This window comes from Durotheca rogersii (assembly GCF_024521655.1).
Source record: "Durotheca rogersii strain YMJ 92031201 chromosome Unknown GGS23scaffold_42, whole genome shotgun sequence".
Lineage (NCBI taxonomy): Eukaryota > Fungi > Ascomycota > Sordariomycetes > Xylariales > Xylariaceae > Durotheca > Durotheca rogersii.
The window spans coordinates 1-264,380 of NW_026251273.1; the positions used below are offsets into that span (position 1 = coordinate 1).

Below are 264,380 nucleotides of genomic sequence, written 5' to 3' on the forward strand. Positions count from 1 at the left end.
TCTCTAGGTACTCGGCTAGAAACGCGTTTTTAGGCCTATATACGCCATTAAAGCGGCCTAAGGTATTAATAGTATTTAGTTTTCTTAATCGCTGAGTATAAGGCTTAGTAACGTATCGCTTCTTAAGTTAATAATAAAAGAGATTATTATCCGGGCCGAGCTAAAGTTAACGGTTCTTATAAAGGTACTTCCGTCGAATTTAAGTTTTATACGGGACTAAAAAATGAAGTTTATATTAAATAATAAAGGATAATTAACGAACTTATTTTTAACGACGTAGATCGATAAGTAAAGGTAATAATCGGTAAGCTAAATAAAATCGTCGATTATTTCTATATATAGGATCTCTATAGAGGATTTAAAACCCCGCTATATCGCCTTAGTATCGGTTATAAGGAAACGTTACTTCTTTACGTAGCTTTTTACGATTATACTAGACTACGTCCCTATATCGATTACCGTAGATACGAAAGCTTCGTTCCCGTTAGGTCTTACGTTAACTACTAGCTTAAGGAGAGGCCGGATATAGTTCTTAATATCCTTCGCGATAATAAAATTTACCGCTATTTTATTCGAAGGGTTGGTAAACGGAGCGGTAGTTTACGGTACGCTAGGTATTTTAACGCTTTCTTCCCGATTCTTTTATACTTATTCCTTTATAATCTTAATAACCTTAGGCTAACCTTCGTTAATCTTTATAACGCGTATCGTAAGGTACTTAATTATTTATTCCGAAAACCCGGGTATAAACTTAATTAAGTCGTCCTACGAAACCTCGAAGCGTTTCCTATTATTCTTATTAATTTTATTTAATTAAAATTCTTTTAATAGCTCGTTAATAGTCTTCGCCTTCTTAGCTAAGTCGTTCGTATTCGAAGTAGCGTTTTTACCGGCTTTAGTCGGTTTACGCCTAAGCTATAACGATAGAACTTTTATATCCTCTTAATCGGGTACTTTTCTTTCGATATATTCGCCGTTAGGACCTTTAGTTCGCTTAATTACGTTAACTTCGATTAAGTCCGTTTTAATAATACCCTTATAATAATAGATATCCTCGTCGTCGATAAGACCCTTAGTTTAATTATAACCTAAAATCTCCGTTTCGTATAATTCGTAGCTATATTTACGTTCGATTATTTAAATAACGTTAATTTCCGATATAGCTCTTAGTATTTCTTCCTACTTTAGTATTACTTTCTCGTTTTTAAAGTATCGTAGGTTAAGGGATATAAGCTTTAGCTTTCCGGCTAGGTAATAATATGCTATCCTACGTACTTACTTTAGAGATTCCTTACTTTAATATACGTAAAATAGGATATAATAAGCGATCGGTTCTTCTTTACGTTTAATTTAGGTAATAATCGATCCTAAAATTAGCGTTAACTCTAGCTTATCCGGGTCTTCGTTCTCGAGGTAATATAATCGCTTATTACTCCTATAGTAGAACCGATTCTAGGTTATATCCATTAGTAACGGGTAACGGTTATAGTTATAAAACCGATCGAAAGTATTATAAAACTAATATTCGAATTCCTTATAATTATTCGTTTAAGTTAGTAAAATCTTATTACGTATGCCTCGGTAGTTTAATATAATATTACGTTTAAAGCTTATTAAGGTCCTTTCGTTAATTTATAGATTATAAAGACTTAGGTTCCGAATCGCGTTTATTAAGAACGGGTTTTCCTATTAATATTATTAATCGGCGCCGTACGTATCCTTAGGACTATAAGAGTTATTATCCTAACGGTAGTTCTACGAAGTTATCTTTATCTTTAAAGCGTTAAGTCGGTCGTAAAGGGCTTATATACTAGCTTCTTAATTAATACTTAGGTAGCCGTAAGAGGATCTAGGCTACGAGGAAGGCGGTAATAGAGGCATTTAAAGGCTAAGAGTCGCTAATCGTTAAATTATTTATATTATAAGCTTCTCGGGTTCTTTAAAAGTTACCGTTTTTTATTATCGTCGTTCTTCGGCTTAGGCCTTATCGGTAATTTATATTATTATACGACGTTCCGCTTACTTATAAAGCTAGGTATAAAGAGTCCGGTAATCGATATTTCCGATCTTATTATAGTTATAGTTTCCCGTTTTATAAAACTTTATAATTAAGGATATCCGGAATTTATCGGTTAGGTATCCTACTTTCTAGGGAAGCTTTCCGTTATCGTTTACGAGCTTAAAAAGACGTTTATAATTTATAAGATACGTAAAGATCGCCTTAAGATCGTTAATTACGTTATTTCGTTTTAGCTATATAAGTTTACGTTTAACGTTAGCTTAGCCTGGTTTATCGGTAATCTTAAAACGGTACTTTAAGGCTATAACGATAACTCTTTAAATCGTTTAATCCTTCGTAACGTCGTTAACGCGCTTCCTAATGGTCTTAGTCGCGGTTTATTCGCCGATCTCCTTAATCTTATTGTCGTCGCTTATACGGTAACGGTTAAATAATCGATTTACCCTTTCTAGTTATTAAGTTACGTTATATTCGTTAAACTTAAGCTTAGGATAATCGGTAGGGTTAGGGAACCTAATAATTAGTATTACGATAATCGGGATAGTTACCGGTATATTCTAGCTATTAAAAGCCCCGTTATTATTATTTTAAAATAATACTATAAGGATTAGCGGGATAAGTATAGAGCCGCGGATAAGGGGTAGTTAAGTAGGAGTTTTATCGTCGTTTTTTTCCTCTTCGGGCGGATATAAGGACGGAGAGTTAATATCGATTCTTAAGGTCTTTATTAGTAGTTTAATCTTTATTACTTCGGGTCCTAACGGCGATTTACTCCGTTTCCTAGCTACGGATTCCGTTTAATTTATCGGTACGAGGTATAAAGTAAAAAGGAAGGTAATAAGAATCTTATTACCTAATATAGGGGTAAAGATATAATAATTATTATTTATATCTTAATACTTTTCCTTTAGTATGGATATATTACTATCCATTATACTATCCCGATCGATAGGATCCGGGTATTATACGAGCTTCTTTAATCGGTTAACGCCTAATTAAAATACGATACGTATTCCTTAAACTAATAGTTTAATTATTATAAATAAATCGACGATAATTCCTCTTATTAAGGTCCAGAACTTCTAACGTATAACCTTCGTTAAGGTAATACGTATAAGGGATAGATCCCGAATAGAAAATCGCGTTAGATACGATACCGGTTATAGCTATAGGCCGGTTTTAATCTAACGGGAGTTATTTAATAGTATTAGCGGTATTATCGCTAGGCGCCGTTTTACGCCTGTATTAGTATTTCTCGCTATATTAATTATTAATTAGTAATATAAAGCTAGCCTATATATAGGTATACCTATTAGCTCGACTTTAGTTCCGTTTCCTTAATCCTTTATATCTACGTAGTTTTATTAATATTAATTCCTAATTCTTTTTAAAACTATCGGTTACTAGTAGCTATTAGTTTATTAATTCCTATTTATATTATTAATATAAATATCTATATTATATCGTATATTATATCGTCGAGTCGCTACGCCTAGGTATCCTAAAATGCCTTTAGTATAATGAGTTATTAATATCTATATATTTAGTTTATATCGATTAATAGGTTTAGACGGAAAAAGAAGCTATCGTAAGGTCGGCTAAGGTATAATTACTATTAGCCTTTATCCGTCCTTAGTATTAATAAGGGAGTAACGGGTCGTATAGGTTATCGTAATTTATATTAAGGCGTTCGTACGTCTTTTATATAGTAGGTAGATAATTATAAAGGGGCTATCCTAATCGTTATAAGCTTTATTTACTCGCACGAGATATATTATGTTATTAGCGGTTCGAGAAAGCGGTTAGTATCGAGGACTAAGTGCTATCCCTAGTAGCGATTATATTACGACGAAAGTTCTCCCGGGTTTTACGGGTTTCTCCGTATAGATAAGTAAATAACGATATAAGGGATGTTTTAATCGGTATAAACGCGGTTTAATCGTCGTATTATATCGTAGTATCGATAGCTTATTAATATTATAAGTATTAAGGGCTAAGTAATATCCTAGCGGCTATAATATCGTAGTAAAGGTTCCTAGGCTTATACGTACCTTCTTATAGTAGATAAATAACTATAAGGCGGGATACTTTATTTAACGTAAAACGCGGGCTACTTCGCGGGTTAAATAACGGCGCCGACGGCGATCGGTATCCTCTAAATCCTAATAACGTAATAGAAACTCCGTAGATTAAAGGTTAAGGGGTCGAAAAAGTTATAAGGTAGTCGCTACTAAGGAGGAGTAGAGCGTACGCGACGCTAAAGACCCGGATAGGTTTACTCGAAAGTATATTCTATCGAAGATTATAATACGTACGATAGTCTAGGATAAATAAAACTAATATCGCTATATTAATCGAGAGGTAAGGAATCTAATATAGTTATCGTATCTTAGCTATATCCTTTAGTCGTAAAGATATAATAGTCGCTAGCCCGAAGGTATAAGAGATAAGAGAAGAAAAGAGGTAAAACGTAAAAGTTACTTATTCGGTTATAGCGGTACGACGAAGTAACTTAAGCGCCTATAATTAAAATAAATATATTAATCGGAAAACGACGAATCTAATAATAAAAACGAATCTTTAATTAAAGTAAAAATAATAAAGATAGTAATCTAGCTAGGTAATGATCTAGATAATAAGCATAGCATGTCCCGTACTTGCGGGAGCTATGGTTATTCTATATAGGCATAAGGCCTATCGTAGCGTATTACGTAATACATCAAGAGGGTATGTCTTACCGCACCACTACAGTAGGTAATTTCCTAAAAGTCCTTACTTATAATCTCTTATACGATATACCGGCCGGCCGCCGGCCTACCTAGAAAATAAAACCAAACGTTACGAATTATCTTATTATTAATTAATATAGCCTTCGATTAATAGATCTTATTAATATTAAAAGCTATATACCTAGCGTTATTAGTTTATTACCCGAATTTCTTCGATATCCCGGAGCTACCGGCCGATAATTACTTTCGGGCTTTAGTTTAACGGGCGGGAATACGGGACGTACGGTACTTACTAAGGCTTAAGGATTAGCCGATTAACGTCCCGGAACTCCTCGGTAAAAGATAAACGGCGGAAGAATTCGTCGGGCTATTTATTTATTAAGTTCGCCGGCGGCGGTATCGACTTAACCCGTTAATACGTTACGATCTTCTTCTTATCTTCCTTAGCCTTTTTAAACGCCCCGGTAATCTCTTCGTCGGTAATTCCCGTAGCCTTTAATTATTCGAATAGCTTAAGGACGGTCGCCCGGTTTAATTTAAGAAGTTACTTCTAGATAATAAGATCTATCGTATATATATATATAAGAAAAAGAGAGATAGGAACGACGAAATTATAAATCTAGAATTAAGAAAAATCGAAAAACGAATTAAAACGAAAATAAAGGACCTAGGGAAAGAAAGAAATAAAGTAAATCGGAACTATAAAATAGCGAGAAATAAGAAGGAAAGTCGGACGAGAACGAGAGAGTCGAATACGTTACCTAGGTCGTAAGTACCGTACTTAGAAGAGTTTCGATAATACCTACCTTAGCCTACGTTTAATTACGAGTCTACGAACGTATATATTTATTACTTTACTAGGAATATATAATAAAAAGCTATAAGTTAACGCGTCTTTTATTATAGCTTTATACGTATACGAAGGAACGCGCTTTCCTAAAGCGTTAGCCGTAAAGATATATCTAACTATATCGTTAATACGTCTTCCTTCCTTCCTTTCTTTTTCCTTTTTAGGTATTCTATTTCGAAAATCCCCTCCCTATAATTATCGTATTCTTATTAATCTTTAGCCTACCTTTCTTATTATTAATTTAAATTCTTATTTTTACCTTTACCTTATTATCTTTTCTCTTCCTTCTCTTAATTCTTTTTTTTATTTTTATTATGTTTTCCCCCCGCTCCGCCGGAATCCCTCCCTCCTTTTCCCTTTCCTCCGTCTATAGAAACGTACGTCGTATCGATCTAACCGACTTAATAGAATTCCTACAAGAGATTTATAGTAATAAAAATAACTAAAGTAATATAAAGAAGTACTAGCTTAATACTTTAGATAACTACGATTCGGGGAAAGGTCCGATCGAATTAAGATCCGATATAGCCTAGGCCTTCCGGCTATCCGTTAATCGACCCCGAACCATAAACTAATAGCTATAGGAATAAATAAAAGTAACCCTAGTTAATTCTTTCGTATACCTCGCCCGTTATAACTACCTTATTAACGAAAATATCCGCGCCCTTTATACTATAACTAATTACGACCTTAAAAGCCGAAAAGCGGCCTTCGAAGTAAACCCGTATTAAATAATAAGTTACTAATCGATAGGATCGTTTAATTTCCTAACCCGCTAATACCTCCTCGATAACCTTACCTTTACTTTAATTTTTACGATCCATACGGATTTAATAAACCCCGAACGAGTTATTACTAACCCCTTAAAGTTCTCTTAAGCCTACTTCGCCGTAATATTATATCTCCTTAAGCCCTAGAAATTATTTAGCTTTAATATAGTTAAAAACGGCGCCTTCGATCGGGCGGCGTACGCGCTCGGTTAATTACGGCGAATATAAGAAGACGGTAATCTCGAGCCTAATATAATCCCTTAGTTTACTTATTACGTCGCGTTAATAAACTAATAAAATAACTTTAGCTACGGGTTTTAAAGCGGTATTCTACCGTATCTTATCTTTAAACGACCGATCGAGGTCGCTTACTAAGCCTAAGAAAATAAGGAACTTAATCCTCTTAATATTATAAGAAAATACGCCGAAGTAGTAGAATAATTTTATAGCGTTTAAGTTTTAAAGGAAGAAGTAGGTATCGTTAAGCGTCTTCGGTAAGTCGTAAATTATTAAAAGCGAATTAACCTTATTAACGCTATAACATCCGTTTAAAGTACGCCGATCGGCGAATCCCTTAGCCGTAAATCCTTCGTTCGGTTTATCGCATAAGCCGAAGTCCGCCGTTCTTCTATAGCCTTAATACCTAATCCCCTTTACTCCCTCGTATTAACGGACGTAAACCTCCGTTACGATAACCTCGTTAAGGTTATAACGCGCTTCCTCCTTCCTTCCGGACTAGAAAGGATTAAGGCTTTTTAATCGGGAAAGACCTCTATACCGTATAAGTAAAGGAAAAATATCTAATTAACCCTCGGAACGCGCCCGCTCCCTTACTATCCCCTTAATTAAGAAGGCTAAAACGAAACTAAGAAGAAGATAGCCGAAATAAAGAAGGAAAACGCCGATCGGGTTAGATCGGTAAAAATAAATTAGGCTAAATTAGCTATGAAGTAATAAAGAAGCCTCTTTATAATATTAAACGAAAAGTTAAAAGCGCGACGATAATAATTAAATAATAATCGGTAGAATAAAGTTTCGCGGTAATTTTTAAGGGGAAATATTAATCGGGATATACCGCATTACCCTTTTTAATTTAATTATCTCTTACGGTATAATTAAACTAAGGAAGCTATAGTAATACGGTAAAACATACCCTCTTAATATATCATATAATACGTTACGATAGGCCTTATACCTATATAGAATAACCATAGCTTCCGTAAATACGGGATATACTATACTTATTATTTAATTTATTACTTAACTAGATTACTATCTTTATTATTTTTACCTTAATTAAAGATTCGTTTTTATTATTAGATTCGTCGTTTTCCGATTAATATATCTATCTTAATTATAAGCGCTTAAGTTACTTCGTCGTACCGCTATAGCCGAATAAATAACTTTTACGTTTTACCCCTTTTCTCCTCTTACTTCTTATGCCTTCGGGCTAGCGACTATTATATCTTTACGACTAAAAGGCATAGCTAAGATACGATAACTACATTAGATTCCTTGCCTCTCGATTAATATAGCGATACTAGTTTCATCCATCTTGAATTATCGTACGTACTATAATCCTCGATAGAGTATACTTTCGAGTAAACATATCCGGGTCTCTAATATCGCGTACGCTCTGCTCCTCCTTATTACTACGCGGCTTTAGCTTATTTTAGGCTATATAACGGGTTAATTAACTCGATAATCTTCGACTCGTCGTAACTATAGGTTTATTTCTCTTTCTTATAGGCCTTGAAATATTCTTTTAATATAAGGAATTACTTTATAAAGATCCTTTCGTTTAATTTCCCGTTAAGGTAAGCGGTAATAAAGTCGATCTAAAGGATATATTACTAATAAATAACGGCTAACGCTATTAGTATTCTTTACGATACTACCTTCGTCGTTATCGCCTTAGTTTCGTTATAATCGATACCTTTTCTCTATATATATCCTTAGGCGTAGATCCGTACCTTTAGTTTATCGAGATTTCCGTTAGATAGGAACTTCTTCTTTAAGACTTATTTAGCGTCGATAAGATAGCTATTAACTACCTCGCTCGGCTATATAAACTTAAACGTATTACGTTTTAGGTTTTCTCGGATCTCCTTAAAAACGGCTTAGGTCTAAAGATTACGCTTTAATTCTTTCATTACCTCCTTAAAGAGCGGTTCGTTCTCGTTTATCCTAAATAAGCCCGCCGTTATTAGTACCATTTACCTATAGCTTTACTCCTACGATACGATAGTAAGCGTATTAATATAATATAGCTCCTTTCGGGGCGCGATTTTAAGCGTATCTTATTCGCCTTTAAATACTCCCTTTAACTCGCCTTCTTACGAGCCGCCTAGCGCTAAGGCGGAGCGTACCTTATTTAACTTAGGTAATACCTTTAGTATATAAATCTAAGGTAGTTTTTTTTTCGGGCGCCCTCTCCGGGGGCGTATCTTATCCTTATCTTCGTTTATAACGTCCTCGTCGACGATATTATTATCCTTATTACGAACGTTAATCGCTACGATCTTCTTCCGATACCGTAGCCGTTTTTAAACGTACTTAAGTAGGGATCTAACGACGTTCCTTAGGTCTAGGGCCCTTTCGGAATCTCCTAGTTCCTCGTAAAAAATAACGTAAGGCGTTTTTAAGAAACGACCTCCTTCTACGAGCTAAATTAAGTAATTATACTTCCCTTCGTAACCTATAAAAACGGCGCAGGCTTTACGTAGTTTTATCTTTTCGGAAACGACCCGATAATTCTTATCGATATAAGCTACGTAACGGCTACCGACGATACGTAGATACGCGTTATTAGGTTTATAATTCTTTCCTAGCTTTATACCGTCTATAAATCTCTCGTATAACGTAAGCTCCTTTACGAACGAAACGCCGGTCCTATTAATCGTATACGCCGTTACTACGAGAACGTAATCCTAGAAGTAAGTAAGGATCTTTATTTAAACGTAAATTACTTTAATATCGTCTTATAGGAAGCGTATACTTCTTTTCGCTACGCCGTTTTAATATTAATTATCTAACGTAAAGGTATCTAACGTAATATTCCTTTCGTTATAAAACTACTCGATAGCGTTTATACCGAACTTTCGGCCGCCGTTAAAGCGTAATATTTTTATCCTTCGCCGGTTCCTATCCGGGACGCTCGGTAATACCTCGAATAACTAATAAACTCGGGTAAGGTAAGTTATTAATACTTATTAAGCCTTTCCCTTAAACTTATACTAGGTAAACTCTTTATTTCGGCTATCGTCGTTTACGATTAATATAAAATAACGGTAGTTTTCGATCGATAAAAGCTATAACTTTCCGAGGTCGTATTAAGTAATCTCCCTAAGAGTTTAGGTACGCTCCTAAAGGTCCTTCGAGGATATTCTAGTAATCTTTACCCGATTATACGCGTAATAAGGTACCGTCTTTATAAGTACTAGGTCTAAATCGATTCCTATCGACCTTTTAATAATCTATATAAATCTTTCCGTACTAAGGTAATAAAAGCGGCGATACTATAATATTAACTACTTTATAATATTATCGTCTAGCTATATTAATATCGCTTATAATATCTCGCTAAGCTTACCGAATTAATACCCTAGCGCGTCCTCTTAATACCGTTTAAAGGAAAGGAGTTTCGGCTCCTTTTTCTTATGTTCCCATAATAGGAAAGCTCGTTTCTTAGGGTTTAGGATCGTTAAGACGGTCCCGTTAAGGTTTATAATATTATTCTTATCTAGCTAGCCTTCGCTACGATAAAATAACTTTCCCGAGAAGATCTTAATTAAGAAGGAGCTAATAAATAACGTATAATTTAGTTACGTTCGGTTATATCCCCCGTCGTCGCCGGTAAGGTAATAAATAGCTTTATTTATCTTTATAACGTTTATAGGGCCTCCTTCCGTATTAATAACGTAACCCGGTAATAACGTTACTACCGTTCTCGGGTCTAGATCTCTTAAATCGTTCGTAACGTAAATATTAGTTCCTATATCGAAAAGTAGGTAATCTTTATAAGTATTAGCCCTTACTTCGTAATTAATTCTTAAAGGCTTTACGGGCCGCTCGCCTTTTAGCGGGTTAGCTATAGTTAGGTTACTACCGGGGTTAATAGGAATAAGCTTCTATTTAAGGTCCTTCTTACGGCGTAATTCGTTATAGGCGCTTACTAGCCTAGAAAGCTTTACCGTATTTATCTTCGTTCGATATACCCCGCCTTCGTTATCGTAATAACCGAATTAAGGTAACGTATACGGTACGTACGTAGTATATTACGTCGACGGTTATTTCGAACCGCTCCTTAATCCGCCGGGGGCGTTATCGCCGTTATTATTACCGCCGCCGTTATCCTTATCCTTTCGTTTCTTAAGCGGTTTCGGGTAATCCTTAGTCTTATACTTATATTCCTTATAATTAAAGTAAAAGAGCTTTCCTTATTAATTTTACGAAGGCTTTTTCTTCTTGCCCTTTTCCTTACCTTAAGCGTTATTAGCTTAGTTATTATTACCGCCGTTACTCTTATTACCTTTATACTTATTAATCTTATTACGGAACTTTCCGCGGAAGTTATTAAGTACGTTTAATAGGTCTATAGGTTTCGTTTTAATTATAGTATTTACGATCTTAACCTAGTTAGCTACCTTATCTTATATATAGCTAAGGAATATCGTAATTTATTACTCTTTATCGATTACGAGGCCGGTATTTATATACTAACGAACGACTAGTTATTACTTAAACGTAAACTTTACCGGGTTCTTACCGTCGTATTTCATTTTAATAAGTTATTTCTATAGCTCTTATTAACGAGCCTTTCCTATAAAGGCATAGGTTTAATCGAATATCTTTAATATCCTCGTACCTAAACGTACGCCCGCTACTAACTATAAAGGTTAACCTTAATAGGTTCCGGCGATTACTTTCGCTAAGGATATCTTATCTTATTCGTCGAGTTCTACCTCTTCTCTATACCTTATCTCCTTTATAAAAAGCATAAGTATATCCCGATATAAGCTTTAGTTCGAAATTCCCTTAAAATAAGCGTCCTTATCGGAATTAAAGACGAACTTTTTTTAATTAATCCTACCGTCCTTTCTAAACGTAGTACCCCTGCTTCTACTTCTTGCCTTCCGGTTACGTCGTTTACCGTAATCGGAGTTACTATCGGAAGAGCTTTTTAATGGGTTACTTAAGCTACGGCCCCGGCGGCGGTAGCTCTTACGCCGGGCTAAGCGCGAGGTACGATAATAACGGCTATCCTCGCGGCTCCTACGGTAATCCTTACCGTAGATTCGTTAAGTCTCTATAACCGACTTATCTAGTTTCCTCGTAGCTATCCTCGTAACTATCCTTGCGATTTAATCGTTTAGCTTATCGATAACCTCTTTCCGCCGTTAATCGTAGTTATACGGTTATCCCGGGCCGCTCGTTTATCGGAGCTTTCGTTACTTAATTACCTCCGTAGCGTAAGTAGTTAGATAATAATAAAATAACGTAGTAATAAGCTTACGAAACGTATGAGGTACTACCATATAGCTATCTAAGGAACGGGTAAATAATTAATTAAATTATAGTTATCTAGGTAGCCTTTTAGAGCCGTTTTACGTACCTTTTATATCCCGATTAGCCCTCGCTAGGGCAGGGCTTACCCTGTGGCTGTACGTGACCGATTGCGTACTTACGCGCCCACACTATCTAATAATTAGTACTAAAGTTATAACGATAGTAGAGGAACGGGGAACTTACGTTAGTAATGGAATCTATATGATCTCTCGAAATCAAGGACTTGGGATTATTTATATTCCAACCGGAAACGAAGCATCGGAAGTAGTTCCGTACGGTTTAAATAATCGGTTTCCCGTTTAAATCGAGCAACCCTTTAATGGACTTAGCTATAAACTCGGCGAAATGTTTCAGAGTTTTCAAATGGTAAGGAGTGGCTTCGGGGTATATGGTTTTATACCTTAAAGAATGTTAATTCTAATTAAGACCGAGCGGCTGGAAACGAAACTTACTCAAGCCATAGCTCCATCTATACATCGTATCTTTCCTTGGTATAATCTAAGATATCCCGTGGAATAGGGTTATCGTTAATATCAGTATTATCGTCATTAAAGCCATTCTCCTTAGCATATCTCCTCTTCTCCTCTGCCGTCCTTTTCCTGCCCATCTTCGGCGACAACTTCCACTGAGAGAGCAGAAGAACCAAAACAGTCGGTAGCCGGTAGGGCAAATGGAGGCGTGGCGATACGCTGTGGTGTCTCAAGGGCGCCAAAAGCTGGATCTGACGGTTGACGGAGAATAGAATGACCCACACTCGAAATAAGCAGGGAGGGGGAACTGGAAGAATGAGAGTTAAGAGGATAAAGAAATGGAGAGTAATCGCAGGACCTGAACTGGGTTTATATGGGAGGACTCTCAGATTGGGTGGATGGGTGCCCATCGAGTCCTCGGGAGGAAGAGAGCCCATTTCTAGGACCAGGTGGCCCAAACGAAAAGTTGGCATTTTTCATTTTCAGAACTCCAGGGAGTTGCAAAGCACAGCCCATTTGTCTAAACCAGTTTTGGTGGTTTTCCTAATCACGACCTGAGTAGCGCCTGAGTAAAAGCGGCGAGGGGTGGTGTGGTTGGCAGGGGTTGGTGAGGGCAATCGATGCGTAAAGCAACAGGTAATGATTAGGCAGTAAGGCGGAACTGACACTGGGTCGACCAGGTCGCATCATGTAAGTTTATCTACATTCGTTAATAGCAGTTACTTTCGAATCCTTGTATACATGAGGCTTCTAAACGGGCATGGTGAAATGGCGGCTCAGTGAGCTACTACATACGGCACACTGCACTGAAAACTCTTCAATTGTACTATGAACACAGATAGCTCGAAAAGACTAACATGGGTACAAACGAAACGTGGGGTGGTAGCAAGGAGCCATGGAATGAAGGAGGAAAATCAGCAAATAAGAAGTCGATTTAGAAAAGATGCATATACTGTCAACTATTAAGATATGTTCTGTATACGTTAAAACCAGAATGCTAGTAGTTCTTATGCAACAAGTCTTATAGGTATTTGATTAAACAAGGTCCTCTATTATTAGCTACCAGTACTAGTCCTACATGCTATGTTTCCCTATCCGTCGAACCAAGTCACTGCCTGTATTCGATGTATAGCAGATAGAATCGCCAACTGAGTTTCCACTTTCTGCCTCACCACAAATATGTGGCAGTACATAGATATAAATGTAAGGATACTGCAAGCTGAAGCTCTTAATCAGGTACAAACCTGCAGGGAGGAGAAATCAAGCACAGGTAATACCACAGTGCAAATAATCCCAAACATGAAAAAGTCTTCTCATAGAAAAGGTACCTCTAACGAGGTAAGTTTCATCAAAACACGACAAGTATAAACACTATACAGAATCAACAAGGTACGTGGAGTCAACATAAACACGCCAACCCAACGGGATGTTGATATTACGCACCACTCTCTTTTCCCTCTCGAATTTTCTCCACTCCCGTCTCCTTCTACATCAAATTTCCTCATCACCATTGCAACACCAGTGAAGGAGTCAGCCTGTTCCCCGTCTCGTATCTAGGTCCAAAGCTTACTACCCCTTCCTCGTGCGGCTACCTTAGGTTCTCGTCACACATATTCCAGCACCGGGACAAGACAGCTTTCCTCCTGATATCGTCTAAGCTCCTCCGGTCTCTTGCAACTACCCGTCTCTGCATGTACGCCCCGAGTTATCATCCCCCGGTTGCTGGCCCATCAAGCAAAGGTTAATCACATGGCAGATTCACAAGCCGTCGTGATGGATTCCTCTCCCAAGGGTGTCAGCACCCCGAAGGCCAAGTCGTCTGCTGATTCCCAGTTGCCGCGAACCGCTGTGATGGATTCCTCTCCCAAGGACGTCAGCACCACGAAGGCCAAGTCTGCTGATTCCCAGCTGTCTGCCCGCGAGATGGAAATCCTGGCTGTGACATTTGCAAGCTATGAGGAGGCCCCGAAGGTATGTCAATCCGACAGTTAACCTCCTAGTAACAAGATGTCGGGTGTTATACCGGCCGTCCAGTCCGTTTATCATTGCAACCAACATAAACCTCTGTGTGCCCTCTTTTTCTACTCTAACTACCAGCATCCTCACTATCCCAAAGTCATCCGGTTACCTATTGTTGTTCCACGACAGTGTGTTCCGATTCTAACGGGGCTTGAGTAGATCGACTGGCAGAAGGTCGTGGACAAGGCCGGCTTCAAGAACGTCTCGTCGGCTCGCGCGTGCTTTGCTCCTGTGAAGCGAAAGCTTCTCGCCCTGGCCGCGCAGAATAATACGGGAGGAGCAGTCGACGAGTCGGCCCTCCCCGAGACGCCGTCGTCGAATGCCGCCAGCAAGCGCAAGGCCGCCGGGGATGCCAACAGCTCGCCCAAGAAGAAGAAATCCGGCCGAGTTCCGCTCCCCGGCGGAACGCCCAACCCCAAGCCGAAAGAGTACAAGGAGGACCCGGTCCACGCCCGCATCAAGGCAGAGATTAGGGAGATGGAGGAGAAAGAGAGACAGGAGGCGGCAAAGAAAGAGGAGGAATAATGGCGGCGCCATTCGATGACTTGATACCGAGGAGCTAAGAAAAGCACTCGCTTCCTGTCTGTATGAATGCCGCATCTCTTCAGCGGGGCTCCCATTGTGTCTTTCTCGGTTTCGCTCGATATGCGTCTACGACACATTCTCTCCTGTTCCCCTACAACATCTCCCCTCCTACCTTGTTCTCAGAGAGGGTCGCTCACCACAGCATCTTCTCTTTCCCCAAGTTGTGTGTGCTATCGGCGCGTGGCTGTTGCGGGTTGATGCCAACACTCGGAGTGGCTCCTGTACCTAGTCGCGATGGTCTTTAATTGCAGACAGAATTCTTTCTGACCAGATGAGTCCCACTACGGCGCCGGCGCTAGTGCGTTATAAGGCCCTACTAGGTAAGGTATACTTGTAGATTGGGTTTCGCACCTCTCAGCTAGCACAGTCAGAGTAAGGCTGTTGCTATTACCTAGATGATCTTCGGCTGGATATCGGCGCACGGTTCACGGCGACAATAGGCAATAGAGCGAGCCTACATCCATCCCGAAGGAGTCATGTGGTTGGGTACTGGGTACGTAGTATTAGTTGACACCGCATTTTCCCCACTTCCCCATCACGGCCCTCATGACCAGCGATATGGTGTGCGTGTGCCGACGCTCGCGGTCGTGATTCGGTACGAGCAAGCAGGGTTTTGTCGAGTCTTTGCGGCGGGATCGTGGCCATAGGCATTCCTGCCCGAGCCAGGCCGTTGGTTGCCTCCCTCCTGCTCGACCCTCTGAAACCTGTGTTAGCAATACCTCTGACCTGTGGCTCGTCGTCCGTGACACGTCTGGGACGCATCCGCAGAGAAAAACATGAACGGGAATTCATGATGCACTAGGTACCTGCGCTACCTGACACGATGCTAGCCCAAACGTTCCCGCGTAGGGCATGTAGGGATCCAGGGTGGTCCGGTAACGCCTCTGTTACGTAATTGGCCACCTACGAGGTGCCATCTGGGCTGCCGGCGAAACTGCGCTAGCGGCTTAACCAGAGTGGATACCTGCCAGCCTGCCGCGGGCCGCACACGTACATGCATATATGTGTGTATGCGGTATATGTATGCATAGCAACCTTATATGCGTAAGGTTCTCGAGACGACGTCTCGGCTCTTGGCGTGGTGTCAACGTTGCAGCCGCTTCCATCATCAGGCAGGAAGGGTCAGATCATAGTACCGTACCTGACATGGCACCGCCTGTATAATGTCCTAGGGCACCCATTTGACTGTATTGCTGTGACAAGAGAAGGGGAAACAATAGGGATAAAGGAGGGAGGGATGTTGATGGATGGGTTCGGGTTCTTCAGCTTTTATGAAACCCACTCGGGTCTCGAGCAGTATATATATATATGTATGTATCTTCTGTACATATGTATATATCCGATTGAAGATGCCCGCTTGTTTTTTTTTTTCTTTTCAAATCCCTTCCGCCATCCTATCAACGCTTCCGTATTTTCTACCTACCTCACTCTGCATATCCTCTCCGCCCCCATACCGCATTCTCCTGCTCCCACTCCTCCTCCCATCCCCATCTCCATTCCCACGCCATGCACAATGTAGTCAAAGCACATTCGATAGTAGCTCTTCTTTGCCAATAAAACCACTGCCTGGCGGCCTATCACCTCCTTTATTCGTTCTCTCGTATCCTTAATCGACGATACCAGCTGCTGCTCCTCACGTCGCCTCTTCCTAATCCATACCGCTCACCAATGGATGGCAGGAATCTTCAAACCTCACTGTTCTAAGCTGGCTAGGAGCAAATCGGTTGGCCTCCCCTATTGTGTCTCTCACATCTATATATGTGATCACAATCGATCCATATTCCCCTCATCTTCTAGGCCCCCTCTCGCTACCCCCCAGCGGTAGAGGCATAGAGAATGTCATCATCACGACCCTCTTCGAATCCAGCTGGCTCGCGGCCTCCACCTCACGATCATACCCCGTCAACCCCGAGCGGTCTTCGTCAGAGCCGTACCCTCTCTTCGTCGACGATGGGCGAGGACGCACCGGGAGTCGCCGCAGGACCTAGCACGCCGCAGGCCCCTTCCCCCGACGAAATCCACGAGCACACGTCCCTGCTGCATCACGAACGTGCCCACGACGGTCCCTGCGACCACGGCACGTTTTCCCCTCGTGTCATGAGCCCAGCGCCGAGGGGGATCAGTTTCGACGCCGAGTCGACGTCGATGGCGGATTCGGACACCTCTCTGCTGTCTAGCGAGACGCAGGCCAAAGCGAGTTGGAGGAAGACTTTCTCGAAGAAAGTGCGCAGCAGGAAGATGACCGAGTCGGGCACTATAGCGCGGCAGCACGGCGTGAAGGACTCGTGGAGCATGTACCTGTCGTACTACGTGCCGTCTCTCATATGGATCAAGCAGTACCGGTGGTCGTGGTTGAGGGGCGATCTCACCGCTGCCCTCACCATCGCGTCCATGTACCTTCCCATGGCGCTCTCCTTGGCTGATAATCTCGCTCACGTTCCCCCGATCAACGGATTGTACGCTTTCGCCATCCAACCTCTCATATACGCGCTGCTGGGAAGCTGCCCGCTCATGATCGTCGGCCCCGAGGCGGCTGGCTCCCTACTGATCGGGTCTATCGTCAAGAGTCGCGTCGACCTCGTGCATGAGAAAGACGATGCCATGTTGGAAGCTGAGGTGGCCGGTATTGCTGTCGGCATCTCTAGCGTTACTGTTTTGCTTATGGGGATATTCCGCTTGGGCTTCCTCGACAGCGTATTGAGCCGTCCCTTCCTCCGCGGTTTCATCTCTGCCATCGGCGTCGTCATCTTCATCGACCAGCTGACGCCGGTCCTGGGACTGGTTCAAGCATCCAAAGGCGTACCGGGTCTCTCGCACGGTAGCACGGTGCAGAAGCTCCAGTTTGCGTTGACGCATCTGGGCGAGAGACACCATCTTACCGCCCTGGTCGGCGTCGTATCCTTCGTTGTCATTATGGTGCTGCGGTAAGTTGAGGCCCACTAACCTCTGCCGGAATTCTAGCTCATCTTGAACTCAGAGAAATCAAGCGCCGCCTCCAGCCGCGGTATTCGTGGGTTGCCCACTTCCCCGATCGGGTTCTCGTCGTTGTGGGATCTGCGCTCCTGGCCTGGCACCTGGACTGGGAACATCACGGTGTGCATGTCTTGGGTAAGATCGAAGCCGCGTCCGGCCACATCTTCACAATCCGCAACCCGTTCAAGCTATCCAATATGCCGCAGATCCGGGAGGCCATGGACACGTCGTTCTTAATCGCTATGCTCGGATTCTTCGAATCTTCTGTCGCCGCTAAAAGCTTGGGTGGTGAGGAGAGCATCGAAGGGATGCAGCTAAGTCCGAACCGCGAGCTCGTAGCACTCGGGGCGTCTAATCTGGTGGGCTCTTTCTTTATGGCGATTCCGTCGTTTGGTGGGTATGGCCGAAGCAAGGTTAGCAGGAGTGCAGGCGGCAAGAGTCCTATGACTTCGCTGTTGCTGAGTCTCATCACTGTGATCTGCATTTTATACCTCTTGCCGTGGTTCTATTACCTTCCCGTGAGTGTACCCCCCGCCTCCCGTCGGCGCACGTTGCTCTGCTCCACCGAGGATTTGGCTACGCCCCAACACGACGATGATGGTTGCGGCTGCTAACTCGAAAAATTAGAAACCCGTCCTGTCGGCTCTGATCATGGCGGTGGCCTGGTCCCTCATCGAAGAAGCGCCTCACGACATTCGATTCTTCCTACGAATCCAGGGCTGGACGGAGCTTTATCTCATGGCTGTCATTCTGGCTGTCACTATCTTCTTTTCCCTGAACCTGGGTATCGCAATCGGCATCGGCTTGTCGCTCCTGCAAGTTGTCCGCCATTCGACCCGCCCTCGCATACAGATCCTGGGGCGCATCCCCAATAGCGATCACTTTGCCAATGCCGAAGAGCACCCCGAAAACCTTGAGTTCGTAGAAGGTTGCCTCATAGTGAAGATACCCGAGCCGCTTACGTTTGCCAACACGGGAGAGTTGAAGAATCGTCTGCGGAGGCTCGAGTTGTATGGTACGGGTAAAGCCCATCCGGCGCTACCGCGTCTGCGTCCCCAAACGAGCAACAGAAACGTCATTTTTGATATCCACGGGGTGACATCGATGGATGGCTCCGGCACGCAGGTGCTCGAGGAGATCGTGCGCAACTATCGCGATCGTGGCGTCAGGGTCTTCTTTAGCCGACCCGTCAGTCGCGAGAATAAGGTGTGGGAACTCATGGAGCGGAGCGGAATTGTAGAGCTTGTCGGGGGCAGCCACCGATTCGTCGACGACGTGAAGGACGCCCTACGCATGACGGAAGTGGAAGAATACGAGGAGTTGGGGGCGTGCGCCGCAGCCAGTGACAATCTCTCTTAGGTGGAGAGGGGCCTGGACGTTGCGAAAACGATGACCTCAGATGACACAGCTCCGAAGTTCGAATACCCGCTGATGCCGGTGGAACGCTCTATGGCGATTACAGCGTACAGTTCTACACTATGACGACGGCAACAATACTAAGCAGGGGAAGGGCCATCGTCTCTTCCTCCCCAGCAAGCCCTTCGAGACGCAATTATCTACTCTTCAGTGGATCACGCCACATCTCCCGTCTATCGACAGGTGCAGATAGGTCCGATATCGATGCAATCCCATCCGGCGTTTTGGCTTGGCTAGGTATATTATAGGAGACGTAGATCCGATTCGATAGAGTGACACGCATGATAGCAGAAGGGAAATAGCATAGCGGTCCGGGGCATTCAGGGATAGCCATTTTTCACTTTTTATACATAAGCGCCATACATAGACAGCATAGCCGCTTTCTCGGGGAACAACAATTGATATACACTTGATGCCAAGAAGTTGCAGCAAATCGCGTTACCTGTTTTCCGTGAATGGAATTGCGGGTATGCGGCTCGAGTCGTCGTGGTACGGGAAGCCGGCTCTCTCTCGGCTAACCGGCACCGTAGCGCGTGGAGAGACGGCCCCCACGAGACGGGACGGCGGCGTATAAGAGAGGTACCAGGGACGTTTTTATCTTTTTACGCACTCTCTTCCTCGTTTCCTCTCCTTTCCTACGGACGAAATGTAGACACGCACCTTGTGGTGCCAGCTAATACGGTATACCACGGCTCTCCGGCCTCGTGGCGGGCTGAATGCACTACGGACGGCCGTCTGGTGGACAATCGATGCAAACCGCCCGCGTTACCCAAACGCTAAACGACCAACCTCCTACCACGAGCTGGAGGGCGAACGAGCCCACGGGTCTACGTCTCAATCGTTGTCGTTGCCGTTGCCGCTGCTGTCACACAGGGGAAAGGGGACGCGACAGGCTACGCAGTGACCTATTACCGACTTGGTCAATCGACCGGAGGCAATGAGTGACGTCCTACTTCTATCGAATGCAGCCGGAGGGAACCCGCCTACGCCTCAGGGGCGATGTGGCCGCCGCGTACTTACCAAAGAGCAAAGAGCACCCGATAGCCCCGGCACCCGTTGCCTGCAGGCGCCGTCGACCTACCTAGGCACTCGGCTGTGCTGGTCTGCGCTGGTCTGGGCCTCGTACGGCGTCTCGCCCCCGCATGTGCTATGTGGCCCTCTTTGCGCTCGTATCGCGGTCCCCTCGGCCGCCGCGCGCGTCGCCTGCGCCCGAAGAAGGGAGATCATCACCACCAAAGGGGAGACGGCCCCGGGAAGGGTAAGAGGAAGGAGGGCTGAGCCGTCCTTCGCCCGATTCCCGCCACCAGATAGCGGCAATCACGTCGGCACCGCGCCGCTGCGTGCACGTAAGCGGGCAAGGCGAAAACGAGGGCGAAAACGAAGATGAAAAATGACGATAATAATTCCAGAAAAGTACGTGACTCACCGCTGTCGCCTCGGCGCCGCGCTATCTACTCTCGCCTTCCCCTCTCGCAGCCGGTGGGCGCAGCAGCAACATAAACGTCACCGCCCAGCCCCCAGCCCCCTAACGAGAGCGGAGTAGGGCAGGGGAAGGCCGCGATTTTTGTGTTGGGCTGGCTTGGCTGGCACGGCATGGTCGATACGGTTTCCCGAAAGGATGCAACAATTTGTCATTTCGCAGGTCTTCTCTGCATCGCTTCGTTGGCGCGCTATCGAGTTAGCTACTCCGCGGATAGTAGTAAGCCGAGGACGGATAAAACGGGGTATTTTCATTCCCGAGCGCCTCTTTATGCTGTAGGTGCTTAGATACCTACCTAACCTGCTTCCAGGTGAGTATTTGCGAATTAAAAAAAAAAATTTAACGAAACCGATGCGTCAGGTAGGGACAAGGATATATGTTCACACAGGTATCTTCTGAAGTTCAAGATGTGGGTATTTTTCGTTGAACAATTGCCAGATCCCGTACCCTGTCCTCGCTTCGGTGCGTCATTTCAAAATACGACTAAAACTATCATCTCTCAGGCGGCAAGGATGATATATGCTCTCAGCTCTCGTTGCTCTTTTGATTCATCCAATTGCTTTGTTGTACCGCGTCATCAACTTCTCTTCTGCTTCCTTGACTTACCGCTTGAGACCGCTGCACCACTTCGCCTCGACGCCAACCACGACACCGTGGCATAAAAAAAAGAATACATCTGATTTTATAAGCATGCATTTAAATATTAAAACTAATATTTTCCAATCGAAACCGGGTTTCCTCTCGTGATGTACCCAAGGTACGCGATTCCATGCGCCACCGCATAAACCCCACCGAATTCCAGCTGATAGGATAATATCCCACGCCGGCTCCCTCCCATTACAGTTACCCCATCAGAGCCCCATCTTCGGAGAATTGGTCACCAAGGAAGATACCGCATATAAGCCTACCCACTATACGTAACTCATGGCATCTATGTTCTTTCACGTGAGTATCTAGAAACTATTCACATCCAAGTAACGACTTTACAATGGGCTGAAGTTTAGTAACTTTGAAAACACTTGGAACGGCCTGTTTAAAGAGGTTGGGGATTTCAACCTCAGTCCAGAGGCACTCTGGGCGATGGGTGCCAAGGAGGAGCAAGCACAGCTCGCCCAGGACAGGCAAGCCCCATACGTACAGCGACATCCGCGATCCTCTCGGTTAAATGCAGCTTCTAGAGGAGCACTAGTAAGCTTTTCGAGGCTCTCGTAGTTAATATACTGCGATGCTCCTGCAAGGGTCGTTATCCTACGAGGCGCGTACTTGCTTCAACACCGAGATAATACTAACAAGCCCAACGTTTCCGGCTTCTTTACTAAGCCTAGGCACGCACAACGAAGGATACGCGTTATTAACGTATCGTTTCACCTAGGAATTAAGTGCACAGCTACCCTAGCAGCTGAGGTGCGACTATCCCTAAGCTTAGGACTGCTAAAGGTAGTTAGATAACCGGCTAACAAAATAATCACCGTTCGCTCACCCAACCTGTAATTAGCGGGTCGGTCATTCTGAAGACGATTACACCCTTCTAAGTGATATGCCTATGTATCCAAAGGGGCAAATGTACACAGGCGTCTACGTTTTCGCGCGACAAATACATTTTGTACGTTTAGAAAGGCGACGGCGTGCCGAGATCGGCACTTATAGCTCACGACTCTACGCGATACACAGTTCGGAACGAGCTTATTATCGTTTAATTTATTGGCCTACACGCCCCCGTTTTAATACCTGACTCTGATCTTCACTATAGTTAATATATCTGATGCTCTCGGAGATAAAACAGGTATATTTAGGCACGTAATAGCTGAGATGGTCCCTCGTGCATGTGTATGGCTTAAGCTTTCTATTGACTTGGATTTCCGTTCTCGGCCCAACCATACCCCTCCTCGTCTGTAACCTGGATTTCCTCGGCCTCGGATAGGTAGCTCAGCTACGAGGGCGGGTCGGCGTACGATGGTAAATCAGTAGACACACGCAGTCGCATGTTCGATGTCACCCGGGTCCGGACCCTGCGCCGACCGCGGGTTACCGGAGTTTCACTTGTGGTCAGTTATCAAATCTGCCTTGGCAAGCGAGAGAGCCCAACCGTTAGTCGGGTCGTCGCCAACGCCACAAGCAACGCACCACGACTTAATATTGGATGTCTCGAATTATACGGACATCACGCCTTTTTCTTTCACCTTTTTTCAGGCCATGAAAAATCTTCAGGGGCCAAAAGGCCGATCGTCTGAGAGCAACGGAGGGGCAGCCTAACTACCGGCAGGTTCCGCTTAGGACAACGGGCGGCTTTCGTTTAAATATCATCATATCGGGCGTTTATCCCACAATCATTAACTTTCTGGACTGCGGCCGGAGAGGAACTCTCAAGCCTAATATTCTGCCTACGTGAGAACCCTAGTTGCACATTTGTGGCATGGATTTCCCGGGGCGTCTTTATAGTTTCACAAGTCATCAACGACAACGGCCCGTCTCGATACAATAATATCCTTGCCGCTCTAACTCTCGTGTATTACAATACCAACGGATTAAGTTTCTTACCATCCTCACAGCCCTAGGACAGACTCACCGAAAATCGTCAACCGCGGTAAGGCAGGATTCAAATCAGTACCAAGGGTATTGTAAGCATAAGGCTTCTGCTCCTACCCTAAGTTAGCATTGGCTCATCTCTACAAGTGGACTCGCCAAACCGCGTTCAACGGTAGAAAGATCTTGCCTCTAGCTAAGCAAAGGATTATCAGTTACCTATCCCCTATTGGTGACAATGTGCTGAAATTATTCAGGCTCTTTCCCTCTCGGCGAAGCCATAGCCACTCTATGCTACTCTGACGTCGTATACATGACGACAGAGATTCCATAAACCAGACATTAAGAACATCACACTCGAACTCACGGAAATAAGCCCGCAAAGCCTCGTATGCTTTCATCATGGTGACGGCGCGTCGAGACCACTCCGCCCCTCGGCCGATGATCGATCAACATATCCGCCCTGCTCTCATCAGGACATGGCCGGAATCTGATACCAGGATTCCCCTACCCTCGACTGACGGTAAGCCCAAGGGCTCATAGAAAGACTTGCCTGAATACCTAACGTATTATGCTCCATGGGCAAAGGCCGGGATCCCACCACATGTTACCCGAGTAGCCTACCCGTGCTACTATCCCAGTACTAGGTACCACGTTAAGGATTACTTATAATGAGGCTGTGTTCGCGATAGCGTAAGACCGGATCCGTACCAAGCCTGGATCCGCGCGAGAACCTTTTGCTCTTGACTATGAGTACAGAGATAGGAGCCCGGGGCTTCCGCACACGCGCCCGAGGTCAGATCCGTGCATCTAAGACTCGTGCGAGAATCGCCCTGCTGTGCCTAGGGACCGCAAACAAGTTTCTATCGAGGGAAAATAGAGTGGAAAACTCCTAGCACTGGGGCTGGAAGAGTCGGGAAGTTCTGCTGTGCCCAGCCTCGGCATTAGCGGGACCCATCTAGGTCAGCATTGCTGGATACCGACGACGACACTCCACCCCTCACTCCGACCCGAACTTGGTCGTTCCTTATCGTCCCACTGCTTTGCACCCACGAGACAGCTTCCAACGTGTTTGATACCGGTTAGTTGTGTATGGGGGCTCAGCCACCCTTAGCGCTTCCGCGATCTTCGGCAGGGTCTGGTTTAGGACGCCAAGGGCGACGTACTCGATCTCTCTGGTAGCCTACGTTGCAGGTTTAGTTGCGTTGTCTACCACGTCTCGGCCGCATAAAATCGCTGTCGTCACTCTAAGATCAGAGGGCGCAACGACGAGACGGGTAGGCGTAAGAGAAAGCTGGACGGCGGGCTGTGAGGATAGTACAGAGAGGGTTGCCTACACTACGTACCACACGCACGCGACCTACTATAGGAAAGGTATAACTCTGTGCTTGTTTATAGAGCGTGTCCCCCCGCATTTGGAGAGACTAGGCGCCTACGCATTGAATGGATGATGACATACCTACAGCCAAAATTCGAGGTGGGACCGTGGGACCAGGACGCAATAACGCTTCACGAATGAGAATTCCAGACCCTATTGCCACGCAGTATAACAGCCAAGAAGGGCAGCGTTGGAGCGGTGCGATCGGGAGTTGAGACGTGTGCCCAACCGGTTTACCGCCATCGGCCGGAGGCGGAGAGAGAGGTAGGGAGAGATATAGAGGTACTTCATAGCCACAGAACCAGGTACTTATTAACTTACCTAGGTAATACCTGTGGAAATTGACTGATCGTGTCGACTTGCTGTATAACTGGAAGAGGTAGCAATAATACTAACAAGACGGTAAAAGCGTTCAGTCATTTTTACTTAATCGGGCCTCCAGATTTTGCCAATATTGCATATGCAAGTAACCAGGCTGTACCGCCTAATAGTGCACATCTACCTAATTAGGTACCGTATGTCAGAGGCCTAGCCCAATCGGGTAGGAGGCGTGTAGTAGTACCTATGTACATCTGTCTACTAATCTCTACCAATCTTTCTATCGGCTGCCTGCTATACTTACCTCCTTAGGCATATCCAACCAACCCACCCTCTGCGATGTCGAACAACAGCGTTCCCTTCAACATCGCCGGCTCCCCTGGTTCCTCCTCTCGCCAACTATCGCGTCGACTATCTACCACACAGTCACAACTACGCATTCAACCCCCGGGCTTGTCGAAATGAAGCAGGTCGGTTTCGATGATGGGACCAGCGTGAATCGCTCAACCTCCGATTGGGCCCCTTCGAGCACAGCCTCCCTTGGCGCCCCTCTTTGCGAAAGAGCAAGAGAAGGTCTTCGATCGCAAGTCTAACTTCCCAAGATCCTGTGTACATACACATATTCTTGTGGTAGTAGCCGATTATCGATCGACGATAGAGTCGGCCTACAAATCCTTGTCTCCAACTCTTCCCAGTCGACCTAGTTAAGAAGCGGAGTTGCATGCAGGCATATTGCACTATATATACGGACGACCGTAGCGCTGCCTAGCTCACGCTGCAGAACGAAGCGGCCTCCAAGACACCCAAATTTTGCCTTCCGCTAAGGCCTACGGTACAGAGCCGCTCTAAAGCTAGGTTTACAATTCAACACAGCCTCCTGGCGGCATAGTGCGCCTAGCGGCTTCGTGACCATCCGAGATCCCCACGGAGCCCTCTTTGCCTCTAAGCCTTCAGGCGTTCACCCACACACGACACACACACGACACACGACGCGCGCTGTGCCGAAAACTTGACATCAGCAGGGCCACGGAATCTGAACCCTTGCCCAAGGTCCCAGACTGAACACGCGCGGCCTCGGCAACCGTACCAGAAACCTCACCCACCCTCCCACTAGTGAAGTGGATTTTTGGCGCTATCCTGAAAAGACGGCGCCTTGCCTCCTCTAGGCTCCAAGGCACTTCACCGCATAAGCTCTCCCAATATATGGACCTACCGGACCACCATATATCATTTACCGAAAAGTCCTGTCCGTAAAGACAAGGCCGCTACGTACGGTCATCTATATACATACAGCGAGAATCTAGCAGGAATTCAGCAACGACCCCACCAGTTCTCCGAAGTCGTTGAGCCCTACGGCCCTTTATCATCAAGCCACTACTACCTTAATACCCTAATCTCTAAAGGCCAACAAACAGAACTACTCCGAGCCATGGCGGGCGATACTCTGGCACCACCGATATTAGTGGTAGACACACGAACACGCCCAAGGAGCGACACGAACGAGACTAGAGCCGTCACCCCCTCTGGCTCTTTCGTATCGAATGTCTCGACCATATCAAATCCATTCCTGACCCCTTCCGCTTCCAACAGCCCGTTTCTAACGCCACCTCAGTCAGACTGTGGGTCAAGCGTGTTGACGGTGGATCCGGCAGCCACTCTCCGACCGGATCCCGGCGCCGAGGACGATTTCCACGTTGACAACAACCCGTTTGCGTTCAGCCCCGGCCACTTAGACAGGCTCCAGGACCCTAAATCACTACCCGCGTTCTGCGCGTTGGGTGGCCCTCAAGGGATAGCACGCGGCTTGCAAACGGATCTCCACGCCGGTCTCAGCATCGACGAGACGTCGGCACCGTCATCCATCACATTCGAGCAGGCCGTCAGAAGGACGTCCGATAAATTCCCGGCGTCGGAAATCCTGACATCTCCCCCCGGTTCCGGCGCCTTCGTCGATCGCATACGCGTCTTCGGGAAAAACGTGCTGCCGGCGAAGAAAGCCACACCGATATGGATATTGATGTGGAATGCTTACAACGACAAGGTCATCATCCTACTAACCGTGGCTGCGGCCATCTCCCTCGCCCTCGGCCTCTATGAAACATTTGGAACCCCCAAGGAGCCAGGGGCACCCCCATCTGTCGACTGGGTCGAGGGTGTGGCGATCATCATAGCCATCCTCATCGTCACGCTCGTGGGGTCGCTGAACGATTGGCAAAAAGAGCGGGCATTTGTCAGGCTAAATGCGAAGAAAGAGGATCGAGAGGTCAAGGTCGTCCGGTCTGGGAAGTCGTTTATGATTAATGTTCACGATATCCTCGTCGGAGACGTCATCCACCTCGAGCCGGGTGACCTAGTTCCCGTCGACGGCATCTTCATCGACGGACACGACCTCAGATGCGACGAATCGTCAGCAACTGGAGAGTCCGACGCCATCAAAAAGACCCCAGGCGAGCAAGTGATGTCACAATTAGAATCCGGCGCAGACCCCAAAGGTCTCGACCCCTTCATCATTTCTGGCTCGAAGGTGCTCGAGGGTGTCGGCACATTCATCTGCACCGCAGTCGGCGTGAACTCGAGCTTCGGTAAGATCATGATGTCGGTACGAACTGAGATCGAAGCGACTCCGCTCCAAAAGAAGCTCGAGCGGCTCGCAGTCGCTATCGCTAAGCTTGGAGGCGCAGCAGCTATCCTACTCTTCTTTGTCTTACTCTTCCGCTTCGTCGGCGGACTATCCACAGACACTCGCACAAGTTCGGTGAAGGCCTCAGTCTTCTTGGACATCCTGATTGTGGCTGTCACCATCATCGTCGTGGCTGTGCCAGAGGGTCTGCCTCTGGCCGTGACACTGGCGCTAGCCTTCGCCACCACCCGGCTCCTCAAGGAGAAAAATCTCGTGCGCGTGCTACGCGCGTGTGAGACGATGGGCAACGCCACGGCGATCTGTTCGGATAAGACTGGCACGCTGACCACCAATAAGATGACCGTCGTCGCGGGCACCTTTGGCCAATCGAGTTTCGCAAAATCGGAGGTTGAGAAGCCCGGCACCCGAAACGTTTCACAATGGGCATCTGAGCTAGCACAGGCGACTAAGGATGTCGTAGTGCAGTCGGTCGCCGTCAATTCTACGGCGTTCGAGGGCGAGGAAGCCGGCCAGTTTACCTTCATCGGCTCCAAGACTGAGACCGCGCTCCTCCAGCTCGCGAAGGACCACCTGGGGATGCAGTCGCTGGCCGAGGTTCGAGCCAACGAGCAAGTCGTTCAGATGATGCCTTTCGACTCGGCCAAGAAGTGCATGGGCGCAGCTATCAAGCTGCGAGATGGCTCGGGGTACAGGCTCTTAGTCAAGGGGGCCTCGGAAATCCTGCTCGACTACTGCAGCCAGAAGGCAGATATCGATTCGCTCGACGCAAGCGAACTCACCGACGGCGATCGCATAGAATTAGGGTCGCTTATTAGAACCTACGCAAAGGGGTCGCTGAGAACCATCGGAATCGTGTACAAGGATTTCACGCAGTGGCCCCCAGCTGGTGCAGAGCTGGAAGATGGCCACGTTCAATTTCATACGGTCCTCAACAACCTCGTTTGGCTCGGCCTCGTCGGCATCCAAGATCCTGTCAGGCCTGGCGTCCCCGAGGCGGTCCGCAAGGCGCAAAATGCCGGTGTTGTGGTCCGCATGGTAACCGGCGACAATGCGGTTACTGCGCAAGCAATTGCTACGGAATGCGGTATCTACACGGGTGGCCTCATCATGGAAGGTCCCGAGTTCAGAAAACTTAGCGAGAAGGAGATGGATAGCAAGCTGCCGAGCTTACAGGTGCTGGCGCGATCATCGCCCGAGGATAAGAGAATCCTGGTTGCTCGGCTCAAGGCTCTCGGAGAGACGGTAGCCGTCACTGGAGATGGCACTAACGATGCGCCGGCCCTCAAGACCGCCGACGTCGGTTTCTCGATGGGAATTTGCGGAACCGAGGTGGCTAAGGAGGCTTCGGAGATCGTACTGATGGATGACAACTTCACTTCTATTCTTACCGCCCTCAAGTGGGGACGGGCGGTCAATGACTCTGTGCAGAAGTTCCTTCAGGTAAATCCCGGCTAGGACGTGTTTTCTCAGGGGCCTTCTAATACTAACGTATCGCCAGTTTCAAATCACGGTTAACATCACCGCCGTGCTCCTGGCCTTTATCTCCGCCGTCGCCGATCCGGACATGCACTCCGTGCTCACCGCCGTTCAGCTCTTATGGGTGAACCTCATCATGGACACCTTTGCCGCGCTCGCGCTCGCCACTGATCCGCCCACCGAACGAATCCTCGATCGCAAGCCGCAGCCGAAGAGCGCCCCGCTCATCACGACGAATATGTGGAAGATGATCATCGGGCAGGCAATCTTCCAGTTGGCCGTCACGCTCGTCCTCCACTTCGCCGGTGCCCAGATCCTCGGCTACGACCGGAGCAACACGACCCAGAGGCTGGAGCTTAACACCATGGTCTTCAACACGTTCGTCTGGATGCAGATCTTCAACGAGTTCAACAACCGGCGCCTCGACAACAAGTTCAACATCTTCGAAGGCGTCCACCGCAACCAGTTCTTCATCATTATCAACATCATTATGGTCGGTGCGCAGATCGCGATCGTGTTCGTCGGCGGCGCCGCTTTCGAGATCACCGCTATTAACGGCACGCAGTGGGCCATCTGCGTCGTCGCCGCGGCGGTCTCGCTCCCGTGGGCCGTCGCGATCCGGCTTTTCCCCGACGCCTGGTTCGCCAAGATCGCCGCCACCGTCGGCGCGCCGGTCGTCGTAGTGTACCGGTTTCTAGCTAAGCTGTGCCGCAAAGTCGGTTTCGTGTTCAGCAGGCTATGGAGGAGGGGAGGGAAGGAGACGGCGGACTCGCTGTCAGAGAAGAAGGAAGAGACAAATACCAACGCCGCGGCTCAGGGGCAGGAATCCGCCCCCGAAATTGTCGTGTGGGAGGGCAACGACAACGAGCGCGCAAAACCGAGCCCCGAAATACGCGTGCACGATCCGGAGCTGGGGCAACGATAGACGGTTTGGGATTAATAGGAGAGGGGTTAAAAGTGAGGAGTTTGGGATAGAGGCTAACACGGGTTCTGATTTATTTATATATGCCTACGTGTACATTATGTATATACGGCTGGTGTCGGTTCTCTCACGACGGCTTACGGGCGCGCGGGCATACCGATAGTATAATGCTTCTTTTCTTGGGACATATTCAAAACCACGGCTCTAGAGAAGCCAGACGAATACAAAGGAAATATCCTATATTATCGAATATCAGACATCACTGCGGACGTAGCCATGGGTGCTTCATAGGGGCTCGGGCGAAACATCGACTTCCAGAAGGCGTGTGTGGTGGTCAGGAATTGGAATTATCGTGGATGTGACACGAACGTGCTTACATCCAGGTTCTTTCTTGTCTGTCTCGCCTCAGAGAAATGAGACAACAGGTATCAAAACCACACCGTCATCCAACCGCGAGAATCTCTCCTGAGCTCCAAGACTTGGAGCGCTCTTGGCACTGCTAGCGGGGGCCGAACCCCGGGTCGATTTGGATACTGGATTCGGGAAGTGGAGTGCGATGGTGGCCAATCACCACGCTGTCGTTGAGACGCCAAGCACGTCTCCAAATGGGACGGGATCGCAGGTTAATCGTCGAGGTTCTGACGTTAGAGCGTCGAGTATCCGCGGATTACGGCGGACTATACGCGTATTTTCTCGCGGGAAAATACCAGCGTATTGCCCTTTCGGGAAACTGGACATGTCTCCTAAGGCGGTCGATCACAGGGTTCTTTGGTACATCGTCCGTCCGCCTGTTTATATGTACTGCACGTCGAGTTGTTATGCCTACTCTCGACACCTCCCTCTGAGGCACTTACACAGTCGAGACGCACGTGGCTTAAAGTCCTGGCCTTAGGCATCCACTGAGGTGTTCCCAAGGCAACCTACATTATATCTTAACTCCTTAGCTTATCTGATGCTTTTAGGCGGGTGAATATGTACGTATATATACGTATCTCAACACTGTGCGAAGCAATCCCCCCAAATCCCACATTCACTCTGTTTGCATTGAATACTATTAATACGCATTCACATCAAGGCCATAAATACTGGTAGACATTGTCTCGACAACCACACGCGAAATCGTGTAGGGCTACTCTAGTAGAGAAACTCTGTCCAACTCAAAAACCATGGTGCATACAGTATATTGAATCACGAGCGAGTACCTGGCCATTTTCTGACCCTCTGTCTTATATCAACGCTTGAGGGTTGATTGTGAGATGTTAGTATGTGCTCGATCTATCAAAAAGATGAGCAACTAATACTTGAATATGCCTCTCTTCCGATCACCCATCATACATCTCGTCGTCGCTTAAATCAGTCATACAGCCTCGGCATTCGCTTCAAGTTCTAGCAGTGCCCCCCCCCACCTAGCGGCTGGTGATGCCTGGAGTGTTAGGTTGGTATGTGTTTCGTCCCGTGGGGAGACTGGAATAGCTGTTTATACGACACCTATACTTCTCTGCACCCGAGCCGCTATATGCTATGCCCCATTGTCCCCCCCGGGCACGTGTGCAGCTTCTAGTGTGACTCAATGGGGGTTCCCGACTGGGCCGATATCCGGGGGTAGCCACCAAGGCAGTCACTTGAAGCTGAGTTACACGTAGTGTAGTAGTGATACTTCGATCAATCGCTTGTAAACTTGACGCCGAATCACCCAGATTACACACGCGTGTCAAGTACCGACGTGACAGAAGAATAATAGCCAGGAGGCGGGCCGAGGTACCAGTCAGCGTGGCCGGGTTTGGGTTGGCTGAGTGATGGGCACAGTGCTTTATTATATACTGGCGCGGGCGTTGTCGGGTACGTCGCGAAATGTGAATATTCGCCACCTTCGAAACGAGGCACCGAGACCACTTCACCACGGCGACAGCTACTGATCCGGTCCTGGGGGGCAACTATATCGAAAAGTCTCCCCTCTTTCCTAATCTCCGAAATTTTTTCCCTCGTTCACCAACAACAGCCCGACTTGATATCACAGCATCCTCGAGCCCACAGCTTCGTCCTGCGTCTTATCAATTCCGTCTGTTGTTACCATCTTCAACCATCGTCATCGCGATCCCAACGCACTTCCTAGTCTCTGACTGGGCCCATTATCGGCTATTCAGCCAGCCCTATCATCGCCACACGCACCTCACTCTTCTCTCACCCCCCCTCTCGCCTCACCCAAACCCTTACAAAATGTCCGCCCTCACACACCTCTTCCCCTTCTTCCTCGCCATCGACGCCATCTTCTCCGTCCCGCTCGGCGCCGCGCTGGGGTGCGTGCTCGGCTACGCGCTCTGCGACGGGGACGCCGCCGCGGCGCACCTGGGCGTGCTGACGGCCAACTTCCTCGCCGCCGTCTGCGTCCAGGGGCTGGCCGGCGGCCGCGGCCGCGGCACCCCCGGCGAGCTGCACGCCCTCGCCCTCGTCGGCGTCCACCTCCTCCGCGCCCGCTACCGCGCCGGCGCCACCCTCGCCGCCGTCCTGCTCGCCTGCCTCCTCCGCGGCGCGAGCTACGCCAAGATCGCCTGCTACGGCCTGCCCGCGCTGGCCCTGGTGTTCCGCCCCGCGCTGATTCGAGGCGCGAAGAGGGCCTACCGCGCTATAGTCTCTTATACTTCGCGCCCTTGCGTCTATGCCTGCGACGCCCTGGTCACTGCCATCTGTCAGACGCGCAAGCGTTCTGCTGGGTCGCTGATGGGTCTCGCAAAATGGCTTGCTCCGACGGCGTCGGTTGGTATGTCGGTTAGTACCACCGCGGTCGACGCCGAAGTCCAAGCAGAGCATTCAGCGCCCTCACAGCTTGTGATGTCTAGCACCGTAGTGGTCGCCGATATCACACCCGGCCCCCTCCCGGCAACCGACAACGTTACGGTCAGTCAAGCCATAGCCGAATCTATCTTTCCCGCCACCGCATCGGTCTCTGCCAAGCCTCGCCATACACTTATGCGAGGGGCTCTCCTCACAGGAAGGCCGTCGGTGCATCCTCCCACGAGGTTCTACGCCATCGAGCCGAAGTACCTGAAGGGCAAGACCCGATACGCGTCGCCCTCCCCGCCCCGAACCCCTTCGCCGCTCCGAAACTCCCCCAGACGAGTGGCTCCGTTCTCGGAGGAATGGCGACGGGTTAGGGGTCTAAATAGAAAGGTAGCACAGGAAGCTCCTGGCTCTACCGAGCCGGTGCCCGCCCCCGAGCCTACCCCCGAGCCTACCCCAGAGCCTACCCCAGAGCCTGAGGCGGTTAATGAGCCCCTGCGCGCTCCTGAGCCAACCCCCGAGCTTGAAGCACTTGCCGAGCCTGAGGCAGTTGTCAAGCCTCTGTCTGGTCTGGAGCAAGAGCCAACCCTGGAGCTGGAGTCTGCCACGCTAGAGGTTTCTAGCTTCGAGCCTGTTGGTGAGCCAGCCACGCCTCCGGCTCCGGCTAGTGAGCCCGTGGTGGTCGCCGAGCAAGAACCAGCTCCTATGCCGATCCCCGTAGGCGACCTCACGCCGGTCCAGCCCCCCGCCTTCAAGCGAGAGTCAACCCCGGAGTCGGAGTCTGTCACTCTGGAGGCTCCCATCCCCAAGCCCGTTAGTGAACCAGTAATGCCTCCGGCTCCGGAGCGTGAACCCGTGGTAGCCGCTGAGCAAGAGCCAAGCCTGGAGCTGGAGTCTATCAGTCCGGAGATTTATAGCTCTGAGCCTGTTAGTGAGCGAATTTTGCCTCCAGCTCCAGCCAGTGAACCCGTAGTGTCCGCCGAGCAAGAACCGACCACCAAGCCAGCTCCTAGACCGGTCCCCGTGGGCGACCCCGTGCCGGCCCATCCCCCCACCTTCGAGCGAGAGACCTCCCCTCAGCCTGAAGCTGTCCGCTTGCCCGAAGACGTTCCCGAACCACAGCTTACCGGGGAGGTCCCGACTTCCCCTAAGCCCGAGATCACAGCAGCAATAGTGACCCCCCCGGAACCGGTGCAAGCCCCCGAAGAGGAGCCAGTCCTTGTACCGCAGCACGCTCCCGAGCCTCAGACCTCGCCCGAGCGAGAACTCGAGCCCGCGGTGGCTCTCCATTTCCCAACGCCATCTCCGCAGCCGGATCGCGAGCTCGCGGCAGAACCGGTCTTCGAGTCGCAACCTGCCCCTTCAGCGCCGGAGACGATTTCGTCGAAACCGGCCGCCGAGACGGTTTTTGGCGAGATCGACAGTCTCCTCGGCGCTCCTGCACAGGAGCCGGCCTCGCATCTGGAGCTCGCCCCCGGGCCCGCGGTGGCCGTCGCCCCGGGACTTGTTCCCGCGCTGGAGCCGGGCGTTGCAGGGTTCGGGCTCGGCGCCGTGGGAGAGGCGGCCCCCCAGTTAGCGGTACCCCCTGACCCAGAACCTGCCCCCGTGCCCATGACAATCGACGTAGAAGAGCCCGTTCACAGCCCCCCGTCCGTTGGCGAACCCGCCCCAGTGCCTGCTCCCTTCGCCGCGCCAGGGATAGTCCCTGAATCTATGTCCATCGACGAGGTCGAGCCCGCCTCTATGCCCGCGCCGGCTCCGGGTCCTTGGGCTAGCGAAGCAGAGAGTGGAACACGCCAACAGCCTACGGGGGCGCTGGCGGCGGATACGATGGCCGTGGACGAGGAAGACCCCGAGCTGGAGATGCTCGAGGCTCAGCTCGATTTCGAGCTCGAGCAGGAGATGCTGCATCTGCAGCAGCTGCAGCTGGCTGTGCCAGAGTCCCACGACGACGTGGTGATGGTGGAGGTTGGCGGAGTGAGGGAGGTCGAGATGACGAATACCGCGGCGCCCTCGACCTCCGAGCAGCGGCCGGCCACCGAAAGGGAAACAGACGCAACGCCTAGAAGCATAACCCCCGCGCCGTGCGCCACCGTCCCCGGCCTCACGTTCCTGTCTCCCCCCGCGACGAGCACCGCGGGACCCTCCACCCCAGCACCCTGCGATCCAGCGCCGGCGACCCCTGGCCCAAAGCCGCGCCTCGTCTTCACCGCACCGCAGACGCCCGCGGCGCTCCCCCGCCTCACCTTCCCGGCGCCGCAAGCCCCCGCGCCACAGACCCCCGCACAGTCGGAGCCCCCCAGCGCGCGGCGAATCCTAGCGCCGACTCGCCGCTCCCCCAGCGCCGCCGTCCCCGCCACGCCCACGATCCCGGACGCGGCGCCGTGCACGCGGATCGCGGGGGTCCCGGACAAGTTCCTGCTGGCGTCGAAGCCGCGGGCGGGGTGCGCCGCGGTGCTGGGGCTGCCGCCGGCGCCGCCGGCGCTCGAGCTGCCGTCCTGGCTCGCGGCGCCGCGCGCCAAGGCCGAGGCCGCCGGCCGCCGCCGCGACAAGCGCGACCGCCGCGCCGCCGAGCTCGACGCGTACTGGCGCGACGGCGCCGCCGCGGTGCACAAGGCGGCCGGCGGCGCGGGGGCGGCCGCGCCCGGCCTGGCCGCCTGCGCGGCCGACCTCGCGGCGCGCATGGACGCGCGGGGCGCCGACGCCCGCGCCCGCTGGGCCGAGCACGCGGCGGCGATCGCGGCGGCCGTCGAGGAGCTGGCCGTGGTCGCCCGCGAGAAGCGCCGCGGCGCGGAGAGGGCGCGCTGGGAGCGCCAGCGCACGCAGGCGAGGAGTAAGCCCGTCGACGTGTTCATCCGCCCCAAGAGGAAGCCCAACGCGGCCGCGTCCGCGCGGTGAAGGCGCTGTCTTCGACGCCGTGTTCTGGGAGGGGCGAGGAAGGACCGCTGCGCGACGGTGTCCTGGTCGAGAGCGCTGACGGGGCAGAGCGCGCGGAAGCGGTGTGCGGGCTCGGCTGCGGGACCCTGACGACCTACCTACCACAGTTCTATGGTGCGCCGTCTAAATGGCGCGACTCAAGACACCCCTAACTAGATCTCCATCTAGACCAACGACAGGGAGGAGCGGGACTCCGTTTACCAGACCAGGGCGCCCTCGCCAGAAATATACCTACGTGACGATAACAGCAGGGCCCTAGCGCAGATCGGCCCAAACAGGAAGAGAGGAGTTGCATGCCTGGGCGAGGGAGGCCAGCGCATCTAACACAGGTGCAGGCACTCCTCACGGGCAGCAACAGAGAGCCGAGAACAACTCGGCTAGGGTTAGGGGATTGTTGTCCCACTTCCGGGGGGTCAGTACGGCATAGGTATACAACGAGTATACCATCTGGCGTGTCCCCGCCGGGGATCGAAAGGGAAGGAATTGCATGTTCGATCGAGAGGTGCGATCCGGGCATCAAGAGTAGCCGCGGGCAATCTACCCGGGTGGCAGGGTGTGTCCAGATGCGAAGGGGGGGTGTCCCAGGTCTACGTGTGAATACATGCAGCATACGCCAGATAGCTGGCTCTTGCGGGAGTGGGAGGAGGGGGTGGACGGGGTAGTAGAGCAGCGAGGCCGACAACCTCAGACGGTGGTGAAATACAAAAAAAAGGGGTTGCCCGCTCCGGCGTATCTACAGCTATTTGTACTCCTAGCCATCCAACTGATAGCAGTCCAGTCGTAGCCCACGCGCATTAGGTAATACTACAAACCATATGCCTCCAACAATCCGTCCCTCCTTCGTGTCGATCGTATCGTAACGTAACAGCGGTGCCTCACGCCGACCAGAACCCGCGGCGGACGTGAGCACGCCGAACCCAACCTACTAGCCCAGGCACCGCGCGTCGTAGAATTCGTCTATCTATTCGTCCGTCCGTCGGCTCATCCGCTCATTATCACCACTTGTCAACTTCGGCGCGACCTTACCAGCCGTGCCCTTGATGCCCGCCGTGGTGGCCATGCTGATGATGCCCGCCGTAGTACCCTCCGCCCTGCTCCCCGTGGTGTCCGTGATGCCGCCCGTGATGGGAGGACAACGAAGACGAGGAATCGTACGCCCCGTACCCGCCGCCGTATCCGCCGCCGTACCCGTGGTGGCTCCCATGATGGCTCCCGTGATGGCTTCCGTGGTGACTCCCGCGGTGGCTGCCGTGTCCCGAGTGGGAGTGGGAGTGGGGATGCGAGTTCTGGTGGTGTTCGTACCCGCTCGAGTGCTTTCCGCCTCCGAGGCGGCTCTCGAGCATGTTCGCCGCGACGGCGCCGACGGCGCCGCCTAGAACGGTGCCGAGCTTCCCCCTGCCCAGCTTGTGGCCGAGGAAGCCGCCGGCGCCGCCGCCCAACAGGGTGGCGCCGAGCCCCCTCTCTCCGTCCTCGGCGCCGCCTTGGTAGTGCTGCCCGTCGCGGTCGTACTGCGGGCCGCCGCCGCCGTACGGATCGGCCGAGTGCGGGCGCGGCGGGTCCCCGTCCTTCCCGTACCCGGAGGGAGAATGGGGAGAGGTTGGGTACGGCGGCGGGTACCCGGCGTCGGAGTGGGCGGAGCCGGGGCGCGCGGACGACGGGTGCGGGGCGAGATAGTGCTGGGTTTGGGCGTGCGGCGCGTAGGTCGGCTGGGAGTAGGGAGAGGATGCCGGTGGCGCATACTGCGGTTGCGAGTAGCTGGGCTGCGAGGGGTAGGGCGGGTGGCCGCCCCCGCTGTTACCGTAGTAGTCGGCGGCGGACATGGTTCAGAGTGGTGGGGATCGAGGCTGGGGAGGGCGCTTCTCTTCCGTCACAGCGACACGTCTCGAGCGATGTAACCTCGAGGTAGGTAGGCAGGGAGGTTAGGTTGGTAAGTAAGCCGGTCGTACCCAGGCTTGCGTGTGTATGTGTGTGTGTGTGCCTTGGCGTAGGTGAGGGCGCGAGTGTGAGTGCGAGTGTAAGTATATATATGTATGTGTCCTAGGATGGAGGTGGAGGTTGGAGGCGGGAAGACAGACTTTGGGGGAGGAAGAGAGAGGAGAGAGAACTAAGAGAACTGGGGGATTTATCGAGGTGAGACGGGAGGAACAAAGATGCGAAGCCGAGGGGGGGCCGTTTAAGTAGCCCCGGAACATCCCCCCCTCCTAACGCTAGGTTTGTGAGGTGGTGGCGACGCATAGGAACGGATGCTTATGCACAGGACGAATCCCACCACTCGGGGTCATATCGTGGCCACGACTCGCGTCCATCCTTGGGTACCTAGGTATGCATCTATCCATACCTGTGCCTATTCCCTTAGGCCTACCTAGGTGCCTACCTAGGTAGGTAGGCACCTGCTAGAGGTATGTATACCCATACACAATACGTCCATGCATCTATAGGTGCTAGGTAGGCAGAAGTAGGTACCTAAGGTACCTAAGGTATACCTCCATCTAGGTACATCTACTAAGCATGTCCATGTTCGTCGGCATAACTCTGTCCTCACTCACTCTTTCATATACATACCTACCTTGCGCTGCTGTCGTAATCGTCGTCTTCGCCCATCTGATCCCCAACGAACCGCCCCCAGCGCCTACTCACGGCGACCCCGCGGCAAAGGGCAAGGGGGGAGGAAGGGGTGGCGCACGAACGCACGCACGCGCCCACGCGCGCAACCGTTGCAGCGCCCGGTCCGCGCCTCATCTGATTCGACCGCGGGACCCGAAGGGATTCGCCCCAGAGAGTTAACGGCGCGCGCGCGTGACTACGTGTGGCGGCGCACTGCCTAGCCCATTCATTTATTCTCCATTTCCCCCCCTCCATCGGCGACGGCGAGTAACGCCAGGGTAACGAACCGCCCCGCAACCGAGTTACCTGCCTTAGGTACCTAGCCACCCGCAACGTATGCGTCCGCCCCTGGAACAGGAATTACCTACCTACCTACCTGGCCGTCGTCGTCGCGCGCCCCCGCATGCGGGTGATATACCTAGGTACCTACTTTCCCCATACCGGCCCGTGGCGGAGCGGGTTGCAACCAGTCTCGGAGTCGGAACCGTCCGCTGCCGGTGCTGCTGTTGCGGATGGGACCCTTCCTGTATTGAACGCACTACCTACCTACCTACGTCTGTGCAAAAGCCTCTCTCCCACCCCTGGAGAGCTGCCACGGGCGAGACAGACAGGTCGAAAACCCACCCGATCGCCCAGGAAGCACCACATTGCGACACCTACCCACCTGAGGTCCTATATATACCTGCTTCCCCTCCGTAGTCGAGTCCGTAGGTAGGTAGTTCCCCGCCTACCGTCACATCTCATATGCATACCACTCCGTCGACTCTGCAACCAACACGCACGTAGGGCACCACCTCCTACTACCACGACCTGGTTAAACCCCATGTCTCGCCCTCCTCTACCCGAATTCGCAAACTCACCACCACCACCAGCACAGCTACCTACCAGGTGCATGGTATTAGCTGGAAGCTACCCGCAGACAGGTATGTAGTGAATTGAGATCAAACCACTGAGGCTAGCTATACTTTATATGCCCTTACCGAGCCACCAGTACCCCGCCCCCTCCTCCTTTTGACCCCCCTGAACCAGCCCCCCCCCCCCCCTCTACTTAGGTCCGATCCTCGCACACCCACTCTCCTACCCGCTATTCGCACCGCGTATATACACACCTGTCCGCCTTCGTCCTCCTCTCCCGGAACAGAGTAAAAAATCAGAGAATCCGCTTCTCGTCGTCGTCATGCTCGTGAATTTCCCCGTAAATGCAACCAATTGCTCCTCGAGTCCCAATGTGTGATCCCGCCAAAGGGCGAGATGCCCCCGGGTAGGATAATGCATCATGGTGGTGAATGCCAATGCCAAGACCAAATACTTCATCGCGCGACGGTGTCGCGCTGGAGAGGGAAAAAGGATCTAACATATACACGTGCGCGAGAGGAGTCGACAAAGCCAGGTCCAAAGTGAGATCCGCCGCCCCCGGAAGCTACGGCGACGGCCGCGGCAGTCAGCGTCACACTCCGACCGTAGGGCCGTTAGGCCGTCTACTCGAGGGGAGCTGAATCTCCCCCTCGGAATCCGAGCTGTCGTCCGCGGCCGCTCGATCCAACATGCGTTCGATGTCGTCACCCCGCAGCGCCGGTCTCGGCCGAGATGGCCCGCTCAGGCCCGCCGGGAGGGAGAGCGCCGGTCTCGGCGCCGAGCCGTTTGTTCGGCGACGGGGCATCCCCCGACCGTACGGAGACCCTTGCGGGTCGTCAACGTCCATCCCGCCGTACCCGCCCGGCGACTTCTCAAACCCTACGCGCTTGCCCTGAGGTGCCTGCTGGTGCTGCGGCCGCGCCGTCGGGAGGCTTTTACGCCCCTGGACGCCAGCCTCGGTTCCCGCGCCTAGCCGAGAGCTCGGGAGGGTGGGTAGAGCCGTCCGCCCAGCGGTAGTTCGCGGTTGTTGTGGTGGTTGTAACGGTTGCACCGGCTGGGACGAGGGGAATGCGTGCTGGACGTGCGCCGAATTCCCGGGACTGCTCATGAACATCAGCGTCTCTAAGGCTTCCTGTTCACGAACGTTCTGGTGCGGAGAGAAAAGAATGGGGTCAACAGTGGGCGTTCTCATAGATCCCTGTCCTGGCGTGCTCTGGAGCGGGCTGGGCTGGGCTGGCGTGTGTGGAGAAGCGTGATGTGAGTGTGATAGATAGGCGGGCGTGAACCTCGCATTCGAATGACGGCGCGGATTCGAGTGGTCTGGCTGGCGAGGCTGTATAGGCGCGGGCGGGGCCAGGGCGGGGCGTTGGGAGACGGAGGGCGTCGAAGAAGCCACGGGCTTCGCGTTGCTGTCCCTCCAGAAGGATTCGTACGTGCGAATTTGGGAATGGGTTTGCGTCGTAGGGCTAGTGACGGCACTGGAAGACCTGTGCCTCATGGGGGCAGCCGAGATTCGAGGGCTCGCAGACGCGCCGTGCCGGCCATGCAACGTAGAGGTACTAGAGGTGGGAGAAGCGACCTGCGACGCGAGCGACTCGATCTCGTCAATCGAACGTCCTTGCCAACCGTTGTTAACCTTGACCATAGCATAGGACAGTTTGGCTTTCAACTCGGCTGACAGCTACGATGGAGTCAGCACACGAGCGTAGACGCGTCACTAACCCCGAGATCACTTACCTCCCCGATACGGCTGCCAGCAGTAGACGCCACGCTAACGGTGCTGGTGTTTCTAGAATGGCCGACGCGCACCGGCGAGACGCTCGAGCTGCTCCTCGAGTGCTTGACCACGCCGTCGGCCATCCTTTTCCTCGACTGGCCGCCATTCCCTAAGCTCCCATCCGCCTCGGCCATCTTCTGCTGGGCGGCAGCGATCTGGGACAGGCGCAAGAGCTGAGACTCCTGGCTGGACGCGTGCCCGTTCCCCAGAACCGCACTGCCTTCGCTATCGCTTTCGGGCGGGGTAAAGACGCGATCGGTATCGTTAGAAGTGACAGTGTCTTGGGAATTGTTGCTACAGTAATTTGGCGGCTGGCTTTGACTGCTGGTGAGAGTTCGCGACTGCGAAGAGGGAGGTTGCCCCTCCGGTCCGCTCGCGTAGTGGGCAATCTGCGACATAGCGTGACGAGTTGGTCCGCTAGTCAGAAGGGTGGGGAGAGGGTCGGTTCGCCCAAGCGCACGATTGTCGCGTCGACTTGGACGCGGATTTGGGTTTGGATTGGGATTTGGATAGTCCAGTTAGATAGACTGCTACTGGAAAGCGTGGGTCGCGTGAAATGACCTTGGAATTGGCCGATGTCGACAACGAATGCTGTGTAGCGGGATGCGAGATGTACGCGTCAGAGCGTAGCTGGCCCGGCGCCCGACCTCGACGAAGCCGCAGGACGTTCAAGACGCTCGATGCCGGGAATACTGCCCGGTCGCGTCAAACCAACGCAATGCGCACCGACTAGTACCGGGAGCAGATCTGAGACATGGGGTGAGGCGCTGATTCTAGTCGTTGCTTAAAGGGCATTCCAGGATCTGAGGGAGATTGACAATGCTAGAGGAGGGGAAGAGAGAGATGTCCAGACGCGACAACTATAATAAATCCGTAGGTATACCTAATACACGCACGCACACACGCACGCACGCGCAGGCAAATGTTGCAGCAGCAGGCGATTCCAAAAGCCAATGATTAGGACCAGCTGTCCGTGGGCTCCCAATGAGTTCGTGTAATGAGAGAAGAACGTGGGAGGTTGACGTGGATGGCCCGGATGGATTGGACCTGGGCAATGGAGCCGAGGAGAGAGAATAGGTCAATCAAATTGAGGTAGTCAGGTCCAAGTTCTCGTCCAGTCAACGCCGGCTGGCAGAAGCTGGCGAATGGATCGGGACGGATTCGGATGGGTGATGGAGGGAGAAGAAGGAGGGGGGGGGAGGGAACGGCGGGAGGCAATTGGTCGTTTATTACGCGGTTCTCAAGTCGCGCAACTTCCACTCTTGCTGGCTTCTCCTTCCTGTTCTTTTCACGGTCAGTTCTTTCCATCCTGCCTGCCTAACTAACCCTCTGCCATTGTACCTGCCATTCTGTCCGGAGGTACATATTCCTAGTATTGTGCCCACGTCAGATTGTGAGGTATCCTCAGTACCTAGCCGCGTTGGTGACTGCCCGTATATTAGCAGGTACCTAAGGCAGGCAAGTTCCTTCTCCTTCGACTACTCTCATATGTACCGCCTACGTGTACCCCTTGTACTACGTTAGGTACCTAGGTACTTGACCCGATGGATGTACGGACGTGTGTACATGGGAAAGCTCCTCCTCCCTCCTCCCACCGAAAGCTAAGCTATGTAACTCGACCTAACCTTGGGTACCTACCTGACCCGATCTTACCGGGGTCGTCGGCGCCATTCCCGGTGATGGTACAATTCGGATTGATTTGCATTGTGCACATGATCGATCTGCTCTCGTGTCGTGTCGGGTTGTGCAGGTACTTAGGCAGGTGCATATGCGCAAGTACCCAGTTGAGCGATGAGAGGTACCCCGGACACACACGCGTGGGGTTGGAAATACACGGCAACGTCAATTGCGATACTCGCGATATTACGAAGAATCCACAACGTCGCGTATCAATCTGAATCAGACCCAGCCAACCCGCTACCTACCTAGGTACCTACCTAGGGCACTACCGCACCCAATCTCTTCTCTCTGCGTCTCACACAACATTAGGCACCTAAGTATACCTGTAGGCACCTATTTCCCGTGCACATATAAGGTACCTACTTACCTAGGCACCTACTATAGGTATTATATATGTGCAGCGTCTATACCCTATCTCCATGGCCCAAGGGCAATGGATATGAACTCGGCCCCAGCACCGTACCGCGGTGCTTCCCAGGGGTCTCGGCAGGACGTGTTCAGCGGAAGAATGTACCTAATGCACCCTACGTGGGCACGTGAGTTACCTAGCTGCATTCAGGTTAGGCGAGATGCTACCATACACGGGCATCTCGTCTGTGCTCTCCCGCACACGTTGATCCGCATTCCAAGGTGGCCCTCCCATCACCGTAGGAAAAAGACACCCAGGCTCTCTCTATCGGGTATCTGCCTATGTGGTGGAGAGCTTGGAGTCGGCACCAGGGGACCTGGGTGAGGAATTGCATCCGAAGCGTCTGTGTAGGTTATGCGGTCGGATCGCATCTCCGTACAGGTACCTAATTTAATACATAAGTACCTACCTACGCGTACATGCAATAAGAGCAGGTGCATAAGACGGCGAACAAGGTGTTTTGCGTGTAGAAAAAAAAGGCCAAGACAGTGCGCACTCGGTTTCGGCGAGGCGAACGCATCGATGTCATGTACGTAATAAACCAGATACACCCGAACCCCAGGCCCTCGACCCCAATTGGATGCGATGGTGCACGTATCGGTAGATGGTGGCTGGAAAACCTAACCAGATATCGACTTCTCCACCTCCTGCGAGGAAGGGGAAAAAAAAAAGAAGAAAATAAGAAGACGAGCGCATGCGGGAGAACGGCACGCCGGAGAAGGACAGCAGGAGATGAAGAAAAAGTAAAGGAAAAACTGCAACGGATTCGAGCTGCAGAAAAATGGCGCGTGCTTTTTTCCCGCCCGGTCTCTCTGGTCCTCGGCCGGCCAGAAATACCCAGGTACTTCGAGACCCCCGGGTAGCCAACTCAACACGTAGTCACGTGTTGATAGCCCCTTGTGGTGCTCCGTCCTTCCTCCCCCTCCTCTTCGCGCCCCCCTCCATTCCGTGATTCGCGCGCTTGGCGTGCACACTACATCTGTCTACCGCAGTTGTCTGCCGCACACCTGCGCACTGCGTGCAGATTCGTACCGCACAAAATTGGACCCAAAACGCGCCCCGCGGATCCCTCGCACAGTCGGGCGTCCTGAAACCCGCGAGCAGAGACACGCAAGAGCAGGCGAACGAGTGGGTGGGTGGCTGGAGAAGGATAGCTGCGTCGGAGTGCCCGGTCTGGCAGGCGAGAGAAGACAGAGAGGCGGTCGAATGCGGCATCGCATGCCTATATGCTTATGCCACAGAGAATTGTTAGCGGGCAAGGGAGACAATTACGCAGTTCGCTTGCCCGCCTACGAGAGTCCGCACTCTCGCTGTCGCCAATTAAGCGTCGTGTCCCCCCTCGCTCTGTTATTATTTAACCCTCTCTGTCTCTTTCGCGCCTTACCTCCCACAACCACCGCTGCTCTCCCGCTCCCCCTGTCGAGCGCCGAGGTCGCGTCTTAGGGCCTCAACGGGATTTTCGGGATCGGATTAGTGCCTTACCTACCTACCTATGCATGTCATGCCATCCCACGTCGTCCATCCACCCACGTGTGCCGAGACCATCTATCTACAATCTCTACCGTCTCCATCTCCTTCCCTCCCTCGCTTCCGTCGGGCCTCGGGTCCTCTCCCTTTTCTCTCGCCCGTCCTCGTATCCACTTCGGGCACTCCCGCCGCCGGTTGCAGTTTTAGGGAAGGCGATGGCATGTTTCAGGCTCCTGGCGTCGTCGCCCTCGCGTAGGTTGTAGCGGCCGGGCCCCGCGGCAAACACGGGTCGCGCGCGCGCGCACGATGCCGTTTGCTTTCCCAGCCGTATCTACAGCTTAATTAAGTCTTCGTGTCCGGACCAACCCCTAGCGGCGGCCGCAAGACTCTAGATACAAATTCGTTGACATACCTAGGTCTATAATGCGAGGCCGGCAGCTCCCTACCACTTAGGTATAGATCTCGGAACCCGGCACCGTGGAGAGACCCCGGATATGTGACCCATTCTGTTCGGGCCCTCGGCACATTGTTTAATTCCTACGGCGGCGGGACGGGAACGGGGAAATAGGCATCAAGCCCGGTTCCGGCCACGTCGCCTAGACGGTATTTTATCGTCGCTGGAATTCGGAGCGGGCGCGATGACGTAGAGGAGAAACAACGCGTCCGTTCTCTAGTCAGCCTGACGTAGATTGGGCCGAATACGAGCCCCTCGGTCTATCGTGATTCAGTTATAGTAAGCTTTATCATGTGCAAGACGTGATAAATAGCGAGACATGATTATAAGCACACGTCAAGGGGGATTGCTAATGCAAACTATTTTTGAGGGTTTAGAGGTCGCTGTCATCGTGGCCCGACCGGTCACCATTTCCCCCACCGGCGTTGGCAAACTACCACGCGGTCCTCGTCACCGCCATGCGTCTCTCTCTCATTCTGTCCAGGCAGTGGATACTTAGTTAGTCTAACGGGGTCCTGATGTCTCATATCCATCAGCCATTGAACGGTTCAGAGATTGTAATACCGAGCAGCACGGTTGGCTGCCCGAGGTAGTCATAAATCTCTAGCAGCAAAATACATGGGCAAGCAGTATTACAGCCAAGCCTCGTCAAGCAATGGCAAGGTCCTATTTAGCTACCATGGCCGGTGGCCATCTTGCTCACGAGTTTAGTAAACACATATCCTTGGACACCGCGACTTCGTATCCGCTCACAAATGAGCGCTCATCACCCACGTGCTTGGGCAATCCATTTTTGCCGGCAACTGGCACCACTCCCTCTCCCTTTACTGCCTCTCGCGAAGGAGGGCAAGTATCAAGTTCTCGTAGTCTCCGCTCAGCAACGTCCTGACCGTTCCGCGAATCGACGCCCTGAGCTGGGAATGCATATGATACGCCGCCTTGGCCTGGTCCAGACGGTTGCGGTCCCAGTGCAGGCTGACGACTCTGTTGATGAACAGGCGGTCTTTCCGAGGGGTGCTGCACAGCGGCGTCTCCAGCCTCCGGGCGTCCGAGCGCGCCTGGTCGTTGGCGCTATCGAGCATGTACAGCAGCGCGTCTTCCATGTCGCCGCGGAACTCCTTCTCGATGACGTGTTCGAGGGAGCGGTGGTATTTCCGTTGGTACGCCTCCGAGATCGCGCGGAGCTGAGCAGCGTTGGAACTGGTAAATATCTGCACCACGGATACCACGTTGGCACCGAAGGTGCCCTCCGTTGCGCGTTGTAGTTCCGTTACCTTCTGGTCAATTTCAACGGCTACCAACGGCGCCGAGTCCTCCGCCCGCGTGGCCGATAGCACCATACTGTAAAGTCGGAATAGCGCATCATCGACGTCGTTCTTGATGTCTATTAACAGCTCCTTGCCCTTTATCCGCTTGTACTCGGCAGTTATGGCCCGGATATCCGCGTTCGACCGGCACAGAAGGACGTCCATGAGGGCGCCTTCATCGGTTCCTATACGGTCGAGGGCCTTGATGAGGACTCGTACGTCATGCTCTAGCGGGCCCCGGATGAGAGCCAGCAATGCGGTCTCTAAGTCGCCACGTGTCTCGCTCTCAATATCCTTCTTCAAGTCTCGAATAAAGCGTTTATTATAGTCGTCAACAAGCTGTGCCAAGGCCCAAGGGTTGTCGTATTTGGGTGCCGTGAACACGCGGATCAGCTCTGCTTCGTTACACCCCATACCCTTCATGGCCTTGCGGATAGCTTCCGCATCTGCCGATGTATCAATCGGCGCATAGAACGCCTTCTGGGCCGGGTCATAGCCTGGCGATGCAGGTGTCGGAGGTACACCGTAGCCCTGTGGGGTCACATGCGGTTGTGGCCACTGTCCGGGGGGCGCCGGAACCCGTGGGTTGGCATTGGGAGCTTGGTAGGGATAGGGGTTTGGAGGATATTGCTCATATAGAGCAGACAGTTGTCCGTATTGTCCCTGCGGCGTAGGTTGATGAGGATAAGGCTGGTTTGGATATTGCTTTGCCTGACCTGGAGGATATCCACCTAAGTCTGAGGACGCTCCCCCGGGATAAGGCTGAGGCTGATACTGGCCCGGCTGAGGCGGGCCCTGAGGGGCATTGTAATTAGAGTACGGGGGCAGGCCTAGAGCTGCCGATGCTCCAGGAGGCGGGGTATAAGGTGGGTAGGAACCAGAGCCTTGCGGGGGCGGCTGGTGTCCTGGCTGAGGTTGCCCAGCAAGAGGCGGCCCTCCAGCTGGCGGGTACTGGCCGTAGTAATGTTGATTCGGCGGGTTCATTATATTATTGGATTCTTGTAAGATATTTTGGAGTTCAGCCTGATGAGGGCGATATGTATCGCTCTACGAGTAGAGGAAGGAAAGCATGGAAGGACGCCAATGGCCATTAATATAGCCCGACTTGCTCGTAGTCCGTCAGCCAAGACCTAGAACTCGGCCAGGAGAGGCCTCCCGATTAGAATACGGTAGGAGCACAAAAGGTGTGGTTGTCAGACGTGGTTCGTTGTAATCGGGGAATCATCCAGTCACCGAGTGTCGAAGCTCGGCACTTTGATAAGACTACCAAACGAATCTGCTCGAACCATACCGCACTATCCTCCACGGCGCAGCAGGGTTCGCAGGGGTTTCGCCGCAGCGGAAGAAGGCCATAGGCTCTAGAACCCGAAGGCCCCCAACCGGGCTCGTAAGTAGGGCTAGAGACAGGGTTGAAAAATAGGTTTAAGTTTTCAAGTTCGGTCTGACACAGGCCAAGGGCTATGGTGCCCGGCGTAGAGTTCCACGGGCGCAACATACTCCCGGCAGTCCGCGGAGTTCTTGGTAGTCCGTAGATAGGGTGGAGTGTAGGGAGTTTATGGGACCCCGTAGACTGCGTAAGGTGCAGGGAGTCTATAAGGATGGAAGTCCGTAGGCCCTAGGGAGGCCGTGGGCTGCGGGTACTCCGTAGAGGGCACGTGGGCCACTGTACTGCTGCTAATTAATAGCACTGCAGTATAGAATGGAGAGCGTAGAAACTTCTCGTACTATACAGAGACTATGATAATGAACGATATACAGAGCGTTGGTGGAAGAGTTGATCTATTTACTCTAAGTAACGTAACGGACGAAAAATAAGGTATATATAGTAAAGCGAAAGCTAAAGCAAAGCAAGTAAGGTATCTACTCCCTATAACGTTAAAATTTCAATTGTTCGAGTCAAGTTGAAACTTGTCTTAACCCTTTTTTCGTTTTTCGCCCCTGGCTAGGGAGGTCCCCGATGCCGCAGAGAGAGAGAGGTGTTTTTGACAGCGATGCCAAATTGGTTGATATAAAAGACCGCGAGTCCCATAATGGAACCCTAGGAATCGTACTAGACGATGACGTCAACGATACCGATGGTGTAGGTATGTGGGCAATCCGGATCAGTCTGAATATGTCTTGAGTTCCGAGATTGTCGCCTATTCCAGGCAGAGTAGAGATTCGGCGCACTGTTGAACAACCACCTCCTGAGAGCGACATATCGAGGCGAGGGGTGCTGTCGCTATAGTATTCTCAGCGCCAGCGCTGATGAGGACGTACCTTGGGTAGTTTAGGTACCTGCTTCTGCCTCGGCATCTATATATAGGTACACCTCCACTGGTATACACTAGAAGTATCTGTATGCTATGTACAGCACTTAGAGGTACTAAACATGTAAGTACACGGGTTAGGCCAGGTACCCTGCCTCCCTCTATGCAGGTACTTCCCCCTGATCCGACGGGGGTAGCATCGGGTGGATTCACCTAGGTATCTGCCCAATTGCGCGGAACCGGCGATAACAGGTTATGATAAGGATTACCGCCCGCTGCCACCACGTCAACCCTCTTTCCTTGTTGACAAGGGATCTATTTCCCCCCTCAACAAAACACCAAACCCGCTTGCCAACGCCAGCACAAGTCCCACAAGTCTCCCGACTCCATACCTGCGAGGAGGACAGGCGGTGCCAATGGGCTTATACGTGGCCGCATCTGGCTCACGGAGTCGCCATGGACGAATTTTCCGACGATGACTTCGATGCCCTGAATGCGAATGCCCTGCAGGAGCTCGAAAACAATGCCATCCGATCCACCCAGGCCCAGAAAAAGTACCAGCCGTCCCAGCCGCAGGCCCAGCCACTCTACATTCTCGATGACGACGATTTTAGTGATTCCATCGTAAAGGACGAGCTTCTCGGAAAGTCTGCCCTGCTGTCGGAGAAGACTGCCCAGATTCCCTCCAGGATAGTCCCCGAACAGCGACAGCCGTGGGGTGCTGCGATACCTGTGCCTCCGAGCCGCCTTCGCCCTCAGCCCGCTGCTTCGACATCGCGGCAGCCTGCAACAGCCCTCGCCGGCTCGCGTGCCCCGCCCTCATCCTACAGTCGCATAGGCCCCCCTCCTCTACCTCGACCGCCTCCCTCCATCACCGCGAGATACCAAGCCTCGCAAGCCCAGGGGAAAAATGCACCGTCGAGCCACGAGATTGCTTCTTTGCAGGCCCAAATATTAGACCTGAAAACCAGGCTCACCACCAAAGATGGCGAGATAGGTATCATACGGAAACGGCTCGAGAAGGCACGCGAAGACCACGAGCGCGAGCTTCAGACGTTGAAGAAACAGACGGTAGATCAGGTCTCGAAGCATGAGAGGGCTCTCGAGGCGGCCAAGGCTGCCCAGCAGGCCGCCCAACTCGCCGCCTCTACCGAGCTCGAGTTCACTAGGCGGGACTTCAGGGAGGAGCTGGCCCGTGCTAAGCGCATAGATGGACCGGTAACGCCCAAGAAGAACGCCGCTGCAAAGTCGTGGGGCATCGCGGACGGGTTCGAAGACGTAGAGATCGCAGGTAGTCCTAGTAAGGGGCAGAGGGGGAAGGGCGCCGGAGCCGTTGCTAGTGCTATGGCCGAGCCGTCTGCGAAGCAAGCGAGAACTCCTACGAAAGGAAAGCGGAAACGCCTGGCCGTCGATAGTCCAATCTCGGCGCTCGAGATTCATTCCGAGAATGCGATGCTGCTAGACAACGCGGACGTAAAGGACGACAATGGCGCATGCCCCGTAAATACCGCGCCGAAGGTCGCGTCTTTCGACGTAAGTTGCCGCTAACAGGACGCCCTCTCCCTGCAGCCCGATGCTTACTACTGCTTTCCAAGTATATGAAGGTGCTACTGAATCACAGCTCACCGCGCGGCCACTCGCCGTCATTCGATTACTTGGCTCGCTTTGCACTGCCATCAAGACCGATGGAAAGCCTCGCTTCGATACTCTTTCAGAAATTAGCTATCATTGGCGATCCCGAGGACCCTTTGCGTCTGCCGATCGAGTTTTGCGAGCTGGTGATTCAGCTGTGGGACAGCTGTCGCAAGGAGAATTACGTGAGTGGTTGTCTCTTCCTTTCCTCGCCCTCGGTAGGCCGAGGACGAGCGCCTGCTAACGGACTCGATAGTTGGAACCGATAATGGAGTTGGTTTCTTTGGTTTACTTGACGGTACAGCTGTATACCCTGGCAATCGCTCCGTACATCGCCCCGTCTCTTTTACCGGTTGCGATGGACTCGTGTTACGAAGTCGACATACCGAGATTCCTGAACCAAGGCACCGGAGACCCGACGGATGAGGCGTGGAAGAAATTCAACGCGAATATATCGACCACGGAGATTTTGTCCTTGTTGTACCTGACCTCGCTGGGGTGCGCGGCGTCGCCACCGGTGAGGGGTGGGTTGACGGAACCCGGAGTGGATTTCTGGAGCCAGGTTCACGTGGAGTTTGTGCTCTTACAGCTGAGCCAGAAACACCCGGTGGAGGATTACCTGATCGTGCTTAGATGGATCCGAACGTCGGTATTCCCAGATAGTGTCGGGCCCATCAGCCCAAACAAGACAACGGAGGTGGTATCGGGCGCGCTGATCGAACGAGTTTCTCTTCTGCTGGTCGAGCCGTTGCGCTGGGACATCGATCAATATAAGCATCGGAGTGTCCGGAACGCGGCGCTGCGGACGCTGGCAGCATTCGCCAGGTCCGCGTTTGGCCTCGTACAGCTGGCCGTCAGCAGCTGGGCCATCCCACGCCTCGCGACTCTGCTGGCTTCGTGCATAGACGAGCTCTACGATGGTGACATGCGGTATGAGTCTTGCGAGGAGGACGATTCGCGGAAGGAGTTGCAGACCATGGTGGCGAACACGGTGCTACTCCTGCACACGATCATCACGAGCCCGGCCACGGCCGACCTGGCCAACGTGTCGGGGAAATTGGCGAAGTCGGCGGCGGGGTCACAAAAGTACCTGCTTAGCCTTGGGAGGTTGAATTTCTCGGATGATCTTGTCTCGGAGGACACGGCCGAACTGGCGCACGAGCTCCTCGAACTAGCAGTAACGCCGGAAGAGGGCGAGGGACTGGGACGGTTCTTTGGGGGGTGAGAAATCGAAGTGTTGTGTTTTTGGTCTCTTTCTCTCTCCTTCCTGGTTACGATGATACCAGCCGGCCAGCCGGTTAGTCGAGTGTAGGCTGACTACCCAGACACCGAACTACCACGTAAGACCTGAGCGGTGGATGTGTAAGACTACTGGGCCACGCATGGTGGCATTTATGACGGCGTCGACGCTCTGATGGGAACAGGGGACGGCAAATGAGTGAACACGTTTAGATAAATATGCCGAAGAGGTCAGGCATGTCGGGTTACGAGGCTCAAACAATAGTGAGTTGGAATTCACCACGCCCACGCCTAACGAATGTTCGAATATCCGAATATTCTTGACTACGGTCATTCTAGCGGCAATCGGGCGAAAGTCTCCTACAGCAGAGAATGGGCATTGGATTACTTGGCTTGAATGGAGCCAGATGAGGAGCTCAGCCGCTCCGGAAGCTGTCAGGGGTCTGCGTTGGGCACCAAAGACGGAACCGGGTTTGACTGCTGTATGTGTACGATATGGATGTGTGTACGTGTGTAGGGAGGCACGTATATAAACTGCAGATGGTTACCTGTATGGTAGAGGCCGCCGGCGTGAGGCGAATTGACATGTGAAGGTGTCACCAATGAAGGGGGAGCAGCCATAGCGGCGACACGAAGGGGAACCACAAAATGTAGGTACACCAGGGGGATTTGTGCAATTTATGCGTGTCTCATAAGCGCTGCATATTATGCCGGCATGCCAGGCCACATGTACTGACGTCGAGGGAAGCTACAGGTCAGTTAAGATTGCAGGCTAAGGAAGGAGGGACCTGAAGGACCCAGTTGCGGCACCGCCAAAGCTCTGGGCTGAGGGGAACTTCTCAACAAGAAGAAACTGCGACTTTCTAATAGCAGAAGGTGACCCACCTAAGTAACTTGGGAGGTACCTGCCTCGTGAACCTACCTCTTCGGCACCTAAAATAATACCCTTTTACGAGGCAGGCGCCTACCTGTCCAGTATCTTGGGTACCTACCTCCAAAGGCAGCCTCCCCTAACCTATAGATGTACCGGTACCTGCCCAGGTAGGTACTTAGGTACCTACATACCTAGGTACCTAGGTACTGAGTACCTAAGGTATAGTGCTGCTGCTACACGGCACTGCACTACACTACACTACACTACGTAACAGCGCATCCAACCAACGCCAAAGCCTGGACCAAGTCAACGACCCGGATCAGGAAATCCAGAAGGGCGCAAAAAAAAAAGGCCACAGATACTGACATGGGCACCGATACACACCAACACTCCACACGCGCACGGGCAAGCTGCACACACACACCACTTCGTCGACGTTGACCTGTCGCCTGCCTGCATCGATTGACCTGTACGGTGTTGGAGGGGGGCTGTCCTGCAACGAAGAGAGAGACAAACAGAGAGAGAGTTCGGAGAGAAGAGGGGGAGAAGCGAGGCGAAGTCCAAGGAAGAGAGCACAGGCATGAGAAAGGCAGCATAGCAGAATCTAAACTGATCAGCATTGCGCGTCATCATCCACTTCCTCACACACTCTCCTCCCTCACCAACCCATCTCAACACAGCCAGACTCTGTCCACACATCCAATTTGGCGCGCAACCCGCCACGCTACTGGACCCTCGTCCCTTGGATATTCCGAATTCCGACGCGGGCTGATAGCGGACTCCTTGACGACCCCGAGCCATCCGCCCTACATTGACCGTCCTGGCCAAGCCGATTTATTCGCCTGTCTCGACGTCCATCCGCCGACGATCCGACGTCCCCCACCTTGGCACCTCATCATCTCAGTCAACGCCCTGCGCCGCGCTCCGGGGCTGCTTATTAGCTTATCCACTGCCGTCCATTGCCCTCTCCTACCCAAAATTGGGACCGACATCTTCACAGTCTCTGCCGCATCGCAAGTGCTTTTCATTTCCTCGAAGCACCACCTCTCCGTCCGACCATCTTACGTAGGCACACGAGCACGAGCCTAGCCGAGGGATCCGTCACCTGCGACAACCAACCCGCCTTGCCAACAATTGGCGTTCGAGCCGCGTCCAAGGCCACCTAAGCAGCTCCAATCCTGACAAATCCGCGCTCCGCGCTCCGCGACTCGTCCTGCCGACGCAGACCTAGACGTTGATCCAGACGCTGTCGCAAGCAAAACCCAACCGCAAGCCATCATGACGAAACCGCGCCGTGGGGTTCGGTTCCCCAGCCGAACCGGAAACGGTCACGTTTCTTCCGACGGGAGGCGATCCAGCTTCAGCGAGATTAGCGAGGACGGGTCCGGGTCGCCGATGAAGTCCAAGGGCTTGCCGCAATTAGACGGCATTACCGAAGTACGTTTCTTCTACCTTGTCCCTCTCCCTGTCTCTGCGTCGCTCGACCTCAGAAGCTGACGATTAACTCTACCCCCCTCCCCCGTAGCAACCGCTGGAACAGACCGAGTACGAGAAGAAGAAGGCCAACTTCCTCACGCGCACCTTCTACACCTTCGTCATGATCGGCCTCTTCTTCACGGCCCTATTTTCGGGCCACATCTACATTCTCGCCTGCATAACCGCCGTCCAGGTCGTGTCGTTCAAGGAAGTCATCGCGATCGCTAGCGTGTCGAGTCGAGCGCGCCAGCTTCGTCCCACCAAGAGCCTGAACTGGTATTGGCTCGCGACCACGATGTACTTCCTCTACGGCGAGTCCGTCATCTACTACTTCAAGCATATCGTGCTTGTCGACCGGGTCCTGCTGCCGCTCGCGACGCACCACCGCTTCATCAGCTTCGTGCTGTACGTCATCGGCTTCGTCTTCTTCGTCGCCAACCTCAAAGCCGGCCACCTCAAGTTCCAGTTCACCAACTTTGCCTGGACGCACATGGCCCTGTACCTGATCGTCGTGCAGGCCCACTTCGTCATGAACAATGTTTTCGAGGGCATGATCTGGTTCTTCCTACCCGCGTCGCTGGTCATATGCAACGACATCTTCGCCTACATCTGCGGCATCACCTTTGGCCGAACCCAGCTGATCAAGCTGTCCCCCAAGAAGACGGTCGAGGGCTTTCTGGGCGCCTGGATCATGACCATCATCTGGGGCGTCCTCCTCACTAATGTCCTGATGCGCTCCAAGTACTTCATATGTCCCGTGAACGACCTCGGCTCGACCATCTTTACCGGTCTCGAATGCGATCCGAACCCCGTGTTTCTCCCCCACACCTATACCCTGCCTCAGCTCTTCTTCCTCCCCGAGGGGACCGGCCTCTCCTTTACCACGGAGCCGATGCAGTTCCACGCTATCATCCTCGCCACTTTTGCGTCACTGATCGCGCCCTTCGGCGGCTTCTTCGCTTCAGGATTGAAGCGCACCTTTAAGATTAAGGACTTCGGCGACTCGATCCCCGGCCACGGGGGCATGACCGATCGCATGGATTGCCAATTCATCATGGGCTTCTTCGCGTTTGTATACTACCAGACCTTCATCGCGCAGCATAAGGTCAATTTCGGCAACGTCATGGAGCTCGCCATCACCGGCTTAACGTTGGACGAGCAAATGGAATTGGTCAAGGGGATGAGCAAATATCTGGAGAACCAGGGCGTGTGGGGACCCGAGGTGAGCACTATATATTATATACACTCTGACACGCTGGCACAGATTGCGAGACTAACCAGTGACGCTTAGGTGCACGAGTGTTTAGAAGGAGCATTGCCCGCGCGGCGATAGGAATCAACTTGGGTGTTGTCCCGGATGGGCAAAGGAGGTGGCGAGGCTGCGGGCAAGGGTGCTGCACATTATACATAGCTACTCGGCCGAAGAAGCAGCCTATTAATGATATGAATGATGACCAGATAAACGCAGACGTTTCTGTGTCGAAGATGTCGTGCAACTATAAGGTTCTCTTGATTTCTTTTGACTCTAGGTGGCTTTGAGCGATGGGGCAAAAAAGGGGGGGGAGGAGAGAGAGAACGTGGTAAAATAAAATACGGAGAATTGAACGGAGTGTCCTAAACACCCGTATAAGGGGAATGGAGCGGGGCGGTACCACGAGCTTCGCCTCGCGCGGCTCGTGGAGCTTCGTGTGTATAAATAGATACAGAACCATACACATGGTCCATCGGTCGGTATCCGGATCGTCGAAGTAAGCAGCAGCAGCAGCAGCAGCAGTCTTGACAGGGACACATTCCGAAAACCCTCACTTTTTTTGAACCCGCCCACCGTGGCAGTAGCTAGCGCGTCGTATCGTCCCACCCTGTCGCTCTTCGAAGACGGGGCACGCGAGGACAGGTTTTGCCTGCCGGCTGTTGCCGGTAGCGGGGGTCAGCCGAGCGGGATGGGGCCGATGAAATGCTACGGGGGGATATACTACCGATCGCGCCAACCCGGAGCGTGTCTGGCCTAACCCACCGGCGTTGGCCGGGGCCGCCGGGGTTCCGACCTCGCGGCCGGGAGAGAGAAATAGGTAGGTAGGTATATAGGCCAGGCGGGCCGCGACGCCGGGCTCTGTGGTACACGCGACAGAATAATAATAGGCACTAATCGTAGAATAGAAGGCGGGAGAGAAAGAAAGAGAGAGAGGGGGGAAGAAAATTCGTATAACCCGCCACGCGTAATATCAGCTATCAGCTACCGACGGCGGAGTACTTGCCGCACATCGACGCAGCGTGCTGTCAGCGAAGCATCGTCTTTTTGTCTTCCTCTTCCTCTTCCTCTTCCCTTTTCCCTCCCCTTCTTTCATTCATTTTTCTTTTCTTTTCATTCCAATTTTTTTTTTTTTTTGCTCACGACTTCGCTAATCCCTAGGTAAGATCCCTGGGCCCAACTCTCTCCTCCTGCCCTCGTCCCCGCTTCCCGCCCACACACCCCTACCCTACCACACCCACCCCCTTTTCAGCTCTGCTGCCCTCGCTCGCACCCCGTCTTGGACGCCGCCGATACGGAAAATACGACGACGGCTTGTCCTTTTGCGCCGGCGGCTTACGTGACCCCCCTCCCCTCCTTTGGCGCACCCGCCGGCTCGCAGCAGCGCCCGCCTTGCCAAGTCAGGCCTGGCTGGAATAGCGCCTGCCTGCCTGCCTGCCTGCCCACCTGCCCACGGGGTCCTCGCCCTCCCGCTCTCTGGGCAGTCCGCCAACGCCTGGATTGCGACGCGGGGGGGACCGGGATACCGTAATCGGCACCAGCCCAGCCACGCGCGCGTGCGAGTGCGGGAGGAGGAGGATGAGGAGGAGGCGCCAAGTCGGTGGCGCGCGAGAAGGGGAGGGGGGGGGAAGGGAGGGATGCGCTAAGGGGAGGACCCGTCCGCGGTCAAACCGGTGGGGGAGGGCAGGGGAACCGGCGGCGCGCTGACGCTGCTGCGGTAATTATGGCCTCGTGTCTTGCTCTGGCAGACGTCGCGAGTAGGCGCTTGCCCTGCGTGTGCGAGAAGAGAGAGAGAGAGAGTCGCGGTCTGCGGAGGGCGCGGGGGCTGTCTGGTCTGTTTGGATGATGCGGGGAGGAGGATAGGCAGGCAGGCAGGTAGGCTTGTGAGGTGTGCATGTGTATACGCACGTAGGAGATATGTACGTATGTATGTATGTATGTAGGTAGAGCTTGCTCGAGAGGAGTGGTTCAGAGAGGAGAGGGAGGAGGTCAAGGGAGGGATATTGAGGAGGGGGAGGAGGACATGGGTGCGCACGTGTGAACAGGCCAGGCCGCCCACCCGCCGCCGTGGCTGGCATGGATCGAAGTTGCAGCGATGCTTCTTCTCTTGCTATCAGCCGTCAGCCGTTCAGCCAGCGTCTTCCATGGGGTATGAGGGGGGCCTGTTATGATGCTACTCCATAGCCTGTGGGTGTGTGTGGGCGGAATCATGTACGCGCGTGGGTGGATGGATGCGCCATAGGTTTCGATCTCCGTCTTCCCTGCTAGCCTGTCTGTCTGTCTGTCTGTCTCTCCTTATGCCTACATACCGGTTGTATCCATACGAGCACACACACACACACACACACACGTCCCCCATGCATGGCCATCGCTCTATGCAGACTGTTCATCCCCTAGCGCCACCTTGCTGGGGAAAGTAGGTGGGCTGGCGATCTGGATGCTACGAGGATAGAGCCGAGCACAGAGCAACAATGTGCGCGTCGGGATGGGGATGCGAAAATCGCGTAGCGATATCATGACTAGAAGGGATGGAGGAGGGACGTGCTGGCAGGGATGGTGGTGATGATAAGCAACTCGTCGCCGCCTTGGAGTGCGAGCGTAGAAGGGACTCTCGGTAGTTTGAGCATGTTTCTTCGACGCATCATACATCCCTACATGTCCAGCCGTATAAGTACCTAGGTGTATACGCACAGAGCGTACATACACACGTACCTAGCTACCTACCATACCTCCCTACTTACATACATATAGACGAGCACACATGCAGAGCCCGTCTACACTACCTCCCTTCAACCTTGCTCGCCCGCACTCGCGTGATACCACCGGCGGCATATCTCTCACCGAGCTGCTTCCCTGGATCGTAGATCGCCCAGTGGGGGACGAGATGGCGAGCGAGAGAGATGGGCCAAACGGATCGGCGCCTGTCTGGGACGTCCACCTCGGGGTCGTTGAAGGGGTCCGGCATCGACTCCACCGGGCCCCTTCCCTCTCGCCTTCGCGCTCGTCCTGTCGTCGAACACACCCGACGCATCCAGTTAGCCAATCTCCCGCCACGCTCAGCCCCCGAGCGTCGCCTAACGCCCCCAGAGAGCTGCGTCGCGCGCCCGCCAGCGGGTGCCGCGATAGGTAAGGGAACGCGAGGCCCTGGGAGAGCGAGTGGGCAGGTAGGGTATAACGAGCGAGGGAGAGGTAGGCAAGGTAATACGTGCGTGTTCCTCGCCCGCGTCGCCACCCCCTCCCCCTTATTCAAGCCCATCATCGCCGTCTATCACGCGCATTAGCGCTGACCAGGGCCCCCCCCCCAACCACCACGCACACATGCATACAGATATTCGTGTACGACGTTCCCGCCGCCGGCAGGGAACGCGGGAAGTGGATGGAGAGCGCGGGCGAGTTTGATAGCGAGCACCCCTCGCTGTTAGAGGAGGACGAGAGCGAGAAGAGTGGGGGAGAGAGGGGGAGGGCGGGGGGGGAGCAACATGAAAATGATGGTGAGAGAAGAAGAGGGTAGATCGATAACCTACGGGGTAATCCCCGAGAGGGTGTGGTTGACAGGTATCGATTAGAGGTGCTCGCGTCTCCGACCCGAGCTGCAGTAGCCAGGCCGGTCAGCGAACATCCCTCCCCCTCGCTCCCGCTCCCCCCTAAGTACGTTAGGAAAGCTTGTAGGTGTGTAATGTCGCTGATGGCTTGGCGGTCAGAGCAGCGCGTAGTCCTGAGGAACTCCTGTTCGCGCGTAGTCGTCGGCCGGTGAGATTAAGTTATGACCGTGTTCGGGCGGGCATATGTGTGCCTTAGGTTGGGTGTTTTACCCGTGGTAGGCTGGGTGCCGATTGGGCGGCCCTGCTTATGACTCCTCCTCCTCCCCCCAGTTTGATACGGGGTTCCCATCTCTCGCTCTCGCTCCCTCGAGGCTCTGGCCGAGCACGATGACTGAAGGAGGTAGGTAGACTCGCGAATTATTTCGCGCAACACAGTTCAAAGGAGAGAGTGGTGGCCGCGTGGGAACTGCCGCCGCTTCAAAGGCCGAGATTCAACACACGACTCCCACGTAGACGTATATATCGTATATACACCTACCTACGGCGCTGCCATTACGCGAGGTGGGGTGCTGCGTGTCGGCCTTGTTCTGGGCGGTCGATCGAAGACATCGAGTTGCGTAAGGATGTCGGCTGTGTGCGGGACCACATGCGGCATGTGGAGATGCATTACATTGCATGACATCGAGCCCGTATCGTGGCCCACCCTTGGGCATGGGGACCCGTCGGCGGTAGGGCTAGCCCATTCGATGCGTCTCGGATCCTTCAATGACGCATAGAAGGAAACGTCTCCGATCCCTGTTTTCTCGACCCGTCCGGCGCGCGCTCCATCTCTGGCCTGCGAGGGAAGAGGGGGTTAATACGTGCCGACAGGCCGTAAGCTGGGCTGGAGGCGCCAGCGCGTGCGGGAGGCAGCTCGTCATCTGTTCACGAAACCGGCGAAGACTGAGCCAGCGCAGACACCAGTTCCTCCTGTAGATAGGCAGATGTAGAATAGAATCCACAGGCGAGTATATAGCCTCGACGCTGAGCGATGTAGCAGTGGCGTACTTCGTGCTGCTCTAGCATACCGAGGAGATGTGGCACCGCGAAGAGAGGAAAAAGCAAAACGAAGATGATCGTTCGTAGGTGGCACGAGCTATGAGACATTTGGCTGTCAGACATCCCTCGCGGCAATGCGAACCGAGTTCGCCAGCTACGCTTCCCTCCCCTCTCTCCCCCTCCTCCTCCTGCGCCCCCCCCCCTCTTCCTCCGAGAAAGCTGAAGGATATCATGGTGATGATATCACATTGATAACCGCATACCGGACCCGAACTTCCCTGTCCTGCCCTGCCCTGCCCTGCCCCTTCCCCCCCGGACGAAGGTTGCCAAGGGATCACCCGAATCCGTCCTCCTCGGTCAGCCACGCAGTACAGGATGTCTTTTGGGTTGGTTCGGGAGGGTACGGGGGAGGGGGAGGGGGAGGGAAGCATCCTTCGCAATCCTCCCTCTCTGAATGCGTCAACAGCCCAAACTAGGCTCCCCAGAGATGCCGCGGTTCCTGGTGATCACGACGCGGATGACTCGGCGCCTGACTAGCTTGGGCAGCCGGTTGTTGGGTCACCGGCACGGGAGGTCGTAGAAGTCGGATGGGCGAATAAAAGATTGGCTGGACAGTGCCGTCACGCGCTTAGGTAATGCGACCCATTCCGATACCGACGATAACAAATGCTGGCAGGTACCTCCGGCCAGATAGGCGGTAGACGACGGAAGTACCAGAGTACGTGGTCGGGTACCTTGAGGGAGGGCAAGACTATCTTAGGTGGGTCATGGAGGGGAGCCTTCGGAATATTTGACTGGCCAAGTGGCCTCGGGAGGGAGGTATTAATTGGATACCACGCGAGCGGCACCAATGTAACGAGGTCAGGACGATGTACCCCGACGTGGGAAAGTACCACGTTAGGTACTTACCTAGACCTCTCACGGTACAACTCCCCTCCAATGCTTACCTACATACCTATGCGTATATCGAGGCTAGAGAATCTCTTGGCTTACCCGGTAGGTAGATAGGTCTGTACCACCCACCCGAGAGACCTTCTCCCCTACCTATAGAAGTTACCTGTGGCATCGGAGGCACCAACAACCTGTGCCCGAGCACCCAACCAACCCATCCCCAGCCGAGCCGACAGAGATAGAGATGGACAGGCTCGACCCCGTTCCACCATCTGAGCAGGCCGCCAGCTCTCCCGCCGTGGCCTGTGACTGCGCTAGGGCAAGACGATGCTCCGCCGCTATACCGAGCCTTTCTCGAAATATGATGCCTTCTTCGTCATCGTGACCTGGCCTATCCGTCAGGCAAGGGTATCGTCGGTTCTGTTACCGACGTCCGCGCCCGCGCCCGCACCCGCGCCCGTGGGACATGTCATTCTCGTCCGCGTCGAGTCCCCCCCCCCCTTCAGGATAACGATGCCGGTGGCACCAACGTGCCATGTGCTCAACCTGCCGACCCAACACGGCAATTGGCCCGTTCCGGAGATGTGTGTGAGCACTCACACTCCCCTTCGTCCTCCTGTCCTCATTAGGCAGACTCCTAAGCTGTTTACCGAACTCCTTTGTACACATAGGTAGCGTCTGCTAAGGCGCTCGTAGTTCGTCCGTATATAGGTAGGTGTTGAGACCACCCTGAGTGCCCCTCCTCTCTCTCCCTCTTCCTTCCTCTCTCTCGTCCGCAGATGTAGTTCTTCCCCCTCCTGCCCCCCGCCTCCTCCTTCTTTCTCCGTCTTTCTGTAGCCTTCTACCTAGCGGACGCACTCTGCCGAGATGGCCATCGACATCCCGTTGAAGGTGAAGGCCTTGTTTCGCCCTCGCCTGGCTAAGAGGAGGCGGCCAAGCGATCTCGCCTCCCCGCCGTGCCAGCATAGTAAAAAGCCCCGGGACGAGCCGGCCCCGACGCCCGATACTGCCGCCGGCGACCGGGTCTCGCTCGACCTGCAGTTGTCCAGCCCCTTCTTCCGAGATGTCCCCATCGAGATCCGCAAGATGATCTATGATCTCGTCTGGAGGGACCCCTACGAAGACGCCTATCACTCGCCCAGGGGGCGCCACATCCACTTCCAGGAGGGCCGCTGGAGCAACACGCGATGCGTCATGTACGACGACGACGAGGATTTGGACTGGATACAGAAGAACAGTGCGCAAACCTCGGGTCTTCTTCCCCTTCTTGTCGTCCCGGTGCTACCCCCCTGCCAAGAACTTCACCACGATTTCGCCCGTTGCTCTTAGCTGATAAAGGTAAAACTACTCGATGCTAACGCTCGTGGCAGTGGACAGGATCCCTAGTTCACGTGCAGGTGACATGGTAATGTGGCAGAAGAGACTCTCTTCGACCTGGGGTAGCCGACACTGGCGGTGCGAGGAGAGAATACGACATGAGAGGCAAAAATCTGTGGACCAGACCAACTTCATGTCTATGATGCTGGTGTGCAAGCGCATGTAAGCTAGCCCCCCTTTGTTTATTTTTTATTATGATATGCTGTAACATACATGCATATGCGTACGCGTATATGTGTATGTTCTAAAAAGGGGCAACTGGTTAATTAACGCGTCGTGTAGGTTTCCCGAAGTGGTGGAATCCATTTTCGAATCGTATCAGTTTCTGTTCAACGATATCTACACGGCCCACCGATTCTTCGTCTACAGTCCTTCGCCGCACGTCTCGCACATCCGCAACCTGGACCTGACGCTCAACTTGGGGTTTCACGAATATGCGCCGTTCATCACCGACCTGCCCAAGAGCCGGGTTCGGGAGCTGTGGGAGGCGCTAGGACGCATCTCGTGCCTGCACAACCTGCGCATCTCTCTCGACATCTACGACCGCGGGCCGTGGCGCAAGATTCCCGAGCAACGCGTCGTGGCTCAGCTCAGGGATCTCAGAGTGCTGAATAACTTCACACTCGAGCTCCCGCCGCCGCTTCCCATCAGGGTAGACCCACCGAACATGCACAGCCTCGACGCGGAGGAGGAGGCGCCGTTCAGGGTTGTGCGCCGACCTCCCCTGCGCTATTGGCAATTCATGCCGGGTGAGGTAGAACACTTCAGGTGGGAGACGCGCACGAAAGGCCAGCAGAGTCACTGCTTCATCACCCCGACCCGAGAGGCGAGGCATATCCCAAATCCTTATCTGATAGACTTTTTCTGAGGAGACGAGGGGGCGGGACGGCGTAGGGTCAGGATCGGGTGTTGGTTGCCTTGGGGTTCGTGTAGAGGCCCGCATGACGCCCAACAGAATGTTCACATCACTAGGCAGCATCTACTCGTTGACTAATTGGAGGCTGAGTTGTCCTGAGGGATGACCATATTCGGGCATCTGAACAGACTCCTTGGCACCCGCATCACGCTGTTCTGGCCGTATCGTTTTTTGGCCAGTTATTGCCGTAGGTCCGTAGGTTTCCGCATATTATATACCCCCCTTGATCCCACCCACGTTACCTATGTCGTGTGCATAGTCGCCGTGCCGCAATCTGTTACCGTGACATTTGGAAGAGATGCGTCGACCAACAGGTGTGGGAGTACAACCAACGCAGGCATCTCTCCCTTTCCTCGCTCAGTCGACTAGATCGAGGGTGCGGCACGGCGCCGCATCGGAGCGTATCACCTACGCCGCGCAGCAGCGCCGAAGCGGTTGGCTTGTCTGCAGCATCGACACTACCCCAACTTTGGACTCCGGCGTTGCACCGGTCAACGAGGTATAGTCGTGATTGGGTCGACCGCGGGGGCAGGGGAGGGTATAGTAGGTTGCATTCGTGAGGACCGTAGGGCAGACAGCGCGCTTAGAGCTGCACGATTCCTTCGGGCCACGCGGCCAATAGGGCGTGATGCTCGTCCCAGGGCTTGCAGCAACTCGCTCCCCTTCGCCGCGCGATGGCCATGGTCCCTTTCCCTATCGGGATCATTCGATCAGACTGTTGGCGACTATCGCCCAGTGAGGAGACGTCTCTCTCGTGGGATAGGTAAGCCGAGTCTCCGCTGGAAACGGATGGGGGCCATACCTACCATGCGCAGAGGCGCCCCGCGGAGCCGGTAGACGTAGCTCGCATGTCTGTCCGTCTCTACGAAGACGAAGGCGCCGCGGTATAAGGATAACACTAGCTTCACATCATCCAGCTGGGATAGCGATCCTGCTTTCGCCGGATAACACCTGCCGACCCATCCAACAACGGACCACACAGACGGGAAATTCAGAGCGATGTCGCTGCGGCTCGGTTCGTCGCCCGTTGGGATCCCGGACGGGTCTCGCATGCGAGCGACCGCGCACCACCAGCTCGGGTCGACTTTCTTCGGCGGCCTGCCGCTGGAGATCCGGGACATGATCTACGGCGAGTGCTGGGCGGCCTCCGGCCTCCGGCAGCACGTGTTCCTCCGCGGCGGGCGGCTGACGCACGCGCCCTGCGTCCTGGCGCCCGGCGAGGCCGACGCGCGGCTCGACGAGCTGCGGCGCATGCTGCAGGCCCGGGACGCCCCGCGCCGGCCCTGCGCTCGCCCGCTCGCCCTGGGCGAGAGGTGGGCCGCGCGGTTCTCGTCGCCCTGGCACGAGCACTGGCGCTGCGAAGAGGAGGAGGCGAAGGCGAAAGCGACGGCGGGAGCCGAGGCGAGTCCCGCACGTCGGAGCCTTCCGTCGTCTCCGAGGCGCACGCTCTTCCTGCCCATCCTCCTGGCGTGCAAAAGAACGTGAGTGTGCATCCCCTTATTACTCCCTCCCCACTGCGCCCCAAGCCGCAGAAAACCGAGGTCGCTCACCACCCCCCCCCCCCCCCCCCCCCAAACTTAGGTATCTCGAGGCGCGCCCGGGCCTCTACGCCGCGGTGTGCCTGACCTTCACGGACCTGGGCGCGGCGCACGCGTGCCTGGCGCTGTCGCCGGCGACGACGGCGGCGCAGCTGCGCTCGCTCGCCTTCTCGCTCGCGCTGCCCCTCGACGCGCTGCACCGGCACCGGCTGCGCGACGCCCCGGGGCCCTGGGCCGAGCTCTGCACCGCGCTGTCGGACCTCGTGCGCTTCGCCGCCCTGCGCGAGGTCACCATCCGGCTGGGCCTCGCGCCCGCCTCGGACGAGGGCGGCGGCGGGCAGCAGGAGCTGGAGCTGGAGCGCGCCTGGTGGCAGGTGCGCGAGCGCTGGGCGCTCAGCGCCGTGCGCGGCATGCTCGCGCGGCGCCTCGTCGTCCAGCTCCCGCGCGTCGAGCCGACGCAGCGCCGCCCGGGCTGGCTACAGCCGTACAACTACCCCGACGAGGGCGGCGGCAGCGGCGGCGGCGTGGCAGAGGTGCCGTTCCGCCGGCTCGAGCGCTACAACGCGCTGCCGCCCATGAGGCTGCGTCGGGACGGCCGCGTGGAGCCGCGAATGGACGCCCCGCGCTCTCCGACCTCGCCAGGGTATAGGGGAGGCCGGCTTCGGCGCTCTGTTCCTGCTGCCGCGGGCAGGGATGGGAGGACAAGGTTGCGGAAGGCGACGAGAGGCGTGATGGAATTGGTGGCGGGGCTCGGGTCCAATTAGACATCCCTGAGCGAAAATAGGTTATGGTAAATGAGACGAGTTGGTGGCTCTACGATTCGTTAGGTTTGAGGACGGTAGTTTGATGTTTAGACGACGTCGCGACGGTAGTTGAGCGGTGGCTCGGATGGGGACGGTGAGCGGGACGGTGGGTAGGTCCTGGTCGGTATCTTCCAGTCGTAGCTTAATCTGCGCACCCTGTGCCAGGACATGGGATGACACGACGCCGAGTTTATCTAGGCCTTGTCCTAGATTTTGCTGGTAGACGTATCTGGAGAGGGTGAGATACGAGTCGAGAAACACGCGTGTATTGATAGATGGAAGCACGAATTGCCCATTTACCTCCTGTATATATGTGTATGTGTGTGTGTGTGTGTGTGAATACATATATATGAGGTAGCTTACTACATAACTATATAGCAGCTTAGGAGGTGTGTACATATTTGGGGAGGCTCTCCGGGGGTACATACCTACGTACATACGCGTTATAGAACAGAGCCATACATATACTAAAGCGACATAATGCTTGTATTGAGAGGTTTAGTCTGCAATCCGATCAAGGTTGTCCGACGACAGCAAGACGACAGCGTTGACAACTTCGTTCATAGGACAGGGAGGTGTCCTCGTGCTCGGAGGAGCAACCTGTCCCTGTCGCCGACTACAACCCCGCCAGCAACTCCGCTAGCAACTCCGCCAGCGGGACGCCACTTTCGTAAGCTGAGCCCGCTATCGAGGAGGTGGGGTCACGATGATTACCAAGTGCCTTCAAAACAATACAGAGTCATGTTAGCTTCGAGCCAGCAACGTTACGCCTCGGGACAAAAACCCTCAAGGGTCCCAACTCCCGCTTAGGCTTTGCCAATATAATACGCTCTCTGCAGCGTCTGTGCTGCCGTCAAGTAACCCCCCTACTCCAAACTCCGTCTGCTGAGTCGCGCCGTCTCCAGGATGGAGTTTTGTATGGTCCAGAATGATTAATTTTTTTTTTCTCTGACGTTTCCCTTTCTTTCGTCTTCGCTTATCCTTTCTTTTTTTTAAGGAGCCTCCTCGCCGACTCGTCCCAACCCTCCACCGCCTTGGTTTCGCATGTGGACTTCTCTTAGCCGGCCTACCCAGTGCCGCCGCAGCAGTGGTGTCATCTTGACAAAGACCATGGCCTTGTTCTCGTCCGTCAGAGCCTTCTCAGCAATCTTGAGCTGCAGGTCAGCATCCTCGTCGGCGAAGTCGCGGAAGAAAATATCCACCGCCTGCTCCGGCCATTTGGGCGGGCTGCGCGTCTTGAGGGCCTCGGCTAGAGATAAGATGCCGTCCTCGACGAGTCCGGCGGGGTTGAAGGAGTTGTGAATGCCGTGCGGCGCCGAAGGAACGGCCGTGGGCGGGAGGACGGACGAGTTGCTCGGCGAGCTGGTGGGCTGCTGCGTGTAGAAGTTGGCCGAAAACCGCGACGGCCTGCCTCGCCGCTTCTCCGGGTAGCTCGGACTCGAGTTGGCTTGTGGCCGTTTCTGGGATTGCGGGTTGGGGGTGTGCTCGTCCGGCGGCGTAAGCGCAGCTGGGTTGGCATTTACCGACGTGCGAGGGGGGATGGTGGTCGTCGAGAGCCTCTGCATCGGCTGCGAAGGCGTGGGCGTCGGTAACTGGGCAGCTGGTTGCGGTTGCTGCGGGGTCTGCGTGGGCGTTTGCGTGTACATGCTCGAGTCGAGCGTGGGGTCGATGGTGACCGAGTCGGCGTTACTCGGTCTGCCTCCCAGACTGCCATCGAGGTTCCTACGCCTCGGTTTCATGATACGCTTAGGAGCACCGCCGGAGCCGACGACGTCGGGAAACAGAATCTCCATATACTCTTCGTGGTCGAATGGCCGGCCTCTCAGCGCTTTCGACAGCGGCTCCTTCTACAAGTCACTACGGTTAGCGATGGGTTCCGTTATGTAGATAACGCCCTTCTCCCGACTCTCCTCCCTAGGGTATCCTGCGGAGTGGTTGCTCACTGACTTCGAAGTGCCTCCTCCACGCCTCCTCGCTTGCCGTGACCATCCTAGAACTCGGGTTGTACAGGAACTCGGGGTCCTCCCGCAGTCCCCTCCACATGCGAAACTTCTTGCGCGCGTTGTCGGCCTTGTTGATCAGGTGGCTCTTCTCGGGATACGCGCCGTGCTTGTCGCGGAGGGCAATGGCCGCGCGCTCCCACGCACCGGACTTGAAGCTGTGATTCTCCTTAAAGCCCATCTGCATCGACTCGCACAGCGACCGGAAGAAGGTCTCTTCGTAGGCTAGGTTCCAGCTGAACCGCGGGGTTCGTCTGTCGGCATTGCGCCGGGAGCGCGACGCCGTGACCTCGACGCCGTCGTCCGACATGGTGAGCACGGGCAAGTGGATCTGGCCCGCGGATTCGAGGTCGGGGTAGAATAAGTCGGGATAGCAGGAGAGGCGGTGGCGGGGATGGCGGCGGCGGTGTTGGTAACGACGGCAGCAATGATGCCTGGCGAGTTGGAAGAGGACATGTACTGGGCGACGCCGAGCTGATTGGACGGGCCGACCCGACCCAGCTGGGATGGAAAGACTGGCGATGGGAATTCGCTATTTTGCCGTACTTATCGCCGCCAAGCGGGATGTTTGGATATCCTTAGCGGTCGGGAGGATGTATGCATGGATGTGGGCAGCTCGCAAGCCCCGGGATTGCTGTGGTCAGATACGGTAGAGCGGGAATGTGAGGATGGGGGCCGACGGGGTCAGTACGGCAAGTTGAAGGCCAGTTTCAAACGGTGATGGGGGGAAAACGAAATGGGACCGGGTGGTTAAAGTGAGTGGGCAGATCAGATGGCAGATGGCGGCTGGTGGCTGATCTTTTTCATCCCCCCCTCACCAGCCCCTCCCCCGGTGGCTGGGGAGAATATCACGTGATATATGTGTAGAGGTACCTATGGTTAGGTACCTACCCACGTATACCTTAGGTAGATAGGTAAGTATGTATTTGTGTAGATCCCCAAGTGCTATACGGAGAGATGGCACGATATATACCAACAATTAATAGTTTACTCAAATAGTAACCACATCGTATTTTGAGGTTGATTTGCTTGAACGGAATTATGAAAACACGTGTAGTAGATAGGTAGTGATTCTTTCTAAAGATAGGAACAGTCCCTGGCATACTCATAATGTCGACAGTAAGTACCTAGGTAGGTACCTAATATACTGGTAGAGGTAGGTGGCTTACGTAGCATTGGGCACATACGATCAGCAGAGAGCAAAGTAGGCAGAACCACTCGGCACCAAGAAAAAACCATCAACCCATCTATTCTTTTCCGCCTTGGGCAGCTTTTCTTCGACAACCCGCCGGAGCCGTGGTCTGAACGGTGACAGACGCTCGATGTGAACTGGCTCGAGACCGTGGGATCAAGCCCCCGAGATCACCTATCAGCTACATTGCCTTACGCGCCCAGCCTACCCGATGGATGCCAACAGTAGATGTTGGCTCTTGTTTTCCAGCCGAGCCTGGTTAGCGATTGGCTCACGAAATGGTCGTAGGCAAATCGGGAGTCTCGCCTCCCTCAGCCAAACAAGCCGTTTCCGCCATGTCGTCGCATAGGAAGCTATATATATGAGCCTACATTGCCAGCTAAGGAAGTGTAGACATCTCTATCTTTCTGCGACAGGTATGGAAAGGGGTTTCCATGCGATCTTTCACGGCAGGTTTGCAGCCGTCCCCAGCAGACATGTGGTAGGGGGTTTTACATCCATTTCCAAATCCGTGCGAGCGAGGGTCCCTCACCTTGTCCGTCACCTCTCCCCCTCCCTCTCTCTCACACCGTCACCAAGCCCAGGTTGCGCCTTGGGTTGCTCTCGAAACAAGCCGGAACCTCGGTGCAGAGAGTTGGGATCCAGTCCTTGGCCGCTCATAGGCGGGAGGACTTGCCTCTCTAGCACCGCCATATCTTCTCGCTTCTTCTTCGCAGTCCCACCGCTGCTTACCTAGGTACGTCTTCCCTGGTCTCTGCTAATGGAGGGGGGGCCATAGTAATCTGCCCCAGTTACCCCGTTGTAGTTCCACTGAAACGACCCTCCTTGGAAACGACGCGATTAAAACCCAGCCTACGCGCAATATTTACTATATATGTATTGTTCATTATACTTACCTACTTTTCTTGTACCTATGACCGAGTCGGTTCGCTTCCTACGATAGGTATTCTTTTTGTCCTTCGACGCTTAAAGTTGACCTCTAGTGAGTTGGTGGTGTAGCCCTTTATTACCCTCCTTTGGCCTGTTCGGACTATGGGTTGATCATCATAACATCGCACTCGCTTGCTGATTGCTCTGCCAGCATACGCGCGTCAAAGAAAAGAACTCGCTCCGATAGTAATGGCTTGCCTCCACCCGCTAGGTCTAGTGAGCTTGGGACCTAGGTAGACGTCGCCTTTGCGGCGCTTGCTTCGGGAGCTTTGCCGGCAAGAAATTCCGGCGCGCTACTGGACGGGTGCGTCGGCTCTGCCATCGCGGCGCAATGGGACAGGAACCGTCAGCCACGGCGCGAGAGCCCCTGCATTAGTCTCGAGTGCTCGAGGTCCAGTGAAGGTGACTCTATCCGGCTCCGAGTCATGATACCAGCGCCGCCCATTACGAATTCGCCTGGTCTGTCCTGGCAGGCCCCCACTGGCCATGCTACACCATCTGTTTTACCGGTTGAAGAGACGATTCCTAGTGGATCTCGTCTCCTACGCGCACGGAGGGACCAGGGCGGCGCAACTCCAATTCGCATCCAGGGTGCCAACCGTTCATCCCCACACGAGACACGATCCGCATCACATCTATGATCGGCCTTGGCCGGCTTGGCTAGCTTGGCTAGAGCTTGTTTCCGATACCCATGTTGGTCGAATGGTGGTCTACTGGGGCTGCTCCTTACGCTATGCTAACTATTACTTGCCTACGCCTAGGTAGTCTCCGTAGTGCCTCAATTTTGTCCCTCCCTTGTGTGCTGTTGGCTGTTGGCATAGGTATAAAAGCCGACCTCTTGGCTCTCGTCAGTTCCCTTTTATTCTTATCGTTATTCCACCCCCGACCAGCTCGTTGTCCGAGACAACTTTCATTCAATCGTTGTATTCGTAGATTCCCTCGTATTTGTTCCTCCTTCACTACTTGGTCCTTCTTTGGCCTCGTCAGCTTTCCCTCTTTGTGGCCTATTCGACTTCTTAACCGACCTTTCCTGGCTGGACTTGTGTCTTGAGCACACCTGTTTCCTCTCGCTAAGCCCACCTGGTGTGGTAATACGGACCTGTAGATTTCTTCTCTCCTTTTTTTTTTTTTTTACCCTTCCTTTTCTTCTCCGCGGAGTCTAGAAGGATGCCGTCTTTGGCGAATGTTGTCTTGCTTTTGAGCCTGCTAGCCCTAGCCTCTGCGTCCCCAGCGACCATCCGGAAACGAGGCGTGTACAAAGTCGAGAGAACTATAAACCCGAACTATAGCGGCCGCAATGGTCCGAGAGCTCTGCTCAAAACCCTCCGAAAGTACCGCATGCCGGTGCCAGCCTCACTTACCGATGCAGCCCAGCGACAGAACGATATGATCACGAAGCGGCAGCCGCGCGGGAAGGGACATGGGCGTCATGGCGCCGGCTCAAATTCTACTACGGTTGGGGCCCTGACGAATGGCACCGGCCTCGTGTCCGCGACCCCCGAGGCCAACGACGTCGAGTACTTGTCTCCTGTGAAAATCGGTGGTCAGACTGTTAATCTCGACTTCGACTCTGGGTCGTCTGACCTGTGGGTTTTCAACTCGCTGCTCAGCGAAGCAGCAACTACGGGCCATCAGATATTCGATGCAAACAAGTCCAATACGTTCTCTCGTATTCAGGGTGCCTCCTTCGAAATATCCTACGGCGACGGCTCGGGGGCGGCTGGAATCGTCGGCACCGACACCGTGGACGTTGGAGGTGCTACGGTCACCAAGCAAGCCGTAGAGCTGGCCACCGCAGTTTCTCGGTCGTTCGTCGAGGACAGTGCCAACGATGGTCTGCTGGGCCTCGCGTTTAGCCAGCTGAATACCGTACAGCCAACATCTCAGAAGACATTCTTCGACAATATCATGACATCCTTAGCCGAGCCCCTGTTCACCGCCGATCTTCGCCCCCAAGCAACAGGTGCTTATGAATTCGGTCGAGTAGACACGACCAAGTTCAGTGGCGAGTTGACTTGGGTCCCCGTCAATACGACGGATGGCTTCTGGCAATTTCCGAGCGAGAAGTTCGCTATCGATGGCGGCAACCCACAGACCTCTACGGCCGGAGCGCAGGCGATTGCCGACACCGGCACGACTCTGATATTGGCCGATCCTGCAGTAGCACAAGCATATTATGCTCAAGTCGACGGCGCGCAGGAGGACCAGCAGCAGGGAGGCTTCACGTTTCCCTGCAACACAGAGCTACCTGACCTTCAGTTGGACATTGGCGGAACCATGGCAACTGTCAAAGGTGACTTGATCAACTTCGCTCAAGTTGATGCTCAGAGTAGGTTCCCAATGCGTACCATCCGTCGCCAAACGTCACTAACTGATACAGATTGCTTTGGTGGCCTTCAATCCACACCAGTTGGCTTGCAGGTGTATGGCGACATCTTCTTCAAGAGCAATTTCGTCGTCTTTAACGGCGGTAACGCGTCACTCGGCTTTGCGCAGCACATTTAAACACGCCCATCATCTGTACTTATAGATATACCATTACCGCACGGTCCACCGGTATGGATTGTATATATAGTCTCGGGGGTTTCAGTCCTCGAGACGCAAACTTGCAAGCATGGGTGGACCCGGCTGAATGGACCACGGGACTCATCCAAACTATAATGAATGACATCTATACAGCCGTCTAGTAGTAGGGTGGCGCCTATAATTTTGATTTCGCTGGTGATATCGGGTCTAAGGTTGCGAAAAAGGTCTCTAGTCTTTGCCCTGTAAAGATGCAGACAGGGAGGAGAGCAAACAGAACGGTAGTATCCCTCCTATAACGAGGGGTCTTACTTAGAGACCTAGGTACCACGCTGTGTATATATATTCAAACTGTATCAGTGCCGATCTCTACTCTCATTCATAACTATTCTCTGTTAGCTTCGTGATTATGGTCTTAGAGAGTTACGAGGTAGTTAAGAACCGCAACGAGCAGCGAACGGGGTCAGATGGTCGAGTCTGGGTCCATCTACTGCTCAGAGCGTCTGATATCATCTTCAGCGCTCATTTGTCTGCGCTCACCCTCCATCCTAAAAGGAGCTTTACGCACATAGGTACGAGACTAATGCGCCAGACCATACGGCGCCCGGACGCGCCCGCACTCCCCGAGCTATTACCTCCACAGGCATCCCGTGAAGTCTCCTCATAGACGAAACACTTGACGGCCTTAACTAACTTTGCTTATTTTACAGCCACATGCTGCCGTGCTTCGATCCTGAAGGCTGACTACAACAGGTTTCCTCCTAGTGTTGACTAAGCACAGATCCTTGCGCCTATGCGGGCTGCTCTGACGCATCCGGTTGTCTCCCACAGTCGCTATTATCGCCGGCGGCCCCGGTGTTAATACAGCCTCGAGCCGAGCAGTGGGGAGCACCGCAGTCGTCGCCGACGATCGCCGAGTCTCGCGCCCGAAGGGCTCGCTCGCAAATATTAACAGCACTGAACGCCACGGTGCTGGCTCTAATATGCTAATATGCTTGGGGGCCCTGCCGGATCACTGCATGGGCTAACCAAGACCTAGGTACTGCTTCCTTACTAGCTAGCTCTATCTGTAAAACAAATGCTGTCTACCTAATAAGCGTCTGCATGTAGACGCGTATGCGTGTGTGATGGGCAGGTATGAGCATCGCACTACGTTCCCAAAGGCGCTATCTAGATCTCCTACATAATCTAAATAGAGAGATGCCCAAACTTGATCGTCCAGTGGAGGCACTCGCCTCCTGATATCGAGCGCATAAAATGCTATCGATATTTTTGTTGCCCCCTAGTACGAACATCCTATTACCTGATGTCATTTGTTGGCCGCTACTTAAGCGTGATGCCACGTCCCCCCACTGAAGAATTCCGCGACTTACTGTGATGCTCCGTGCTCAGATGCGCGGCCCCATACTCGAACGAAGCAGGTTGAGTTGCCAGGGTGGTTCAGCTAGTTCTAGATAGTTTCCTTGGGTATGCGCCTTATCCTTAAGTAGGTAGGTAGTAGAATTTCGACTTGGGGACATTGTCACGCCAGTTAGTGAGGCGCGCAGTCTTTTTCAGAGGTGCCCGGGGACATCGATAGAGGAAGGTGACGACGTCGAGGCTCTACCGGCCGGTATGCATATGTGTGTGGTGTGGTATGGAATGGAATGGCATGGGCGTAAGTGAGTGAGGGTCAACGTCGCAGGCAGTCTAATTACGTACAGAGTACTACCCAAGAGAGAGGGAGAGGGAGAGAAAGGAAAGCTACCATCAGCTAAACACGAAACTCGCAGGGCGTGCACTGGACTTGTAATATGGGTACCAGATCGCGGCCCAGGGATAAATGGTGGATATTGTAAGATGCTGGTGGGAAGAAGTCGTCCTTTTCTCTCTAATCTATCTGCAACTTGTCGTCGTAGGCACTCGGTAAGGATCTACGTCCGCACACATGCCGAGGGCCCCGATCCCTGATGACAAGAGGAGGGAAAGAAAAAAAAAATTTACAGGGATGAATTAACTGAGCGAAATAAACGCCAAATCGGACTGTAGTCAACTAGCAGCTGTATTGCGCAGCCAGTTGGCCGAAGTCGGCTTTGGACGTGGGTTCTCATATCCATGTGCGTCCATCAAAGAGATCGTCAGTCTCGTCTTACTTACCTAAGAGGTACATACCTACTCTAGGTTGAGACGCCGGCCGATCCTGGATAGGCATAACCAGATCCGAATCTGTTCTGTGCTCCGTCGCCGATCCCCCCCTCCTCTCCATCACTTCTACATACCTAGGTAGGTATGTAGGTAGGTGATGTAAATAGGCACTTGACCTTCGCTCGCTCTTCAGGCTCCTTGGGAGGTGGATGTCCATGTCTCTTACCTCTTACCTCTTCCTCGGCACTACCCCCATCGCCGAGCTACCGCACCTACAGTCACACTTGTCTACCCGTTGATGCAAACCCTTTTGCCCACCCATCCCAACCGACCCGCTGACACATGCTCCCGAACCAGAAGATCATAAGACGACTCGTCCACCACATGCGACGTCCGTATGATTTAGTGTCCTAGGTGCCTTTCTAACGCCGACCCGCGCGATGCGACGCTGCTCGCTTGAGATCTCAGGTTCTAGGTAGGATGCCGAGAGGCAACGGGTGAGGCGAGAACCCCGTCCTGCGAGGTGCCTGAGCCGGGGAGGGCGATGCTCGGGTCCTCCGCTACGCTAAATATCGCGCTACGACTTTTCCTGCCCTTTCTCCTCCGCATGTGGCTCGGGAGAATCGGCGACGGACAAGACCAACATGTCGCCATCACGTATGTACGTAAATCCGCCACGGCCGTCATCAGTAGTAGGGATCCCTGTAGCTAAGCCTGCTCAAATCCTCCATCAACACTGTTCAATCCCCCAAGATTTCGTCCGAGTTCCCGGCAAGCCGTGACTCTTAGACATGCTTAGACATGCTCCATAGCTTACGGGACCTCGGCCCAACGCCTCACGCCTCTTTCCCTTGCCAACTTTTTCGGGGGCGTGGGGCCTTTTTAGAATGTATCAGCAACGAGAGACTAGCTAGGGGGTGACCCTTGATGAGGTGGCTAATTTTCTTTTTCTTCTTTGTTAGCGCTTGTAAGTCTACGGCGCAGGTGGGCTCGGAGGTAATAATAGGCTGTGAGGAGAATAGAGAGATACTGGCGCGAAATGTGTACTGTGTAGCTGGTGTCCTTGTTAAGCCAAGTCGGCAGAAGCAAGGGGCCACACACACCTCATGGCAGACTACAAAGAGAGCAGACGTTGGACAACAGACGCGGAACGGTATTACAACAAAGTCAGCCTGCTTCTCGTCACGGGTTTAACAGCACCTCAACCGACCTTCGTGTATAAGCACGAAAGGAAGTACGCGCAAGCCCAACAAGCCAGTCAGCCAGCCAGCCGGTCTGAGACTCCCTCCCCCAGCCCATCTCTCCCAGCCCAGACACCATCTTGGCTCTGCTACTAGTAGAAGCATGTACCGTCGTATTTGTAATGACGAGCGTGTAGCCAAGACCAAGCTCCAGCCACTTGTTCCCTGCCCCCGCCGGATTCCCTATTCGATTACATACAAGCGCGGTTTATCAGATCCGTTTAAAGTTATCTGATCCGCCCTCGGTGGCGCTAGATAGTTGTTGATGGACCCTAGTTCTCCGTCTCTGAGGCGCCCCCCTCCTCACCATCCCCCCCCCATCGACAGGGTCCTAATGCCGAAAAGGAATGTCGCTCCATCGAGCGAGCGCAACTCGACTCGGCGACCCCAGTTCTTGGTAGACCATAGCAAACGCAGCTGCCGTTGTCGGTAAGAATGGAGACAGGTATGGAACTATCATCATGTGCTTGCTGCATCATCCCCTTTCTCTACCTCGCTCTCCGGACACTTTGTAGGTGTCTAGCAATTTCGAGCCCACCATACACGCCCCCTGTGGCCATGTCACCGTCGAGACCTCCGCGCCAGTTGCCTCATCGGCGCTTCCAAGAGAGGTAGGTAGCCCGGCTAGACTCTTCCTGAATCCATAAATACATTTCCATAGCCTAAGCCGTAGACCTGTACTTACGCTCTTATTTTCACTCAGTAACTCTCGCCTCGTTCGTCCAAGCGCTCGCTCGGGACATCCGCTTCCCCAAAGAATCATACCAGAACCCTTCCATTCTAGTGCGTCGGAGACCTGGGCTTAAAACTGCGTCCGTCTAAGTATCACTCTGCACCAGTTCATGGGGGGCGAAACTGTACGATCAGTAGACTCTGCTTCTTATACGATATCGCTATTTGAGCACTTACACATCTACAAAATTCAAGCTACTTGCGAAGCCCTAGTCCTGACCGTCGATCGCGGGTTATGTCCCCAGAGCGAGAGGAGATGGTAATGGGCCGAAATGGCGTGGGACACTCCCATACCGACTCCGTTATCACGGACGAGGGTACTTCGAGCGGGCATTTAACGACGCCTCCGACGGATACCGAGGAGGATGGCCTAGCAACGGAGCAGTTGGAACAGATATGGGCTTGGAACACGCCAGTTCCTGAGACGTTGGAAGTATGCATGCATGACCTGGTAGCAGAACAAGCCCGAATCGATCCCGGCCGACCAGCTATTCACTCGTGGGACGGCGCGTTTACCTATGAGGATGTGCAGTCGAAGTCGGACCGGTTTGCTGCTCATCTGGTGTCGGTAGGCGTCGGCATCGGGTCAACCGTGCCGTTATGCTTCGAAAAGTCGAGATGGACAGTTGTGGCCGTGCTGGCTGTCATGAAAGCCGGAGCAGCCTTCGCGCTGATGGACCCGAGCCAGCCGGAGGGGAGACTCCGCACCATCGTCGATCAGACCGGCGCCTTGACGATTATAACATCCAAGCTACAAGCAAATCTAGGGAATCGTATCGCGCCGAGTGCGACCCGCCTCATCTTATCCGACGAGGATCTCGGTACCTACGATGCTTCTGCGCCCCTGCCCTTCGTGCCGGCGACTTCGAATCTCTACATCCAGTTCACGTCCGGGAGTACGGGTAAGCCGAAAGGTGTCGTGATAACACACGGAAACTACTCTAGCGGAGCGATACCGCGTGCCGACATAGTTGGATACCGTGCGCATTCGCGTGTGCTCGACTTCGCGTCGTACGCCTTCGACGTTTGCATCGACTGCATGCTCTGCACCCTCTCGGTTGGGGGGTGTCTGTGCATCCCGTCGGACGCTGACCGGGTGAACGACCTTAGCGGCGCTATTCGGAACATGAATGTCAACATGGCCCATATGACGCCGTCCGTTGCTCGCGTCCTCGACTCCGACATCATACCCTCGCTCGAGGTGCTGGGACTGGGCGGCGAAGCCATCTCGGCGGGCGACGCAACATCCTGGAGCCAAACAACGAAAGTGATCAACGCGTACGGCCCTTCCGAGTGCACCGTCGGTTGCGCTGTCAACGGCGATGTCGGCAAGGAGAGTCACAAGGGACATGTTAGCATCGGCAGGGGCGTAGGAGGAGCGCTGTGGATTGTAGACCCCTCTAACCACGACCAGCTCGTCCCGATAGGCTCCGTGGGCGAGCTCCTAGTCGAAGGCGCCATAGTCGGGCCTGGATACCTGAACGACCCGGAGAAGACGGATGCCGTGTTCATCAACGATCCAAGATTTCTACTTGCGGGGAGCCCACAGCACGCCGGCCGGAAAGGCCGGCTATACAAGACCGGCGATCTGGTGAGGTACGACAGCGACGGCACGATTGTCTTCGTCGGCCGCGGCGACCAGCAGGTGAAGCTGCGTGGCCAGCGGATCGAACTTGCAGAGATCGAGTACAACATGCGAGACAAGCTGCCACCGGGCACGCGTGTGGCCGCCGAAGTGATTAGGCCTGGCGGACCGGCTGGAGAACCGACTTTGGTTGCTTTCATCGCGGAACGAGCAGGTCTCGTGTCCGAGTCGGAGTCTCTCCTCGGCTCTCTACCACCCCAGGTGCTGGACTGTCTTGCGGATATGAACAACACACTATCAGAAAATCTCCCCATATACATGGTGCCGGCGGCATATATTCCGCTCAAAATCATGCCACTCCTTGTATCAGCAAAGACTGACCGTAAACGACTCCGAGAGCTCGGGCACTCACTAAGCAGGAAAGATATCGCTAGCTTCGCCGCCGCGACGGTTCCTAGAAAGGAGCCCTCGACTGCGATGGAAAAGAGCATCGCCCAGCTGTGGGGCCAAATTCTGGGTCAAGAAATCGACGTCGGCGCTCACGATAACTTCTTTAGCTTAGGAGGAGACTCGCTTCGCGCGATGAAATTAGTCGCTCAGGCCCGAGCGCAGGATATCGCTCTAACGGTTGCCGATATATTCGCGAACCCGGTTCTGTCGAACTTGGCCCTCGTAGCGAGGCCCAGGTCTGGAGACACGGATATCGAGGTCAAGCCATTTTCCCTCCTTAGCAGCGGATGGTCCGAAGAACATGCCCGGCGCGACTGTGCTGCCCTCTGCGACATCGACCCGTCGAAAATCGAAGATGTGTACCCGTGCACGCCTCTACAAGAGGGGCTAATGGCTCTGTCAGCCAAGGTGAGCGAAGCCTACGTTGCGCAGCGTGTAATCGAGCTCGAAGACGAGACGGCGGTGCAGAACCTTGCGAAGGCGTTCGAATCAGCTTCTGCGAACTCTGCGATTCTCCGGACCAGGATTGTCCAGGTGCCCGACTACGGCTTGATGCAGGTTGTGGTTAAAGACGACTTTAGCTGTAAGAGCTTATCAGGGCAGAGCCTCAACGACTACCTAGTGCAGGATAGGAGTGACCCGGTCCAACTTGGTAGACCTTTGGTTAGATACGGGGTTGTTACGAACGAAAGAGACAATGGGAATTCGTACTTCGTGTTGACGATGCACCACGCGCTCTACGACGGATGGTCGATGCCTCTAGTAGTCGAACGTGTTAACAGGGCACACAACGATCTGACTACTGAGAGGCCGGCTGAATTCAAGCACTTCATCAGCTACCTCGAGACCATGGATCGTGGGGAGTCGGAGAAGTACTGGAGAGAGCGTTTAGATGGGGCCAACGGCGAGCAATTCCCTCCTCTTCCCTACCCAGGCTACCAGCAGCAAGCCGACTCCCTCCTAGAACACTATATACACACCGGGAAGCCCATCGCTGGCATAACTATCGCCACTATCATTCGTGGCGCCTGGGCATCCTTGGTCTCGACTTACACGGCATCAAACGACGTCGTATTCGGAGAGACGCTCACTGGACGCAACGCCCCTATCCCGGGAGTCGAAGAGATCGAGGGGCCCATGATCGCCACGATACCGGTCCGAGTTGCCGTCGACCCGAACACCACGGTCAAGGAGTATTTACAAGAGATTCACGACCAGTCCGTTGCTAGTATACCTCACGAACACTTCGGCCTGCAACACATCAGGCGCCTGAGCCCAGATGCTCGGGAAGCCTGCGAACTACGAACCGGTTTGGTCTTGCACCCTAGTACCGATGCCGACACGGAGGCTTCCGGCGGCAAACAACCGGCCGACGGGTTCGTCCCCGCTGGCGATGCGGAGGCGGCGCAGGAGGCACTCAAGTTCAACACGTACGCTCTGATGCTGGTGTGCTCTCTCGACCCGCAAGGATTCCTAGTCATGGCGAGCTTCGACTCGAAGACAGTGGCAAGCCCGCAAATGGAAAAGATGCTTCGGCAGTTGGGACATATTACGCAAGAGTTCATCAAGAACCCGGACGCAAAATACGGCCAGCTTCAGCTGCTAACCGACGGGGATACGGCTGAAGTCGCTCGCTTGTCTACAGTCGGCGCGACGAGCTCAGCCGTAGCGTCTCTTCTCCCGGCTGGTTGCGAGGTGTCCGAGACGTGGATAGTCAACCCGTTTAACACGGAAAGATTGCTACCCCCCGGCGCGGTAGGAGAGCTCCTAGTACGGTGTACTACTACTGGTGATGCTGGCCTCGAGTCGGTTCCGCATCCCAAGCAGGCTAGCAACAATGGCAACGGCCAGATTTACAGAACTCGCAAGCTCGCAAAGTACGACACGAACGGCACCATAACCTTGGTTGAACGTCAGAGCCACGCCAACACCTCTAGCACCGGCCCTCGGCAAAAACACGTCTCGGCAACTTCGGCGAAGCAGAAGAGGCTGCGGCAGGCCTGGAGCCGGATATTGAAGATCAGTGAAGACGAGATCGGGCTGACCGACAGCTTCTTCCAGCTCGGCGGCGATTCCATCGGAGCCATGAAGATTGTGTCGGAGCTTCGCGCCGACGGCTTCGAGCTGACCGTGCCCGAGATCTTTAGCCACAGGACGCTGTACGACATGGCGCGGGTCCTGAGAGAGGGGAAGCCCGCGGTCGAATCGGCGGAGCCGCCCCCGCCGCCGTTTTCACTACTCGACGTCCCGGATGCCGAGGCCTTCATCGCCGAGGTGGTCCGGCCCGTCCTCCCCCGGGACGACCTCGTGATCAAAGACATCATCCCCGCGCGGCCGCTCCAGCACATCGCGGTCAGGGGCACCACGCGGCTCCCGCGGTACTCGGCGCGGTACGAGCTCTTCCACCTCGACGGGCCAGTCGACCGCGAGAGGCTGTTCGCCAGCTGCCAGGAGCTCGTGGCGCGGAACGAGGTGCTGCGGACGGTCTTCGTCGAGCGCGGCGGGTCGTGCTTCGGGGTGGTGCTGGAGTCGCTGCGGGTCGCGGTGGAGTCGTACGAGATCGAGGGCGACGTGCCGTCATTCTGCCACAAGCTCTGCGACGTCGACGTGCAGACACGCATGCCGCTGGGCTCGCCGTTCGTCAAGTTCCTCTTCGTGCGCGGCGAGGCGTCGCGCAGCTGCCTCGCCGTGCGCATCTCGCACGCGCAGTACGACGAGATCTGCCTGACGGGCCTGCTGCGCCAGCTCGCCGCCCTGTACGTCGGCGGCGCCCCCGTCCCCGACGCCGTCCCCTTCTCCTCCTTCGTCTACCACGTCGTCCGCAAGGCCATCCCCCGCAGCATCCCCTACTGGCGCGAGCTGCTCGCGGGCAGCGCGCTGACCGTCCTGCGCCCCGACCTCCCGGTCTCCCCCGCGAGGACTCCCGCCGCCGTGGTCCGCACGCTCGACATCTCGGCGCGCGCCCGCGACGTCACCGTGGCGACGATTCCGACGGCCGCGTGGGCGCTGTGCCTCGCGCGCCGCCTCGCACTCCGCGACGTCGTGTTCGGCGAGGTCGTGAGCGGCCGCAGCACGGACCTGGCGGGCGCCGACGCCGTCATGGGGCCGACGTGGCAGTACGTGCCGGTGCGGGTGCGCTTCGGCGAGGGGTGGACGGCGGGGGACCTGCTGCGGTTCGTGCAGCACCAGCACGTGGCGAGCGCGCAGCACGAGGGCATGGGGCTGGCAGAGATCGCGCGCGCATGCGGGCCGGGATGGCCGGCGACGGGCGACCCGGGCGCCGCGGACGGCTGGTGGTTCGACTCGGTCGTGCACCAGGATGTGTACCACGTCGAGGAGCTGTCGTTCGGGCCCGCGACCGCCTGCCGCCTCGAGACGGTCTACCCGCACCTCGAGCCGCTGCGCGAGTGGAAGGTCCAGGCGTTCGTGAACGGCGACAGCCTGACCCTGGAGATCGTCACCTTCGAGGACTGGATCGGCGTCGCGGCCGAGCTGCTCGACGACCTGGAGCGCATCGTCGAAGGCCTCGTCAAGAGGCCGAACGAGCCTCTCTTTGCGTAAATGGGAGAGGAAACATGGGGAGGAAGGGAACAGTGTAAAACCATCAGTTTGCGTTTCTTGATATGTTAGGTATTTTTCATCAGCTTTTTCTACAACTTGAGGTGTCCGCATCGAATCTTCGTACATATTTTACACACGGGATCGGAATAACTATTATCAAATCCACTCTTTTCCCATGTATGTCTGTTTTATATCCCCCTTTGCCGGCACGGATATATTAGCGCAGTTAATTCGTTGATGAGCCTTCATCTGTGGAACCACGACGGGAGTTGAAGCCTATTCCCCTTACTAGAACCCCGGCCCTGATCTATGATGATCCCAAAAGCCGAAGAACGCTGAACTATCTCATCCCCACTAAAGTCGGTATTTTCGGTTTGGCCGTGGGTGGCAAGGGGATGGTCGTCGTAGGCAAAGGTAGCGTAGCACTTGAGATGCGTGTTGGACCTGGTAGTTTCGGGATGTAGTATTGTCGCAAACAGCGGCGGTGAGTGGAAACGTTGGCGACATCGTCGTAGAACCTTGGTACGGTACCCGAGTGTTACGAGATCAACCCTTGGTCTTCTTTTTCATGTGAATAAAACATCTCCTGCCATCTTTGTAGTAGGCGAAATAAGACCGTGTGATATGGGCGGCGGCTCCTAAGATGATCTTTTCTACCTGTAGCTTGAAACTCATATATAAATAAGACTATACGGGTTGCATCTGCCCGTGATAAATAGACACACAAGTATATCAAAACAAATAATAATAGTCAGTAATCTCAAGGGGGTAAGGTCTAAAACACGCTGCCCAAATCATATCCGGTCGACCGTCGAGACGTGATGGTGCCGACCCGACGGCATCCACTAAACGCCACATACACATGAAAATGCCCTCTGCTAAGCTTCGCGACCGATTATATTCTCGCGTTGACGGGCTTTCCGTTGGCCCTCGCTTTCCTGCTTCGGTAGGTGTCGCGGTAGCTGTATCGCTCGTACGTGCCAAAGCCGTAGAACCCGACCCCGATCACGAACCAGATGCTGGTGAGGATCAGGCCGACCGGGAAGATCAGGATGTTGACGCCGGGCAAGACGAAGGCAACAGTGCCGTTACGCAGTCCCGCCATCAGATCGTCGACCGCCAGCGTGGCGATAGAGAGGTCCGACATGACCACTTCCTTCGAGAAGATGCCGTTGACGAAAGAGGCCTCGTTGTGATTGACCGTCGTGCTGACTTGCTGGCCCACTAGGTTCCTTGCGGATAAAGTGATGACAGGCATCACCAGCGCTTCCAGAACGCCCCTATTCCCAATTATTAGCATCGCCGCTTTCCTCCTACGCCCGCATTGGGCGGACGGTCTGTTCACTCACATCGTCATGGGCTGGTTCATCTGTGCCTCATCGATCTGACCCACAAACATGTATGTCTGGAGGAGCGTGGGAGAGGAGGTTGTTTGTCGCTTGGTGGCGCCGCTTCGAGCATTCGTTCCCTGGCTAACCGGCGAGACGGAGGCACCCGTATACTGCAGTCCGACCGAAATCTCCTGAGGGGGGATCCCCTGGAAATCGCCGGAAGGTGTCGATACTTGGAAGAGGCGAAGGTCAGCCATGAAGGCACCCGTGTCCGTCTGGAGGTTGAACAGGTTATAGCAGACCGCCGTTCCGGAAGGGTTCGTGGCGGCCTGGAGTTGCGAGAGCGACGACATGCAAGCTGCTAACGTATCCGTGTCCCACTGATCCAAGTTGATCTGTGTGCCATTCGTTACCGCCGGGGTTTGCCTTTTCTTCAACGCATCGTCGCTCCCATCATCCAGTTCCGGTTCTAGCAACGCCGCGCGCGGCGCCATCATCCCCCCCATAGCAGGCTCGACGCTGGCGAGTGCTGACGTGGCGAATAGCGCCGCTAGAGCTACGCCTGTCCCGACCATTTTGACGATGTCTGCCCACTCTCACGATTAGATATTGATAATCTTCTTTTTTTTCTTCCCTATTCGTTGAACGCAGATTAAGCCGGCCGGCGGTCGAAAAAGAAGATACTGTGCGTGCGTGTGCTGGTGTAAAGAACGTCTGGAGCCCGTCCGTCTGACGAGATCCTTTGTCGAGTTGCGAGCGGAGGCTCGGATAGCGGCGATCAGGTTAGGGGTCGAGCGAAAGGAAAGAAGGGAAAATGGGACCGGCCCGCGAGAAGGAAAGCGGCTATGTTTTGTTTCGGTGAACTACGAAAGAGGAAGCGAAAAGGAGGGAACGGCGGATATCACCTTGATACCAAGAAACTTGGTATTAGCGGCGGGGGCTCTGCTATGAGACCAGGGGGACTATACTACCATATGTAGTAGGGGTCCGCAGGAGACAACCCCCAGAACCCAACTATTCATGGCGTGAGGTGGGCCGTCAAGCGATCTCTCTCGTGTGGCCTTGTCAGATCAGGACGCGCAGGGCCTGGGCGATCTGTAACGCTCTTCTCATACAGGTAGCAGGAGGAGAGGATGATAAGAGCAGGGCGTCTGTGTATGTACATACGTATGTCACGCACCGTCTGCAACATCGAGCTTGAGGGTCCTGATACAAACGCCAGAGCGACGAAGCGTCACCCGTACATCATTCAGACACCCAGGAAGTACCCCCCCCATACTACGTAGCAGGTAAGTATGGAGACTGGGACCTGGGGGGGACCGGGGGCCTGACGAAGAATTGAGGATACGACGGCACGAGTGTGGACGAATCGCGAGAAGTCAACTGGGCCTTTGCCAAGCATGAGGTAGCGGGACAGGATACCTCTTCGTCGATGTTGGTCCAGCCACCGGCGCCTACTGCAGGAACACGACGGTGGGAAGAGAGAACAGCGTCGACACTACGTAAATAGGTACCAAAAAGATAGATACTTAGATAGCACTCGTAGGCTTCCAACTCCCTCCCCTCTTCCGAAAAAAGATAGGAGGAGTAGCTTGTATTTCCAGCCCAGGATACAAGGGAGGGGGGTGGGCGATGGGTGATGGTGCCCTGACGTGCTGCTAGTTCTACGTTCATACAGGTTACAACCGATTGTCGGATCAACTGACGATGCGACATTGCTGAAGAGCGAAGCCGTTTCGAGACGCTGCCGGCCATGAGACAAGATGCGCGACACTGCGACGAACCCAGCCAACCCAGCCCTGCCCCTGGCTCATTTTTGCAGGCGTGGCCCGTCCGTCGAACGGGCCATCGAAGCCCCTAATCGAGACCCCCTGGTCCCTATCGACTCGTTCTGAGGAGGTCAAGACGTCGTCCAAGGCTTGACTTACTCGGCCCCTGTCTTTCGTGTCGCAGGCCCTGGCAGCCAAGCGCCGAGTATTACTGCTGGCGGCTTTTGCTTGGCTTCCTCTCGCCCTCCATCCGCAGCACATACCTACATGGGCATAGCCTATACAGATAGGGACCACAATGTTATGCAAATATTGTGTCAGCTCCGTCGCCCCAAAAATGCGGGAGGAGAACGGGGCAAAGCCAAGCCAGCTCATCGCCATTCCTAGCCACGAGCATGTGTGTACTATACACATGTACGCCATGCTGCTATCTTGATGATTATTAGTGTGCGTGTGTGTATGTCTACGTACGTGCATGTGTGTCCGTGTGTGCGCGCGTAGTTGTTCCCTTTCATCCTCTCTCCTCCTCATTCTCATAAGGGTCCGTTCGTTTTCCGGTACGGTGGCTGTCCACATCCAATTAGTTCGCCGAGATGAAGAACGGGGCAGCCTAGCCGAGGCGCGCGCTTACAAGTCGTCTGATCCTTTCGATAGACGGATCTCAAAAAGAAAAGAAAAATAGTCGAGGCCCGTATCGCACGATGACTACCAAATCCCCCTTGGAAACATTCGGTCTTTGCTGAAATTCGACGAAGGAACAGGGCGGCGCAGCCAGCTACTTTTGCGGTGTGTAGCATCGTCAGCACTGCACAGAATAGTTTCCTGAAGGAACAGGTAGGGCGAATCCGCCGACCCTGAAATAAACAAAATTGACCCAACAACGTGGCCGTAGCGGCAACGTTGTCCAAAACAAGTTTCGCCTCACCGGCGCAGTGCACACCCGTGGTTGCGACTCGGGGTGATGCCACGATACCGGCGGCGATGCATCGCCGGACACTACTACCACCGACAAGATCATGATATCGCAGTGATGATAGTTAGTCTAATCCTACCCAGATCCTCTTGCAGATAATGCCAGCGGTACAGATCTGTGGCTTATTTGCGGCGGGATAATTACCTGTCTCTCCAACCCCCTCGATCCCGGAGAAGCCAGGGAGGATTGTAATAGTAGTAATGATGCCATATTTACTATTTTGCTCCTGGCACCAGCTAAGAGATAAGCCCTCGGCGATGGCGGCTATCTAACGCGGCGATGGGTGGCAGATCCTCCTAGGAGCCTGGCGAGGGCTTATCGTCGCCGTCGCAATCATCGACAATTAAGCCGGTCCTCGGCACGACACGACTCAAAGGCGATAAAGCACAACGGGCTACGGGCACGTTAGCGGCACAGCGCTGGATTACATGAAGCGGGATCAGCACAACAACACATCAAACGCAAAAGCCTAGGTGTGCATCGGATACAAGCCCGAAATTTCGACGGGACTCATCTCATCTTGCTCTACGCTGCGCCACGTCCCGCGGCTGGGGTCGAATCCGATGGTCAGTTCACCTCATGCGCCGCAACTCCGGCTGCTCACACATTAGGGGCCAGAGACACAAAGGCCTTCGAGAAAGGTAATTAACCGCGGCCCATGAAGACCTAAGGGGGAGGGAAGCTGACTCGCATCAGGAAATAGGACGAAGTAGGCCACTACGCTGTCATAATTGCACAGATCACCGCCGGCTCAAGACGCGCTTCTATGGGTGGCTGCGTTGGTAAGTATAGCAAGGATGAGGCTAATCCGCTCGATGATATTGCGTATGCTACAATCATCTCTGCGAAAAGAAGCTTCAAACCCTTCGGCACTAAGATCCTACGTACGGCGAATCGTGAGAAGCCGAGCAGGGGGCGAGCCCAGGCCGAGAACACACGACTTGTCCTGTGTATGTGGGCATTGCTACTGGTCGCTCTCTTCTGTTTACTCCGATAGTTACTCTCAAGGTATCTAGAAACCTATTATTGCGCTTGGAAACCGATGCTCTCCCTCTCCGCACTGCACTACTCCAGCTCCTCCAGCTCCTCCAACTTGAACTAACTTGCCCCTCCCCCCCATCTACTCTACCGTGTGATGCGCCTCCGGGGCATCGCAACGAGTGTGAGATGCGCCCGCGCCCAAGCGCGAACTATACGGCCGTGCCGGCCCGACCCTGTCTATCTCTGACTTATAAAGTTGACCGCGGCGCGGACCTGGGGCGCGCGGTCCTTGACCACATGTACGATATTGGCGAAGAGCAGGTAGCTGCCGACGACCGCCCAGAAGCCGACGACGATGGAAAGCGCCAAGCCGAGCCAGGCGTCGACGAGGTGCGACAGGACGAGACGCCGCACCGACGCGCCCGGAAGCGGCCAGCCGAGGATCGGCAGCCGCGTCTCCAGCGCGCCTCTCTTCTTGTCGCGCTCGGATTCCTCGATCGTGTCGAGCATGGCCCAGGCCACCTTGTTGCCGATCCCCTCCCACGTGGCCTGGCAGGCGGCCGCGCGGCCCGCCTCGGCAAGCTGCTCGCGGCGCCTCGGGTCGCGGCCGAGCTCGAGGACCGTCCGCACGAAGCCCTCGAGGTCGTCGGGCGGGACGAGGTACCCGGTCCGGCCGTGCTCGATGATGTCGCTCGGCCCGCCCTCGTCCCGCGCGACCACCGGCACGCCGCTCGCCATCGCCTCGAGGACCACCAGCCCGAACGTCTCGGTGACGGAGCAGTGCAGGAAGACGTCGGCGGACGCGTAATGCGCGTTCAGCTCCTCGCCCACCTTGAAGCCGGCGAAGACGACCTTCCCCTTCTGCGCGAGCGACCGGGCCGTCTCCTTGACTTCCAGTTCGATGACGGCGTTCCAGTTTCCGCCGACGACCACCAATTTGAAGTCGAGGCCCCTCTTATCCAGCTCGGCCGCCGCCTGCGCGAGGAACCCGAACCCCTTCTCGCCGGCTAATCGTGAGCAGGTGAACAGGATGAGCTCGCCATTCGGCGCCCATTCCCTCCGCAGCTGCTCGCGCCGCTTTGACGGATTGAAAGCTTCGGTATCGACCCCTCGCCTAAGCGCCTCGAGCTTGTCGTCCGGAACGCTGGCAGCGTGGTTTAGGTATCTCCGGACGGATGTGCTTGGGTAGAAAATCGTCTTCACCGACGGATGCCGGAAGAGGTAGCCCTGGACGAAGGCGAATACTCGGTTCGCGATATCGCCCAGCGGCCAGGGGAACAGGATCAAGCAATACCTGGCGAGGTCGGTTTGGAAATTACATATTATGGGGACCTGCGATTCCGACGTGTGCTGTCGTATCTGCAGCATCACCTGGAAGCCCAGCGACGCGGGGCTGGCCAAGTAGATGAGATCCGGCGGCCCTCCGAAGGTCCGCCTGTATAGCTCGGAAAGGCGCACCGGATAGGCCACCGAGAGCTCGGGGTTGAAGGGCAGCGGGTACCCTTGTAGCCGCACCTCCTCGTTGAACGACGGCCCTTCGCCTCCTGGGGAGTTGATGGGAGAGAAGGTGTTCACTTTGGTATGGTTGTGCGGCGCAACGACCGCGACCAGGGCGCCGTGGGATCGCAGCTGGTTCACGAGCATTACGGTCGTGCGCGACACCCCGTTAACAGGACCGAGGCTCTCGGTGCAGAGCAAGATGCGCCGACCGCGCAGCCCTGGCGGGAAGAGGTTTAAGTCGTGGGATTTGGTCCCCATCGCTGATGTCTTGGTGGATCGGGTTTCTGTATGATGCCGCGCTCGCTTGCGACCTACGTATGCAGCAAAGGCCAAGCCCGAGAGGGAGAGCAAGGGTTTGGGCAGTAAATGCTTCTCTGTTTCTTCTTCTTTTCTCCCCAAGGAATCGTGCACGTTGTGGGTTGTTGTGGTTAGAGCCCCTAGGTGTATTGAGGGAAAAGAGGGATCCGGGCCCAGTAGGAACACATATCACGGTCTGTGTAGGCAGGGTTTTCTCTTCAGAGCACACACCGGCAAGCTTGAAACCCCCGGCGACGCCGCCTGACAGGACAACCGCACGAGAGGCAGCAAGGTGAACAAGGCCTGGGATCAATAATGCCCCGTGATGGATAAATGGCTTGATTAGTTGGTCGGGTGGACGGTGGGCGGCGAGCGCGCGCGGTCAGCCGTTGGCCAGGATAGGATATGGAGAGGGAGGCAGAAGCACGGTAGAGTGTCGAAGTCACGGACCCCAGGTCACGGCTCGAAACAGACCGGTGGTTGACAGGCTCAACCGCAAATGATATATCGTTACCTAGGTGGGTGTGTAGTTGCACCCTGGCCCTTAGGTTGCGCAGGCAGGTCGGGTCGTGGTGTGCGTAATGGCGGTTCACTTTCGCGGCCTCGCTGCCTTAATTATCAGGCATGCAAGACGTGTTGAAAGCTGAACCTAGTTGATCAATTGAAGGTGTAAAAACTGAAGTGCTAAAAGGGCTTAAATACAGCGTTTTTCTTCAATCTAACCGATCACAGGCCTCCATTCTGGATGCCTGGGGATCCACAGTGGTTGATCAGGCAGATCTCTGCAAGGTATTTAAGCATAGCAGGTAGTAGATAGGTAAGTGTTAACAGGATATATAAGGTCTATACCTACCTACCCGCCTGTCCGTCTCTATGTGTCTACACGTTGCCTTAGCAGTAACCTCCACTTAGAATGCATCTGGTTCACGAGATGATGATTAGCGTAGGTCAAGTTAGGTACCTCTTGGCTTCTGACTGCAACCTATCGTTCCGTATATGTTTATCTGTATTCCCTTTTTCTTCTCTTCTGTCTTCCTGCTTGGGCGCCGGGCCTCGGCGGGGCACAAGACTGTTCTCTATCAGTCCTCGTCACGCATGCACCGTAGGATTTCTGATGCTTGGCGTAGCCTGCAATGGATTGTCCGCTTATCGTTTTATTATCGCGTCAGATGGACATCCCACACATCCCCGGATTTGGCCAGTGTATTCGTCATTCCCTTTTCTATTTTCTGTCCTTAGCTACCTAGGTATTATTTCCTTGCTTCCTACCACCCTACGTTATTCTCTTCACCTCTTTTTTTTTAACCTGCAGAGGAAAACCAGAAATAAGAATCACGAACCCCTAAAAAAAAAACCCCCCCACCTTCATCACCCTTATCTCCCCCCTCTCTGTATTCCTCAGGTAGGTTTTCATGCGTACCGGCTCTAGAGTCTATGAGTAAGTATCTGCCTTACTTGGCGACCTTTTTTCCCCCCTCCCCGTGGCCTTCGTGATCTCTACTGCCTCCGTCCGTCCTCCAGGTCGCGATGATCCAATGGGAAGCTCTGGTGGCAGCACACGCAAGGTTGCCAGCGCACCAATCATCTGCTTTGTTGGTGGCACATTTCTCTCTACAACCCTCTCTTCGATCCGTATGCGTCGCCGACGAGAGCCAGACCCGCTGTCGACCCGCACGATTAGAATCCGGGGTCTTCTATGCGTTCATACGTACGTAGGTATGTAGGTATGTGCATGCGCATCGCGACCCTCCCACCCTAATGTATCCTACCCAGGTCAGGTCTGGTTTGGTCTGGTCTGGCTTGGACAGCCGGGCGTGTATAGGTAGCCATACCCATACTTACACATCCACATACATCCATATGCCCGCGGTTCTCTCGTCCGTGGCCCATCACGTATTAGCACGAGCTGCTACCCATAGGCAGGACTCGACCGACCCCTTCGTCCACTTGCTTGCCTGATGGAGATGGGGGCGGGACGAGCCTCGTCCTTGTTAGACCCAGATTTGCGGTCATCAGCGTCACATGCGTCTTCGGCGTCAGCTATCTGAAGTTATCCAGATTGCCCCGTGCCCTACCATGTACGAATTAGCATCCCCGGTTGAACCCTCGTGTGTCTGGTACACCTATCTGTTGGTTATCTACGCGCAACAGCAATACGCACTTGTGACGGTCAGAGAGTATTGTTATTTTGCCCCTCCCATCACCCCCCCCATCCTAGCTCTATTTGCCTCTTCTCTATCCCCTCCCCTTCTGTCCTGGACGCCGCAAACAACGTCACCCCCCTTGCCCAACTACTACTTCACTTCCCCCTCGCAATGGAAATCCTAGTAGGAGGTACCTTGACGTACCTATCTATCACGGCCTGTCCTACTAACAGATCGACCCGGTAAGCGTCGATCGTCCCACCGGCGAATCTACCTGCGTGCTACCTTTCCGTCTAGTTATCGTGTAAATTGCAGCATGTGTACGATACAGTGGTGGGTAGAACGTGAGTTCCTTACCCGTCTCGAGGGGCTCCGCGAAGTCTACCCCCTTCCTCCCCCCTTCTCTCTCATACACTCTGCTAGTATAAACCTAGGTATACATGGGGCATACCTCAACGTGTTATTGTGCCTAGGTCTAGGTACCTTACATATGCATGTACTCGGTCGGCTCGCCTGGGACTCAAATCCCACAGACGATCGCGGGCATGTGTGCTTGCGTTCGAATTTCCCCGTCTCGGCGGCCCCTCCGCCGTCGCTATCGTCGTCTAGGGCTAGCCGGTATATACCTATGAAGGGTTTTCTTGTTTATATCCGTGTACTCGTATACATGTATATCTATACTCCATATTGCTACTCGCATGGTACGCGGAGTCTCCGCACCTATACATCTTTTCAAGTGTAGTGGTCTAGATATACTTTACATTGTGATGTTGCCCTGCCTATAGCTACCTCCTATCTGGGTACCACTATGTTAAGTAGTGTGTTTCCTCTCTTCTCACCTACCTATATTCCCCCCCTTCCACACCTTCAACTTTGCATCATCGACTCATGGCCTCAAGCTGAACAAAGCACTGGTTCTACACTTTGGTTATAGTTCGCCGCATGCGCCCTCGGCAGGGTCCCCGGTAGAGGCTTGACGCGATCGCCCACTCTCCCTGCCTCTCCACCATCTTATTACTCTCTTGGGCTCGTATTATACCTGGACTTTCTCCCCCGGAGGGCTGGCAGCTGCCAAAAGTTACACCTTCATACCTACCTACCTTCGAAGTGGCGTTCCGGTGATACCTGACTCCCTCTGGATGGTCGTGTTCGTTGAATCAGGCCTTATCTAAGAAGACCCTTCCCTCGACTGGTCTTCCCCCCCCCGCCTACCAAACCTAGACTTAGAGGCCATCATCGGCTCACCTGCCCAAGTCATCGCCGACTTCCCTCAGCACCTCTATTTGTTCACGATACCATTTATCACTCGGTGAGTCAGTAGTCACGGTCCCTGATCCCTTGCTGGTCTGCCCCCTTACCTACCCACACCTTTTTCTCCAGCGACACTACGCTGAGTCTTTCCTGTCGCGTGTGTTCTTTTTCCATCGCTTATTATCTCTTTCCCTTTTTTCTTCAAGGCCATGCCCAAACATCCTAGCCCTGTATTGATCTATTGCCGGCGCGTTCCGCACCGCACATTCCAGTTTTCAGCATGGAGCTAATGTCATCCAGGGAGAGGAAGCGGCATCGCTTCTTCGCAAACTCCCTCAGAATCCTGCATTTACAAGACACCGTCAGGTATAGCGCAAGTTCAGGACGTAAATCAGTCGCGATGGGATCCGTCAAGTCGTCCGTTGAGCCTGATGATGCTGCATTCGGCGATATGGACTCAACGGCCCCAACCACACCAGATGGGAGTGGATCGTCGAGTCCTGTGCTCCGCGCGGAACATTATGTAGACATCGTGGGTTTCGAGCGGCCCGATTTGCCGCAAATAATGATGTCTGCCGTTCAGGATATGGCGCGCCCCGTCCGCAATATATGTTGTGTCGGCGCCGGCTATGTCGGTAAGTTTTGGAACACCCTCTCTAGGCCTACTTGTTCGCCTTCGTATCGTGTCCTAGGACTGAACAGGAACCCAGGGGGCCCGACGGCTGCGGTCATCGCTTATCAAAACCCGCATCTGCGTGTCACCGTAGTGGATAAGAATGAGCAGCGGATACGAAGATGGAACTCGAAGCATTTGCCAATTTACGAGCCGGGCCTAGGCGATATTGTTCGCATTGCCCGTGATGGATCGAGGGCGTGCTTCTTGCCCCCGAAGGAAACCGACGATTCGAATATCACCAACAACAGTATCAATGATTCGGGAGCCTCCGTGCCTGCCCGGCAGCCGAACCTATTCTTCTCTACTCAGGTGGCTAGGTGCATCCGCGAGGCCGATATCGTCCTCATCGCAGTCAATACGCCAACTAAGACGAGAGGCACCGGGGCGGGTAGCGCAACCGATATGACATCCTTCGAGGCTGTCACCAGCGAAGTTGCTCAGCACGCCCGACCTGGGACCATCATCGTGGAAAAGTCCACCGTCCCCTGCAGGACAGCCGAGCTTGTTCAGAAAACGGTAAGCCAGCACTTCAAAATCCGACGGACAGAGGTATATATACAAAGGATAGCTAACAATATCTTTTGAAGATGGCGGTTCACCGCCCCGGTGTTCATTTCGAGGTTCTCTCCAATCCCGAGTTCTTAGCCGCTGGTACGGCAATGAAGGATATCATGCATCCCGATCGCGTGCTGATTGGATCCTCGACGACGTTGTCCGGCCGTCGCGCTGCTGAAGCTTTGGTGGGGGTCTATGCCGCATGGGTCCCGCGCTCGCGCATCATCACCACTAACGTCTACTCGTCGGAGTTGTCTAAGCTCGTGGCGAACTCGATGTTAGCGCAGCGCATCAGCAGCATCAACTCCATATCCGCGATCTGCGAGAGGACAGGCGCGGATGTCGACGAGATCGCGGCAGCCATCGGCTGCGATCCTCGGATCGGGGACAAGTTCCTGAAGGCGGGCATCGGCTTCGGCGGGAGCTGCTTCAAGAAGGACATTTTAAGCCTGGTGTACCTGGCGGAATCGCTCGACCTCGACGAGGTGGGCGAATACTGGCGGCAGGTGGTCAAGATGAACGAATACCAACGCGATCGCTTCGCTAAACGAGTAATCAAGTGCTTAAATAATACGTTAGTGGGCAAGAAGATCACCCTGCTAGGTTACGCATTCAAAGCCAACACTTCGGACACGAGGGAATCGCCTGCGCTCGAGATCATCAAGACACTCTTGGAGGAGAGCCCCAAGGAAATCGCCATATACGACCCCTGCTGCAACCCCGTGGTCGTCCGGGCAGAGATCAAGGCGCTTCTCAAAGGCCAAGCCGCGCTCAAGGAAGACGGGGGCGCGATCGAAGTCTACTCGAACGCGTACACGGCCTGCTCTAGCAGCCATGCTGTTCTCATCACGACCGAGTTTGACGAATTCAGGAACATCCCGTCGAAGGCTCCGTCGAAAGCGCCGGCTCGGGCAATTGCTGCGCTGCAAGCGGCGAAGAAGGTCGACCCCCGACCGTCCCTTTACAAGCCATCGGAAACAGACATCCTCGACCTCCAGAAGTTCTTACTGCGCACGGCTCCCGCGGCGATGTACCCGGACAGCGACCCGCTGCAGCGATATAAGCCGGAGCCGCCGTGCGAGAGCGACTGTCCCGACTGCGAGCTCATCAAGACGAGTGGCTACTCGACGGCGGGGAATTCGAGCGAGGACAGGAAAAAGGAGCAGCTGGACTGGAGCAAGATCTCGTATCACATGAACAAGCCGAAGTGGCTGTTTGACGGAAAGGGCATTATCGACGCGAAGGCGATGGGCAAGCTAGGCATCCGGGTGGAGAGCGTTGGGCGCGTCAGCGCTTGAAGCGGGGAGACGAGACACTCTTTTCTTTTCTTCGTCCCCCGAGCAGCCCCTTTTTTCTTCCCCCCTCCTCCTTCTCTTTTTCTCTTGGTCTGTTTCTCGCACGAAAGATAAGGCTACGGCCGGTTCACTGTCGCATTGCATACCCCGGGGATGGGTTGTCTTGACGCGTGTTCTTCGCAGGTCTGCTCTAGACGGGAATGGATGCAAATAAATCCATAGATTCCTAGACGCTCTACAGATATCCTCAATTGATTTTTCCTGGTTTTTTCTTCTTCGTGGATGCGATGGTGCTATTTTCCCGGGAACAAGCATATTACCTAACTGCACCCTGTTACTTTCGAGGGTTCTCCCGGATTCCGCGACGCGCATGACTTGGTCACAAGAAGCTTGTGGTAGATGGTTCTAAATATAAATATACCTATACGCATACACGTATTTACAGACCCGGCCCCGTTACTCTCCTGTTATGCCGTGTGCATCTGCCTATGATTATGGTGACCGTCTACGTTCAATTCTCCTATGTATATTTCCCCTAGTTGATCAACACCAGTAAGTAGACCGTAGCGAAGTCTAAACCTACGCATTCTCATCTGTAATACACACATAAGAGAGACGGCATCAACGGTGAAGTCGCCGTACACCGAGGTTACCATCCCCTGCCTTCTCCTCCACGACCCCTCCCGACTTCGAGGTGGAGCCAGGGGGTAAGAGTACCTACATGTGAATTGTCGACATATTTATTCCTTGACTGGTCTGCCAGATGAAACTTAGCCTGAATGGGACCGTGTACGTACGTCATGTCCATGCCGTCGGAAATGAGGGAGTGCCTGAGCTTAGGGACCATAGCTACGGTAAGTAAACATTCAGAGCGTCGTCTAGCTTGGCTGTGCTTCTCGTCAGTCGGGGCGGTAGCGGAGGACGGCGGGCATAAATCAAGGGCCGAAGAAAGCGCCGAAGCGACGAGCGCGGAGAGACGCGGCGAATTGGACCTCGGTGCATTGTCTGCCTCGTCGCGGTAGATAAAACCGATTAATCGAATCGAGCAGTCGATTGACTGATCGGCTCGTGTGTAAGCGGACGCTGCCTGTATAGAGCGCGATAGGCCTCCTTTCCAATTCTACAACTCCCACTGCCACCACTACCACTCCCTGCCATCTCGCCTCAACTACAACTACACCTAACTTGATTATTATCCGTCCAGCCCACTGGAACGCCCCTACACCGAGACACCGATGATACGCTGCTGACCTTAACCCTTGGCCTCCTTGCTCTCTGCCCCTCCTCCCCTCCCCTCTCCCGTCTTCTCCCTCCTCTCCCTCCGCCCTGAACATGGCGCGACCGCGGAGTGCGTGTCTGTGGGCCACAGTCCAACTCTCACATCTTTGGGCGATCCCACGCGCGCGGCAACCGTACGGCGCCACTGCTACTGCCGTCGCGTCCACATTAAGGATTGCGCCCTGCCTCCAGCGACGCTCCTATAGATACTACTCGACCGACCGGGGGGCGGCTCAGCGAGGCGGCTCCAAGGTTTTCAAGTCCGCCGACGAGGCCATTGCAGACGTTAAGGATGGTGATGTTATCTTGAGCGCCGGTTTCGGGCTGTGTGGTGTAGCGGGTACGTATGAACACACCAACCGAGGCACCGGTCGGCAAACCGTCCGATTGGAGGGGTGACGCGGGAGGGAAGAAGGAAGAACAGACTGTCACAAACTACCCAACGGCCGCAGATGGTGAGACTGACCGGTAATGCGACTGCAGAAACGCTCATTCAAGCCATACACAAGAAGGGCATCAAGGACCTGACGGCCGTCTCGAACAACGTCGGCGCGGCAGGGAATGGCTTGTCCCGGCTCACTAGAGACGGCCGCCTGAGTCGCGTCATCCTCTCCTACCTGGGATCGAACAAGGAGCTCGAGAAGCAGTACCTAACGGGCCAGACTGCGGTGGAGCTGTGCCCGCAGGGTACCCTGGCCGAGAGGCTGCGCGCCGCCGGCGCTGGCATCCCGGCCTTTTATACGGCGACGGGTGGAAGTGAGTACTGCGTTTTGCTTCAACTTTACTTTGCTATCGCGACTATTGGCAAAGAGGGAAACATGGCGGCTGACGAGTTCTCGTCTTTTCTTCTTTCCAACAGAGACCTTTGTCGAGACGGGTGAAATTCCCATACGTTTCACACCCGAAGCTGTGCTTGAGAAAGGCAAGCCGAGGGAGGCGCGGGTTTTCAACGGCCGATCTTACATCCTGGAGACGGCGCTCCCAGGCGACGTTGCCATCCTGCGCGCCTGGAAGGTGGACGAGGCGGGCAACTGTGTTTTCAAGTAAGTCGCCGTCAACTATCTTCGTCCCCGTCTTCCTCCGTAACGCCTACGCTAAAGCGTTTGTGCGCGCGCGCCGCAGATACACAACCAAGACGTACGCCGGGCTCATGGCCAAGGCGGCGCGCATCGCTATCGTCGAGGCCGAGAATATCGTGCCGATTGGGTCCATCGACCCCGACAGCGTCGACCTGCCTGGCATCTTCATTGACCGCATCGTGCCGGCGACGGCGCCCAAGAACTTCGAAGTGCTAAAGCTGGCACCGCCCAAGGAGGACGCGGCGGCAGGCAAGCAGGGCGCGCCCCTCGACAACCGGAACCGGATCGCGCGCCGCGCCGCTCGCGAGCTGCGCGACGGCTACTACGTCAACCTCGGCGTCGGCATTCCGACGCTGGCCGTGTCGCACCTGGCGCCGGGCGCCCGCGTCTGGCTGCAGTCGGAGAACGGCATCCTCGGGATGGGCGCGTACCCGGCGACGGAGGCGGAGGCGGACCCGGACCTGATCAACGCGGGCAAGGAGACGGTGACGCTGGTGCCGGGGGCGTCGACGTTCGACTCGGCCGAGTCGTTCGCCATGATCCGCGGCGGCCACGTGGACGTGTCGATCCTCGGGGCCTTCCAGGTGTCGGCGTCGGGCGACCTGGCCAACTACATGATCCCGGGCAAGGTGTTCAAGGGCATGGGCGGGGCGATGGACCTGGTGTCGAACCCGGACCGGACCAAGATCGTGGTGGCGACCGAGCACGTCGACAAGCAGGGCCGCAGCAAGGTCGTGCAGGAGTGCCGCCTGCCGCTCACCGGCCAGGGCGTCGTCAGCACCATCATCACCGAGCTCGCCGTCTTCCAGGTCGACCGCGTCCACGGCGGCCTGACCCTGACCGAGATCGCCGAGGACACTGACCTCGACACCGTGCGCCAGAAGACCGATGCTGAGTTCAAAGTCGCCGACAACCTCGGCTCGTTCTAATTACTAGATGCTATTGCTCGTAGATGGATAGATACTTGCGTGTGCATGTATGGGACCCGACAAGGCGAAGGACGGGCCATGTATTTATTATGTCGGGTTCCTTTTGCGTTCTCGGTACATAGAAGCGGGTGGCCGATGAGAATTGCTAGAGGTAGGCATCTTTGGGAATATCCGTCCTTGTACGTACACGCATTGTCATTGCCTACACATCTATCTCGTTTGGTTCGTTTTTCCCACCGGAGCAACTGTTTAGGAAAAGGGGAATAAGGCGAGGAAATACGCGAGGTAGCAAGCAGGTTAGATACTTAGCAGGTAGACCAATACTTACATGGCATGTGATGTGTGTGCATGTGTGTGTGTGTGTGTGTGTGTGTGTGTGTGTGCTGCATGTGCACCCCTAATCTCGCCGTGCCGCTCCATCTACCACGTAAGCAAGAGAGCAACAAGATGCACCGGATGCAAGACAGGTCCAGTTCGTGGTCCCCGAAAGGTTGATGAGATTCTTATGCGCATAGCCAGTTACCATCTATCTAGCCGCACACCCTAAGGACTCGCCGCTCGCTAGCCGCGCACGCTCGTCTAGCTACAACTTGGGCCGCAGGCCGGGCGCGAACGTGGTTCCTTGACCGCCGGTGATGGCGCCCACGAGGCTGTCGATTTTCTCGAGGAGCCAGATGTTGCCCTCATCGGAGGCGAGCCAGGCGCCGCCCTCGACGGGCTCCTCGCCCTCAGCCTTGGCCTCGCCGTTCTCGAACGCCTTGCGCAGGCCGAAGACGTGGGAGACGACCTGGGGGCCGACGCCGGTCTGGGCGCGCAGGCAGGCGATGGCGACGAGCGAGGTCAGCACGCGGCCGACCTTGGTGCCGGGGCCGCCGGGGGGCGAGACACCGCGCGGGTTCGAGAGCAGGTTGGAGTAGTGGCCGTTGAGGATGTGGACGGGCAGGTCCGGGTGGGACTGGGCGAGGCGGTCGAGCAGCGTGCGCTCGAAGCCGCGGTAGACGCCGTCCCAGAGCGCGAGCCCGTCGCGCTTGCGCACCGCCAGGTTGTCGGGCGTCAGCTCGCGCGTCGGCGTCGTGCTCAGCGCCGCTGCCACGTCCGGCGGCAGGCTCGCCCGGAACGCCCCCAGCGTGTTGATGCTCCGCGGGATCCCGTTGAACGAGATGCACTTCAGCCCGACCTCGCGTATCAGCTCCGCGACCTGCACCGGCGTGTACGACTCAGCCGCGGGCATCGAGTTGGCCAGCAGGTAGGTGAACGTCATGGCCTCGGGGCAGTTGAGCGTGGCCGAGACGGCGGTCTAAAGGTGGGGCGCATCGCAATTAGTTCGTTGTTTTTTTTTCATCCTCTTTTTTTCATTCACCTCTCTCTCTCTCTCGCTCTCTCCGAGTTTTCATCCGTCTGTTCGTTTGCTTGTTCCTCGAGTTTTCTTACACGCGACGCCCCTTGGCATTTACATCGTCTACCACCACCGAGGAGCAAATGGGTAGGAATGGAGATCGACGAAAAGGCGCATGCAGCGTTCACCTACCGACAACGTGACCCAGGCCGGCAGCCCGACCTTCTTCACGGCAGCATCGCTCGCAAACTGGGCTATGGTGGTGGTCGCGGCGTCGGGGGCAGGGGTGTAGCCCGGCCTAGCGTGGCTGGCGTTGATGAGCGCCTTCACGGCGTCCGACAGCTTCGACATAGCTCTCCAGACGCGAGGAGGGCAGCAGGTCTGGCAGCACAGCGGGCGGTCGGGTGGAGGGACGAGAAGACGCGGGTGCGCGAAGCTGTCTCAGTTAGGGAGGTAAGACGACGCGATGCGGCAACCAATTGGTCCCGTTCGGGCGAATAATTTCCGCGGATCGTCTCTCGCCGTTGTCGTCGGACGATCGTGCCGGGCGGCGATGGTGTTGTAGTCAGAAGTCAAGATGATAGGCCCGACGTCACGTCTGGGGAGCATGGGATTGAGGGAAAGGTACTTCTCTGGGCGTGCGCGCGTGCGGCTATTCCCTGCTTGGCTTGGGGGGACATAGGCACGGATATAGGGGGGGTCGACAGCAGGCTGTGGCGGGTGATTCAGGCATCTCGGCCGCCCAGCGCAGTGCAGAGTAGAGCGTGTGCGGCGGCCTGGACTGCCTAGCGAGCACGAGCCTGAGAGAATGCCGCGGTAAACAAGCGAGGCGCTGCGATCGGGGAAAAAAAACACACGTAGAATCGGCGATTGATGAACCGCCGATCCGCCGCTCCCCCGCCCTCAGATAAGTCGCAGTGCAGGCCGGGACAAGTCGGCTCTATTTTCAGTGCCACGCACCACGCTAGATAGCAGGTGCCGTACAGGTGCCGTAGTGGTGCGCTGCACGCTGTATCGGCCCGCGGGCTCAGGGGGACCAGGGTCCTGTAGCCACCAGCAGCCTCCTACACGCCTAGAAATAAGGGGCTAGCCAAGGCTTCCTTCCTACGCCCTCCTCTCGGGCGCTACTTGTGATGCCGGCCGACACGACGCCCTCAGCAGACCATCTTGCCATATTTCCGCACCGCCGCTGGACTGCGACCGACCAGGAATTAATATAAGACTGGCTCTTCGGGACGCCTCGGGAGCAGGTAGGTAACAGTTATCTCTTGAAACCAACCTCTTCTCCCGCCCGCCTTCATCTCGACTCTCCTACTTACCTACCTTAGGTACCTACCTACCTAGGTAGCCAGGCCTTACCCAGGTAACCAACCCGGCGCCGTATCGATACCGAACCTCCCTCCCTTACCTGATGGGTGACGCCACAGATAGATATCCGGTTACGATATACTCGATAGGTACCAGCCGGCCTTAGGGACGAATGCATCCGGGACTCTGCTGCATTGTCTCGACGTCACACTCCGCGCGCGCATGCACACCTCATCATTACTCTCCTAGCATTGTCATCGTCCGCAGCACCTTGTCGCCGCCGTTTATACTGCTCGGTGCAAGTGCTCTAGCATGTCTCTAACCTGTACGTGTTCATCGTTCCGTATAGTCTATAAGAGTCTCCTCCGAATACCCAACTGCCGGTATAATAGCCCGTGAGCAACAAAAAGACCGATCACCTCCCAGCAACCCCTTCCCTCTCTCCCCTTCGACAGCCCCAATCATCACATAAGGTAATGCCAAAACACATGCTGTATCATCGGAGGGGATATCTCTCGTGGATGTTTACCTCGTCACCGTGCTTAAACGACAATGCAAGCCCATACCAAGCACGCCAACCCTCTCGAGCCCTTTTCGCCGCTGGACCTGGCTCGCTTCTTACAGGACGAACTTGAACGTGGGGTCCCGGTCGTCACCATACCCGCGATACTTGTCATACTTGCCATTGGCCTTATCGCGGTTGATCTTCCAGCAATATAGCACGTTGCACAGGATCCTGAAAGAGCTGGTTAGCCGACAATACGTCCTGACTGGGATGCTTATGGCACCACAGCACAGATAACTCACAAGAGCCAGCCGGCGCACAGCAGGCCCAAGACGATCGTGTGACCCTCGCGGTACGCCGGCCCCTGCGTCCGCGGGTATATGAAGACGGCGACGAACCCACCGCAGTTGGCGATCATAAGCTGCAGCGCGCTCGTCGTAGCCCGCTTGTAGTGGCCGGCAGAATTCTGCAATTTCCTTGGTCAGCCGAAGCTCGCGACCGGCAGGAGGTGTCGGCGCCGGGGTGAGACCCCGAGACTTACGTTTGAGAGCCAGCCGAGCACGGGCGGCACGCTGCTGTAGAGGCCGGTGGCCATGAGGAAGGTCATGCCGTACTTGACCTTATTGTCTTGCGTGTTTGCGATCACGGCGTACCCTACGATCGCCAGGGGAAGCGAGCAGAGCATGACAATCCCCCTAACGCGGAAGCGGTCCGAGAGGAATGCCGTGCATACTGGTACCACGTTGTCAGTTCGGCATACGAGCGCGAGTGCGTGGTGGGATGCGCATACCTGTGACTACGGAGGCGGCCGCGTACGGGATCACGGACCACAGTTGGGCCTCGTTTGCCGTATACCCTAACCCGGTAATGATTGTTGGGAGCTGATGATCGTTACTCGTTAGCACGCCGTGTTGAGAGGTAGGGGCGGCGCTCGTCACTTACGAAGAGGCCGAAGCTATACAACCCGCTCAGGATACCAAAGTATGCGCAGGCCGTAAACCAGGTCTGCGCACTGAAGACGCCACGAGCCACCTCGGACCAGGCGAACTTCTCGTTCGATTCCCTGGGGACTTGTCAATAACGCATCACTGGAGTGAGCTAGGCTTGGGGTGGAACGAACTTTTCGCGGTTGCCATCGCTGGATATATGGAGGCGGGCGACGGCGAACTCACGCTCTTCGGTCGTGAGGAATCTTGCGGTGCTCGCACCATTGGGCAGCACGAAGTAAGTCGCGATGCCGACTAACACAGTCTTTAACAAGAAGGTCAATAGAGGCACATGCATTAACCACTGGGGAGCTAGGGACGTACGAAGAGACCTTCTATCACGAAAATCCATCTCCATCGGTTGAGGCCACCTCGTGTGCCGATCTCGGACAGGCCGCGAGCCAAAAGACCTGCATTGCTGTCAGAAGTTGCCCGGCCGTGTTGGCAGACTTGAGGGACGACTTACCTCCAAATGCGCCCGAAAGGGAGGCTGCGGTGTAGAAGATACCGATGCGCAAGGCGAGTTCTCCTCTCGTGTAAATGCTCGACAGGTAGAGAACCTAGAGAGCACTATGTGAGTAACCAGGTTTTTCATTTCTTTTTTTCGGGGAGGGGCCTTCTACGCACCATTCCCGGTAGCAAGCCACCTTCCGTTAGTCTGCGACATTGCAAGTTAGCAATATCCGAAAGAGAGACATCGGCGTACTCTAAAGTATGAGGAAGAGAGGGAGAGGGAAACGAAGCAACCGGGTCAAGATTGCTGTGAAACTACGGGACCAGAGGGATTGACTGACCCGAGCAATGCGCGCACGCCAACAAACCCGGCAAAGTTGTGGACGAACCCGAGACACATGGCGACTAAGCCCCAGAGGACGGTCAGACAAGGTAGCCAGACCTGAGGTGTCAGCTTCTTGAGGATCAGATTGCTCGGTATCTCGCTTAGGATGTACGTTGCGTAGAAGACAGCGAGGCCCTGGTCGTATTGGAAGCCCGTCATGCCGAGATCCCTCTCAAGGTCATACAGCCGGGCATTCCCCACGTTGGTCCTGTCCAGGAACGAACAAAGGAACAGGAGAGCGAGGATGGGAAGAATCCTATTATCTCTCGGTCAGATGTTGTCGTTATGGCCATCGTTAACAGCACCATCAATAACAACGGCGGCAACGCCGTCGCCGTCGCCGTCGCCGTTATCATGGTCGTTGCCATCATCAAGATCATCACACACGTTTTACAGCGCAGGATGACCGACAATAGGAGAGAGGGGAGGGAGGGGGCAACGGGGGAACGTGGTGTGATACCTCGTGTCCAGCTTCCAGAGAACCCTACGCGTCAGTCGCTGATCTACCAGAGAGCCGGCTGGGGTGACATTTCCCTCTCCCTTCTCGAGTTCCTCCACCGTGGCCTTTACAGGTACATCGCCAGAGTCGGAGGCCGACATCGTGGATAGCTCTGTACGTTTGGCGTCGCAAGTCAAGGTCGAAGAGGCGGGGGGGATACCGACAGAAGTCCAGTTGGATTCAGTCAGTCGGTTGCTCTGCTGGATATTAGGAACGCTGTACGCCGATCTTAAGAACTCGTGCCCCGACGACTAAATACAGGAACTCGGAGAAAGTCAACGAGATATCAGTTGGTCAGACTGAGAAGAGCCAAGGTCTTAGCCTCGCTGTGGGGGATGGGATTACTACATTAGCGTTGGCACTGCCAGGTGAGGGAGACAAGGGGGACGGCATGCCGCGGAATCCCTTTCAAGTTAGGGTGTGGGGTGGTAGCGAGCTTGGTTGGGAGTAAGCCGGCGACGATCGCCTTGTCGAGCTTGGTGGAACTCACAGCGAAGCCCTCATGCGGGGGGAGGGGGGAGACAATAAGATGGGGTGACGCCTGACGGGGCTTGTTCTATCACCGAGGAGGTCCTGGCCATCCCCCCCTCCGTCCCGACAACCAGACGAATAAAGCCGCGCCCTTACTAAAGGATCCTCACCACATCACCTCGCGAGCAGCTATAGCTGTGTAGGGCTCGACATGCAGTGTTCGGGGAACCAACAATGGCGCCTCGCGATGCTACCCTGAGATAACATACCCCATGCACATGTGATCGCGATGCCAGGGACACACTGCCGGTGATACTGTGGCTGGCCAATGGCTACCTTCAATCGCCCTCACCGTCTGTTTTGTCCGGCGTATCGAGGAAGTTCGTCTTACCCGGAGTGGATCGCGACGGCTGGGCTATGCGAGTTCGCGATAACGTGCTGGCTGCTTAACGTAGGCCAGAGACTGATTCGCCCGGCCTCTCGCTTCCTGTCGCTTCGTCGTCGCAGTTCTTCCGAGAGCCGTTCTAGAACGAAGACGACATCGGTGATATCAAATGGTACCCTGTTCTGATTCTTTGTACGTCGCAGCGAATGCGGAACACACGCCCGGAATCATAGCTCGATAATTTGCATCTCTATCTTGAGGTATGTCTGTCTGCCTGCCTGTACGCCTCCGTATCTGCGCAGCTTTTATCGGCTGCAGCGGCCCTAGCGATGAGACGCAACCTGCACGCCTCGACTTCCCCGCCTAGAAAGCACCTCGTACAGGGGAATAAAATACCGGAAATTCAAGAGCCGTGGTAGGCGGCACATTGAGCTGTACATATTGTCACCCTCCCAGGGAAGAAAACAAAAAAACAACAACAAAAAGTAAAACAATTCCCCCCCAAGCCTGTGATCGACATTGTTGTCTTATACATTTAGCCCCTCCCTCAGTGACCGTAAACGCCAAACTACCACGCCTCCGTCGCTGCGGACTCTATAAAGATTTGTAGCATACGATATATATGTATAACTCACGGTCCAAAAGTTGACCAGTCCATCCAGTCCAGGTCGGCGCTCTGGAACTGGAAATCTTCCCAGAATGCGTTGAGGCCAAAATCGGGATTGTTGATAGCCTCGTCCAGTTGGTTCTCGTTGGACATGGTGGAGAACAACAGGTAGTCCGGAGGTAAGGTAGTGGTCGGTACGGGTATCTGCAGCGTCCCTTGGTGGCCGGCCATGTGCGCGGCGTTGAGGTCCGTGAAAATTGAGGCACTTTTGGGCATATCCCCATTGAGCTCCGGCGGCGCCTGCACAATCTCCGAAGACCGCGACGCAGATTTCAAGATCTGCCTTAGCTGGCCGGCAAAGAGGCAAGAGAGCCCCTTCCGCTGGATCGGGGTGGACCCTATCCGCTCGAGCACATCCGTCGTCTCCGCGATCAGGGCGCGAATACTCGGGGCGAGACTCGATCCCCGGCCGTCGGCGACGGTACTGACTCTCAGCGCGAAGCAAGCGGCGAAGGATATCATGATGGCGGTATTGTTAGGCATCGATCTCAACTGGCCTTCCCCTTGCACAGCCACTCGCAAGACATTCAGCGCCGAGGAGAGGCCGGCAGCACGGAAGAAATGCCGCGCCCCGACGGGCGCGGTACCGTGGTTGATCACGGAGCTATACAGCGACAATCGGGTATGGGATGCGAGAATTTCCACATACGGAGGCAACGAGTGTTCTAGATGAGCAAGTCAGAACATGGACTAACGACGGGATACCGGGTTGAGAGCATCAGACGTACGCTCCCGGTCTCCTATTTGAAGGTGCCACGTTTGATACCATTTATCAAAGAAGTCGGTGATCTCGCTTTTGACCCTAGCCAGGCGTCAGCTGAGTTCTATCGTTGGCAGAAGAGCCTGACGCGCGTACCTGTCAACCACAGATGACTCACTGTTGCCGTTGGCGTAACTATCACATATCGCTCGCACATTGGAGATGAGGTTTGCCTATGGACACAGGGGCACGGACTCAGTAAGGAATGACCCAGAGTGGGGATAAGGCTAAGAATTACCATATCTCTTCTTAAGACTGCAACTGACACGATGGAACCATCCCACCTGTCTGCCAGCTCGCTCAGGTGCCACTGGTCGCAGTTGTCAATAAGCGGCGACATGGGCAAGACGTAGTTTCTTCCCCTGGCGAGGCACACCCTAGACTTCTCGTCAGTCAGATGTTCTTGCGCGAATGTGAGGAGTTTCGCCCTTACCCTCTCTCGAGAACGAAGAGGGACAGCCAGGTGCGCTCCCTTCTTCTCAGAAGCCTTCGTCCCAGGAGAGAATCAGGATCGACATCGGCAAAGCCGTCCATAGCCAGCGCTTTCCGGCTAGAAATGCAGTCGGAGACGGGGATTATCTCTCTAGGACTGCGTGGTTCCGTGGATGGTGTTATAGTGATTTTATTTAAGGACAAGTCTAGGGCTATCGTCAAGGCCATAGATAGATAAGTCGACGTTTCGTCGTCCGCCCAATGCTCACCGGCGGAGATCCACGGTATGTTAACCATGAAAGCCAAGACGATCTCCACCGACTTATACCGCTTCTCCGTGACGAGGTTTGCGAGTTTCTGTCGGTGGTTGAAGAGCCGCCGGTACAACGACTCCATGGACGGGGAAAATAACGCTGACGCGGCGCATATCGAGGTTAGCAGGAAGGCGGATCGACTCCGGACAAATTCTACTGTATGTGTGACGGGGTCGATTCCCCATCGTGTATGTGCGAGTTTCTCGTGGAAGCTGAAATAACAGTAGTCAGTTCGCAAAGTCCTGTACCTCTGCGTAAGTATGGGAGCATACTAAGAGAAGAGCGCCTCGGCCTCCGGCAGGGAGACGAGTCCCAGCTCGATGGGGTCGAGATCTTCGCCAATATCTAGTCGCGGCTGAAACCGTCCAAAGAACCTCTGGAGGTCGTCCCCTTCGGCGATCACACCTCGGTTCGGGGCGAATTTTGACGGAGGACCGGCACGGCCCGGCCGTTGCGAGTGAGGCGTTATAGATGACAGCAGTTCGGATGTCCGGGCGAGCAGCTGGAGCGGGTTCTCAGCGTCGTCCAGGCTGAGGTGGTCCTCTTCGATCTTGGCCTGCACGGCCGAGTCGTCACGTGAACAAGTTTGCGAAGGCGAAGTGCCTAGCGAGGTTGAGGTCTGCTGCGGCGAGAGGGATGACTGCTCGGGGTCGACGCCATTCTGCGTGGTGACACGTCGCGGAAGTCCACGCTGGCCGTTCAAGAGCTCCCTGCTCCTCTCTAGCAGGAATCGCAGCTCCGTGGCATGTTCTACGGTCTGAATCTGATCGATAGAGCCAGCGTGCGACCTCCTCAACGCTTGCTCTATCTGGAAGACGGCCTTCTCTAAGCCGGAGTGCTTGCTGGGTGAGGCATTAGCCCGGCTCTCCCCGCCGCCACGGGGATTCTATGGGCATATCAACGAGTTTGAAGAGAGGCTCAACTCACTTCTTGACTCCCTTGTGTCGGCCCACGTGGAAGAGCGGCGCGGAGCACTGAATCGACCGCTGGGTGCACCGAGTACAGGTCGAGGACCCGCTCGGGCGGACGCACTTCAGCTTGGACTTCTTGCAATTGAAACAGGCGGCAAGCCGCTCCTCGTCGCGTGCATCAGGCTCTGATTTCGGCGCCATTCGATCCGGTATGCCAGCAGGGCAGACAAGAGGCGGCCATAGATGTCGTGAAGGTATAGCTGGGGTATGTGTGTATGCGCGCGCACGCAGAGGAGGAAGATCGGATATGTCCAATGTCTTAATCCCCGGGGGTTGGAGCGGGTTGGAGTTGTCGCATAATCGTGCGAGGTCGTAGTAGTTGTTGGGGCGGTAGAAGTAGCCTTGGCCTCCATCCATTCGGCAAGTTCCCTCACATCCACTGACCCCACCCCTCCCCCCTTTTCCTCCCCGCACGTCACGTCGTCAAACCGGGGGGGACCGGGGCGTTAGTTAGGTACTTAGGTAAGACGTAGGCTAGACACCTATTAGGTAAGTACACCTCGCTCCCTTCCATCAGCTGAGTGTTTTAGGCTAGGTAGATTAGGGCCTATGGGCACACTTGTAGGCGCTATCTTCTTCGGTTAGGTACCTATAGGTAGGTAGCCCACCTCCTATTAGGTACCTACCTGCAAGCACCTTGGATCGGTAACCTAGGTACCTACCTACCTGTAGGTACCTACCTCTCTATCCTAGGACCCGTGATCACGTGGTGCTTGGCCTAGGGCTCCCGGTTCCTATGAGTGCTGCCCAGGAAAAAACCCCCCCAATAAAATAACAAAATTAAAATCACAGGCGAGAGAGGAAGAACGGTAGGTAATCGGGAATCCCCTCCTCGTTGTCGCTTTCTCCACCTATCTCGCTACATACCTACCACCTCGTAGTAAGTGATGCCGGTTAGACAGACGTTTGGAATTCACTCAGGCACATTGCGTCAAACCCCTGCTCCGCGACGCGACACGTCTACCTTCTAGAATTACTAAGTCCTACCCTACAAGATCTGTTCTACATTTCTACCACCTCGTAGGCCGATGCTACCGTCCGGCGGGGCTCGCACGCAGATCCAATTCGCCTCGCCGTCGATCTCAGTTAGTCATGGCCTTGTAATCATTCCCGGTCTCGCTACGGCTTGCTTGGACATGCATTCCCCGTCCGGGATTTCGATGTACGGCTAAGAGAGGCCCCACTGATCCGGCCCTCCATCCATCCATCGACAAGCAGAAAAGAAACTGCTCGTCGGATACCTCCCTACTCTGGGTGCAACAAATTGCGGCTGTCTACCGTACCTACATTACCCAAGCACGCAACTCGTCTACCCTACTATGTACCTACGAATGCATTATACCTCCCTCTAAGAAGGATACGAGGATACGAGGACACGATCGAGCTGATACGCGATACCGGCATACAGTAAGACTTGCAAGAGAGGGTGGGGGTCCTATATGTTGCCCACCTCCGAGACTGGTAACGCTCGTCCGCCGCGGTGCATGCGTCACGTCGTAGCTGAACTGTCTGACACTGCATAGCTGCCTTACTCCTCCCCTCTGCGCTGGAGACCGTCACGAATTGTTACCGATAAGAACACCGCCCATTGCGAAATTCCTCGATCCGTTGTGTCGAGCTGAAGACGAAATCTGCCCGCTCATGTAGTAAGACTGGCGACTCTTACGCAACCTTCAAGCGAAGCTAGCAACCGCGGACGCCATATCTAGCACGCCTGTTACCTGATCTGCATCGCTTGCATTACTATAGCATCCAACGCAGCCGTGGCGTCGCCTCGATGGCGTCCTGCTAATACGTCCTGTCGAGTTAGTCTCCCTATTTCCAAATCATCGATAGGCAAACGGTTAGACCAAAACGTGAGCTATAATCGCGACTGCAGCGACGAAGCGAGCCTGCGTGTTACTATCGCGATACATCAGTATCGCCAAGTGTCGCGACATACCACCCACTTACCTATCACGGAAATCAACCCCGCGAATACCGTCTCGTAGAGTTATCACGAAGCTGATACAATCAACTGCGTTTCGTCGTGATCTATCTGCTACCTTTTGTCAGCCTTCCTTTTTCGGCCTCGCTCGTGATTCTCCAACATCGAACTACGGCATATTCGACGTCGTGACAAATCCAGGACCTGGGTATATATCCTGAGGAGGGGGGGCGCTTCGTGGGTTACGATAATAAGGGACTCCATCCAAAGCCGCCTACGCTTGCTCGAGAGCCGAGTAACCTCTCCCGGTGCTCAAATGCTAGGGTACCACGCCCTCCCTCGAGTAAATATCGAGGACCTTCGAAAGAGGTTACGTCTAACCAACCAAAAGGTAGGTCGCTGAAGACGTTCACCACTCCCAGTGGCCCACCAGCCATCAAATAATCATAGGTACCTAACATCGAAATGTCTAAGCCCTCGAAACAATGACACAGGTATGATAGACTTTGGTTTCCCTTATCTCAATAAATGCGAGAGGGAAAGAAGAAAAGTGGAAACGAACAGAAAAGGCCAAAAGGAAAGCCTGGTGAGCGTCTCTCTAGGCATACAAATACCTATGTTCAAGTGCCTTAGCAGGAGGACAGCGGAATTATTATGTCGGTGTTAAGTTAAAACCACACTGGACCCGCGGGATTAATGTAGGTATGCTCCGCCCCGACCCCTACTAAATCCGTCGCCTCCAGGCTACAGGCCTACAACGTCTACCCGTAGCCCGTTCACCACCCTCTGATAGGTGTAAGTTGGGCCGCCGGGTATGGGACCTTTCAGACTGCGCAGCGGCACGGGTAGAATTCCCCGGAACGAAGCGGATTTCCCACGCGATCAATTCATCCGACAACAGCTCACAGCCCCGGAAGGCAGCAAAAAGCTGACGCTGACGCGAGCAAGGGAGTACGTAGGATATGGGCATCACTCTACTCATGAACACGTCGTTGAATCTTGATCGCCCCCGGGCACCACAAAGGTATCGTATCAATACTATAGGTATCGTCTTTAAAAAGATCTCCCGGCGCCATGCGTGATCCCTTCATAGTTCCTCCTTATAGCCAAGTAAATCGCTATTCAGAATCGTCATAAGGAAGATATCACACGCTCCATCGAACCCGTTCTCGTTTAAGGAAAAATTATTTGAGCTCGACCTATTGTGGAAGCAACTTCTCATATATACCTAGCCTTTGCAGCAACTGTCTCTCTCTCCCCTATACAAGGGTTCTTCGCAGCAAACATGCACCTAATACTCACGGGAGCGACAGGCCTGGTCGGCTCTGGCGTCTTGGACGCGATGATCAAGATGAAGGATATCACCAAGATCTCCGTGCTCGCCCGGCGGCCGGTGCAGATGGCCGAGGATGCCAAGGACCCGCGCATCAACGTCATCATCCACCAGGATTTCACCAAGTACGATGCCGACCTGCTCTCCCAGCTCAAGGGCGCCACCGGCTGCGTATGGGCCCTGGGTATCAGCCAAACCCAAGTTGGAAAGGAGTGCGTAGCCGAACAAACCCCCACCCCCTACGACTGGTCGCAGGGACACTAACCTCCGATGCGCAGAGAATACGTGAAGATCACGAAAGACTACGCCCTAGCGGCGTCCGAGGCATTCCAAACACTAGCGTCGGAGCAGCAGCCTTTCAACTTCGTGTACGTCTCGGGAGGGGGCGCCACGACGCAGCCGGGCCGGTTCTCGGCCATCTTCGCCCGGACGAAGGGCGAGACGGAGCTGGCGCTGGCCGCGATGCGGCGGGCGAACCCCCTGTTCCACGCGAGCTCCGTGCGCCCGGCCTTCGTCGACGCAGCGAGCCACGACGCCATCAAGCCGTACATCTCGGTCCCGTCGGCGGCCCTCCGGGCGGCCGGCTACGTGCTCGCGCCCGGGATCCGGTACGGCCTCAAGAGCATGTGGAGCCCGACGCCGGAGCTCGGCCGGTTCCTCGCCGAGGTGGCCATGGGCAGGTACAAGGACCAGTTGAAGGCCAAGGACATCCAGATGGAGGGCGAGTTCCCGATACTTGAGAACACGGCGTTTAGGCGCCTGTCGGGCCTCGACCGGAGCTGAGTCCGGGACGATGTTAAAAAGAGATTCCGCCTCATGTGGTGCCACCTGGTGTGACGTGCCGAGGAAGTCGTGTTGTATTATACCCCGCCCTGTATCACAGATAGGTAGATAAATATCCCTACATTGCAGATAAATATTTCCCCTCTTTGGTTGGAAACCGTGGTTCCTATGAGAATAGGAAAACTAACGAGTATTATTTCTGGCGGCGGGGAGCAGTATGGAGCGTACATACCACGCTTATCCTACGCTCCCTCACCCCTATTGTCCATGCGTACCCATTGCGGCCGACAGCCCACTCATATTCGCATTCACGGGTTTTCAGCCTTTATGAACAAGGTCTTATACGGAGGGTCTGGTCTTTAGAATTTCACGCTAAGCGTACGTCGGCCCCCTCCACCCCCCTCGAACCCGAGACGGGAAAGAAGCCGGCAGCCGGCCTTGTGGACCAGCTCGGTAACTATTCTTAGTATTCAAACCGCCATCTCGGATCCGAATCGCCCTTCCAGTCTGTAATCTCGCCTACGTGCTTGATCTCCCCCGCTATGCCCTCGCGCCTCTTGTTCTCCTTCTTCAGCCTCAGCCCCAGGATCGAGACCACCACCGCGTTCGCGAGGAGGTACCCGAGGGCGCAAGCGTGGCCGACGACGAACCTGGGGCCGTCATTCGCGCGGTACAGCTGGGTTCCCATCACGGCGCCGAGATTGCCGATGCTGATCTGCATCGCGTTTGCGATCGCTCGCTTGGTCTGGCCGGACACGTTGATGGCGGGCCAGGACAGCACGAGTCCGGTCGCCGGATATATCCCGCCAGCCGCAAAGAACACCCCGAGGTAGCTGACTCCCGGCCTGCCCACGGGGTCGGTATTTCCTAGCAGGATGCTATAACCGATGGCGCCGAATACGGCAGAACCAGCGATGAACAATGCCCTCTGGCCAAGTCGCTCCGAGAGAATGGCCACGGCCACTGTCGTTAGGAATGCGAACGCGTAAGGAGGAACGGTGAGCAATTGCGCCGTCGCCGCTGTATAACCGAGATTGGCGATGATAGTCGGCTATCGGAAGTATTAGTTTCCTCCCACGTGAGGTCACAGGACTTGACATCGGTCAAACATACCATGAAGAGGGACAGTGTGTAGAGGGGTAGGCTCATGGTATGGAACCCCAGCCCGTAAAGCCAGCAGTTAGGATCCTTGAGCGCTTCCACTACCGCGTCCCAAGTAAAACGCTCCTCGTGCGTCGCATCGCTGTCCGCTGCAAGACGTTGGTGGATAAACCTCCGCTCGTCATCGGTTAGGAACTTGGAGGTATCTGGATAGTTGTGAACAAAGCCATACGCCGCTATCGCTATGAGTACGGTAAGGATTCCCTCCTAAATTTTTGCTCGGTTAGAGGCTGCACCCAGTAAGTAGTTGGGTGAGACGCACCAAAATGAAGATCCAGCGCCACCCATTTTCCCACACCACGCCTCCCATTCTCCCGATACCCTATGTTTGAGTCAACAACGGGGTATTCTCTAGGTTTGTTAGAGTCAGGCCATACTCACATAAGCTAGAATGCCGCCGAAGGCACCGGCTAGAGAGGCCACGCTAAAGAAGAGGGATATCCTGTACTGGCGCTCGCGCCTCTTGTACCACATCGAGAAGTAGAACACTACGCCAGGAAACAGGCCGCTCTCGGTCTATGATGTGTTAACACCCTTTCTTTCCAAATACCCAAGATCTCACCGTCCTCGAGCTACCCTATTCGGCCAAGATGATTGGGATAGGAGGGATGACAACATACTACGACCATGTTAGCCTGCGATAGAACCCTCCTGGCCGGATATGACTTTATACGTACCAACACCGAGGAAGAACCTGCTGACAAAGTAGCCAGCCAGGTCCTGCACTACGCCCATCAGGGTAGCTACGATACCCCAGGCTATCGTCAACGTCGGAAGCCATATGCGGGGTGTCGTGCGTTTGAGCACGATGTTGGAAGGGATCTGGTCCATGCATCAGTGTGGCACCGCAAGAGGCGCGGGCGTCTGCGACGCAGAGTTTCCTACCTCGAATAAGACGTATCCCACAAAGTACAGCGTCAGGCCGGTGAGGTACTGATTGCCAGCTGGACGGACCGGTTAGCGACAAGACAGCGGCCCTGGACAGCTCGGCATACTGATGTGAAGGTCAGTAGTAAGGCCTTCGATCCTCGCATTGCCGACTAGATAACGAGGTTAGCAGGCAGTTTATTGGAGGGAGCGTCTCGGGGGTGGTGTATAGAAGAATATCCATCTTCGCCCACTTACCATTGCTTCTGTCGAGGAAGGAAAGCAGATACAAAACTCCGACTGCGGGCAGCAGCCTCGCGTCTAGTTTTCGCAGCAGCGCGCGCTCGTTGATCTCGGGTCCGGCGGTCTCAGAGTCGGACGCGGCCGAGACGTTGCCCTCGTCTCCTCCGACTACTTTCGTATCTTTCTCTGACATTCTAATATCGGTTGTCAATTGCAACCTCCGGACTCAAAGCGGCCGGTGTTTTCGTAAGCTCGCCTATCTCGCCTAATGGTACGATGCGGCAGTAATAGGTAATATAGAAACGGGAGCCCGACCGCCAAAGATTATCATACCTAGGTACTACTTAAGCAACTGGAGAGCACAACCCGACCCCAACTACCACCCCGGCTCGCGGCGTCATGGCGTCATGACATTGGTATTTGACTTGATCTCCTCGACAATCGGCATATATGTTATTTCAAGGTTATCAAGCCGGAGGTGCGACCTTCCGGGACGCCATGATTGGCGAGCGTCCCAGTACGGCGAATCACGACATACTGATCCTGCCTGGCGTGACAGATGTATGTTGCCTTGTTTGAGCTAAGCAGCGTCTCATCGTCGTTATTACGTGAAAGGGTCTCTCTATTCACGTATAATGCTCCTGGACAATGTTTACTCATACGGGGAAGAGCATATAGGTAGGTATAATTGGCCATCCCCACAAACGGCTAGCAGAGCCTAGGCTTAGCTGACTGCTAATATTGTACCCAAGCTTGTGGGGGGGCCAAGTGACAAGCCGTGCCAGGGAATAAAATACGGGCCTAGAACAAGGCTTAGTTATACCTACTACATTCTCCAAAACGTCTGACATACCTATCCCGCATCTTATAGCGTCGGACGAGCCTACCCATAGGCATAGCTCTACACGATGTCGTCTTTTAAGAGTTTCATATAGTGCGACTATAAAACTGCCCTGCACACACATGCTAACTGCAGGCACAGTAGAAGACCAAAGCCTATAACCGATTGGCACTCTAACTGGAGGTATGCCAAAGGTTAGGAACTACGTGAGTCGAAGATATCGAAGCTCAATCGTATATCAGCATGCGACTGGGCGAAGAGGCACATCCGGTGTTTGTCAACTTTACTATCGCAATATGAACGGAGGCCGAGAGAACTCCCTCCTGGTATAGGGGATTGTTGTGGCCAGGGCGTCGCTGTATTTGCGTGTGCGGGATCCCGATAACCCTACAGGATTCTACCCCGCCTAGATAGGCGTTTCCGAGGCGAGAAGTGTGGTAGGTTTTGATTCTGATATGCTTCGGGTTTAAGTGAATAATGCTATTCGGGGTATATTAGCAGTGTGATTATTGTGTATGCGTGAATCGGACGGGGCACTTGTTCGGTCTTGTGCAGGAACAAAGTCGGCGCGGAGATATGCGACGCAGAGGTAGGTGGCAACCCGGAGTCTGAATCGGAGGTGCATCACTCGAGCTTTGTCTTGGGGGGTTTGGCGGGTTGAGAATCCCGAGAATCGGCTCTACAACCCCCCCCCACTCCATTTGGGGCATGTGTACCTATCACGTATCGCCTTACGTATGCCACGCCTTCTGGCTCTAGGCGCTAGGGTAAAGCCAAGCCTGATAAGGGCGTAGTTCGACATCGGGAGGCCACTAAATAAACCCATATATGCTCGAGGAAGATCAAGAAGGACGCCGTGACATGGTGGTGATGGCTCGGTGACTGGCGCGTGGGATCTTGAAGTGCACCGGCTGTTCTCTTCTTCCTCGAAAGGAAAACGCGATGTCGCCGTCCAGGTCTTCTAACGTCCGGCACGCTCGCCGACAAGGTACGTCTCGCAGCACACACCCAAAGACAGTAGTTAGGCGACAGGCTTAATATATCCATCGTTGCGAGTAGATGTATCTACAATCCTCGAATTGATCCGGGAGCTGGCCGACTATGAGCACGAACTCGATGCCGTCGAGGCGACAGAGTCTACGCTCCTTTCCACCATAGCTTTCGCCCCCGACAACGTCGAATCCACGCCCACGGCCCCAGATACGGAGCCCACATCTCCTTCGAAGCCTGCGAGGTGCCTGCTCCTCTTTAACGAAGAAGGTAGACCGGCTGGCATGGCCTTGTACTTTTATAACTACAGCACGTGGAGAGCGAAAGCCGGTATCTACCTCGAGGACCTCTTCGTCCGACAGACCGACAGGGGGAAAGGATACGGGAAGAGGCTGCTCGTGGAGCTGGCGAGGGAGGTCGTGGCGACGGACGGCGGTAGGCTGGAGTGGAGCGTGCTGAAATGGAACGAGCCGAGCATCAAGTTTTACGAATCGATCGGGGCCAAGGCCATGAACGAGTGGGTGGGCATGCGGGTCGATCGCGAGGGGTTAACCAAGCTCGCTGGCTTACTCGGCCCATCCGTTTCTGTCCCGTAGGCTTTCTATGCGACACGTGAGACTGCGAGGAGTAGGATCCTGTAGGTATTTTGGGGTGGTGGGAGCCAGGGTAGCTAGCAAAATTTACCTATGAAATCAGCTAGCTCCCGCTCGACCTGCCGATCGGTCGCCCGTCGATCGGCTGGGCACGCCGGCTTTGTCGACGCCCTGGAAGAACTGCAGATCCTTTTTTTGAGGACGCGGCAATGCTATCTCGCGCTTGCCCCAGCTGACGGCCAATTTCCCCGAGCGCGGGTTCATTTCTACTTTTGGGGATGTCTCCCAGACAAGGCTGTAGATGCCGCGACGTAGTATTCTCCGATTAAATACCCGGAGACCGATAGGTCGACCATGTCCCCGGGGATCGTCATCCTCGCGGCCGCTGAGACTCTTCATCTTCCGCGAGCTTCCCCTCTCTACGGCTTTCACCGGTTTGGTAACGTAGCTCGTCCAGTCAAACCTGGAAGGGTCGGGTTGGGGATAGTGTGATTGAGCCAACGCCCGCCTCGGCGGCACTGCGTAGTGCTCGGGGCCGGCCTCCCCATTCGCCAAGGTGCGTAGATTGTCCCATTCACCGTGCGGCAACGGGGGTAATAATTGGTGAAGAACACTCGCCCAATGCTTCTTCAACTTGTTCCTCGCTAGCTTGTTGGTAAGAGGCCGGCCGAACGAGTTCTCACTTGGGATTGCTCGCTTGGGATCGATGATGCGCCGCATAACGACGGGCCACATGCTGCTCTGATGCTCGGATTGCGAGTGGGCCATCGCCTTGAGCTTGTCCACAGACCAGTTGTCCAACCAGTCCGGCTCGCGCGGCCTGCCGTCTGGAAATTGGTGTATCCCCGCCGATTCGAGCGGATCGGCGGCGATCCTGGCTGCCTCGTCTAGCTCCGCAGAGTTCGCAGCAGGCCGGCTGGCTAGCTCAGACGAGGCTAGGAGACGACGGCGCTTCCCAATCCTCCCCATTGCCAGGAAGCAGAGGCGTAGCATCCGCCGGACGTGGCCGGCATTAGCGGAGCGGAGGTAGCGTAGGGAGCAGTGGGCATCTTTGATGTGAGGCTTGGGGTCCGGCTTGTAACGACAGTCGCGGAAGCGGGCCTGGATACGAGAAGTTATCCACGGCCGGCAGAGAGGAGGGAGGTATGTGGCCTCTCGGAGCATGTGGCGAAAGAGATGGAGCGGATGGCTAGGGTGAGGGATCTGTGGAGCCATCGTCGCGGTAGTCGGCGTGGGTGGTCGACGTAGTCACGGTTTAGGCGGGATGGGAGTCCGAACTAAGGCAGCGTATAGCCCTGCCTTGGGTGCCTGATGTGGGAACCCTTGAAGTATGTCGTTAGGAGGTAATAAATAGACTGCCTAAGGTTAGGTTGGCAGGCAGAGGAGCAGGTCATCGAGACAAAGCTTCTCTGCCGCGGATGCTCCAATGGATGAGGTGCCCTATCGTGTTACGCGGACCCAATATTACATAACCAAGACTGCCTACCGAGATAGGTACCTAAGTATACCTGCCTTAGAGCCTTTGGTGTAGGTACCTAGGTAGTTGTCACCTCCGGTCTTGTCTTTTTGTGTTAGGTGCAGATGGGCACATATACCTTAGGTACCTGCCTAGGTACGGGGCCTAAGGTAAGCAATGTCGACAGCTGCAAGATGTAGGTAGGTGCTGGATACCTCCTGCACGTCACCTGCAGAATCGCAGATGGAAGGGAAGGGACCGAGGTTGGTAGAAATCTGCATCAGAATCCCCCTTTGGTGGGATGTAGACGTCTATAGAGGGTAGATTAGGAGGTACCTAATATACCCAACCTGCTGCCAACACCAGGCACTGATTACACGTATACCTACCTAAGTACCTCTTCGAAGGCAGGTTAGGTACCGAGGTAACTACCTACGCATCCCAACACCGCGGCGATTGCGTTATGGATGCCTGAGGTGTCAACCGGGTGCAACTGCCCGCTTCGCACTTCCTAGGTAAACATAAGAGGGGGAAAGGACAGGCGCGATGGTGGGGGAAGGAAGAGGGGGTCAGTTAACCTGCCTAGGAAAGAGGAGGGAGAAAGGAAAAAAAAAAAAAAAAGAAGAAAAACAGAGTCTGTGCACCGCGTTTATTTCGGGTCGGCCTTCCACAAATCAACTTCCGCTCCTCCCCACGTCGGTTCTGCTCACAACACGCGTATCTGTGCTGCTTACCTAATGCCGTCTTCCCCCCCCGACCACCCGGAACTGCATGTCAAGTCAAATCACAATCCATATTTTGCTCTCACACCCCCCTCCCTCCCCCCTTAGCCGCGAGTCACGACCTCACGATTACACGAAACTGACACGTCCCGTTGTCCTCGCCCGACGTGCCGCGATATACGTGCGCTATTCCTAATTCTTACCCTTTAATTGAATTCCCTCTTTGAGACCCCTCTCCCGGGTCCGCGACGAGGTCGGGTCAAAAGATCGTTGCGGTCGTGGTCGACGTGAATTGCCTGGTAGCGCGTCTGTGATCGTGTCACTGTCACTGCCGCCGTCACCACCACCACCTCCACCACCGCCGCCGCTACCGCCGACGCTGCTGCTGCTGATACTATTACCGCTGCTACAACTAACTACCTCTGCCACCGACCGCCGCTATTGTCACTGGCCTTGTGTCGTCATTGTTGCCATCGCCCCCTCCTCCCCGAGCTGTTGGACGTTGTTATAATCCCATTATGACCTTTATGCGGCACTGCCAAGCCAGCCTGTAGTTGTCGTAAGCTACTCGGCCTGTTGCCGACACTCCTATTGGCAATCCAATCTTGCTTCTTCAACCCTCCGAACGCCTCTGGGCCCGGTTTTGTAGAGGAATTGCAATCTCTCGCCGTAGGGGAGTCGGCGCACTATCGTTCTTCGGGTCGTTGGATATTTCTCACCGTCCTATATCGGTTAGGCCTTGGATTCCCGCACATCCGATCATCGTCAACCTGCTGATGGCCTCGGCCACGACCCTCATCACCCACCATCCACCCCAGTCCCAGGGCGCTATCGCCTCAACACCCGCTCCCTCCCTCCCGCCGCCTCCGACCTCCCACCAACGACCGTTCGCCTCTGCCGCCCCGCACCTCCATATCACCCTACCCGCCGATAGCAGCGGCGCCGGCCCTGCCGCTGACGGCGTCGTCAGGATGTCGCAATCACAGCCTTCTTCCCAGCAGTCTTTTACCATGAGCCACCCCCCCCAACCGTATCGGCAGTTCTCCGACTCGAACATGAGGATGGGTAATGGTCAGGCCCACCATCCCGACGAACCACAGATCTATTCGGTTGGTCGTCCCCAGGGCCGCCTCTGTTTGCACAGATAAGCTCGCAATGCTAACCTATCGTCTTTAGGCAGTCTATTCCGGCATTGATGTATACGAAATGGAGGTCAATGGAGTGGCTGTCATGCGACGTCGCCATGACAGCTGTTTGAACGCCACCCAGATCCTCAAAGTTGCCAACATCGACAAGGGAAAGCGGACAAAAATTCTCGAGAAGGAGATCCAGACTGGCGAGCATGAAAAGGTACAAGGTGGCTATGGCAAGTATCAGGGCACGTGGATCAAGTTCGAACGAGGGGTAGAGGTGTGTCGCCAGTACGGCGTCGAAGAGTTGCTTCGCCCCCTCTTGAACTACGACATTAGCCAAGGAGGGAGCAAGGGCGACCTCAACACCCCAACTAAGGAGCAGGCCATGGCCGCACAGAGAAAGCGCATGTATAGTGCTAGCAATGAAGGACGCGCGAATGGACTGTCTGGTACTTTCTTTAAGAATATCTCGAGTACCGCATCCAACGCCGTCGCTGCCATCAGCAAGGCTCGTTTCGATTCCCCCGGTCCTAGAGGACGCAACGGTCCGACGAGGGCCCCCAGCTTCAGCCGGCAGTCGTCGATGCAGAACGTCGACGACTTCCCCGGGAACTCGCAGCAGAGCTTCGCCTCCGACTATGGGCACAATGCCGACACGGCAAATTCGACCCAGAACACGCAAATCTTCAACGGTGACGAGCCGCCACGGAAACGCCAAAGAGTCGTCACCCCTGGCGATAGCTTCGGCTACCCATCCCAGCCTATGGACACGTATGCTAATAATTTTCCCGGCTCTCCCACGGAGCCTAACGAGTCGTTCGTTTACTCCCAAGCTGGTATTGACGTTCATGAAAATGATGTTGCGCCTCTCCCTCCTCTCCATTTTGATCTCTCCCCCGAGGGCGAACGCAAACGAAATCTCCTCATGGGCCTCTTCCTAGATCCAAACGCGACCGCCTCCGATTACGCACAGAATGAAGCGCTTCAGACGTTGAGCCCCTTAGATCTCGATGCGCCGATCGATACCTCGAGCCATACCGCCCTTCACTGGGCCGCTACGCTAGCCAGGATACCCCTCTTGCGAGCGTTAATCGCTGCCGGTGCTAACCCGTACCGAGTCAACGCTTCTGGAGAAACGGCCCTGATGAGAGCCTCGGCCGTAACGAACAATTCCGACCAAGTCTCATTCCCTGAATTGCTCGACGTCTTAGGTCATACCATTGATATTCGTGATAATAAGGGCCGTACAGTTCTACACCACATCTCCGTCACGAGTGCCGTCAAGGGCCGTAATCATTCGAGCAGATATTATCTTGAGAGTCTGCTTGAGTGGGTGGTAAGGCAGGGGAGCGCACCAAGTAGCCAAAATACGGCATCTAATGGCAACACCGCCCAACCCAAGATGGGCATCGGGCGGTTCATGAGCGAGATTGTCAACGCGCAGGACAAGTCAGGAGATACCGCTCTGAACATTGCGGCCCGGATCGGAAATAAAAGCATTATCTCGCAACTAATCGAGGTCAACGCCGATCCTGGCATCGCGAACGCGGCCGGCCTCAGACCAATTGACTTCGGAGTGGGTGGTGACGCTGGCGAGGATGCCATGAACGGCGATCCTACGGCGACCGATAAGGCGCACATCATCGGTAACAGCCAGAAAACGCGCCAGAGTGGTGAGGATGTCATCACCTGTAGGTTCACATCAACACTTCGGGCCCGGCTGTTTTTGTCTTGCGGCTAACATTTCGTAGCCATCACGCATCTCTTAAACGAGACCTCCACTAGCTTCCAATCGGAATTGAAGAAGAAGCAGCAAGACCTTGACTCCCTCCATGCTGAGTTACGGACGACATCTACGCAACTAGGCGACGCGCGGCGCCAACTCGAGACTTTGATAGCCACAGCTAAATCGCAAGTCCTCGCTAGTCAGAAGGTCGTCAATCTCAGCCAAGGCCATGAGGAGGAGCAGAGACGTCTATTCGCTCTAGAACAAAGTCACGGCCGGTTAGAACCGAATAATTGGGAATCGGAGCTCGACGCGGCATTGGAATCTGCGAGAGAAGGGACACCGAATGCGAACCTGCTGCCTAGCACTGCGGTCCTCCGCGCCCGGATACAAGCGACTAGAGACCGCACTGACGCGATAAGAAGCAACGTGGGCTCACTCAAAGGCCTCAGTAAAGAAATTGAGGTCAAGTATCGGCGGGTCGTAGCTCTCTGCACTAACGTGCCGGAGAGAGAAGTAGATGTTTTCGTCGACGGTCTACTGCGCGCCGTAGAGAGCGAAAGAGGCGAGCTGGAGATCGGCCGCGTGAGAAGATTCCTAGGCGGAGTGGATGGTATCGCGCGTGGATTGTGACAAACTTCTTGGAACGTGAATGCTATATTGCGAGGGGTCATCGAGGGCGGATGTGTATGATACGACATTCGTATTCTGTTGTTAGATATCGTGGGCCGCTGCAGATACCACTCGCGATTGCGACAGAGGAGGCCCTAAGACGAGGGCGGGAGCTGTCGTCGTGAGTATACGGCGACGGTCCCCTGCGGTCACTGTACATACCAGGGCTCTATTGGGCAAGGGGAGGGGGGGGGGGGGGGGGGGGGCGGCTATACGGCGTACGCCCTGAGCTCATTTCCGTATTACTCGTCGACCTAACCATACCTCTACACCTTTAGCTATGGTACGTTATTAAGTACGGGCGGTACCTATATAGAACACATCCGCGTCGAGAAGCATAAGGGGGGGTCGCGGGACTGAATTGCGAGCTGAGAAAGCGTCAAGAAAATATTTGAATTAATTCCTCGAATCATTATGTTCTAGTACTGCACGCCAGGGTATCATTTTATATTATCCGTCCTACCTATCGGGGTCCCGTAAAGCGGGCAAACGAGCAGAGAAGCTGCTGGTCACGAAGCGCATGGGATCCCCCTCCCCTCACGTTCCTAAGCGTATAATGAAGTGGGACATACTGCCTGAGATGCAGGCGTTTCGCACCACTGCTCGATACTCGAATTATTTCGCCAGCACCATCGCCGCCGTGGCGCCGGCGCCCCATCCCGGCCGACCGCGGGCTTTCCGTACTAGGCTGCGCACCAGCACCCAGGCAGCAGCAGCCTCCCCGTCAGCCTCTCCCTCGTCGCCGCCGGCGCCACGGCGACTGCGGGTCGGGGCAAAGACTTTGAGGCGCCCCTCAGAGATGACGAACCCATCGCAGGCGGCGCGCTGGACGCGCACGCCCGGGTGGAACAGGTCCAGCCCCAGGTGGTGCCGCAGGTAGATAGCGAGGGCCTCGGTGAAGGGCTGGTCGATGGCGTCGTCTGCCGTCCCGTTTGCGTCGCGGTCCCGGCCGGGGTTCTGGCGCCGCCACCCCCACCCCTCTTCGTCCCTTCCGCCTGCCAGCTTGCGGCGCCTCCGGGCCTGCTGCTCGTCGGAGAGGACGGTGGTCGCGCCGGCCTTCCTCTTCCCGCCCGCCGCGGCTGCTTGCGGCCGTTCCGAGGCGAGCCTCTCGCCCACACGCAGGAAGCGGCGCACGTCGGCGGCGGGTATGGCGACGTCGATGGTCTTCAAGCCCAGCTGGGCCGATGCCGGTTCCCGAGCCTCTCCGCCGTCGTCGCCACTGCCGTCGTCGCGCCCCGACTCCCCCAACCTCGGCTCGGGAGGTTCTAGGTGAAAGCCTAACAGGAGGAGGATATCCTTGGTCAAGGCTGGCGGCTGGTTGCTAGTGGCGAGCCCGGTATTCCGAAGCCAGGCTTCCAGGCTGCCGACGAGCGTCCGGGTGCCTAGGGCTAAGGGGCTGATGCGGCAGTCGAAGGTGGTGGAGAGGAAGTCGATGATGACGGACTTGAGCGGCGCGGGCATCCGGAACAGGAGGAGCGGGAGGTGCAGGAATGCGTTTGAGTCTACTCCACTCGCCTGCGACTTATCCCCGTCTCTGTTCGCCTGCCACGTCCACGAGGGCTGGCTGCGGGAGTCGGGCGCATCTCTGTCCTCGCGGGCGAGGTCGGGCAGGAGCAGGGCGCAGAAGTGCGTGTTCTCGTAGCGGAGTTCGACGCACAGCGCATTCAGCCCTTCTCCGCGCGCTTGCTCGCCGTCGTCGCTAGCCCCGAGCTCTAAGCTACGCTGCCGCCGCGGAGCCCCCCCATCGCCGAGGATGCGCCGGACGTCGACCCACCGGAACTCGACGGCCTCCAGCGCGCCGCTGCGGCCCAGGGACGCGGTGGCGGCGGCGTCGCCCTCGAGCCCGACCTGCACGCCGCGCACGACGTCACCGACGAGCGTGTCGCGGAGGCGCCAGGCAAGGGCGCGGAGGCGCGGCGGGGACAAGGGCTGATGGCGCTCGAGGTAGAGCGGGGAGACACGGTACGTGGTGAAGGTGGTATTGAAGAAGCGCGGCGGCGGGGGGTCGGCCTCCGCGTCTGGTGCCAAACCCGAGGAACTGTTGTCGGGGCCGGAGGTGATGGATGACGGTGCGGCCTCGTGGGATCTGATGGGTGAGGGCGGGGAGTGTGCTGGGTCTGGCGGCGGCGAGTCTGCCGCATTGTTCCGTCGTCTTCGAGGAGGCATTGTGGGGAGCCTTTTCTCCTGGTCTTAGGTGCAAGGTAGGAAGGGTAGCGAGCTCGAGTAGCGCGTGTGCTGAGAAGCTCCGGAGGGGCTAGGGTTGGCGACTTGCAGTATTGGCGCAGGTTGCGGAATCGTCCCAATCCGAGGAGAATCGCCGGGACATTGGACGCGTCGGATGATAGCTAGACGGGGTTCAACGCGTGTTTCGATATGTCAATTGGTTTCCACGTAGAAAGAAGCGCGTTATGCGACCGTGAATAGGGCGCCGTATGGGCGGGACCACGGTAGAGTGAGGAACAGACGGGGGTGGTCTCTCGCGATGTTGGCTGGTGAAGTTGCTGGGGGCACAGCTACGGCGGTTGCTTCACACGTGCTTTTAGGTACGTACTTCAGCCTCTCCGCCGATAAGCGACCGCATGTATTATGTCAGAAAGCATATAGCCTATCCCCTCCTCCTCATCATCTCCATCCCGATTCTTCTCAGCCGCAGAGCACCTCGTCCCAGCGAGCACCCAATCTGACTGCACATCCCGACCACCCCTAGAAGAGGAGGGGCACTGCAACAACAAGTACGAGTGGGAGTTTGGCGACAGCCTCGTCACCATGGCCTCGCCCTCTTCCTCATCATCGTACGAACTCGTCGAGCCCACCGAGCCCGTCTTCCACAAATTCCCCTTTCTCCCTCCCGAGATCCGCCAACAGATTTGGCTTGAAGCTATCCCGTCTCCCGGCATCAACTTCTTCAACGTTCACTCTTTCCCCAACGATCATAGGAACGCCAACTGCAGCACTTCTCCGTGCTGGCTGTATCTCGACCTACGCCGCCTAGCCATTACCGATGATGACGATGCCGTCGCCGAGTACGATCCGTCTGCCTGGATGGCCCGCAGCGTGCTCCGCCGCACTTGCCGTGAAGCACATGCCATGAGCGCCATCCCGCCCTCGCACGCTGTCACCCTCACCTTGACCCGCCCGAGGCGCGGCCTGTTCGTGCGTGCCGGCGATGACCAGCTGCGCCTAATGACGCCCCTAGAGCCCCGGGACGGTGGGAGCTCGTCTATGTCAATCACTCGCGCTGCCCACACCGAAGAATATCCACCGGTCGAGCCGCTAGAGCGGCGGCGTGTCCAGGTCCACACCAATGATGTTCTATGTCTCTCTGTTGAGAACTGCAGCTTCAATCTGCCGTATGAAGAGACTCCCATCCTCGACGATAGCGACGAGCACCTTGGATGGTCATTTGATCCGCAGCTCACACCCCGACTTCCTAACGAAATTCCGACGGGTCGACTCTGCGCGAGCATGGCACGCGGCCACAAGACTGCACTCAACGCCGTTTGCAGTTCGCTATGCAGCATTCTCTCAATCTACGACCGGGGACGCTCTGCTAACCAACCTCTGGTGCCTTTGATCATGGTCGACGCGTACAAGCAGGAACTAGGTAAGCGTAATATAGAGGAGCTCACCACCGCCGTCGACGTGTTTTGGGATCGCTTTGGCGACCGCTACATGCAGATACCATGGAGGCCGGCTGAACTGATCGTCGAATACCGGCTGGTCAAGATATGGCCTGAGGAAAACGATATCAGGGAGAGGTACTTAGCTTCCGCGATACTGCACTCGCCGAAGCGGCCTGCCGAGTCTTAGCGTCACCGTGGGTTCTACCACTAGGAGGTGCGAGCTTCTCGCTGGTCCGATACCGAATACAGGGCTGGCTAGATTCCAGCCGCTGGACGAAAAGGCGTCGAGAGGCCGGTAGTCTCTGAAGGGCATTCCAGCATCAGTCTCCATGCCTTTACTCGTTGCCGTTACAGCTAGAGACGAGGAGATTCTATTTTCCATAGCCATAAAAGAAATCGACTGCCTACAGCGGACATGGACTTTTCTAAGTGCATGCACCCTAACCCGGACTAACGAAACCGGGCCAGGGCCGGATATGCGGGCCTGCCGTGTTTACATGTCCAGGAGCATCCTAATCAGTCAAAATACATACACGTAAATAAACGAGGCGGCCTGGTTGTCTAGCGGATGCAATACCGAGCCATTTTGGTCCGCGGAATCCCACCTCGCAATTTCTGTAGATAGCGTAGCCAACGCCCCTTTCACCGTGGCATGCTCGTATTAAATGAGATCCTGTCCGTGGAGCACACAGGTGGCGGCTTACATTCCGGTGTGATGTGTATTGCATCCAGACGTAAGCAGCACACCGGTGCTCAAGCGTATTGGTCGACAACAGCCTCTCGTCGCTGTTGCGTAACCCTTGAGGGCAACGAGCTCAACTAAAGAAGACGACTCAAAAAATAACGTCTTTCGCATTAGCTCGCGGGTTCAACTTCGTAAAAAGAAAAGAACCAGGTAGGTAATGCGGTCCAATGTACACGTAGATGCCTCTCACGTGTCCGCTAGCCGCCTATATACCCAATCAACGCCATACGATGCAGAAGTCGAGTATTGTACAAATAAATGGCATGCGTGGTACACCCGCTCCTATTTCCGCGCCAACTCTTCTGCTCTGCCATCCCCTTCTTGCTCTGGCCTGTCTATGTCTCTTTCGATCCCGTAGACTCGGCGACCGCTTCGGGGCCGCGGGAACTCGGGAGGAATACTACCTTACGAAACCAGCCCCGGGCCCCCGTTCGCGTACAGGCCTTGCCACCTGTCCTCAACAGCGGCTACCTTGACCCTTACGCTTTCGATCTCTACGTCGAGCTCTTCGATGTTCCGCGTTAGGGCGCTGACCTCCTCGAATCGCCTGGCGCCGTGCGCGCTGTTGATCATGGTTTGAACTATGTATCGCTGCTCCTCCAGCACGATCAGCCGCTCGCGCAGCTCCTTCTCCTCTGTTTCCAAGGTAGATACGACCGTGCTGCCCTCGCTGGTCTGACTGGCTGTTTCGAGCAAGTCGCCGTTCCTCAGCGGGCTTGCCACGTGCCCGTTGGCGAGCAAGCGGTTCTTGGCCGAGCTCGAACCCGAGCTACTGTGCTTCAGTATCCGTGGCAGGTTCTTGAGCGGCAGCATGTGCATGTGGAGGAACGAGGATGCTGCTTGGTGTATGGCCTTTTGTAGATGCTGTTGCGTGGGACTCTCCGTCTTCATGTCGCGGATCCGCCGAGCCGCCACATCGTACTTAGTGAAGCTATCGGTGAGCCGCTTCCTGATTTTAGAGGCCTCTTGGATTTGCGCGTGACTCGGCGGGTTGTTCTCGTCCTGTAGAGGCAAAAGTGTCCTCTGGAAGGCGGGTAGCAACAGCTCAATGCCGCGTTCAAACTGTTTCAACGTCTCGTAGGCCCGTTGGTCGGGCGATTTGTGCGCGACGGATTCGGCAAAATCACGATGTGAGAAGATGCTGGATTTGCAGTCGCGGCACAAGCGAATGTCGACACTGATGGAGTGACCTCGTTCCAACTTCTCGGAGGCGGGAGCGGTGGGGTGCGCGACGTCTAGACCTACTTCGGAGGAGCACGCGGTCTGGGGATCGGCGCATACCACCCGCCCGCATACCCGACAATGATGCCTCCTGAACGTCCACGAAAAGTCCTGGTGGCAGAAGGGGCAGTTGGCCACTTTCCCGTCGTCTTCCCACGTCACCACTGATTGTTCGATCGCCTTCCGCTGGTTCCTCTGGCCTGCCAATACGGGAGACAGTAGAGTGCCCCCACCGCTCGCGCCCGCCTCTTCAGACGAGCTAGCGAGCAGTTGGGTCAGTTTCGTGAGTCTCTTTTCTAGCCTCGATGTCTCGAGCGTCTGTCTGTCGACTCTCTTCCTACGTATCGCCACAAAATCTTGGGTGTGGTCCCGGACCAGCCCGTTGCGGTCGTTATACCCTTCTCTCGACTTGTAACAGGTTTCGCACACCCTATACCAATGACCCCTCACAGGTTCGTGCGACGCCGACCTTGATAGCTTCATCTGGTACATGGTGTGTTCCTCGCAGAATAATCGCCCACATTGTCTACAATTGATGTTGCCGTTGACAGCCCCTAATCTCTTTCCACACGCGGGATCTGTGCACAGATCGCTTAGGCCCGGTCGTTGCCAATGTGATTTGGTGATTATATCGTCGGGATCTACGGGCCTTTCGGGGACCGGGGGTCTGGCCGTCCTCCCCACGGTAGGCGGCGGAGCCGGCGGCGATTCGTTAGACTCGAAGACTTCAAGACCCCGAAGAGTCTGGTTGATGAGCGAGAGTGGTTGGAATTTCTTTGCCCGGAGAACTTGCTTGTCTATCCAAGATCTGACTTCGTCCTGCTCGAGTTCGGGAAGCTCCTGGTGGGCGTCGTCGATGTGCCGGTTCAATTGAAGGAGGGTCAACATCTCGTCGTTGCAGATGGGACACACGAGCTTGGGTCCGGCTTGGCCGCTGCTGCTCGGTCCGCCCAGGCTTATGTTCGAGGTCACATCTTGGGAGAGGTCGCGTAGGGGGCTCGGAGCGCCAGGGGAGAAAGAAGCGGCGGGCGAGTCGATGGACAAGGTACTTTCGGACGGAGCAGACGGGCTCGCGGCTCGCTCTCTCTGGGCCAAAGCGGGAGCGGGGGGGGCGAGACCCTTCCCGCTACCCAAGATTCTCCCTCCGCCGAGTTTGCGACGGGACATACTGCAGGTCTTCGTCTTCTAGAACTCGGCCGGACGCGGTATCGGCAAAGACATGAGGGTGGTGTGATTCGCAAAGGGTGCCCCCGCCACCCCCGGAGTCTCGGGGACGCCCGCGCGGGTTACTCGAGCTATGAGAATTTGGAGTATCGTCCAGGGGACAAGTTTCCGCAACGGGCAAGTCGGGTCTGCCTATTAATTCCCAGAGAGGGGGCGATGTGGTGGCAGCTGGGAATGCGGTAGGCTCCTCTGTCTCCCGTGTCTCTCAGTTCGCAGTTGGGAATTCGCAGTAGTTTAGAGAGGAGAGGAAGCAGGCTGGCAGGAGATTGCGGCTGGATTGAATGAATGCTACGCAACTCCATCACCTTGGGTACCTCCTAGGAGGGTACCCAGGTACCTAAGGTAGGTAGCCTCCTAACCCACCCACCCTATGGTAGGTACATTATTGACCTGCTAATATACCACCCACCGGCTCGGCGGCTCAGCCGCGAACCTCCTTATTATGGTATCCTCATCCTCTTGTCGTCCCCCGGGCGCCCTGCCATGGTATTTTTGGATAGACGAGTGCTCCCACTAATGGGACGAGTACTTGCACTATAGGTACATCTCGGCGCTGACCGCGCACATGTGCGTCAATAGCAGCTTCATGTAATGTATCTGTAAGGTAGCGCACACCTATCACGAGATACTCCTAGGTGCCCGGGACAGGTACCTACCTCATAAGTGCACATCCCAATAGCACCTTATCTATAAAGTAGCGACCTGGAAATGACGTATACCAGGTAACTGAAGAGGTATTATACCTTACCTAAGCTGCCTTCGTGCCTAGGTACCTAGGTTATCGAGGCACCTAGGTATCGAGGCACCTATATTACGCTATATATTGCATATACGCAATTATAGTAGTAAGGCCGATAGGCAGGGCCAGCTCCTGCGAGGGCCGCGCCCCTGCTAACAACCCCAACTCCGTCTCCTCAGCTCACCTCTACTATCTACCTGGCTTGGATTCGTCGATCATCACCGTCGTAATTGCACTCAATGCCTCTCCTCTTCCGCCTGTTGACTTCCATGCTAGCTAGAGCTATGTACGGAAACGGCAGCGTGTATTTTTTTATGCTTCAATATGTGCATAACTCCCATTCATCGCATACACATATACATAAGTAGGTAGGTACCCACCTAAGGAGGCGGGCAAGTCGCGTTCCCCTCGGGAATCCGAACTTACATAAGATAGGTACCTCTGCCTCGTACATTTCCCCCTGCTCGCATTTCGGGAATATCCCATCCCATTGTGATCGCATTCTCTCCATCCGAGCCTCTCGATGCGCATCGGTTATCCCTCCTCCCGAGTCTCTCTGAGCTCGGCCTTCTCGCGAGATAGGTACACGCGACGCAGAAGTCGAGGTTTTACATGAAACGTACCAGAGACAAGGTCATGTCTTGATCGCAGCACTACTTCCTTTCTCCCGCCCCATCGTCCTCCCGCAATAAGAATGGCCCGCCCCAGCAATGACCAGTTCCCCAAAGTCCAAGGCGGAGGCAGCTTGATTCTGGCCTGGCAGATCAGGAATAAGAATGTGCTGGTGGTTGGCGGTGGTGATGTGAGTTCTTCGTACAACATGCCCCAATCTCTCGGGGCCCTTGGATCACCTTGCTGATGATTTCTGTGCCATCGACCGAATACAGGTCGCCGCTGGTCGCATCCTTAACGTTCTGAACGCCGATGCCAATGTCATCGTCGTGAGCCCATCCTCTGGTCTCAACCCCGAGGTACGCCACCGCATCGCCAACGACGAGGTCGTCCATCTCGACCGTGTCTTCCACCCCACAGACCTCGAGGCTTTGCCCGTCAGCAATGCGCCCCCAGACATGGTCCTCGTCGCAGTTGACGACCCCGCCGTCTCGACACAGATCTGGAAACTGTGCAAGGACCGTCGTATCCCCGCTAATATTGCTGACGTTCCCCCCGAATGCGATTTCTATTTTGGAAGCATGCACCGCGATGGTCCCTTACAGATCATGGTCAGCACCAACGGCAAGGGACCGAGGTTAGCTGCCAGCATCAGGAAGTGGATCGGAATCCAGCTGCCCAAGGGTGTGGGCAGTGCTGTCGAGAGGATAGGGGAACTGCGTGTCAAGTTGCGCCAGATAGCTCCTGGCCCCGAGGAGGGACCCAAAAGGATGCGTTGGATGGCCAAAGTCAGCGACGCCTATAGCTGGGACGAGATGTGTGGGCTCACTGACGAGGACATGGATAATCTCCTCACATTCTACGATGGGGATGAGGTGCCCCATCTTGACTTGCTAAAGGGTATGCGAGGCGGAAAGGCCCTTGAAGACATAGATATCTTCGACGGATCCTTCGGCTTCAGCGTTGTTGCCTAGTCTGTCCGAGCTGGGACCAGCGATCGAGACCCCAATTCGCCCTGATGGCGGCGCGATGATCGCCTGAGAGTCTTCCGGATACCATGTTCCATCGTACCTAAGCTTGACGCTATCCCAAGGGTCGCGCCGCACTCTCGAGCAAAGGCTTCATACTCAAAGATAATATCCAAATCGGACAATGCAGTCAGCTGACCTACTCCCTTCAAGTCATAAAATAGTTAAGGCGAGAGAGGCTAGGAATTATCTTGCCGGAACAACGTTACTTGTAATATCTAACGCACTACCCGACATGCAAACTGCATCGTCTTCCAAATAGGCGAGGGTGGGCTACTACTAGCATGCATCACCATTAAGCTTCTATTCATTAGCGCATACCCGTCATTCCTGTCGACTTGTTGAAACGGTTGAAAATTTCCCAAGGATTCCCGCTCTTCTCATCGACTATCGATGGATACGTGTAAAAGAGACTGTTGGGGATGGAACTCTTCAATTACAATTTACAGGCTAGATCTCTCAATAATAATTCAAGGCACCAATGCGTCGTACCCGTATCTTATTATTATTCGATATCCGCTCCTTAATTACAGGCCGTCGAAGATTTTAGAACCATTCGACATCCTGACATGAGATAAAGACCTCCCACTGCTGCTGGGGTCTTACAGGACTATCAAGATCACTCGCCGAAGTCTTTTATGGGTCAGCTTTTGTACAGAGATATTCCCCGTGTTCATGTTCAACCTGCCCGGATCCCCTGGGATGATAATACCATAGTACGTTTCGCTACCTGCCGGTCAATGAATGGCGTGGTTAGCAGTATAGAATAGTCAGTAAGATATGTCTTCAACATCGGGAGCCCATGTAGCCACCATACGTCGTGGGATGATTTGCCCTAGGATTCCTCCTCTACATGTAGCTAAGTAGGCGTCATAGGAAAGCAGCAAAACATATCCTTTGCCTTGTTGTCACAGTAAACATAGATGCCTACACTTCCTTATTTAATAATGTTGGCCGGAGACTTGTATTATAGCTTCCTACCCGACACTTGTTACTTCCCAGCTTAGAACTGCCTACCGTTCATGCCCAATATGCAGAATTTCCCTCTTGAAGAGGGCATGTAATACGCGCACTAGTTGGGAAATATCGAAGCCGCTAAGATAGGACTGACTGCACGACAAGAGTGCCGTATAATACTTGCTGCCTTGTCCCATACAAGCTTGTACGGCGTTCTTTAATTGTGGGCAAACATGAACCTCGGAGGAATTTATGTGAAATAGGTGCTACGATGGACAGCAGAACAAGATATCACGGCACAATTTCTTCTCATAGGACGCTGCTTGGGCCCTGCCGGGATTACTGCCTGCGCTGATAACAACGAAGATGTGTGGCTGGAGCTAGCAACCGGTGGCTACGAGGCATTTGCCTATTCCTCCGTGGCCTGAGGGGGAAGTCATTCGACGATGAAGCGCGGATGTCTTAAATGAATCGGATAGCACGCGTAAGCCCGTCGGGATATTCTATAAGAATTGTGTACAACTAGCACAGTATTCACCTCGCGGGAAATGTTGAGTGTAACAACCAGAGATTCCAGGATCCTGTTTCACCGTCTCTTCCTCAACTATCACCCATAAACCAACCACATACCCACACGTCAACTACGATGTTCATGTGGTGTTATAGTAAGAAACGCACATGCCCACCAATATAGGCCGGTGTGTTGACCGATGTTCCGAGCATGGGGGCTCCCTATAATATGCGCGTGGCGCACCGCGAATTAGCACATTCCTATTGGAGCGGTTGATGCAGTACAGAGGCGGATGTTGATCCTCACAGGGTTAGGACGTCACGGTGGGAGATGAAAGGAGTTTTGAGCTCTGGTGTAAGTACATGAAAGCGGAGCCTAACATCCTGTCTCTCGCCATCGGCGCGAATAGTCCAGATTGTTCGGCTCCGATTTATATATGCTCGTAGAAGTCCGGTTCGAGGTAAAAACCCGGTGGATACGACTCAAGTTACGGCTATTATCGAACTATCTGAACATGTCCTTCGTAATTGTAGAGGCCTGCGAGGCCGTATATTCAGCTGCATTTGCAAAGGTGGCCAAGCCTAGAGGGCTAGAGTAAACGCCCTGCTTTTACGTACGGCCGAATCTACTTCGTCTACCCGGGACCGGGACACGAGACGCCCATCGGGACTAGAGAGGAATAGGATCAGCTGGTGGTGATATAAACACTCTACGCAGACGCGAATTCGTCGGAGCTAGAGAACGATGCATACTCTTTCTTCTCCTCTTCCGCAGCCTGGCATGCTGTGACTTGGTCCAGGACATTGCGGTATTTCGCCTAGTTCGGCTGATACGGTGGGAAAGAGGCGGTCAAACGTTCCTCATGGTCGATGGCGCTCCGAATGGGACGACGATCAAAGCCACCCAGGACATCAGAGCAGCCAATACATTCCACGAGATCAGCCTGGCTACCACATATGTGAGGTGTGATGGTCAAATTTTAATGGACGGGGCTCATCTTTGACCTACTTAAGAGAGGGGTTCGAGACGTGGTGAGATAGCTTCGGCAAGATTCAACAGAAGAAGCAAAAAGACGCCCTCGCGGATCTATTTGGCTGAGCATTCTGAACTTGACCGGGGATTCCTTGCGAGGCCTCCTGTAGGTTGGGGCCGGCCGTGGCCGGTTGGTCTGGAGCTGTGCAGTTTATCAGAGTAAGCTCGTAACTGGAAGGGGTGAAAACGGAGTTTCAGAGCTAGGCAGCAAAGAGGCGTCGTTCTAAAGTTCTCCCTCCCTCCCACGCTGTCTGTTTTTTTTTCTCTTGCTTTCTCTTTTCTTTTCACCACAACACATGAACTTTGCAAAGGGAATATACCTACCTAACGTTGCTATACTAGTATCTGCGCCGCTGATATTCTGCATCCCACTAGTGTCTCTTGCGGAGACGAGCAACCCTAAGGTTGGGTGAATGTATCACGAATTTATCGAATTAGATGAGAACGGGAGGCGATGAGTACAGACTGTGTTTGAAATCAACGAGATCTCCTACCCGTCGCCCAAGATCAGGCAGTTCCTAGTCCCAGATCCAGTGACCCCTTGCCCAAGAGTCTAAGCGTCGGGTGCTTGCATGAATCGGAAACAAGCAGTATTAAGAAGCGCTCTCTCGCGATTATCCACATGTAGGTGTTCACTCGATGCCATCTTTTACCCCCGAGCCTCGAAGTGTACTACTTGTGGCTGCACCGGGGCAATGTGACGATGCGTCCGGGAACGGACGAGGACCCCACCGAGGTTACGGCCCATCCTGGAAAGAATCGAGAAAGCTTCATACGTCGATGACAGATATCTGACCAGCGCCTAAAATGAGGATGGTGAACACAAAACCCACGTGCGGCTAGGGTGCGGAAGACTGAGACACTGGGCTTATTGCGTCCCCCAAACAACGCTGGAGTGGTGAGATGACGACGGATGGCCTTCCGGCCCAGATCCATCAGCGTGGTAACTCATTCCAGACATCGTGTGGGCAACGAGTCGCCCCTCTTCCATCGACCCGATTCCCTTGCCTCGCGACACATGACGAACGAGTGCTACCGCTGCAGAAACCAGCCGTGCCCGCAACCTTCCGGGGAGAGGGGGGAAGCGGGGTGGGCTACTGATCAGACTTGCGCGAGCTCTCCCGCATCATCAGACCCCTGGGGGAGACGGCAAGCCGCATTTTCTTGCAATCGACGAGTCATTACAGGTTGTTGAGACCCAGCAGTCTGGTAACAGTCTCACGGAGGAGCCAACATCAGGTCACCGTCTAGCTTCGAATGCCGTGAACCCCTGGCCGAACGCCACTGAAGACTGAGAAGACCTTAACATTGCGTCTTTTCTTTCCCGGCAGCGTAGAGGATGCTGGGGGGGAGGAGGTAGGTAGTGCTGCAGCTTTCTACGCGCCCTCAATTAAACTGGGGCACGTAGTATCTACTCCCCGAGAGAAAACGCGGCCTCGGGGCCAAGCAGGATGGCCATTCATTGCTGGCTCGAGGCTCGGCTACATGCAGTATCTCGCGGCGGCGTACTGTGTAGGTTGGCAGGAAGAAACATCCTCTTGCCGTCACCGGCTGAGGCATCCTGGTCTACTCCTGAGCCGAACTGGCCTCCAAGTCCGGAACAACGAAAACGCCCGCGGGGGGGAGATCACCGTCACTATAGCCCGGTGATCACAGACGTGGTTAGACACGGGAGCAAGTCTGAGTCCGTGTGGGCACCACTAACCCCCTTACGATTTCCGTACCGTCCGTCTACAGCGATAGGGGATCTGGGTCCAGTAAGGTAGTAGCCCATTGTCATCACATCTAAGCACACGCCACCGTGATACCGATCTGTTCGCGATAGGCCGTCGGAGAGAGCCAAGGGGTCAAGGAAACACGAGCCCATCACCAGAGACAAAGGCTAAGCTTGTCTGTTGGTCGCACTGCAGGGTACGCACATCTGTTTTACGGACGTAAATCCTGATGAGGTCGGAGCACACGCATCGCTGCAGGATCGACGGACACACGGAGATGAGGTGCCCAGGAACGGATAGCTGCTTACGCCGTAAGCATCCTACCTGTTAAGCCCAACCTGAAGGCGGTTGGCTTTACGACCGAGCCGTCTCAGAGTAGAGGCCAGCACGGAGATCTCGGCTGGTTCAATAGGTAGCTCGTTCCGTGGTAACTATCGCGGCAGCAAGAAGGGGGCTGGAGGGGGAGAGCTGGCGAACTGCTGCGCCGGCATAGTGTGGTGGATCCACGTGGTTGGTTGGTATCTTCCCCTTTGACGGTGGCATCGATCTCCCCAACCTGATCGATCTGCGTACGACGGTAAACATGGGGAAGGACTGGGGGCCGAGATGGAACGGATAAAGCCACTGTGACAGAAAAAAACCCCCCCAGTCCTGCGGACGAGGGTTCAGCTCTCGGTATGTGGTAGGCCGTCTGATGAATAGAACCTTTCTAGTTAAGCTACCTCCGCGCGAAGCCTTCATACATCCGTAACAGCACGCAGACTTACGACCAAGATACCGAGATGGTTAGCTGCCTGCCCGCGCAGCAGCACCGCCCGGCACATGAGAAGCCAATGACATAGGCACTAAGGGTTAGGTATATAACGTGAAGGTACGGCTGTATAAATTCGGTTGAGAGACTCGACGCAGCCGTCGGGCGCCAAAACTCGACATTTATAAACCGGCTACCAAGGTCGTATGGGGGTTGTGTGTGGTGGCTTGGAACACCACGTTGTTGTAAGGATGTTAATAACGTGCAGGATGATGATCTCACGTCTCAGCACGGCGAGCTGCTGCAAGGGCACGACACGGCTTTGATCAGGTGTCGGGATACCTGGTCTCAACCTTGCGATGCTGCCGACACCGAAAACCACTTGGTAGTTAGAAATTGGCAGGGCTCTACCTCGCTTGCTGTGTCCCCTACCCGGCAAGCCCATCCTAGGAGTCTTACGAATATCACCAGATGCATCTTAACATAGGTACCCTAGGGAAGATGATCGAAAATAAGTAGGTAGGTACCTACCTAGCATCATGCCATACCTACTGATATTGCTGGGGACGGGGATGCCGCATGCCTTGTTCCTCTCGATATACGCCCCGAGGACACGGCTAAGGGATTGAGCACATGCACGACGAAAAGAAAAAGAAAAAGAAAAAGAACCGCAGCCTGATACTGCGGGTTTGTGGAGGTTCAGCACACCAGAACTGGAGTCTCGCATCGGCCAAGGATGCCAAAAACGGCTCGGCTGGTGCTACGGGGCGAACGAGCGATGTAAGTACATACACGCGTCGTCGAGCGGTCGGCTAGGCCTTCACGAATAAGGGAATAAGGGGGTGTTGGGTGTTATATGACAGCGGGAATTCCGTCCTGGCTATTCCTGGCTTCTGCTGTGTCTGTCGTACAACATATACAACATACGTAGCGTCGCGTTGCATTTCCCAAGCGCCAGGATCGGGGAAGCACCCAGGAGAAGGGCGTGCGCGAGATCTAGAGGAAGACAATATACCGCCGCATAATCTCTACGCACCTAAGCGTGTCCCTCGTCTGCTGTTACTGTTCTGGACCAAGCTGCTGTTGGCGATAAATGAGATGGGCGTGGTCAGTGTCGCCTGCTTACAGTACGTATGGACACACACACACACACACACGACACACACCCACGACACACGCACACGACACACATATACACACAACACACATACACACGCACGCACGCACGCATGCTCTCACACACGCTCACACACACGCTCTCCCTCTCGTCTGCACGCGTCTTCCCACACCAAGGGGACCTACGGGGGTAACGCGCGCGTGGAGCCAGCCGTCCCATCTTCTCCTCCTCCTCCTCCTCCTCCTCTCCTCTCCTCCCCTTCCCCCTCCCAATCTTCCTGAGCATGCGGACCATCGCAGCGCCGGTGTAACCCATCCTTGTTTTTTTGCTGACTTGACCTCGCGGACCTTACCCTCAGAGGCACACACACCTGCTGCGTGTAGCAGATCTTGTCGTGCGTCGTATCGGCCAATCTGCCATAGGTATTTCTGCGAACAAGCACACACACACACACCGCACACGCTCTCCCACTGACTCACCCACTGATTCACCCACGCGCACGCTCGAGTGCCGGCGAGAGGGATAGATCGTCCAGGCCTTCCCCTGGTCGGTCAAATAAGCTCTGAAACCCTGCCGGTACTATGGTTTGATCCATTCTCGGCCTGAGCCGAATGGTATGGTTCCTCGAGCTATATGTGGCTGAACTGCTGCACCCATGCATCGAGAGCAGAACATGTGAGCGGTAGTATTCCAGCAAAGCCTCCAATGGCAGGCTGGTATGCACGGGGGCGACACCCTTGCTCACGCGTATGAGATAGGTAAGTATGTAAATATGTATGTACATGTAGCCCTCCTATTCCCTACCCTACCCCCCTTCCCCCCCCTTCACTCCCCCCCGTCTCTCTCCCCCTCTTCGCCTTTTCGCTCTGACCCCACTGCAGGTCATCGGTCTCCCTTGTCAGGATCGGAAGAGGCTTACGTCAAATAGAGCGGCTGATCGCCGTCATGGGGCCGTCGTATTAGGCTTAAGCATGCCTACAGATTTGTTAACCTTTGCCGGATGGCTAGCCAATTATGTCTGCACTTCCCGAGAAGCCTCGAAAGGACGGAATGCTGCCGAAACAAAGGTGCGCAGTTATGTGCGGATAGATAGGCATAGGGCGCGAGGAGGCCGATCGGCGACAATGGACATAGTCTCTCCGGCTATTGTTTAATGGCGTTGGCCCTTACTTGAGCCGACTTATAATATGTACTATTCTGTCAGCTTATGTTTTAGCTCGATTCTTGGTCGATCGTCTATATGCGTAGGGATGTCTTGAATGTTTCGTGAACGAACCCCACTGTCCCGAGCCGCTGATATTATCTCTGCTATGCAGAAGATGACCGGTACAGCCATGCCTATCTCGGACGTCGATCGTGTGCGGGCCGTCCGCCGATTACTACTACTTCTGCATGATTACGACTTGGAGATCAACAGGTTGGGGCCCGCTGCATGGCGACACAGGTACGGTACCTCGTCCGTAACCTGGAATCCAGGAGACGGGGACGTGTCACCTACAAGGGACTCCCATCGCGAATCTGCAACAAACCCTCGGGTGGGACGGAATCATATATCGATTTCCGACGTCTAGGAACCTCAACTTTGACTACCAAGAGGAATACAGAGTGGAGACGAGAGGGGAGGGAGAAGGGGGAGGGGAGTACCCATGGAGAGAGAGAGAGAGAGAGACAGAGAGAACGAAAGAGAGAGAGACGGAGGGAGGCAGGGGAGGAGGCGAGGGAGAGACACCGAGAGACGTTCATAGCCGTCGAGGTTAGCATGTGCGGGAGATGGAACCAACCGGACTTTGGACCAGACTATTGGGACCCGACTCGCTGCTTCTTGCCGAGGTCGAGTACGACATAGGCTAACTACGGACTTTGAATCTAATAAAACGATACCGCACCGTGCAAGCTCTATTTAGGGAGAGAGGCGGGCGGTACCCCGAGGAGAGCTCCTCAAGACCTCGATCTACATGATCCGTCGCGTGTTCACCTCTGCCATTGCCCGCTCAGCAGCGACGACATGGGGAGGGGGAGGGGTGGGGTGGGCGCTGTCGTTAACCCGGCGCAAGGATCCTGCTATGGACATCATGGCGGCCTCCTGTACGACACTGGAGACGCACTCGCACAGCTCTGCACGGGTATGGCTAGCCGGTATGCTCCTACGGCGTCGGATCGAAATTCTCGTTGCCCTTGAGCTAACCATGTACGGCCGTACCGAAGATCTCCAGGAGAGGTGTGACGATCAGGTCGTGTGCGATGCCTAGCATTGATGAATCATGGAAAACAGGTGCGAGGGTGTCGCTAGAAGTATTGGGATGCTGTGAGTGCGGGATGTCTGTCGCTGTCGCCGTCATCGTCGCCGCCGGGCGGCCACTAAGTTCGTCGCTGCGGAGAGTTTGGAAGGTCGTTTCTCATGTCATATGACGACTCGCGACGGGTGTGGCCGACGCCATGGCGGGATTGAACAGAGGGGGGGACGGCGGTACGTTGTAGACCCGGGGCGGCTACCGAATTGACCTAAGGCCGCATGGATGCGTCTCGGCCTAGGTGCCTTGCCGCCGGGTTCGCCTTGGTTTTTAAGGGACGAGGGCTGGTAGACGCGAGACGACGAAATAAAACGCGTGGCCACTCGAGGCGCCAGGTGTTGAGCTGAACAGGGCTCGTTTGACGAGTAGCACATTGCAAGTTACAGTAAGACATGCGATGTGGTTATACAAGCTGTATTCGACGGCACCTGGTATGTAGATATGGCAATGGGGGGGAGGGGGGGGGGAAGACAGTAAGCCTTGCCTACGGAACGTCATGAGGAGGAGGAGACGCGAGGTGTAAAGTATTTCCCGTATACGTATAGACGTAGGTGTAGGTGTCGGTATCGTATGTGCGAGACCTCCTGGAGGCGCGCCGCATCATTAAGGCTCCTCTGACAGGGACCTCCCCCACCGCCAAGGGCGATCATCATACGAGAGCGCATGCGAATGTACTGATCGGAGGGATAGGGCAGCTGGTTAGACATACATACATACTTACCTACATACGGGCGTATGTATGTAGGCCCATCTGTATGTAGGTATGTAGGGAGATAAGGAGGTAGGTGTGTAAGTGAGTAATAATAGTATGTATGCACATACTGGATAGCCAGCAGATGCGTGCTCTGTGCCGTAAAGAGGCTCTTTGGGCCCGCCTTACTATTGCAGACATCCGTACATATACCGGCCAAGGGACTGGCCAATGGCATACAGACGGAGTCATTCACCGGCTCGGGTTCTATACCTATGCTCTTTCAGTGGACTCGAGGTCAGGACGGGAATGGGATGGCATACAGTGTATGAGTATTCTATTTTATTTACTTTCCTCTCGCGACCCGATTTCTGTGCCGTGGTAGAGGGCAATTGCACGGAACGAATGGCCCGACAGCGAATTTACGCCTATTATGCCATTCTCGAAGGGTGCCGTGGCGCGAACGCTGGTAAATTACCTACCTACGTGGCCCCCGGATCGACGCCTTACACGTCGTGATACCAAAACACTCGAGTATTGATACTCGGCGGCAGCCAATTTTATCGCACAGTATCGACAGCGGTGCCGCTGGCGGCCTGGTTTCGAATACTACGGACCTCTCCTATCGCCATTCAGTCCTGTTCTGTCAGGTCTTGCATCTCGTGTTGCCAGAGCTCCTGGACTGTAAATCAGAATAAAAGTATGTCTCTATCTGCAAGGGACGTACTGTATATGTGCGTGTAGACACGCATACACATACATATCCTAAATCCATACGTTGATCGTGTATATATATAATATAGAAGTGTACATATGAAGGTATGTAGGTATGTGTGTGGTGTCCGTATGTATGTATGTATGTGTGTAAATAGTTGGTTGCCCCAGCGGGTCCTTGGCCCGAGGGGGCGCGCTCACAGTCGACCCCCCCCCCTTAACCCCCCCCCCCAGATGACACCCGCGGCGCTGGTTGTTCGATATAATATCCAAGTGGCGGCTGGTGATGCTAATCCTTCTCGGTGATAATTTTGAGACGCTCCAGCAGACAACCTTTCCTCACCATGCATCTTGGGTGTCATTTGCCAGCCTCTCCTCGCAACGTCCTGCTCGCGACGGCTTGGTATGCTGCTCTTTTTTCTTTTTCCCTTTCCATCCACCCCCCTCCGAGGAGCAAATCAACTTCATTTGCAGAAATGCTTGAGAACATTCCTCACTGTAGGAGAAAGTGCCAAATGCCGTTAGAGGGGGGAAGATCTATCGTCCGCCCGCTAAGTCAACCATTTGCGTGCACGATTCTCGGAGGGAGTTCTTGGTTGGTATCTAGATCGGCAAGTCTAAGGGGAGAGAGGTTAGACCCCAAGTCCGTTGAGGCCGACAGGAATCTGTTTAGCTGGCCTGCCCGCCTGTACATATGTCCATACACACTTAAGAATGCGCATAGGGGCGCACGCCCGCACACGCCGACAACATAGGTATACCTACATACACTTGTATGTACACGTATACAATACCCACACCCTTGGATGTGTTCCTCCCCTGTCCGCTCGGCTCCCAAAGCAAGGGTTGAGGTTCCACTAGGGCGCGGCTGATGCCGTCGTCTATGTATCTATTTCCTCCCTCTTTGGGAACCTGCCGCTATGAGATGAGCAAATCTCGCCGAGTGGCACGCCTGCTCGTTGGCTCGGACAGATCTGCTACGAATTAGCAGTCCCTATAGGCGTAGTAGTAGTCCACGAGGGTAGGATGCAGCCCTCCCTCTACGACGTCTCGCAGGTCATCCCACCCTACCACACACACACACACACCTACCTACACACAAGATGTACCCCTACCTCGCCCACCCTCAGACCCCCCGGCCAGCCGGGGCATTCAGATGTTGTATATACCCCTCCAATTGGCCAGGTAAACATCACAGCTGCCTGTGCTGGTGGGAAATATGACGAGCCAATTATATCCCCGGTCATCCGCCCTTTTCTGGTAATAGCCCTGCTCAACCCTGCTCATCGATCTACGGAGCACTAGCACGCGCGTCCCATCTTGAGAGAGGTGCCAGACGGTAGTATTTTGTGCTAGACCCGGTCGAGCAAGAAGGGAGACATATTAATGATGATATTGGTCCGGGAGGAAAAAAAAAAAGAAACAGACCGCGAGCGTGGTCCATCTAATCCATCCTCTCACGTCATAATCTAACTATCTAACCTACCCGCTTCTATAGTTCGATCCCACAAGTGCTGAGAGGCCGCTCTCATCCGGTCCCGCTGCGGCGGTGCTGAACATCACGTCGAAGGCTAAACCGAACTACTAGAAATATACCTGCAGATGAACGTATTTCTTATGCATATGTCAGTTCACTTGCTCATCTCCCTACATGTATCCTACACGCCTGCAACTTTTCCGTATTCTGGCTGATCGATCTCCCGTTGGTGGACTGCCGAAGTCCTCGAATCTCAACCGATTTGACTAGCCCTGCCATCTGTTTCTATTCCGACTTATACAACGTTGTGCAGGTCTGCCTCCTACGTACTTACGCTGACACCGAATCGCACCATCTTTCACCTACACACCCCTCTCTCCTATATTGTGTAAGTCTACTTATCCCTGTCTTGTCATTCCCATCTGTTCGTTACCCTTTTCGTCTCGATCGCCCGCTAACCGTGCGCCTTTTCCTTTTTTTCACTTTTTTTTTTTTTTTTAAAAAAAAAACCCCCCTTTCTATTTGCATTGTTTTTCGACCCTTCTGGTAGTCCTACGTATAGGCCGTACGCGGCAGTACTCTCGTGGATAGCCCACCATCTCTCCCTTTCGACTGCTGTGGGGGATTCATACCCACACGCTCTACCTTAATAGTTAATTAAGCCTCTGGGCCACGACCCCATGGTCTCCTCCTCCCCTCCGATCACAGACCCTTGCATGATTTGCAGCCTTCAAGACATCAGAATCTCGCATTTCAACGGCCAGCATCCCTGTCAGTCCCTGCCCCTTCAACGCCCTATACCATGTATCAGTACTGCATTGCTGCCGCACACACACAAGCATCCGCCCGATTCAACATCACTTGCGCACGGAATCTAGAGAGAAGGGGAATGAATAGTAAGAGGTATCGGGGGGTATTTGGGTCGTAGAAGTCTGCAGCCGCCTCCCGGTGGCCAATCCTGAGAGGGGACCATAATTAAAATACGCCAGGAGAGGGAGACGAAGAGAGTGATAGGAAAAAGAAAAGAATAAATATTAAAAATAAAATAAAACAAAATAAGGCAGGGGAGAGGGAGGGGGGGAGGCATGGGATGAGCAACCGAGAAGGAAAAGGTACATCGATAGTATCCTGTGCAATGCAATGGTTTCTCGACCGGCCACAACAGAAATCTTGACTACAGCCCCAATTACTTACAACGGCGATCCGAGAAATGTGTCTCGCAAGTGGCTCTTCCCATTTCTTTATCTGCTCTTGTTCCCTTCGAACAACTTCCTCCCATCTTTACCTAGTTTATGGGACAGCGTCTCACACACACACGCGCACATACACTCTCACACCTTTACACACACCCACCCCTCAGAGACCTACTTTACCAAATCCCACTCGTTTGCTGACAAGGTCTCCGACAAGTCGTAGTTCCTTAGTCCGTTTACCTGTTCGTTGTTGGTGTTGGCAACTCGTGTCTTTTGGCTCAAGATACGACACGAACCACGCCGAACACGCGAACCTCCGCGGATACCTGCGTTCCTCTGATTGCAGCCCTTCCAACTCCTCCTCATGCGAACACGTTCAGGCAGGCTGCATACGAAGTTTAGTCTCCACTCTGAATGATTCTACGGGATTTGTGAGTTAAGAGCCCTTTGTCACTGGATCGTATCAAGTCATATCTCACTTTTCTACGCCGCAACCTGCCTACCATGGCCCCTAACGTTGGAGAGCAATAAGTGGTATTAATTGGCTAGCTACCTGGCTTTAGCCTCGCTCGTATGACCGACCTGGAGATAGTTGAAGCTGACACGCAACCAGACGAATACGATAGCCTAGGCGCCGCGTATCGTCCTTTGTCAGGCGGGGGGGAAGCTTGGGATAATTCCACCTTCCGAGACTCGACTCAGAATCAGTTTGCCAACGGCCCTTCTTTGCCCACTGGACGGTACGGGTCTCCTACCAATTCCCGCGAGCCGACTCGTCAAAGACCTGTAAGCGTGTCGGATAGGGAGAAAGGAGGCGGTTCCTTCTTAAGCCCTCTCACGAACAGGTTGTCGACAGTTCCCCAGAACTCCTAGCTAGGATTCAAAAGCTTTCAGCTCCAGGAACGGTCTGTTTCCGCTTTGCCAACCAACAGCTAATCCTCCTGATTTCTTCTGGCGGAACGCTCTTGGATGTTTGTTTCATCGGCCCTGTCACCAGAGAGGCGTCCGTCGAATATCAACCCCAAAGATTCTGCAGTACATAAGACAGAGGGAGTGCGAGAGTCTAACCAACAAGAACGATTGGTAGCGAACGGGGTGGCACTCTCGTAAGGTATCACATAGGGCATCTAGGGGGGAGAGTGCTCTCGGAGGGTCTGTACAGGCAGGACCCCTAATTTTCCTCCAACATAGGTCCCGAAACAGGCGTTCGTTTCGGTGCGAAAACCCCTTTCCACACCATCCCAGACCGACTAAAATCAGACAGCTTGATGTCGGCTGTCAAGTTTGAGTATCCAAGCTACAAGCTGTTCGAGGTGAGTCAAGCGGGGCGCGGAGCATCGACGGGAATCCGACCAGGAGAGAAACCGGCAATCTAGTCCCGCGATATGTATGCTAACGTACAACCGCAGCCTCAATATCACTCTCAGAGGCCAATCATCGTCGACGCTGACGCGCTCGAATCCCCCGAGACGGTGATTCTCAGGTACGAGGAAGAGGCAGCTGCTAGAGCGAACGGAGGAGACCTTCGTGGGGATTCCCCGCCTGGTCTCCTGGCTACATCGGCATATTCGAAGCCCCAACCGCCCCCGATGCATGGTAAGCATTCTAAATATACATACGCGTGTGTGATCTCGACAAGGCGCGAGACGCGAGGGAGGCCGCAGAGTGAGTACAGGAGAAGAGAGAAACGATGAGTCTAATCGTTGGCCGAACACTAGCATTTGATTCACCGAGATCGTATCAAGACCCTCAGTACCAATACTCCGCCCAACAGTTTGCGGCTCAGCAATCCGAGAATGCCGCTGCGCAACTCAACCAGATGGCCTTCGCGGCTAATGGGTCGGCGAGCCCGTATATGGCACCGGTCGTGGCCACGGTGATATCGTACCAACCAACATCCGGCCTCTTCGGAACGAAAGTTTTGGTTAAAATCTCAGCTCCGTACGATCTGATCGCCGTCACGGGTCACTTTTTCCTGGCCTTCGGTTCCCACAAGAGCCCGGCACACGCTATTAGGGACACCGGTGACGCGAGCGGATTCGGCTACGCCGTCAGCGGCGAGGCGCCGCACCTCGAAGACACGAGGAGTCCCAGCCCCAGCGTGCCTTTATCACTGCTGATCGAAAACGCGAACGGGCAGACTTTGGCGACGATTGACGTCGGCACGTTCACATATCATGACACTGCGGCTGGGACGGCGGATGGTCCGCCTGAGAGCATCACGCGGGCCAAGGGGGGGTCGAGGTCACCTGAGCAGAGGCAGAGCCCTCCAAAGCAGGAGGACTCGGACCAGTTGAACGCGGACGCGGCTACAAATACATACGGCTACGCTCCCGCCGCGCACCAGGAGGTTTCATCGAACTATGACACCGGCTACCCAAATAACGACAGCATGATAGGAACTTATCACCGTTCGTCCTACGCGGTCGACTATCCCCGGCCTCTGCCGCCCCCGCTCAAGACCCCTTCATGGAGCCCTTACAGCCACTCCCTCTCGGCGGCGCGGAGCCCTGCGTCGTCGATCAATCACACGACGATTACTAGATCTAACAGTATCACTACGCTACCGGTCCCGACATCCAGCGCGCCGCAGCTGATCCGAACCAGCACCCTGCAGGCCTCCGGGTCGTCTGCTGGCGGGCAGTTCAACCCCTACGCGCTCTACTCGACGAAGGCGGTCTTGAAGATTAATGGCGATCTCGAGTCTATGGTGTCGGGGTGGACGCAGGAGGAGTGGGAGAACCGGAGACGGATCGTCATGTTCAGCAAGAAACAGCAGGGTTCGACACTGTCGACGTCGTTCAAGCCCGTAACCGTCAACGAGCGACCGCCCAATAGCATCTGCATAAGCTGCATCTACTGGCTCGAGAAGGACGAGTGTTTCGTCACGAGCGTCGACACCATCTCGCTGTTGGAGCAGCTTGTTGCCGCGCCGGGCCGATTTACGGTAGAAGAGAAGAACCGGATCCGACGAAACCTGGAGGGTTTCCGCCCCCTGACCGTCAGTAAGGCCAAGCCTGACAGCGAGGAGTTCTTCAAAGTTATAATGGGGTTTCCGAATCCGAAGCCGCGTAATATTGAGAAGGATGTCAAAGTGTTTCCCTGGAAGATTCTGGGCCCGGCGCTCAAGAAGATCATATCCAAATATGTGCGTTTTGTCTCTCTCGGCCTCCCCCCCCCACTCCCTTCTCCCCACTCCCTCGTCTCTTCTCTGCTATCGACGCAACCCACAAGATTCATCCCCAACACACACGCGCCAACTCCCAACGCGTGCTGGCTAGCTAACATCTGAATCTAGTCTGCATCTCCTTCATCGACATTACCCCCGGGCCCGGGCCCTGCCTTGCTCCCCCCGGTCAGCAGCACGAGCCCAGGCCTGTACGGCCCACCGCACACGCCTACCGTACCCGACAGCAGCTATTCCCACCACGACTCTCACTCGATGCCCTCGCCACGCTCCTTGTCGGGAGGGGGTCCGCCGGCATGGGGGGCGTATCCCGGCCGCACGATCTCGCCGGGGCTCAAGTCCCACTCGCCCCAAGGCATCCAGATTCCCAGCCTGCCGGCCTCGTACCGACATGCAGATACGAGACAGCAGCCGCAGCAACACCTGCCCGCGCCACCTGGCTACGGCCTGCCATCCCAAGCCCCGCGCTGGGACCCGACGGCGGGCGCGGCCAGCTACGGCGACGCGTCGACGGCCACCCCCAGCTACACGACAAGTCACCACCATCACCCCAATCATGTGTACGGCACTGGCACGTACGGTGATGTCAGTCACCGGGAGTAGCGGCATGACTGGCCAGGGGAGCATGGGGGGAGAAGGCGGGTGGGACGCCCGGCGCGCGCGCGCGCACGCGTGTGTGTCGCGGCAGCCTAAGCGTGACGGTCAGCCATCCACCGTCAAGAGACCGAAGAAGAAGATAAGGGTTGGCTAATAACGCGGAAACCGAGCTGGGGCATCCGTACCATACCACAGCCCAAAGCAAAACCGCCTTCTCGCCACCCGCCTGGCGCTGTCGGTTCCCACTACATCAGTACGAGGTGAAACGGGACACGATCTGCACCACCCTGGGTTCTTTTCCTCCCCGAAGATTGTATGCGTATCTGAGTGGGTGTGGAGGGTGGTGCGTGCGTCGAGGTGTGGCTCGCGATATGAGCCATCTCCAGCTCGGGAAGAGTAGGGGAGTATGCCAGTATGCCAGGTTTACAAAGGCTTACAGGGCGGTAAAGGGAGGGGGATGAAAAGAAGCCTTTGCGATGAGATGGTGTGAATGTGTTTACGGGTGCATTTTTAGGTGTGTGGGTGGGGGGAGGGGCAGCGTAAGGAGGAGGGGGGGGAACGACTAAGAGGAAAGGGGGGCAGACCAGGAAGAGAAAGGGGGGGGAGGGTGGAAGTGAGGGTGGGGGAAAATCTAGCTAAGGTCAGCTGTTGTGGCGCCCACCAATCATGAAGCTATCCGGGACTCCAACTTGGTTGCACGATGCAAAGAACCTCCCCTGGTCATCTCCCGGAATCCTATCTACTTTCTGGATTCGTTTGGGCCATGGGGACGGCCACATCCTCGAAGACCTGCTCTCGTTATATTACATGGACATGGACCAGCACGTACCTATTACCTCTTGACCACCACCACCACCACCACCACCACCACCACCACCATCATCGCCAACATCACCACCACCACCATCCGTCACCACCATCACCACCGCCATCGTCCCCACCCCTCCCCTCCCCGTCTCCCCTTCTCCCCCTCTCTCTTCTCCAAACCCATCCGCCACCACGCCGAGCGTGTTCGACCCACTGTGGCTAACATCGCCATCGCGTCTCATCTCCTCCCGTGTCGAGATCGGGTAGTTTTCACAGTCATGATCGACCCTGCATGCCCAGCCCGCCATGCTTGATTGGTCACAGGCTCGTCGACTCGCAGATACATCTCCATGTGGGTTGCATGGATGATGTGGATGTCCGCCTGTGTGTCTGCCGGGTCCGCGCCGCAGCCGCTGCATGAAGCATACAATCCGCATCACGCCGTACCGTACTCGAGCGCGAGCAGATTGCTGTTGACACCTATTTTTATTCCTGCTTGCACCCCTTCCCTCCCCGGCCCGCCTCGGGTGCCCACCTTTTCGATGCATCGAAACTCGATGTTTGGACGGGCTCGTATCATACACCACACCTACTGGAATAGCTTGACGGTTTCAAGACGGCGGCCTGCTCTCCCCAGAGCAATCTCTTTTCCTGCCTGGCCAGGTGATACACCCACAATGCATATACATGTAACCCCATGAGCAGGCTTTGGCCGCACTGGCACGATCGATCAACCGGGCTCCGCCAAGGTCGCTGGTCTCCATACCCTCCCTGCCTGCCCCGTGGAGATAACGGTCACGAACTATCCGGCACTCCCACAGACAGCCCTGGCCCTCACCGAAATGCTCAGTGCGATGATACCCGGGTACCTATCTTGCGAGGCCGATCGATCGTCAGTGGTGAGCAAACGCTGGCGAGCGAAGACGACCGCCTACTCCGCATCCGACAATATCCTCCCATTTCCCTCTTCGTAACCCTGCATCAACCGGAGGCCCAACCCTCGGGCCCGCTGTATACTAGCGACCTACCCTGCCATGCCCTTCCCACCACCGCCCTCTCTCTCCGCCTGGCCTGGCCGTCCTATGCGGGACTGCCCTCCCTCGCAGGAAACGGTCTGATGAGGTCCTCAGGCTCCATTCGCTTCTCCCGCTTTACCCTATGACCTTCATACTCGTCACGAAACACGGCAATGTACGGCTTACCTTATTTCCTTGATGCATTCGGCGCACTGGGCGTTCTCACCATTTCGGTTGGCTTACCACACCAAGGCAATCCGGCGTCTGTTACCATGGTTGTTATTCACTTGGCGACGATTGGAGATCTGATTCCGAACATCATACTCGACAGGCTAAACGATAGGACTTGAATGCTAGCTAGGGAGGGGCACATGTGGCAGATTTCCTGGTCTTGTTGATTTCGGCATTGTCTTTTTTTTATTTTCTTATCTGACGACTTTCTGTACAGGCGCGCAGACGCTCAACTTCTTGTCCTATTCCCTCTCGCACAGTCTTTCCTCTACGTATTCTTTGCGGTCTTCTCTCTGTAGTTGTCACGTTTTCTTAGCAAGCTTGAGCAATCCTGTGCTCTGAAGGGAGTTCACGACGGGTAAATGGGAACAAGGATCATATGAGCGGGTCGGGAGAGAGGATATTCGTGCATAGGGATAGGAGGTGGAAGGCTCACGATGTAGCGGAGGGTTCTCGGCTTGCCCCCGTACGGCCTATTGTAGCGGTCGGACTATTTTCTCTAGGAACATTTTATACCCAGACTCCCTCGTTATTTCTGTAACTTTACCTAACGTCTCTCTACTATCTCCCTGTTTTCTCTCTATCCTGTTTTCCCTTGCTAGAGTGTTATCTCGAAACGTGAAATGCGTTCCGTCTGGGTTTATCTAATGGAAAGGTGCATTGGAACAAGGGCATCACGACTGGCAGATTCTGGATAGCAAGCAATATACAGGTTGTAAAGTAACACGAGAATGGCGAAGAGCTTTATCTTTATTTCGAAAACCGAAGGCCAGAATTCACATAGACCTCCGGCAGGAAGCGTCCGAGGGGATAATTCGGGGACCTGCCAAGTTTTCCACTACCACCCGGCTTTTCATCGGGTCGTTACAACTAAACATCAGCTGCAAGTCTCAAAGGACGTGAAATAAGATGCTTGGCATTCTTCTGCTTGATGATGAGCGTTTCTAGACTTTCTCTACGCACTCTCATTGTGAGGTGGTAACTCGTCGTCTTGGACTAAGAGATGTCCTGCGATATCTGTGCCTTAGTTTACGTCCTTCCGCCTTACTCTCCAAACGACTACTTTCCGAGGTGGATAGTTCATATTAGATGGTACCGACAACTTAGAGAAGTTACGCCAAATCTCTCATCATATCTAGCAACCTTTGCCATCTATCATCGCCCTCCCACGACTCTTTGGCTTTCCCCATGACACTTCTCACCGCACTTCTCGCCTTGCCCTTCCATCGGCTGCCAATGCTATCGACACGAGGTCCGTAATTCTCGTATGCCGCGACCAATTCTGATGTCCTTTGTACGACGGAATCCCATCCATTTTCGTCGACTAACCAGTTTCTTTGCTGACCCTGGGCACTGGACGCGGACAACTGGATCCCGACCCCCCCGACAGCCGTTCTCCATGCCTTCTCGGCTGCCTCTAATGCCCCCGTCCAATCTCTCTTCCATGCCCGAAGCCGGCATACCAGGGACCAGCATGCCGACTGGGTCGTAATAAGGGGTACGATGTCATCCTCGAATAGCGAAACGACTTTTCTCTCGATGCTACCCCTTGAGGGTTCGTAGATATCCGTCTCATCCTCACCCTTGGGGACAGGCGTTTGGGTTACCTCCCTAATGAGAAGGGTTAGGATGTCTAGGTCCAACGCTTCTTCCGTCCCGCGAATGCGGATAACGTTCCTCAAGCCGAGGACCACATCTTCCAGGTTTGGACTGGGTGTCAGACTCGCGGCGAGGGTGACTACATTGTCCCAAATTCTCCAGTTCGAGTTGGCGAGCGTCGCCCCCCGCTTGAAGGCTGCCAGAGAGTCACGCAATAGTTCGCGAGTAGGCCTGCCCGTGTCTTCCGCTCGTTCTCCAGCGTTCGTGCCCCAGGAGTTCCCGGAAGTACCGTTTCTGACCAGGTCTTGATTTTCTTCGACAGCCTGCCGATACCAGCTCAGAAGGGCGCTTCCAAGATTGTTCCACGTACGCGCGTCCTCGCCCCCGGAAGCGCTATTTGCCGCCGAAATTGCTCTCTGGAATGCCTCGGCCGCGTCGCCATAATGCCCTAGACGCAGCTCGATATCACCTAATCGACCCCACATGTCCAGGCTTAATCTATTCACACTTACCGCGAGCGCATAGGCGTCTCGGGCTTGACTCCACTCTTGTTTCCGTAGGTGAAGCTCTCCGAGGGACCGCTGCGCCCTCGAGAAGCGCTGTTTCGAGATGTTCCAGGCTCGATGGTAATGCTGAGGGTCATTTTCGATGTCGCCTAGTATACAGAATAATCGTGGGGCGTTAGGAGGTGGAGGCGAACGTTCCGGGCCGTAGAAATCAGCGACTTTTAGGGTTGACACGTCAAATTCCGCGTCGTCATCCAGGTCGCTAGCTTCGGACCCCGGAGGCCCTGCAGCACTGGGTGTACGGTGGAACAGCCTCCATCGTATGACGGCTCGAGCTTTGTCTTCGCCTCTGCTTCCTCGACCATTCGGATCCTCAGCCCCTGTGGTGGTACCAGCTAGGCAGAGGGCAACTTCGGCCCAGAGACGCAGCCGTTTAAATATTTCGAGGGCGGATACAAGAGACCCGACCGTGGTCCAGGCGTGGGCGAGTTCCGACTCGAGATGCCAACGTGGAGGGCATGACAAAGCATTAACATACCGCAACCTCTCTGACGCGGCTGCGGACTCGGTAGGTTTCGAGGCTGGGAAGAATGATACTGGATTTTGAGTGCTAGTAGAGCAATCGGTCTCGCGCGTTATTCGGACAACAGGGGCGTGATTGGACCCGATCACGGAGGCATCATCGTCACCGATGCCGTTTCTGGATTGGCCAGCTTCTCCTTGCGTATCGGCGATCACTTGGTCCACCACGGCTTGCATCTGTAGAACCCCTCGTTCGACTGTCCGGCTTCTGCTCAACTCTATCCGTGACCTTACGAGCAGAGCTTGGGTATAGATTTGCCAATTTGTCGATTTGTCGTCGATAACTCGGAGAGCGAACGGGAGAATTTCTTCCAAAGTTAAAGAGTCCGTCGGGGAGAAGGTGTCTCTGAGGGTCGCTTCGGTTAGAAGTATAATATGGTCCTCTGGTCGTAGTTGTGGCTGGTTCTGCGGATCGACGTCTTGTAGCTCCGGAGGAAGAGACGACGGCAGATCAACCGGATGGTTGCGGTGGAAATCAATTTTTTCTAACAACGTATCGTCGTTCAACGGGAGTGCGACTGGTGCTACGCTAGAACCACGTTTTTGGCTAGGCGACGCAGGGTTGATGGTGAGGCTCTTGGCGAGGACCACGAGTTGGCTGACGTCCTTTTCTTGAAACCTGGTTCGCTTACCCAGAGCGCCAGATAGGGCATACGAGAATTCGCTGGTCGTTGTGGCCGACCGTAAGGCATCCCGGGCCTTCTTGTCGTCGCCCAGGAGGATATGGCAAGCCGCTTTCTCCAAGAGAAATTGGATGCGCGATTCCCGCGGCCACAGAGGGCCCGAGATTCCAGTCGCTCGAGCTGGTGCAAGGACAGAAGACTCTGCTTCGCGCAAGCTGATCTCGATGGTTTCCTGGAGCGTGGGCACATCGGTCCAGCGACCACTCTTCGTGAACAGGGATCCTGACCCCAACGACGGTTGGGTAATGAGCTTATAATGCCAAAGGTGGATCCTCAGACGAGTCCAGGAGAGGTGCAGAGGGAGCGAGTGTGGCGAGCTTGACGGGGCTTCCGGCAGCTGGGTGCGTAATACGAGGCCGGACGTGAAGATGAAGCGGGACAAGCAGAAGAGCTCAATACGCGGGATGTACGGATAGGGTGAAACGCCATCTACGTTGAGCGACTGAAGGCAAAGATTTCGAAAAAAGAGCATGCGACCCCCTCGACGAGTGGTTGTTGGCACGGCCGCAGGCTCGCTGCAAGTATCGGCCTGCTCGAGAGCCGAAAGGAATACAGTTTCAAATGCCTCGGGATTATCGAGTACGGGCCCGGCGACGTTTGTCTGCAAGAAAGCGCTTAGAGATGCTAAGCCTAGGCGGATTGCATGCGTGACGCCGAGGGGCTCTTCGCTGTGTAGGTCCCTCGTAACGCTTCGGCCAGCCCCATTCTGGGATGGTTGCGCGACCGTGTATCTGACGAATTGCGTCACCACGCGCCGGGACGGTTCGCCGTGGAAGACGTCGAGAAAACGCGAGTTTTCAAGGGACTTCTCGACGGAAATAAGTTGGGACGGAGGCCAATCTTGCTCAGCCATGCCGAAGCCACCGGATCGAGAGGTAGTAATAGTGTCAAGATGCCGAGTGGCATAGATGTGTGTGCTTACGTAGGTGAATGGCAAGATCGATGGGTGGAAGGCCAATGCACCAGGACAGGGACCAGGAACACGAAGCTACCGGTGATGAGATCGGTCACCAGCGGCATGGCGATAGGAAGGTGGACGAGGAGAAGAGGCATGGATGACTATAGGAAGTAAAGGATGGACGATGACCATCAGTCACGAAGGATTGGAAGCCCAATCGATAATGGTGGGGGAGGGGCTACGCCAACCCACCTTGCCTCTCCACTTTTTTTCATTTTAAAAAAAGGGATATTGTCAAAAAGTTGGTCGTTAATTTTGAATTCTTCTCTCTAAATCCGAGCATAAAAATTTTTTCCGTAAACAAAAAACTTCAAGGACGGAGGGACAGAGGCGGGGGAGTCGGTGGCGTTTAAATTGTGGCTTCAACCCCCCCTCCCTCTGTAGTTTGGCAGCCTCGCACTCCTAAGCATGTAGGTAGATTAGTAATGGCTATGCACTAGATAATGTGACTTGAATTCCATACTTCCTAACCTACTTACAGCCCCGTCGTCCTACTTCTCAACATGTTAGGAGTACGTAGCTGTCCGTGTCTCGACGCGCGATCTCATCATCGCCCGGGGACTCTTGCTCACAACATCGAGGGCGGAGGGGTCGATTCCACCCCCTTTACTTACATACTGCTACCAGTTAGTTTAGAGCGCACCGGGCTTGCTCAACTGCTGTTGCCGTTTGGAGACGCCCGTTGTAATCCATCGTGGCTGATTGACAGTTGCGCGCAGTATCTAGAGCGAATACAGCAACTACTACACTGGAGCTTTCGATACCTTCATAGTCCCTTCTTCTCACGGACGGATGCGCCTGTGTTGGCACCCCCAATTTACGAGGGAGGCCTTCATTTCTTCCCCTTCTTGCGTCCTGGCACTACCTTGAAGCCAGCGCCCTGAATCGAGCTGGCGTCATTACCAGGCTCTTTGTGGTTGCTCTTCTTAGCAACCTCGTTCCACCCCCCTGCTGTACTCGACTGCGCCTCGCTCGATGGACTCTTGGCAGGCTGCTTCTCCACGACGCCCTTGTCTGCCAGCTTCTTGCGGCGGATGAACTCCTCCGCAAAGTGGCGTCCGTCCATCGTCTTCGAATTGGCGTAGATGGCGTCCGAAATGAGATCGCCGACGAGGGGAAATCCTATCAGCGTGTTGGCAAAGGCCTCAACTGGTCATATCGCTGTTAGCAACGCACCCACCGACTACCGTTATTTGCCAAATCGCGCCACCCTGTTGATTGCTTGGCATTGGAACTTACTGTCAGTAACACCCGTAATTCCTTTGGCCAGCTGGCTGTGGAGCCACTTCGTGAATTCCTCCATGGCTTCCGTGTGTGTGGGCCCGCTTGTCGAACCTGTGGGCTTCCCTGCTGGTCGCGGCGGGACGGCCGCTGAGGTGGGCTGCGACTTTGAGCTCGCAGAGCTGGCGGCTCGCCCCTGAGAAGCTGGTCCGGTTGGCACTTTCACCTTACCACCTGCCCCTACGGTAGCCCATCCCGAGGTGCTGGGGCCGGGCGCCGGATTGGGCACGGGTATGGCGTTAGGCTTGCTGGCAAGATCGGCATATCGCTTTCCGCTGCCGGACGTGGCGGGGCCAGTCTGATGGGTTATTTCCTTGGCCTTCTGCTTCCGTGCCTCCTCTTCGCGTTGGATATCGGCTAACGTTTTCTTCTTGTCTGTCGCTTGTGCTTGGGAGGCGTGGCCAGGCGCTGGTGTCTTTCCCGGGGTCGGCTTGGACCAGGGACTGTTTGTTGCTGCGGGAGTAACGGGCGACGCGGTCCCCCAGGTGCTAGTCATGGGTAGGCCAGGGGCAACAGCTGCAGCTTTCTCGCGTTCTCGGGCGGTTTCCTGTTCCAACAGGATACGGCGGGCAAGAGCAGCGGCCTCCTCGGCCTTGGCCGCTTTGAGAGCTTCCGCCTGCTGGATTTCCTTGAGGCTGGGTCCTTTGTGTGATTCTAATCCACCGTCTTTGGCCCACGGGGCGAGAGGCGGAGGCTGCGTAGCGTTGGATGATGCCATATCGGGCGTACCGGATCGGGAGCTCGTTGCGTATTGCTCTGGCAAGTTAGATTTGACGCGTTGAGGGGCAGGGGCGGGCAAAGGAGTGGCAGAAGGAGGTGGAAAAGGGAGGGGGAGCCCGGTGGGTTTTCCTGTTTGTGGTTGTGCTTGCTGGAATTGCTTAGCCAGGGATGTAGATTGATCTCCTTCGGCGTGGCGTAAGGTGGTTTCTGCGCTCGGGGACGATTCCTTATCAGGCCCCGACTCAGACGAGGGTACTTGTGGGGTTGGTTTAATCTGTGGGTGCTCGCGTATCGGGGAGGCATGCCGCTCGTTCAATTCCACCTCATGCTGAGCTCTGAGCTTTTCAAATTCTTGCAGACGCCCCCGAAAGCCTTCTGTATCTTCGACTAGTTCGCTGGAGCTGGGTAGCTGACCGCGGACGCTCGTTTCGGAGCCTGGGACGCCAATGGATTGTTGAGAGTGGTTGGCTCCACCAACCGCCCCTGAGTTGTGGAGGCCGGCCAACATCTGGCGTTCTGGGCCTGATAGACGCGCGAGCTCGTCTTCCCTAAACATGTCGAGCCCCTGCCCAGAACCACCAGATACGGCGGCTGGGTGGGCAGCCGGAGCCTCGAAAAAGGAACCCGCGGCCCCGATGGCGCCAATATGAGGCTGCGGCGGCATGTTGATGGCGGGCGACGTGATGCTACCGAAGCTCGGCTGGCTCTGTAGGCTATGAGCGCTAGAATGGTGGTGAAGTCCAGGCACAGCAGGCATGGGTACTCTGCCGATCGACTGCTGGGTAGCGTAAAATTCGCGGTGACGGGCCATGAGGTACTGTTCTTCTTGCTTACGTCGCTCAAGATTGTTCTGCTCCTCGGCAGTCAACGTCCTCCCGAAGCTAGGGAAGGCACCGATGAGAGGAGGCTGGATGACTCCGCTAGAGTTAGCAGAGAACGGGCCGGTTTGCGATGGCGGCCCGTGAGGTATGCCGATTTGGGGGACAAGAAATGGCTCGCGAGAATTTCCAATTCGTCGGATTAGCTGCCCCAGCGGCTCGAATTCCGAGTCTTCTAGCTTCTTTACCCGGAGATCAGGGGTGAAGAAATTTGCCTTGTACCAATCATTCATCTCTAACCCGGTGAAAGGACCCTGTTGGTGGCCTTGCGGGTCGAGATAGACCCATCTCATCCGATCGGGCATCACCATAGTACGGGACTGGACTGAGGGAAGATCGGACGTCTGATTGGCTGAGAACGACGGTGTACCATTTGGGGCTGTGAAGGCTGGGCCGTGAGGAGCAATCGAGGTACTGGTGTGCAAAGATTCAGAGCTCCCTGGCGCCCGAGCGGGTTCTGGTTGTGTAAACAAGTCGAAAACCCCCCGGGTTGCTCGCATAGGGCTATCCGTTTCGCGGGCATGATCGCCGGGAGCAGTGCGGCCGATGGCGCCCAAAGGGTTAGGTTGACGAAGATCCGGAACTGAGTCGCCCAAGTTCTCGCTCTCTTGCGACTGCATTTGCGCCTGCATAGCTGGCGGGAACAGTGATCCGAGCTTACTAGCGCGACCAAAGGATCCCGACCCGCCGAACCCGGTCGTGCTTCCGGGCCCAAATACTCCGCCAAGATTGCCGAGGTTCGGGGATTGGAGATCGCCAACGGGGCCAAACAGTGAGCCACCAAATCCTGTAAAGGGAGCCCGCTCGCGGTCCGGAGTATTTGACGACGGCCAGCTAGTCAAGTTGCCTAACGGCGGGTAGGGCTTCGCACCGACGCTGGATGTCTGGCTGCGATCGCTTCCATCAAAAGCTGCGTGAGCAAAAGGGCGTGGGAGGCCACTATAGCCGGCAGGATGATCCGGGGGATTTCCTGAGCCGTGCTGCCTGTCTCCGGCATCCTCCTGCTCGCCGCGCTCACCAGGCGGGCTCCGGTAAGGGTTTGTCTCAGACGGGCTCAAAGGGGATTGATCATGCTCTGGATGCGGGCCCAAGTTGAGGCTAGACATCCCGAAGTCTCCGGTCGTGCCCTTTACCGGAGTGTCGTACGATGCATGCGGAAGCGAATGTGACATCGGGGGAGGGCTTGTGTCTTGGGCGCCTCCAAGCACTGCACTGCCCGAGATATTGTCTTCCCCAAAAGGATCGGTGTCGGTGCGCTGTCTAGGACGCCACGAGCGGCTGGGATCCGGTGCAACGCCCTCGTTCGGCTTGAGACCGATACTATCAGAGCTTTCTTTGGGGAGTAGATGAGCCAAGCGGCTTTCGCCACGTGTATTGGCCGCCCGCTTCTCCCCGATAGCAGAACCAGGAAGCGCAAAGTGCCCGAAACTGCCTAGGTTCGGTAGAGCACCTGCGTTTGACGGCTGCCACGGAGATGTTCCACCAAATCCGGGGCCGCCCGGGTTCGAGTTGTTACGCATCAAACCGCCGAATGACAAAGACTTGGTAGCGACGTCGCGCGGGCCCGCATCTTCCTCAGGCTCCTCAAAAGTAGAATCTTTGGTGGGATCCGTGTTCTTGCGGCCGAACCAGGACGACTCGTCTCGAGAGGGCCGCGTCGCAGACGTCGGAGAAATCAAGCCACCACCGCCAGAATATGGATTTGTATCCGTGGTTTCGCGTCTTCTTGTACCTGGTCTTGAGGCGGCCGAGGGCGAAACTAGTCCGAAGTTACCAACGCCTCCGTGAGAGAGGGAAGTCTTCCGGCCGTTTAATCCTGCGCTCGAATGATTTCCATCCTTATTCTGAACTAAGGGTTTCATGGCCGAGTTGACGTCAGAGGCGAACAACTGGTTCCAGCCAGGTCAGTATACTACCCTGTAATGTTCACTCGCATGGCCGGCGCTTGTGTCTAGACAACGATAGGCCGAGATGAGTAGAGGACGAAAAGACACACCTCTTTCTCTTCGGGATTCATTTCCTGCAAACCGACCGCCCTAGTAGAGCCCGGCGCATCCCAGCAAATATCTGGCTCCGGGGGTACGATATGAGAATCTCCAGTCTTGCCCCATCCTCGTGGCGTCGCGCCATTGGTATGTCCCGGGTTCCATCCCTGCAGAAACAAGGTCGAAACATCAGGCGCCTGGGAGTTGGAATCCTGCGTCATGTCAAGAATAGCGAAGAGCTCATCTCTAGTATATCTTAGGCTTTCGATGCCGTTGACCTGATTAGAGCTGGGCGGCATGGCGGAAGGCGTGGCAGGGTCGACGGAGGCGGACTGGGGGGGTTCGGAAGCCTGTATCTGATTCAGCGGCTGGCTCCCAGGAGTGGCGGAAGTTCGGCGGAAGGTGAGGGTTCCTCCGTTGGTTGATCGGCCAGAACGTGTCCTGCAGAGTTCCGTCAGCTCGCCCGCGCGTCTCCTAATATCCTTTCACCAGCGACAAAACGAGGCTCGGGGGAACGAATGAGGGGGCCAAGCCGAAAGGCAACTAGCGCTGGCGTCGTGCCACGAAACGACCTCGGTGATAGGGAGGGAATGGGGGAGAGCTTGGTACGGATGCGTGTGAAATTTGCCGGGCCTGCCTCGACGGCGTGCCAGCGAGAGACTTCGAATCCACGGCTAGGTTATTGAACGTACCAATCGCCGCCAGCATTCCCCCGGCCATCACTTCTGGCTCCGGGCCTGGTATCGCGATTAGAGTTCTGTCCAGCAGCAGCGGAGGCAAAGCTAGAAGGAAGATTTGACGGCATTGTGACGAAAGACGGGAGGCCGCAGCGTGATACGAAATCTTATGATTGATGAGGCCTATCGCGGGGTGGACTGGATGAGCGCCACAGGCTGTTATAAATTTTTTTTCCTTTTCGAAGAAATACCCGGCGCTCCGGGATGTCGGCCTTGTATGATTATCGGGCTCGAGTCTGGGTTCGGGGGTTAGCGTTGCCGTGGGTAATAGAGAAGCAGCGGGACTAGTAATAGGAGTAATAGCAGCGGTGGTAGGAAGGGAGGAGAGGATGTTGAAAGCGAGTAGCTGCAGCAGTGGTGGCGGCAGCAGAAGTGGATTGACGCAACGGATTTCACGTGAGGGCCTCAGACGATGAGGGAGGGGAGAGACTCGCACGGCGTCGACGGGTGGACGGTTGGTGGTTGACGTACGCGAGGGTGAAAGGTCGTTCTGTAGTTCGCACAGAACAATGCCCCAGTTCTCGAGTAGCAATGGCTGCTCTGCTTCGACTGGGAGGAAAAGCGGGGTTCGGCTTGCAGATGAAGCCGACGGGTTGTTCTGTAGAGATGCGATGCGTGCTGTGAGTGTGGGTGTGGGCGTGCCGCTGGTATGTCTGTCTTCGGGTGATGACTTGGACGGAAGTTGCTATTTTTTTTTCAATCTCGACGAAATTTCAGGTGGACGGAGGTCAAGTTCCTGGGGCTGCTGGCGCGAGCCGGTTGCAAGCCACAGTCCGGTACCCCTATGCAGCGCTAGAGGCTGGCTGATTCAAGGCTGGAGGGCAGGAATAGGTACCTGTACCTCCTGGCCGTGTACCTAAGGTATACGAGGCTCCTTATTCAACCAGTTGTACCTTAGGTACCTAGGAGGTAGGTACGTACCCGAGCATAGCGCCTTGCCCGAACAACCTTAGATGGGTACCTCTAAAGAGGTACCTAGTAAGTAGCCCAGGTACCTCAGGTAGTTTGGCTGGCAGTATGACGCAGGGTTGGGGGTACCCACCTCTACCTAGAGGTACCCAAGATACCTAAGGTACCACGTACCACTTCCCTTAGGTTAGGAGGTACCCAAGTACGTACGTCGTGCTGGGCAGGTACATCGTCATGGAGAGACTAACGGCCCGACGAAGCATGGTGCGGGGACCTCGTTAGGGCTTGTTGTTGTAGGTAGATACATACACCTACCTAATACTGAGAACAAACGCTCTCTTCTAAAAATCCAGACCCGATTTCAATTCCTCTCGAAAAAACATACCTGCCTAACCAATAGCTAATAGAACAGGTATCTACTATACAGAATCAAGGCAGCCCTACCTACATGACAGGTGCCTCTTCGGAATGCCGCTTGCACTTATATACAGGTGGACAAGGAGAGAGAGAGAGAGAGGCACAACAACTACACCATCCTTACCAGTATCATTCCGTATCTCCTGCGTGTAGGCACCTCTATGTATATCGCTGATAACCTGCACTCGTCAATACAAACGCATGTACTCCGTACAGGTTGGCCTGCTATGAGACCATTTTAAGGCACCAGCGGCATTCCTATAATTTAAAAAAAACCAGCGAAGGAAAGGGATGGCCTATAATATCCCTCTTCGCTTTCAATAATAGTGCCTACCTACCTAGGCACTTAATTTAGGCCTCTTTATATGCCCAACAACCCTATGGGAACCCGAGCCCTTATTATGCCCTATATCACTACGGGCCAAACAATACCAAATATTAGTCGAGTAATAATATTCAAGCCTGTTGATGGAGCAATGGCGGATAACTGGACAGTAGAAACACTCCCTGTTTAGCACGGTATATGAGGATTTCTCATTTGTTTCAATGCCGTACTAATATGCAAAACTGCCGTATCTGAATCGGCTTCCTTATAGTTAAGAATGCACTCAAACGAAACTTGCGTTGGTACGCACCTGGCATGGCGCATGAACTAAGTGCCACGAGACAAGCAATCCCGACGTGACCCAAACTTAGAGATATAAGATTCAAAATGAACTTCGGGGCGTTTGGGCTAATGCTGAATTTAGGCGTAAATATCTAATGCCTAGGCAGAACAGGTATTGAAAGCGCGGTGGTTAACTTTGAGAGACTTTTTTGCGTTTTTGACCAGTTCTGCTTCATATATATAATAGGTAGAGCCGAAGTTGACCGGCCTATTCGGTTCAAGGCCGAACCATGCCCCCGTATTATTACATAAGACTCAGTAATATATGGAGAGCGAAAACACATTACTAACAACCTCCCTCCGTGAAGGATTGCACCGATTACGTACGTCCTTATATCTTGTTATCATCTCGACGTATTGATCGCAGGAGGAGGCGCCGCATCGGCCGGGGAAACTATTCATCTAGCTTACAAAGCTCTATGCTAGGTAACTCTCAATATATATATACTGACATCCTCTGCACCTTTGACCGGGGAACTCTGCCTCTTCTTTTCCCCAAGATCCCGTTTTCGCCCCTTCTTACAAGAGATCACTGATTCCAAGGCCTTCCAAAATGACCATCCACCGTGTTACCCTATTCATCATCCCCAAAGAGGAGGATATCGACTTTCTCCTCACCCAGTATCGAACCTTGCGCCAAGAAGCTCTACGAGTCAGTTCCCTCACCTTTCCCAGACCTGTATCACTCCCAGCATCTCAGCACTGACATCGTTTCTAACGCCGCAGAATGGCGCACCTTACATTGAGTCTGTCATCGCCGGCCGAGCTCTGCCAGATGAGAGGTCCCGAGGCTATACTCTAGTCGCTAAGACCACCTTTCGCAACTTGGATGACATGAACTTCTACGACAAGGAATGTGCCGCCCATAAGCGCTTTAAGGAACTGGCTGGCCCGAGGAGGACTGGCGATATTCTGACGGTGTATTATGAAGACGCTGTTTCTGCGTAATGTTCTGATGCTGCAGATGAAATCGCTTGCGAAATTCCACATTGGAGTCGGACACGGATCAAAGATAGCAAACAACCTAGCCACAGTTATCGCGTTCAAGCAGTCTCTCGCAGTTCAAAAATAATCTCACAAAAGCCTCCCTTAGTATTGTAATCACTTCCTATATTTTGCTTTTATCTTCTTCGTAGCGACAGTGATACCTGAAGCAGAGTCATCTGAGCCTATCTGAGAGTCGAGGAACATGAGTACGACTGAAATGAGGGACAAAAAAATCTATAGAGGTGGTGACCGTAGAAGAAGACGGCAGTGATGTAGCCGCCCTAAAGAATTGTCACAACTTTGCTTCGTGAGTGGGCCATGATCCTTTCCAGCAGCCCAGCGTACGCATCTGCTACCCCCTCCATATCAACTGCGCTGTAAACAGTTGAGTCGTACTTGAATTTGAGGTTGTACCCAGCTGCGGTCTTGGACACCTCCAGGTGGAGAGCGTAGTCCATCGGCATACGGACCTTTGAGAGTGCCATCACCATCCACCTCATATTCTTTTCGACTATGCTGCTCGATGGAATCGGCTGGTCGAATGGCTGGAACAAGAACAGTGCTCTAGATGCCACAGCATCCCTCTCTTGTCCCAGGGCCCTGTAAATGTCGTTCAAGCCGACGTTTCCGTTCTCAGTGGTCTTCCAGAATAATGATTGTGTTGCTTTCAAAAGGTCCCGGATTCCAGTGTCGGCAGTGAACGATGTGCGGAAGGGAAGGAAATTGGCACATGTCCCGGCGATAGTTTGGGCGTCCTCCATGTCTACATTGCGGCCCGTGATGAGGTTGTCATATGTGACGTCGTGCCGGCCGCTCAGTTGACACAGGAGTAACGAGAAGGCTGTCTGAAAGACGATGGAGACCGTGATACCCGACGCGGCGGCGAAAGAGTCAACTTGACGATCGGCAGTCTTTACCACCAGCCCTGAGGTAGAAGGGCTGTCGACGTTAGGGAATCGCTCGGGGGAGTTGTCCAGGAGCTCTGTCCAGAACCTCAACGATTTCTCACGGTCGGTGGAATCCATGTATGTTACATATTCTCCGAATGAGACAGTGTAGGGCGGCTTGGTACCTTTGTAAAGCGCTTTGAACTCATCGTCGAAGATGCGCAAGAGGGTCCCGTCATACATTGCGTGATGGATGTGGATGAGCAGGTCGCGGCTCCCGTCCGGGAGAGTGAGGAGTCGGTATTTGATGAAAGGCTTCCCAACCACGAAGCCTTCGTCCCACGTACTATCGATGAGCCGCTGTTTCTCCTCGTTGGTGCTGCACTCGAGAATCTTGAAATCCAGTACTGGTTTAGCGAGCACCACTTGCTTCCATGAGCCGTCTGCTTCAAACCACATCGATCGCAGGATTTCATTGCGGGCTGTCAACTCCGTGGTAACCTTCAACCACAGGTCAAAGTCTATAACTTCTGGCAGTGGTCTTACTGTCTGGCAGTTCCAGAATTGCTCCTTTCGATTTGCTCGGGTCAGGAAATCCTCGATACCAGGGACAACCGGAAGCACGGTCTCGACATCCGACTCCTGCAGCCCAGCCCGGGAAAGGACTGACGAGACTTCGGGCGTCACTCCAATTCTAACCGTCGGTATGTGCTCATGAGTCTTTTTGAGAGACTTCATCCGCCCCGCCATATCCTGCAACAGGGGGAACGCGAGCACATCGCTGACCGCTAGCAAAAACCCGCGGTTTCTACACCGACCGACCAGGTTTATGGCAGAGATGGAATCTCCTCCGTGGGCGAAGAAAGCGCTGGTAGCGCTGATATCCTCCGGTGTCTTGTTGAAGAGCTCGGACCAGAGTGCTTGTAGAACCTGTTCCTCGGGCGTGGCGGGTTCCACGTACTCGGCACTGTCCTCCATGCCGGAGTAGAGCTGAAGCGTCTCGCGTGCCATATCTCGTATCCATGCGCTGAGCTTTTTGCGGTCCGCTTTACCGGAAGGAAGTAGCGGGAGCGTGCCCACCGGGATCCAGATCTTCGGCACCATGTAGGGAGGCAGTGATGTTAACTTGATCTCAAGGCTTGTCAGAGTCTCCGTGTATTCCTCAGGTGGAAGCACCCCCCCTTCTTTGCTCGGGTCCATCACGCAGAAGGCGATGAGTGCCGGGGAATTCTGGACCTCCTGGACGATCACAATGGCGTTATGGACCGACCCTGCCCTTCGAATTGCGCTTTCGATTTCGCCGAGTTCGATGCGGTGGCCGTGTACTTTGATCTGGCTGTCAATTCGGCCAAAACACTCGATTCTCCGATTAGGAAGCCACCTGACCAGGTCACCGGTTCGGTAGACCTTCTCATTGTTCCGAGTGACGAACGCCTTCTCGGTTGCTTCGGGACGATTGAGGTAGCCACGGGCCAGTTGAGGTCCGGCAAGACATAGCTCGCCTATAGCACCGTAAGGGACTTCGTTAAAGCTATTGGGCTCGAGAATAAGGGCTTGGATGTTGCGAAGAGGGTGGCCGATAACTTTGGAATTTGCCCCCGGTGCTATGTAACCGGCGGCGGCGAGGATAGACGCTTCGGTCGGGCCATAGCAGTTCATTACCGTACAGTGAGACGACCATATCTCGACGATGTCCTGGGGAACTGGCTCACCCGCTAGATAGATCCCTTCAACCCCTGGTACATTGGTAGGGTGCAACAGCTTTGCCACGGTCGGGGTCAGGAATAGTCGATTTATCCTCATGTCGTTGACAACTTGTGTCAAGTTGGACAACAGCGATTCCATCGACGCCATGCAAAGTGTAGCTCCAGTGCTAAGACTGCAGAAGACATCCCCGATTGAGACATCGAAGACGAAATTGGAGAACTGCAGAACCCTCCAGGTGGGATCAAACGATTCTGCGTGAACAATGCTGTCAATTCCAGCAGAAATCGCACCGTGCGGAACCAACACTCCTTTGGGCAGGCCAGTCGAGCCAGAGGTGTAAATGCAATAAGCCAAGTTGTCAGGCTGGGTATGCACTTCGTCGGGATTGGAGCTCGGAAATTGAAGCTCATCAATACGATAGAAATCCACGACTTCGGCGCCGTGGGCCTCGTTGTCGAATATGCTCCGCAGGTTCTCGTCCGTTAGGATCATTGTTGCTGAAACATCTTCGACAATGAAGTTGTTCCTCTCTGGCGGATTGTCCGGATCCAGGACGACAAATGCGCCTCCGGCCTTCAGCACGGCGAGCATAGAAACTATCGCTTCGACAGACTTAGGGAGGCAGATCGGCAGTAGTCTATCCGGGCCCAAACCCTTGGCCTTGAGGAAGTGGGCAAATCGATTTGCGCGCTCGTTTAATTCCCGGAAGGAAACAACCTCTGAACTTTCGAATTCTATAGCAGTTCGGGATCCATCGGTTTCGGCAATGTTTTCGAACTTTTTGTGTAGAAGACCGTTTACTGCTTCGATAGAGGGACTGAGCAGGTCGAGGTAGCGTCTCTCCGGCTCGGGGATGATGCTGATCTCCTCTAGTTTCTTGTTGCTATTTGTGGTGGCAATGTCCAGTATGTTGACGACCTGATCAACTATGAATTGAGCTCTGAGGGGGTCCAGGGTGCTGCTGAGACCAAGGTCGAACGATCCCTTGGTGTTTTCTTGAACCTCTAACGAGGTATAACCCGTTTGCCATATTGGCTTCTCTCCATAAGGATGAAGAACCTGCGTATGACTGCTAGCCGGGTTGCTTACCAAATAGTTAACGAGGGTATCGAAGAGATCCGGAGAATGCCCTGCGGCTTGAAGCGACCTCCTTAAACCGAACTGCGACTTTTCAGATACCGTCCAAACCGCATCCCGCATATTCTTGAGGCCCTCTGCTAGAGTCGTGGCTGGATCCAACTGAACCCTGAGTGGTGCAGTGGTAAGAGTCGGCCCGTTCAAGTCTTGTATTCCCTTCAATGGCACATCTCGACCGGAAAGTGTGATTGCGAACGTGACATCCGTGTTTCCCGTGTGCTTCCAGAGTGTAATAGCCCACGAAAAGTAGAGAAGCACGCCGACAGAAACGCCTAACTTCAAGCATGCGGCGTGGATGTCAGTAGTAATGCGTGCCTTCGCAACATTGGCCTGTGCCGGTTCTGAAGCAATGCGTGTTGCAACAGCTCCGTCGAGGTAGCTTGCCCAAAAAGTCTTCATGCCGTCTTGGTCCTGCTTCCCCAAGTAGCGCATAAAGTTCTTGAACGGTGCCCTCTGGGCAACGGTGTGATCCTGATAGTAGGCGGCTACATCCTCGAACAAGAATCTCGAGGACCAAAAGTCGAAAAGAGCATGGTGAACACTGATGATGAGCAGAGAATTGTTGACGACGGTAGCGCGAATGGCCGGCTTGTCTACACTCAGAAAAGGGTGCCTTGGCTTGGAAATGTATTCATCGAGCGCCACGCCGTCGACGAATTCCCACGGTAGCTCGAAACTTTTATTTACGGCCTGGGTAATAGTGACTCCGTTCGGTACAAAGCTGGTTCGATATATGGGATTCAGGTCGATAACTGCCTGGAATGCTCTCCGGAGTCGTGATATGTCGAGATGTGCGATGGAGAAGATTCGATCGTAAACGTAGCCACCAACAGTTTCGTTCGCGGAAATGATTCCGGACTGCAACTCAGAAGCCGGATAAGCGTCCTCGTAGATTTCTCTGTCCACTCTAGCGTCACTGGGGAGGAGACTGAATGCCACATCATCCTCGCCGTCACCTATTTCACTTTGGACCATCGTTTCCGCTGCTTGCGCCAAAGACACGGCACGGATTAAATCTCCGAGGCCGATGGCCCATCCGACCTCCACGAGAGCTGCTATAACGGAAAGGCCCTTGAGAGAATCACCACCGAGTTCGAGGAAGGAGTGCTGCGTGCTAACCGAATCGACTGCCAGGTCAAGGACTTTGGACACCACACCATGTAGTGTTTCCTCTTGCTCCGACAAGAATTCGACCTTTTCGACTTTTCGAGAGGAACTTCGCAAAAGCTCTGGGCGACCCAATTTCTGGATTTGGGAGCGAATCTTCAAGATGTCTGTCTTGCCGTTGTGGTTGAGAGGCAGTGTATCGTAAGAGAGCCAATATTTCGGTACCATGTAAAGGGGCATAGCCGCGGATGTTGCTGTGCGGAGATCTGTAACAAGGCCCGCCCAGTCGGCCCCGGCTTGGGACACAACGCACGCGGTTAAAACCTTCTCGCCATCCACGTTGGCAGCGACGACTACGGCGTTGGTCACGCCGTCCTGCTTACGAATGAACTTTGCGATCTCCGCGGGCTCGACCCTCTGCCCGTTGATCTTGGTTTGGAAATCGATGCGTCCAATTATTTCGATAGACCCGTCTTCGTGGCGAATGGCCGAATCACCCGTCCGATACAGCTTGAGACCCTTCCTGAAGGGGCTGTCGATGAAGGATTTTGCAGTGGCGGCCGGTTTGTTCAAATACCCAGTTGCTAGTTGGGGCCCCTCCAAGCAAAGCTCCCCAGGAACAGAGAGAGGCGTGAGATTCAGGGTATCCGGGTCCAGGATGTATGCTGCGGTGGTGTCGGTCGGCTCTCCAACGACGCTTGGGTTTCTGTCCCCCGACTCCATAGTACGCCCGAAATTGAGCTGTGTGCATTCGCTGAGCCCATAGCTATTGCGCAAGTCAACCCGATCTGCCCAGCGATCGACTACGGATTGCTCCAAGCTCTCTCCCGTTAGCGTGACTCGCTTCAGGTTCGGTACGTCTAGCGGGTTCACCAGCGCAATCGTGGAGGAGGTGATTCCTAAGGTTGTGATTTCCATCTTCTTGACGATATCAGCGAGGGAGGTCTGCAGCCTCGCCCGAGATGCCACACAAAGGCACCCGCCGTGAGCGATAGTGGACAGTATCGTCCTTTGCGCCGCAGAAAAGATCGGGTTATAGAAGAGCAACACCCGGTTGTCTGGAATTGTTGGCGCACAGGTAATTCCGGCGGAGGCAGCTCGGTGGGACAGGATAACGCCCTTAGGGGTACCGGTCGACCCCGAGGTATAGATGACATATGCTGTAGCCTCGTGGGAGATTTCCAATTCCAGATTGGAATCCTCGGCAGCACTCTGAATCAGAGATTCGATATCAAGAGTTGATACCTGCGGAAGGCCGCGGTTGGAGACGAGCCTGTCGACGAGAACAAACGAGGCGCCCACGTCCTCTATGATGTAAGATTTTCGGGCCGCGGGCTGGGCGGGATCGAGAATGGTGTAGGCAGCGCCGGCTTTGAGTATCGCGAGCAGAGCCACTACAAAATTGACAGACACCTCCATATGAACAGGGACGATTTTGCTCTGACCCAAAAGTGGAAGAAGCTGCCGAGCGACGCGGTTGGCGATCGCGTTAAGCTGGGAGAAGGTGATTTTCTCATCACCGCTCTCGGACTCTATAGCTATCCCTTCGCCATTGTGTGCAACTTGTTCCTCGATCATGCTGTGCACCAGTCTAGGTTCAACAGACTGGAAAGCGGCAGCACCAAAGCTGAGAAGTATAGCCCTTTCGGTAGCCGATACCAGGTTCACGTCCCTCAGCAACCGTGACGGATCTGAAAGCTGCCTCAGTGCCTCCCAAAAATGCCCGAGAATCACGTCAGCTTTAGATGGGTTTATGGCTGGGTGGTGAATCATAGTAGCCTGAGCCGCCGCCAGACAGACAGAAACTTGTATCGGGGCCCCCTTGACTGAATACCGACAACCTGGGACGTCCAAGTCGGTGACGTAGAAGCCAACTTGAAGCTTATCGATTCCGCCAATATGTGCGTCGATTCGGGCAAGAGGCGAATTATACATTAGATCAGATTCCAGCCGCCTCGTCAATTCATGTATCGGCTCTCCGGGGTCGAGGGTCAAAGAGAACGAAACGATCGTTTCTATGGGACCAATGATTTCTGAACCGCTCTCAGCGGAGCCGTCTCTAACGTTCGTGTAGAATGATACGCTCTCAGTTCCCACGTGTCGCGAAAGCACATAGGCCCAGGCTGCTCGAAGGAGCGCCTGTATGTTGATCTCCGGCGCCTGGATGAGATGCATGATAAGGCCGGGGTCTCCATCGGAAGAAGTAGCGATGATGGGGACGCTGGGGTCAGGTTGAGGAAGAGAGACATATTGAGGTGTTTCGCCCTGTTGTATTGAGAGCTGTTCACCCTTCGCCAAGGATTTTGTGGCGTAGAAGCTGAACGGGACTCTAGCCGGAAAGCCGTAGCCGTGGTAGAACAAGTTGAAGTCATGCCAGATTATGGGGAGCGACCTCGTATCTAAGAGGGCTCGGTTGAAGTGCAAGGTGAGGGTGGGGAAGCTACTGGTAGCCTCGCCGTAGACTAGGTATGGGATGTTCTTCTCGACAGGATTCCATACGCCCAACGCGATGGGTATGATGTGTTGATGGATGGCTTGGTGTGTAGGTGCTGTGCCGTTGTCATTATATTCAATGACTGTGCGGAGGATGGAGTGGTGAGCTGCCAGAGCTTGCCAGGTCATCCGGAGGCGATCAAAGCTGAAGCTCATATGCTTAGGTAGCTTGAACGTATATGATGCCCAGAGGTCACTCTTATCCACCGAGTTGAGGATCTGGAGTTGGGATGAGGTTAAGGGGAGGGTTTCTACTTGGAACACCCCGTCGACCAGCCTCTTGGCGTCGCTCCATGGCGTGAAGCTGGCTGCTAAGGGGGTCTGCTCGTCGGCCGGCTCTAGCCCCCATATATGGGCAAAAGCCAGATCCTCGCTAACGAAACGCATGTTCCCCGACGGATGGACTTTAGAGATGAACGATATCCAAAAGAGTCTGTTGGAGAATATGCTTAGGGGACAAGCGAGAGTACTGCCGGCTCTAAAGAGGAAAGACCAATACAGAAAGGAAGCTAAACTACTCCTATAGCTATAGACTATATGTGTTCCGGACAGACATATTTATTCACTTCCTCTTCTCTCATTTTGCCGTCCTGCTCTGCCGCCATCTTTCATGGATCTGAATCCCTCAAGTTTGTCTATTTCCGTCGGGGGCGGGAATCCCCCCGACAATACATCAACCTATACATCCAGCTATGTTACAGTATCTCGGCATCGCCGTCGAGACTAGATACTAAAACGTCGACGCACATACCTTGGAGGTATCTTCGAACTCGGTGGCAAGTCGTGCCGCGCCAGGAGTTGCGACTAGTCAACCATGATTTTAACGAGGAACTAGAGGAGTCATCCCACACCAGGGGGTCACGGAGAAGGTATAGAAAGTGTGGATAGCACCGAGGCTTTGAGTCCTGGAGTGGATATGGCTTACGAAGCGTTTGAATCCATGTGTCGGTTCTGCAGGTTTGAGAACCCATCCCGGTCAAAATGTGATGTTATTCTGGATTGGCCAGCCGTCATGCAAAAGGTCTTACAGGATTACACTTCACGCCTGAGATCTGCCACAAACAGGTCCACAGAGAACCACGAGGGCGAAACGTGCCCGCCAAGAGCGGTCACTAAACGTGCTGAGGCTCTGCTAGTAGGGCTCCTCTGCGAAGACATGCAGGGCCTGAGAATCACATTACTATCGGCGCTCGACATAGGCTAACGTGACTGGGCGGGTTAGGATCATTGGCCCAAACCCCGCCAACCACTTCGCTGCCTCTGAAAGATGGAGAACAACGTATAAGCTTATGTGGGAATCTAATGTCAATCTTGCTTAGTACCACGGAAGGACGTCCATTTGTGGTTCATCCGGCTGGTCCCGGCTCCTGCAGTCAGCATAGAAGGAATCCGTAGTATTCATGGATCTCTCTCTTTCTCTTTCTCTTTTTTTTTTCCCCTCCCGAAACCTCTTACGAAGTATGCCTTGCAGAAGGATTTGCGGAAGACGTAATTAGTCATCCCTTGGGCACACATCAGAAAAGGATTTATTCCTAGCTAGATTGTCACTAGAACGGGTCTGGATGTGACATCCGGGCAGCTCACCATCTCAGCTCGATGTAATCTTTTCCTAGTTCCTGCATGCTGCAAGCTCGACCGCGTCGCTATGGCACGTTTTCTGAGGAAAATCTCGTGATCGAGACCCCTAACCATGTGTTCAAGCATAGGGGAAGTTTCTGGCAAGGGCGATGGTTCACATTCCTTCGTCTCTTGCGAAACAACAAGGTGGAACTACGCCTGCTCTACTCCGGTATATAAACGACGTCTTCATCTTGACTAGATGACTCGCTCGATTACAGCAAGCACTCAGTCATCTATCATCTGCCACTTCCGCAAAAAACAATCTCTATCATCCTCTCTCAGCCTCTTCAAGAGTCTCCTTCACCATGTCTGCCAACGACAACTCTTCCACTGCCGCTGCCGGCGCGCCCGCACAGGATATCAACTACACCGTTCGATACCCGAACCAGAGGGCTGTCTTCCCTTACATCGACCCCAAGAAGGCGCCTGCCGAGCTTGCCCAGGCCTTGAAGGTCCTGCCCTTTGAGCGCAACGTCCTCAAGCTCCTGGCTCACGCCGAGGGTTTCTTCCCGCCGATCTCTCAGCTCCTCGGCACCATCTTCCGCATCACTCGGGAGCTTCCCACCTTGGAGTGGCAGTTGGTCGTCCTCCGTACAGCCGCTCTGATTGGGGCCCACTATGTTTTTGAGATCAACACCCCTGTGGCTCTCGTTAACGGCATGCCTAATGCCAAGCGCCTTCTGATCGCTTTCGGAAAGGTGGACGACACCGAGTTCTTCACCGTTCGCGACCGCATCCTCTTGCGCTACGTGAAGGAACTCGTTGAGGACAATACCGCCTCCGATGGGCTCCTTGAGGAGCTCCGAGCCAACTTCACCACGCGAGAGATCATAGAGGTCATCGTCATCGTCGGTCTATACACCATCTTCGGCCGCGTCGCTAATGTCAGCCGAATCGACGAGGACCCTGAGATTCCTGGACTCCTGGACTCCCTCACTAAGCTGACCGGCCAGAAGGACCGCGGCGAGTAGATGCGGATCCGCTACCGCCATAGCACGTTTGCAACCCTGGGGTGGGGAAGGGAGGATTGGTGAAATTGTGCAATCGCGGTGTGTGCGCGTCGAGAGTTGAACTTGTTAGCGGTAGATGTAGGGTCGAGAAGAGTGAAAATATAAGTGAAAAGTTGTCTACCTTAATCAGCATCTTCCACGCAGCATATAAGACTCCTGCCGGTGATAGTAATGCGTGGCTGACACCTCCGATCGTGAAACAAGTGGCAGTCTCTCATTCCGAGACATCTTGGGAAGGTAAGGGAGGGGCGAGCGGTCGGGCGGAGCGTGACGGAGACAATGAGGATCGCCCGGGGATAGAGGTAGGGGGTCTGGAGGTAAGTCCGGCAGGGAATTCTACTAGGGTTGGTTGCGCTTTGGGTACGCTTTTGGGGTTGCGCTTGGGTTGCACTGCGTCGTGCAATTAAGCATAAATTTAGCGGCTGTCGTGTTACCTGCGGGTGATTACTATACCGAACTTCCGCTAAGTGCACGTAAAATGCATCCCTCCCCCCCTAATACCACCTGCGCACGCATCGAGGTACGTGCAATGCCTCCCCCATATTTGCATTCACCACCTGGGCCCCTTGCGCTACTCGCCATCTATTGTTTTGCCTTGGGGGCAACGGAAAGGAAAAGGCACATAGCGCCAACGATACCCGCCGCCAACCCCAAACCGACAGGGGGGATTCGGGGTCGGGTGGACTTACCAACTGCGTCTCCCCGCAAACTTTTTCTCCATACCCGTCATGTTTTTTTTTTTTTTCGTTGAAGGGGCGGGGGGGATCGAACGCCGTTGTGCACCTGGAAGTAAGGAATGTCTACTCATACATGCCTACACATAGACATACCTACCTACCCAGGTATATGAATGCTGCATATACCTACATGTGGTACATACCTACCTACCTCTCGCGTGCATGCCTCAAGTGCAATAACCTGCATCCCTGCCGGCGAGCCCCTGTTCTTAGGGGCTTGATGTGGGATGAAATGCTGGATTTAAGTTCTTATACTAAGAGTAACTACCGGGAGCGCTTTGGACCCTTAGGCACAGTAGGTATGGCTAAGCCGCTCGAATACCGTCGAGCACGCGGCCGTCAGTACCAAGAGTAGCAAGCCAGCGAGGGAGCCGATGCGGTCGCTCCCTTAGCTGCTGCTGGTGTCCGTTCCCGGCGGGTCCATTCCTTCATAACTAGTATTTCTACCTATTATATCTCTCGTGGAGGACCGTGGGGTGTACCGTGTCCTTGCAGAGTTTTTTCCCATGAAAATTTTCTGGCATGGGCATCGCGGGATACGTAGTCGCCGTATTCGTCAGCGCGCCATGGGCACTAATATGTGCGAGACTGTTGCGCCATTCCTAGGACCTATACACAATGAACGACACGTGAGGGGGAATATTGAACCGGCAGGCTCAGCGCTGCCATTGGCCGGCCGGAGCCAGGCATTAGTCAGAGTAGGCTTAAGTGATTTTCTGCTGCAGGGAGCCCGGTGGATCGCGCCGTTGCGGCAGATTCTACCTAGGTGGGCAGCGGGTGCCGGGTAGTTCCGTTATCCGTTCGACCAGCGGCTTGGCGTCAAGGGAGCAGGCAGGCTGAGCCGCATGCGTGAGACCGATATCACGGTTTCACCTGGCGCGGGACGATTACCTAAGGAGCTGACATGGGAGGGTGAAATATACCCCCTTCGGCGGCGCTCCCACGCGGTGGCGTTGCGCGTCTGCTCGCACGTACCTAGCATGTGATTAGCCGTGCGCGAGGGATTCCGTATGCTTGTAGTAAGATCCGTGGACATCGCACTGGCGAATTCATCCACCCGCCGCCCCCCTCGCTCCCCTCACTCCCCGTGTCCCCACGCGCGATCGCCGGAATAGCCTAGTAGCGTGTGCGTGATGCCGGCGCGAGGATCTAGAATCGCGAAAAGCCTATGCCTGAAACTGCAGCGACAGGGTAGGTTGCATCAACTACCTGATGTCTACCTAGGTGTGTCTACGATCTTGCAGGCCGCTGCGCGCATCGCAGCCTTATTCTTCCCAGATGCGGTGGCCACGTTTCATCGATTTCTAATCTCACACGCTCTAGCCCAGCAAGGGTGCCGGTTAATCACCAATCTCGCCACGGTCCGGGGCAAGGGTCATGACGGGGGCACGCCGGCGCGCAGATGGATACGTAATATGCAGGGAAAATTTATTCGCCGTATTCGCATGCCCTAGCTACCTACCTACCTAAGCTACCCATCATCTACACACCTACAGCGCATACATCAGGCCGGTATAAGCCTTCGTCGGGCAACGACCCTGCCCGTTGCCTCGCATCCTGGTGGCTTACTCTGACTAACCTGCCCATGCCGACAGCGCCGATTGGACAGAATGCGATTTCGCAAACAAACTTGTTATTGTAGTAGTGCCATGATATACACCCAGAGTCACCGCTCTCGATGTCGGAATGATGGTGTTATTATTCGGTCTTTCCAGACTGCGACATGGTGCTGACGCATGCAGGACTGTGATGTATCTACCGTCCGCTCATCTTAGGTAATACCTAAGCCGTCCGAGATCAGGAAGAATTATGCAGGGTTCTACAGCGGTGGGTCAGAAGCGAGGGCTGAGGGAATCCATGGGTGCAAAAAGGGCGGAACTCATCGCGCGGTGGGCAATCTACAGCATGCCCAGGGATCTGCTCTTGCGTGCTTGGCACGCACTATTGCGACCCAACGTAGCCAATGGCTTGGAATCTGAACTTCGAACATGGTGCTGAGGGGAAAAGTCTACCCGGTATTTGAAATCTAGCAGGGGCGAAAGATTGATTCGACCCACGATGCTGTTCTCCCCCCGACTTTCAACTTGTAAGCTCGCGGGAAAACTTTTGAGAGACTACATGTTAAAACTCAGCTCTAGAGAGCTGATAGACGTGATGGCACGGCAAGAGCAGCAAGGCAAACCACAAGTCGCTCCCCTTTCCTAAAGGCAGACAAGCACATTCCACTCTGTGGTCATCAGCTGCCAGATAGTCTCCTTAGGCGTAGCGCAACTCATTCGTCCTTGCCGTCACCGTCATACACCAGAGTCTAGTTCTGACACCACAAGATGGGTTCCATCGAGAAGCCGGCAGCTTCCGGTGTCCAGTCCATTTTCGACGGCCCGAAGGAAGAGAAGACCGATGTGACCGCCAATGAGCTAGAGAAGGAGTTGCATTCCAGCGGGGAGGAGAGCTCCAAGGAGGATGTCACAGAGCGGAAGATCACCGGATTCAAGGTGAGGGAATCCATGCCTGAAATTTTTTCCTTGGAAAAAAAAAAACAACCCCCCCAACCCCCCAACGGTCGTGGGCTAACTGTTTCGGTAGTGGATTTTGGTGGTGACAGCGATTCTTTCCAGCCACATGCTGTTCGCCCTCGATAACACCATTGTTGCGAATATTCAACCGGTTTGTGATCCAGCGTCCCTCTTTTCCGGGCCCGGCGCTAACAAGTAGTTTGTCCCGACATAGGCTATCATCTCACAATTCGAGCAGGCAGAGAAGGTCGCATGGCTTTCTGTTGCTTTCCCGCTCTGTTCTTCTGCACTTGTCCTGCCATGGTCCAAGTTCTACGCTACCTACAACGCAAAATGGCTCTATATCGGAGTGAGTGTAGCTCAACGGCCCTAGAGAAGCAGCTGTGTCCATACTAACTCTAGCCTCTCTCAGTGCGTTACTCTCTTTATGGCCGGCTCCGCACTCTGTGGTGCTGCACCTAACATGGACTCAGAGATCGTTGGGCGAGCTTTGGCCGGTGCCGGAGTATGTTCCCTCCCTCATGTTCTCTCTATGAAGACCAGCTAGCTAAATGTCGTTGAAGGGAAGTGGCATGTACTTTGGTGTCTTGACATTACTTAGCGTCAATACCACCGTCTCGGAGCGTCCATTCTACATTGGACTTACGTATGTCTTCCTGTTAGCTTCTACACCATCCCACTCTTGCTAATGTTCCCGACAGGGCCGTGTCTTGGGGCATTGGAACTGTGACGGGGCCAGCCATCGGTGGTGCTTTCGCTGAAAGCAATGCAACCTGGAGATGGGTGCGCACCCCCTCACCCCCCACCCCCCAAACCATCATCACTCCTCTTTTACCTGCTAACTCTCACTCGTAGGCCTTCTATATCAACTTAGTCATCGGTGGTCTCTTCGCTCCTGTCTACGTATGGCTTCTGCCGGTGTTTGACCCGCTCCCTGGTCGCTCCTCCAGCGAGAGACGCAAGAACATCGACTGGGTGGGCTGTGTCCTCTTTGTCGGTGCTCTCGCCTGTTTGATCATGGCTATCAACTTCGGAGGTGTCGAGTGGCCCTGGAACGATGGTCGCGAAATTGCTCTCTTCGTTGTGTCCGGTGTTCTCTTCATCGCATTCGGAGTGCAGCAGTGCTTCTTCATCCTGTGCACTGCGGAGAACAGGCTTTTCCCCGTGCATTTCCTCAAGCGCCGTTCTCTCTTCCTGCTGTTTATCCTGAATAGTAAGTTTCGGACCTTGCTCCTTAGTCGTCTTCCGCCTTGCGACTAACACAACCAGCCTGTGCAAGCAGTGGGCTTTTCATCTCGGTGTACTACATTCCTCTTTTCTTCCAGTTCACCCAGGTATGTATCCCCCAGTTTCGCAACCATTCACATACCCTGGTCTAACTGTTGCGTAGGGAGATACTGCCATCTATGCTTCGCTTCGCATCCTACCCTTCGTTCTGGTCCTTATCTTCGCTATTATACTCAACGGGCACATGATGACGGTATTCGGCTGGTATTTCCCCTGGTACTTGTTCGGCTCCGCGTGCGAGCTAGTCGCAGCCTCCCTAATGTGTAAGTATAGCTACCGCCTCGTTCCTGAGATATTAGTGGAAATAACCCGTGTCCTAATTTGCCTTTCTAGATCTTGTCAAAGCGGATACCTCCGCCAGCGCTATTTACGGATTCACGTCCCTCATGGCTCTCGGCGTTGGTGTCTTCAACCAGGCCGGTTACAGCGTTGTCCAAGCCAAGGTGAAGCCGGAGGAGATCCCGTGGGCTCTCGGTTTTATGATGGTTTGTGAGTATTGCCAGCTTCGATATCAGCATACCTTTCACTCTAACAATACTTTTAGCTCAATTGGGCGGCATCGTCTTGGCGCTTGGCATGGCGGGAGCCATATTTGTTAACCAGGCGACCAGCGGTCTTTTGGCCCTGCTCCCAGATTTGGATGAACACCTCGTCAAGAATGCCATTGCCGGAACAAGCAGCAGCTTTTTCAACACGCTGTCGGAGGAGCGACAAGCCGCCGCCTTGAATATCATCGTTCAATCCATCGGTAACGTGTAAGTTGGGGATAATCGAAGTCTCTCTCTTGAATGATCGCTCACCGAACTTCTAGGTATATATTGTTAATTGCCGCCGGTGCCATCGGTGTATTGCTCTCTGTCTTCCTCAAGGTTTGCCCTCCCCCTTTCCATCTCATCGTGCATCATTGACCATGTACCACAGAGAGAACGCTTGTTCATGACAATCGCCGCCGGTGGTGCGTGAGACGTCCCACTTGCATAATTGCCGCTGCGTTCAAGGGTCATCATGCCAGTGAGCCAACGAGTATAGACTAGGGGTGCGAGTTTTAATAGCAGGACTAGTGGCGAGTGCTGAGAAACGGCGAATGGAGAAGTCTTGGGCGGGAATTACTCCTGTGCATAGTACCCAAGTATTACCGTCACCAAGAGCTGTACACTAGTGGACCTAGCTGCCGCGATTAATGGGAAGTTAATGGTGTTGGAATAGATAGGGAACGATAGGCACAATAACTGGTTTCTACACGGGGGAATCTGTGTCGACATATTGAGACGCCCTAGGTAATCCCTTGTGCTCCTTTGCTCCTGGAATCCCCACCCCCCCTTTTCTCCCCCTGGAGATCGGTAGTGAAAGGTACAGTAAAGGCTTCCTCTGCTTGGTCGAGACGGGAGTATTCCAAAGCAGCCAGGGTCAAGATGTTGGATATGATCGCGGCACTTATTATGTAATAGTGGATAGGATTTGTATCAGGGTAAGCAAACTCGTATTCCCTTGTCTCATTCCATTCTCACGGGATTTCCTTCTTGTTTCCTCGTCAGGCTAATGCGTGTGAAGGGTGGGTTAGCTACAGGAAGAGGGTGCCTGAACCCATTACTAATATGCCTGGCATGATCCTCACGGGTGCCGGCCCAAATGACTAATGTTCACAGCTGCTGGGGCAATCAATTGTCCTGCTCGTCTTGGCATCAAGGAATTGAAATAAACCCGGAGTTGTGCGAGTGGATCTCATAACCCCCGCCGCCCAATGAAAGCCGAAACTGGGGAATTTGTTCCAGATCCTTGGCGATGACGACGGGATAGTGGACATGTAAATCATCGTGTCTGCGGTACCACGATGCCCGACTATAGGTTTTCCCTGATATAACGGTGTGAGTGGGCACTCTAAAAATGGCGACTGAATGTCCCCTGGATCGCTATTTTATCACTCTTCGGTATTGAAGTACAGCACATGGGAGGATGCTGGTAAATGAAGTTGGCGATGGTGACGATTTCTTGGCATCGGAAATTCTCCAATCGTACGATACGATTTGTATCTGAAAGACCCAGCGCCAGCCAAGACTGCAATATCGTTAGACTCTTCTAGATGAGTAGTACATGGCATTCAGAAGACATCATATGTCACAAAAAATGTACCATTTCGAATCTCTCTATCGTTATGTTAGGCTACGTGCCCTCATCCAACAGCGACCGAAGCAGTTACTCTCAGAAGTGTCTAATTATATTACACACTTGAAAGAGTTTCTCATCTCAGTGACTATCTAACCGATTGTTCTACTTAAGAAATATGATATACTTGATGCAATGACTTATACAATGATACCTAATCTTGAATCTACTTGAGGATGCCTTTCTATGCAGCTGAGAACTTTTCTTTTTTTATTAGAGTGAACATTACATCTACTGCAAGTCCTCGTATAGAACCCCTGCGTCAGCAATACCAACCATAAACCAGCTAGGCAGGAACCTGCGTAGTATAGTTGATGTCTATAAGTTGACTTGATTCGGCTAGTTGCTTAACTTGGCGAGCCTGCTTGGCAGCCCTGCCTACGTGTATAATGACACCTCTCCCAAGAGTACCTTAGACATCCATATTTACATACATGCATGCGCAGAGTTATCTCCACTAGTGATGTGTCTGTACCCATATGCTATCTCATCTCCGTGGTCTGCTCTTCAACTGAGACGCACCTGGGTTTATTGATTAACCTATTCACCAGGAGCAGCCAAAGTAATGCTAAGGTCAATGATTATTAGAACACTCAGTAACTTAACTACCCGTCTTATCAACCACACGTCTCAAAATGTTGCCGCGCCCGCGGACCGGTGCGATAATATAACTGTCAAGGACACCACTTGGCCAGCTTCTAGGGGCATTAGGCATACAGAATTTGAGCTACTAGCTAATGGATTGAAGTCCGTAATTGGCTATCGTGGCGATGGGTCAGGACCTAGCAACGACATGCGACCTGTCGCTCTAAGCCCATGTAATACCCCTCGGCGTCAAATGTGTGTAAGTCGAGGAATCATTGTGTGCGTAGTTCCATATCGTTGGTAGTGCCTTCGCATTCGATACTGCGTCAGAGAGACAGAGACAGAGACAGAGACAGAGGCAGAGGCAGAGGCAGAGAGATATCTATAAGTCTACGCAGCGTAATAGTACGCTAAAGCATCGATAATTTACCGAGATTTATAGTAGCACACACAGTGGTCGATCTGGGGGCATGTGATAGCGCGACCTCCCTATAACAGTCCCGGATGTTCCTAATAACTCCACTGTCGGCACCAGTGCTTCATCAAATCAGGGGTTACACCTCTGACAGACTTCATCGTTGGGCTGCGTTGCGTTGTACGCTTCATGTCAAACACCACGCTGCTTTTCCCCGCCTGATGAGCGTTAGCCATCGTTCGATAAGAATCGATCAACTTAACCCCTGGATTCTTATGCAGCACCTCGGTACCCTCAGCCCGGCTCTTCTCTAAGCGGTCAACCCAATCCCCAAAGCTGATGAGTTCCTGAATGCGGTCTTTGCCGTAGAACTCTTGGACGGCAGGCGCGAGATCCGCCCATGTAGTCGCGAAAGGGTTGACACCATGGTAGTAACCGCTGATATCATCGGGGTCGATTCTCTGAGACACGCCGGCAACTTCAAGGACCAAGCTCGCAATGCGTTCAGCTGGTGTCCAGTCAACCCGGTCCATGCTTCCGAGGTGGCTAGGCAGAGCTCCAAGATACAGGCTGCTGGCAATGATGGAGGGGAGCCACTCGTGCTTATTCCAGCAGCCCGCCGTCGATTCGGGGCCAGCGATCTGACCAACACGGATGATAGCGGTCGGAAAATCCGCTCTTTCGGAGAGATCCTCCAGAATAAGGCTGCCGATCATCTTGCTGCGCCCATAGCCCATCCCGGGAAGACTGCAGTCCTCAAGCCTTTCTTCCGGAACGGGTCCCCTGGTGCTATCCCAATTATTCGCCGTGTCGATTGACGAGACAAAGGCGACGGCCACTCGTTTAGAGGATTTTGCAGCAAAATCAGCGATGTTTCGAACCCCTCCAAGGTGAGGCTCGAACGATTCGACCGGAATATTGAAGTTGACCGGCCATGCATTATGGATCACGCGGTCGGCCTCTTCCAATAATCGATCATAAACGCCACGAGGGAGGCCAAAGCCAGGAAGCGACATGTCAGTATGGAAGAATTCGGCCTTCGATCCGTAATCGCCAGAAAGCCCCCGTTCCTTGACAGCAGTCGCCTGCCGTGAAGCCCCGCCATCCTCAGACCTATTAAAACAGATGACCTTCCTCACCACCGGGCTCCGCACCAGCAGATCTAGTATGTAAGATCCCAACATGCCTGTAGAGCCAGTGAGGATAATTGTTTGATCGTTATCGCTCGGGTCCCCTCTTCCTTCTTTTTTAGCCGGGAGAGAGCGCGTGTATTTTTCCCACAGCCCTTTCATCATCTGAATCTGGTTCTGCTCATCACCCTCAGGCAGAGACAAGGCCCCCTCCCGGAGAGAATAGATGTATCGTGCTAGCCTGCGAGGGGTGGGGTTCCTGTAGAGGGCGCGGGCAGTCAGGGCTGATGAATCAATCTTGATGCCAGACGCTTCCAGCCCAGAACGGAGGAGTTTGGAGGCGTTGATGATCTGCAGTGAGTCGATCCCTGCCGAGAAGAAGTCGGTATCCTGCCCGATCAAGCTCTTGGCTCCAATTCGGGTTCGAAACGTGTCTTCTATAGACTCTCTCAACGCGTCCTCTGAACTAGCATCAATCTGAGGTGGACGCAAACTGAAAAGCGCGCTGGCCTCCTCGTATAGCTTATCAATTTCAGCGTCGTATAGTTTCAGCGTGAGAGCACGTTGGACTGTGCCTTTACCGGCGCGAAGAAACGGCTTGTCCGTGTTGATCAACTTGACGAACTGTCGTGCTATCTGCCCGTGGGAAACCGTTACCTCGTTCGCCCGCACAATGCAGGGCCAGATGCTATCGAGCAATTTGTCGGCCTCCTGATCGTTCGCGGGGGCTTCGAGGGGTTCGATGAGCAGCCCAGGTTGAAAACGGTTAGATCCCACAACCAACGCACCCTTGACACTAGGATGATCCCCAACAATTTCCTCAATGGTTACCGGGTTCAACTTTTCTCCGTTCGAGAAGACGATGATGTTGTCAGATCGCCCGTAGTGGATCCAGTGGTCCGGGAGACGAGGATGTGGCTTGAAGAGATCATTCGTATCATACTCGTTCAGGTCCGGGAAGGTGTAGAAGATTCCTTGCAGTCCCGGGTGCTTGTCTTTGCGGACAGCGACTAATCTATACACCTCGTCATCCCCCGGGACTCTACGCCAGTCCGCACCGAATAAATCCGAGTTGATAATGAAGTACTGCCAAAGTTCGGGGGTTTTCTGGGCGTATATGGGATAAGGAATCGACCTGAAGTAGGTTAGTAGGCTGGACTAGTCGTGTGCCAGAGAGTAGCCTTACTCGGTGGAACCAATGAGATTATAAAGTCGCACTCCTTTCTTTGCCAACCTGTTCCCTGCGTCTCTGTTGAGAGACCCTGATATAATTAGTATTCCATCAAAACTTAGGAGGCACCTCATAGGAACAACGAAATAACGAACCTCCGCCGAATGCGACAACATTAAGCTGGGCTAATGGTTCGATATATTCGTCACTCTGGCTCATCTCCTCCAGGACTGCCGGCGGAAGTATAACCCCGCCCACGTTGGCGTTTTCTAGATACTCCACCACGAGGTCCGTAGATAGGGGACGATCGCTAGCCGCAAAGGCGATCCGGTAATCCCAGTACATCGAAAAGGCGAACAAGTACAACCCGCCAGCGTGGAAGAGGGGCACTGGCAGCGAGGGTCAGTTGGACAAACAAGTTTCGAAGAAGGGACGAACTTACTTGTCAGGAGGGTTCTCTGTGAAGACTCCGCAAAACTTCGTAACCAAGGTACTGCCCCGTGGAAGTTTGATAGGTGATGGTGCGAATCACCAATGGCCAGCATCCCGTGTGTTCCGACAATCGGCTTTGGGATCCCAGTGCTCCCGCTTGTGTGCAAGACTACTAGTGGCTCCCATTGAGCTTGCTCAAACGATTTCTCGTAGGGAAAAGACTCCACGGCCTGTTCCGAAAACCATTCCTCAATGGAGGCAACCTCGATAGTGTTCATATCACGTTGCTGTAGCCAAGGGCGAACTATGGCTCGGTATGACTTTGGAAAGGCTAGAGTATTACAGTCCGTCTTTTCGAATAGGCTGAGCTGGCCCTCTTGGGAGTTTCGTGGGGAGATGAAGAGGGCCTAGGAGTAAATCAGCTGAAAGGCCGCTCTACTTCGAAAGGATGCTTACCTTGTAGCCAGCCTTCACCGCACCAAGAAGCAGGACCACGTACCGCGCGTCATTAGGGCCGATATACGCTATCGTCGGAAAGGCACCGGCGGGAGGGCGTCCACACACTTCAATGATCCTGTGCGCGGCACGATTGATGGCATCGGAATATTCCTTGAATGTGACGGCCTTCCAACCATCTTTCGGATTTGAGGAGCGAGGTATAGAGAAAGCCTCCCGCCCAGGGTCTCTGGTCGAGATCTCATCTATCAGATGCGGAAGTAGTCGGCGTCCGTATTCCGGCCGGCCTGATCCATTCGTGTTCTCGTCGTCCATCTCGCCGGCTTTGCCTAGTAGCGGTAGAATAAAGAACGGGGTTCTTGAGATACTCAAGGGAAGGGGCACTAGGCAAGATCTTACAACCGGTAGGTCTTTTACCGCAAATCTTCAACCTCGTATGGCACGAGAGATAATTCAACTAACAAGGAGGGCTATAGGTATATATAGCTATGCTAGATATCGGATTGGATTATTCTAATATGCGGGAATTGTCGCGTCTTCGGCCTGAACCATCGCGCTTTCGGGGCTCGTCGCCATTACGTGATAGACGAAAGCAAGTCTACGTATTTCCGGGCCAGGCCACCGACGAAACAAGCGATTCCGAGTGCTACCACGCCCCCTGGATGGGTACTCCTCAAGCCAGATATAACGCAAGAGGTTGGGATAGACTTAGGAGAACAATTGATACCGGAACTAAGAGCCAGATGGCGAGTTGCACGCATATGATTTGTCGTCCCTAGTCCAGCTAGATAGCATTAGATACCGTAGAGCCCCGTATGTGGAACTCGTCTCCCGGCGGGTTTAAGATGGAGAATTCGTCCACCGACACTTTTACACAAGCGGGACTAGTCAGTTCTTCAGATATCTGTGCGGGCTCGTGGGCAAGGTATACACGGCATGGCTGGAAGTAACAATTTGACGATTGCATGTAGACCTCGTGATGGTGTGAGTGTGGTGGTGCTCGTCATCCACATGCTCTAGGACGAATTTCACTTATTCCCGAGATGCTCGGATATTTGCTGCGTTGTAGCACTGTGACCCTCAGCCCAGGCCAAACTGCAGGTCATCTAAGATAGACGGCTCGGTGGATAAGGTGGATGGCAGAAGGGTGAACGAGATCGGCAATCAATTTATATTCGCGGGTTATTTCCGGCACCTGGGAAAGGAAATAACTCCATCTTGGTATGAACCGTGTCCTTGGCCTAGACGGTGAAGCGATCCATGGCATGTAGATTTATGGAAATGGATTGGGAGTAAAATGCGTCCGCTCCATCACCGAGGCCTACGTAACACAGAATGCATATTGATATCAGAACATCGCAGGAGGCAAAAGCCGTTGTTGTATCCCCTGTTCACTCTAGAGCGGGCACCAGAGCTGCCAAGCATCGATCCCGTACCCTTCTAGTGTTGATATCCCGGCGTTCCGCTTTAGCGCCCGACGCGGCGCCCCACTCGTTCTTCTGAGTCGCGACACCATGCCACCGAGAGTACCGAATCATCTGTTCAGGGTCGAATCCAGCCATTATATCCACCTCCGACAATGCCGGCATCCAGGAAGACAGCGGCCAGATGAACGAGGGCAAATTTGCGCATGTACCTACCTAGAGAACGTACATCAGGTATGCATGGCTTATTTTATTGAGAAGTGCTGCATAGATTTGATCGTATTTTTCCACAATATTGAGGCCAAGTCTGCATGCATACATGACCGTACACCTACATTGTCCAACACCATCTAAAGGCTAGAATCTACTATTGTGAAGACGCCGCTAGTTATTCCGTCGATACCTATACAGTAATACAACTAATCGGTCGTTATACGCTTTGTTGTCGGGTCCGCATTGGTTGCCGTTGAGAAGGCTTTCCGTAGTCATTTGCGGGTTTCTAAATAAGCTACTAAGGAGGGGTTGAATAGTCAGTGCCGTTAACATGTGCTAGTAGGCGAGTCGCCTAGGTGAGGGCTGTTCCCTGCTGCCGATGTCAAGGAGCCACATAGAGTGTCAGAAGTAATAGCATCATCTAGTCCTAGGCTAAATATGGTAAGCTAACTCTTACGAGCAGATGAGCACGTATAGGAACTAGACGCGGGAAAGTGTATACCCCAAAATTTGCCGTGTCATAATGTAGGGTTACATTATGTCGACTTCCTAGCGATGGAAGTGTGGGATGGTTATTGCAGTTGATGTTGCTTCTGGGCATGTGAAACACGCGATAATATAGAGGACGATCTAATCGGTCGTGTACGTACTGACGTACCTCACGTTATCATATCACCAAGTATCCTGCCGCTTACTATTTACAGCTAGTTTACTATCCTGCCTCCACTCATTCTGCTTAAGATCGTATCCAATGGCCCAGTACTCATCTAGCAAACAGGTGTTGACTTTAGATGCCCGTTTATGTGTATAGTGTATGAATGAGGTTTAAAGCATTAGGAGTAAACAACGCCGTCGGCAGGGCAGAACGACGAGATTAACGGATTGCTGTGACGAGAACAACCATAGACCTCGCTTCTGGGAAAATGAAACAGTTAGGGCTCTTTACACTACCCCCAAGGTAAGAGAGCAGGATTATTGCCTTAACCAAGCCGCGCAGATCCAGGTTTGAGTAAGGAGACTTTACTATGATTGGCATAGCTAACAGGTAGGATGCACCATCTAATACTAAAGGTCGCCTTACAGATTTTTATAGGTCTTACTACCGTATAGTATTTTGTTACAAAGGGGAGTTATAAGGCCCCCGGAGATATGGGTTATTCAAATGTTGAGCAAGTATCAAACGGAATATTAATTCGTTTAATTAGTTGGGATTAATACAAACCAGGACAATCAAATGTACTTGTTGCTCAACCCCCACCTGACTTTTCAATTTATTTTATGACTTCAAACCTCCGTCGTAAAATTTTGTCGAAGATGATAAAATTTCAGTTGTGCACACACATGTAGCATCGTTAATACATAATACGCCGCGTAGTGACCTATAGGTATTATAAGTTTATTTATTCAAACAAGGACCTACAAGGGTCTATATTTTCACCTAGCGCCGAAATGATGATAGAGGACAAGGAGTTTCTAGTATTATTGACAATCTCGTCGATGCCGGCAGTAAATTATCTGATCTGATCATGTAGCGGCTATTTGTCGTGAGCCCTTATTATCCGTTCTAGTTGATACCTTCGGGGTGGTCATCCCCTACGGGCTAAAGGTTGTTCATAAGCCCTTGTAATAAATTTGTCCCTGGTAGAACCCGGTGCTTCATGACACTTTTCCTATAAGACGGAGACGTTGCGTTGTTCGGCTTTGGTATAATCGGCTACGATTGCCTTAATTATGAACTACGATTTAGCCTCCGTACTGAATTATTTCCCAAGTGCTTTTCATCTACGTGGCTCTCCTATGCCATATGATATGACGAACCTCTGAACCTATTTATCTCGTTGTGTTGGCTAGTATGTGAGTTTATTGTTACGATTCCTATATAATATGATACGTAGGTTGCATCGTATACCAGCGTAAAGCATTACATATCTCACCCTACTTGTCATCTCCTAGAAGCTGATCGATTTCGGCGTGTAGTTAAAGCTAGGTGACGCGCGTCGTTCCACGATAGGCTCCGTCGAACAGAAGGATCATGTAGGAATTCTGCAGTCAGTCTTGACAGGTGTGATAGCTTCGGCACGAACCAGCGTCTCAACCTCGATCACTAAAGTTAACCTAGAGCTTTATGCATAACGTGTCCTAGCCGGGGGCTTGTGGCCTCTTCAGCAACGACGACCACACACCATGCATACCTCCAACCTAACTTCTGGAGGGGCTATCATGGGAGTGGCGTAGCCTACGAACGGCAATAAAACCAACCCAGCAAGCAGTAGTAGGAAGACAAAGTCATGGAAGGGAGAGGGGACTTGGGGTGGCAAATCCGCGTATCTAGGCGACGGTAGCGGCGACAGAACCCGCTGCAGCCGCATTTTAGATCCAGGAGTCGGGTTACAGCGTCTGTATTTTCCTATCCTAGTCTGGACCGGGAAAGAGCACCAATGGTTCGTGATCCGGTAAATTAGAATATCGTTGGGGTATAAAGCTGCTGTGAGGTGCTTAGAAGGGCCGACTTTTTTGGACTGAACGGCGTAGAAGGTGACATGGGGAGAGATCGAAGCGTTCGGATTCAAGTGAGAAGATTATCAATATCTTCGCCATGCAAACCGTGAATGGATGGAGAACCCAGATTTGCTTCAACAGCCCACGCCTGCCCTTAGAACATGTCCGGCCTATTTATCGGATCGAGAGTGATATCAACACCGGCCCTGCCTACGGCTGCTTTTTCTTTCCCCTGTAGAGATATCTGCAAAATGAGGTTAGCTGTCGTGGCCCACCCCTGGTGTGCCGATGCAACTTCGGTATTCATATTATTTCGAAAAAGACGCGGTGTGGATAGCGGGGCACTGACCGTCCAAGAATTCCCTCGACGAGGCTAACACCGACGATAATACCAGTACCTATACCAACATTGGACCAGCCCACGCGTCCACGCTCGTATAGGCCCCACGCCTTGTAGCCTACGTACCCGCTCAGTCCAACAACGGCAGTTAGGTTCGCAACCACCAATGCCGTGGTAGCGGTGTTGCCTAGTTCACTAAACCACTTTGCGGCGGCGCTGTCCGCCCTGCGTACCCTTCCCGTGCCCTTCTTTTTAGCCAGATGTGCCTCGGCCCGGGCACGTTCGGCAGCGCCCTCAAGCTCGCGGCGGGTGGCTTGGGTTTCGGTCTGGATGTCTTGCTCTGAGAAGTCAGATGGCACCGTCCGCACCGATGGAGTATCGACGTCAATTAAGGATCCGGTGCTTGCCGGCTCGGAGGGCACAAGTTCGGGCGGTCGAGGAGCAGAAGCCTAAGATATCCAAGGTAAGCTCCCATCAATAAATATCCACCACGAGATGGGGGGCGGGGGGAGTGGATGCAAGGAGCGAAACCGGGAGAGGCGACGGGTAGCCGGGACGGAGATGGGGGAGGGTCCAAGGGGATGCCCTACCTCGGCAAGGGACTGCCGATGGCCGGACGCAGCTACAGAAGCGTATGACACTGTTGTAAGAGGTCAGCTAAAGGCCCAGAACCGAGGAGGAGGGGCCAAGCTCTTACTCTTGATAGGTACGCGGTGGCAGTGGGCAAAGTGGAAGCGGGAAAAGATGTCGGTATTCGCAAATGACGGCGAGGATTACCATGAGAACGGGCACTGCAGGTCGCTGGAGGTACCAAAGGTGCCAGCAATGAGGGTGCGGCGTAATTTGGCGGCGTGGAGAATAAAGAAGAAATGGAAACGACTTGTGCGGCAGCGGGAGGAAACCACCTAGGTTATGATCGCGACTGCCCTGGCGGACAGCCACGTCTAAGTTGCCAGGTACAAATAGATGACGTATTTTCATCCCCACAGCTGTGTTGTTCTATGAGTCCAGCCGCTAACGCGGTTTGTGTCGTGCATATGCGGTAATCCAGCTGTCAATTGCCTCACTTTATGGGCTATCTGGTATGTATGAGAGGTACCTATAACCTATAGGTAGGTACCAGGTACGTGGTTTAGTGGGGCGTATCTCACCCCACCATCTGTAGGCAGGTACCTACCTCCTTCTAAGTGCCTGTCGTAAAGGCCCGAGGTACCTGAACCTATATGGAGTCTGTATTGTAAATGGATGTTCAAGGTACCTGCCTCTACCCTCTTCTCCGTATAGACCTCGAAGTTAGGCGCCTCCTACAGTTGGGGGGGGTACTTAAGGTGGGCATATAATGGAACTCAACATGCAGCTTACCTAGGTACCTAGGTAGAACTTACATCCCTGGTATTCGTAGGAGGTCAGTAGCATTATCCTAAGTACCTATCCTAAGTACCTACCTATATTAGGTACCTAATTTAGTCTATCTTTTCTACTCATACGTATGCGCGTCACGTGCCTACAGGCATTACCCCTTAGGTATTTTGTCCAACTCGAGTTTTCATTCCGCCCCGCCCCCTGTCCCCCTCTCTCCTCCGATATCGAAATTCACGTAAACACGACCTTCCCAAGGCTTGAGTGCCGGGATCCTCGCATGCTTGCCAAGAGCCAGCAGCAAGTCTCCACCATCGCTGCTACGTGTGCTGGCCAGACATCTCACAACACCATCAGCACTGCCGTCGAGCGACCTTCTAATATCCGGACAGTCCCGGTCCTGCTGGGAAAAGTTCATCACTACCACCGCCACCCTTTTCAACCCTCTACCGTTTATGGCATTGTCACGGCCATCCACCTGGTTGGGGCCGCCTCCGCTTCCTGTGCAGCTTTCTTTCACGTACGCGAAAATGGCCTCGTCATCGGCTTCCAGCAGTCGAAACGTCCCAAAGACGAACAAGTCTTTGTATTGCTTTCGCAGCCGTAGGATACGCTTGTAGAAGCTTAGGATGGAGTTCGGATCCCCCGCCTGCCTTGCGGCGTTAATCGCCTTGTGGTTGTCGTGGACACGCATCCATGGGTTTACGCCTTCGCCTGTGAACCCCGCATTGGCGGAATCATCCCACTGAAAGGGAGTACGCGAGTGGTCTCGGGCGAGGATGCGCAAACCATCCATCGTGTCTGTTTCCCTCTTCCGGTCCCCGGACGCCAGAGCTTCCGCGTAGTAATTCAGCCCTTCCACGTCTCTGTACTCGTCGATCCCCCACGTTGCCGGCATGTTCGTCATGCCGATCTCCTGGCCCTGATATAGAAAGAGCGTCCCCGTCGACGTAGCCTGCCAGAGCGCTAGCGCCTTCGCGCTGGCCTGCCACAATTCTGGCGTCGAACAGTCTCCAAACCGGCTCACTGCTCGCCCATTATCGTGATTCTCGCAGAAGACGGTTGTCCAGCCGTCCGTGCCTTCGATGAAGGTCTGCCATCTCGACACGGTGGCCTTGAGTTCCGGCAAGGTGAAAGGCACATACGTGTACTTTGATCCGAATAGGCCGCCCGTACCTAAACGAATCACGGAGAATTCAAACACCATATCGAGCTCCTCTGCTGCCGCTGATACGTACGGCAAAACTTGGCTCGGATGCGGTGTATTCGATAGCTCGCCAACCGACACGGCGCCGTAGGGGTCGAGGACCTTGGACCGCATCTCGTGAATAAATTCGTGGATCCGCGGTCCGTTACACCACATCTCCGGAGCCGGCTGGTAAGGAGAGCCGGGGACCGTAATCGGCACGTCCGCGTACGCGGTATTTTTACTGTATTTGTTTACAGTGTCGATCCTGAAACCGTCGATCCCCCGTTCGAGCCAGAACCGCATCGTGTTGCGGTAAATGGCTTCGCGGCACGCCTCGGATTCCCAGTTGAGGTCGGGCTGTTCTGGAGCATACAGGTGCAGGTAGTATTCCTGTGTATGTTCGTCCCACGTCCACGTCGGGCCAGCAAAATACCCCTGCCAGTTTGTCGGGGGAATTCTCTGCCCGGCTGCATCGTATCGCGCCGGCTTCCAGATGTACCAGTCTCGCTTGAGGTTGACCTTGGACGAACGAGACTCCTTAAACCACTCGTGCTCGATGGAGGTATGATTCACCACCAGGTCCAGAATCAGCTTCATGCCACGAGCATGGCAGGCTTCCATAAGCGCATCCACATCTCTGACGGTGCCGTATGGTGCGTAGATCTTTTGGTAGTCGGACACGTCGTACCCCATGTCGGCTTGCGGGCTCTCGAAGACCGGCGAGAGCCAGATCACGTCAACGCCGAGTTCGTGCAGGTAGTCAATCTTGGAGATGACACCTGGAATATCGCCCCAACCATCCGCGTTGGAATCCTTGAAGCTTGCCGGGTAAACCTGGTAGAAAGTAGCATCTTTCCACCATGGCACCTTGCCGAGGCAGCCCGTTCTACGATATAGGCCGTTCATGACCCTCCGATATTGCCGGGGAACCCGTCGTTCCTCTGCTATATGACCGGGGAATCGAAGAAACGAAGACGAGGAACGGTGAATTTCGGCAGCACTATTCACAAACAGACTCGCGATATGGGATTATGCTTGGCTAAATAACGAGTCGGAAACACCCAACCCCGAGTCGTGCCCGTAGCGCCGTGCCGGGTCGGAGCCCTCCTGTTCAATGCCTGCCGCCATTGTTTAGTTTTCTCACGAGGAGTCGTTACTCCTAACAAGAATGCTACCCGCCAAGCTAGTCTAGGGTGTTGCGCCGGCCTGGCAGGGAAACTCCGCCAGGTCCGACTTACCAATAAGAACACCGTCACTCCGACACCCCAGATTATTCTATGTAGCAATATTTAGTCGCGGCTGAGAATCTCCACTCTCCAAGTCAGGTCCTCCCAGCGACCGAACGATCTTCTATCCGCTCTGCCGCACCCCAAATGGGTCAACAGTCGGTTCATTTCTCCACGTGGAACCAAGATAGATTCCGTACCCATCACGCATACACGGCGGGATAGTCCACCCTCGGAAACTGTGGGCGAGGCTGGGGATAAATAACCACACCAGCGCTCCTAAATGCGATGTCCCTGCGATTCCTCACCACACCAATAAACTCCCTCTCCGCATTGCGAAGCCGTTGAAAGACAACTCAATATGACGAGTGAGAAGCCGGATGTATTGGGCGACGAGACAGGCCCCGAGCGCATATATAGTATGGATCCGACGCGAGATAAGATGCTCATCTCGGAGGCCAAGCACGCTACCAATGCCGAGCAGCATATGACGCTCCTGGAAGCCATCAGGCTATACCCGAAGGCAATCGGGTGGTCGGTTCTGCTCTCGTCGACGCTCATCATGGAAGGGTACGACCTAGCGTTGCTCGGAAACCTCTACGCCTCTCCCGTGTTCAACCAGAAATTTGGCACATACAGCGAGGAGAAGGGCAAGTGGGCGGTTTCTGCTGCTTGGCAATCCGGGCTCTCTAACGGCGCGCGGGCGGGTGAGATCCTTGGCCTCATCCTTGCTGGTTGGGTCTCGGATCGCTACGGGTACAAGATGACGACGATCGCGTCTCTGATCCTAATGATCATGTTTATATTTGTGCTGTTCTTTGCCCCTAATGTCCAAGTCCTTGTTGTTGGTGAGGTGCTCTGCGGTGAGTCAATCGGCGCGCGAATCAGGAATAAGCCGATTTCCCCTCGGGAGCTAACCTCTTCCTAGGTGTTCCTTGGGGGGCCTTTCAGTCCGTCACCCCCGCGTATGCATCTGAAGTGGCTCCCATCGTCCTAAGGCCATACTTGACGACCTTTATAAATATGTGCTGGGTCATTGGCCAGTTCTTCGCAGCTGCTGTAAACAAGGGATCCGTTGACCGTTCGGACGAGTGGGCATACAGGATTCCGTTCGGAGTTCAGTGGGTGTGGCCCATACCTATCCTCGCCGGGCTTATCTTCGCACCCGAGTAAGGAGCCGAGTCAAGGTGGAGAGGGCAAGGAGGCAAGCTAATACGTCGGTCTGTTAGGTCGCCGTGGTGGCACATACGGCATGGCAATCAGGAGGCGGCTAGGGCGTCTTTACTGAGACTGACATCTCGCAATGATCCAACGTTCAATGCGGATGAGACTATTGCTATGATCGAACACACCAACGAGCTCGAGAAACGGATGAAGCAAGGTCTCACTTATCGGGATTGCTTCAGGGGTATTGACCTACGACGAACGGAAATTGTCGTGGGTGTCTGGCTTGTCCAGACGCTCGGTGGCCAGAACATCATGGGCTACTTCGCTTATTTCTTGTAGGCTCGCGAATTAAATTCCTTCGACAGGTCGCTGCAAAAATATTTCTAACGTGTTACAGGACCCAGGCTGGTATGGAACAGTCCAACTCCTTTTCGCTCTCCATGGGACAGTACGCGCTGGGCATGATCGGCACAGCCGGCTCCTGGTTTCTCATGTCTCGCGTCGGCAGACGAACTATTCATTTCAGCGGCCTATGCTGCCAGCTTCTTATCTTGATTATCGTCGGCTCCCTGTCGTTTTCCAGCGAGAATGGCTCAGTATGGGCAATCGGTGCGATGCTGATCGTGTTCACGTTCGTGTACGACTTCACGGTTGGTCCCGTCACATACTCGCTAATCTCCGAGCTGTCCTCGACACGATTAAAGGCCAAAACGATCGTCCTCGCCCGCGCTGCTTATAACGCTAGCAACATATTCGTTAATGTTATAACCAACTACCAACTCTCATCCACAGCGTGGAACTGGGGCGCGAAGACCGCCTACTTCTGGGCCGGAACCTGCTTGCTCTCCGCCGTCTGGGTATTTTTTCGGTTACCAGAGCCGAAGGGTAAGTTTAACGTCCCCTCCCTAGCTTCAAGGTTCGACCTTACCGTAGTACGGTCTGACTCTAACGACTCCTATCTCCATCGTCCAGACCGAACATACGCCGAGCTAGACTTGCTTTTTGATAGACGGGTTCCGGCACGCGAGTTCGCCAAGACAAAGATAGACCCATTCGCCCAGTGGTCGGACGATGCCGTCGAAGAGATACCGACCAACGGTAACCCTAACAAAGAACTACAGTAGTCGTGGCAATGGGTTCCGGATACTGTGAGTCACAGTGAAACCATCTAGGAACCCCCATGGGTCAAGATAAATACGATAATTCCAAAGCCTCGATCTGGCTGCTCTCGCCTGGATCTTCATCAGTTGCCGAATCCCGGTGTTTGTTATAAACAGGTAAAGCGTACATAAAATTACCTCAGATTTCTAGCGCAGCTAGCATGTCAGGCAGCGTCTGTTGAATATGCTTCGCTAGCAAAGCATCGTAAACCGTAGAACCGCCAGGCAATTGTTGCATTAGTTTTCTGATATATCTCAGGTCTTCCTCGGCCGCCGTCTCGGTGATTTCTACCGGCACACCAGCCAGAACGTTGATGACGGCGCAAGCTACGTCGAACACCTTTTCCGTGATCCCCACCCCATGCACCTGAACGCTGACAACTGGAAGATCGCGCGTCGAAAGCGTCAGATCCTTCGCCACTTCCAACGGATAGCGATAGGTACGACTGGGCAGCGGTCCCTGATCTACGAGGTGACCAAGCCGCAGGCGAAGCTGCCAGAGAATGATGCGAAGCCAGAGCTGTGTTATGCGGAGGTTGGCCTTCTGCGTCGGATGGAGGCTATCCGGACTAGAGTGGTTAAGTGCGGTGTTGATAGCTATTTCGACGCCGTCGAGCGCATCGGCGGGTAAGGGGCGAGAAAGGACTTCTTGATTGAGCAGAGCTATGAAGGTAGTGTCTAGAGACTGAAACAGGGCCGCCAAACACCGAAACCCGGCGAGCGAATTGTTTGCCTCGTTATCTGAGGATGGAAGCGATGGACTGAGAGACGTGACTTGGAGTGTACTAGGACGCCGGTAACGGATGGCGTGCGACCTCTCGGATATCAGAAGCACCCAGAATAGCCGCTCGGCGAGCATCTGTGACAGGGTATCCATATCCTCGGGCTTGATTAGGAGAAGGAGTGTCGTGGCCTCGCGAATGAAGAAGAAGGCCTGGGAATGGTGAAACAGGATAGCATGGCACGCGTAAATGAAGAACACGAGCAGGACGGAGTCGAGCGACGGACTCGATTTACGTGTCAGGTGACGATGCGCGGCCAGAGCCTCCTCGAGCAAGAGCCAACCGTAGGCGGCATTGTCCTCGACCACCATGGATTGGCCCCACGACTGGGCTCCTGTCTTCTCGACCTGCAATATCACCATTGCGCACACGCCCAGCAGAACGCAGTATGCCTCGCTCCCGGATTCGGAAGCGGCTCGGGTTTTGAGAATGCCGACGTACTCGGGCGTCAGGATCGGGATGGTCGGGGCGAGATCCTCGAAAAAGCGCCTCGAGCAGTAGTCGACGACTTGGTGGGGGAGCAGACCAGCCTTCCTCTCAAACGACTCCCTCGGGAAGCTCACGAAAGTCTGCGGGCTTGTAGGCAAACCCGCCGGGTTCGCCAACGCCGGCGTCGCGGCGGGACCGATCAAGAGTGTGCGTCCAGAGGCAGGGAGCGCGTCGGCCCCCGACGCCCCGGAAGCGGAGCGGACCTGCGACTGCTTCGATGGCCTGGGAGCGACGCCGCTGCACTCGTCTGCGAGGTCGGCCCGAGCGCATCGCAGACATGGCCGCAGGTTGCTGCACGCCTTTTGGAGCTTCCTACATCGCTGACAGGCTCGAGAGACCTGCACTCTCTTCGTTCGAGGCGGTGGCACCGGGCTAGATCCTGTCGCGTCCGGGACACGGGGCTGGGAGGTCGAAGGTGGAGAAGGGCACGTCTGGCCGTGCCGCTGTTTACCCTGCTTGCGGAGCGCGCCCATGGCTGGCGAGTTGACGGGTTGGTTTGGGCCGCACAACGACACACCAAGGTCTGCGATCAAAATTGTTGTCTGGTTGCTACGCGTGTCGGTCACAGGTAGATGCCTAGACATGCAAAGAGGGCATCCCCATATCATCGTTTTTTTTTTCTCGCATGTGTAGAGGGACAGTTGGGGTTCACCGAAGCTAGCAAACCGTGGGCATTTTATCACCCGCACTCTTCATTATTTATCGTAATACCATACTTGCACTATTCTTCTCCATCATCACATGCCCCTAATTTTCGAATTTATCGACCGGGCTGCGTATGTAACCTCTCATCACCTACCTACCTAACTGGTCCAGATCCCCTCGACCGATCTCTCTTTGGGTCATCACCACCCTCACCGCCATAGTTATCGTTCCTATCGGCAAGGCACGCGCGACCAATCTGCGCGAAGAGGTGGTAGGCGTTTCTTCAGGAATCTTGTGCGATTCGCAAGTAGGTATTTTACAATATTACACACATCATATATACAAGGCTCGGTGCTACTACCGAGCGCACCGTAAACCCCTCTTTGGTTATATTATTATATCCCAATGGCGCCACTGCCGATCTCAGCTCTGCCCTCTATTGGACGGTACGGAGCTGCCGCGTGTCATCGGGATCCCGAGGTGCCTGTACTTTCCCACTCAAGGCTGCGCCGGCGGAATATTCTGCTTCTCCGTCTCCTTTATCAACTGGGTGGCCTCCGCCCCTGCTACCTTGTTTTCCTCGGAGCCTGTTTCTTTCGTCTCCGCAGTTTCAGATTCCGGTGCTGTGGTAGCCGGAGGGTTCCGGGTTGGGGCTGTCGTGCCGGCTGCCGCGGTATCGCCGGGCGTCGCTGTAGAGACCTCGTCATCATCGGGATCGTCCAATTCTTCCCCATACACCTCGGGGTGAAGTCGGAAGCAGTCTTGCATGTGCCTGTTCAATTTGTCAGGGCGCGGGTACACGGCGTTAACAGTGTGAGTGGGATTTACTGGAATTTATCGATGCAATCCATCCCCTTGGGTTCTTCCTTTGAATAAACGAAGCAGCTGAATGCCGCTCTGAACTGCTCGCCACAAGGACCATGAGCCATACCCCCGAGGCATGGACAGTCCCAGTTAATCTCGCCCGTCTCCGGGTTGAAGGCGCCCTGCTGATTTGCCTCTTCTTCTAATGCTTCCGGGCTTCCCGCAGGGGGTGCAGCATGAGCGGACGTCTCGTCGTCGTTTGCCGGCGCCGCGGGGGGGGTCTCGGGGGGGCGCGTAGCGGTCGGCTGTTCGGCGGGCAACAGGGCCTTTTGACGACGTGCTTCAGCCTCTCGACGCTTCTGCGCTATGACGGCCTCGATCGTGGGAAGATCATCATCGGAAAATTGGGGCGGCGGCTGTATCGTCTTGGCTATCTCCAAGGTCGTAGAGTTAGCTAATTGCGCATTGACGGTGGGAGGAGTGAGGGATGGAGCTGAAGCGAACATCGAGGGGGTTGTCCACGTACGCAATGCTTCTTCGGCGAAGACGGCACTCGTGCTATACCAGGATACGAGGGAAATAGCGAGCGCCCATCTCGCGGCCGAGTTCTTCCAACTTCGCTTCTTGTTCGGGGCCGATGTTGAGGCTAATCGTCTTCCGCTGGTCGGGAGCGCACTCTGCCGAAGCGAGTTTACGACTCGTGGCGAACACCGTAGGGCGGGTCTAAACATGCTCGCTTAACGCCGGCTCTGGGTATTTCGCCAAACGGATTCGTTGTTAAAAAAAGACAGACGCAGTGATGTAAGGTCGGCGTCGGAGGGAGGGAGGGAGGTAGGTAAGTAAGTAGGTAGGTACCTATATAGAGGGGAGAAGAGACCTGGAAGAGTTGCTATCTTAGCACGCGGCCTGGGCGAAGAGGCGGGTTTGTAAGCTGGTTGGCCTGCGTAGGTGTACACGTATACGAGTAGGTGTGAATATGAGTAGGTGTGAATAAAAACTTAGGAAATGCCGCCCTCCAAAATTTTGCGATGTCATCGAACCCTGGCGTTGGGGTTAGTCTTGTCGCTAACCTAGCCTGTAGGTACCTAACAGGTGATAAGAAGATGGTAAGATGACTAACGAAGACGCTGATGTTTCTTGCAATAATATTGTATGCATATCTGGACTTTGGACCTGGGTACGGAGGGCGACATTTGACATCATAGGGTAGGTAGGTACCTAACCCAAACGTAATCGGCATTCGAGCAATTCTCCCACCGAAATGCCATCGTCACTTATACCCGTATACCCCTATTTATGTGTGAAGGCTGCACCTCATGACGTCTTCCGTCTTCTCTTTTTAAGAAGCTTTACATTATTGTAGGTATTGCTTTACGTACATGCATCGTATCCTGCGTATTCTCTCGGGCGAGAACGGCAGCTCTATCTAGCCTCGCGTCATCCTCCGACTTCATACCGGTGCCCCGGGACAGCATCCTCAATGTCTACGCCACCATCTGCTATCCTCAATGTCGAGCTAATCCAACCATGTCACGTACTCTATTTGTCTCACTCGATTCCTCTAAATTCGCACCGCTTCTACTGCTACCGCATCTGTAGCTAAGTCTGTCAACCCTTTCACAGCTACATTTTTTTTCTCTCCCTCACTAAATCCCTGTTTAATAATCATACTTAGCCCCCACCGTCACCGTCACCGTCACCATCATGAGCAGTAACGGAGGATCTGCTGTTACGTATACGGAATGGCATCCTATCCGACAGCTCTTATCCTATGCTGGATACGATTTCGCTTTGATCATTCTCAACCAGCCAATTCACGATGAAGGCTTGTTTAGCGACCTCTGGAGAACAGGTACGCCCTCCCGCATCTGGTGAGAGTGGATGCGTACTTTGTTTCTCCCCGTCATTCTAATCTCCCTCGTAGCGAAAACGAGGGTCGCGGCAGACGGCGGTGCTAACCACGTGTACGATCTTTATCGAAAGTCCCCTTCTACCTCTGCCGGTGCATATGTGAGTTGGACGACGCCCGTGGTAGTCCCTTTGCATCTGCCCGAGTCTGGTGGTGGACTGACTCCCCGTGCAGATAAACCTTAACACTATCATCGGGGATCTAGACTCGATATCTGACGAGGCGAGGAGCTTCTACGCCGCGAAGCCGGCGTGTTGCACCATCATCCGTAATCCAGACCAATACTCGACAGACTTTACGAAAGCCGTGAGGTACGTCCGCGAGAAATTTCCCGGTAAGGATATCCTTTGTATGGGTGGGCTCGGGGGCCGTGTCGACCAGGGACTGAGCCAGCTGCACCACCTGTACATATTTCAGACGTCGCCGACCTATGCCGACGGAAAGATATTCCTCCTCTCGGGGGAGAGCTTATCCTTCCTCCTCAAAGCCGGGGGACATCGCATACACGTGCGCGAACCCGGCGCCGTTACCACCGACTTCGTGCGCGTGACTGGCGATCCATTCGCCAAACACGTCGGTATCATCCCCGTCGGCAGGCCTAGCGTCATCACGACAAAGGGCCTCGAGTGGGACGTCGAGAACTGGCCGACCGAGTTCGGGGGCCAGATGAGCACAAGCAACCATCTCCTACCAGAGACGAGCGTCGTCGAAATTGAGACTACGACAGATGTGATTTTCACGATTGCCCTTAAACGGGCCCCGGATGCGAACTAGACTGTTCTCTTTGCGACTTAGCGGATACCATGTCGGGCGAAAGGTGCGCCGTGAGCACTATCCGGCGATGGGGGCCGGAATCCCCGCGATCGTGTCTGGGTTTTTGCTTTCTGGCAGTTCTCGGCGGAATGCTAATGGTTGGCAGCCGCCCGATGTCGAGCGAACGTGGGTAGAATAACGACGTCTTATGAGGGTGAAAGCGAATGGAAAGTGTATATCCGACTAGCACCACAACTCCCCGCTGAACACTGCACAATATTGGGTAGTGAGCTTGGTGACATTTAAGAAGCCCTTCGCAAGCAACTCCATTTTTGCCACGGCGTAGGCAACACTCCCGTTCTTCTTTTTGAAGTCCGCGAGCTACGTAGAATCACCGTAGGAAATGGAGACACAGCCAGCAAAAGACGATGAATATCACCACCCCGACCCAGAAGATCCACTTGTCCTGCTTCGCTCTTCGCTCGATCATGCGGATCGTGTCGCCGCTGACGCCGAGCGTGTTGGCCACGCTGTACAGCCTCTTCTGGGTATTCTTCAGCATCTCCCGCTGCGTGCCCAGGTCGCCGAGCACGGCCTGCCCTCGCGCGATGTACTCGTCGAGGGCGGTGTTGGTGCTCGCGAAGAAGTTCTGCTCCCGCAGGGCGTGGGCCTCCCTGGTGTAGTCGTTGCTGCCCATGCTCAGCTGTCCACCGCTGCCATATCGGTTCAGGGGAGCAGAGGGTGGCGACTGGTGCGGTGGCGTCGGCGCGTTCGCGTACGGGTTCTCGGGGGTGGCGCTAACGAAGGGCCGGCGACCCAGCAGCTCGGTTCGATTCTGAGCGTGGAGGGCGTCTTCGTGGTGCGTCTTCAGCTCCTCGAGCTGCCCTCGGAATGACGACAGGTCAAGTCGAAAAGTCTTGATGCGCTCGTACGCCTTCTCCTGCTTGGCCGGGTTGAGCTCTTGCTTTGCCAGCGCGCTGTACTCGTCCAACGTCCGAGAGAAGGCGGTTAGCGAAGCCGAGATGGAGCCGAGCGCGGCAGGCGTCGGGGCCGCGCTCTCGGGAGACGAGGAGAGACTGGCGAGATCCCGTTTGATGGATGTCGATTGTTTCAGCGCCGAGTTGAATTGCGTATTCTACCGGTGGTCAGGTATACCGATATCCATAGCCCAGGACGAGATTGCACGCGAGGAGAACTCACCATGTTCGCGGGAGATGTGTGAAGATGATAAGCCGTGGGAATTGCTGGGCAAGGTTCGGGCAATGGCTAGGTCGTAACCGAGTGTTTACCACCAACATATAATCATGTATTGAGGTGGGGAATGTATCGGTACGCCGTATTTAGTCTCTTTTTTTCTTCTTCCTCTCTCGTCGTTCCACTCTGGCAGGGTCAGAGGTCATTGAGGTGAGTGACGAAAATAGAGAGGCGATTCGCGAAGGGGTGGCCACTAGGCAGAGTGGTAGAGCAACACGTATCAGTAAAATCTACACCTGGGCAAGGTCTGTATCCGGGCGGTAGGCACCGACAGCGCGAGAGAGGTACCTCCGAAGGTTACCTGTTAGAGGTATGTGTCCACATATATATCGGATTCCGTTTTCTATTGGTTGACCTAGTTGCCTCTCGTCGTGAGGTACCTTCGTATGTGTGTTATTGCAGGTTGCAGGTGGTTACCCGAGTGGCCCGAAGAACCGAATCTTGGTGGGTTTTGGGTTACCCCGAGAATGCGGGCTATGGCCAGAGCACGTGTGCATACCAGGTGGTTAAGCACCTAGGTAACATGAACGGGAGTTACCTCTACCTACACGTGCCTACCAGAAGCGCCGTAAGTACCTAAGGTGCCTAGAGAGGTACAACGAACCCGAGGACGCTACTGGAAGGCATCAACTGGAATCGCCTCGCCGAGTTCTTTAATTGCCAGGGCGAGCTTGAATCTTGGGTTAAGTTCTAGGCCAGTAACGCAACGCCAATATCATAGTGTTATTACCAAGTGCCCTACCTAAGGTGGCTACCTCCTGGTGGCCTGCCTATAGGAGGCGCCTTGGGTACCTTGCAGAACCTACAGTTTACTCGTAGAGGGGCTCGAGCATCATATAGGTGCTAGGTTAGGTACCTAAGGTAAACGTGTACCTGCATGCACCCTGCCATTATACCTTAGCCACCTCAGGTATATACTGCAAGCTTGTAATAGGCTTGAGATGTCCCTCCATCGCCTCTCTAAGTATACCTACTTATCATACCCACCACCACCACCAACCCCTGGAACAAATTGCCATTAGCAGCCACGGCTTGCCGTATATCGGACACAAGCAGAACATGATAGTGTGTTAGTTTGTTAGCTAGCATATCGACCACCCTTGCGATCGTTTCCTACCTATACCTATTTATACGGCTCTCGCATAAACATAGGCACGGGCGGGTGGCGGTGGTGGTGGTGGTGGTGGTGGTGGTGGTGTTGACGGTTGCTTGGTATCACCGCGTTCTTAGCGGCACAAGTGGCGGAGCGAGCTGAACCAGGCCTCCCCCTTATTGCAACCATTGACGGTGCATTGAGGTCCTAAAGCCAGGCTAACGACAGTGCTAGAGTAGTAGTGAAATGAGGGCAAAATAGAATCCTTTGGGATCCCGACTGGCATCTTCCCTTATCTCATTCCTTCATCCTCCCCACCATATCCAGGCGAGCCCTCCTGCCGCTGTCCGGTCCCTGGCTAATTGGCGTGCTCGTTTCAACATTCCACTCGTTTGCACGCCTAGCCGAAGCGAGTAGTCGAGTTAAAACACCCTCTTGGATATGTCCGCTCCCTAGCGGTGATCAGAGTCGACGAGTAGCGAGCCCTCAATGACGCCGCCCGAATACCCGGCCACCGCCATCCCGGGCCGCCCGAAGCCGCCATTCCAACCACGGACGGGAACGGAGAGAGGTATAGCAGGAGCAGGAGCAGCAGCAGGAGGAGGAGGAGGAGGACGGGGGTTAGGAGAAAGGGGAAGAATCGGGGCAGCGGACGCGTCAGCAGCGATGAGATCATCGGTGTTTGAGTTTCGAGGATTCGACTTCTTTGCCAACCGCGACATTAATGAACTTAAGAATGCGTCGCGCGCCTACTTTGCGCCCGCCCCGTCCGTCGAGAAACACCAGCGTCTGCCGTCTACATGGCTGGGCGATGCGACGCCTCCAGGGACTCCGCGGCATTCCGGCGACGGATCCCCCTTCGGAGCGACCCGTCCGCCGCCTTCTCTCCCCGTGATGCCGCCCCGGGGTGACAAGAAAATACTGGGGATGAGGAAAACCCCGTTCTGGTGGCTGCTGGCGCTGTTAGGGCTCTTGTTGGTAATTGCGATCGGTGTCGGCGTCGGCGTCGGTGTTAGTAGAGAAGCGTCCGGCGGGTCTGACAGAGACGCTATCGCTGAGGCTGTGACTGCGTCGTCGTCCAGGTTCGTGCTCCCTTGAGAGCGCCACTCGCCGTGGTATCTGACTACACCTAGACGTGATGCGAGAGGTATCCCTTCGCTAACCAGCCCCTTCTAGCTTATCGCCTACGCCTGCAATTTCCGGCCCGGTCACATCGGCAGCAGGCGATGTTTCTATAACCTCCACGCTAAGCCCTTCCACAACCTCGTCCTCGTCCGGGTCGACTTCAACCCCTACCGGTAGCGCAGAGGGGAAAATCGACTGTCCCACTGCCAACGGAACCGTCTACCAAGTTCCTGGGTCGGACAAGCGATTCTTGCGCATTTGCGGCATAGACTACAGCGCAGACGAGGCGCAGGACTTGCGACAAGTACCTACTGAGACCATATTAGACTGTATGAAGAACTGTGCCGGCACGTACCAGTGCACCGGTTGCGCCTGGGGCGTGCTTGAAGGAGATACGGGGACCCAACACACCTGCTTCCTGAAGGGCAACTTGAGGACTCCTCATGAAGCGGATATAAATTGGGCCTTTGCTGTACTGCTATGAATAAGATATGCCCAGTTTCGCGTACGCATCGTCAGTGTGGGTGTGACGCCGGTATGTAGCTAATAATAACCGCTTTCGATGGGTCGCGTAGGCGAGAAGATCCCGGGTATAGTCACGATCCTAGGGACTATGCCTTCGCGACTATAAACTACTGGGGGATGAAATTACTTTGTAGTTGCCCGGGCGATCAAGAGCCAGTAGTTTTGCTTCGGTCTTGCGACAGGTACATAATATAAGACTACCCTGGAGCCACCGTACCCTACAAACAAAACCAGGGATAGACGAATAGCGAGCTGCTATGTCGTTGTTTAGTTCCACGGTCCCTGTCACTAGGGCAGATATAGAGAAATTACATCGAGTCTTGGGCCCGTTCATCATGCCTGAAGATCATTGCTCATTCACAAATAGACCGGCCATACCCATTCCCGTGCCGATGCACATGCTCGTTAACAAGATCTTTTTCTTCGTGCGCCTTAATTCGCTCAAGCCCGTTACAATCTGCCGGGCGCCTGTCGTACCCAGGGGATGTCCGAGAGCGATGGCACCGCCTCGCGGGTTCAGCTTGGCCCAGTCTAGCTTCAGGAAATCTCTGCAGTAGACGGCCATGGTGCCGAAGGCCTCGTTGATCTCCACGACATCGACGTCGTCCAGAGTGATATTGTGCTGCTTGAGCAGCTTGGGAATCGCCACGGTAGGGCCGATACCCATGATCCTAGGAGGCAGACCGGCAACTGTTGAACCGACGTACTTGGCAAGGATCGGCAAGCCGAGTTGAATTGCCTTGGAACGCTTCATGAGCACGACCGCAGCGGCGCCGTCGGTCACCTGGCTGGCGTTCCCGCCGGTGGTGATCGGGCCCCAATCGGGGAAGGCGGAACGGATCTTGCCGAGCGCAGCCGCCGTGGTTCCCGGGCGGATACCTTCGTCCTTGGTCAAGGTGACGGTCCTGGTCTCGCCGTCCGCGCCTTTGACCTTGGTGGTTATGGGCACGATCTCATCGTCGAACCAACCGGCCTTCTGCGCCGCCTCGGCTCGCCTGAAGCTCTCGGCTGCGAACTCGTCGACAGCTTCGCGCGAGAGCCCGAAGTCCCTGGCTACATTCTCACTTGTCCAGCCCATGGCCATCATACAATCAACGGCTTCTTGGCTGTGCTTGGTGACTTCCTCGTCGAAGGGCTGCTCCAGGCTGTCGCCCCCGATGCTCATCGACTCGGTGCCGGCAGCAATACCTATCTCGATGGAGCCGGCGATGATCTGGTGCGCGATATCGGCCGTAGCCTTGAGGCCGGAAGAGCAAAAGCGGTTCAGGGAGGAGACGCCCGTCGTGTTGGGAAATCCGGCGGACAGGGCGGCAGCACGTGCCTTGTACGCTGCTTTGCCGTCCGACACCTACAATCACACGTCAAGTATCTTAGCAACTTATTCCTCGATGCCTGCGTAATCCGAACTTCTGCTGTTTCTCTTCCTGCCCCTGCTCTGTGTCTCACTGTCATTTTCTTGGGGGTGCTTATACGTACATTGCCCATGCAGATGTCCTCGACGAGGCCCGGGGAGAAGCCCAATCGTTCGCGAGCAGCCTTGAGGATGGCATACATAAGATACTCGACGCTAGTATCCTTAAAACCGCCCTTCTTCCCCTTGCAGAGAGGCGTCCGGATCGCGAGAGTGATGACTATATCGTCCGGGTTCTTCGATGTGCTAGAGGAACGAGCGTCAGCATCAGCAGTCTCGGAATCACAACCCCCCGCGCGACAATATTATGGTGGGAGGAACCTGCTCACATCGTAGCCAGGGGAGAACCCGGCGACAGGTGCTTCAAAATCGAGGTGACCCGTTCTGTGGCCATCGTGGGCAAACGTGGAGGAACAAGAGGCAGACGATGTTTTGGAGAGAAATTCGGGGGTTCCGGGGAGAGGATGTCGCTGGACGGGGCGAAGACAATATCGCCGATAACAAAGACACAGACGCAGGAACTAATGGATGGGAACGTTAAGCGGCATCGTTCCAAGTAGATAAAGAAAAGCGCCAGATTTGGAGCATCGTAGATCTTCCAGTCTTGCTTGCTGCCTACCCATTGGTTTTTGCCGAGGCCTCTTGTAGGCGCCTCGGCCATCGGCAGATTGAGGGCCTCTTGGTGGATCCATCCAGCGCATTCGGTATCTCCCTATGGCAACTGATTCTGCCGCCCCACGGGGTTAAGGCCCTCCCTTAGGGACCTATAGTACTACCCCCTTAAGTAACGCGTGTTCGCTACCACTTAAGTCACATTTAAGTCTGGGGTAAGCTCTGCGATACCCGCCGGTATCCTATTCAACGATGGATAACTCGAATTCTACGGATGAATTCGGTGCTCCTATACGCGCTTACTTAAGTATGCATACGGCGTTACGCACCATGCGGCACTTACATACCTCCATAATTCTCCGTACGGAACGGTCTCAGGTCACGTAATCCCCAGGTTGGCTAAATTGGCCAATGTCTGTTAGGCTCACACGCCCCCCCCGGGAGCTACGAACTTCTAATTATATACGCTGGGATAACCCGATCGTGTACACACTGGGCTTGAAACCCTTGACTAAGCGAGCGGGCCACGCCCTTTACTGAAATACAGCTCCCCTCTCACGCTAGATCTAAGTGGCTCGGAGACACTACCGAACCAGTCAACACAATCGTCGCACCACGACGGGTATAACCGCCACAACTACAAGACAGCAACGCAAGTAATCAGGGCCAGAACGGCGACGCCTATCAGGGGTGTCCGGCCGATCCTCGCACTAGGTGCGGCCGATTTGGGGTCCACGCCCGTGGCGCCCAGTCCCAGGTACCACGAGCCGATATCTGTCAGCCGCCCGTCATTGTTCAGCATAGCAGCGTTGGGTCCAACATTGCTGACTTCGGAGCGAAAAGAGCCGAACAAACTATAACGCGCGACCGAATCCATGCGATCAAGGTACTCGGCAGAGGTGTTATAGAAGCTCTGAGTTGCTGCAAGGTCTTGATGGTCAAAGTTATACTCGGTGATCCATTGCGGGACATTTGGGAATCTGCGGGGAAGACGGGTTTTAGCCAGTGCTCGCAAGGAGGAGGAGAAGGAAGCATACTTACTCGGCAGCGTAGGAGCCCATGTGACTCGCCAATCCCTCAAAGTTTCCATACCAGTGTATTGTTACGAAATCATACGTGCAATTTCTCCTCTCACCGTCGCGGCTGAGAAGCTCAGAGCAGTTGCCCAGGAACTGCTGCAACCATGGTATTCCTCCCGGTCCCCCGGTGCAAGCCGGCAGCCCCAACCTAACCCCTCTCGCGGCCAGGGGATGGACATTCCTTAGCCAAACATCCGCGGCTACCGAGGGCGCGATACCGCTCCCGCCCCCGTACGGGGAGTCAGGCTCGTTGAACCCTAGTACATGCCTGATGTCCCGCCCGGAATCGAGTTGGTCTTGGACCGAGTCGAGGAAGGCGGTGTCGTCGGTAGCGCCCCATATCATGGGGACGAATTCGAACTGGTCTTGCGGTGCGTTGTCAAACGCCGCCGACGGCGTCGATTGATAGTTGTAATACCAACTGAGAACGGAACCTGGCCGCACCCAGATGTTGTCATCTTCTGGGCTAGCGGAATTCGGAACAAACACCAAGCCGCGTTTTGGCGGGGGGTCCTGCGCGAGAGCGACCGTGTGAATCGCGGCGGCCAGCGCGGCCGACGAAAGACGCATTGCGGTGGAAGGGCGGACTGAGAAAAAAAAAACCCCCCCCCAACAGGAGCTGTCGATCCTTGCGCAAGGGTTGTCGGGCAATGCTCAGCGCCGTCGACTCGCTCGGCTTCGATATCTCGAAGAGGATTTGAAGCAGGGGATGCCGGTAAGAAACCAAGGAGGAGAGATTCAGATGTAAGCCAGAATAGAGGTACCTGATATATCAAGTCGTGATCGGGTCCAAAGTCGAGAGAGCGTAGGTACGTCGTTGCGTTTGAGACGGCCCCGACAACCTTTCGCTCGGACACGAGCAGGTGCGCATCTAGAGCATCTCACGGCAAGTGAACGTTCGAGCCGCTCAAGCTGGGAGCTAAACAAGGCATGAAATAAGGACTAGCGACGGCGAAAGGGGGCTGTCCTGCCTGGCCGCTGATGATGCCAAATGCGAGGATTCAGCAGCGCCACATCATACCCATGGTCTTGGTGCTTATGAGTACATTGAATGGACACAAGGTTGCCATTCCGCCCCGAAGACGCCAATGGGCCCGCCTAGATGCGTTCGCATACGTCTGTGAAGCGTGTCCAGCCAACGGCACTGCGCAAGGCCGTCGCAACGGGGTTGCCAGGCGAGTCGAAGCTCAAATCAGGTATGTTAGAGGCGCTTGATAAGAAAGGAGGAAGGGAACCATATGCAGGCGACCCTCGTAGAGCGCTCTGTCGGACGGGAAAGACATGTGAGCGTAAGACCGTATTCGTACATGACCCCCCGGGTATTATGGGTAGCAGTCGAATGCTCCAGGTAGCTGTTCCTCGTATCAGCTTTTTTTTCCTTCTCTTTTCAACGTGCCCTGCCTGTGCCCGTTTAATCTATCCGTATATGGACGAGGTGGTAGACTGCTTGGATTAGGACAGTGGATTTCGAATGAGATAGGTACCTATACTCATGTTTCAGCTCGGTGCAAAGAACGGTGTACGTGGAGTGACGAGTCCGAGTTTCGTACTTCCCTATACCACGTTCACCTCTCCGTGCGCTGGCGTAGGGGCTAGGTATATTTTGACCCCTAATTCCTAACGATGTTGATATACCTTACCTACCTCTTACGTATCCCTCTACCTTATATACACAGTAGGTACCTAAATCGCTATGCGTGCCTACATGCCTCTCCATATGTACGTAGGGATTCCGGGAGGTGGGGTCGATCCGCCTATCTTGAGCGGACATGATACGGTAAGACGGTAGATGTGAGGATGAGAGAGAGTACCAGGTTAGGCATTCATTTTTCGGGCTTCAAATTTGCGAACTCGACAAGCTTCTGAAATCCTCGAACCAACATACCTTAGGTACCTGCGTACGGCCAGTTTCTTGTTACCGAGGGGCATAACAAATCCGCACTACGTTTACCTCCTATGCATATACGTTATGTAGGTATATGCACGGCCTAACGCCGTCGCCCTCTCTGTGTGCGTGCGGTGCGTGTGTGATCAAATTGTTGATCGAATTGTTTACTTCCATGCAGAGAAATGTACTACGTAGGGGACCTGTCGGGGCCTTAAGTGATAATACCAGGCTTGACCCGTGTCTCTGGTACGTCTGTATTAGTAGGTACTTCGGGGGTCTTCGCCGATAAGCCATGCTCGATGTGGTATCGTGTTGGTGCGTCCACACCCCTACCTATAGCAGCCAAGATAAAGGGACAACAGAAGATGGACGTGGGCCTGTTAGAGCGCACGACGTCCTCGTTATCTTCGCCGCTGTCTGCATCGTCATTTTATCAATATTCTTATTTTCCTGGGCAGGGAACGACATACCTATCGTGCACTATACACTCTTCCCACCCCATCGGCGGCCTGGCGTGATAAACTATCGACAATACCTTACGATGTCCTGACCACCGATGCATGCTAATAAGCCTTCCTCCTCGCGCTGTCAGCCGAGATAAATAACCTCCCATGGCCGTGCTACGCCGTTTCCGCGTGTTGCTATTAGGGGTTACCTTGCTCGTCGTGGCCTTTGTGCTATTATTCGGGCGCGCGAGACCGCCGCCGACGAGACCGGCCGTCGTACCCCCCGCTGGGGAACCCGCGAAGAGACCGCTCCCCGCATCGTCCGCGCATCCGGTAGACGAGTCGTGGACATTCGACGTAGAGAGGGACGGCCTCAATTACGGACTCTCAGAAGAACAATGTGAGGTGGGTTGAAGCTTTCGTTTCTACCCTGAAATGTCCCGCAGCGGCGGCCCGCGACAGGACTTCCTACCACTACGAGCTTACTGCGACGCCCTGGGCACTCACATCTAAGATAGAGCGCGTTTCCCCAGCTGTACCAGGAACTCGATCGTGCACGAGACTTCCTCTTGAGCGAAAATCGGCTCGTCAAAGAAGCCGACGTCCGCGTCGACGCGAAGGGGGATTATACAGGTCTTCCACACGGCGAATTTCATGTTATGATTTCGAATGGCGAGCTTTACGTGCTCGAGGAGAAGAAGGGCGAACCGGACCGGTCTCGCGGCCTCGCGGCTCTCGCAAGTATGCACCGCGCCATAACTGCCCTTCCCGACCCTCGATCGCTTCCGAACATCGAGTTCGTGCTCGATATCGAGGACCGTGCAGCCAGAGGGGAGAAGAACCCCCAGCGTATTAGGTGGGCGTGGGCGCGCGAGGAGACCGACCCTTGGCTTTGGGTCATGCCCGACTTCAACGGATGGAGCTACCCCGACGATGGAATAGGGTCGTATGTGCAATTCCGCGAGGAGGTGGCGGAATTAGAGGCGCAGTATGCGAACGGGTGGGATGACAAAGAGGAGAAGCTGACCTGGCGAGGGAGCTTGGCCGTTAACCGCAAGCTAAGGATGGCGTTGGTGGACGCGTCGGCAGGGCACGACTGGAATAACGTCAAGATGATCGACTGGCACGACCGCTCGAATGTCATGCCCATGCGCGAATTTTGCCGTTCTAAGTACGTCGCCCATACCGAAGGCAATTCCTGGAGCGGGCGACTGCGGTATCTACACAATTGCAACAGTGTTCCGATCATTCACAAACTGAACTACGTCTTCCACTATCAGCCGCTACTGAAGGATAGCGGGCCTCGCCAGGTACACCCTTCCTCGGAAACTCCATTATAATACCTTGAAGGCTTGCAGCTAACTTAGTGCGTGTGTGTTATTGTAGAATTACGTCAAAGTAAACCGCGACTGGTCGGATCTCAAGGCGCAGATGGATGGCCTGATCGCAGACCCCGAGCGAGCACGGCGGATCGCCCTGGAATCGACTCGGGTCTTCCGAGACCGCTACCTGACGCCGGCTGCCGAGGCCTGCTACTGGCGTCGCATGTTCCGCAACTGGCGTGCCGTGATGGATTTCGAGCCGCGACGGTACGAGACCAAGTCAGACGGCACCAAAGTTAGGCGAGGTGTGAGCTGGGAGCGTTTCGCCTTCCGACAGAAGAAGACTTTCGAGCATGGGTTTTGGGAGTCGGACGGTGGGGACCAGTGAGCCGAAATCTCGCACCAAAACAGACACCAAGCGCACAAAGTATTTACTCGATACCTAATTTTCAAGACATCAAGCACTTAACCAGCCTTGGGCTTCGCACTACCTCAGGTGGTGGGACAATCTAAAAATCGCTATTGATGGGGCTCAACAGCCAAGCCACCCCCGCCCCGTTCGATAGTGGACGATACCAAAGCTAACTTCCACTAAAGGCTGCTGCTACGTCGAACGATGAGCCAGGGATGCAAAAAAACGAGGCATAACATCGATATCAACCTGTACCTAGAGTACGGGCCGAACGAGTAGTGCCGCGTATAAATATGACTGCGCCTCTTCCAGCCAAGATATTATTTAACCCCTCAACACGACTGCGGATTCTCTGGTCCGTACGCGATCGCACAGGCAGTGGGACAATGGTACCCGACCCTACATATTGCAGACGGCCTCCCTCTCAACCGCCTTTCGAGCGATCGGATCAGCTTTCAGTGAGATTGTAGATCTTCTGAATGCTGTGTAGCATGGCCTCGTGGTCAACCTTGAGGTCCTTGAGCAGACCGTCCTCGAAACCGAATACCCATCCGTGGACGATCGGGAAACCGTTCTTGGCGTAGGATTGCTGAACGGCAGCAGTCTTGATGACGTTGCGGCACTGCTCGACGACGCTGATCTCGACGAGGCGGTTGTAGCGCGTCTCTTCGTCCGCGATGGCGTCTAGTTCCTGCTCGTGCAGGCGATAGACATCTCGGATATTCCGTAGCCAGGGGTTGAGCAGCCCCAAATCCCTGGGCGTCATGGCGGCCTTAACGCCACCGCAGCCGTAGTGCCCGCACACGACGATGTGTTTGACCTGCAGGTGCCGGACGGCATAGTCAATGACGCTCATGGCATTGAGGTCGTTATTGACGACGAGGTTGGCGATGTTGCGATGGATAAATGCCTCGCCCGGCCCCAGACCGGTGATCTGCTCTGCGGGGATCCGCGAATCGCTGCATCCGATCCAGAGGTACTCCGGAGTCTGGCCGGCAGAGAGCTTGACAAAGAAGTCGGGATCTCTCTTCCGCTGTGCGTCTGCCCAGACGCGGTTGCGCTCGAAGATGCGGTCGTGCGTCTGCTTGAGATATCGGGAGAGGTCTTCCTGAGACATGACGCGCCAGTCGCTGGACGAGCTCGACGGTCGTGGGAAATTCGGGAGGCGTCCGGGCGGTCCGGAAACGCGGGTTCGCCGCGTGAACGAGAGAAGGTGGTGGTTCGCACGGGCTTTGCAGAGCATCGGGTGTCATCACATATCGGGGGAGGGGGGCTTGGATTGGGAGTAGGGGAGGATTCTGGCGGAGCCCTTGTCCGTGAGAAGCCGCATGAAGGATTTGTCGAGAGCGGCGGAGAGGCACGGAATGTCGTGAGCGAACGCCATGCACGTCACAGGGAGGGAAGAGGGGGGCGCCACGGAGCAAACCCGCGGTCGTCTCGCGTTACACGTACCTGGGTTGTCGTATTCGACTCTTGGTTCGCCTCTGGTTGTGGTTTACGGTAGCGGTACGTGGCCAGCTAGTGTCTTAGTAGCGCTGGACCAGCCTGCTACTTGGCCGCATTGGTCCTGTTCTTCGCCACGCCAATGTCTCTGGTAACACCGCCGGTTTCCGTTTCCTTCGTTTCCGTCGCTCGCCGGGACCGCGGTACCTAAAGATGCCTCTTTGTACCTGTAGGTTAGGTACCTCTACCTCGGTAGTGCCTGTCCCTGACTTCCACTCCCTCACTTGAGTTACGCGCTGCTGTAGCAGTTGAACCGAGGTACGTAGGTACCGAAAATACCTCAGGCCTGATGCAATGTTGAAGGGACAATTTATCACGTACCTTTTCCGCGGGAAGGTAGAGACGGTAGTCGTATTCTCGCCGTACAATTCTCTTGCACGCATTCCTCTCCCGCGTTCAACTCCCATTACAACACCTACGCCCGGCGCTTGAATCACACCGTCACCACATATTGTCACATCACCAATTGCACTGCTTCTCAAGCCTCTCCGGCCATGCATTGTTTTATGTTACCTGTTGGTCGGCGTTCGGGTTTGCCGTACCTACTATATACTGTGCTCATACTGGCTAGACCGGCACGATGAGGTTTATCTTCTAGCGCACCGTCGTGTCCGCTTCCACCTACTCCCCACCCTTAGGGCACTTCGAGGGTGCCTGCTTGTCGAATATCGCGACTGCTCGCGCCGACGCTGATCCTGAAAGTGCCGGAGGGAACCACCCATTCTTGCTTGGCTGTGTCCCAGATACTCAAGTCCCGCCTCCTGATGTCGAAGGTTATGATGTCTTCGGCCCCGGGCTCCAGAACCAGCTTCCCAAAGCCGCGAAGCTGCTTCGGCGGCGTGCCTGCGGACGTCGGGAACCCCACATATAACTGTGCTACTTCTGCACCTTTCACGCCGCCCGAGTTGGTAATGGTGACCGTCACGCTCGCTACGATCTCCCAAAGGTCCGCGCGTCCTCCCGGGATGATATTTCCCGTCGCGGGCCCCGACGTCGGCCGCCCGTCGACAAAGATATTAGAGTAAGTGAAGTTGGTGTAGGCTGCAAGAAGAGGTTAGCCAACCGGGATACCTGGACAGGGTTGCGCCGAGAGGCAGCAAGAGGAAAAAAAAAAGGAGCTTACACAATCCGAAGCCGAACTCGTACCGCGGCTCGATGCCGTCGCGATCAAACTTGCGATAATCAACAAATAGACCCTCTCGGAAGTCGTCATCTCCCCTCGAAGGGCTAGTGCCGTAATCGTCGGCAGACTTAGCGATCGTGTACGGTAACTTTCCGGAAGGGGTTGTGTCGCCGTAAAGGATGTCTACCAGAGCGTTGCCATTCTCTTGGGAGGGCAGGCCGGCCCACACGATGGCTTTGACGTTAGGCTCAGCGAGGATCTTTTCGAGAATTACCGGCCCGACGGAGTGTACCACGACAATTACGTTCTCGTGGGCCGCCGCAACGGCCCTGACAAGCTCGTTGCCACCATGCCAAGGGTCTAGATGGTTGCGGTCACCCGCATGGCCCTCTACCGTAATATACCCTTCGCCGCTATCCGAGGTGATGAAAACGATGGCCGCATCGGCACCGTTTACTACGGAGCCGACGGAGCCGACGTTGTCTGACGCGGACAGACTGATCTGTGTCCCTTCGGTTTGGGCCCGGGCTCTAATAGCGTCGGCTGGCGCGCTGAAATATGGGTAAGGAGCGGTCCCAGAACCCCAGCCCATTCCGAGGGCACCAGAGTTGCAGCCGTGGTCCGTGCAAGAGTTGATACCCTGAGGGTTAACGACGGCGGCGGACCCGACTAGGCCGAGCTTCGAAGGCTTCCGAAGTGGGAGGACGTTACCTTCGTTCTTCAAGAGCACGATTCCGTCCCTGGCGGTAGCCCGGATGTTTGTCTTATGCGTACCCTGGACGTTGGCCCTTAGATTGATAGAGGGATAACTGTTGTCCTGGCCTACTAGATACCAAGCTGCCAGAATACGGCGGACCATGTCGTCGAGACGCGATTGTGGCACCTGCCCGCTGCTCACAGCTTGGGTTAATGTCGAACCCCAGTAGATATTCCCGCCATTGAAATCTGTGCCGGGCATGGACATGTCCAATCCCGCCGTGGCAGAGGATGCCGTAGAATGCTGCGCGTTCCAGTCTGTCATGACGTATCCTTTGAAACCTAGCTCATTCTTTAGGAGAGTATTAAGGATGCGAGGGCTACCATAACCGATCAGTCATTTGAGAAGCGAACCGCAAAGGGTAGGAAAGGGGGTGAGAGGTGTAACCCTAGGGCTTTCAAGGGAATAGGGCGGAAGATGGCGTTAGGGGCTCGGATTACGGTGAGGTATTGATAGCTGTCAGCAGCAACTCACTTCTCGCATGCCCAGGTTCCGTTAATCTTGTTGTAGGAACACATGACAGATGCCGCATTCGCATGGACAGCATCCGCGAAAGGCCAAAGATACAGTTCGTGGATGGTTCGGTCAGCGACATTCGAACTCATCGTCTCTCGGTTAAGCTCCTGCTCGTTAAGCAGGTAGTGTTTCGCGTTAGCCTGGACACCGGCATTCTGCATACCCTCGATGGTTTCTGCCATGGCGATGCCTTGCAGGTAGGGGTCAGCACCAAAGCCCTCCCAATTCCGTCCACCCTGCGGGATCTTGCCGAGAGGACCGGCAACTGGCCCTAACAGCACGTGAACTCCGCACCCCTTTGCCTCTTCGGCCATGAATTGGCCACGCTCTCTAATCAGGGCGCGGTCCCAGGTCGAGGCCGCCTGGATTCCTGGGACGAAGGCGTTCACGGAGGAGCCGTAACGAACACCCACAGGGCCATCCTGCAAACACAATTGGGGGTATTGGATTGAGCCGATTGCTGCTGTGTTGCCAACACAGGGTCCTTTATTCCAGCCTACGCCGGTGACGATATTGACCTTATCGTTCTGGGACAGCTTTGCCAGAGCCGCGTTCGCTTTCTCAGTTGCGGCGGCCCAGTCGAGCGTTGCGGCGCCAGAAAGGGTGCCAGTAGCAAGAACTGCTACAGTTATTGGGAAGAGCATGGCTGTCTGTTGAACCCAGGAGACGATGAGTGGCAGGAACTGTCATAAGCCGTAGATAGGCCATGGGGCAACTAGGATGCCCTCGAAGCTTTATACGATACGAACCACGGTGCCGAGCAACAGATTGATCTCATCACCGGATCATCGCGCAGGCCCCATCACTGTATGGCCTTCTGAGAGTCCTGGGTCTGCCAGATCTGGCAACCGTCGGAAGAGAAAGGCACGCGGTGGGTGATCTTTTCCCTACAGCTCTCCACACGGAAAATAAATTGTGCTCTCGTCCCATCTTGGCCAACGGCATCTTCTCGGCTCCCAACTCTAGATGCGTCGAGGATCGACCTCCTCCATGCGCCTAGTCGCTTTGGTCTGCCCAAGCCCGATGGGATTCTGTCACCTCCGGACCGCATTTGCCATGGGCATATTAATTAAGTGGTCATTTGTTCTAGCGGCTTCTCTCTTTATCCTTGTCGGCCCTCCCCCTCGCTAGATTTGGGGATCTATCCGACCATGCCGGGACTACTGCCCGCGGGTAAGTTCACAATCCCGTGGATTTCCCCGCCAATGGTTTTTGTCGCGCATCTTGCTCGATACCTACCTCATCGTATGCCATGTTATACTGACATAAACGTGACACAAGCTGACCACTCGACATTTCCTGTTCCTGTCTAATTGGTATTATATTTCGCCGCGCTAGGTAATCAGACAATGTACAGGGTATAGCCAGGACCGGCTCGTCCCAGCGACATGGCTGCCTAGTACACAATCAAATATACTAAGATCAAACCTGCGCCACTATCGCAAAAGTACGAAACGATTAAAATAAGGCCTGAATTATTCTGCTTCGCAGAATAATTCGGGCTTATTTTTAACGTAAACGCTAAAAATAATAATCTATCCGGAGGATAGAGAGATATAGGAAGTATACTTAGTTTATTTAATAACGATTTTTAAAGCTACGAACTTTATTTATTATAGAAAACCTAGAAGACATAAGAAATTATATATAGAAAACTTATAATTTATACGAAACTATTTATTATAAATTCGAAATTAGTTTAAATTTTTACGTTAACGTATATTATATTAAGTAGAGTGTATATTATTTACGATAAAAAACGTATATTGTAAAAACCAATTTAAGAAGAATAAAATATAAAAGAAATCTAATATAGAAAAAAGAATTAAAGTTAAAATTACGTAGGTACGTAATTTTTATATTAAAAAAGGGCGCTATGCCTAATAAAACTATGAAACCCTTAAACTTATATCTTTATTACTTCTTTTTATGTTTCTTTTCTACTTTTTTCTACGTACCTGTATCCTTTTCTCGTAATATATGTAGGATTTCTCGTTATATCTTTACGACCAAGGGGCATAGCTAAGATATAATAACTACATTAGATTCCTCGTTTCTCGGTTAGTATAGTAATACTAGTTTTATTTATCCTGGACCATCGTACGAGCTATAGTCTTCGATAGAGTATACTTTCGAGTAAACCTATCCGGGACTCCAGCATCGCGCACGCTCTGCTCTTCCTTAATAGTAATCGCTAACCCGAAGGTATAAGAAGTAAAGGAAGAAAAGGGGCTAAACGTAAAAGTTACTTATTTAGCTATAACGGTACGACGAAGTAACTTAAGCGCCTATAACTAAGATAGATATACTAATCAGAGAACGACGAATCTAATAGCAAAAAACGAATCTTTAATTAAGGTAAAAATAACAAAGATAGTAATCTAGCTAGGTAGTAAACTCGATAATAAGCATGGCATGGCCCGTACTTACGGGAGCTATTGTTACGGTTTTAAGAGCTATTCGCTGGGTAAAAGCCGTATGTTAATAAACTAAAGCTAGACGAAGAGAAAAAGGAAGAAAGTATACCCTATAGGCCGTATTTACGATAGCTAGCCTTATCCGCTATAGGTACTAATTACGTACTAAGCCTTAATATTAACTAGGGCCTTACTATAGGCATAGCTTATTATATAAGGTTCCCTCCCGGAAAAAAAAAAAAGTACGCCCTGCTGCCCTTTTTCTTCGGCGTTTAGTCCTAATAACCTAACCCGTTTTCTCCGCGCGCCTTAGGATACGTACCGTATCCTTAAGTATTACCTCCGTTCCCCGGGATACGCTATTCGCTCCCCGGATTATTAACTCCGCCGTTTCCTTCCCGGGGTCTTTCGTTTTCCGGGATATTACGTCGGGCGCCTTTAGCCCTCCGGCGTTTTTTCCCCGGGTTTTATTCTTCCTTAGGATCTCCTCCTCTTCCTCCTTATCTTCCTCCTCTTAGGGTACTACCGGCGTTCCGGGTATTATTTAACCCCCCGGTATATCATTTCCTTAAAACCGCCGTTTCCGTTTCCCGGGTTACGTTATCCGTTCCTCGGGCTATTATTTTCGTTCTCCGGGGTATTACTATTTCCCGGGGCTAGTTCCGATCCTCTTATTAAACCGTAAAGCTTTAAAGCCCCGCGTATAAAGTCGCTTATAAGCGTTTACTAGGTCTAGCTTAGCTTTCGTAGCTACGGGATCGTCGGTTCGTTTACCGTCGTTTAAAAACCTTCGTTTATTTTCCGCTAGCGGAACGAAGGCTCCGCTTAAGGGCGAACTAAGGCGCGCCTTTCTTTTTATTATCGTTAAAAGGCCTACGGCCTTTCCTATCGTTTAAAGGCTAAGAGCTTATTCTTTCGTATTATTAGCGGAACCGCGAGGCTCCGCTAAAAAACGTATTAAGGTACGCCGTTCTTATTCGTTTAAAGACTATCGTTTATCTTCCGCTAGCGGATTCCGTCGGATCCGCTAAAGGACGTATTAAAATACGCCGTTCGATTCGTTTAAAAACTATCGTTTATCTTTCGTATATTATTAACGGAGTTTAAAGGGCTCCGCCTAAGGATGCGCGGAGACGCGCCCTTTCGTTTATTACTAGCGCCGCTAGCGCTTTTATCGAAGTATTATTATCCTAGCTTAACCTATCGTTTCGTTACTATTCTAACGCCGTTCCTTCTTATATTACGCCTCGGGCGTTCTTAATTCGTTAATAAACGCTATGCTTTAATGCTTTACTATCTTTCTCCGGAAAAAAATTTTCCGCCGTTTTTAGCCGTATTTTTCGTCGATTTCGTCGTTCTTTTATCTCGAAATTACCGTTTAAACTACGTTTTCTCGGGGTTTATCGATCGTTTTCTTCGGTTATCTTATATCGGTTCTCTTTCGTAGGTACTACCGGCGCGTATATCTAAAAGCTAATACCGCTTTTCCGATTATTAACTTTACCGTACGGTATCGCCTTTCCTACTATTAATCTCGCGTACTAAGATATTATCTCGTTAGTTCTTTTCGTAGGAACCGCCGGCGCGTATATCTAAAAGCTAATACCGCCTTTCCGACTATTAACTTTACTAGCTACCGCTTCCTTTAGTATTATATCGCCGTTCCTATTACTAATTCCGCTCGCTAAGATATTACCGCTTCCGTAAAACGATAAAAGAAAGTTAATTTAGCTTTTTGTTACGGTTTTAAGAGCTATTCGTTAGGTAAAAGCCGTATGTTAATAAACTAAAACTAAACGAGGAGAAAAAGGAAGAAAGTATACCCTATAGGCCGTACTTGCGATAGCTAGCCTTATCTGCCGTAGGTACTAATTACGTACTAAGCCCTAGTACTAGCCAGGGCCCTACTATAGGCATAGCCCATTATAGCTATGGTTACTTTATATAAGCATAAGGCCTATCGTAACGTATTACGTAATGTATCAAGAGGGTATGTCTTACCGCACTACTATAATATCAAGAAGGCATGTCTTACCGTACTACTGTAATAACCGGGATAGTTTTAATTCCTAGTATAGTAGTGCGGTAAGACATGCCCTCTTGATGTATTACGTAATACGCTACGATAGGCCTTATGCCTATATAGAGTAACCATAGTACCCGTAAGTACGGGATATGCCATACTTATTATCTAGATTATTACCTAGTTAGATTACTATCTTTACTATTTTTATCTTAATTAAAGATTCGTTTTTACTATTAGATTTATCGTTCTCCGATTAGTATATCTATCTTAGTTATAGGCGCTTAAGTTACTTCGTCGTACCGCTATAGCCGAATAAGTGACTTTTGCGTTTTGCTTCTTTTCTTTCCTTACCTCTTATGCCTTCGGGCTAGCGATTATTATATCTTTACGACTAAGGAGTATAATTAAGATACGATAACTATATTAGATTCCTTATTTCTCGATTAGTATAGCGATATTAGTTTTATTTATCTTAGACCATCGTACGTATTATAATCTTCGATAGAGTATACCTTCGAATAAAACTATCCGGGTCTTTAGTATCGCGTACGCTTTACTCCTCCTTAGTAGCGACTACCTTATAACTTTTTCGACCCTTTAACCTTTAGTTTACGGAATTTCTTTTACGCTATTAGGATTTAAAGGATACCGATCGCCGTCGGCGCCGCTATTTAACCCGCGAAGTAGCCCGCGTTTTACGTTAAATAGAATATCCCGCCTTATAGTTATTTATTTACTATAGGGAGGTACGTATAAGCCCGGGAACCTTTATTACGATATTATAGCCGTTAGGATATTACTTAGCCCTTAATACTTATAATACTAATAAGCTATCGATATTACGATATAATACGACGATTAAATCGCGTTTATACCGATTAAGATATCCTTTATATCGTTATTTACCTACTTATGCGGAAGAACCCGTAAAACCTAGGAAACTATCGTCGTAATACTACCGCTACTAGGAATAATACTTAGCCTTCGATATTAACCGCTCCCTCGAACCGCTAATAGCATAATATATTTCGTACGAATAAATAAAGCTTATAACGATTAAGGTAGCCTTCTTATAATTATTTACCTACTATATAAAGGACGTACGAACGCTTTAATATAAATTACGATAACCTATACGACCCGCTACTCCCTTATTAATACTAAAGGCGGATAAAGGCTAATAGTAATTATGCCCTAACCGACCTTACGATAGCTTCTTTTTCCCTCTAAACCTATTAATCGATATAAATTAAATATATAGATACTAATAACTTATTATATTAGAGGTATTTTAGGATACCTAGGCGTAGCGATTCGACGATATAATATACGATATAATATAGATATTTATATTAATAATATAAATAAGAATTAATAAACTAATAGTTACTAATAACCGATAGTTTTAAGGAGAACTAGGAATTAATATTAATAGAACTACGTAGATATAAAGGATTAAGGAAACGGAACTAAAGTCGAGTTAATAGGTATACCTATATATAAGCTAGCCTTATATTACTAACTAATAGCTAGTATAGCGAGAAATATTAATATAGGCGTAAAACGGCGCCTAGCGGTAATACCGTTAATATTATTAAATAGCCCCCGTTAAATCGAAACCGGCTTATAACTATAACCGGTATCGTATCTAGCGCGATCCTTTACTCGGGATTTATTCCTTATACGTATTACCTTAACGAAGGTTATACGTTAGGAGTTCTAGACCTTAATAGGAAGGATTATCGTCGATTTATTTATAATAATTAAATTATTAATCTAAGGAATACGTATCGTACTTTAATTAAGCGTTAACCGATTAAAGAAACTCGTATAATACCCGGACCCTATCGATCGGGATAATATAATAAATAATAATATACCTATACTAAAGGAAAAGTATTAGGATATAGATAATAGCTATTATACCTTTACCCTTATGTTAGATAATAAGACCTTTATTACCTCCCTTTCTACTTTATACCTCGTACCGTTAAACTAGACGGAATCTATAGCTAGGAAACGGAATAGATCGCTATCGGGACTTAAAGTAATAAAGATTAAATTACTAATAAAGACCTTAAGAGTCGATATTAGCTTTCCGTCCTTATATCCGTCCGAAAAGGAGGAGGACGACGATAAAACTCCTACTTAGCTATCCTTTAACCGCGGCTCTATACTTATCCCGCTAATCCCTATAGCATTATCTTAAAATAATAATAACAGAGCCTCTAGTAATTAGAATATACCGGTAGCTACCCCGACTATCGTAATGCTAGTTATTAAATTCCCTAACCCTACCGATTATCCTAGGTTTAAGTTTAACGAATATAACGTAACTTAGTAATTAAAAAGGATAAATCGATTATTTAACCGCTACCGTATAAGTAACGACGATAAGATTAAGGAGATCGGCGAATAGATTACGATTAAGATTATTAAGGAGCGTATTAACGACGTTACGAAGGATTAAACGATCTAAAGAGTTATCGTTATAGCCTTAAAGTACCGTTTAAAAATTACCGATAAACTAAGCTAAGTTAACGTTAAACGTAAACTCGTATAACTAGAACGAGGCAACGTAATTAACGATCCTAAGGCGATTTTTACGTATCTTATAAACTATAAACGTCTTTCCAAGCTCGTAAACGATAACGGAAAGCTTCCCTAAAAAGTAAGATATTTAACCGATAAACTCCGGATATTCCTAATTATAAAGTTCTATAAAACGGAAGATTATAACCATAATAAGATCGGAAATGTCGATTACCGGACTCTTTATACCTAGCTTTATAAGTAAGCGGAACGTCATATAGTAATATAAATTACCGATAAGACCTAAACCGAGGAACGACGATAGTAAAAGACGGTAACTTTCGAAAAACCCGAAAAGCTTATAATATAAATAGTTTAACGATTAGCGACTCCTAGCCTCTAAATGCCTCTACTACCGCCTTTCTCGTAGCCTAGACCCTCTTACGGCTACCTAAGTATTAGTTAAGAAGCTAGTATATAAGCCCTTTACGACCGACTTAACGCTCTAAAGATAAAGATAACTTCGTAGAACTACCGTTAGGATAGTAGCTCTTATAGCCCTAAGGATACGTACGGCGCCGATTAATAATATTAATAAGAAAACCCGTTCCTAATAAACGCGGTTCGGAACTTAAGTCTTTATAACCTATAAACTAACGGAAGAACCTTAATAAGCTCTAAACGTAATATTATACTAGACTACCGAGGTATACGTAATAAGATTTTATTAACCTAAATAAATAATTATAGGGAATTTAAATACTAGTTTTATAATACTTTCGATCGGCTTTATAATTATAGCCGCTACCCGCTACTAATAAATATAACTTAGAATCGGTTCTATTATAGGAGTAATAAACGACTATATTACCTCGAGAACGGAAACCCGGATAAGCTGGAGTTAATACTAATCCTAGGATCGATTATTACCTAAGCTAAGCGTAAAGGAAAACCGATTGCTTATTATATCTTATTTTACGTATATTAAAGTAAAGAATCTTTAAAGTAAGTACGTAGGATGGTATATTATTACTTAGCCGGAAAGCTAAAGCTTATACCCCTTAACCTACGATACTCTAAGAACGAGGAGGTAGTATTAAAGTAGGAAGAGATACTAAGAGCTATATCGGAGATTAACGTTATTTAAATAATCGAACGTAAATATAGCTACGAATTATACGAAACGGAGATCTTAGGTTATAATTAAACTAAGGGTTTTATCGACGACGAAGGTATCTATTATTATAAGGATATCATTAAGACGGACCTAATCGAAGTTAACGTAATTAAGCGAGCTAAAGGTCCTAACGGCGAATATATCGAAAAAGAAGTACCCGATTAAGAGGATATAAAAGTCCTATCGTTATAGCCTAGGCGTAAACCGATTAAAGCCGGTAAGAACGCTACTTCGAATACGAACGACCTAGCTAGGAAGGCGAAAACTATTAACGAATTACTAAGAGAGTTTTAGCTAGATAAGATTAATAAGAATAGCAGGAAACGCTTCGAGGTTTCGTAGAACGACCTAATTAAGTTCATGCCCGGGTTTTCGGAATAAGTAGTTAAGTACCTTACGATACGCGCTATAGAAATTAACGAAGGTTAGCTTAAGGTTATTAAGATTATAAAGGAATAGGTATAAAAGGATCGGGAAAAAAGCGTTAAAATACCTAGCGTACCGTAAACTACCGCCCCGTTTACTAATCCTTCGAGTAAAATAGCGGTAAATTCTATTATCGCGAAGGATATTAAGAACTATATCCGGCCTCTTCCTAAGCTAGTAGTTAACGTAAGACCTAACGGAAACGAAGCTCTCGTATCTACGGTAATCGATATAGGAACGTAGTTTAATATAATCGTAAAAAGCTACGTAAAGAAGTAGCGTTTCCTTATAACCGGTATTAAAGCGATATAGCGGGGTTTTAAATCCTCTATAGAGACCTTATATATAGGAATAATCGACGGTTCTATCTAGTTTACCGATTACTACCTTCGCTTACCGATCTACGTCGTTAAAGATAGGTTCGTTAGTTACCCCTTATTACTTAGTATAAACTTTATCTTCTAGTCCCGCATAAAACTCGAATTCGACGGAAGTACCTTCATAGGAACCGTTAACTTTAGCTCGACCCCCTTAATACCATAAGAGAATACGCCGAGGTAGTAGAATAATTTTATAACGTTCGAGTTTTAAAGGAAGGGGTAGGCATCGTTAAGCGTCTTCGGTAAGCCGTAGATTACTAAAAGCGAATTAACCTTATTAACGCTATAGCATCCGCCTAAAGTACGCCGATCGGCGAATTCCTTAGCCGTAAATCCTCCGTTCGGTCTATCGTATAAGCCGAAGTCCGTCGTTTCTCTATAGCCTTAGTACCTAATCCCCCTTACTTCCTCGTATCGGCGGACGTAAACCTCCGTTATAATAACCTCGTTAAGGTTATAGCGCGCCTCCTTCCTTCCCCCGGACTAAAAAGGATTAGGGCTTTTTAATCGGAGGAGACCTCTATACCGTATAGGTAGAGGGAAGATATCTAATTAATCCTTAGAACGCGCCCGCTCCCTTGCTATCCCTTTAACTAGGAGGGCTAGGACGAAACTAAGAAGAAGGTAGCCGAGATAGAGAAGGAAAACGCCGATCGGGTTAGATCGGCGAAGGTAAACCGGGCTAAGTTAGCCGTAAAGTAATAAAAGAGCCCCTTTATAATATTAAACGAAAAGCTAAAGGTACGACGATAGTAATTAAATAATAGCCGGTAGAATAGAGTTTCGCGGTAGTTTTTAAAGGAAGATATTAATCGGGACATACCGTATTACGCTTTTTAGTTTAATTATTCCTTACGGTATAATTAAACTAAGGAGGCTATAGTAGTACGGTAAGATATACTTTCTTAATATATTACGTAATACGTTACGATAGGCCTTATACCTATATAAAGTAACTATAGTACCCGTAAGTACGGGATATACTATGCTTATTATCTAAATCATTACCTAACTAGATTACTATCTTTACTATTTTTACCTTAATTAAAGATTCGTTTTTACTATTAGATTCGTCGTTCTCCGATTAATATATCTATCTTAATTATAGGCGCTTAAGTTACTTCGTCGTACCGCTATAGCCGAATAAGTAACTTTTACGTTTTACTCCTTTTCTTCCCTTACCTCTTATACCTTCGGGCTAGCGATTACTATATCTCTACGACTAAAAGGCATAGCTAAGATACGATAACTACATTAAATTCCTTATCTCTCGATTAATATAGCGATACTAGTTTTATTTATCTTAGACCATCGTACGTACTATAGTCTTCGATAAAATGCACCTTCGAATAAACCTATCCGGGTCTCTAGCATCGCGTACGCTCTGCTCCTCCTCACTAGGTACCGCTCTTAAGGCGGTTTATCTTAGCGTTAAAACCGGCCGCCCGTATAATAGGAAGTAGAATAATCTTTTTTTTACTTTTCACCTCTTATACCTTATAATCCTTATAGGTTAGTACACTTCCAACCATAGTTCCTAACAAGTTATTATTTTTAGCATTTATATTAAAAATAATCCTGCATTATTCTACTTCATAGAATAATTCAAACATTATTTTAATTAAGAATGTCAAATGTTTTAACTTATACTTAACTTACTATCTATTTATTCAGTCTATGAAGACTCTAACAACGAGAGTAGCCTCCGGATCCTCCTATAGACACTTAGCTCCTTGAACAATGTTTAGATTTTCCGTCGTTAAAGAGCTTGACTGCTGTTGAAGAAAAGGTGCGTTACGTGAACACAAGCGCTAGCTTTTATTTCCCCTTGAAAACCGGATTCTTGGCACAGCATAGCTTGGAAATTGTTCAATCTCGTGATCTTCCCTCGCGAGGCTGTGCTGGTTTCTTATCCGACTGCTTACTTAAATCCAAACCGGCCCCGTAAATGAGTGGAGGAAAGCTGAGTCGTTTCAAGGGAGAAACAAGGGAGGAATTCGTGGCGCCGTCCAGAGGGGTGGTAACGCTGGTGACTCTCGGTCCCCATGGCAGACGCAACACAGCAGGATTCGTCGCTGTCTATTGCCGCGAATATTACCGGCATCCTAACATTTGTATTCGCTGCTCTTGCGGCGGCATACGCGCGTGTGACATACCTACGCAACAGCGACCAGGAGTTCTTCCAGGTCAAAATGTCGCTGTGTCGGTATAAGACGGAGTCCGCGTGGCTTGCGGAACTCGTCATGGCCATGGTTAGTCGCTTCGATACAGAAAGCCAAACCCAGTTCCAAACGTTCAGGCACGTGATGGAGGACCTCCACAGACTCGATAAAAAGCTGCTTGAACTAGTCGAGGAGACGGAAACCAGAGCCAGGAGCGAGAATGAGCGGTATAGGGACAGGCAGTGGGCGCTCGTAACAAAGGGCTAGGGCTTTAACACAACCGTTGCGATGGCATGGCTACCGGTTCGGACTAAAGCGTTAGAGCCAGTTAGGCAGAGAGAGGCGCTGACTGCTAAGGTGTCCTTCACACAGATAAGCACCGTCCCCTCGTAAGGTACAGTGCTCAGGGGGGTTGAGAGACCGAGCGCGGTGAGATTAAACGTTCCCCGGGAGAATTCGAGACCTTGAAGGGTGGAACAAGACGAGAGAGAAGACGGTCGACCATCAACTCGAAAGGCTCGAAGCTCTCATCCTAGAGATCCGTCGATTAGAAGAGCCAGCACGCGAGATCCTAGAACGCATCCGGGTCCTTTACGACATGGATGGATCCTCGGTCAGTTTATGCACGTGTACAACTAACAGTAGGGGTTTCGACTTGTGGCTCCAAATGCAAGATTTAAATCCCGAGAGGCGAAGGAGACGGATGAGCGTCACATAGCTGTATTATAGACTGCTGGTTTCGGGAAATAGCCGTGTCAATACTGTTGCCTTATCGAATATCCGCCCTGGTAGAAGAAGCCGCCGGAGCAAGCCAGAGAGAGCATGGCAAGCGGAAGGTTAAGCTCGATGACAGACCAGACCCAGATACAGCCCAGCGGCGGCGACCGCTTCATGATAGCCAGATACCCGTACTTATTCGAGATGTGGATCAGGTAGCAGCCAGAGCAGACGCTTGCGACGAGGAAGAGGGTCTGCCGGAGAGGCGCCTGGAATCTAACGGGAAGCCCGGGGAGGAGTATCGGAGCCGAGGGGTGCGGATGAAGCACGTAGAAGAGCAGGAGGAACACTGTGCGTGCGCGCGCATTTCGATTGCGCCGTCTTAGCCCGATATGCTTGTATTTGGGTCGGACTGCTCGCGCAGGAGCAGAGGCTTACCAGCAAAGGCTTGGACTGTTCTAGTCATGATCTGAGGCCATATGATGGAGACGGCATATTGATGCTGGACGAGGACGTCGAGCGTGAAGTGTAGCATGGACAGGCTCCCGGCCCAGAGAATGGTGTCCATCACTCTCTCCGCCGCCGGCGATAGGAGGGGCTCCCCTTCGTCCTCATCTTGGCCGCGTTTGCCTGCGTTCCTCCGCTCCCGCCTCTCTGCTTCTTCGAAGAGATTGCGGTCCTGGGCAAGCTGGAGCAGCGTGTTCTCGCTCGGCGCCGATCGGTCGGGGTGGGTCAGCTTGATCTCGGTTGCGGTCGCCTTCCTCTCTCTCCTGGTTCGGACCATTGCGAAAAACTCGGGAGCGCGGCGGACGAGTAGCTTCGCAAGGCCACAAACGGGCGAAAGCGGTGACAACCCAGGCGGGTCGATGCGAGGGGGAGGGGATGCGTCGAAGAATGGAGTAAGCCGAGAACACAGGTCGATAGGGTACAGGTCGCGTGTTCGCGATATTGGAATGTTGGGGTGGTGGTGGTGTGATGGAGGGTTGATATGTCACTCCGATAAATAAAAAAGAGAGGTGTATTCTACAGGAATAGACTACGCGTAATGCTACCTCGGTATCGCAGGGGTAAGGTGTCTCTTGGCATTGCTAGTTGGGAGGTACCTAACCTCTCGCGGCGCCAGTATGCAAGCTTCTAGCTGAGGTACTTGGGAGCCTGGACGACAGTGTATGGCCGCCTTAGTACCTCTCGTTAATGCATTCAAAGTCTTCTAGATTAGGTAGGTGAAGGGCAAGGTGAGTAGGGTTGGGACCTAATGCACCTACGCATAGCATTAGGTAGTATGAGTATATACATATTACCTGCCTCCTGTACTTATACTCATATAGGCATACTACACGTACAGGTAGGTTACCTACGTAATATGCCCCCTGCAATCGGCCCGCAGGGGGTGCAGTGCACATATGTACGTATAAGAAGTATGCGTATACCCATCCAACGCGGCGTCAGTACATAGGTGGGTACCTAATGCGATGGATTTGGGGTCCCTGTATGCGGCCACCCGAACTCCGGCTTTGTGAGACAGGTGGGTCAAGATCTCCCCACGTGAACCAATCAGTTGATGGCCGCCCAAACCCCGGATATGTGCAAGCGCATCGGATTTCCGTCGCCCTCGGATTACATCATATGCTTCATGTAGGCTTTTCGCGCCAGCGCGCGCAGCGAGCCTCAGCAGAAGACGGGGAGCCAACGGGATTGTTATCGATGTGGCGGCGTACCTAATTTGAATCCCGTTGCGAAGGCGAGGGGTAGCGCGCCTGTAGTCGATACGGTCAGGCGAGGTACCTGCTTTAGGGGGGGTACCTCTTGGCCCCACCTTCTTAATGCCCCTCCCCTTCCTCTCTCTAGCTATGTACCGCTACTAGTACCTACGAGGTCTCCTGCGGGCTGAGATCTCCCCTCTTCTTCCGCCCGGACAGGAATTCCTCACATGTGGCCGTCCATCCCTCCATGATCTCGTCCATTCCAGGTCCCGCTGTCGCGTCTCGTCACACGGTTCCATCTACCAACCAGCCGTCGATCGCCATCACCACCTCCGTCCTAGACCTGACTCGAGGCTACAATCTAGAGAGGAGCCACCTAGGTCTGGTTAGGGAGGTGGGCTTGGTAGGCCGGTCATTTGCACGAGAGCGCTGCACCGCTCCATCGGGCATCGCGGCTGGGCCAAGTGGGCACAGCCGGATGTCGCTCGGGCTCCTTGGCCAGGCCCGATGCCCTCCATCCATCCGTCGCATACCGTCCCATCCTCCCTCCCTGGCGCCAGCCTGGCGCCAGTCCCTCCTATACCGTCGACAGGCTAGAGGAGGAGGAAGAGGAGGAGAGTCTCGAACGAGGCGTCCTCCCTTTCTCTCGTCCCCTCCGCGGCACGCACGCATGCATAGATAGACATGCATACGACCACACAGCATGCATACACGCCTCGGCGCATGCACGACTAGACATACCTACATGCAGCACATCATCTATCCCATCTCTACGCGTTCTCTCCTCCCGCACTTGGCTGCGTTGTGTAGTGCTGTGTGTAACTTGTAAATAGCAAACGGCCTAACAGCGTCCCCCCGTCTCGTCCTCCTCGTCCTCGTCCCCTCCACCCCTCTTCTTCTCGCTCTAGCCCTCCCCTCCCCTCCCCTCCATCACCACCTTGACTCGCCCGCTCCCTGTTAATCGTTAATGCATCGTCTCAGATCCCCGTGGCTCGTGCCCCCCTCCTACACCCGACCCTCCCGCCCGCCAGGTGTCAGGTGGCATTAACCTACCGAGTGCCCTTCTGCTTTCTTGCATACCGCTTCCCAAACCACGTCCTTGTTCTCCTGCTTCTCCTCTTCCCTCAGGCTGTTTTACACCCGTGAGACATCCTCTATTGTTGCCCGCTATCGTCCGAGGGGGTAGGAGGCCCTACCCGTTTTCTACCCCTTCTCAACTTCTAACTGATATTCCCGACCTTGCCTGCCTCGCTCCTTGCTTGTTCACCTTCATCGTTGCTTGTGTAGACCGTGTGTCGCGTGCTCTTCGTGTTCATTGGTTGATGCAAGTTACAGTCGCAAATTGAAAAAAGCGAACGCGGTCTCGGTCTAATCATCATCGATCACCATTTGCCTGCCTCTCGAGCACGCACGCCCGCCTCAAGTTACCGCAAACCTCGGCTGCGCGTACAACGGAACGGACCAGACCAGTCCCCTAATAGCTCTACTAACCTGTACACCTTTTCTCAAGGTCGAGCTACCGAAAGCCAGGGTCGAAGATGGGACTTCTCGATTTTTCGGGCGTTAATATAGGCTTGAGCGTAGGCGCCAGCCTTGGTGCCGTCGCCGTCGTCCTGCCGCTGCTCTATACCTACACCGCGTCGGTGTCGCAGATGCGATTCCCCACCGTGCGCAACAAGCGCATCTGCCTACTCATCGCTCATCCGGACGACGAGGCCATGTTCTTCTCGCCGACTGTGCTCGCGCTAACACGCCCTGACACCGGAAACCACGTCAGGATCCTGTGCCTGAGTTCGGGCAACGCTGATGGCCTGGGTGAGACGCGGAAGAAGGAATTGGTCAAGAGTGGCATGCTGCTGGGCTTGAGGAGCGAGAATGACGTGCTGGTTCACGAGAGTCCGTGAGTATCCCCCCACGAGTCTGCGCTCATAGTAATCTCATTCATACATCCCTCCTCTTCCCCACCCACTATCCGCACCTGAACGGGAACGCCCCGTTGGGGTGTCAAAATGATCGTCGTGGGATATATGTTCGGGGTGATGCCGCACATGCTAACCCTAATACCTTCCCAGTGAGTTTCCAGACTCCATGACGACAACGTGGGACTCGTCGAAGATCTCGGCCCTCCTCTGCAGCGCCTTCGCACCTCATCTCGCCAAGCAGAAGGCATCGAATGCCGCGGCACCGACGGCTACCATCGACATCCTCATCACCTTTGACGAGAGCGGCGTGTCGTCACACCCGAACCATATCTCGCTATATCACGGCGCCCGTGGCTTCCTCAAGGCCTTGGTCCACGGTAAGCCTGGGTGGTCCTCTCCCGTAGACCTATACACACTCTCGAGCGTGGGCCTCCTGCGCAAATATACCACTTTCCTTGACGTCTTCCCGACGATCCTGTCGGTAGCCTTTGAAGGCAGCAAAAAGAGCGAAAGGGGAAACCCGGGCGCCCTTGTCAGCATGAGCGCTCTAGTAGGTGCACGGGAGAGCTACGGTACGGCTAGGACGGCCATGACACAGGCCCACAAGAGCCAGATGGTCTGGTTCCGGTGGGGGTGGATCACGATGAGCCGATACATGCTTATCAACGACTTAAGGCTTGAGAGGGTCAAGTCGTAACTAACCGCAATCGAGCGGGGCCCACAACTAGTCACGGTAAATCCCAAATACGAAGCACACACTGCACCGTGAGGCGCGCGAGGAGCCCCCGTAGACCCAAGGTTCCGCCACGGGCTGTCGATAAATAGAATATATACCACTACTACTACAGCTGCTACCTTAACAGAGGAATATATGCGGCAACTTACATGTATGTACGAGCCGAACACGTTGTAGATATAAGCGACAATTATAAATGTTCTAAGAATAGTCATCTTCGTCATCGTAATCTACGGCCCCGCGCTCCCCTCCGTTCGCTGATGCATCACTCGGCGGCCTCGTCGCCAAACTGTCTGTGATGATATTCGACTCACTGACCAGCAATGCTGTCTCACCGGTGAGCACGGTAAACGGGTTCAGCTTCGAGAAGGCGCGGATATCGAGCGAGTGGCTCGACTTTACGGTGACCCTGGGCAGGCGGACAGGGCGCTCGCGCAGGGTGGCGCGCTCGCGCATGACCATGTTGAGGTACGCGACGTTGTTGTTGGGGCGGGCGCGGATGCGGGGGCGCGCGGGGTCGAAGAGCTCGACGTAGCCAGAGGCAGTGCGGTAGCGGATGGGGTTGGGCATGAAGAGGGCGAACTCGCGGACGACGTCGGGCAGGAAGGTGTCGGGGGGAGAGGCGGCGAAGCTGCGCGTTTTGGCGAGGATCTGGCGGCACCAGTTGTTGATGTCGTACCACATGCGCCCCTTGAGGAAGCGGGCGCGCTGGTGGCGGATCGTGGCGGCGGAGGAGGCGGGGGAGCCGATGCGGTCGCGGAGCTGCGCGAGCTGCTCGAGCGCGGCGTCCTCGAAGGCGCGGTGCTGGTCGTGATAGATCTCGACGGCGAGGCGCATGTACGGGAGGGCGCGGCGGAACCGGCGCTTACCGAGGAGGTTGCGGATGAGGACCGAGTACTGGTCGAAGCCCGGGCGAAGGGCCCCGTGCGGGTTGGCCGGGGAGCTCGTCGTCATGGCGGTGAAGAGGGCCTCGACCATGTCCGGGTGGGGGATCTTGGAGCGCATGCCGGCGTACTTCCAGGCCGTCGACATGGGCAACGACCCCATTATGTGTGCCCACTCGAGCAGGTCTTGCCAGACGGCGCGCGGGATGGGGATCTGGTGCTCCCGCGAGATGTGGTCGACGACCTGGAACGCGGTCACGATCTCGCCGTTAGAGCCGAACGTCTCGACGACGGCTGCCATGGTGCGCGCCGTCGGCCGCATGCGGAACGTGACGCGGTTAACCGGGCTGTAGGCACCCTTCTCGGGCGCTACGTCGACCCCGCCTTTGCGCGTTCCGGAGGACCACTGCGTCACCCGGATGCCGAAGTAGTCCTGGAGGATGCGCGTGGAGACGAACCATAGCGACCCGACCCGGCCGAAGCCGATCATCAGCGCGCAGAGCAGGGACTCGTTCATGCGGTTGCCTTCCTCGAGGATATGGCGGAAGAGTCGCATGACGGGGCCTCTCTTGCGCATCATGCGCATCAGCTCCTCCACGTGGCGTGCGTCCTTGTTGAGCCCGAAGCGCAGCCTGGAGGGCCGCGTGTTGAACCGCAGCCGTTCAAGCTTCCGGTAGCGGCTGTAGGCCAGATGGATCCGCGACCCCCGGAGGTTCCGGGGGGTGACAATCCTCCTCATCTTATCGTAGCCGGAGTACAAGGGCCGCGTGAGGAAGCGCGCGGCGACGAACTCGGCGTAGACGTCGCTGTGCCGCCAATCGGTCGTCTCGGTGCGGTCCATCTCTCGCCATATCCACTTCGCGCCCATCGGGTCCGAGGCGGCGCCCGCACACCGGAGGAGGTAGGTATACTCGTCAGTGTGCAAGATCTGACCCGAGGCTTTGAGGGCCATCATAAGCACCAGCATGCGCCGGACCAGCCGCACGTAGACTCTCCGCACGCCCCACTCGTCCAGGGTGGACTTCATGTTGAGCGAATGGAACGCGCCCGGGGATATGTATACCCGGTCGGTCGGATCGGCCTCGCTAGCGATACGGAAAGGGTCGAGGGAGCGGAGGAACTCGGTAAAGGTGGTCCGGGGCAAAGTAACGACGGCGTGCTGCAGGTCCGCAGTTCCCATGCGGGTTATCCGCTCGAGGCAGGTGAGCAGCCTTCGACTGTCGCCCCGCCTCATCGCCTCGAGGGCCTTGAGGAACAGGTAGGGAAGATTTTCAGTTATCTCGGCGTACCGGTGTGCGAGCTTGGCCTCGGCCGCCTCGACAGCTTGCTGCCTAAGAGCGGGACGGGCGGGACGGGCCTTGTCGTTGGCTTGCGATTTATAAAGCAATTCTCGCAAGAAGTGTAATTCGGGCGAAAACGCCGCACCAGCGAGTGGTGCTGTCGTCGCTATCGCTGTCGTCGTCGTCATTGTCGTTGTCGTTGTCGTTGTCGTCGTGAGACCCCGCGAAAACAGGGAATAGCATACACAGGGGATCGCCGGGGAACGTCTGCGTAAACAGAGGCTGAAGATTCTCGAGGACGTCGCTCTAGGGAGAGACGTGGGGGGGGGGGGCCTACGCCCGCCCAGCGGCGCCCTCGAGGCGACGGCAGACATGGTAGAAGCTGATGCCTACCATGACCGGCATAACAAGACAAGTTCACTTAAGTAGAACAAGAATAAGACAGTGGCAGGCAGAAAGGTATAGGTAGTTGAGGTTTGTATTAGGTGGCTAATCATGGGCGTCGACAGAAGACATACCTAGGGTTAGTATGTCCAGAACTCATGTCGTCGTCGTCGTCATAGTAGACCAGAAGAGAGGTTTGTGTGTTGTTCGTATGTGGGAATACTAAGTACCGTCGATACCTCGGGTTAGTAATACAGTGTGGGGGGTAATTGTGGAGGCGGTCAAGAAACTTAGGTACGTAGGTACAAATACCTAAATGCTTCTTGCTTGTAAAGTGCTCCTCCTACACTATTTTAAGTACCTACATCTTTTATCACAGCAACTACGGCCCCGGGATACGCACATATCGCACATATCCAGTGCGTGAGGATGTATTAGACGAGAATACCCGATATTAGATAATCGCCTGAACACCCAGCCGTACGCGTCTAGCTCAACGGCACACGACGACCGCATTCCACACCCCGAACTAGAACCGCAACAGGCTCAGGAGCAACGCACCATAGGGATACTCTTCATTGCTTCATTCGAAACCCAAACCCACTATCCCTGCCACCATGGCCGGTGACGAAGAGGGAGCCACCAGCGGCTCCGTCTCCGAGCCCCTCGACCTCGTGCGTCTGCTCATCGACGAAGTAGTGTTCGTGAAGCTACGAGGGGACCGAGAATTGAAAGGGAGGCTCCACGTAGGTCAACCAAAGGAAGCAGGCGGTTGGAGTAGATCGGCCTAGGTGACTGACTCGCTGTGCTCGCATATTCAAGGCCTACGATAGCCACATGAACTTAGTACTAGGCGACGTCGTTGAGACTATCTATGTGGCGGATGAGGACGACGAAGACGAGGAAATCAAAGTGAGTAGCTCCTCGAGGCGCCACCAAGATCGAATGCCTGCTAAATCCTTACTCTAGACGATTACCAAGAAATCCGAGATGTTATTCGTACGAGGTGCGGCATCCTCCTATCTGAGGCCCCCGTCCGCCCTTCTCTCGTGCTCTCAGCCAAGCTAGCTATCTAACAGCTCTCCTTAGGAGACAGCGTTGTCCTCGTCTCTCCCCAGAGTTCTTCCTGAGCTGCGGGGACTGCTGTATTTCCGGTCAAGGAATTATAGTATATAGGGCACGCGAGTTTCATTCTAGGGCAAGGCACAATCACCATTGTCTATGCCTCACCATATATGAGGCACCTTGACGTGGTCCGGGAGCCAGAGTTCAGGGACTTGGTACTCGGATAGGTCGGTAGGCGCGCTCCTCCTGGAGGTGGATGGGGATCAGTTTCGGGAAAAAAACCAAGGATGCCTCCGGCTATCGCCAGAACGAAGGCCTCGTCGAACCAATCAGCAGAGGGGCGGTATCACACCTCAACCGCGCGCGGCCTACCGAGACAACTTCGACGGCAGAGGATCTAACCGTATGAGTGCCAACTCTCTCTGTGAACTTCGTACGTATCGCATCTCTAGCTCCTCCCCGTCAACTCAATGCAACATGTCATTGCCCGAGAATCGGGGCCAAGTTCTTGATGATCTCCCTCGACCTGCCAGAGTGTGGCATGCTCGAGGTCTCCCCCGCATTTAATCTGCATCCACCTGATATGGACGCGGCTATCAGATAACCTCCACCAACCCTTCGTCTAAATCCGGATCGCCAGCAGGCATCAATGGCATCGTCCGCCAGTTTTATGAGCTCTCTTATCTAGCCCTAGCAATGATGATTGGTTGTCCCGTCGTCGACCTGCCAAAAAGGCAACCCCTGCGCTCTCGCATCTTGGAATTGACATGCCGATCTGATAGTCTCTTCACGTCGTTCATGTGTTTAGTAACGGTATCACCTCGCGAATTCATTGCTGCAACTGTCACTGTGAGAATTTTGAGACAACGTATAAAGGGATCGCGTAGTATCCTCCCCAGCGATACTGCTGCGTCCGCCACTATTACGTCTTATCCAGCCCACACCAAATCCCCTCGGGAAAAGTCACCGGCGTGTGCCAACGTGAAATATTCGCAGTCCAACTTCGCCATGAGTGTAGAGAAGTCGGAGAAAGAGGGGCAGGTGCCCGAAGTTGTCGACGCCGACGCAGCACTTGAATACCTGCACCGCGAGGGCGCAGCGGCGATGACGGAAGCCGATGAGAAAGCCCTCGTCAGGAAGCTAGACCTCAAGATCGTGCCTCTAATGTGTCAGTCTGCACTGGCATGTCTCCCTTCCGACGTCCCATCTTGACATTTGATCAGGGGCTTGCTACAACCTCCAGTATCTCGACAAAACATTAAGTATGTCCGGACCGGTCCTGGTCCCCTCTCCATAGGAAATCAACCAGCTCACCGCGGCGCGATAGTCAACTATGCCAACGTCATGGGGCTTCAAGAGGATACCGGTATCACCGGGAACCAGTTTGCTCTACTGGCCACGCTCTTTTATGTTACTTACTTAGTGTTTGAGTTTCCAACCGGTTATCTTATGCAGAGGCTTCCCACCGCGAAGTACCTCGGGGCTAACGTCTTCCTTTGGGCAAGTCGCGACTTTGTGGATATACGTTCACTTGTCGGACTGGCTATTATCGATGATGTCGGGATTAAGAGTACCGTTCATACTACTCGAAATCCCGACACTCAATTACGCAGTCCTGATAAATCGATGAAGATGGGACTAACTAGGTTACTATAGGGATTGATAGTAGCCCTGAATTCTGCAGCAAAGAACTGGGCCGCCCTCGCAACCTTGCGGGTTCTCCTGGGATGCTTCGAGGCTTCAGTGGCACCGGCGCTTATTCTGGTGACGAGCATGTGGTATAAGCGATCTGAGCAGCCGCTCCGGGTCGGCTTCTGGTACCTCGGTACGGGGACCGGATCCATCATCGGGGCCTTATCATCCTTCGGGTTCCAGCACTACGAGTCAGATACATTCACGTCGTGGCAGATCATGTTCCTCCTCTTTGGGTCCATCACGATGGCGGTTGGGATCCTCACCGCAGTCTTTCTTCCCGACAGTCCGATGACATCCCGGCTCACGCGCGAGGAGAAGATCTGGGCGATCGAGCGCCTTCGCGAGAACCAGACCGGCATCGAGAACAAGCACTTCAAGTGGTACCAGGTCCGCGACTGCTTCACTGACCCGCAGACCTGGATCATCGCCTTCATCACCGTCGCCATGAGCATCCCCAACGGCGCCATCAGCAGCTTCCAGGCGACCATCATTAAAGGGTTCGGCTACACGTCCAAGGAGACAGCACTGCTGTCGATCCCGTCAGGTGTGCTTACCTGCGTCTCAGTGATCGCGGCAGGCGTCGGGGCCGCCAAGTACGACGCGCGGGGGCCTGTCATCGTCACACTGCTGCTAGTGGGAGGAATCCTAGGCGGGGGACTGCTCGCGTTCAGCCACGGGGACGCGAAGGCGGCGCTGCTGACGGGGAACTACCTGACGAACACGATCGGGGCAGCCCTGCCGATGCTGTACTCGTACGCGGCGGCAAACGTGGCGGGCCACACGAAGAAGGTGACGGCGAACGCGATGCTACTCGCCGCCTTCTGCCTCGGCAACATCATCGGACCCCTGACCTTCCGCGACGCCGACCGCCCTGCCTACCTCCCAGCCAAGGCCGCCATCGTCGCCTCCACGGCCGCCGCGGCCCTCGCCACTGCCGCCCTAATCGCCTACTACCGCTGGGAGAACGCGCGCCGGGACCGCCGCTATGGGGGCCTGGCCCACCGCGCTGACAGCGAGTTCTTCGACCTGACGGACCGGGAGAATACAGAGTTTCGAGTAAGTTGACTCGGTTTGTTTTTAATAGGATCTTATTGTTCTAAAGACTTTTCTTTTCTTTTTTTTGGAGCAAGGGTCGGTAAATCGCTAACGTGTAAAGTACCGCTGGTGACTCCAATAGCGAGAGGTGGCAGGGGCCGGTTGGGTTGTCTGTTGGGAATAGGGGTAGATGGGAAAGGCCGGAGAGCTGGAGATAATACATGCAGAATAGGGGGACGTTGCATATATATATATATAATTTGGATATATCACCCAGATAATTACTCCATCACATCTTCGAAATCTCTTTACCAGTGTCTATCCATGAAAAGTCTACACAATTAGTCTATTTTGCTTCACCTTTCCCACACCAGCATCTGGACTACGTGGCGCAGAATCCAATGAACAACCATCATCGTGCAAAGGGATATCTGCATGTCGATGACAATATTCCTGAGCCCCTCCCATCGGAGCGAGCCTGCAGCAAGCAGGATGAAGACGGCTACCGCGTAACCCCCGAAGACGTTGACTAATTCTTCGGTTTCCAACATGCGCGGCATCTTGTTATCTGAATGTCCTTTTCTAGTCTTTTCGCCTGCTTTCCTTTTTTTTATAAGTGTATCGTCTTGATCAACAGTATGAAAAGGCAATTCTACCGTATCGAGGACTTCGGGCTCGAGGGCGAGCGCGGTCTTTATATCGCGAGTCTCGCGGTTGCTATGTGGGAACAAGAGCATTGTTCAGGGACGCACTCGTACAGTCTGCCTAGATGCCTACTGTTTTTGATGTCTTTGTTTCCACGGGCAATGGTACAACACCCGGGTGAAGGTCGATTTGGCCCCAGTTTGCAAAGGATATCTTGGTCTGTGCCGGAGGGAGATGTCGAGGGTTGTTGCTACTATGATGATAATACGTACGTGCCCTATATTGTCCAATTCTTCCGTATACCGGGCCTCTCTCTCTTGACTAATTTCTTGAGGTAATACTAAGTCATGTGTTATAGCTTCTCGGTCTCGCTTTTTATCAACCCAGATGTTCGAGACGTGTGGCCAGTGGGAATCCCGGTGCTAGATTATTACCTAGTGCCGTGGACATACCTACCTATGTCACCTCCCTCTTGGATCCCAGTAGCATCACTCCTGGACGGCGCGAGGATAAACAGGGGGAATAGTCGTATGTATCATGTACAACTGCTACAAGGCAGAACGAAATCCACGACAGCTACCGATGCATATATGGACAAATTGCCTCGTCTTTTCCTTCTTTTAGTACCTAGTATCTACTCGCCGTTCTCATACAGGTTATATGGGGCTTTTCTATCGCGATATTCTAAATAATGACAAATATGGCAGCCTTGAATGAATATCTAATTGTAGGCGAGTTCATATACTTGTCGGTGTCACGCGTGTATCTAGATGATACCTACCTATCTTCGAAATACAGGACTAATTGCATATCTACTTAGGGGACCTAGAAGGCAGAATAGAACTAAAGGGTACTTGAAGTAATCGGGGCATGGGCCGGCAATCGGGCGGAAGAAAGCTTGGGCCGTACCTATGTGCGAAGTAACGCCGCCAACCAGAAAAGACATATTCTTCCCGTCATTCGGAGAGGCATTCGCCTTCCGTTTCTCGAGCGCGCGCAAACCGCACCAAAATGCCACCGCGAATACCGGCTCTGCTGGCGGCTCGGTGCTACAGGGCATCAATTGAGCAGTCCGGTTACTCATCGCTCGTCAGGCTGCTGAGCGCGGTCTCCATCCAGACCCGAAACGCCCACATCCTTGCGAGCCTCTCCGACAACAAGGGCGCACACCAGAAACGAATCCGCCTTGGTCGCGGGCCGGCTTCCGGCAAGGGAAAGACGTCAGGGAGGGGTCACAAGGGTCAGAAGCAGCATGGAAAGGTCAAGCCTTGGTTCCAAGGTGGCCAGACACCTTTGATTACGCAGAGGGGCAAGCTCGGCTTCGAAAACATGTACGGTTGACCGTCTACTCCTCATTACCTACTCCCTCGCTGGCGCACACCGCCAACTGACCATCCGACGTTTAGCCACGCGCCCATCTTGTCCGAAGTCAACCTCGACAAGCTCCAGGAATGGATCGATGCTGGCCGCATCGACGCCACGCAGCGGATCACGCCGAAGGAGCTCATACTGTCCAACCTCGTCGGGTCGATCAAGGACGGAATCAAGCTGCTGGGAAGGGGCGGGAACTCGCTGAAGCAGCCGATCGACATCGTGGTGTCGCGCGCCTCGGCCTCGGCCATCGACGCGGTGGAGAAGGCGGGCGGCAAGATCATGACGAGGTACTACACGAAGATGGCCATAAAGCGGCTAGTGGAAGGCAGGAGCTTCCACAGCGACGAGCCGCTGCCGACGGGGCCGGAGCACGTCGAGCCGGTGCTCGAGGCGTTCCGGAAGAAGAAGTTCGCCTACCGGCTGCCGGACCCGACGGCGCGGTGGGACATCGAGTACTACCGCGACCCGGCGCACCGGGGCTACCTGAGCTACACACTGCAGTCTGGCGAGTCGCCCAGCTTGTACTTCAAGGTGCCGCCGTCACAGCTCACGAAGCGGGTCAAGAAGAGAAAGAAGGGAGCTAAGCAGGAGGACACCAAGCTCTGGGACAAGCTGTAGCCAGGGCAGCGAGACATGCCAATACTATACCACCGACATGCCAATTGTTATACCTCTTTTTGTGCCTATCTGCATTATGGAGGCGCAATCCACGACTGCAGAAGTACGATGAGGGTAGGGATCCGTCTCGTGTCGATTGTTAGCTCTGTATGTAAGTATACCTACACGTATGTATTTAGGGATGGATTGATACCCTCGGCATAGACGGCGATGCATACACTTATCCTTTCGACAGTCAAAAGGAGGGAGTTGTCTAGCGCTGTATGTGCCTCCTATCCGTCTAACCCCTGAGAGGTATTTTGAATGCGCGTGGCTGGGCAGGGAGGTACCCGTATGGTCCTCGCTGCGTGCGGATCCGCCCTTGGGAAATCATGCGGGTACCCGACGCTCACACAGAGGGATTTGGAGGTACGTAGGTGTGGCGGTATTACTTAATTCCGCCTCCCTAGGTACGTAAGGTACCTACCTGTATGATATCTCATTTATTACCTAATAACCTCGTGCCTGTTCGCAGCAAAACTGCCTTTGGGGGGGATCCATGATGAGATCAGGGTCCGTCTGCGGTCCGCTGGCCTCGACTCCGTTCCTGCCATGCCCCTTCCCCACCTGACCTTACTGCCCCACCTAGGTAGGTATGTACATCATGTACTGAATACGTATGTGTAGGTATACTTCGCAGTCATATACTATTACTCTGTACATAGATAGTACAGAATGATGCCCAGGAGTATGTACCACGCAGCATGTACTTGCCTACCTATCCCGCTCCGTCCCACCTTCTGGGTGCACTTTCCCTGGCGGTTTCAGCGCAGGCCATCGCCCGAGCTTCCCCTACCTTCCGCTGACTAGAAGCCACGACCCGGCTGAGAAGACAGCGAAAGTGCGCAAAAGGCTCCGGCCGAGGACTTTCGAGGAATCCCAACTTCTGCCCACCCTTGCCCTCTGCCCATCCTACCTCACGAACCAGGCCGACGTGTAGAGCCAGTGCCCGGATTCTCGAGGTCTGCGTAATCCCGGTCGTGCGTGTGCTGCTGAATATCTCGACCACTCTCCTTCCAGGCTTCGTCATCGTGTTGCGCCGCCGTCACTTCGAGCGCAGAGAGAGCAGCCGCCGCTCGCGATTGCTGAATCTGGCACAATACGACGGGCTTACCTATCTGCGCTCGCCATTGCAGTATAGCGATAACACTGCTCTTGCTGCTGCTGTCACTAAAGGAAGAAGAGAAAAAAAAAGAGACATTAGAACGCTCGTTGAGGAAGAAATCATGTCTCTATTTGGCTCTTCTCCCCCAAACGACAGCCTGACTCCCGGCAACACGACCGTGGCTCGATCCCGAAACTCGCTTTTCGACGACGACGATCCCATGACCCGGTCGACTTCGGACACCCTCTTTAATGACGACGACTTCAGGGGTAGTGGTGCGACTTCGCCCTGGGACCTGCCTACACCGCGGAAGCAGCAATCGCGCGGCGACCTGATCCGACAATTACTAGATGGCGCCGAGGTGCCCGAGAGCTACATAGAGGCATTTGATGCCGCCGTGCGCGAGGACGGAAGCGGCGGCAAGGTCACCTCCTCGGGCATCACCAAGACGCTTGCTGCCGCTAAGTTGGGTGCTGACGACCAGGCGCGGATAATGGGAATACTGGCTCCGGCCGGCCATCTCGTGCCCGTCGGTCGCAGCGAGTTCGGCGTCTTGCTGGCTCTCATCGGCCTCGCGCAGGAGCACGAAGCCGTGAGCTTGGACGGAGTGGACGAACGGAGACGCAGTAAGTAGAGAAAAAAGAAGAGCCCCCTCCTCGACTACAGCACTGCATGTACGCCCCATGAAGTGGAGGTTTTTTACTCTCCCGCCTCTGGGAAAAGGAGAGTAATCTCTCTCCGGGATCTATTTTCCGGGCGATGTCTCTGGTCTGTTGTCATGTGAAAATTTCATTCTGCATATTCCCCATCATGAGCCCAACCATGTAACTCGCCAACGAGTCGCATGTATCGCCCAATGGGCTGCATTTCGCCGCGGTACGCTGCACAGCACAACATAGCAAGCGCTGCGCTGCACAGCACACTGCGCGGCCCTGTACATCATGGGGTGGGGGGGACCGTGTGCAGAGTGCGTTAATTCGCCCGAGAAAAAAATCATCTAACCAAGCAATAATATACAGACTTGCCGCAACCCCAGTTATTCTCGTCGTCTCAGTCTGTCCGAAAACCCGTCCTTCCGAATACTGCAGACCTTGCAGCGAAACCGCCCCAGGTGCCCGATCCTTCGCCCACTTCATTTCCATCACACTCGAGAGCCACAAAGCACCCCATGGATGGTCCCGAGGACGATCCGTGGAACTCGTCCGACCTTCACGCGAACCACGGCCACGGCGAGACCCCAAAGACCAATGGTGCCAATCACGTAAATCCGAGCACGAATGGTAACGGCTACGGCAATTCGGACGCCCCCGACTCGCACCCTCACCCGACTTCGGCCTTTACGACCGCCACCATGCCCCCCAGCACCGGTAGTGTTGGCGCCCCCTCCGCCCCCTCAGCATCATCAAACCCCAGTGGTTGGGGATATTTCGATGCAAATAGCTCGGCCGGCTTCGATGGGCCCTCCAGCCATCTAGGCGGCCCCTTTAGCGGCGCCGGCAGTGGGGAGGGCCACGAGCCAGGTATCAATCCTTCTGCCATCCACACTCGAACCATTAGTGGTGGTCGGTCTGGAAGCGCAATCGAGGAGAACATCGTGGTGACGCTGATGCCAGAGAAGGAAGGCGTCTTCCTATTTCAGCACCACAATTACGAAGTGACGAGCGCACGCCGAGGAAGCAAAGTCATTCGCAGGTACAGCGACTTCGTGTGGCTGCTCGATTGCATGCACAAGCGATATCCGTTCCGCGCGCTCCCCCTACTCCCGCCGAAGAGAGTCGCGGTCAACGGTAACCATCTTTCCAACGATGGCGCGTTCATCGAGAAGCGTAGACGTGGCCTCGGCCGATTCCTTAATACCCTCGTCCGGCACCCGGTATTAGGCCAGGAGCAGCTTGTCATCATGTTCTTGACGGTCCCGACGGTGAGTATCGAAATGAGGGCCCACCAGTGCTGCTCCCTAAGCTGACTAGCATACATAGGAACTTGCGGTATGGCGTAAGCAGGCTACGATCTCGGTGGTGGATGAGTTTACGGGCCGACCGCTCCCGCCCGGGCTCGAGGAATCCCTACCGCCGTCGTTAGAGGAGCTATTCGAGCGCACTAAACAAGGTGTTAAGCGATCCGCTGACCTTTATATCACGTCCTGTAACATCATGGACCGCCTCGTCAAGCGGAGCGAAGGGGTAGCAGCCGACCACGGGCGCATGGCTCTGTCGCTGACGTCCCTTACCGAGACGAGTTCGGAGACCTACGCTACTGATACGAACGACGTACCGCTGCTCAACGACGGCTTGATAGCTATGAGCAAGCACCTGCAGACCACGCAGAGTCTGATGGAAGACGAAAGCAAGGCGTGGGAAGCGGGTGTGCTGGAGGACTTGAAAAGGCAGCGCGACGCGCTGGTGAGCATCAGAGAACTGTTCGACCGGAGGGAGAGGCTGGACAAGGACAACATTCCGTACCTGGAGCGGAGGATCCAGAATAACGAGACCAAACTCGCCGGCCTACGCGCGAAGCCGGATGGGCTAGTCAAGCCGGGGGAAATAGAGAAGGTGGTCGAAGCCATAATCAAGGTTGGTCTCCCTCCAAGTGTCGAGGATTATACTGTCCTCTTGGGCGGAAGCAGCAGCAGCAGCACCACTACTAGTAGTGCCAGCGTAAGAGTTTCTAACGTGTGGAACAGGACAAGGAATCAATCGTCAACCAGCACAACCGGTCCATCTTCGTCAAGGAGTGCCTCCGCGACGAGCTCGTATACTTCCAGCAGACGCAGTTCCACGTCAGCCGATGGAACCAGGACTGGGCCCAGGAGCGCGTCAAGTACTCGGAGATGCTGGCCGACAATTGGCGCCGGTTGCTGGACGAACTCGACGGCATGCCGCTCGGCGACTAGAACCTCCGACCGTTTTGCGAGACTAGCTGGGCGGACCTTTCCTAGTTTAATATGTGTGCGTGCGGCCTCGGAGGCGGTAGCTGTGGGACGCTATGGGGGGAGGAGGGGGGCAATGGATGCATACTGAGAATGATTCGCCGGATGTTGGGGATTAAAGCATTGCCGTGGTGCGATGTCACTTATACACGCCGCACAAGCCTTTTCAAAGCGCCTGTCGCCCTGGATGGGGGTCGAGGGAGTATCACGGCCATTGGTCCGGGCTCGTCCTTGTTTCTTTTCTTACCTATCGTTGTTTTCAGGAGAACGAGCATATCCCAAGCAGGGAGACGCAAGTTTGTCACGATACCCTTCTTTCTCTTCTAGTTGGATATTCGGCCTCTTCCTCGTAATGGTAACGGTATCCGAGCTCGTGTAGGCACGGCTCTGCAGAGGAGAGCCGTCAAGGGAGGTAGGGTGGGAGTGTATGCATGAGGAGGAATTGAGAAGGAGGAGGAGGAAGAGGAGGAGAAGAGAGAAGCGAGTACATACATTATAAGAAGGTATTGTAGGTAGATACCTGTCGGGCGCTCATGAGCAACGGCGATAATAACGAGAAATTGCTAATTGGCAAAAGAGAGCGATGTATTTATGTAGGTAGGTGTACCTATGCATGCCTCTGCGTTTTGTCCCCCATCCATTGCGCACCTAGGTGGGTACCTAGGTAGGTACCTATGTATCTAATGGAGATGACGTAATACCCGCTAGTAGGGTCAGGCAGGTAGGATTCACACACGTGTACATACTCATACAGTATTACATACGGTATTACACACCAGACTCATAAGGTACCTAGGGTACCTTACCTAAGTTATGTCACGTACATTAGGTACCTATATTATCCCTGGCAAGAGGCCGGCAGTACGAGGGTACCGAACCTGGGTTAGGTGGAATTGCCCAATTCCCAATTCCCATCAACGTCAGAGGGAAAAGAAGTTCCATCGCTCGGTTGAACCCCACCAACCGGGCTTAACCACCGACAACCACCACAATCCGTCATCGTCACCTTCAACCTCATCCATCCTTAGCCCATACCCGCCACGCCGACTAGTAGCTCCCGTGGCCTCTGTTAGGCTAGAAGATATTATAGCCCTCGTCAGCCTCAGCCTCGAAGCTGAATTCGCTGGGAGGTGATGCCAACTCAAGAAGCATAGTCCATACCTATATAAACCCCCCTGCCTCTCACATCCCCAATCCTCAACTCACCCCCGCCATTCCTTTCTTTTCGGTATACCCTCACGTGGACCACCGAGACCCGCCACTACTAAAGCATCAACCCCTGTCGGCTTGTCAACTTGTGCTGCTGAGTCAAGACAAAAGGCAGGCTTCCAGCTCCCATCTTGCCTGCTGTCGAGCAGAGAGCAGAGAGTCGAGAGCAACCAAGGTTCGTTCAACCCAAGAGACCGAGGGCCGGCTGGCATATCGAGCATCTATTCGAGGGTGCTTACCGACACCCTAGCTGAACGCCACTACCTGCGTACAACTCCTGCTCGTCCGCCACCATGGCCCCATTTACCGCCCATCAGCGGGAGGCCATTGCCAACTTCATCAGTATGACCGGAGCTCCAGACAAGGTTGCCCAAAGAGTAAGTCCGGATCCCACCTCTCCCTTCGTGATCCTCATAAGACGGCCACCCTTCCCAGGCTCTCTGTTGCTTATGCTATGCTCTTCTCGGCAAGCCCTTCCCTTCTCCCTCCCAGCGCTTGGATTTGAGAGCGGGGTGGTGCTAACCAAATGCTCCCCGTAGTTCCTTAAGAATTCTGGTTATAACCTCAACGAAGCGGTTCGTCAGTAAGTGGAGGCCTTATTTTCTCCTTCTCCTTCGAGCCTTCTGCTCCCCGTTCGCTGTCTTTTACGCGTAGCTCAGATGAGTTACTGCCGAGCATACCTCAGCAGTCCTAGGAAAGTGACAGCGATTTGCGCGACGCCGCATTAACGCCCCAGATGATTCATTGCGTCTCCATGTCTCTGCAACTGCTGAGCCGGCAGAGTAGCCGGCATTGACCGACATACCAACATAACCCTATGCATCTCTGGATGCTTTCCCCCTCCTGTCTACTTCCTTTTCTAGCCATACATCTGCTTATTCCGCCCCCGGCGTCTCTTATTCTGCTGTTAACCCTCAGCTTGCAGATATTTTCAGTCCACGCCTGCCGGTTCTGTCCAGGGTCAGAACCACGGTCCAGATCCGCGTTTGATGAAGTTGTTTGACGGTCTCAGAAGTAGGTCCGCTCTGCTCACACAAGGCAATTTCTCTTCCGTTGACACCAGGGGCAGACGAGGCAGAAGATGGCCAAGACTTGCTTGGCGTATCCTCGTCTATGGCATATCTCGAAGCCCTCGGCGTTGACATGGAGGGCCCTTCGTTGTGGGTGGCGCTAGAACTTCTGCAGGTCCCCAGCATTGGCGAGATCACTCGGGAGGGTTTTATCAACGGATGGAAATCTACAGGGTGAGCTTTAGTGCTTTTTCTTCTCTGCAACTTACACCTACTGTGCCTATCCTGCCACGCCCCGAGATAAGTACAAAATTGACCGAAGCCGCACCAGTGTCGACCCGAAAGTGGACGCCCAGAAGCAACACATCGCACGCCTCACCAATTCGCTGATTCGAGACCGTGACCTACTCCGCAAAGTCTACCGATACGCCTTTGCGGCTGGAAAGGAGAAAGACCAGCGATCTCTAGCCATGGATACAGCGCTTGTGTACTGGGAAGGCCTCTTCAAGCGGCCGGGGCTGGTCTGGGTCGGACGAACGGCTCACGTCAACTGGCTAGACGAGTGGACAACCTTCCTACGAGAGAATTGGACCCGTTCGGTTAGTCGCGATATGTGGAACCAGACGTTGGAGTTCTCCCTCAAGAGCATCGAAGACGAATCGCTCAGCTTCTGGAACGAGGACGGAGCATGGCCCGGAGTGATCGACGATTTCGTGGCCTGGTTCCGCCGCAAATCGGAGATGGATGTTGACGCTTAGAAAGCAGCTCGTATATTACTAACCTTCAAGTGACTAGCCGGTACGGGTCTTCCTTTTGGCAACGCGTTGTCGGTGCCCAACGCGACATCAGCTTGTCGTGGCGTGCGTTAAGGCAACGCTCAGAAGAATCTCCTGTCAGCACGGGTCGAAAAGTGTCTCACAGTTTTGCGCAAAGGGCCGATGGCTGAAACTGCCCGCGGATACCTTTGGCAGCGAGACTTTGCTGGAAGCCGACTAGTCTTTGTGCGTATACATAGGTCGTAAGCCTGAGTTGCTGGGTGGGCGAGATGCAGAGGGGTGCTGGACATCAATGAATATGTACCTACGTGCGCGCGCGCAGATGAGCGAGAAGGGGAGACGAGGTAAAGGAAGAGGATTGTTGTGATGGGATGTAGCTAGCTTCTTCCTACCTTCGATGGCAGACGAATGTGAACGAATGAATGAGATACCTATTTCCAACGTCTAGCCCCTTTTCTATATATGTAATACGAAGATATGTCGCGTACAACGCAGGCGCCTACGTTGCACGACTTGCAGCTTTAAGCTTATAAGGGCAGGTTTCCTACGTGACAAGACAGAAACCCCTTGACTTGGGGGGACTGGATACGATGGAGGACGGGCCGTGTCTGACGCGGCTAGCCAGGACAGTGACGGGTGTAGCAATGGACTCCCTTGCGCCAGTCCAGCACGGACACAGGCACGGGCAACCAGGTCGCCTAGGCCTGTGCGTAGATCTATCTCGGATGTGTTTATCTCGCCATCGGGCGACGGGGGAGAAGTGAGTATGTATGTATGTATGTTGTTACGCCCCGCCCCCCCTCATCGCCCTGCCTCCGGACCCCCCCGACCCGTGGACAGGGGGCAGCGCAGACTAGCACGAGACCCGGTCGCCGAGAGCCGAGGGCAGGCCCAGCAAGCCCGACTTGGCGCTGGGGTTGCGGGAGAGCGGGGATCGTACAGATACACCTGTAGGCATAGAGAGGGGACCGGGGCGGGAAGCTAAGATGGGGGAGTGTGTAGCATGTGTGTGTATATATGCGGATGGGCAGATGACAAGAGTACAGCAGACCAGGGCAGACTAGAGTAGGATGAATACTATTACAGCATGGACACAACACGCCCCGTGACCCGGCGATAAGGCGCCGGTAAGGTGGATTGGCTGCGCGGGCAGGTCGGGCGAGCGGGCAAAGGGACAGACGTCTTTGGCCTCTGGCCTCTCTCCCCGCCCACGCCTCCTATTCGCGTCGTAGCGCACGGCAAGGTGTATGTGGTGTATGTATGCAAATATGATACCGATGTATATAATTTATATACACGCGGGGCCGTGGCTGCACTATGCCATGCCATGCCACGCCACGCCAACAGTCGGGGTGGAGATGTATATAATCGTGGTTCGATCTGTCGGACGCACAGTGTCGACAGACGGACGGACTGCCCCCCTTTTACCTGGCGAGTTCTCTTTTCATCCCCTTTCCACTCCTCTCCCCGGCCCTCCTGAGTTCGGAAAATAGCTATCTCTCTCGTTTCCCGTCGACATCGCGTCCGAGATCTCGCCCGCCCATCTGCGTCTTCGTCGTTCATTGCCGCGGTAGTTTGCGCTACCCCCGGCGAGTCGGGCCGTGTCATGTCGTGTCTGCCGTCTGTGGCCCTCGGGAGGGGTGGCCGGTGTAGGTAGTAGCGTAGCCGGCGTCGTGTACGTATTGCAAGATTACTTCCCCCCTTTCCCCCCCCCTTCTTCTTCCTCTCCCCAAACTTCCTTCCCTCCCTCACGCCCCCATCAAAAAAAAAAAAAAAAAACCCCCCTCCAACGCCCTCACTCAACCCACTCGGGGGGCCCAAAGCGGGCGAGGCTCGGAAGCTTTCCGTCGCCGAGCTTGACGCAGGCGTGGCGAATCATGCGGGGGTCGAGGGCGAGCATGCCGCGGACGGCGCGCTGTGTGGCGACGGAGGCGTCGTAGCGCAGTGCGAAGTAGTGGCCCTCATGGTGCCGCATCTGGTGCACGCTCGTCGCCCGCGGCAGCAGGAATACCCCCCAGTTCGCTACCCCGCGGATCACCCCCCGCTGCTGCAGGATCAGCTGCCCCGTCGCCAGCACGATCTCCTTCACCTCGGCTACGTTGCCGGGGCGCGCCTGTGCCGCGGGGCGGAGGGGGGAAGGGCCTGTGTGTGAGCCTCTGGATGTTGCCCGCGTGCGTGGGTTGGGGGGGTGGACGGGGACCGGGGGGCACTTACTATGCCGATGAGCTCGTACAGCATCTCGTTCGTGCGTTCACTCACATCGAGCGCGCGCCTCGCCCTCTCACTCTCCTTCTCTCTCTCGTCTCGGACGAGACGCCTGGTCCGCGTCTCTCGTCACCGCGCGTCGTCTCGAACCCCGGGGACCCCCCGTTCTCTCGACCTAGCGATCCGCCGACGTCGAGCGATGCCAGTTGCGGCAGGCGGTCGCGGTTTGTGGCGGCACACGGGGGGGGGCGCAATTGGGAACAGGCGTGCGCGGGTGGTAACGTGGGCGAGGGCTGGCGAGCCGGGTGCGGTAGCGGCAGCGGTTGTGATGGGATGCGGTGCGAATTCCGCCGCGGGCACCTTGACCAGAGACGGAGGATGCGTATTCTCTGTGCCTTACCTTACTCGGTGGGGGCAGGGAAGCGAGAGAAAGAAATCTCGAGCTCCCGTTCCGCGATAAGATAGGTGAGGTGTGTACCCTGCTTTATTTGCATAGATGCGTAAAGACGGGGATTCCTACTCGTTAGTTGCATAGTCACTCCTATCCGATAGATAGATGAATAGGAAAGTGTCGCACCTCGAGTACCAGTACTTCAGGTACTCCCTACATCCTCCCGGAACGGAATAGGTCGCAGGTTACAGTCTACCCCAATCAGCCTCACCTGAACTCTCCGCCAGCCAGTCAGCTCGCTAACGACAGGCGGCGCCGCCACCTAAGCCACGCCCACCTGCCTCCCTCGCCCATAACAGGTACCTACCTCTGCCTAGAGGTGCCTCCCTGACTAGGTAGGTACTTACCGCCTTAGGTAAACCGCCTCAGGTAAACCGCCTCAGGTAAAGAAAGCTCCTGCTTATCGAACCCCGAGAGGGCCGCGTCCGATGGATCCGTGCAGATATCTAGATACCTACCCCCTAAGCAGAAACGCCACCTACCACAGGACCGCCGGACGATACGCCAGAATCAGACACGGCAACGCCCTCGACTCTCCAGATTTTTGCATCTTTTCTTCTCCTTTCTTGGTTCCCCTCGCCCCGAATCCTCTATTATTAACTAACCCCGGGCCTCCCCCCCTGCCCGTCACGGTTCTGTTTGTGATGAGTCGTTATTGTAGTAGGAATAGTAATGGTGGTAGTAGTAGATTGGCCGGGTGGAGAGATACGAGAGAGCGAGAGAGTGAGAGAGACAGAGAGAGAACCGCCGTGATCCGCCTGCCCGCCTGCCCACCTCCCTTCCCTATCCTTCCGTCCCTCCTTTCGTCTGCCTGCCTGTCTGTCTGCCTACGTACATACGTCGATACAAACGCCGTCGTTGACCATATTTCTACGTCAACCCTCCCCCGCTCCATTTATATCTCCTTACAGTTACCCCCTTACCCCACCCCCGAAAAGGCCACCCCTCGTTCCATTAGCCGGGGCAAGGGTCAAGAGTCTATAGCGTGTCGTTTCCTTATGTGTCTGGTTCCGTAGGGTGGTGTTGTTGGCTGATGCTATCGTGGACGCGTTCCGCTGTCGTGCCGTTCTGCCGCGGGACGGAAACGCGCCGCGCCTAGCTCTGCCCCTGACACCGCACGACGTTGCGTCGCCGGGAGAGAGGGCAGAGAAATAATATACATCCAGCGTAGTTGTCGAGCAGGACGAGGTCGACGCATGACCGTCGATCGTTGAAAATCGCTGGGTTGGGTTCGGCCGCTCGCTCCGTCACGGTCAGCCAGCTGCCGGACGCAGGGGCCGACGCCGTCTTCCCCCTCTAGCCCCCCGCCTCCCTTGATCCTTATCCGTTCCCATCCCTGCCCGCGCCTTCTATTCCCGCCCGTGCCTCCGTCCGCCAACCCATCCCTCGAACAGAAGTAATGCACCACGCCGGGAATGCGTCAAAGTGATAACGATTAGAAACGAGGCGAGGAAGGGAGATAAGGAAATGGGGATAGGGAAAGAAAAAAAAAACTTTTCGGTGAATGCCGATCCAGACGCCCGAGGAAACGAAAAACGACCCCAGATATTTAAACCGCCTCCGAAACGCCTAGAGCTTCTGCCACCCATGTCCGTGATCGAAGGTCCGTAGATACAGAGAAATGCGAGGGTTTGTTGGGTTGTATTTGCAATAGCGTCACAAGGGAGGATGGTCCCGACGTGCGGTTTCGGTCCTTGCCGAGCGCAGAGGTCGAGGGAGCCAGAAGATAGACAGATCTCGGCGCGAGCAGAGAGCGTCGCCGTATGGTAACGAGCCGAGTCTGCACCGTCGCCCGCCGAAGGGTGCGTAGACAGATATGCGGAGGTATACGCCGCTCACGCGTCCGATTCCCCGTTCGGCATCGTCTCCGACTCCATCTTTTCCCATACTTCTTCCAGTTGCGCCCTATGATAAGACATCTCTCAGTTAGCAAAACTTGCACCGAACCCGTCGCGGCTGTGCTGAATAGAAACCAACCATCCCGCATGGACGAGGGTATCGAGGACTCTGCTCCTGCTACTTACCCGGTGCGCTTGACGAGTTTGAGGCCCTTCTTCTTGGCGAACGCGAGAAACCGCTTCTTGGTGCGCTCCCGCTTGAAATGGGTAAGGATGTTGCCACGCTTCTCGTCTGCTATGATGACCAGAATCTTCTGGCACTCTGGGGCGTACTGGATCTCGCGGACCTCTTCCAGACCCAGATTAAAATTGATGGGCTTCTGGTAAAACCCCCACGTCACCTTGGGGAAGACGTCACGCAGCACCTGGTGCTCGAACAGGTTCTTCTCCGGTTTCCAGGTCCAGTACTGCGTCACCTCGATGCTCGTCGTGAGGGAGCGTGTCTTGATCTGGTAAACTCGCCAGTCGAGGTGCATGATTCTGCCAGCTGAGAAGGAATCGGTCGACGTCCAGCCGTTGTAGTCGAGATCGTCATCCTCTGGCGGCTCCTCCTTCGGGGGCGCCGGTTCGAGGCGCTGGCGCTTCAGCGAGCGGGGCGTGACCGGCTCGAACACCTCCAACTGCGGCTGCTCCGATCCTCTCTGTATCCCGTCCAGGCTCGGCGTATCCTCGGCGTCGACTTGACCGATCGACCGGCGAGGCTTGCGCCGTCCCAGCGCGGCTGGCTCCTGCTTCACCTTCGCCTTAGCCACCCCCTTCGCTGGGTCCCTACCGGCCAACTTATAGCCCGATGGCCGTCCGATGTTGCCGAAACCGTGCTTCTCTCGCAGGAACTTCAACTTCGCGTCGTGGTACAAGTCGTGAACGGTCTTGGACAGGCTGAACTTTTCACCCTGCACCGCGGCCACCTCAAGCATGCGCACGCGCAGCCATTCGAGAGGCTTCACGTCGAGGTCAAACTTTTTCAGCTCCTCGTGCACGTTGCATAGCCGGAAGATGGTGTCGTAGTTGATAAAGGTCTTGTAACACTTGGTCATCATATCTTTGCAGACGAATTGGTAAGGATGCCACGTCTCCTCCCGGAGGAAATCGATGACTGATTGACCGCGATTGACCTGACGATTAGCTAGAAAGACGGTATGGCGGATGGCGTCGGGCGTCTGTCGCAGCTGTTCCAATTTTTCCTTCCACTTGTCTAGCTGGGGTTGGATGATGCTCTCCAGCGGCTCCCATTCGGGATCCCAGTACGGGTGGCTCGCGTCGATCCGCTCCAGGGGCACGCCGGCAAACATCGGTGGCTCGAGCATGACCCTACCGTCGTCCCTAAAGGTCAACTTGTCGCGGGTGATCTCTTGGCCATCGTTCGTTGGCGCCGGGCTCTCCGTGAGGGAAACCGAGCCTTTGGCGCTCGGCAGCGACTTCCGGCCGGATGGGGACTTGGCCTTAGACTCGTTATACAGCTCAGGTCCGGCTGAGAGGAAGAGGGGAGGGGAGGAGGGCAGTGTCAGCTAGAGGGAAGAAGGCGACCGGCAATCGGGGTCTAGATACTTACATGCTCTCACGACTGGTAGACGGGCCCCAGCTGGAATGCTCGGCAAGCTATGTCGCTTCGGCTTTAGCAGTCTGTCTTTAACGCGGCTGTTTAGCGGGCCGTCGGGGCCGTTCATGTCTACGTCAATGCCCAGGCCGTTCAGGACCGGACCGGCGCGGGCACGGGTAGCGCTACTCCGCAAGGGCATTGCCCTCCCGCCGACGGGCTCGGTCTCGTCGACGGGGTTGTGGTAGATGCTGCTCAGCAGGTTGCCCGGATCGGCAGGCGGCTCCACCTCGTCCTCTTCTCGGCGGCTGCGTCGGCGGGAGGCGCCATTGATACTCGTCCATCCGGCGGCGCCAGACTGGGAACCGGATTGGCGGCGGCCGGTGCTGCCGCTGCTCTTCGGTCGCGTGGATCCCAAGGTCTCCCGCTTCTTGGCGAACCGGTCTTCTTGCGTCCGATCATCCTCTCGGCGCTGGGCCCGGAGGCGCTCGCGGCTCTTCTCGAAATCGTGAGCCAGGCGTTCCTGCTGCTCCTCGTACTGCTGAATGCGACCAGCAACGAGCCTCAACTCGTTGTTAAGCTGCGTCTTACGATCGTAGAGATCGACTAGTTGGTGTCGCAGCTGGGCCTCTTGGGTGGTGTACTCGTGGTCAATCCGGAGATCCTCCTTGGCCCGGCTGCCTTTCACGACCTCCCAGTAACTCCTCTCCATCTCGTCCAAATCGTCTCTGACCCCAGGTTCCTTCTTGGCGGACATGATATCAAACAACTCGACGCGTGTCCGCCCATGTACCAGACCGGTCCTCACCTGCTACCTGGCGTGCGTATTAGTAGATTCGGCCACGGAGAACCGCCGACGGCCACGAAGACGGATCCGGGTATAAGTCTGACGAGCGCAGTGCGGGAATCGGGAGGTGCAGCGGGTATACGGGTATGGTATATGAGAGTATGGGAGAACTGGGCGGCGTGGGCGTGCGCAGTCCGTATATAAGATGTGATGTGCGCCAAGAGGTGAGAGTAGGCTATATAGCGCATGCTTTTATCAGGTCGGCGACGAAATGCGGTAAGAGAGATGGGGAAGAGAGGAATAACAGGCGAGGGCAAGGCAGAGCAAAGCGATGCATAGGTCATCAGGGAGGGTATAATGGGAAGTTGTGGATCGCGTTACGATAAAGATGGATTTAGACGGAGACCGGACCGGACAAGGGAGAGGGAAGGGGGAATGCAGAAAGAAAAGAAGCAACGTCGGATATTTTATACATTTTACACGTATACGTACCAGGATGGGGACAAGTCCGTCGTCGACTAGATGGGCCGGCAGGGGAGTAGATGTTTTTTTTTTTTTTGGCTAGCCAGCGGACAGGTTAGTTGCGAGGTCGAGGAATCTAGTGAATGAATGGCCTGGTGGATTCACCGGCATCCAACGTGTTATCAGTACGGGCCGGAGAGGGTCGACGATCACGCTCGCTCTCTTTACCTGCTTCCACGCGTGGCACCCGGACACCGGGCTGGTTGTCCTCCACAGTTGGCGAGGCACAGATGGATAGCAAGAGGGAGAAGCTGCAAGGACGCGGTGGCGACGGGAGCAGGCCCTGGGCCGGCGGGGAGCAGAGCGAGGTGCGGTTGGTAGGTGGGTATACGGAGGCGTATGTAGGAGGGAGTCAGGACAGATAGACGGGCGGGTATAAAAAAAATAGATGATAAAAAAGTCTCGCGTGCCCACGGGGCGTGTCTACCGCCGAGCGTGCGCGTGCTATATTGAGGTTAGACGGTTGAGCAGGCAGCGCACGAAGGGTGTGCGTACGGGGGGTGGGATGTGCGGGTGTAAGTAAGGCAAGTAAGTGGTTAGGCTAGAGGGTGAGGATGGCGGGATATAGGGTGGGCATGTGGATGTGCGCACGCCCGTCCGTGAATGTAGCTGGGTGTTAATAAGAGGTATCATTAGGCGTGCGCGTATAGCGCGTGCCTGGCGTTGTGGTGCACTAAAAAGTAATTAATGTTAGTTACCAGGCGATGATGATGGGTTTGATGATAATAATCATTAAGTATCAGGGCTATTATTTGGTATGGCAATTATTGCTCCCCCGGTCCAACAGAGGAGGAGGAGGGGTGGGATAAGGGCTCAAGGCCGGTGCTGGTCATGCATACAAGTATACATCCACGCATGTATGTATACACGAGAGAGAGAGAAGAAGAGAGAGACGTATACCAAGGGAGGGAGGGATATACAGGGAGGCAGACGGGAAAAAAGGGGGACCACACCTACGCACGCAGGTGTACCGCCGGCGAGCGAGTAGAGGAGGCTACCTAGGTAGACAGAAAGGCAGGCAGTATAGATCCGTGATAGGTCAGGTTGTGCCAGTAGGAAAGTCAATGGGAGGCAAGTCGTGTAGTGATACCGGGGCAAGGCATAGCAGGAAACGCCGGGTGTACACGCATACATACATACATTGTGCGTATGGGGGTCTCTGGGGATGCCATGCAATGCGTACTGACTGCATCGAAGGGTGGGTGAATGGGTGGGTGAATGGGGATGGGTAGAGGCAGGGAGGGAGGACGGATGGATGGATGGATGGCACATACGTACAGGGAGGTATGCGTATACACGTAAATGCGTACCAACACGCATAGAGGCACTACGTGAATGCGTCCGTGGGAGAGGAGAGGATATATCCAGCACACACACACACACACACACGCACACACACGGAGGTACCGGTACGGATGCACGGCGGAGAGGCGTGTGTTACGGGAGGAGAGAAGGGGATATTGGTGGTGACGAGGATGGGTGGGATGAGTGCCGGGGGGGGGTTGATGACGGGGGAGCAAATGAGAGAATAGGGTGGCAAGCCGGGAAACGCCCAATTCATCAAACAGAGCTGTCGTACGGGCGATGAATAAGGGCGGATATACGTGGTCGATGAGACAGCATATAAAATACTTGCCTATAGATGGTATCCGTAAGATGATGCGCTTGGCGGGTTGGAAATTATGGATGACGGTCCGGCCTCGAAGTGACTAATCGGATCATCCAGGGCGCATCTGTCCCCTTCCACAACAGCCAGTATTTTTTGGAGCTTGTCTCTCGCTGTCGTCGTGGCCGGCGGCCTTCTCTCCCGCCCTTCTTCTATTCCTCGCTCACCACCGGCCGTCCTCTCCACGCGAAATCGATCCGCAAGGCTGCCCGGCTTTTCGAGAGGGAAACGTGCGAGGGCGCAAGAGGAGAGAGAAGGGGAAGGGAGGGAGGAGTCTAAGCGGACGGGCTCGCAAAGGCGTCTAAGTAGCACCCTGTGTGCCGTTCGTATACACGCATCCGTATAACAGTGTCCGCACCTCGTCTATAGTCGCGCGTAGGCGGAGATGGGTCGACGGGACCTAGATCGAGGGATCGATGGGTGCATATATGCACCGGAGGTAGATACGTGGGGGGGGGACGGTGGGTATGTATAAGAGCGGAAGAGAGAGGCAGGTTGGGTTAGGCAGGTAAGGGGGATGGGGGGTGATGGGACGTGTTGAGGATGAAATGGGACGTCCAAGGGCACGAAGACATGAAGGTATGAAGGTATGTTAGAAGTATACAAGAAAGGCGCCCTATGAAGTTGGTTTCGTAGGCGGGAGCTGGATGAGGTACACGAGGCAGGTACTGACGGACGGAAGGTGGACGATGGGTTGTTGGTAGAGGGCATGTACCTCCCACGTACCTACTGTGTGCACACGAGAGGCACTCGTATATGAGGCATACGTATTCTGGAGAGACAGCTTCCTCCCGGTGTTTGGTAGTACGCCAGCAGTACTTACCTTACCTACCTCCTGGCAAGGGAGGTGTGTGCGTGTAATACGCGTACCCAATCGAGGAAAGGTGAAGATTGCGACGAGGGCACGATGTAGGTATGTGGTGTGTATTTGCGAGGGAGGTACCTGGGGGGCACAGCGAGCAGTCGAAACGGCCAGAGATTGGCTCGATGTCGCGCATCGAGAATAAGGGTTATATTCGATGGGATATTGAACCAAAAAAATATCTAAGATGTGGGAGGAAGTGAAATAAAAAATACAAATAATACAAATAATACAGTAAACGGAAAGAAGAAAGCCAGGGGGGAAGAAGAAGAAGAAGCAGAAAAGGAGCATGATGGGACATGCACTTACTCGCTTTGGTACCCGGGAGATTCCCGATCAGGGCTGGCGGGGTTACGGATCGAACGAAATGCTACCTCAAGTAGCTTAGGAGCCATGCGAGTTAGGTGCCGAGGGAAGAAAAGGCGACCCAAGTCCCGGACTCTACGAGTACATCAGAGCGCGCGCGGGTTTGTCTGATCGCTTCTCCCATACGACAAGTCGGCAGCGTGCCCGGCAACGGCATAGACAGAAGCAGCCAAAAGGCACCCAGGGAGGTGAGAATCCATACGACGGGAGAATAGGATGAATAGAGCTATGTACATATGTAGGCCAGGTGAAGGGCCGACTGGGACCGAATAAAAACAAATCCAGAGTAGCGAGTAGAAATAATCGCGACAATTGTAATAATGATAATAATAATAGTCTCGGCCAAGTCGTCCGATCCAATCCAATCCAATAGTCGACATCAGATGCAGTTGATCTATCCAAGTTTGGGACCCGTCCTGGCAGGCCTGTTCAATGCGGCTCCCACCGACAGGGACCCAGCAGGCAAACCCAGCCAGAGCTCCCTGACGGACGGGCGGGTTGTCCGGAGCTGCTGCGTGTTGGTGGACGAGCGAGCTAGGTAGCGGCCGTTGTTGGTTGGTCGCGCACTTCGCGGTCGTATGTACGCATGTACGTATCAGGTATGTAGTAGCAGCAGCGGCAACGAGCAGCAACGGCGAGTATCTTATCGGGCCCAGCGCCGATTCGAAGCGGAATGAAAAAAAAAAAAAAGAGGACAAAAGGAAATAGACCATCATCAGCGGAACGATAAAGAGAGAGAGAGAGAGAGAGAGAGAGAGGCCTTCTCCCACCCCCCTTAGCTGGGATGTCTCGTCCTGGAGGCGCGCCGCACCCGTATTCGCAGCTGGCGTTTGAGACGCTGATGATTGATGATGGCCTATGATGCGGCGGATGACGACGGATCCTGATGCGTTAGTAGGTATTGGAGGCTAGAGCTCGCAGGCGGCGCGAGAGGGCGCGCCCAGGACGGCGGATTCGATGCTAGTCTCGTCCAGGGTGTTACCGCACCCTGCGCAGGGAGGCTAAATAAATAAAGAAAAATAAAAAGTGGTGGGCTCAGAAGCTGTAAATCTGGAGAGTAGAATAGTATAAGACGCAATGCGCTTATCTGTCATATTGGAGAAGGGGGCTTGGAAACCAGGTAGCCATTAGCGTGGTGGACATCGAGTCGAATACATCCAACCTCATCTACGCAATAGGTAGACAATAGATGGATGTCAATATATACATGCCTGCCTGCCTGCCTACTTGCGCTACGTAGCGTGTTGCGGGACGTAAATACAGGCAGCAACCGGCCATTTCTTCAGTCATCTTGCTATAAGGTGTAGGTATCCAAAGTATCTATCTAAGCAGGTCGTAAGTTCGATCAGTAGGAGTCCGCAGAACAGCTGTTGACGACGCACGTAAGGAGGGAGGACAAGTTCTTCGGTTGCCTCCTCTGTATGCAGCCAAATGAGCCAGTCCCAGATACGACATGAATGTGAGTGAGCGTGGCCGTATATCTGTAAGTGGTGTTAGTTGCGTGCGTGTCTCGTGTGGGAGTACGTAGCTACCTAGCAAAGTACGACTATTTCTCCCACGCACTGTGCGAACTTCATCTACAGACGGTTGGTAGGTAGGTAGCCAATAACCCGGCCAACGCCTACTAGAATCGATCCAGAAAAGCCGAAAACGTCCCAACTATTGAAAGGGGTAGTCTTAGGTATCTGCCTAAGGAACCCGAACGCCGTACATGTATGGGAACGCCGGAAGGCTGGGGGAGGGGGGGATTTACATCCCAACCGGAGAAGGCTCCCAGTGCCTAACTCGCCACGCGCGTACTGTACGTAGTATAGGTTAGGTACCCGACGTGGAATGTAGGTATGCAGGTTGGGGGCTCAGTGAATAGAAGTAGGCAGGTTAGGAAGCAATGTGTGTGTGTATGTGTGTATGTGCTACCCACGTAGTAGTGGTAGTGGTAGTGGTAGTAGGTAGGCAGGTTATGCAGGAGGTAAGGTAAGTAATAACACGCTTTCACAGGCAATAATACCAATGCTACGCAGGCAGATTACCAGGTTGCTTTTGATCATGGCCGCCTGATACGTCTCTCTATACCTCAAATATGCCGTGTATCTTCATACAGTGCCTAATTTAGGTAGATATTGCCAGGAGGGTTAACCTTGGGAGGTACGCACATAGGTTCAGTATCCCCGGTGGGAATAGATACCTACCTAGATAGGTAGGTACCTCCTAGTTGGGTGCGTGAGGTGTCTGAGGTGTCTAATCGATTTACTACCTCCCGCTCTCCCCACCTCTCTCCCTTTCTACTCACATATCGGATTCCGGCATCTTCTCTAAGAAACAGGTTACGCGATGCTTTAGAATGGGGGAGGGAGGGACGTTGCGTCCTGAACCCATGCAATCTGTGTACGAGGGGCTTATGAGTATGGCTAGCTGGGTTGGTCCCTGGTACGACTATCCGCGCATCCATGTAGGTATACATAGCTACACCAACTATCGAGGAATGACCTCAAGTATAGCCTATCGATCGATATACCTACTACGCAGTATAGAATAGCTAGGCCCGTATCGTCGGGGCGGCGTGCCAGGTCATGGATATATGCGGTATGCACCCATCGCATCTCGTCATATTCTGCCGCGCTCGAGTATGCATATGTACACATACATTCTCATTCAGGTGCCTGGTTTCTTACGTGGTTGGATATTGATATGGATGATACGAATAATACGAGCATCAGGCACAGCGGGGGTGATTAGGGCGAGCTCTCTCTCCGTTCCCTCTCTCCCACCTTCTATTATCCTCTCTTTCACGCTCTACTTGTAGGTATATTAATAAATCCGCGTACTGTTTTGAGATGCTCTCCCCCCGCCCCTTTATTTACGGCAAGCATCTGCCTGCCTATAGGCATGCGCCAGATCAGGTCAGCGGGAAAGGGAGAATTGGAAAATTTTTCGAAGACTGAAAACGGGAAGGGTAACGACGGATAGACGGTCGAGCGATGCACTACTACCACGCACACCTCATTATTAGGCGGCGTGTGCAGGTATGACACACCCTCTCTCTCCACATGCATAGACGTCACCCATCGCATTCGCCGCGAGCCCTGGGGAGATGCGCATAGAGAAACATCGCGGAAACGAACAAATGCACCCCAGGCGCCGAAGACCTCTCCAAGTATTGGCGCGTAGTAGCTAGGTACCTATCGCTATCTACCTAGGTATCTAGGAACGTACGTAGACGTGTATATGATCGACTAGAAGTATTATACCCTCCCCCCATATATTAGGTGGGTGGGAGGTAGGTAGCCTCGAGGGTATGTGTACGGCGCGCACCTCGCTATTTGAATACACGAGCACGCACGTGCGGAATAGCAAATACCGTGCAGCAAAGAATCGGCCATCCGGGGATATAGTGGATTGCTATGCACGAGATTGCTCATATAAGTGTCTACTCGTGATGCCTATCTCTACCTTAGGTACGTACGTACGTGTGTATGTACATCTCGCACATACATGCGTGTATATACACGTATAGAGGAGAGCGGACGCACGTAGGCAGCCACCGACTAGGAAATAAAATGCCCAGTCGCAGTCACGCCGGTTTCGTTGCGCATGCGTGTGCGTGCGTTGCTGGTGGTGGCGATATGGGGGAGGCTTTAGGGACCTGCCTGTGCGTGTGTGCGCGCGCATCGCATGCCCTCGAGACGCCCAACTTACGCAGTTGTGGATGGATGGGACTCGAGGTGGCTGGCATCGGAGGTTGGGTTCACGTGCCTATCGCATAGAGAGGTCTTCCCTCTCCTATACTCCCAGCGCGGAACCTATAAGTCACTTGACGACGTCTGTATGAGTACATGCATCTGCATGCATGCATTGCCTCTACGTGCCTGTGTACCGAATATACACACGATCTAATACAGAGAGAAAGAGAGAGGGAGAGAGGAACAGACTCTATTGATGTGCATACCCCAGGAACACGCGAAAGAACTCGAGGGCTCCCGCTCCGGATGGAACTCTTAAAGCCGGCAAGTAGCCGATCGGCCGTATCATGTCACGTCATGGAACGCTCCCCAGCAAACCCAGGACGTACATACTACTACATACCCTCATACATGCCGGCGTACCTACATGATAGACAGGTAGGTAGGGAGGTAGGCAGGCAGGCAGGCAGGCAGGCAGGCAGGCAGGCAGATGTGCCCGAGGTGCCCGCCCAGGTTCTCTTACGTCTGACGCGTAAAACGTGCCGAGATTTGCCTTCGGATGGGGAGGGCGGCCCAGGTTGGAGGCAGGATGTGCGTCGGAGCCGTCAGGCAGTCAGGTAGGAGGAAGGCGGGCCAGGTAATGATATGTAGGTCGTGTAGGTTCGATGCTGTGTAAGTCGTCGAAGTCGTGTCGGGTTGTGTTGTGTTGGAGATAACATGTCAGACGAGAGATGAACGACTAAACAACGACTACGCATCATACACGCATGGTATACATATGCACGATCTTCCTTTTGGGGAGGGACAAGGAGGGAGGGGGGGGGTGAGCACTACCTAGGGTATGTAGGTACCTAATAAGAGAGCATGTGTGTAGGTGTGAGTGCTGTCCGGATGTAGGTAGGTAGGTAGGTACCTGAGGAAGCAACCTCCGGGGTGGTGATGATGATTCCATCCATATTAGAAGCGTCTTACGCAGGCGTGTGTAATCCCGTTGGCACGGAGTACATCCCATCCAGCCATCGGTAGCACAATGTGGAATTTAGGGGTAGGCGTGGGATGGGACGTGTGTGGACGTATGGATGAGGCAAGGCTGCACAGAAGCACCCGTCTTATCCATGCTATCCCATCATGGCTCATTTGCCTTGTTTGGCCTGTCTCATGCCGTCCCTGCGGCGCCTTCGCATAAGCGGCCTTTGGGTAACATGAGAGGCTATAGATGTCCGTTGTTGACTCGCAGGCAGACAGGCAGGTATACGGCATCCATGTCGCTACCACGTAATATATCCAGAGCCAGTATTTCCCTATCTCCCGATCAGTTACGGCTATGGCCGGGGAAACTTAGCAAGTTGCAGGACCTGCGTAGGCCTACTTGCACATTTGCACGCCCGCTTTGCCCACACCTACCTTGAATACCCGTGATGCGTGTAAAGATGTGGAGGTGGGATGGATGTGGATGTACGCCCATAGGTAGACAGACACACCACACACACACACACATATAATCCATACGCGCAGAGCTATAAGATATGCGTGCTAAGACGTGTCGACCACGGGCTAGGACTGCACATTAATGATGGGCGGATAGCCCGATATTAGCAGGGCGCGCTACATGCACCTGTGTTGGGAGAGAAAATGGATGGATCGGGTTAATGAGAAGCTGGGACGGCCGGATATAACGTGTATCATATGGATGGAACTTACTACGTACATTAGGTACACACACGCACCGCATACCTTAGGAGCCATCTATCTCCGTATACCTTACTCGACTAGGACTAAGAAAGGGATTATTACTTCAAACTAACCGTCCGAAGGCTCCGGAGGTCCTACATTGCTTCCCTCTCTCACACTCTCTCTCCCTCTCTCCGGTAACCTCAACTATAACGAGCCAGACAGAATTGGCTCAATTTTTAAATTGCGCTACTTATCGCATGTTCTCGCGGTTTATCTTTTTTTTTCCTCGTCTTCCCCGTCCAACCCCCCCTTCCCCCCTTCCCCCCCTTTTTTTTCTTCTTCTTCTTTCACTTCTCCAGGTAGCGCGGCCTCCTGGGCTTACGACTCGAAGCCGCGACGCATAAGGCAGGAAGCGTCATCATCCAACAACACTTGATAATTCGCAGACTTGGAACGCGGCGCAAGTTGTCTAAATGTATATATGTATGTATATATACACATATATATATATACGTATCCTCCCTAGATGCGTACGTCCCCGTATATACCTTCCTAGAAGAGGTAGGCATGCACTACGTAGTATCTATACACACGTAAAATATACGCACCTACCTACGCAGGTATACATAGGTATATATGTGTATGAGTATGTGCAGGAATTGGTGGTTGCAGGGGGGCCCGGAGAGCTTTTGCAGCGGAGGGTTTGTTCAATAGTGGTAGTAATAATAAGCCCCATTCATTTACCTACTTGCGCTATGGTTGGCCGGTTGGTTTTGCCTGGCTTTATGCGTGTACCAGTACATAGATACATATGGAGGTATATACCTCCGTACATGCATAGGAACGTATATGTATATGTGCATAAACACCTATATACATCCTATTTATAGCCGGCGAGGTGCACCAGTCCCACGGGCCACCCACCCAGGAGAGCTGGGGTATTATGTATCATGCAACCACCCCCGAAAATGTACCTACATTACACATACAAAGGTACCTACATACCTCATACCTACCTCCTGCCTACATGTCCTATATGCTACCTACCGGCAACTTACCTCCCCTGCCTAACTCCATCTGGTCGGGCAGGGAGCGAGACAACAAGCTGCTAGTCGTCTGCTGAATTTATTATACCCGGGCATGTAGTCATCTCTCGAATCTCGGATAGGCCAGCAGATAAGACTTGGCGCGGCGTCCTTACGCCGGTACGAATACATGCACGCTTTACCGGGAAACCCATCTCTCTCGTCTCTTATAGGTAACCTTGCGTATGTGCCGAGCCGGAAGGGATAATTATCCCTATACCTTGGGCTAAGAGGCAGGTAGGTATCTAAGATATTACACAGGAGGTGTGTTAGTCGCAGACAGGTATACGTAATATCCATACGCCCACCACCTCTCTCCCTCTCCCTCTCTTCTCTCCTTTTAGCCCGTATCCCAACGGTATTAGCCGTATCTGCTCAGCTCCCTTCTCCCCCCCTCCCCCCCCTCCGCCGAGGTAACCCTGTGCGTAGTTACCTAAGGTAAGACAATGCACAAATCAGATCAAAAAGCTTTGCTGTCCTCATGCGAGCCAAGCGGAAATCCATCCAAATCTACGATCCAGGGGAAGCATCGCGGGATGGAGATGGGTGCATGGCCCGAGGTATACTACCTGCGCATCTAACCAGATCCAGTCGGATTCCTCCACTCGGACAAGGGGACCCGCCTACCTCTCGTCTACCTCTGCCCGTCGGCGTTATATATACGGGTCCTATGTGTACTCGCACACTACTGGACCGAGCTCGTCGCCATCAACTACCTAACCTGACGGGATTATACGTAGCATTGGGTACCTTGCTTACTTACGTAGGGGCAGGTGATGCTGCAGCCTTGTTACATGGTAATGATGATGGTGATGGTGATAATAATGATGACCATAGCTTCCAGCATTAGGTGCCTTGGGATGTATGCATGCATACATACGGGTGTACGGATATATATAGTAGGCTGCATCTTGAAGTGGGTGCGCCGGCGAGCGTGTTGGATGTTATACGTGCATGTGCCTCCTCTACCCGCCTTAAACGGTATCTACCTACACACCCACCTTATTACAGGTATGGGAGGTGAGGTGTGCATGTATGCAAGGAGGCAACCTTCAAGCCGGCAAGCGGCGGGGAACATGTGGGAGGCAGTATTATACCTAGTAGGCACCTAGTAGGAGAGAGAGAGGAGGATGAGGAGGTAGGGAATGTTATCAATCGCAGGCACCTGCAATTCGTGCTGCGTACCTCAACATAGTGCCGTGTATGCACCCCACGGTATACCCGGCCTCACCCATAGATAGAGAATGTAGGTGCCTAGTATCCATAACTTGGCCATCGCACATCATACCCGGAACGTGCCAGGCGCAGGCGATGAATTAATCCGTCCAGCCGAATACCTCAGCGTAACGGGGGTAGCTAATACCGCACATGGCATCACCCACGGGCGGACGAGCCGTGGGAGCAGGCGAATACAAACGCGTAAAAATAGAAGAGTGAGAAAAGAGAAAGAAAGAAAAGGGGGAAATGTGGGAGGAATGCGTGGTAACGCATAGTCAATTGGGTTCAATGCTACACGGCCTTCATCATCAATATACACCCTCCTCCTGCCGTCCCTCTCCCACTTTTTCCCATGCAGTCTCGCCTCCCACC

The 264,380-nt window shown here is 53.9% G+C and overlaps 66 protein-coding genes across 66 annotated transcripts in view; 34 read left to right on the top strand and 32 right to left on the bottom strand.

Moving 5' to 3' along the window:
* Positions 1–12,364: 12,364 nt before the first annotated feature.
* On the bottom strand, positions 12,365–12,983 carry GGS23DRAFT_389750 (uncharacterized protein). Its single transcript, XM_051513505.1, has one exon. The coding sequence runs from the start codon at positions 12,878–12,880 to the stop codon at positions 12,407–12,409; it is 474 nt and encodes a 157-aa protein (XP_051367508.1). The 5' UTR covers positions 12,881–12,983; the 3' UTR covers positions 12,365–12,406.
* Positions 12,984–14,180: 1,197 nt separating this feature from the next.
* On the top strand, positions 14,181–14,951 carry GGS23DRAFT_600991 (uncharacterized protein; the record flags this gene model as incomplete). Its single annotated transcript, XM_051519152.1, has 2 exons — positions 14,181–14,378; positions 14,586–14,951. 2 exons carry the CDS (start codon positions 14,181–14,183, stop codon positions 14,949–14,951), a joined length of 564 nt encoding a protein of 187 aa, XP_051367509.1.
* Positions 14,952–16,359: 1,408 nt separating this feature from the next.
* GGS23DRAFT_588352 (sulfate transporter family-domain-containing protein) lies at positions 16,360–19,823 on the top strand. Its single transcript, XM_051517544.1, has 3 exons — positions 16,360–17,935; positions 17,989–18,502; positions 18,612–19,823. Exons 1-3 carry the CDS (start codon positions 16,848–16,850, stop codon positions 19,341–19,343), a joined length of 2,334 nt encoding a protein of 777 aa, XP_051367510.1. The 5' UTR covers positions 16,360–16,847; the 3' UTR covers positions 19,344–19,823.
* Positions 19,824–26,175: 6,352 nt separating this feature from the next.
* On the top strand, positions 26,176–30,261 carry GGS23DRAFT_390037 (plasma membrane calcium-transporting ATPase). Its single transcript, XM_051513506.1, has 2 exons — positions 26,176–29,180; positions 29,239–30,261. The coding sequence occupies exons 1-2, from the start codon at positions 26,529–26,531 to the stop codon at positions 30,139–30,141; spliced, it is 3,555 nt and encodes a 1,184-aa protein (XP_051367511.1). The 5' UTR covers positions 26,176–26,528; the 3' UTR covers positions 30,142–30,261.
* Positions 30,262–32,355: 2,094 nt separating this feature from the next.
* On the top strand, positions 32,356–35,814 carry GGS23DRAFT_600994 (uncharacterized protein; the record flags this gene model as incomplete). Its single annotated transcript, XM_051519153.1, has 1 exon — positions 32,356–35,814. The coding sequence occupies one exon, from the start codon at positions 32,356–32,358 to the stop codon at positions 35,812–35,814; it is 3,459 nt and encodes a 1,152-aa protein (XP_051367512.1).
* Positions 35,815–36,405: 591 nt separating this feature from the next.
* GGS23DRAFT_588378 (uncharacterized protein) lies at positions 36,406–37,989 on the bottom strand. Its single transcript, XM_051517545.1, has one exon. The coding sequence runs from the start codon at positions 37,671–37,673 to the stop codon at positions 36,876–36,878; it is 798 nt and encodes a 265-aa protein (XP_051367513.1). The 5' UTR covers positions 37,674–37,989; the 3' UTR covers positions 36,406–36,875.
* Positions 37,990–39,797: 1,808 nt separating this feature from the next.
* Positions 39,798–41,766, bottom strand: GGS23DRAFT_390066 (uncharacterized protein). The gene is made up of 2 exons (XM_051513507.1): positions 41,050–41,766; positions 39,798–40,993 (listed from the first exon to the last, which is right to left on the bottom strand). Exons 1-2 carry the CDS (start codon positions 41,485–41,487, stop codon positions 39,905–39,907), a joined length of 1,527 nt encoding a protein of 508 aa, XP_051367514.1. The 5' UTR covers positions 41,488–41,766; the 3' UTR covers positions 39,798–39,904.
* Positions 41,767–45,217: 3,451 nt separating this feature from the next.
* GGS23DRAFT_588383 (Annexin) lies at positions 45,218–48,054 on the bottom strand. Its single transcript, XM_051517546.1, has one exon. The coding sequence runs from the start codon at positions 47,388–47,390 to the stop codon at positions 45,924–45,926; it is 1,467 nt and encodes a 488-aa protein (XP_051367515.1). The 5' UTR covers positions 47,391–48,054; the 3' UTR covers positions 45,218–45,923.
* Positions 48,055–49,111: 1,057 nt separating this feature from the next.
* GGS23DRAFT_600998 (uncharacterized protein) lies at positions 49,112–51,512 on the top strand (the record flags this gene model as incomplete). The annotated part of the gene is made up of 3 exons (XM_051519154.1): positions 49,112–50,188; positions 50,251–50,472; positions 50,544–51,512. 3 exons carry the CDS (start codon positions 49,112–49,114, stop codon positions 51,510–51,512), a joined length of 2,268 nt encoding a protein of 755 aa, XP_051367516.1.
* A 1,928-nt stretch (positions 51,513–53,440) lies between these two features.
* On the top strand, positions 53,441–55,835 carry GGS23DRAFT_390147 (phosphatidate cytidylyltransferase). Its single transcript, XM_051513508.1, has 3 exons — positions 53,441–53,837; positions 53,926–55,098; positions 55,168–55,835. The coding sequence occupies exons 1-3, from the start codon at positions 53,679–53,681 to the stop codon at positions 55,207–55,209; spliced, it is 1,374 nt and encodes a 457-aa protein (XP_051367517.1). The 5' UTR covers positions 53,441–53,678; the 3' UTR covers positions 55,210–55,835.
* A 5,532-nt stretch (positions 55,836–61,367) lies between these two features.
* Positions 61,368–63,014, top strand: GGS23DRAFT_390173 (uncharacterized protein). The gene is made up of 3 exons (XM_051513509.1): positions 61,368–61,833; positions 61,967–62,135; positions 62,256–63,014. The coding sequence occupies exons 1-3, from the start codon at positions 61,464–61,466 to the stop codon at positions 62,839–62,841; spliced, it is 1,125 nt and encodes a 374-aa protein (XP_051367518.1). The 5' UTR covers positions 61,368–61,463; the 3' UTR covers positions 62,842–63,014.
* A 490-nt stretch (positions 63,015–63,504) lies between these two features.
* On the top strand, positions 63,505–65,493 carry GGS23DRAFT_617635 (uncharacterized protein). Its single transcript, XM_051520886.1, has 2 exons — positions 63,505–64,370; positions 64,471–65,493. Exons 1-2 carry the CDS (start codon positions 63,889–63,891, stop codon positions 65,189–65,191), a joined length of 1,203 nt encoding a protein of 400 aa, XP_051367519.1. The 5' UTR covers positions 63,505–63,888; the 3' UTR covers positions 65,192–65,493.
* A 55-nt stretch (positions 65,494–65,548) lies between these two features.
* On the bottom strand, positions 65,549–68,282 carry GGS23DRAFT_588416 (Myb/SANT-like DNA-binding domain-containing protein). The gene is made up of 2 exons (XM_051517547.1): positions 67,178–68,282; positions 65,549–67,077 (listed from the first exon to the last, which is right to left on the bottom strand). The coding sequence occupies exons 1-2, from the start codon at positions 67,538–67,540 to the stop codon at positions 66,223–66,225; spliced, it is 1,218 nt and encodes a 405-aa protein (XP_051367520.1). The 5' UTR covers positions 67,541–68,282; the 3' UTR covers positions 65,549–66,222.
* A 2,036-nt stretch (positions 68,283–70,318) lies between these two features.
* On the top strand, positions 70,319–72,071 carry GGS23DRAFT_390544 (acid protease). The gene is made up of 2 exons (XM_051513510.1): positions 70,319–71,681; positions 71,733–72,071. The coding sequence occupies exons 1-2, from the start codon at positions 70,520–70,522 to the stop codon at positions 71,855–71,857; spliced, it is 1,287 nt and encodes a 428-aa protein (XP_051367521.1). The 5' UTR covers positions 70,319–70,519; the 3' UTR covers positions 71,858–72,071.
* A 3,774-nt stretch (positions 72,072–75,845) lies between these two features.
* Positions 75,846–81,999, top strand: GGS23DRAFT_390677 (non-ribosomal peptide synthase). Its single transcript, XM_051513512.1, has 3 exons — positions 75,846–75,851; positions 75,944–76,023; positions 76,168–81,999. The coding sequence occupies exon 3, from the start codon at positions 76,208–76,210 to the stop codon at positions 81,566–81,568; it is 5,361 nt and encodes a 1,786-aa protein (XP_051367522.1). The 5' UTR covers positions 75,846–75,851; positions 75,944–76,023; positions 76,168–76,207; the 3' UTR covers positions 81,569–81,999.
* Positions 82,000–82,015: 16 nt separating this feature from the next.
* On the bottom strand, positions 82,016–83,792 carry GGS23DRAFT_390667 (uncharacterized protein). Its single transcript, XM_051513511.1, has 2 exons — positions 82,918–83,792; positions 82,016–82,848 (listed from the first exon to the last, which is right to left on the bottom strand). The coding sequence occupies exons 1-2, from the start codon at positions 83,472–83,474 to the stop codon at positions 82,464–82,466; spliced, it is 942 nt and encodes a 313-aa protein (XP_051367523.1). The 5' UTR covers positions 83,475–83,792; the 3' UTR covers positions 82,016–82,463.
* A 3,067-nt stretch (positions 83,793–86,859) lies between these two features.
* Positions 86,860–88,380, bottom strand: GGS23DRAFT_607940 (glycosyltransferase family 4 protein; the record flags this gene model as incomplete). Its single annotated transcript, XM_051520124.1, has 1 exon — positions 86,860–88,380. The coding sequence occupies one exon, from the start codon at positions 88,378–88,380 to the stop codon at positions 86,860–86,862; it is 1,521 nt and encodes a 506-aa protein (XP_051367524.1).
* Positions 88,381–92,214: 3,834 nt separating this feature from the next.
* GGS23DRAFT_607941 (nucleotide sugar dehydrogenase) lies at positions 92,215–94,343 on the top strand (the record flags this gene model as incomplete). The annotated part of the gene is made up of 3 exons (XM_051520125.1): positions 92,215–92,449; positions 92,525–93,006; positions 93,078–94,343. 3 exons carry the CDS (start codon positions 92,215–92,217, stop codon positions 94,341–94,343), a joined length of 1,983 nt encoding a protein of 660 aa, XP_051367525.1.
* Positions 94,344–95,517: 1,174 nt separating this feature from the next.
* GGS23DRAFT_390921 (putative coenzyme A transferase) lies at positions 95,518–97,944 on the top strand. The gene is made up of 4 exons (XM_051513514.1): positions 95,518–95,958; positions 96,102–96,374; positions 96,478–96,661; positions 96,741–97,944. Exons 1-4 carry the CDS (start codon positions 95,673–95,675, stop codon positions 97,624–97,626), a joined length of 1,629 nt encoding a protein of 542 aa, XP_051367526.1. The 5' UTR covers positions 95,518–95,672; the 3' UTR covers positions 97,627–97,944.
* Positions 97,945–98,191: 247 nt separating this feature from the next.
* Positions 98,192–99,463, bottom strand: GGS23DRAFT_390875 (mitochondrial protein). The gene is made up of 2 exons (XM_051513513.1): positions 99,155–99,463; positions 98,192–98,923 (listed from the first exon to the last, which is right to left on the bottom strand). The coding sequence occupies exons 1-2, from the start codon at positions 99,311–99,313 to the stop codon at positions 98,210–98,212; spliced, it is 873 nt and encodes a 290-aa protein (XP_051367527.1). The 5' UTR covers positions 99,314–99,463; the 3' UTR covers positions 98,192–98,209.
* A 1,136-nt stretch (positions 99,464–100,599) lies between these two features.
* On the bottom strand, positions 100,600–103,548 carry GGS23DRAFT_390928 (MFS general substrate transporter). Its single transcript, XM_051513515.1, has 11 exons — positions 103,060–103,548; positions 102,556–102,855; positions 102,389–102,419; positions 102,228–102,321; positions 102,086–102,171; positions 101,896–102,026; positions 101,718–101,838; positions 101,566–101,656; positions 101,317–101,507; positions 101,078–101,241; positions 100,600–101,006 (listed from the first exon to the last, which is right to left on the bottom strand). The coding sequence occupies exons 1-11, from the start codon at positions 103,197–103,199 to the stop codon at positions 100,889–100,891; spliced, it is 1,467 nt and encodes a 488-aa protein (XP_051367528.1). The 5' UTR covers positions 103,200–103,548; the 3' UTR covers positions 100,600–100,888.
* A 640-nt stretch (positions 103,549–104,188) lies between these two features.
* Positions 104,189–107,592, bottom strand: GGS23DRAFT_588462 (uncharacterized protein). Its single transcript, XM_051517548.1, has 7 exons — positions 107,055–107,592; positions 106,400–106,969; positions 105,815–106,339; positions 105,620–105,758; positions 105,478–105,554; positions 105,350–105,423; positions 104,189–105,286 (listed from the first exon to the last, which is right to left on the bottom strand). The coding sequence occupies exons 1-7, from the start codon at positions 107,453–107,455 to the stop codon at positions 104,586–104,588; spliced, it is 2,487 nt and encodes an 828-aa protein (XP_051367529.1). The 5' UTR covers positions 107,456–107,592; the 3' UTR covers positions 104,189–104,585.
* A 2,567-nt stretch (positions 107,593–110,159) lies between these two features.
* On the top strand, positions 110,160–111,225 carry GGS23DRAFT_391318 (putative nucleoside-diphosphate-sugar epimerase). Its single transcript, XM_051513517.1, has 2 exons — positions 110,160–110,570; positions 110,637–111,225. Exons 1-2 carry the CDS (start codon positions 110,311–110,313, stop codon positions 111,139–111,141), a joined length of 765 nt encoding a protein of 254 aa, XP_051367530.1. The 5' UTR covers positions 110,160–110,310; the 3' UTR covers positions 111,142–111,225.
* Positions 111,226–111,604: 379 nt separating this feature from the next.
* GGS23DRAFT_601014 (MFS general substrate transporter) lies at positions 111,605–113,605 on the bottom strand (the record flags this gene model as incomplete). The annotated part of the gene is made up of 8 exons (XM_051519155.1): positions 111,605–112,192; positions 112,255–112,509; positions 112,565–112,624; positions 112,684–112,818; positions 112,984–113,124; positions 113,188–113,246; positions 113,298–113,342; positions 113,428–113,605. The coding sequence occupies 8 exons, from the start codon at positions 113,603–113,605 to the stop codon at positions 111,605–111,607; spliced, it is 1,461 nt and encodes a 486-aa protein (XP_051367531.1).
* Positions 113,606–115,079: 1,474 nt separating this feature from the next.
* Positions 115,080–115,887, top strand: GGS23DRAFT_391249 (N-acetyltransferase). The gene is made up of 2 exons (XM_051513516.1): positions 115,080–115,241; positions 115,313–115,887. Exons 1-2 carry the CDS (start codon positions 115,196–115,198, stop codon positions 115,837–115,839), a joined length of 573 nt encoding a protein of 190 aa, XP_051367532.1. The 5' UTR covers positions 115,080–115,195; the 3' UTR covers positions 115,840–115,887.
* A 48-nt stretch (positions 115,888–115,935) lies between these two features.
* Positions 115,936–117,051, bottom strand: GGS23DRAFT_601016 (uncharacterized protein; the record flags this gene model as incomplete). The annotated part of the gene is made up of 1 exon (XM_051519156.1): positions 115,936–117,051. One exon carries the CDS (start codon positions 117,049–117,051, stop codon positions 115,936–115,938), a length of 1,116 nt encoding a protein of 371 aa, XP_051367533.1.
* A 1,973-nt stretch (positions 117,052–119,024) lies between these two features.
* On the top strand, positions 119,025–121,506 carry GGS23DRAFT_607946 (apses-domain-containing protein; the record flags this gene model as incomplete). The annotated part of the gene is made up of 3 exons (XM_051520126.1): positions 119,025–119,123; positions 119,191–120,838; positions 120,899–121,506. The coding sequence occupies 3 exons, from the start codon at positions 119,025–119,027 to the stop codon at positions 121,504–121,506; spliced, it is 2,355 nt and encodes a 784-aa protein (XP_051367534.1).
* Positions 121,507–121,947: 441 nt separating this feature from the next.
* On the bottom strand, positions 121,948–123,806 carry GGS23DRAFT_617659 (kinetochore complex Sim4 subunit Fta1-domain-containing protein). Its single transcript, XM_051520887.1, has one exon. The coding sequence runs from the start codon at positions 123,709–123,711 to the stop codon at positions 122,161–122,163; it is 1,551 nt and encodes a 516-aa protein (XP_051367535.1). The 5' UTR covers positions 123,712–123,806; the 3' UTR covers positions 121,948–122,160.
* A 289-nt stretch (positions 123,807–124,095) lies between these two features.
* Positions 124,096–125,517, top strand: GGS23DRAFT_391469 (uncharacterized protein). The gene has a single exon (XM_051513518.1). It carries the CDS (start codon positions 124,312–124,314, stop codon positions 125,353–125,355), a length of 1,044 nt encoding a protein of 347 aa, XP_051367536.1. The 5' UTR covers positions 124,096–124,311; the 3' UTR covers positions 125,356–125,517.
* A 484-nt stretch (positions 125,518–126,001) lies between these two features.
* Positions 126,002–128,701, bottom strand: GGS23DRAFT_588481 (VAC1 protein). Its single transcript, XM_051517549.1, has one exon. It carries the CDS (start codon positions 128,299–128,301, stop codon positions 126,319–126,321), a length of 1,983 nt encoding a protein of 660 aa, XP_051367537.1. The 5' UTR covers positions 128,302–128,701; the 3' UTR covers positions 126,002–126,318.
* Positions 128,702–129,244: 543 nt separating this feature from the next.
* On the top strand, positions 129,245–131,231 carry GGS23DRAFT_588482 (siroheme synthase middle domains-like protein). Its single transcript, XM_051517550.1, has 3 exons — positions 129,245–129,465; positions 129,533–129,899; positions 129,985–131,231. Exons 2-3 carry the CDS (start codon positions 129,792–129,794, stop codon positions 130,681–130,683), a joined length of 807 nt encoding a protein of 268 aa, XP_051367538.1. The 5' UTR covers positions 129,245–129,465; positions 129,533–129,791; the 3' UTR covers positions 130,684–131,231.
* A 7,488-nt stretch (positions 131,232–138,719) lies between these two features.
* Positions 138,720–139,270, top strand: GGS23DRAFT_391546 (uncharacterized protein). The gene is made up of 2 exons (XM_051513519.1): positions 138,720–138,943; positions 139,026–139,270. The coding sequence occupies exons 1-2, from the start codon at positions 138,776–138,778 to the stop codon at positions 139,227–139,229; spliced, it is 372 nt and encodes a 123-aa protein (XP_051367539.1). The 5' UTR covers positions 138,720–138,775; the 3' UTR covers positions 139,230–139,270.
* Positions 139,271–140,756: 1,486 nt separating this feature from the next.
* Positions 140,757–141,336, top strand: GGS23DRAFT_588488 (uncharacterized protein). The gene has a single exon (XM_051517551.1). The coding sequence runs from the start codon at positions 140,861–140,863 to the stop codon at positions 141,269–141,271; it is 411 nt and encodes a 136-aa protein (XP_051367540.1). The 5' UTR covers positions 140,757–140,860; the 3' UTR covers positions 141,272–141,336.
* A 3,140-nt stretch (positions 141,337–144,476) lies between these two features.
* On the top strand, positions 144,477–147,498 carry GGS23DRAFT_588502 (uncharacterized protein). The gene is made up of 3 exons (XM_051517552.1): positions 144,477–144,782; positions 144,905–146,334; positions 146,485–147,498. The coding sequence occupies exons 1-3, from the start codon at positions 144,572–144,574 to the stop codon at positions 146,974–146,976; spliced, it is 2,133 nt and encodes a 710-aa protein (XP_051367541.1). The 5' UTR covers positions 144,477–144,571; the 3' UTR covers positions 146,977–147,498.
* A 2,638-nt stretch (positions 147,499–150,136) lies between these two features.
* On the bottom strand, positions 150,137–153,247 carry GGS23DRAFT_601024 (uncharacterized protein; the record flags this gene model as incomplete). The annotated part of the gene is made up of 1 exon (XM_051519157.1): positions 150,137–153,247. The coding sequence occupies one exon, from the start codon at positions 153,245–153,247 to the stop codon at positions 150,137–150,139; it is 3,111 nt and encodes a 1,036-aa protein (XP_051367542.1).
* Positions 153,248–153,646: 399 nt separating this feature from the next.
* On the bottom strand, positions 153,647–159,626 carry GGS23DRAFT_588506 (uncharacterized protein). The gene is made up of 5 exons (XM_051517553.1): positions 159,425–159,626; positions 158,909–159,189; positions 158,228–158,657; positions 154,592–158,120; positions 153,647–154,501 (listed from the first exon to the last, which is right to left on the bottom strand). Exons 2-5 carry the CDS (start codon positions 159,019–159,021, stop codon positions 154,185–154,187), a joined length of 4,389 nt encoding a protein of 1,462 aa, XP_051367543.1. The 5' UTR covers positions 159,022–159,189; positions 159,425–159,626; the 3' UTR covers positions 153,647–154,184.
* Positions 159,627–161,420: 1,794 nt separating this feature from the next.
* Positions 161,421–162,052, top strand: GGS23DRAFT_588513 (stress responsive A/B barrel domain protein). Its single transcript, XM_051517554.1, has 2 exons — positions 161,421–161,598; positions 161,673–162,052. Exons 1-2 carry the CDS (start codon positions 161,500–161,502, stop codon positions 161,892–161,894), a joined length of 321 nt encoding a protein of 106 aa, XP_051367544.1. The 5' UTR covers positions 161,421–161,499; the 3' UTR covers positions 161,895–162,052.
* Positions 162,053–169,781, bottom strand: GGS23DRAFT_588514 (uncharacterized protein). The gene has a single exon (XM_051517555.1). The coding sequence runs from the start codon at positions 169,649–169,651 to the stop codon at positions 162,215–162,217; it is 7,437 nt and encodes a 2,478-aa protein (XP_051367545.1). The 5' UTR covers positions 169,652–169,781; the 3' UTR covers positions 162,053–162,214.
* Positions 169,782–170,155, top strand: GGS23DRAFT_588515 (uncharacterized protein; the record flags this gene model as incomplete). The annotated part of the gene is made up of 1 exon (XM_051517556.1): positions 169,782–170,155. The coding sequence occupies exon 1, from the start codon at positions 169,802–169,804 to the stop codon at positions 170,150–170,152; it is 351 nt and encodes a 116-aa protein (XP_051367546.1). The 5' UTR covers positions 169,782–169,801.
* A 442-nt stretch (positions 170,156–170,597) lies between these two features.
* On the top strand, positions 170,598–172,386 carry GGS23DRAFT_588516 (AhpD-like protein). Its single transcript, XM_051517557.1, has one exon. The coding sequence runs from the start codon at positions 171,190–171,192 to the stop codon at positions 171,853–171,855; it is 666 nt and encodes a 221-aa protein (XP_051367547.1). The 5' UTR covers positions 170,598–171,189; the 3' UTR covers positions 171,856–172,386.
* Positions 172,387–174,703: 2,317 nt separating this feature from the next.
* On the top strand, positions 174,704–177,704 carry GGS23DRAFT_588521 (putative MFS drug efflux transporter). The gene is made up of 13 exons (XM_051517558.1): positions 174,704–175,126; positions 175,218–175,298; positions 175,362–175,496; positions 175,560–175,652; positions 175,711–175,793; positions 175,849–175,930; positions 176,003–176,360; positions 176,417–176,481; positions 176,538–176,697; positions 176,768–176,923; positions 176,979–177,189; positions 177,246–177,303; positions 177,356–177,704. Exons 1-13 carry the CDS (start codon positions 174,959–174,961, stop codon positions 177,395–177,397), a joined length of 1,692 nt encoding a protein of 563 aa, XP_051367548.1. The 5' UTR covers positions 174,704–174,958; the 3' UTR covers positions 177,398–177,704.
* Positions 177,705–179,323: 1,619 nt separating this feature from the next.
* Positions 179,324–183,252, bottom strand: GGS23DRAFT_392630 (acetyl-CoA synthetase-like protein). Its single transcript, XM_051513520.1, has 5 exons — positions 182,787–183,252; positions 182,341–182,737; positions 182,054–182,287; positions 181,914–181,989; positions 179,324–181,862 (listed from the first exon to the last, which is right to left on the bottom strand). The coding sequence occupies exons 1-5, from the start codon at positions 183,099–183,101 to the stop codon at positions 179,693–179,695; spliced, it is 3,192 nt and encodes a 1,063-aa protein (XP_051367549.1). The 5' UTR covers positions 183,102–183,252; the 3' UTR covers positions 179,324–179,692.
* A 3,824-nt stretch (positions 183,253–187,076) lies between these two features.
* On the bottom strand, positions 187,077–190,716 carry GGS23DRAFT_601031 (glycoside hydrolase family 13 protein; the record flags this gene model as incomplete). Its single annotated transcript, XM_051519158.1, has 3 exons — positions 187,077–187,166; positions 187,331–187,711; positions 188,968–190,716. The coding sequence occupies 3 exons, from the start codon at positions 190,714–190,716 to the stop codon at positions 187,077–187,079; spliced, it is 2,220 nt and encodes a 739-aa protein (XP_051367550.1).
* A 681-nt stretch (positions 190,717–191,397) lies between these two features.
* Positions 191,398–193,379, top strand: GGS23DRAFT_617663 (sugar transporter; the record flags this gene model as incomplete). The annotated part of the gene is made up of 5 exons (XM_051520888.1): positions 191,398–191,899; positions 191,965–192,205; positions 192,266–192,538; positions 192,601–193,088; positions 193,176–193,379. The coding sequence occupies 5 exons, from the start codon at positions 191,398–191,400 to the stop codon at positions 193,325–193,327; spliced, it is 1,656 nt and encodes a 551-aa protein (XP_051367551.1). The 3' UTR covers positions 193,328–193,379.
* Positions 193,380–193,502: 123 nt separating this feature from the next.
* Positions 193,503–195,107, bottom strand: GGS23DRAFT_601033 (uncharacterized protein; the record flags this gene model as incomplete). The annotated part of the gene is made up of 1 exon (XM_051519159.1): positions 193,503–195,107. The coding sequence occupies one exon, from the start codon at positions 195,105–195,107 to the stop codon at positions 193,503–193,505; it is 1,605 nt and encodes a 534-aa protein (XP_051367552.1).
* A 670-nt stretch (positions 195,108–195,777) lies between these two features.
* On the bottom strand, positions 195,778–196,814 carry GGS23DRAFT_601034 (uncharacterized protein; the record flags this gene model as incomplete). The annotated part of the gene is made up of 3 exons (XM_051519160.1): positions 195,778–196,051; positions 196,108–196,513; positions 196,610–196,814. 3 exons carry the CDS (start codon positions 196,812–196,814, stop codon positions 195,778–195,780), a joined length of 885 nt encoding a protein of 294 aa, XP_051367553.1.
* Positions 196,815–197,787: 973 nt separating this feature from the next.
* On the top strand, positions 197,788–198,766 carry GGS23DRAFT_601035 (thiamine pyrophosphokinase; the record flags this gene model as incomplete). The annotated part of the gene is made up of 3 exons (XM_051519161.1): positions 197,788–197,935; positions 198,008–198,093; positions 198,167–198,766. 3 exons carry the CDS (start codon positions 197,788–197,790, stop codon positions 198,764–198,766), a joined length of 834 nt encoding a protein of 277 aa, XP_051367554.1.
* A 185-nt stretch (positions 198,767–198,951) lies between these two features.
* GGS23DRAFT_392728 (V-snare-domain-containing protein) lies at positions 198,952–200,399 on the bottom strand. Its single transcript, XM_051513521.1, has 3 exons — positions 200,272–200,399; positions 199,946–200,192; positions 198,952–199,880 (listed from the first exon to the last, which is right to left on the bottom strand). The coding sequence occupies exons 2-3, from the start codon at positions 199,946–199,948 to the stop codon at positions 199,137–199,139; spliced, it is 747 nt and encodes a 248-aa protein (XP_051367555.1). The 5' UTR covers positions 199,949–200,192; positions 200,272–200,399; the 3' UTR covers positions 198,952–199,136.
* A 1,032-nt stretch (positions 200,400–201,431) lies between these two features.
* On the top strand, positions 201,432–202,895 carry GGS23DRAFT_393036 (uncharacterized protein). Its single transcript, XM_051513523.1, has 2 exons — positions 201,432–202,174; positions 202,269–202,895. Exons 1-2 carry the CDS (start codon positions 201,582–201,584, stop codon positions 202,699–202,701), a joined length of 1,026 nt encoding a protein of 341 aa, XP_051367556.1. The 5' UTR covers positions 201,432–201,581; the 3' UTR covers positions 202,702–202,895.
* Positions 202,896–203,088: 193 nt separating this feature from the next.
* Positions 203,089–204,547, bottom strand: GGS23DRAFT_607956 (thiolase; the record flags this gene model as incomplete). Its single annotated transcript, XM_051520127.1, has 3 exons — positions 203,089–204,090; positions 204,219–204,399; positions 204,483–204,547. 3 exons carry the CDS (start codon positions 204,545–204,547, stop codon positions 203,089–203,091), a joined length of 1,248 nt encoding a protein of 415 aa, XP_051367557.1.
* A 335-nt stretch (positions 204,548–204,882) lies between these two features.
* On the bottom strand, positions 204,883–206,680 carry GGS23DRAFT_393142 (glycoside hydrolase family 128 protein). Its single transcript, XM_051513524.1, has 3 exons — positions 205,807–206,680; positions 205,113–205,745; positions 204,883–205,054 (listed from the first exon to the last, which is right to left on the bottom strand). Exons 1-2 carry the CDS (start codon positions 206,412–206,414, stop codon positions 205,403–205,405), a joined length of 951 nt encoding a protein of 316 aa, XP_051367558.1. The 5' UTR covers positions 206,415–206,680; the 3' UTR covers positions 204,883–205,054; positions 205,113–205,402.
* A 1,663-nt stretch (positions 206,681–208,343) lies between these two features.
* GGS23DRAFT_607957 (glycosyl transferase family 90-domain-containing protein) lies at positions 208,344–209,888 on the top strand (the record flags this gene model as incomplete). Its single annotated transcript, XM_051520128.1, has 3 exons — positions 208,344–208,583; positions 208,697–209,488; positions 209,565–209,888. The coding sequence occupies 3 exons, from the start codon at positions 208,344–208,346 to the stop codon at positions 209,886–209,888; spliced, it is 1,356 nt and encodes a 451-aa protein (XP_051367559.1).
* A 51-nt stretch (positions 209,889–209,939) lies between these two features.
* On the bottom strand, positions 209,940–211,650 carry GGS23DRAFT_393222 (carbonic anhydrase). Its single transcript, XM_051513525.1, has 2 exons — positions 211,365–211,650; positions 209,940–211,142 (listed from the first exon to the last, which is right to left on the bottom strand). The coding sequence occupies exon 2, from the start codon at positions 211,027–211,029 to the stop codon at positions 210,361–210,363; it is 669 nt and encodes a 222-aa protein (XP_051367560.1). The 5' UTR covers positions 211,030–211,142; positions 211,365–211,650; the 3' UTR covers positions 209,940–210,360.
* A 399-nt stretch (positions 211,651–212,049) lies between these two features.
* Positions 212,050–215,831, bottom strand: GGS23DRAFT_607959 (glycoside hydrolase family 3 protein; the record flags this gene model as incomplete). Its single annotated transcript, XM_051520129.1, has 4 exons — positions 212,050–212,456; positions 212,539–213,614; positions 213,770–214,430; positions 215,819–215,831. The coding sequence occupies 4 exons, from the start codon at positions 215,829–215,831 to the stop codon at positions 212,050–212,052; spliced, it is 2,157 nt and encodes a 718-aa protein (XP_051367561.1).
* An 8,983-nt stretch (positions 215,832–224,814) lies between these two features.
* Positions 224,815–225,324, top strand: GGS23DRAFT_607960 (uncharacterized protein; the record flags this gene model as incomplete). The annotated part of the gene is made up of 2 exons (XM_051520130.1): positions 224,815–225,183; positions 225,256–225,324. The coding sequence occupies 2 exons, from the start codon at positions 224,815–224,817 to the stop codon at positions 225,322–225,324; spliced, it is 438 nt and encodes a 145-aa protein (XP_051367562.1).
* A 362-nt stretch (positions 225,325–225,686) lies between these two features.
* Positions 225,687–226,432, bottom strand: GGS23DRAFT_601045 (uncharacterized protein; the record flags this gene model as incomplete). The annotated part of the gene is made up of 2 exons (XM_051519162.1): positions 225,687–225,997; positions 226,087–226,432. The coding sequence occupies 2 exons, from the start codon at positions 226,430–226,432 to the stop codon at positions 225,687–225,689; spliced, it is 657 nt and encodes a 218-aa protein (XP_051367563.1).
* A 2,029-nt stretch (positions 226,433–228,461) lies between these two features.
* Positions 228,462–230,090, top strand: GGS23DRAFT_393298 (LmbE-like protein). Its single transcript, XM_051513526.1, has 2 exons — positions 228,462–229,251; positions 229,424–230,090. The coding sequence occupies exons 1-2, from the start codon at positions 228,890–228,892 to the stop codon at positions 229,968–229,970; spliced, it is 909 nt and encodes a 302-aa protein (XP_051367564.1). The 5' UTR covers positions 228,462–228,889; the 3' UTR covers positions 229,971–230,090.
* GGS23DRAFT_393315 (uncharacterized protein) lies at positions 229,985–232,789 on the bottom strand. Its single transcript, XM_051513527.1, has 2 exons — positions 232,692–232,789; positions 229,985–232,593 (listed from the first exon to the last, which is right to left on the bottom strand). The coding sequence occupies exon 2, from the start codon at positions 232,545–232,547 to the stop codon at positions 230,211–230,213; it is 2,337 nt and encodes a 778-aa protein (XP_051367565.1). The 5' UTR covers positions 232,548–232,593; positions 232,692–232,789; the 3' UTR covers positions 229,985–230,210.
* Positions 232,790–233,079: 290 nt separating this feature from the next.
* GGS23DRAFT_393426 (like-Sm domain-containing protein) lies at positions 233,080–233,919 on the top strand. The gene is made up of 4 exons (XM_051513528.1): positions 233,080–233,303; positions 233,380–233,469; positions 233,527–233,563; positions 233,647–233,919. The coding sequence occupies exons 1-4, from the start codon at positions 233,175–233,177 to the stop codon at positions 233,685–233,687; spliced, it is 297 nt and encodes a 98-aa protein (XP_051367566.1). The 5' UTR covers positions 233,080–233,174; the 3' UTR covers positions 233,688–233,919.
* A 711-nt stretch (positions 233,920–234,630) lies between these two features.
* On the top strand, positions 234,631–236,485 carry GGS23DRAFT_607964 (allantoate permease; the record flags this gene model as incomplete). The annotated part of the gene is made up of 5 exons (XM_051520131.1): positions 234,631–234,790; positions 234,846–234,884; positions 234,950–235,122; positions 235,279–236,373; positions 236,474–236,485. 5 exons carry the CDS (start codon positions 234,631–234,633, stop codon positions 236,483–236,485), a joined length of 1,479 nt encoding a protein of 492 aa, XP_051367567.1.
* Positions 236,486–238,008: 1,523 nt separating this feature from the next.
* On the top strand, positions 238,009–243,026 carry GGS23DRAFT_607965 (uncharacterized protein; the record flags this gene model as incomplete). Its single annotated transcript, XM_051520132.1, has 6 exons — positions 238,009–238,328; positions 238,404–238,985; positions 240,233–240,759; positions 241,153–242,054; positions 242,113–242,706; positions 242,817–243,026. 6 exons carry the CDS (start codon positions 238,009–238,011, stop codon positions 243,024–243,026), a joined length of 3,135 nt encoding a protein of 1,044 aa, XP_051367568.1.
* A 2,170-nt stretch (positions 243,027–245,196) lies between these two features.
* GGS23DRAFT_588614 (defective in cullin neddylation protein) lies at positions 245,197–246,550 on the top strand. Its single transcript, XM_051517559.1, has 2 exons — positions 245,197–245,515; positions 245,613–246,550. Exons 1-2 carry the CDS (start codon positions 245,385–245,387, stop codon positions 246,037–246,039), a joined length of 558 nt encoding a protein of 185 aa, XP_051367569.1. The 5' UTR covers positions 245,197–245,384; the 3' UTR covers positions 246,040–246,550.
* Positions 246,551–247,852: 1,302 nt separating this feature from the next.
* On the bottom strand, positions 247,853–248,295 carry GGS23DRAFT_607967 (uncharacterized protein; the record flags this gene model as incomplete). Its single annotated transcript, XM_051520133.1, has 2 exons — positions 247,853–248,170; positions 248,272–248,295. The coding sequence occupies 2 exons, from the start codon at positions 248,293–248,295 to the stop codon at positions 247,853–247,855; spliced, it is 342 nt and encodes a 113-aa protein (XP_051367570.1).
* Positions 248,296–250,425: 2,130 nt separating this feature from the next.
* GGS23DRAFT_393728 (uncharacterized protein) lies at positions 250,426–253,222 on the bottom strand. Its single transcript, XM_051513530.1, has 3 exons — positions 252,164–253,222; positions 250,738–252,082; positions 250,426–250,618 (listed from the first exon to the last, which is right to left on the bottom strand). Exons 1-3 carry the CDS (start codon positions 252,903–252,905, stop codon positions 250,549–250,551), a joined length of 2,157 nt encoding a protein of 718 aa, XP_051367571.1. The 5' UTR covers positions 252,906–253,222; the 3' UTR covers positions 250,426–250,548.
* A 405-nt stretch (positions 253,223–253,627) lies between these two features.
* Positions 253,628–256,356, bottom strand: GGS23DRAFT_393773 (uncharacterized protein). The gene is made up of 2 exons (XM_051513531.1): positions 255,850–256,356; positions 253,628–253,901 (listed from the first exon to the last, which is right to left on the bottom strand). Exons 1-2 carry the CDS (start codon positions 256,274–256,276, stop codon positions 253,810–253,812), a joined length of 519 nt encoding a protein of 172 aa, XP_051367572.1. The 5' UTR covers positions 256,277–256,356; the 3' UTR covers positions 253,628–253,809.
* A 7,448-nt stretch (positions 256,357–263,804) lies between these two features.
* The window catches only part of GGS23DRAFT_588635 (cytochrome c oxidase subunit VB-domain-containing protein), a 2,148-nt gene continuing 1,572 nt past the window's right edge, over positions 263,805–264,380 (bottom strand). Inside the window, exon 5 of the mRNA XM_051517560.1 lies at positions 263,805–264,380. This exon is cut by the window's right edge and continues 199 nt beyond it. The gene's annotated coding sequence lies outside the window, so the exon portion shown is untranslated.

Bases quoted from the DNA above. Each gene is read 5' to 3' on its own strand.
- GGS23DRAFT_389750 (XM_051513505.1), bottom strand. From the start codon at position 12,880: ATGCCAACTTTTCGTTTGGGCCACCTGGTCCTAGAAATGGGCTCTCTT.
- GGS23DRAFT_588352 (XM_051517544.1), top strand. From the start codon at position 16,848: ATGTCATCATCACGACCCTCTTCGAATCCAGCTGGCTCGCGGCCTCCA. The intron at 17,936-17,988 runs GTAAGTTGAGGC...TCTTGAACTCAG, and splicing joins GTTGTCATTATGGTGCTGCG to AGAAATCAAGCGCCGCCTCC. The intron at 18,503-18,611 runs GTGAGTGTACCC...TCGAAAAATTAG, and splicing joins CGTGGTTCTATTACCTTCCC to AAACCCGTCCTGTCGGCTCT.
- GGS23DRAFT_390037 (XM_051513506.1), top strand. From the start codon at position 26,529: ATGGCGGGCGATACTCTGGCACCACCGATATTAGTGGTAGACACACGA. The intron at 29,181-29,238 runs GTAAATCCCGGC...ACGTATCGCCAG, and splicing joins CTGTGCAGAAGTTCCTTCAG to TTTCAAATCACGGTTAACAT.
- GGS23DRAFT_588378 (XM_051517545.1), bottom strand. From the start codon at position 37,673: ATGTCCGCCGCCGACTACTACGGTAACAGCGGGGGCGGCCACCCGCCC.
- GGS23DRAFT_390066 (XM_051513507.1), bottom strand. From the start codon at position 41,487: ATGTCGCAGATTGCCCACTACGCGAGCGGACCGGAGGGGCAACCTCCC. The intron at 40,994-41,049 runs GTAAGTGATCTC...ACTCCATCGTAG, and splicing joins CTGGCAGCCGTATCGGGGAG to CTGTCAGCCGAGTTGAAAGC.
- GGS23DRAFT_588383 (XM_051517546.1), bottom strand. From the start codon at position 47,390: ATGAACCCGCCGAATCAACATTACTACGGCCAGTACCCGCCAGCTGGA.
- GGS23DRAFT_390147 (XM_051513508.1), top strand. From the start codon at position 53,679: ATGACGAAACCGCGCCGTGGGGTTCGGTTCCCCAGCCGAACCGGAAAC. The intron at 53,838-53,925 runs GTACGTTTCTTC...CCTCCCCCGTAG, and splicing joins AATTAGACGGCATTACCGAA to CAACCGCTGGAACAGACCGA. The intron at 55,099-55,167 runs GTGAGCACTATA...AGTGACGCTTAG, and splicing joins AGGGCGTGTGGGGACCCGAG to GTGCACGAGTGTTTAGAAGG.
- GGS23DRAFT_390173 (XM_051513509.1), top strand. From the start codon at position 61,464: ATGGCCATCGACATCCCGTTGAAGGTGAAGGCCTTGTTTCGCCCTCGC. The intron at 61,834-61,966 runs GTGCGCAAACCT...CGCTCGTGGCAG, and splicing joins GGACTGGATACAGAAGAACA to TGGACAGGATCCCTAGTTCA. The intron at 62,136-62,255 runs GTAAGCTAGCCC...CGCGTCGTGTAG, and splicing joins ATGCTGGTGTGCAAGCGCAT to GTTTCCCGAAGTGGTGGAAT.
- GGS23DRAFT_617635 (XM_051520886.1), top strand. From the start codon at position 63,889: ATGTCGCTGCGGCTCGGTTCGTCGCCCGTTGGGATCCCGGACGGGTCT. The intron at 64,371-64,470 runs GTGAGTGTGCAT...CCCCAAACTTAG, and splicing joins CTCCTGGCGTGCAAAAGAAC to GTATCTCGAGGCGCGCCCGG.
- GGS23DRAFT_588416 (XM_051517547.1), bottom strand. From the start codon at position 67,540: ATGTCGGACGACGGCGTCGAGGTCACGGCGTCGCGCTCCCGGCGCAAT. The intron at 67,078-67,177 runs GTCAGTGAGCAA...AGTGACTTGTAG, and splicing joins CGTGGAGGAGGCACTTCGAA to AAGGAGCCGCTGTCGAAAGC.
- GGS23DRAFT_390544 (XM_051513510.1), top strand. From the start codon at position 70,520: ATGCCGTCTTTGGCGAATGTTGTCTTGCTTTTGAGCCTGCTAGCCCTA. The intron at 71,682-71,732 runs GTAGGTTCCCAA...TAACTGATACAG, and splicing joins CGCTCAAGTTGATGCTCAGA to ATTGCTTTGGTGGCCTTCAA.
- GGS23DRAFT_390677 (XM_051513512.1), top strand. From the start codon at position 76,208: ATGTCCCCAGAGCGAGAGGAGATGGTAATGGGCCGAAATGGCGTGGGA.
- GGS23DRAFT_390667 (XM_051513511.1), bottom strand. From the start codon at position 83,474: ATGGTCGGGACAGGCGTAGCTCTAGCGGCGCTATTCGCCACGTCAGCA. The intron at 82,849-82,917 runs GTGAGTGAACAG...AATTGGGAATAG, and splicing joins ATGAACCAGCCCATGACGAT to GGGCGTTCTGGAAGCGCTGG.
- GGS23DRAFT_390921 (XM_051513514.1), top strand. From the start codon at position 95,673: ATGGCGCGACCGCGGAGTGCGTGTCTGTGGGCCACAGTCCAACTCTCA. The intron at 95,959-96,101 runs GTACGTATGAAC...ATGCGACTGCAG, and splicing joins CGGGCTGTGTGGTGTAGCGG to AAACGCTCATTCAAGCCATA. The intron at 96,662-96,740 runs GTAAGTCGCCGT...CGCGCGCCGCAG, and splicing joins GCGGGCAACTGTGTTTTCAA to ATACACAACCAAGACGTACG.
- GGS23DRAFT_390875 (XM_051513513.1), bottom strand. From the start codon at position 99,313: ATGTCGAAGCTGTCGGACGCCGTGAAGGCGCTCATCAACGCCAGCCAC. The intron at 98,924-99,154 runs GTAGGTGAACGC...CCCCACCTTTAG, and splicing joins CGGCCTGGGTCACGTTGTCG to ACCGCCGTCTCGGCCACGCT.
- GGS23DRAFT_390928 (XM_051513515.1), bottom strand. From the start codon at position 103,199: ATGTCGGCCTCCGACTCTGGCGATGTACCTGTAAAGGCCACGGTGGAG. The intron at 102,027-102,085 runs GTACGTCCCTAG...TTCTTGTTAAAG, and splicing joins TCGTGATAGAAGGTCTCTTC to ACTGTGTTAGTCGGCATCGC. The intron at 101,508-101,565 runs GTATGCGCATCC...ACGTGGTACCAG, and splicing joins GGCCGCCTCCGTAGTCACAG to TATGCACGGCATTCCTCTCG.
- GGS23DRAFT_588462 (XM_051517548.1), bottom strand. From the start codon at position 107,455: ATGGATGGAGGCCAAGGCTACTTCTACCGCCCCAACAACTACTACGAC. The intron at 106,340-106,399 runs GTATGCTCCCAT...CTGTTATTTCAG, and splicing joins GCCGAGGCGCTCTTCTCTTA to CTTCCACGAGAAACTCGCAC. The intron at 105,424-105,477 runs GTACGCGCGTCA...ACGCCTGGCTAG, and splicing joins GAGTCATCTGTGGTTGACAG to GGTCAAAAGCGAGATCACCG.
- GGS23DRAFT_391318 (XM_051513517.1), top strand. From the start codon at position 110,311: ATGCACCTAATACTCACGGGAGCGACAGGCCTGGTCGGCTCTGGCGTC. The intron at 110,571-110,636 runs GTGCGTAGCCGA...TCCGATGCGCAG, and splicing joins CAAACCCAAGTTGGAAAGGA to AGAATACGTGAAGATCACGA.
- GGS23DRAFT_391249 (XM_051513516.1), top strand. From the start codon at position 115,196: ATGTCGCCGTCCAGGTCTTCTAACGTCCGGCACGCTCGCCGACAAG. The intron at 115,242-115,312 runs GTACGTCTCGCA...CGTTGCGAGTAG, and splicing joins CCGGCACGCTCGCCGACAAG to ATGTATCTACAATCCTCGAA.
- GGS23DRAFT_617659 (XM_051520887.1), bottom strand. From the start codon at position 123,711: ATGCCTCCTCGAAGACGACGGAACAATGCGGCAGACTCGCCGCCGCCA.
- GGS23DRAFT_391469 (XM_051513518.1), top strand. From the start codon at position 124,312: ATGGCCTCGCCCTCTTCCTCATCATCGTACGAACTCGTCGAGCCCACC.
- GGS23DRAFT_588481 (XM_051517549.1), bottom strand. From the start codon at position 128,301: ATGTCCCGTCGCAAACTCGGCGGAGGGAGAATCTTGGGTAGCGGGAAG.
- GGS23DRAFT_588482 (XM_051517550.1), top strand. From the start codon at position 129,792: ATGGCCCGCCCCAGCAATGACCAGTTCCCCAAAGTCCAAGGCGGAGGC. The intron at 129,900-129,984 runs GTGAGTTCTTCG...GACCGAATACAG, and splicing joins TGGTGGTTGGCGGTGGTGAT to GTCGCCGCTGGTCGCATCCT.
- GGS23DRAFT_391546 (XM_051513519.1), top strand. From the start codon at position 138,776: ATGATCCGTCGCGTGTTCACCTCTGCCATTGCCCGCTCAGCAGCGACG. The intron at 138,944-139,025 runs GTATGGCTAGCC...GCCGTACCGAAG, and splicing joins ACTCGCACAGCTCTGCACGG to ATCTCCAGGAGAGGTGTGAC.
- GGS23DRAFT_588488 (XM_051517551.1), top strand. From the start codon at position 140,861: ATGCATCTTGGGTGTCATTTGCCAGCCTCTCCTCGCAACGTCCTGCTC.
- GGS23DRAFT_588502 (XM_051517552.1), top strand. From the start codon at position 144,572: ATGTATGCTAACGTACAACCGCAGCCTCAATATCACTCTCAGAGGCCA. The intron at 144,783-144,904 runs GTAAGCATTCTA...GCCGAACACTAG, and splicing joins CCAACCGCCCCCGATGCATG to CATTTGATTCACCGAGATCG. The intron at 146,335-146,484 runs GTGCGTTTTGTC...ATCTGAATCTAG, and splicing joins AGAAGATCATATCCAAATAT to TCTGCATCTCCTTCATCGAC.
- GGS23DRAFT_588506 (XM_051517553.1), bottom strand. From the start codon at position 159,021: ATGCCGTCAAATCTTCCTTCTAGCTTTGCCTCCGCTGCTGCTGGACAG. The intron at 158,121-158,227 runs GTGTGTCTTTTC...GGCTGGAACCAG, and splicing joins TGAATCCCGAAGAGAAAGAG to TTGTTCGCCTCTGACGTCAA. The intron at 154,502-154,591 runs GTAAGTTCCAAT...CGATATGACCAG, and splicing joins AATTACGGGTGTTACTGACA to TTGAGGCCTTTGCCAACACG.
- GGS23DRAFT_588513 (XM_051517554.1), top strand. From the start codon at position 161,500: ATGACCATCCACCGTGTTACCCTATTCATCATCCCCAAAGAGGAGGAT. The intron at 161,599-161,672 runs GTCAGTTCCCTC...CTAACGCCGCAG, and splicing joins TGCGCCAAGAAGCTCTACGA to AATGGCGCACCTTACATTGA.
- GGS23DRAFT_588514 (XM_051517555.1), bottom strand. From the start codon at position 169,651: ATGCGTTTCGTTAGCGAGGATCTGGCTTTTGCCCATATATGGGGGCTA.
- GGS23DRAFT_588516 (XM_051517557.1), top strand. From the start codon at position 171,190: ATGTCTGCCAACGACAACTCTTCCACTGCCGCTGCCGGCGCGCCCGCA.
- GGS23DRAFT_588521 (XM_051517558.1), top strand. From the start codon at position 174,959: ATGGGTTCCATCGAGAAGCCGGCAGCTTCCGGTGTCCAGTCCATTTTC. The intron at 175,497-175,559 runs GTGAGTGTAGCT...AGCCTCTCTCAG, and splicing joins CAAAATGGCTCTATATCGGA to TGCGTTACTCTCTTTATGGC. The intron at 176,924-176,978 runs GTGAGTATTGCC...CAATACTTTTAG, and splicing joins TCTCGGTTTTATGATGGTTT to CTCAATTGGGCGGCATCGTC.
- GGS23DRAFT_392630 (XM_051513520.1), bottom strand. From the start codon at position 183,101: ATGGACGACGAGAACACGAATGGATCAGGCCGGCCGGAATACGGACGC. The intron at 182,288-182,340 runs GTAAGTTCGTCC...CCTCGCTGCCAG, and splicing joins ACAGAGAACCCTCCTGACAA to TGCCCCTCTTCCACGCTGGC. The intron at 181,990-182,053 runs GTTCGTTATTTC...TAATTATATCAG, and splicing joins TGTTGTCGCATTCGGCGGAG to GGTCTCTCAACAGAGACGCA.
- GGS23DRAFT_393036 (XM_051513523.1), top strand. From the start codon at position 201,582: ATGACGCCGCCCGAATACCCGGCCACCGCCATCCCGGGCCGCCCGAAG. The intron at 202,175-202,268 runs GTTCGTGCTCCC...AGCCCCTTCTAG, and splicing joins GTGACTGCGTCGTCGTCCAG to CTTATCGCCTACGCCTGCAA.
- GGS23DRAFT_393142 (XM_051513524.1), bottom strand. From the start codon at position 206,414: ATGCGTCTTTCGTCGGCCGCGCTGGCCGCCGCGATTCACACGGTCGCT. The intron at 205,746-205,806 runs GTAAGTATGCTT...TCTTCCCCGCAG, and splicing joins ATGGGCTCCTACGCTGCCGA to ATTCCCAAATGTCCCGCAAT.
- GGS23DRAFT_393222 (XM_051513525.1), bottom strand. From the start codon at position 211,029: ATGTCTCAGGAAGACCTCTCCCGATATCTCAAGCAGACGCACGACCGC.
- GGS23DRAFT_393298 (XM_051513526.1), top strand. From the start codon at position 228,890: ATGGGACTTCTCGATTTTTCGGGCGTTAATATAGGCTTGAGCGTAGGC. The intron at 229,252-229,423 runs GTGAGTATCCCC...ATACCTTCCCAG, and splicing joins GTGCTGGTTCACGAGAGTCC to TGAGTTTCCAGACTCCATGA.
- GGS23DRAFT_393315 (XM_051513527.1), bottom strand. From the start codon at position 232,547: ATGTCTGCCGTCGCCTCGAGGGCGCCGCTGGGCGGGCGTAGGCCCCCC.
- GGS23DRAFT_393426 (XM_051513528.1), top strand. From the start codon at position 233,175: ATGGCCGGTGACGAAGAGGGAGCCACCAGCGGCTCCGTCTCCGAGCCC. The intron at 233,470-233,526 runs GTGAGTAGCTCC...TCCTTACTCTAG, and splicing joins ACGAAGACGAGGAAATCAAA to ACGATTACCAAGAAATCCGA. The intron at 233,564-233,646 runs GTGCGGCATCCT...AGCTCTCCTTAG, and splicing joins CGAGATGTTATTCGTACGAG to GAGACAGCGTTGTCCTCGTC.
- GGS23DRAFT_588614 (XM_051517559.1), top strand. From the start codon at position 245,385: ATGGCATATCTCGAAGCCCTCGGCGTTGACATGGAGGGCCCTTCGTTG. The intron at 245,516-245,612 runs GTGAGCTTTAGT...AAGCCGCACCAG, and splicing joins AACGGATGGAAATCTACAGG to TGTCGACCCGAAAGTGGACG.
- GGS23DRAFT_393728 (XM_051513530.1), bottom strand. From the start codon at position 252,905: ATGTCCGCCAAGAAGGAACCTGGGGTCAGAGACGATTTGGACGAGATG. The intron at 252,083-252,163 runs GTAAGTATCTAG...TCTTCCTCTCAG, and splicing joins TCTACCAGTCGTGAGAGCAT to CCGGACCTGAGCTGTATAAC. The intron at 250,619-250,737 runs GTAAGTAGCAGG...GTCTTATCATAG, and splicing joins AAACTCGTCAAGCGCACCGG to GGCGCAACTGGAAGAAGTAT.
- GGS23DRAFT_393773 (XM_051513531.1), bottom strand. From the start codon at position 256,276: ATGCTCCTTTTCTGCTTCTTCTTCTTCTTCCCCCCTGGCTTTCTTCTT. The intron at 253,902-255,849 runs GTACGTGGGAGG...ACCTCAATATAG, and splicing joins CTCTCGTGTGCACACAGTAG to CACGCGCACGCTCGGCGGTA.